We start from the raw sequence: 288,358 nt of genomic DNA on the forward strand, positions 1-288,358 counted from the left end.
CGCCTCCCTCAGGAGGACGTCCGTGCGTACGTGCGCGCGCCGCGTCCGCCCTCCTTCAGCCGCGCGACGCGAGGGCGGGGGCGCCGCGTGCGCGCGCGTTCCCGTTCGTTCGCTTGCCTGCTCGCTCTCGGCTGCCGCTCTCGCTGCGGCTGCGGCTGGGGCTGGGGGCGGCGGCGGCGGCGGCGGCGGCGCGGGCGGCGGGCGGCGCGGGGCGGTCCGGCGGGTTCAAAGAGGAAAACATGGCGGAAAACAAAGGCGGCGGCGAGGCTGAGAGCGGCGGCGGGGGCAGCGGTAGCGCGCCGGTAACTGCCGGGGCCGCCGGGCCCGCGGCGCAGGAGGCGGAGCCGCCTCTCGCCGCGGTGCTGGTAGAGGAGGAGGAGGAGGAAGGCGGCAGGGCGGGCGCGGAGAGCGGCGCGGCCGGGCCCGACGACGGGGGGGTGTCCGCGGCCTCCTCCGGCTCGGCCCCGGCTGCCTCAGCCCCTCCGGCCTCAGTGGGCCCTGGAGTTCCCGGGGGGGCGGTATCGACGCCGGCCCCAGCTCCAGCCTCGGCTCCCGCTCCGGGTCCGTCGGCGGGGCCGCCTCCTGGACCGCCAGCCTCGCTCCTGGACACCTGCGCCGTGTGTCAGCAGAGCTTGCAGAGCCGGCGTGAGGCGGAGCCCAAGCTGCTGCCCTGCCTTCACTCCTTCTGCCTGCGCTGCCTGCCCGAGCCGGAGCGCCAGCTCAGCGTGCCCATCCCGGGGGGCAGCAACGGCGACATCCAGCAAGGTGAGCGGGAGGCCCTGCCCGAAGTCTGGGCCGAAGGAGATTTGCGGGGCCGAGGAGGATCTGGGGACGGAGGTGCTCGGGCCCGGGGCTGCTCAGACCGGCGCGATTCTGAGGGGTCTGAGAGGTGAAAGACACGGCCTCGGGACAGTTTCCAGAGAAGGTGGACCGCCGCAGATAAGGGGAGGGTGAAGGGAGGGGTGCCGGCGGCGAGAGGCTGGGGGAGGGGACACCGGCTGCAAGGGAGCTTTGGGGTGTGCGGATACGGGCCGGGAAGGCGTGGACTCCGGCCGGGCCCAGGTTCGGGAGCTGGTGGACTCGGACAGAGAGAGGAGAGAGGGTCTGCGAAATCGCTTTGGAGGAGTGTTGTGGGAGGAAAGGCCTGTAGCCGGAGAGGTGTTGAGGAGGGAGTAGGTAAGCGGTAAGGGCTGTGAGGACGAATTGGCTTGGAGGGAAGGACTTGACCTGTTCGAGGCTAGGGAAAAGAAGGAGTAGGGACTAAAATGAGGAGGATAAAGGGTGTTGAGCAGTTTAGGGCTGAGAGGAGCTGTCTGGTGGAAAGTAATTTTAGGATGACATTGGGAAGGAGGAACTCTGGAAGCGAAAATAGCTTTGAAGGGCCTGCATGTTTAGGTTGAAATATCCTAAGGTTCAGGGGTGAGGGAGAAATGAACTTTGAAGGGAATTGGGATTCAAGGACAGCTGGGTTTCATTGTACATTAATGAGCCCCCAGTGTTCCAGACTGTGCTAGGATTGAATAAAATACTGAGTGAAGAGCTCATTCATAGTCATATAGGTGAAACAGCGTTCGGCAGTGGCGGTGGGTACTTGGTACAGTGGTTGTGACAAATCAAGAGAAGGTCAGGGGAACTTCTTTGAAAAGGAAACCCTTGAGAAGGTTTCTTGAAGGGTGAGTTGCTCACTGGATTGGGGAGTTTTCAGGGCACAGGGTACTTTACACATCCCTGGAGCTAAAGGTTAACTAGTCATTATCAAACACATTAGTGTTTCTGCAGCGAAACGTACAGATATTCCACAGTTGTGGTAACTTACCACAATTCAGGGTGGGCTTTGTTGTAAATTTATGAAAAACTTTAAAATTTCAAAGCTCTTGAAATTTGGAACTGCGGTTAACGGATTGCTGACCTGTACTAAAGGGTTTGGGATTCATCCTGTGAAGTGTATTTGTACAGTGTAGACTAAAAGGAGTCCCCGAAGGGCTTTTTTATCAAGGTGATAAAAGGATCACATTTGTGATCCAAAAAGATCACTTGGGGGCATATTGAAGGGTGAGGGGAGGCAGGGCTGGAGGAAGGGAGTCTTGACAGTAATATAGAAAAATGAGCATTTGGAATTAATAAATGACTGATAACAGGTATTAAAGAAGGAAGCATTTTGGTATGGGGGAAAGGTATGGAGTTTGTGAGACACATCTGAGTTTGGATGTCTACTTCGTTATGTCCCACTTGTGATTTGAACAGATTAATTTTTCTTAGCCTTAGTTTTTTCAATTGTGAAACAAGGACAAAATTACCTACCTCATGGGGTTATTGATAGAATGAAGTGTGTAAAGTGACTAATACATGGTATTTATTAATGAAATGGCAGCTATTTAATTATTACTGGTAACTAATTCTAAGTAGCCATGGGAATGCAGATGGGGGGGTGTCAAGATTGGTATGGGGGAGACAGATGTGTCTAGGCTGAGTTCCAGGTTTCTTGTTTGGTGGGTGGCAGTGCTATTAATGCAAATAAAAGAATTCAGGAACAGAAGCAGGTGTGTGTGTGTGTGTGTGTGTATAATTTCAGTTATGGATGTTTTGGGTTTGAAGTATTATTGAGACATACAGGTAAAAGTGCTATTTTAAGAATAAGGATTTGATTGATGTTGAAGATACTAAGGGATAATGGGTGTATAGAGGGTGGATAATGGGTGTATAACTAACTGCTCATGGCCTCATGAGTATAGTAAGTCGTGTGGGATTCAGTGTTCTTGTGGGAACCTGGGTTAGGTGAGAGATTTAGAACACAGGATGAAAATTGTGTTTGACTGATGTGGCTGAGGGACTTGAGGTTATGAAATTGGCTCTCTGATATTTATTCAGAGAGAGAGAGAGTAATAGTCTGTGAAGTCCCTCTTCATTCTCCATCCTTTGTTTTTGCTCTAGGAGCAATAAGTAGATGGGACCAAATATTGTCATTTTAAGGTAATGTTGGTTTCCAACCAGTAACTAAAACAAGTCTGGAAGTCACCATATTTTTAGACAGGGAATCTAGAAAAGGATTTGTTAGTATTAACTCCTGTATCTTTTGCTTTGCTCTTTAAAAAAGCAAGCATGCTGTTCTAGAAGGAACACTGGGTTTGGGGCCAAGGGACATAGTTCTGCCATCAATTGTTTTCTGTAAAGGAGGCCTGTAATGTTTCTGAGCCTCAATTTATTTCTAAAATGTGGCTAATAGTCTTTAACTTACATCTCACCAAGTCAAATGAAATAATAAATGTGAAAATACTTTTATAAACTCTGAAGTGCTTTGCAAATATAAGGTATTATGGAACCCTGGTTCCTTCTCTGGTCTAGGGAGCCGTAACTGGTAACTTAAGTCAACATGTTAAGTGGTTTTGAAACAATGACAAGTGCATTACCCTTCCTGCTAACTGGCCTTTTTTCTGTTCTCTAACACACCAGTTATTCACACTCTTTAGGTGTTCCTTCTAGATCAGTGTTTCTTCAAGTGTGGTTTCTGGACCAGCAGCATCCACATCATCTGCGATCTTGTTAGGAATGCAAATTCTTGGGCCCCACTTCAGACCTTCTGACCAGCCATCTGTTTTAACAAGTCCTCCAGGTGATTTTGATGCACACTAAGTTTAAGTACCACTTTTCTTTAGTGAAGGATTCCTCACTTCAGATGTTGCCTCCTCAGAAAGACCTTCTCTGACTTCCCTTTAAAAAAATTTTTTTAAGGCTTTAATTTTAGTGTGGTTTTAGGCTTATAGCAAAATTAAGAGGAAGATATAGGGATTTCCCATTTATCCCCAACCCCTACACATGCACAGCCTCCCCCATTATGAATATTTCCCACCAGAGTAATACGTTTGTCACAGTTGATGGACCTACATTGACCTATCATAATCAGCCAAAGTCCATAGTTTACATTAGTGCTCACTCTTAGTGTTTGTACATTTTGTGGGTTTGGACAAATGTATAATGACATGTATCTATCATTATAATATCATACAGAGTATTTTCATCACCCTAAGAATCGTGTGCCTGACTGTTCTTTTTAAAGTAGTCCTCCAGGTCACTTTCTTACTTATTATCCTTTTTTCTTCATAGCACAGCTAAAATCTAAAATGTTTTGTTTTTGTTTACTTGTTTATCTGTTTCCTACTAGAATATTGTAGAGTGAATGTTCAATAAGTATCTTTTGAATGAATAAGAATCACCTGGAGAACTTTTTATAATGCCATTTTGGGAGTTTCAGAAACTCAGTTGATTTGGGGATGATACTAGGAATCTCATTTTTTTAAAGATTTTATTTATTCATTTGTTTTACAGAGTGCTCATGAGAGCAGGGGGAGGGGCAAAAGCAGAGGGGGAGAGAGAATCTCAAGCGGATTCCATGTGGAGTCTGATGCCCAGTGCAGGACTCAATCTCACGACCCTGAGATCATGACCTGAGCTGAAATCAAGAGTCAAATGCTTAACAGACTGAGCCACCCAGGCACCCCTAGGAATCTCATTTTTAACAAGTACCTCATGTGGCTCTGATTCTGGTACCTACTGTACTTTGAGAAACATGGATTTAGATATTTTGACGAGAAAGGGTGATATATTTACTGTTGAAGTATTTGGAAAATCAGAATAGATTAAATTAATATTTGTTGAATCTCAACAGTAAGCTTTTAAAAGTGCTTTGTGATTATTTAAAAAAATTCTATTTTAGGTTGAGTTCAAAAAGTTGTCAGTAGTGGGTGTGTATTAATCTGTAATGTAGCAATAAAAATACAGATTTGTATTTATGCATCTGAACAAACTCTCAAATGAGCTCTTGATCAAGACAGCATGGTGATATGCATGAAGAACTGGATTGAGAGTAACTTGCATTGTGTTCTGCTGCTAATTGGCTGTGTAACCTTGGGTAAAGCACTCAGCAGCCTCTTCAGGTCTTCTGCGGTATGAACACTGTAAGTTCCTATCCTGTAAAATTCTATGACCGTATTGCCTTTCATGCCAACTTTTTATATCTACATAATTTTAATATTCTTATTTGTGGGACATGATGGAAGAATCAACATGGAAAAATTATTCAGTTTCTGAATCTTCAGCTTATTATGAAAAGTCTGAAATGGCAACCTTAAATGGGGTAAGTGGGAGGGGATATTTCTGGGTGTAGTGTGAAGAGCACCTTCTCACAGTAGTTCTGTGTTTTATCACTGAGCACGGTGAGCCACTCTGGGGAGTCTTCTGTTTGAGCCCTTGGAAATTCTTGCCCCAGGCTAAATATATATACTATATGGCAGTTTGCTGGTTTGGTGGCTTATCTATTTGGGATTTTTTTAGGCCCTACTTTCTCTAATGACCTATTTACATAAACAAGCTTGAGTTTTTGAATGATAATACAGTCATCAGCAAGCAGTCATTAAAGATATGTCAAGGAAAACTCAAATACTTTCTCGTGGTTGGTTAAGTGCACACAATTCAAGACTCAGAGTACCTGAATTCATTTTTGAGCTCCACCATTTACTACTTTAATGTCTATGAATACGTTACTTAACATCTGTAAGTTGAGGGTAATAATTACACCTACTTAATAGTGTTATTGTGAGGATTCAATGAGTTAAAACATTGTGAAGTGCTTCATATAGTGCTTGGCACATGGTAAGACCCCCCAAAACTATTATTTCTGTTGTTTTCCAGTTGTTCCCCATTGTCTTTATGACTGCCTCCATTCAGTAAGCAGAAAGAGGAGGAAGGAAGGTAGCTTTTCTGACATCTAGTGATGTATAACACACCTGACAAAGTCATTTGCATTCCAATCTCTCCAGCTACTTAAAATTTACAAGTGAAAACTTGTAGACTAATGGTGTAAGACCTAAGTCTTTACAAGGTCTACTATCTGTACATCAAAAATTTTAGAAGAATCTTAACTGCTTTTTATTTCCTTATCTATATTCTTAGCAGACACTAAATGAGAATACCTTAAAGTAGTGATTCTCAAAGTTGGTTCTTAGAACCTTGGAGGGATACTCTGATACGTCTTCAGACACTGGCAAAGTTAAAACTGTTTTCATAATAATACTTATTCATGATTTGCCTTATTCACTGTTTTGCTGTTTATGTTAGTGATGCAAAAGCAGTGATGTGTAAAACTGCTGGCACCTTAGCAGCGATTAAGATAGTGCCTCCAAACCATAGTAAAAGTCATTGTATCTTTACCACCATACACTTGGAGTAAAAACAAACACAGCAACAAAAAACCTGCTTGTTTAATTTTGTTTTTGATGAAGCATTAGGACATTATTTTATTAAATCTTGATTTTTAATAATTCTGTGTAATGAAATGGGAAATGTGCATAAAATGCTTCTGCTGCAGGCTGAAGTATAAGAAGGAGAGTACTTGTACAGTTGTTTGAATTCCAGGCTGAACTAGCTTCTTTATTTTCGTGGAAAATAACTTTTACTTGGAACAATGATTGACAGACTGTGGTTTTCAGACATGTGTGTTTGGCAGCCATTTTCTCAAAAATGAATGAATTGAGCCTGTCAGTTCAAGGAAACAACTGACATGTTGCCAATGGTAAAAATTGAGCTTTTAAATGAAAATTAGAATTTTGGAAAAAACTTGTATGTGCAACCTTGAGTTTGATAGCTTCTTAATATTTGAAGACTTTTCTGATGAGATTGGTAGTGTATCATAAAGTATCAAAATTTTTAAAAGATTTTATTTATTTATTTGACAGAGCCAGTGAGCACACACGCAGGAGGAACAGAAGAGGGAGAAGCAGGCTCCCTGCTGAGCAGGGAGCCCGATGTGGGGCTGGATCCCAGGACTCTGGGATCATGACCTGAGCCAAAGGCAGATGCTTAATCCACTGAGCTACCCAGGCACCCTCAAATTTTTTTTGATAGTGTGCAATGAAATGTCAGCATTTGGAAGATCTACATAGTGAACCAGTATTTTCCAAATGACCAATTGACCAATGCAATGCATTATGTTATAAAATCATGCATAGGAAAAAGATTCAAAGTGTAAAATTTAGACCAGTAGATTTTAATATAAGGGAGTAGTAAAAATTAATATGGTTTGAAATTCCACATTGCTACTGACATTTAAGAAATAAATACACTTTAGGGGCGCCTGGGTGGCTCAGTCAGTTGAGCATCCAACTCTTGGTTTTGGCTCAGGTCATGATCTCAGTTGTGAAATCGAGCCCCATGTCTGGCTGTGTGTGGAGCCTGCTTAAGAGTCTCTCTTTCCCTCTGCCCCTCCCCACCCTTCTGCTTATGCAAACAGACACTCTCTCTCAAAACAAAAACAAAAACAAAAACGAAAAACGACTTTATTTATATACACACACACATATTACACACACATATACATACCTACACATATACATATATTTATAACAACACACACACACACACACACACACACGTATATACACATTTTAAAAATTGTCAGTACTCTCCATGCCCAACATGACCTCAGACTCAAGACACTGAGATTAAGAATCGCATTCTCTGGGCGCCTCTGTGGCTCGGTTGGTTAAGCGTCTGCCTTTGGCTCAGTTCATGATCTCAGGGTCCTGGGATCAAGCCCTCCATCAGGCTCCATGCGCCGTGGGGGCCTGCTTCTCTCTATCTCTCTGCCTGCTGCTCCCCCTGCGTGCTCTCTCTCTCCCTGTCAAATAAATAAATAAAATCTTAAAAAAAAAAAAAGAATCGCATGCTTTGCCAGCTGAGCCAGCCAGGTGCCCCGACTCTTTATATTTTTGTATTATAATCAAAGAATATCCACACTGTTGTTTGAAAGGCTATTAAAATAGTCTTCCGTTTTTTAAAATACATAGCTGTTCTCTCATATTCTTCAACAAAACAATCTGTCACAACAGATTAAATGCAAAAGCATGTATAATCAGTGATCTGAATGTATTAATTAAACCGGACATTAAAGAGATTTAAAAAATGTAAAAACAATGCCACCCTTAACTAAAAGCTTTTCGTTTTGGAAAATATAGTTATTTCTCATAAAAATGTTGTTTAAACATGCAATGATTTTATTTTTAAATGAACTAATAGACCATTTAATTTTAATAAAGTGAATTATTATCAACTATTACAATATTAATATTTTAAAATTCTCAATTTTTATTTCTAATATTGTACATATTGATGGATAAAACCCATCTGAACAAAAGCTCTATGAGGTTCTCAGTAATTTAATAGCATAAGGTAGATCCTGAGACCAAAAAAAGACAATAAGAAAATGATAATGTAGTTTTTGGGAAGAATGTCAGATCATAGAGTAGTGGAAGGTGGCAAATTCATATGTTTATACTGAAAAAAATATGAAGTTGACATATTTAAATAGCTCACTGTAAGTCTGCTGATTTTATTTTTTCATATTCATGACTGGTTGACTGAGATCTATCACTTTACTTTCCTAAGGCCAGGTTCAGAGTTCGGGCCCATAGTGTTGGATACATTAACCCATGTCTCTTTTGTGGCCACAAACTGAACCTCTATCCCTAGCCAGCTTCTAGAATAAACATTGGTCCCAAAGGGAAGTGGGGGAAAAAAAACCCATAGATTGAATGAACATTAAATGTATATATAATTTTTAGAAGAATATTTAAAGCCTGTGCCTTAGTCATAGGTAAATAGCAGGAATTATGTGGGACTAATGAATAACTTTTTGAATGCTTATTATATGCAATTTATGTTGCTGCTTTTATGAATTATTTTTGTGCCTTCTGTTTTTCTTTAGCTTGCTCACATTTAAAAAAATTTTGATTTACAAGGATTTTGATAAGTTCTGCATATTGATCCTTTGTTGGTTATGTAAGTTGAAGATTTTTTCTAAACCTACTAGGGCTTGGTGTGGTAGCCAGCCTCCAAGATGGCCCCAGTGTTCCTCTCTCCTGGCTCTACCTACAGTGACTCAGAACTGGTCTGGGTGACCAAGAGAATACAGGAGAATTAAAAGTGACTTCTGAAGCTAGGTTATGAAAGGCACACAGCTTTTTCCTTACTCTTTGGACCCCTTGTTCTAGATGAAAACAATTGCCACTGTAGCAGTCCTGTAAAGAGGCCCAAGTGGAGAGGAACTAAGGCCTTCTGCCAACATCCAGCACCAACTTGCCAGTCATGTGAGTGAGCTACTTTGGAGGTGGATTCTCTAGCATGGTCAGGTTTTCAGATGACTGCAGTTTTGGCTCACATATTACTGCAGCCTTTTTAGAGGCACTCAGCCAGAACTACTTGCCAAGTCACTCCCAAATTCCTGACTCAAAGAACTGCGAGATTGTTTTAAGCCACTAAGTTAGAGGGTAATTTGTTATGCAGCAATAGATAACTAATACACTTGACTTTTTTTCCTCTATTTTTTCCCTTTTACTATAGCTTTATAATAAGCAATAAACTTTATTATTCATTTAGGTAATTTCACTCTCTTCCACATACACCTTGTTTATCTTCAAGATGATCTTTATTGATGTTGACGTTTTGCTCTCACACATTTAAAAAAATTATTTATTTTTAGAGAGAGAGACACAGAGCAAGCAGGGAGGGGCAGAGGAGGAGGGAGAGGGAGTAAGAATCTGAAGCAGACTCTGCTGAGCGCAGAGCCCGATGTGGGGCTGGATCTTGTGACTGCAAGATCATGACCTGAGCCGAATCCAAGAGTGGGATGACTGAGCCATCCGGGTGCCCTGCTCTTACACATTTTAGAATCATGTGAAAGTTCATTTAAAAAATTTGTTAGCATTTTTGGGACGCCTGGGTGGCTCGGTCGGTTAAGCATCTGCCTTTGGCTCAGGTCATGATCCCTGGGTTCTGGAATCGAGTTCCTCATCAGGCTCCCTGCAGGGAGCCTGCTTCTCCCTCTGCCTGCCATTCCCCCTGCTTGAGCGCGCGCGCTCTCTCTCTCTCTCACTCTCTCTCTCTGACAAATAAATAAAAACTTAAACTTGTCAGGATTTTGGTTGAAATTCCTTTGGATATACAGATCTTTCTTGATCTGTGATGGGAGTACATCTTGTTAAACCTGTTGTAAATTGAATACATCCTAAGTTGAAAATGTATCAGTACACCTAACTTACTGTACGTTACAGCTTAGCCTAGTCTACCTTAAACGTGCTCAGAACACTTACGTTAGTCTTTAGTTGGGCAAAATCATCTAACACAAAACCTAGTTTATAGTAAAGTGTTGAACAGATCATGTAATTTATTGAATGCTGTGCTGAAAGTGAAAAATCAGAATGGTTATATGGGTAGAGAATGATTTTTTTTTTAAAGAATTTATTTATTAGAGAGAGAGCCCAAGCAGGAGGAGTGGCAGGCAGAGGGAGAGGGAGAAGCAGGCTCCAGGCTGAGCCGGGAGCCTGACTCGGGGGCTCAATCCCAGGACCCAGGGATCATGACCTGAGCCAAAGACAGATGCTTAACCAAATGAGCCACCCAGGTGCCCTGGGTGTAGAATGATTTTAAGTGTATTGGTAGGTTAACTCTCATAATCATGTGGCTAATGGGGAGTTGTGGCTTCCTGCTGCTCCCAGCGTCGTGAGAATAGGTACTGCTTATCAGCCGCCTGGGAAAAGATCAAAATTCAGAATTCAAAGTATGGTGTTTCCTGAATGTGTATCACTTTCACACCATTGAAAGTTGAAAAATAGTAAGTCGAACCATTGTAAGTCAGGGACCATCTGTAGGTTAGTTAGGGAGAAAATGCTATCTTTATAATATGGTGTCTGCCCATTCATAAACATTGTATGCCTTTTCATTAGCTATAATCTTCTGTATTTTGGAATATTATATAGGTTTTTTTTTTTTTCCTGGAGGGGTTTCTCTCATCCTCTCTGAGTTTTTCCTGTATACTTTATATAATTTTACTGTAAGTGGTTTCCCTTAAATTACATTTAATTGTGTTTGCTTTGTTGTTTTTTTATTTTACTTTTTATTTTTAAAATACCAAAAATATTCTGATTTCATATTTATATTTGATAATTCCATTATGTGAAGTTCTTGTGGTCTTATTTTACTACTACTTGCTTCTTCCTACTCTTGATCATAGTAGGTGTTGTCTACCAGTATTTTATAGTTTGGGATTGTGAGCGTGTTCGCCCGTGCTTTATGTATGAAACTTGCCAGACCTGGTTTGTGGGAACCAGCCTCCAAAGAGTATTTTGCCTTTGCTACTGTGAGGTGCCACCAATGCAAAATCACTTCAGTTAATTTTTAGTTTGGCATTTCTTAGAACTGCCAGATGTTGATTTAGGGTGTACTTTATAGACTTACCTGTATTTGGAAATTCTCAGGAGAAATTTTTCCTTACTTTGAACCCAGGCAGTGACAGACATTTTTATTTCTAGGTTATGGTCAGATTTATTTTATTTTACTTTACTTTATTTCACTTTATTTTATTTCATTTAATTTTTTAAAGATTTTATTTATTTATTTGAGAGAGCGAGAGCGAGGGTGGGCACAAGCAGGGGGAGCAGCAGGCAGAGGGAGAGGGAGAAGCAGGCTCCCCACTGAGCAGGGAGCCCAGTGTGGGACTCAATCCCAGGACTCTGGGATCATGACCTGAGCCGAAGGCAGATGCTTAACCACTGAGCCTCCCAGGCACCCCAGTGTTCTCTTTATTTTATTCTTCTACTTAAATGGTAGCTTTATTGGATATGGAATTTTAGGTTAAAAACTTTTTTTTCCTCAGAACTTTTAAGATACCTCTTTTCCAGTGTCTTAAAGAAATTAGTGTTACTGATACTGGTCTGATTTTGCTTCTTTGTATGACCCCAGTTGGGTTTTGTTTGTTTTATTTACCTCTTCCTGGAACTTTTTAAAGATTTAAACAAAAATTTTTTATTTTTAAGTAATCTCTATACCCAACATGGGTCCTGAACTCATGACCCCTAGATCAAGAGTTACATGCTCCATCAACGGCGCCCCTCTAGAACCTTTTAATATCTCTATCCTTGTTCTTAAATATAGTGGTTTGCCTCTGTTGATTTTTTCCCCCCTCTTTCATTGTTTTTTAAAAGTTTACTGTGCCTTTTCTATTAGTTTTGTAATGTTTATAGTAACAAAATTTTAAACTTAAAATTTTTTTTATAAGGATCCCTCCTTTTCCTCTCCCTCTACTCTTTCTTGAACTGTTACTGTTTGGATGTTAGCCCCTGAGGAGTCACACTCTCTCCTATCTTTTTCCTTTTTCCTTTTTTTTTTTTTTTTTTTTTTTTTTTTTTTTTTTAAGATTTTGTTTACTTATTTGTCAGAAAGAGAGAGAGGCAGGCAGAAGGAGAAGCAGGCTCTCTGCTGAGCAAGGAGCCCGATACGGGACTCAGTCCCAGGACCCTGGGACCATGAACTGAGCCGAAGGCAGACGCCCAACCGACTGAGCCACCCAGACGCCTCTCCTATCTTTTTCCTTAGGTTTTCTTTTCTCTTTGTTTTTTTCTTCAACTAATGTTCTGAAAGACTTCCTTGCTTTTATTTTCTAACTTTTCCTTGATATCTTGATCTTTTTGTCTTGGATGCTTCTTCAAACAGTAAATAATCCTTGGTTCTCTTCCTGCTTGAGTGAAGCACTACAGTTCTGATTGAGGGTCCTGTGCTTGTTAATTGTTGGACTTCACTTTAGACCAAGGGTTGGCAAACTATGGCTGATGGGCCAAATCTAGCCTGCTGCCTGGTTTTATATGACTGATGAGCTAAGAATGATTTTTACATTTTTAAATGGTTGAAAAAAAATCAAAAGAATGTTTTGTGATATGTGAAAGTTCTATGAAGTTTAAATTTGTGTTTATAAATAAAATTTTTGGAACATAGCTATGTCCATTTGTTTATGTATTTTCTGACTGCTTTCATGCTACAGTGGCAAATTACTAGTTGTGACAAAGACTTTGTGGACTCATTGCTTTGTGCTTCTGTTTGGTGCACTACAAATTGTAGTGATGCAGTTACAACTTGTTAGGCACATGTGTGGCTGTCTCATGACATTTACAAAAAAATATTTTCATTACCAGAGCATATATATCATTTCAAATGAGAAAAATGGATTTCAAATGTCACACTTTGAAGACACAGTAGAGTGTGGGTTATTTCGTTTCCAATTAGATGGCAAAGTGCTTATTATACATTTTTACTGTAGCTCAACTAAAAGAGTACATATGTGGACAAAAGCAGACTAAGTACTTGCCATGACATTCCCAACTCAGCGGAAAGCAATGGATGGGGAAAGGAGAAAATTTAAAATGGAATATTTTATCATGGCAGAATTTCTTAAAAATAAAAATATGAAACCAGGGTAGGTTTGTGAGTATTTATTGGTTAGCCAGGCAAGGAAACCCCTTTACTTAGGGCAAGTTAATTAAATCCTCCCAGTTAGGCAAAATGCTAACTTCCAAAAAGAATTTTGTTAATTCTTTAGACTTGTATTTCAAAAAACTTTACTCAGGTTTCTTTACTGTTTACTAAATAATGCTAAGTTTATTAAATTTCCTTATTAATTTTTATTATATTTTGAATTTTGTGAATAAAAATTGTGGAAATTTACTTTCTTTTGTTACATATGTATGCACTTAGTATCTCTGATACTGTCTCTTTGCCTGCAAAACTGAACATATTTACTATGCCTTCTGATTTCACGTTCCACATTTGAATTTGGGAAGTATTAGGCATTGGGTTTGAAGGAGTGTGGTATGTACAGCTTGACCTGGTGTCTCCAGTGGATTTGGAAGAATGAGAATTTCCAGCTTTCTTCTTCTAACATCACAAATAACTGCCAGAATAAGAATTTTGGACCAGTCTGCAGTCTAACCTATTATCCCATTTAGGTTTATTGATAGAATGCTAATATCCAAATATATGCAGATTTCTTTTCCAGTCATGGAGGGATGACTTAAAAACTAATCTTCACATAAATACTTATGCAAAAAACTAATGTCACTCAGGTCATCTCTACCAGGCTTCCATTGGAAATAGAGCAGACGTGAGGGTAGGGAACTTAGAATCATTTCACCATGTTACTATGTTTATGAGCCCAAAGTGAGTCTGAAGAGTTGACAGCAATGATTAGGAGAGAGCATTTTAGCTGTCCTCTTCAGATATGAAATTCTGTTTTCTGTTAAGCATCACCTTGTGTTGTGAGGTATATAAAACAGATACTTGAAATGAACCTTGATGGCAGGAGAGAATTATGTATGAACAAGTTTATTTGAATCTGAATAGACTTTGTGTTCCTTATCTATAAAATAACGTCACCTTCAAGTTAAAACTTTTTGTTAGGGTCGCTTCGGTGGCTTGGTTGAGCGTCCTACTCTTTTTTTTTTTTTTAAAGATTTTATTTATTTTTTCGACAGAGGTAGAGACAGCCAGCGAGAGAGGGAACACAAGCAGGGGGAGTGGGAGAGGAAGAAGTAGGCTCACAGCGGAGGGGCCTGATGTGGGGCTCGATCCCAGAACGCTGGGATCATGCCCTGAGCCGAAGGCAGATGCTTAACCGCTGTGCCACCCAGGCGCCCCAAGCGTCCTACTCTTGATTTTGTCTCAGGTCATGATCTCTCAGGTCGTGGTCTCAGGGTTGTGAGTTTGAGCCCAGCATCGGGCTTCCAGCTCCATGTGGAGTCTGCTTGTCCCTCTCCCTCTGCTCCTCCCCTTGCTTGCATTTGCGTACTCTCCCCCCTCTCTCAAATAAAATCTTAAAGAAAAAAACAACTTCTTCATGTTATCTTATTTGCTTATAAAAGTCCTCAGGTAATATTCTCAAAAAAATTTTTTTAAACAAATGAGGCTACTGAGGCAGAGACGTAAGATTATACTTAAATGTGGCTGTCCCACATGGAGATAGTAGCGCAGCCTCAGATAGATGACTTTGGGGGCCAGGCACATAACTAGTGTAAGACATGGAGTATCAAAGCATGCCAGCCTAAAAACAATAAAATTTGAATTTAAAACAAATTTATCGGGGTGCCTGGATGGCACAGCGGTTAAGCATCTGCCTTCGGCTCAGGGCGTGATCCCGGCATTCTGGGATCGAACCCCACATCAGGCTCCTCCGCTATGAGCCTGCTTCTTCCTCTCCCACTCCCCCTGCTTGTGTTCCCTCTCTCACTGGCTGTCTCTATCTCTGTCGAATGAATAAATAAAAAAAAAATCTTTAAAAAAAAAAAACAAAAAAAAACCCAAATTTATCCTGGCCAAGTAATACCAGATAGGCTGTCAGTCTTCTACTTTTGTCCTAACTTAGAATCTGCTTAGTCACTTTTATTTATGTTGTAATTTTTTAATGTAAGTTAAGCATCATTAAAATGATCAACATTGTTTCTACTATCTAGTTAGACAAGAGACAAATGGAAGAGAATTTTCAAATTCTGAAATGTGTAGTCAGATTTGGTAAGTTGATTGAAGTACTGAATAAATTGTAATTAGCAAGTTCACCAAAGCCTATTTAACCTATGACATAGGTACCTTCAGAATTTTTACTAATTTTGTACCAAACTAGATTATAATATACTTCTAAAATTTACCTACTGGTTCTTCCCATCCCCCAAAACACTCAAGGTTTTACATGTTGAAGATGGAGTTATGAGATGGATCTCTGATGTGTCATAGCGTGTTACACATGAGCTCTTCACCGGTCTATTGCCAGATTTTGAACAGTGTGTGAAGTTTATTTTTGTTACATTTGCACAATTGATGCATGTTAGATGTACTGTTAATTCCAGTGGATCATTTAATGTGGCGTGAAACTTGGTGCAACATGCTTAGATTGCTTATCCTTGCAGGAGCTTGGGATAAAGTCAATTTGATGCCAAAGAAAATTCTTTGAAGATTTTGTCTTTTCAGTAGAGAGCATAGTCAAGGTAGTAAAAAGTTTTACTTACACAGTGTAGTTCTGTGATGGGAGACTAATATATTTTTAACAGTATATGTAACTTTTAAAGTAAATATTCTGTTGAAATACACATAAACTAAAGTATAAAACTCAATGTAATTCAGTGAACGAATACACATAGAATAAGCACACTTGTGTAAATCCAGCAGCCGGAATGAGAAGTAGTACATTGCTAGCACCTAAACCCTATGTTCCCTTCCAGTCACTACCTATGATCTTGCATTCCTTTTTTTTTTTTTAAAGATTTTGTTTTTAAGTAATCTCCACCTCCAAGGTCGGGCTTGAACTCACAACCGTGAGATCAAGAGTCATGTGCTGTACTGACTGAGCCAGCTGAGAGACCCTGATCCTACCTTCTAACACCAGATTAATTTTGCCTACTTTTAAACTTTATTTAAGTGGAACTAAGCAGTATGTACCAGTTTGTGACTGAATGTGTTTGCTCAACACATTATTTGTGTTGCTTGTCAGTGTACTTTATTCGTTGTCTTCGCGGCATTCATTATATGAATATACTAAAATTTACTTGCCCATTCAAATGTTGATGGACATTTGAGTTGTTTAAAGTTTCTTTTAAATTGAAGTATAGATACAACGTGTTATAGTTTTTTACTATTTTTAAAAAGATTTTAATTCTTTGAGAGAGCATGAGTGGTGGGGAGGGGGCAGGTGGGGGGGCAGAAGGAGGAGCAGACTCCCTGCTGAGCAGGGAGCCTGATGTGGGGCTTGATCCCAGGACCTCGGGATCATGACCTAAGCTGAAGGCAGACACTTAACTGACTGAGCCACCCAGGTGCCCCTAGTTTTTAACTACTATGAATGGGTTCATGAAGCTCTACTTTAACATCTCAAAAAGATTTTTTTTTTAAGATTTTATTTATTTGAGAGTGTGTGCACAGGGGTGGGGAGGAGCAGAGGGAGAGGTGAGGGAAAGAATCATAGTGGACTCTGCACTAAGTGCTGAGCCCTAGGTGGTGCTCAATCCCACAACCCTGAGATCATGACCTGAGCCGAAACCGAGTCTCATGCTTAACTGACTGAGTCACACAGGCACCCCTTTAACATATCTCTTGAACATATGCGTATATTTCTCTTGGTTATGTATGTTAGAGTGGACATGCCAAGTCATAGGTTGCACATAAGTTCAGCTTTACTGGATATTGTCAAACAGTTTTCTGAGTGATTGTATCAATTTACACTTCTACCAGCAGTTTTTGAGATTTTCATTGCTATAAACCCTTACTAATAATTCCTGGTATTGCCTGTCTTTGACATTTTAGCCATTCTTATGGGTGTGTAGTGGTATTAACATTGTAGTTTAATTTGTATTTCCCTCATAATCAGTAAAATTGAGCATCTTTTTGTATGTTTATTGGCCCTTTGATATCTCTTATGATGTGCCTGTTCAGGTTGTACCTGTGTTTTTGTCCTATGGGTTATCTGCCTTTCCCCCAATACTTTTGTAGAATTCTTTATATATTCTAAGCATGAGTCCTTTGTCAGATATACATCCTATTCTGTGGCTTGCCAAATAATTGTATTTTTAGGGGCACCTGGGTGGCTCAGTCGTTGGGCGTCTGCCTTCGGCTCAGGGCGTGATCCCGGTGTTGTGGGATCAAACCCCACATCAGGCTCCTCTGCTGGGAGCCTGCTTCTTCCTCTCCCACTCCCCCTGCTTGTGTTCCTTCTCTCGCTGGCTGTCTCTCTTTCTGTCAAATAAATAAAATCTTTAAAAAAAAATTGTATTTTTAAAACTGGAATTTAATTTGGTTTTTGAATAAGTAGTACTTTCACATGGCTCACAAGTTAAAATATACAAAATTAAATAGTGAAAAGTCTCCCTCCCACACTTCTCTTTCAGTTCCTATCTCCTCCAGCATATAACATGTGTTAATAGTTTATTTTTTTCTTCAAGTGTATCGAAATGATTTTTAAAAAAGATTTTATTTATTTATTTGACAGAGAAAGCAATAGAGTACAAGAAGGGGGGAGCAGCAGAGGGAGAGGGAGAAGCAGGTTCCCTGCTGAGCAAGGACTCCATCCCAGGACCCCATCCCAGGACCCTGGGATCATGACCTGAGCAGAAGGCAGATGCTTAACTGTCTGAGCCACCCAGGCACCCCTATTCAAATGATTTTTGACAAGTTTGCCAAATCCATTCAGTGGAGAAAAGGAGTTTTTTTAATAAATGGTGTTGAGACAGTGGGTTTTCCACATGCAAAAGAATGAAGTTCGACCCTTCCCTCACACCATATAAAAAAATTAACTCCAAATGAATCAAAAACCTAAATATAAAAGCTAAACCCGTAAAACTCTTAAAGGAAAACATCGAGTAAATCTTCATGACTTTGGATTTGTCAGGTTTTTAGATATGCTACCAAAAGCATGAACAACAAAAAAATTTGATCAATTGTACTGCATCAGAATTAAAATTTTGTACATCAGAGGACATTTTCAAGAAGGTGAAAAAATAAACTATAAATGGGAGAAAGTATTTGTTGGTCATATATCAGAAAAGAGTATAATACCTAGAATCTATAAAAAAAATGCTTACAACCTCATAATAAAGACAAAGACTCCAATTGAGTAATGACCCAAAGATCCTAATAGAGAGTTCTCCAGAGAAGCTATACATGTGGCCAGTAAGCAAATGAAAAGATGCTCAAGATCATTACTCATTAGAGATGTAAATCAAAACCACCAAATACCACTTTACATCTACAATAGTGGCTCTAATAATTGAGAAAGTATTGGCAAGGGTTTGGAGAAATTTGAACCCTTGTACATTGCTGGTGTGAATGTAAAATGGTGCTGCCACGTTGGAAATCATTTTGGTGGTGATAGTTGCACAGCATTGTGAATGTAGTTAATGCTACAGAACTGGATACATGAAAATGGTTAAAATGGCAAATTCTCTATATATTTTACCACAACTGAGGTAGAACAAGGTGGTGCTCTGGCCTTTCAGCTCTCATATTGGAAACCAATATTCTTCTTGTGGTCTATTTTGTGCTGTTTTTCTCATTTTAGTGCTTTTTTTTGGGTGATTTCACAGTTTAAAATGACCCCCAAGTATAAAGCGGAAATGCTTTAGTGTGCCTGTGTTCCACAGGAAGTCTATGTGTATTTTATGGAGAAAATACATCTTAGATATAAGCCTTCTGTATTGTGATTGGAGTTTTACTGCTGTTAGCTGAATTCAGTGTTAATGAACCAAGAAAAAATATATATGTGTTTAAACAGAAGTACACGTAAAACAAGCTTGTATATTAATTGGTTGATAAAAATCTTGTGATCAGAGGCTTGCAGGAATCTCACCCTATATGTCCCCTAGTGATGATTCAGTCTTCAGTAATTCATCTTTTTTTTGCAACGTTATGGAACATAAGTTCTGTGAATAATGAGACCTGACCCTCTGTAAGTATGAATAAAAATAATTATTTTGTGTAAATGGCAACATTTAATTTTTTCATTTAAAAACATATCTTAGAGATAATATTTTGTTTTTTGTTCTGAAATCTGTTTGATCTGATACTAATATAGCCGCTCTTTAAAAATATATAAAGGCTTTATTGAGATAATAATTCACAAAGCGTATAATTCACACATTGGAAGTATACAGTTCAGCTGTATTTAGTATAGTCACAGAGTTGTGCAACCACAGTCAATTTTAGAGCATTTTTATTACCCCCTTAAGAAACCCTGTACCCATTAGTGGTCATTCCCTATGTACCCACAGTACTGTCCCCCAGGCAACCACTGATCTGCTTTCTGTCTCTACAGATTTGCCTATTCTGGACGTTTTATATAAATGGGATCATGGAATGAATATGTGGTCTTTTGTGGCTGGCAAAAGTTTTTTCAATTAGGAAAAAGTTTTCAGAGTTCATACATAGCTCCAGTGTGTCAGTACATTCTTTTTAGGCTTGAGTAATATTCCACTTTATGCCTATACCACATTTTATTTACCTGTTCATCAGTTGATGGATATTTGAATTTTTTCTCTTTTTTGACTTTTATGACTAATGCTGCTATGAACATTTTTTTTAATCAAGTTTTTGCATGAACATATGTTTTCATCTTTTTTGTGTGTGTATATATATATCTAGGAGTGGAATTTCTGGGTTGTATAGTAACTACATTTCATTTTTTGAGGAACTGCCAAACTTTCCAACATGGCTGTACCATTTTACATTCCCATCAGCAAAGCCTATGAGGGTTTCAATTTTTCCATAATCTTGCCAACAGTTATTATGTCTTATTTTTTTTTTAAAGATTTTATTTATTTATTCGACAGAGATAGAGACAGCCAGCAAGAGAGGGAACACAAGCAGGGGGAGTGGGAGAGGAAGAAGCAGGCTCATAGCGGAGGAGCCTGATGTGGGGCTCGATCCCAGAACGCCGGGATCATGCCCTGAGCTGAAGGCAGACGCTTAACCGCTGTACCACCCAGGCGCCCCTATGTCTTATTTTTTAATTTGAGTATAGTTGACATACAATGTTACATTAGTTTGCAGTTGTATAACCTAGTGATTCAACAAGTTTTTAGGTTATGCTGTGCTTACCATAAGTGTAGTAGCTACCTACCATTTGTCACCATACAGTGCTATTACAATACTATTGACTGTTACCTGTGCTGTATCTTTTATTCCCGTGATTATTCATGCCATAATGTCACTTATTCCTCTGACTTACTCATTCCATAACAGGGAGCTCTGTATCTTTTGCTTCCCTTCACCCATTTTTCCCATTCCCCCATTTTCCTCCCCTCTAGCAACTCTAACTTTGTTCTGTGTATTTATAGGTACGATTCTGCTTTTTTGTTTATTCGTTTTTTAGATTACATAGTAAGTAATCACATGGCATTGGTCTTTCTCTGTTTGACTTATTTCAATTAGCATAATGCCCTTTAGGTCCATTCATGTTGTTGTAAATGGCAAGATCTTATCCCTTTTTTACGGGTGAGTAATACTCCTGTGCGTGTGTGTATGTCACATCTTCTTTATCCATTCATCTATCAGCAGACATTTGGGTTGCTTTTATGTTTTAGCTATTGTAAATAATACTGCAGTAAATGTAGGGATGCATCTATCTTTTCCAAATTAGTGTTTTTGTTTTCTTTGGGTAAATACGTAGTGGTGGAATTATTGGATCAAGTGGTATATCATTTTTTCTGATTTTTTGAGGAACCTCCATACTGTTTTCCATGGTGGCTGTACCATTATTAGGTTTTTTTTTTTTTTTTTAAAGATTTTATTTATTTGAGAGAGAGAGAAAGAGAGAGAGCGAGCTCATGAGCAGGGGCAGGGGCAGAGGGAGAGGAGAAGCAGACTCCCTGCTGAGCAGAGACCTGACACAGAGCTTGATCCCAGGACCCTGAAATTGTGACCTGAGTGGAAGGCAGATTCTTAACTGACTGATCTACCCAGGGGCCCATGGCTGTACCATTATTATTATGTCTTTTTAAATTAGAGCCATTCTGGTGGGTTGAAGGTCGTATTCATTGTGATTTTGACTTGCGTTTTCCTGATGGCTAATGATGTTTTAACATCTTCTCGTGCTTATTGTATTTGTAGGCTTTCTTTGAAGAAATGTTTGAAGAAATGATCTCTGCTCATTATTTACTTTACTTGAAATTATTGTCATTTTTTGTATTGTTCTGGATAGTAGACCTTTATTTCTGATTTGCATGTATCTTCTATTTGTAGGTTGTCTTTCAGTTTTTTGGTGGTATTGTTTGCCACACAAACTTTTTGAACATGTTGCTATTTTTTTATTTTTAAAAAAGATTTTATTAATCTATTGGCATGGTGCTATTTTTTAAAAACTTTAATTGTTGAAAAAATATTTAACGTATTTTGCTGTTTCTTCCATTATTAGGTGTACAACTCATTGGCATTAATTACACCTATAGTGTTGGCAGCACAGAAGTTATGTGCTGAAACCAAATTTTGATGAAGTCCAAATTACTTTTTCTTTAGTGCTCTTGTGTTTGACGCCGTGTCTAAAAAAACCCATTTCCTAACCCAAGGTCATGAAGATGTACTCTTTTGTTTTCTTTTAAGAGCTTTACAGTGTGAGATTTTAGGTTTGGAGCCATGATGCAGTTAATTTGCATATGTAAAATTTGTGTGTTAGGTAAGGATCCAGCTTCGTTTTTTTTTTTTTTTTCCGCATGTAGATATCCATTGTCCCATTTATTGAAGATTATTTCTTACCCATTCAATTGTCTTAGCACCCTAAGTGCTAAAATGAGTTGACCATAAAAATGAGTTTTTATTTCTAGACTCTCAATTCCATTCCATGGATTTCTGTATATATATCCTTATGCTTATAGCATTGCTTATTGTAGTTTTGTAGTAAGGATTTTTTTTTTTAAGGTTTTATTTATTTGAGACAGAGAGACAGCAAGAGACAGCATGAGTGGGGGTTGGGGAGAGGGAGAAGCAGGCTCTCCACTGAGCAGGGAACCCGATGCAGGGCCTATCCTAGGATCTCAGGACTGTGACCTGAGCTGAAGGCAGATGCTTAACCGGCTGAGCCACCCAGGCCCCCACAAGTTTTTTGTTTTGTTTTGTAGTAAGTTTTGAGATTTGTAATAAGTTCCCCATCTTTGTTCTTTTTCAAGATTATTTTAGCTATTCTAGGTCCCTTGAGTTTTCATATAAATTTTAGCATCAGTTTGACAATATAAAAAAAAACAGCGAGGATTTTGATAGAGATTATGTTGAATTTGTAGGTCAGTTTTGGGGAGTAAAGCCATCTTAACAATATTAAAGTTTTCCAATCCATGAACATAGGATGTCTTAACATTTAGTTAGGTCATCTTTAATTTCTTTCAAAAATGTTTCATGGTTAAATAAAAGTGTTTTGTGTTTTTTTTTCCTTTTACTTATTTTTTATTATTTAAAAAAATTTCTAATTCCAGTTAATAACAGTGTTACATTAGTTTCAGGTGTACAGTATAGTGATTCAGCAGTTCCACACATCACCCAGTGCTTATCATGACAGGTGCATTCCTTAATCCCTTTCACTCATTTAACCCATTCCTCCACACCCCCTCTTTGGTAACCATCAGTTTGTTCTCTGTAATTACGAGTCTTTTGGGGCACCTGGCTGGCTCAGTCAGTAGAGCACTCTTGTGACCCTTGATCTATCAGGGTTGTGAGTTAGAGCCGCACTTTGGGTCTGGAGCCTACTTTATTTTTTTATTTTTATTTTTTTTAAAGATTTTGTCTATTTATTTGACAGACAGCCAGCGAGAGAGGGAACACAGGCAGGGGGAGTGGGAGAGGAAGAAGCAGGCTCCCAGCGGAGGAGCCTGATGTGGGGCTCGATCCCAGGACTCTGGGATCACGCCCTGAGCCGAAGGCAGACGCTTAACGACTGAGCCACCCAGGCGCCCCTGGAGCCTACTTTAAATAAAAAACTTTAAATTTATTTCTAAGTATTTTGTTTTTTTCTTTTTTTTTGTATTTTGGTTTTTTCTAATGCTATTGTCAATGAAATTGTTTTCTTTCACTTTTTAGTATTATCCATTATTTCATATCCATTATTCATTCATTGCATAAAACTATAATTGAGTTTTGTACATTGATCTTTCATTCTTCAGTAGACTCTGGAGATTGGGGTAGATATCTTTGGAGGGCCATTTTTTTTTTTTTTAAACTTTAAAAAATATTTTATTTGAGAGCGAGAGAGAGCAGGAGCAGGTGGAGGGACAAAGGATGAAGGAGAAGCAGACTCCCTGCTGAGAAGGGAGCCCGATGTGGGGCTTGATTCCAGGACCCTGAGATCATAACCTGAGCAGAAGGCAGACACTTAACTGACTGAGCCACCCAGGCGCCCCGGCGGGCCATTATTCTGCCTAGTATAATTAGTATAGCCACTCCAGCTTTCTTATGGTTGTTGTTTGCATAATGTATCTTTTTCTACCCTTTTGCTTTGAACTTACATATTGATTTTTTTTTAAATAGTAATCTCTACACCCATTGTGGGGTCAGGCTCACAACTAGGAGATTGAGTCACATGCTCTTCTGAGGCACTTCTATATATTTAAATTTAAATTTTGTCTTTTGTTGCATTGTCTGTGTTGTCCTTTTGTTTTTGTTTTTTCTTTTTAAATAGAGCCTGGCATCTTTGTCCCTTAGTTGGATTGTTTAAACCATTCACATTTAATGTTACTGTTTATATAGTTGGATTTATGCATGCCATTTTGCTTTTTCTTTTCTCTATGTCTCATGTCCTTTGTTTTTCCATTTTTTCATTTTTGTGTTTTTTTGTGAAAACTCATCTTCCCCACTCCCAGGGATGACAATTGTGTTATTGTCTGTTTGGTGACTTGTCTAGATCATTTGTGAAATGAAGTTTATTTTCCACTGCGGTGTGAAGCCTCTGATGTTTGTTGTCAGAGGGCATAACCTTGGGCATATATAGTCACCCTGGGATGTCATGGTTTTAGGAGGGTGCTTTGTAACAACTTTCTTGATCTCTGTTAAACTGTTAGTATCACACAAAACTGTTAGGCTTCACTAATTGGGGTCTGGTTACCTATTTTTTTTTTTTTTAAGATTTTATTTATTTGAGAGAGAAAGAGAGAGAGCACGATTAGGGGGAGGGGCAAAAGGAGGGGAAAGGGAGAAGCACATTCCCAGCTGAGCAGGAAGCCCAGTGTGAGACTCCATCCCAGGACCCTGGGATCCTGACCTGAGCTGAAGGCAGATGCTTAACCGACTGAGCCACCTAGGCGACTCCATTTGGTTGTCTTTAAGTATTTCCTCTACATAGCACTATATGAGACAGTATTGCACTTTTTACATCAGCCATTACATAAGATTTAAGACACCCATGAGAAGAAATGTTGTGTCTACTGTCATTCTTAACCTTTATAATGTTCTTTCTTTTCTGAAGATCAAAGTTTTGTCCGTTAACATTTCTTTTTCTGGTGATGTCTGGGTGGCTCAGACACTTAAGCGCCTGCCTTCGGCTCGGGTCATGATCCTGGAGTCCCAAGATCAAGCCCCGCATCAGGCTCCCTGATCAGCGGGAAGTCTGCTTCTCCCTCTGCCCCTCACCCTGCTCTGTCTCTTTCTTTCTCTCTCTCTCTCAACTAAATAAAGTCTTAAAAAATTTTTTTTTTTTTGTTTTTCTGTTTAGCAAACTTCCTTTAGCTGTATGTTAGGCATAGGTTTGCTAGTGACAAGTGTTTGTAGTTTTCCTTCATTGGGAATGATTTTAGTTCTCCTTTGTTGCTGAAGGATATTTTTTGATGCATATAGAGTTTGTGGTTAAGAGTTCTTTTCTTTCAGCTTTTGAAAAATATTGTGCCACTTCCTTCTGGCCTCCATGGTTTTCTTGGGATATCCTTTCCTTGAATGGATGTTCCCCTGTCATGTAGTCGTTAGCTGCTTTCAAGATTTTTTTCTTTGTTTTTAGTTTTCAGAACTTAACCACATGTCCTAGCGTGGATTTCTTTGGGTTCATCTTATTTGGGATTTTTAAGGTTTTTTAATCTATAGGTTTGCTTATGTCTTTTGGCAAATTTGGGACATTTTGAGCCATTATTTGTTGAAATAAGTTTATAAATATTTTAAATTTCAATTCAATTTAGTTAGCATATAGTGTATTCTTAGTTTCAGAGGTAGAATTTAGTGATTCATCAGTTGCATATAACACTCAGTGCTCATTACATCAAGTGTCCTCCTTAATGCCCATCACCCAATTACCCCATTTTCCCACCCACCTCCCCTCCAGCAGTCCTCAGTTTGTTTCCTATAGTTAAGACTTTCTTACGACTTGCCTCTATGTTTTTATCTTATTTTATTTTTCCTTCTCTTCTGCTGTGTTCATCTGTTTTGTTTCTCAGATTCCACCTATGAGTGAAATCATACAGTGTTTATCTTTCTCTGACCGACTTATTTCACTTAGCATAATACCCTCTAGTTCCCTCCATGACATTGCACATAGCAAGATTTCATTTTTTTGATGGCTGAATAATATTCTGTTGTGTATATATACCACATCTTCTTAACCATGATGAAAAAGTTTTAAGGTATACTTACTTAGTGGTTGTTTTGATATGATTGTTAACTGTTTTTTATAGGTCCTTAAGACTATGATGTTGTTTACTTTTCCCATCTACTTTGGGTAAATTCTGTTGATTTCATTTTTTTTTTTTAAAGATTTTATTTATTTATTTGACAGAGATAGAGACAGCCAGCGAGAGAGGGAACACAAGCAGAGGGAGTGGGAGAGGAAGAAGCAGGCTCATAGTGGAGGAGCCTGATGTGGGGCTCGATCCCGTAACGCCGGGATCACGCCCTGAGCCGAAGGCAGACGCTTAACCGCTGTGCCACCCAGGCGCCCCCTCTGTTGATTTCGTTTGATGTTCAATAATTCCATTCTCTGTCATTTTCACTTTAGTATTGAGGCCATTATTAAGTTCTTAATTTTTGTTGTTATATATATTTATATTAGAGAGAGTACACGCACGAACCGGGGGAGGAGGGGGTAAGGGAGAGAACCTCAAGCAGATTCTGTGCTGAGTGTGGAGCCCTGTGCAGGGCTTGATTCCACGACCCTGAGATCATGACCTGAGCAGAAACCAAGAGTCCAGTGCTCAGCCAACTGAGCCACGCAGGCACCCCTTGTTATTATGTTTTTTAGTTCTGTACTTGCCACTTGGCTTTTTATTTTTTTATTTATTTTATTTTTTAAAAAGATTTTATTTATCTATTTGAGAGAGAGAGAGAGGAGAGAGCACAAGCAGGGGGAACGGCAGAGGGAGAGGGAGAAGCAGGCTCCCCGCTGAGCAGTGAGCCCAATGTGGGACTCGATCCCAGGACCCTAGGATCATGACCCAAGTTGAAGGCAGACACTCAACTAAGTGAGCCACTCAGGTACCCTGCCATTTGGCTTTTTAAATTAAGTTCTATTTCTTTGATCTGTTTTTTTGATTCAAAAGAATTTGTAATTGCTTTGTGAAGTATTTTTGATTTCTTCACGTTCTTTGTCAGATTGTTCTAGCATTTTATTCTCGATGTAAGTATATATCAGTTGTCTTTGTCATTTAAATTATGATTTTTCTGGTTTTTGGCTAGACCATGATTTTGGAGTGTATTACAGATATGTTGGATATTATATTTTGTTTCTCAAGACCCTGTAGCATCTTTTTTAGCAAGCAGTCTTCATGTTGATGACATGATGGCTCAAGGTGTGTATATGTTCAGCTTTTTGGTGGGCCCTGCTTACATCATCCCAGGAATAAGTGGAGTGCTGACTCTCACTGTCTTGTTGCAGATAGCTGAGATGGAATTTCCGTTCCCTCTTGGTTCTTCCCAATGAAAGTGGGATACCAACTCCTGAAACTTTGTTGCCATGTAAGCTTAATTCCATGGAGCCCCACTGACACCAGGGAAGGAGGAAGCATAAGAATGACTTACACCATCTTTTTGCAGGGTAGGGTTGAAATCTCAGTTCCCCCCTGGGACCTTAGCATAGCAGGAAGTGGAGTGATGCCTTGCTCTACCTCCTTCAATCCTGTTTCTTCTAGCTACTGCCTTGTGGGGGTAGCAGTTAGCTCTCTGTGACTACCCATTGACACAGAGGGGCAGGAATTTTTCTTCCTTTAGTTTAAATAAGAAATAATGTTGGGGCGCCTGGGTAGCTCAGTTGGTTGAGCAGCTGACTCTTGATTTTGGCTCAGGTCGTAATCTTGGGGTCTTGGGATCCGTGGTCATTGGGGAATCTGCTTCAGGATTCTCTCTTTCCCTCTCCTCCTCCCCTCCACTTGCTTGTGTGCTCTCTCTCTCTCTCTCCCACTCTCCTCCCCCTTTCTCTCTCTCAAATAAATAAATCTTAAAAAATAACGTCAGTCAATTTTTTTTTTAAGATTTTATTTTTAGGTAATCTACATTGGGTGCAAACTCACAACTCCGAGATGAAGAGTCCAATGCTCTCCTGACTGAGCCAGCCAGGTGCCCCAAGAAATAATGTCCATTTCAGTTAGAGCCTTCTCTATTTAAGATCAAGGCAGTGGACATAATAAGAATTCTTTTACTTTTTTTCAGCTTTGTTGAAGTATGATTGGCAAAATTATAAGATATTTGGAGTGTGCATCAGGATTATTTGATATCTGTATACATTGTGAAAGGATTCCTTCCACCTATTAAGTTAACACATTTGTCACCAAACACATTTTTATGTATATATTTAAGAACATTTAAGTTTGACTCCTAGCAAATTTGAAATATACAGTAGTAGTCACCATGTTATATATATATACTATGTCATCAGGCTTTATTCATCTTACAGCAGAAAGTTTGTACCCTTTTACCAACCTTTCTATATTTTCCCACTCCCAGCATCTGGCAACCATTTTTTACTCTCCGTTTCTATGAGTTTGATTTTTTTTTTTTAACTTGTACGTATAAGTGATACCATGCAGTGTTTGTCTTTGACTGGCTTATTTCACTTAGCATAATGTCCCGAAGGCCCATCCATGTTGTTGGAAATGGCAGTTCCCTTTTTTCTCGTGGCTGAATACTATTTTGTGTGTGTGTGTACATGGGAGTGCAGATAGGTCTTTGATATCCTGTATTCTCCTTGGCTGTATACCCAGTAGTGGGATTGGTGGATCATATGGTAGTTCTATTTTTTTTTTTAAAAGTAATCTCTTCACCCAGTATGGGGCTCAAACTCACAACCCCAGGATCAAGAGTTGCAGGCTCCACTGACTGAGCCAACCAGGCGCCCCTGGTTCTTTTTTTTTTTCTTTTCTTCATAGTTCTGTTTTTAATTTTTTGAGAAACCTCCATACTGTTTTCCATAATGGCATCACCAATTTACATTCCCATCAACAGAGCGCAAGGGTTCTCTTTTTTTCATGTTCTCACTGACATTTGTTATCTCTTCTTTTTTTGAAGATAGTCATTCTAACATTTTCAAGGTGATATCGTCATGGTTGTAATTTGCATTTCCCTGATGATTAGTGATGATTGAGCACCTTTTCATACACCTGTTGGATATATGTATGTTTTCTTTGGGAAAATGTTTTTTCATTACTTCTGCCCATTTTTAAATTGGATTGTTTGTATTTTTGTTGTTGGGTTATGTGAGTTTTTTGTATCTTTCGGATATTAACCCCTTATTTGATACATGATTTTGCAGATATTTTCTTCCATTTTATAGGTTGCCTTTTCATTTTGTTGATGGTGTCTTGTGCTGTGCAGAAGCTTTTTAGTTTGATGTAGTCCCAGTTGTTTATTTTTGATTTTGTTGCCTTTGCTTTTGGTGTCAAATTCAAAAAAATCATTTCCAAAGACCAATATCAATTATCCCCATATTTCTTTAAGGAGTTTTGTGGTATCATGTCTTAAATTTAGTCTTTGGTTCATTTTCAGTTGATTTTTATGTATGATGTAAGGTCTGGGTTTCATTCTGTTGAATGCAGCTGTCCAGTTTTTACAATATTTATTGAAGTAGAGATACTGAGGAGGATTTCTTTAGGTCCTAATATTTTACAGTTTATGGGTGTGAAATTATGGAATCAGGAGTCATTGAACTCATGCTTTCAATTCTTGGTTTGTACAAGAAAGTGTTAAATGATATTTGCTGTCAGGAAAATGGTGCTGTAGTTCAGGAGATTTAAACAGTTAAAGATGAAGGGATGATCAGTATAATTTATTTTTGCAAATGAAAAAATTTATGGGTCAGATTCTTGGGTCAAGGTTATTTAAGATGTTCTTGACCAGTTCAGCTTCCATAATTATTTTGAAAAAGTAGAACATGGACATGGTTAGAATTTCAAACAGTATAAATGGTCATTTATATGTAAAGACAACTCATTTAAATCCTCAAATCTCTAAAATACGTAATGCTACCTATACAATTTTTATCAGAAAAATTAAAAGAGCATATTGACTAGGAAGCTAGTAAGAGTACATGAACTTCTGTCAGGCCATTAGTGTAGAATAAAAGATTATCCTTATGCAGTCTCACATATAGTTACGTTTAACAGAACTGCCTTCTTAACATGCTTTATTAAATGATCCAGATGCATTTGACATTCACCATGTCTAAAATTTTTTTTTTTTTAAAGATTTTATTTATTTATTCGACAGGACAGAGACAGCCAGCGAGAGAGGGAACACAAGCAGGGGGAGTGGGAGAGGAAGAAGCAGGCTCATAGCGGAGGAGCCTGAGGTGGGGCTCGATCCCAGAACGCCGGGATCACGCCCTGAGCCGAAGGCAGACGCTTAACCGCTGTGCCACACCCAGGCGCCCCAACACCATGTCTAAAATTGAACTCATTTTAACAGATTCCAGATCTCTTCTTGTAAGCGCTATCTGCTTGAATAATTATTCCAGTTTCCTTAACCAGAAATTTGGGAATGATCCTTATCTCCTCTTCTAATACATCTGTACTCCCCATTCCATAATTTCTGGTGTTTTTGTCTCATATCTTTGTCTTTGTAACAGGTAATATTGGCTTCTTTAAATGAGTCGCAAAGTGTTCTCTCCCCCTCTATTTTCTAAAGAGTTTGTGTGTGGTTTGTATTATTTCTTCCTTGAGAGAATTCACCATTGAAACCAACTGGGCCTGGACTTTATTTTGCAAAAGATTTTATAGTTACTGATCTAATTTCTTTACTTGATATTAGTATATTCGATTTCTCTGTTTCTTCTTGAGTCAGTTTTGGAATTTCTATTTGTCGAGGAATTTCACTCATATAAGTTGTCCATCTTGTTGACATAAGCATATTCCTATTTTTCCCTTATTATTTATTTCTGTAGGATTTATTGTTAAGTCCTCTGTTTCACTCTTGCACTCTTGATTTTGGTAATCTTTGTTTTTTTCTCTCTTAACCAATCAGTCTCACTCTCCCTCATATATTTTTCTTCCCTCACCCACCTTCCCTTCCTTACCTGCACCCCTTCCTCCATTCACCTAATTGTTGATCAGTTTTGTTGGTCTTTCCAAAGAACTGTCTTTGTGTTTCATCTTCCCTCCCTCCATTGATATCTTCTCTGATCTTTATTTCATTATATTTAATTTTGGTTTGATTTGTTCTTTTTTTAGCTTATCGAAGGGCATATTCAGATTATTTGTTTTAGATGTGTGTGTTTTCCTTTCTAGTATAAGTCTTCAAATTTCTCTCCCAGCCTGTGCTATTAAATGTGGTAGCTAATACTCATGTAGCTATTGATATTAAAGTTAAGTAAAATTGAAGTTTTGCGTTCCTCAGTCACTGTGGTCACATTTCAGGTGTTTAGTAATCTCATTTATCTAGTGGCTACCATATCGGACACCGCAGGTATGGAACATTTTCTCATGGCAGAATGTTCCGTTGGACTCTTAAGTACTGCTTTAGCTGCATTCTGTGAGTTCATACATATTAATTTTAGTTTTTAATTCACTTCAGTATTTTCTTTTTAAGAGATAACTTGTTAAAGTTTACTTATTTATTTAAGTAATCTTTACACCCAGTGGAGCTCAAACTCATGACCACGAGATCAAGAGTCACATGGTCTTCTGACTGAGCCAGCCAGGTGCCCTCAGTTCAATATTTTCTAATTGTTTTTCTGATTTCTCCTTTTACCCATGGGTTATTTAGAAATTTGTTTTTAAAGTTCCAAATATTTGGGGCTTTCCAGATTTCTTTCTGTTGTTACTTTCTAATTAAGTTTAATTGTGGTAGGAAAATATATTATGCATGATTTAAAGCCTTTTCAAATTATTGAGATTTGTTTAGACACCTGGGTGGCTCAGTCAGTTAAGTGTCTGCCTTCAGCTCAGGTTGTGATTCCAGGGTCCTGGGATCAAGTCCTCCATCGGGCTCCTTGCTCAGTGAGGGGTCTGCTTGTCCCTCTGCCTGCTGCTCCCTCTGCTTGTGCTCTCGCTCTCTGACAGATAAATAAAATCTTTAAAAAAATTATTGAGATTTATCTTCTGAATTAATTAGTAAAATGGTTGGTAAACTTACTTCTTTAGAGAGTCATATAATACATATTTTAAGCTCTGCAGGCCATGTAAGGTCTCTGTTGTGGCTCCCACCCTCCTCCCCTCATACAGTTTGAAATATGTATTTGGTCCTTGTCCTTGGTTCCTGACACAGAGCTTAAGAGTGATAAGGTTGATGGCATCATTTGTTTCTCATAACAAGCCACTTTCAACCGTACTTGAGGTTATGCTAAGAGAATGACTCAAAAAATTTTTAAAAGATTTTATTTATTTATTTGAGAGAGAGAGAGGAGAGAGAGAGAGAGAGAGCAGTCAGAGGGAGGAGCAGGCTTCCCGCTGAGCAAGGAGCCCAATGTGGGACTTGATCCCAGGACCCGGGGATCATGACCTGAGGCAAAGGCAGACATTTAACAGACTGAGCCACCCAGGTGCCCCCTGAGTTCTCTCCTTTATAATAAATTGGTAATAGTAAGTAAAGAACTTTCCTGAGTTCTGGGAGTCATTTTCGTGAATAATTGAACCTGAAACGGGGGGTTGTGGAAACCTTCTGAATTTATTTCCCGTTGATTGTAAGTACCAGTGATAACCTAGGATTTGTGTTTGGCATCTGGGGGTAGTCTTGTGACACTGAGCCTTTAACTTTTGGAGCCTAATGCTAACTCTGGGTAGTTAGTGTCAGAATTGAATTGACTTGTAGGACATCCAGTTGGTGTCAGAGTTGGAGAAGTAGTATCGGAAATGATACCAGGTATTTGGCGTCAGGAGGAAAAAAACCTCTCACAACTTTTTAAAAATGCAAGCCAATTCTTAATTTGAGGGCCATATAGAAATAGACTGGGTTTGATCTATCCCATGAGTCTTAGTATGCACATCTCTGGACTAATAAATGGTCTGTCCTTGAGAATGTTCTATTGGTCATTGAATAGAATGTAGAATGTGTATTGCACTGTTATGGAGTGCTCTATATATGTCAGTTACATCAAGTTGGTTAATATGTTCAAGGGTCTGTATTGTTACTAATACAGTTTTATCAATTCCTGAGAGATGATTATTGAAATTTCCCACTGAAATTGTTGAATTGTCTGTTCTCCATTCATTCTATTACCTATTGTTTTGTATATTTGTTAGGTGCATATGCATTCATAATTGTTACATATTCCTGATATATTGATACTTAGCATATAAAAATTTTATCTTTGTGTCTAGTAATATTACTCATCTGAGTTTTTTTCCCCTGATGTTAACTTAGCCATTCTACCTCTCTTCTGGTTACTGTTTTCCTGGTCTTTTCCCTTCCTTTTACTTATTTATTTATAAAAGATTTTATTTATTTATTTATTTATTTATTTATTTATTTATTTATTTGAGAGGGAGAGAGCATGTGCACATGCATGGGGGGGGGGAGGGGAGGGGGGTGCAGGGAAGGGGCAGAGGGAGAGAGCGTCCCAAGCAGGCTCCACTCTCAGCACAGAGCCCAGTGCAGAGCTAGGTCTCACAAGGCTGAGATCATGACCTGAGCCAAAATCAAGATTCGGATGCTTAACTTACTGAGCCACCCAGGTGCCCCCAAACCCCTCCTTTTACTTTAAACCTTTTATGTGTTTGAATCTAAAAATGTTTGTTTTAGTGAACATATAGCTAGATTTTATATTTTATCCAGCTGACAATCTCTGCTTGGAGTGCTTAGTCCACTTACATTTAATGTAAGTAATGATATGATTGGATTTAATTTGGCTGTTTTGCTGTTTGTTTTCTATCTGTATCATATCAATTTTTTGTTTATTATACATTTTGTAGTCTATTGATATTTTTAATGCATTTAAAAATTTTCTCTGATATTGTTTTCACTTTGTTTTTTAGTCGTTGCTCTAGCAATTATATGTCTTTATGATATGCTTTTTCAGAATAATACTGTATTAATTTTGTTAAAATACAGAAACTTTGCTTCACCATAGAGCCATTCCTCTGCTTTGTACTGTTGTTATTATTATACTATTCCATGTAAATGTTTAAAAAGCCATCAATGCATTGCTAGGATTATTGTTTTAAACAGTCTTGTTTCCATTAAAGTAAGTGGGAAAAACCAATATTTTGTGTCTTCTTCCATGTGTACCATTTCAAGTGCTTTTCATTTCCTTCCTGTGGACCTGAGTTACAGTCTCATTTCAATTCTTTTCAGCCTAATGTACTTCCTTTATTATTTTTTTGTGGTACAACCATGCAAATGACATTCTCTTAAATTTTATTTATCTGAGGATGTTTTTATTTTGCTTTCATTTTGAAGAATATTTTTCCTTGCTATCAAATTCTTGGTTTACAGTCTTTAGTACTTTCAGTATGTCATTTCATTGCTTTCTGGCCTCCTATTGTTTCTGATGAAAAGCCAGATGTTAATGGCATTGTTCCCTTATATGTGGTGAATTGTTTTTCTCTTGCTACTTTCAAGATTTTGTTTGAAAATCTTTGCCAGCAGTTTGAATTTGAGAAAATCTAGGCTTGATTCCCTTTCTTTTTATCATAATTGGAGTTCTTCTAGTTTTTTGAATCTGCAGATTTAATGTATTTCATCAAGTTTGAACATTTTCAGCTATTATTTCTACAAATGTTTTTCCTACTTTTTATTCTTGGATTCCCATTACATTTATGTTGGGATTCTTGGCATTGTCTTGCTGGTGTCTGAGGATCTGTTCCATTTTCTTTGGTCTTTCTTCCTTTTTTGGATTGAATATGTTTATTTATCTGCAGGTTCACTCAAGTCTGCTCTTGAGTTCGGATATGTAATAAAATTTTTATTTGGGATTTTGTACTTTTCATCTTTTTGGGTTGTTATTATAGTTCCTAGTACTCTTGTGACTTCCTGCAGGTTGAGGCACTGACCTCCTATTTTACTTTATTCTTTGATAGGTCCCTTTTATTCTTTGGAATATTTATAGTAGCTGCTTCAAAATCTTTGTCTGCTAACTCCAGTGTCTGGGCTCAGTTGATCAGTTGACTGATTTTTTTCTTCTTCCCTGAGGTCAGGTCACAGGTCACACTTTGCTATTTCTTTGAATGTTTTCTCAGTTTGGTATCTTAGATAATATATATCTGTATATCTATATTGCAGCCATTGTAGATTATGCTTTATCTTTCTGTGACTTGTTGGTAGTTTTTAGTAACTTGCCTAGACTTAAAATGAGGAATATATCTTTTGTGTAGTGTATAGCCGCTGATGTGTCTCTTCAGTATTTTTGTTTTTTTGTTTAGTCTGGCTTTATAGGGCTTGCTCTTGTATTTGCATAGCTTGGTGGTCAGTCTGTGCTTTGGGCATTAATTTTGGGCATTAGTTGTGATTGAATACCTTGAGCCTATGAGGCGTATGTATACCCACTAATGATTGATCTCCGTGGTTTGGGAAACATTTTCAAGTTTGTGGCCAGTTTTTAGTGTCACAAGACTGGGATTTCTTGGGTCTCCCTTTTAGTTAGTCAATTATGAGTGGAAAGTTTTAGTCCTTCTGTGACTCTCTTGTTTTAAGTATAGAGTTGACCCTAGAACACTGTGGGGGGTGGGATGTGGGAGATGGGGCACTAACTCTGGCGCACTTGTAAATCCTCATATGACTTTTGACTCCCCCAAAACTTTACTACTAATAGCCTGCTGGTGACAGGAAACCTTACTGATAACATAGCACATATTTTATACATTATACTGTATTCTTAGAATAAAGTAAGCTAGAGAAAGGAAAATATTATTTTATTTTTAATATATTTTTTAAGATTTTATTTATTAGCGAGAGATTGAGAGCATGTGGGCACGCACACGTACATGAGCAGGGACAGGGGCAGAGAGAGAGGGAGAAGCGGACCTCCCCGCTGAGCATGGAGTCTAACTGGGGGCTCGATGCCAGAACCCTGAGGTCATGACCTGAGCAGAAGTCAGCCGCTTACACTAAGCCACCCAGGCACCACAGGAAAATATTAAGAAAATCATAAGGAAGAGAAAATACATTTACAGTAATGTAAAAAACCCGCCTATAAGTGGACCTGCACTTTTCAAACCTGTGTTGTTCAAGGGTCAGCTGTGTTAATTATGTTTGGCTGGGGCTTGCTCCGTGACCCTAACCTTGGTATATATAGCAAGCCATTATTTTCTGAGATTCTTATTTTCAGCTGGCAGAGCTTCTGTTTTCACATTTGCTCTCCTCCCCTAATTGATTCTGCTTCATATTGCGCCAAAGCTGCTGTTTTTATGGTCAGTCCCACTCAAGTAAATCTACTGATCTTACAGGCCAGACTGTATGATCACAGGATCATTCTCATGCAAGAAGGGCAGTATCTCCCACCGTTTTACCTGAAATTCTAGCAGTTTTTGTAGAATAAGCACTTCTTGTTTTGTTTTTTAATGGTTCTCAGTGTTCTGAAATAGGTGGGTTTGTGTGTGTGTATGTCTGTCAGTTTTGTTCAGGCTTTTTTTTTTTTTTTTAAAGTAGGCTCTATGCCCAATGTGGAGCCCAGTGTGGGGCTTGAACTCACAACCCTGAGATCAAGACCTGAGCTGATATCAAGAGTTGGGTACTTAACCAACTGAGCCACCCAGGCGCCCCTATCATGGTGTACTTTAGATTACTACTAATTTAAATTTCAGTAAAATATAGAGTCTTTCTCCAATATGGTTTCTTTACCTTTTCCCTCCTTTGTGTTATTGTTGTATATGTTATATCTGTATGTTATAAACCCAGCAAATTATTGTTATTGTTCATACATTCTTACAGTTTTCGAAGAAGTTAAGAGAATAAAGGGAAAAAATACAGTGTTTTATATGAATCTGCATATATTTACTATTTCTGGTACACTTTAATTTCTGTGGCTTTGGGTTATGGTTTGGTGTCATGTCCTTGCTTCAGGATGACTCCCATTTCCTCTCTCTTCCTTTGTGCTGTTATTTTGTGCCCCTTTCTTCCTTCCTTCCTTCCTTCCTTCCTTCCTTCCTTCCTTCCTTCCTTCCTTCCTCTATAAGATTTTATTTATTTATTTGACAGAGAGAGAGGGTGGGAGAGAGCACAAGCAGGGGGAGCGGCAGGCAGAGGGAGAAGGAGAAGCAGGCTCCCCAATGAGCAGAGAGCCCGATTGCATGGGGTTCTGTCCAGGACCCTGCTGGCATCATTACCTGGGCTGAAGGCAGATGCTTAACCAACTGAGCCACCCAGGCACCCCAAGCAGGTTTCTTTTAAATCAGTTAAAGAGAAAAAGTAGGTTTATACTGTGTTACACATTTACTTATGTAATTAGCCTTACCTGTGGTCTTTATTTCTTTGTATACGTTTGAGTTACTGTCTGATGTCACTTCCTTTCAGACTGAGGAACTTTCTTTAGTATTTCCTGTAAGGCAGGAGGACTCGGCAGTGAATTTCCTCGATCCATGTTTATAGGTAGTATTCTTCATTTCCACTTTTACAAGTTAATTTTAATAAATGTAGAATTCTTGGTTGGTAATTTTTTCTTTCACCCCTTTGAATTATGTCATCCTACTGCTTCCTGGCCTCCACTGCTTCTGCTAAGTCTGCTGTTACTCTTATTGTTTCCTTGTACATCATGAGTCACTTTTCTTGTCTTTGATTTTCAGTAGTTTAACTGTAATGGTTACCTATTTGCTGGTATATATTTGTTTGTCCTTTTCTCTTTCATGCTGCTTTTGTTTTAGGTGTGTTTCTTAATTTGATCTTTCAGACTTTCGGTTTGCTTCTTAGGAGTCTCCAATCTTTTTTCAGGTCTTCTGTTTATTTAAATTTTGAAATCATACTTATTTAATTCTAGTGGAGCCCTTTTCCTTTTGTTATGTATATTCTAATTGCATTTCTGTGAAACTTCTCAGTACTTTTTTTTTTTTAACTCAAGTTCTCTCTTGTTTCTTCCATTAGTTCTGCCTCAGTAGGAGTCAGCCAGCTGGTTCTGATTGTTCACTTCAGTGTCCCTCAAGTTACTGAACCTCCTCGAATGGGATATACTTGTTCTTTGCCTATTCATGAGTATGGCTCCATTTACAGGGTCAAGTTTGGGGGTGGTGGTGTGGTACTGGTCAGTGGTGAACTGGTAGACCATGGAAGGCATGAAAAACTTTGGTTCAACTGCCCTGTACTGAATGCATTTTCAAAGTAAATACCTTATCCTGAAAGTATCAGATCCTTATACTTTCCCTGCTCAGCTTGTACAGCTAGTGTAGGACTGTCCTCTCATGATCCAGGGACTGTTTGAGCCTCTCTTTGCAGAATTCACATGGCCTCCTAAAGGAGCCAGTGAATAAACAGATACAGTGGACCTAAGTAGCCCATCCAGTTGAGGGTCTTCATAGTCATGTCTTCAGGCCTCACTGGATCTTTTTGGTTTCCTACCCCCTTCCCCCATAAAAAGAGAGAAAGGAAAACAGAGTTGCATGCAAGTTTACTCACACAAGCATATCTAGGTATACACAGAGTGAAGCCCTCTCTCTTATGAAGTATACCTACAAAGAAGACTCAGAATTTCTGCAGATTTGGATTTGAGTACTTGAATTCAAGCACTATGTTGAATTTTCTGTTACATGGTATTGTTTCTACCTGAGTTAGTGAATATTCAATCATTTAAGCTGGTGGTTCTGTACTTTCTCTGTAATGAACCAGATAGTAAACACTTTAGACTTTGTGTCCAGATACTATCTCTGTAGCTTTTACCTTCTTCTGTTCTTCCAGTTTAAAAGTATAAAAATCATTCTTAACAAATTGTTGGCTGAACTGTCTAGTTGTTTGATATTGCATTTTTGTAAATAGCTAACAGGCTATAACTCACCCATATCACCAATTTAAAAATATGTTATTTTGGGGGGCCTGGATGGCTCAGTTGGTTAAGCATCTGACTCTTGATCTCAGCCCAGGTCTTGATTTCAGGGTCATGAGTTCAAGCCCTGTGTTGGGCTCCATGCTAGATGTGGAGCCTACTTAAAAAAAAAGAAAGTTATTTTTATACAAGTTTCTGTTCATATTGAAAAAACTTTGGAAAAAATAAAAGAAAAAACATTGGTATTTTATTTCAAATAATGCTGAGTATTATAATTAGATTGATATAATTATTAATAAACTTTTAATTTTCCGATTATATAAGGTTTTTGAATTTTTATTCATTATTTTTAAATTTTATTTGTATGTATTTTTTAAAAACTTTATCTATTTGACAGAGCACAAGAAGGGGGAGCGAGAGAGGGAGAAGCAGCCTCCCCTCTGAGCAAGGACCCCAATTGGGACTCCGTCCCAGGACCCTGGGATCATGACCTGGGCTGAAGTCAGACGCTTAAGCAACTGAGCCCCCCGGGCATCCAGTTTTTGAATTAAAAAAAAAAAATTGGGGGGCGCCTGGGTGGCTCAGTTGTTAAGCGTCTGCCGTCGGCTCAGGTCATGATCCTGGCATTCTGGGATGCAGCCCCGCATCGGGCTCCCTGCTCGGGAAGCCTGCTTCCCCTCTTCCATTCCCCCTGCTTGTGTTCCCTCTCTTGCTGCCTCTTTCTCTGTCAAATAAATAAAATCTTTAAAAAAAAAATTATTTTACCTTTTTTTTTTTTTTTTTGAGAAAGCATGCGGGTGAGGAGGGGCAAAGGGAGAGGGAGAGAAAGAATGTTAAGCGGACTCCGTGTCCAGCATGGAGCCCTGCACAGGGCTCAAACCTACAACCTTGGGATCATGACCTGAGCTGAAATCAAGAGCCAGACTGACTGAGCCACCCAGATGCCCCTATAGCTCCACACCCATCGTGGGGCTCGAACTCACTACCCCAAGATCAAGAGTTGTATACTCTACAGAGTCAGCCAGCAAGGTGCCCCCTACAAGGTTTTTGAATTTTAAAGACTATTATGCTGAAGAATTAAGCTTAAAGAACACCAGGAAGCTTTATCATAGATGTGCTTAATGCATTTCCGAAATATATTTAATTATGTTTGATAGTGTCAGGTCTTATATGACCATATGTGTACATAGTGGCCATGTTTTCAGCTTAAGCTGGTTGTACATTTAGTTGTAAAACTGACTTGTGGAAATTGGCTGGATACTTAACAGCATAATTTAAATACATGTTGCTGTATGGTATTATCTTGTAAATGTTAAATCAGTTTGTTTATAAATGAATTATTTGTTATTTTTTATATAATATCTCCGATTTCTCCCAATGTAAAGCAGTATTCTTTTTTAAAGTTTTTCATTTGTTTAAGTAATTTCCACACCCAGCTTGGGGCTTAAGCTAACGGCCCCAAGATCACGTGTCACACTCCCTTTCAGCTGAGCCAGCCAGGCACCCCTAAAGCATTATTCTTTATTCTGCCTCTCTTAGCAAAAAATCACTCTCTTTCATTCTCTTCATTGCCAGTTTTTTGTAAGAATGGGCAAGTAATTCAACATTCTACATCTTCAACTCTCCTGTACTCATAATAAAATCTTTCTGCTGTTAACCTCCGTTGGTCTAAAATTTTGTAGAAAAGATCAGTGTGCTAGTTGCTTCAGAATCTAGTTGTTGTTGTTGTTATTATTCTTGTTGTTATTATTATCATTATTATTTTAAGTAGGCTTCATGCTGGGCAGGGCTTGAACTCATGACCCTGAGATCAAGACCTAAGCTGAGATCAAGCGTCAGATGCTTAACTGATTGAGCCACTCAGGTGGCCCTCTAGTTACTATTTTTTGCCATCCTTTCAGCAAACAATGTAATACTTCCTAGGTTCATATTATTGAGGGTACACAGTGCTGAACCGGAGATGGGTTCAAGATGGAAGGAGGAGGGGCGCTTGGGTGGCTCAGTCGGTTAAGTTTGTGCCTTCAGCTTGGGTTGTGATCCCAGGTTCCTGGGATTGAGTCCCACATCAGGTTCCCAGTTCAGGGAGTCTGCTGCTCTCTTTCCCTCCACCCCTATCCCCTACACTCGCAGGCGTGCTCGCGCTCGCTCTCTCAAATAAATAAATAAATAAATAAATAAATAAATAAATAAAATCTTAAAAAAAAAAATGGAAGGAGGAATTAGCCTTAGGAATGGTTATACCTTTCAAACTTGGGACTCTTGATGCTACCTGATAATATACTTTCTAGCCTGTTTTTCCTGTTCCCTGGATTATTCAATCTTTTGGCACATAGCTCCCAAGACTGTCACTCACTTGATCTGGTAATTAGAGTCATGGGTGCAAATTCTCTTCTACTCCCTTCTTCATCTGAAAATGTATATTTCTCATTGAGTGCTCTGAGGACTGAGCTAGCCAGGTGCCCTGTACTGGCTTTTCATGTGAATTGCGCTTCTTGGGATTTGCAGTTGTAAATGTTGAAATCTGTGTCCTGAATCTGTGAACTCCTTTTCTTCTGCTTGACCATAAATATTTGTATATCCAGGGGTACAAAGGGTAGGAAGGGTACATACTGTCTTTGATCCCTTGATCCTGTTCTCACTTGCTAATCCTTACTGTGCTTCAGGTTTTAACCAGTTATATGCTGATGGTTCTTTCTACACACTTCAGCTGCAGAATTATGTTAGTTAAAGAGAGTCTATCAAAAACTTATTCATTATATTCTGGCTTAAATTATTTTTCCCTCATTTTGAGTAATTGTGTAATTATCCACGCCAGAAACTTGCAAATCATTTAGAATTCCTAATTTTTTTCCTTTGCTGTAACTGCTACCTCTCCATCATCATGCATTAAGCAATTGATTCTGCCTCTGATTTATCCTCTATATTTCTATTAGGACTGCCTTAGTTTTAGTCTTTAATTTTGTTACTAATGGATCAGCCTTTAATTAGAGAGCCTCTTTAGCATATGTTTTAAGGGCATGGGCTGTCAATTCGGACATTGTGGCTTCCTTTCTCAACCCCCTCCCCCATTTACATTGTCCTGTAACCTTGAGAACATTACCTGATTACCCTGAAGCTCAATTTCCTCACCTTTCAAGTGGGGATAGTAATTGAACCTACTTTACAGAGGTGTTACGAGCACTAACTAAACTAATACATAGAAATTTCACAATAAATACTAACTGGTCTTACAGTAAAACCTTGTATTAATGCAAATTTAGATGTAACTTGGTCATGATTGTCGCCAGTCCTCAGCACAACCTTCATTCTCAAACAGGCAGGTTAAAATTCTTGCTGGGGCTAAGGCAGAAGTACGTGGTAGACCAGGGTTGGAAACAAGATAAGGGATATGTGGTGGCAGAGTCCCTGTGTCCCCAGTAGTTTTGTCAGCCAGTTTTTGTGAATCAAATTGAAAAAATGGTGACAGCCAATAGAGTCGACATTCCTAGAATTCCTTCTGATATTTTAGAACAGTTGTTTTCAAAATGTGGTCTTTAGAACACACTTAAGCATGGCACTAAACTGCAGTCTTCGGACACTTGTTATTGGCTAGCCCAGAAAGTTTGCACAGTTATTTCTCTTTCCAACAACTTGACTATATTTTATGCAGTTGAATTTTGATGCCCTCACTTATTTTTGTAAAGGCAGTATTTTACCTTATTTTTTTAATTAATTAATTAATTCACTTTATTAAAGTAGGCTCCACACCGAGTATAAAGCCCAATGCGGGGCTTGAACTCACAACCCTGAGATCCAGAACTGAGCTGAAATCAAGAATCACATGCTTAACTGACTGAGCTAGTCAGGTGCTGCTTACCTTATTTTTTTTTTTTTTTTTTTTAGATTTTTTATTTATTTATTTGACAGAGAGACAGCCAGCGAGAGAAGGAACACAGCAGGGGAGTGGGAGAGGAAGAAGCAGGCTCCCAGCAGAGGAGCCCGATGTGGGACTCGATCCCAGAACGCCGGGATCACGCCCTGAGCCGAAGGCAGACGCTTAACGACTGCGCTACCCAGGCGCCCCTGCTTACCTTATTTTTAATTGACATTTTATATCTTGATTTTCCCTTCATACTGTATTTAGAATGATGTTTTTTAAGGCTGTAGTTTAATTGTAAGAGAACATGTTATTGTAGTTTTATATTTTAATTTCATGTTTTTTATCTTCCTAAATTAATACTTATCTCTATATACTTACGTTTAACTCATGCATATTTAGATATCAACATTTTCTATTAATGACTTTGCTAATTATTTTTTTTGCATCTCAACATTTTTCCATGTACTTTTTTTTTTTTTTTTAAGTAAGCTCTGTGCCCAATGTGGGGCTCGAACTCATGACCCAAGATCAGGAGTTGCATGCTCTACCGACTGAACTAGCTGGGGACCCCTAAATATTTTTCTGTGTTCTTAAAGTCAGTAGTAGGTTAAGCTGTATAAAATTACCATATTTGCAGGTCATAAGTAGTCTAAAATGGTAAATTTAATGCTTTATTAATTCTTATAGCAATGAGCAGTACTGTATGTCTGAAAATTTAATTTGCTCTTTTGAATAGTGGTATTATCAGGGTATAGATTGCTAAGTTGATTTATTTTCCCTAAAAGCTTTTAAGATATTATCCTTGTTATCTTTTTGCATTGTTTTTTACTAATGAGGTCTGCTGTCATTTCGATTGTGTTGTAATAACTAGCAGTTATTAAGAGTTTTTCCTTTATCGTTACTGTGTTTTGGTGTGGATTTATTTTTATTAATCCTGCTCAGGACTTGAATTGCGTGCAGTCTGAGGGCTCATTTCTTCATTTCCTAAATTCTTAGCCATTATATTCTTTAAGTAGCATCTGTACCTCATTTCCTTCGTGAACTTCTAGAACTTCTGTTTGACACATACTAGAGTTTCTCATTCAGTTCTTTAGCTTTGTTTTCTTTTGTAGTTCCTTCTCTCTTTATCTCTGTGCTGAATATCTATTTTTCTACTTCAATAATTTCCTTTTCAATTATCTCTTGCTTACTGTTTAACTTGTGTTTTGAGTTTATACAATGACTATATTTTCTCTTTGATTCTTTTTTAGCTCTATCTTCAGATTGTTTGTCCCTTTAACCCCCTCAACATTTTACAGAAAAATATTTGAAGTCTTTTTCAGATTGTTTTATTTTGTGTGGTTTAGGTTTTTATTTCCTGCCAATTTATTGTGTTTGTCGACTTACTCTAATAGTATTGGGTTTCTTCGTGCATTGTAATTTTATTTTATGAGCCTATCTTAAGTTGGTGTCGCACTTGAGCCCTAGGTTGGGAGGTATCCTAATGAGATAGTTTTGTGTTGGTAAGGTTCCAGAGAAGCTTCTCTTTTTGTTATTGAATGAAAATGTGAATTCACCTAAATAGGAATCCCAGGAAGAGAAGTAGATATGAGGCAAAGATAATAACTTCTGTTTATGGGCATTTTGTTTGGAGTTCTGGGTTGATTAAAGAAGGGGTTTTAAATAAGAACTTGAACTTAGCGGGGGGCACCTGGGTGGCTCAGTCGGTTAAGCATCTGACTCGATTTCGGCTCAGGTCATGATCTCAGGGTGGTGAGATCGCCCCATTTTGAGCTCCATGCTCAGCAAGGAGTCTGCTTGAGATTTTCTCTCCCCCTCTTGTATTATCCCTCCTCCCCATGCTCTCTCTTGCTCTAAAATAATAAATCTTAAAAAAAAAAAAAAAAAAAAAAGAATGTAGGATAGAGAGCAGAAGAGAAATGTTGGCTTTAGCCCTGAGGAGGAGACCAGAGTAGTATGTTGGACTGAATTCCTTGGGTTCCTCCTTATTCATTGTAGATTTACTCCCAATTTTCCATTCAGTTTCCGAAGTCTCAGGAAAACTGGGGCCAGGGCATGAGGGTGCAGGGCTGGAGGTTGCATCATGAACTTCCCCGTAGTCATCCAGCACTAGATAGATTTCCAGTTTGTTATAAAATGTTGTAACAGAAACAGCTAGAAGGACGAGATGCAAAGGGCAGGGTATGTGTGAAGGAGTGCGGAGCTTCTATGCTCTCAGAGTGTGCCTCTTCTTAATCTCCATGAGTTCACCAACCTGGAAGCTTCCAGGTAAGCTTCTTATGAGTTTCTCCACTTGGCCTTTCTGTGTACTGTGCAGATAGCACAAACTTTGCTTATGTATCTATGCATAAAGCTTGTTTGGTATTCTGACTTCTTGTGGGTGATTCTAGCGTTGGCAAAAATTTTAGGTTGTAGGGCACTTAAAGCCTGCCCCATGGCTTTTTTGAAGGAGTTCAGATTCACCTTTTAACCTTTGTCTGACTTCCTGTTCCGGTAGTGGTTCTTACAACCCCTGTGGCCCATTTACATCAGCTGATACTGGACCACTTGAGCTTTGTGTTCCCTTTTGTTTCTGGCACTTAGTTTTGCCTTTTAGGTTGGGGACTCAGTTATATATTTTTCAAAGTACATTTTAATTTGTTGTATTTTAGTTTTTTCTGTGTTTAGCCATTTCAGGTGGTCTTTTCCATATCTGCTTGGTCATCATTCTTGAATGGAAATCCACACCAGTCAACTTACTGAAACTAAATTCCACTGAACATTGTGGAGATAAACTAGTTTGTAGACTTTGGCCTTATAAAAAGAGTCCTCCCCCACATCCCCCATAATTATACATTTTAGTAAATTGGCATTTAAAAATAATCTAATAGGCCTGAGTGGGTCTCTCAGAGAACTTGAACTTAGAAGTAATGAAATCCATTCTAGGAATATTATGCATAAAGTTGGTCAGCAGCTTTGGCTTTGGAGTTTGGGTTTTAGTTTTTTTTTTTTTTTTTTTTAAAGATTTTTTATTTATTTATTCGACAGAGACAGAGACAGCCAGCGAGAGAGGGAACACAAGCAGGGGGAGTGGGAGAGGAAGAAGCAGGCTCATAGCAGAGGAGCCTGATGTGGGGCTCGATCCCAGAACGCCGGGATCACGCCCTGAGCCGAAGGCAGACGCTTAACCGCTGTGCCACCCAGGCGCCCCTGGGTTTTAGTTTTGAATAATGATCCAAACTCACCATGAAAACCAGCACTCAGTGATTGAGTCAGGAGCACACTCATCTGATCTATACTAATTACAAGGGTATACTTACTCATAAACTCAAGTGGAAAATGGCTCTCATTTTCAAAGCAGACATTTATATAATTTTTAAATTTATTGAATAAATACAGAAGCAGATAGTAAAAGATTCCCGAAGAAGCTTCAACTTGTTTTGTTTTGGTGGTAAGATACCTTGGATCTGTCAGGTGTAAGTAGTCAGCCTAGGAATGGGGTTTGCTGATATCTGTAGACTTGAATTTATTCCCTCTCTTTGGAACTTCTTTCATGCCTCAAATTTCTGAATTCCAAGTTTGTCTGAAAATCTTTATGGCAAATAGGAGTCTTTCTGAGATGTAGGTTTCCACTCCTGGTGTACTCTGGGTTGGGCTGCTTCTGCAGTGTTTGTATTATTTTGCTTCTACCTTTCTTAAAATTGTGTGTATACTGATTTGTGTGCTTTGCGTCCTTCCTTTGCCTTAATATTTTTGGATATTGTTTTTATCTTCCAGATTCCTTAATATTATTTTAATGGGGATTTGGGATGAGATAACAGATGAATTTTTGTTGTCATAACTGTGATGTCTCCTTGCCAGATTGAAGTAATTTTAAGAATCTGAGAATCAGTTTATTGGGTTCAAAAAAACAAAGACTTGCATCAAATGATCATTTACACAGGTATAATGGACACTTTTATAATACTGTTTCTTGTTCAGAATGGAATGTCTCCATCTTTTGTATCGTTCAACAAAAATATTCTGTTTAGATGCTGCATATTTCTTAACTTTCTCAGTATTTTACATATGTATATGTATGTATATGTGGACATTTTTCTATCTTTTATAGCCCCCCCTTTTTTTTTTCCCATTTGTGAACTTTGCACTTGCTGTTCTTGGTTTGCATACTGTTTCTTCCTTTCCTAGTTGAGTTTGGAGTCACCCTCAGGCTCGGTGATTGGCAGGATTGATTCAGAAAAACTGTTACTCTTGGGGCGCCTGGGTGGCACAGTGGTTAAGCGTCTGCCTTCGGCTCAGGGCGTGATCCCAGCGTTCTGGGATCGAGCCCCACATCAGGCTCCTCCTCTATGAGCCTGCTTCTTCCTCTCCCACTCCCCCTGCTTGTGTTCCCTCTCTCGCTGGCTGTCTCTCTCTCTGTCGAATAAATAAATAAAATCTTTAAAAAAAAAAAAACTGTTACTCTTATGGTTGCATTTTATTAGGAGAGAAGAAATAGATTAAAATTAGCAAAGGTGCTTGGTATGAAGTCCAGGAAAAAATAAGCACAAGCTTCCAGATGTCTCCTTTCAGTGGAGTTGCACAGGGGGATGCTTAGTTTTAGAGTAACTATGTCTGATGATATGCAGGAGTATTGCCAGTCAGGAAAGCTTTACCTGAGCCTCCATGTCTAGGTTTTTATTGGGGAATGGTCACAAAGAGGTGCATTCTCCATAGAACTTACACTACCTACTGAGACTCCAGCCACCCTCAGAGGTCAAACTGAATACAGCATGGCCTAAGGCGTCAGGCATACAAAAATAGACTTATCAGGCAGAATATTCCAAGAGTTAGAGGTCATGTCACAGGAGCCATTTGAGGGCCAGTATTGGAGATAGGCCTTCCTTAGGAATGTACAGGATTTGAAGAACCAAGGTCAGCGAAGTAAACGCTACTGCACACTAGTAAATGAATGTTAATTTTTCAAGACCATGTTTAAGTGTGACTTCTTCAGTGAAAGTTTACTTTATTGTAAGACGTTAGTTGCTCCCATAATTTTGCTCCTGCAATTACTTAGACTTATCTCCTTCATAGTTTTATTATACTCTGTGTTTCTTGAAAGGTTTGTAATTCAGTGCCATCTCAAATATGGAAATATTTATATCCCTTTTCCTCCTTTCTCTTTCCCATACTGTTTCTTACTTTGGTTTGAAAAATTATTTTTCTGTATTTCCTTTGAGAGGGTCTTTGTATGTACTTTCTCTTATAAAAACTATGTTTTGTTTTCAAACATATAGCTTTGAGTTTAACAGTGTATATGTCTACTGGGAGACTGATATTCCCACTTTAATTTAATTAATTTAGAGAGTGTGTGCATGTGTGTGGGTTGAGGGGGAGTAGGGCAGAGGGAGAGGGAGAGAGAATCTCAAGCAGGCTCCATGCTCAGCATAGAGCCAGTGCAGGGCTCAGTCTCATGACCCTGAGATCGTGACCTGAGTGGAAATCAAGAGTTGGATACTCAGTGGACTAAGCAACCCAGGTGCTCCCTGATATTTCTACTTTTAGAATGACACTGTGTTTAAGTTTCTATAGGTTCTATAATTTGTATACTTAAAATTCTTGGGGATTCTGTTTACATCCTAGTCTATGTATGGTGCTTCCTATAGGTGTACATGGTGGATTGTGTCATTATGCTATATCCTCAGTTTTATGGCTGACACGTAGTAGTTCGTTTGTTGTTTTGACTGTGTGGTATTTTGTAGTTTTTAACTTTAACTTCCATAGGTTTATTTCTTCTGATAGGTGCTAGAACACTAGGAGGTTCAGGCACCTGTGATCTTTCTTCCCACATGAAAGTGAATTCAAGTAGTTCTAAACCAAGTCAGAATTTATTAGATGATAGATTGTGTATTTCTTTTGCAGCCGTAACAAAATTGCCATTAACTTGGTGGCTTAAAATAACACGCGTTTTAATGTCTTACTATTGTCAGTTTTACTGGGCTACAGTCACGATGTCTGCTAGATTCAAAGTGTAGTCAGGTCTGGTTCCTTCTAGAGGCTCTGAGGAGAAAATCTGTTTCCTTGTCTTTTTCACCTTATAGTGGCCACTTGTATTTCTTAGCTTATTGCTTCATCTCCAAAGTACATGACTCCAATCTCTGCTTCCATTGTTAGCCACCTTCTCCTTTTCTGTAGTCTAATCTTCCTCTGTCTCCCTCTTACAAGATGACATTTAGGACCCATCAGATAGATAATCCAGGACAGCGAATTCCCATCTCAGGAGCCTCAATTTAATCATATCTGCAAAGTTGCCTTTGTTCTATAAAGTGACACTGACAGGTTCCAGGGATTAAGATCTGAATATCTTTGGGAGCCATTATGCAACTAACACATTGGAATAAAAGCACTTTTAGATTTTCTGGGTTTGTTTTGTTTTGTTTTGTTTGTAGTATAAATGCTTGTTTTCACTTCCTAAATAGGGTATCATTTCTCCCCAATGGAATAACTCAGTGGATTATTTTACTCAGCTCTTAATGTTCATTTCTTTGGTCTTGTCTGTGACATATGAATAAATGCTTTCCATATGGGCATCATGTACAATTGCCTTATTTTTCCCCAAGGACTATTTTTTAATGTTGTTGTTTTGTGTTGTAGTTGGTGTAATACGGTGCCCAGTATGCCGCCAAGAATGCAGACAGATAGACCTTGTGGATAATTATTTTGTGAAAGATACATCTGAAGCTCCTAGCAGTTCTGATGAGAAATCAGAACAGGTATGCTTCTCAATTTTTCTTTATGTTCTTATCTTGATATTAAAATGTAAATAAAAAGAAAAATATGTTTGGATAGTTACATAACTTAGAGTAGTTAAGGTATAGTTCTGTTTTTCCAATTGAAAATAAAGTCTCTTTATTCTATACCCTAATATCTAGTTAAGTGAAATGAGAAGTCATTACTTAAAAATTCAAATCTTGCATATAGTTTTTGTGTTCTGAGACTTAGGTTTTTACTCACTTGAATGTTTGATATGGAAGGAACAGGATTTTATTGAAGATAAATGGATAACAAAATAATTTTATTCCAGTCATTTGATATATTTGAGAGCAAGTCAGAAGGTTTTTGTCTTGTGAATTGTATTTTGTAAATTTGATGTAGATTAGTATTTATTTCCTCTTTTAGGTATGTACTAGTTGTGAAGACAATGCAAGTGCAGTTGGCTTTTGTGTAGAATGTGGAGAGTGGCTATGTAAGACATGTATTGAAGCACATCAAAGAGTAAAATTCACTAAAGATCACTTGATCAGGAAGAAAGAAGATGTCTCAGGTAAGATAGAAGCAGTTTTAATGATTAATATACTATTAATCTCCCTCTTTTACCTCACAGCATTTCTATTTATTCTTCATATGCTTTGGATATCAATATTAATAAGAATTTAGAAAGTTAGATAAAAATTTTCAGTTTAAAAATATATGTTTTATTTTACTACAGAATCTGTTGGAGCATCTGGTCAGCGCCCTGTTTTCTGCCCTGTACACAAACAAGAACAATTGAAACTTTTCTGTGAAACATGTGATAGATTGACATGTAGAGACTGTCAGCTATTGGAACACAAAGAACATAGGTACAGAAGTCATAATTGCTTCACAAGAAATCTTACTAAAATGTTTTGTAAAATTAAGTATTCTTATTTAATCTATAATTTCATTTGGTAGCATTTTCTCACTTTCGTGTATTTCTTAAGATATGTTTTTGATGAATTATTTAACGGTTTCCACATTCATATCTAATTATCTTACGAATATTTGTTAAAAATTTATTACATTTGGGTTTGCAAGAAAGGAGTTGCATTATTTCTTTATTTGCTGTGCTTTTGCTTCAAATAAGCTTTTTTCAAGTGTACTGTGGTGTTTAGGCTCTGGGCTGTAATCTAAAAAGGTAATATTCCTGCAGATATGGCTGATACACATTTTAACATCAAAGCATAACTATACTGATTTCATGTTAGTTATAAATCCTTTGTTTTTCTGCAAACTGTAAGTAAGCAAGCATAGTTACTAATTTTTTAATACATATCTTTCTATTTCAACCCTATTATACCCCCAGAATTCAATAGTATTTGCTTATAACCAGTCTGTTACGTTTGAACTCTTCTGGAAATGTACTAAAATTTCTAGTCAGGAGTATAACAGTCCTCCAGCAAATTTCCCAGTTTCTATTAAATTGTATTATAGTTTAAAAGATGGTCTTGCTTACCCATAGTCCAGCCTTTTCTAAAGTGTTCTTATAATACTTCTGCTGATTTGATGGAAATAGGTTTTATGAATCTCCTGCCAAAAAAAGAGTAGGTTGAGTTGGATTAACCACATCTAAATGTGTTTCTTAACTATAGGATGTCTTAGTGCTTTTAAATCCTTAAGGTCATTGGAATTCATTATTCCAATATTATTGGATTATTATTGGATATCATTCCAATGTTAATTCCTTAAGTTCATTGGAATTCCATTATTCCAATTCCCTTAAAGAGGGAGTACATTAATCCTAATAGCTAGCAATTTTTGCATTCGTCGTTTGTGTGAGGCACTTTCTGAATGCTGCACGTTTGTTTAATTCACACCAACTATCCATGAAGTGTTAGTATTGGTATCATGACTGTTTTAAAGGTGAGGGAGCCTACTTACAGAAAGCTTTAATAATTTGTACAGGGTCTCGCCATAAGTAGTAGAGCCTAGGTTTGAACATAGACAGTTGGATCTGTTTTAAGCCCGTATGTTCATTTTCTTTTATTTGGTATATAGATACAGACACAGTATATGGAATCTCTCAGACTTGACCACATAAAAATAGAGATCTTCCTTCTATATTACTGTTCTATAGAACATATGTTTAGAATTGCTACTTTAAACTTTTGTGACCTTAATTTGTTCCGAGATGTTTCATCTTACCTGCAAGTTGGCTCAGGTTTCACTTGAAGTGACTAATCTTGTAGATGCCTTCACCTCAGGGCCAAATTTAACCATTGATTGTTTTGTAATAATCTCAATAAGACATTAGATTATCATTCTTACAGCTGTAGTCAGTCAGATCTTTGAGTACTTGGGTTACTTAATGCATTTTAATTGTTGATGAGAAGCAAAAAGAGAAGGAAGATGGCATCCTTTTTCCCATGGAAGACTAGCTTCAGCTGTTCTTCCCTCAGAGTTTAACCTTGCCTGACCCTTCTTTTTCCCTTACCATTTTTCCTTTGAAACCTTTTAGTTTCAAATCCTAATCGTCTCTTGAATGTTTCTCCCTTTTCTTCTTTAGCTTGCACTCTATTTTTTCCAGTATAGACTCTTGTAGAACTCATGTCATTGCACTGTTTTATTTATTTCTGAATGAATGAGAGGGAGAGGGGGAGAGAGAATCTCAAGCAGGCTCCATGCCCAGCCCAGTACAGGGCCCAGCATGGGACTTGATCTCATGACACTGAGACCCTGCAACCAAGAGTCGGACGCTTAACCGACTGAGGCAACCAGGCACCCGTCACTGTACTTTAAAACTGTAGGTCCTTGTTACTACAACACACTTAGAGTTGATCTCTCTGCTGTGAGTTTTACCTTGTCAAATCCATTCTGTCCACATTGCTGCCAGGATTATTTTGCTAAAATAGAGTCTCTTCTCACCCCTCATGCCCCCCCCGCCTTTTTTTTTTTTAAATATGGAATGCTTCACGAATTTGTGTGTCATCCTTGCGCAGGGGCCATGCTAATCTTCTCTGTATCGTTCCAGTTTTAGTATATGTGCTGCCGAAGCGAGCACCCTCATGCCCCTTTTAAAACACTTTTCAGGGGTTCCCCCATAGCTAAAGTTTCAAGTGTTCAATATAGCATACATTATTGAGCCATACTATTCTTTTCTCTTCATCATCTGTACAAAGTTGGGAAACAGCCCACAAGACTGCCTCATTTCTGATATCAACTGCAGAGTTCAATAAAAACCCTAATGGGAAAACAACATGCAGTTCAGCTCATCGATATGATTTGTTTTTATCATCTCCAATTTAGAGCCTTTGAAACAGGATGCTGTCTGTTCACCTTAGAACTGTTATTCATAAACTAAACAGTTTGCGTGCCCCCTCTCTCTTTTAAATTTAAATTTATTAGTTTATTCAGTTTTGAAGTGTAATTGACAACCAAGCAGTTCTTTTTTTGGTTCTCAGAGAGCTGTTCATAGTGCACCACCCATGTGATTCTAGGATTCAGCAGCTCCTTGAGTGGTTTTAAAGTGGGTAGGGGAAAAGATGCTATTTGCATAAATACAATAAATAACTCTTAACATCCTGCTGGTCATATGTTCCTGAACAAACAATTTCTATTTTATACAGAACTCTCCTGGGCACTGCCTTCCATTTATGTATGTATGTATGTATGTATGTATGAATGAATGAATGAATGAATGAGAGAGAGCACAAGCAGGGTGAGCGGCAGAGGGAGAGAGAGAAAAACAGACTCCCCACTGAGCAGGGAGCCCAACCCCAGGACCCTTGGATCATGACCTGAGCTGAAGGCAGACGCTTAACCGACTGAGCCACCCAGGTGCCCTGGGCACTACCTTCCTTATTAGAATGTTCCTCTGTTGCCCAAGACATTGTGTGTGTTTCACGTTGCAGAGTTATATTATGTCCTTCAGTCAGTCTTAATGCCCAACAGCAAGTTAGTAATTTTCTCTCAAATAGCATACATTTTAGCATGGTATCCAGAAATTTTCTGGTCCAAAATCCCAATGGTTGCTGCTGAGTGGCACTCATTAGGTTTTGCCATAAGCTCTAGTCCACATAAATATGTGTTGCTGCCAGTCCCCAAATCATGTCCAGCTGTGTATCTTGTGGGTCCAAGAACATCTGGAAACAGACTGCTTTTTGCACTTGAGGCATGGCCTACCTTCAGGATCCCATTCAAATACAGCCTTTTGGATCGTTTTATTGATTGGTGCTACTAATATTCCCTGATGTGGAATATGTGTCCTTCAGAATTCAAATATACTGCCAAACGTTGGGCTCCTTGTTTAGTTTTAGGGATAGGTGGCAAAAACTATTTTTCTTTACTTGTGGAATATCAAGGTTTGCACCTGACTAGGTTATTCCTAAGAATTTTACCAGTTTGGGCAGGTTCTTGGACCTGGTGGATTTATTAACAGTTTTTGGTCATCTGTGTCCTTGTTGCATTTAAGTCAGTCATACCTTTATCTTTAGCTTGTGATATTGTCATGGTATCAAGATAGTGTATCCTTTCTAACCTCCTTGTACCAGTAAGCTGGTGAATTTAAGTAACCCTTTGGCGATATGGTAAATGTAAATTGGGATTCCTTCGTGTGGAGGAAAATTGCTGTTAATTTTTTTGGGGGAGATCAACACAGAAAAAAAATTGTTTTTTGCAGGATCAGTTACTGAGTATCACTCTCTTTTAGACTGCTGTATATTTTTCCCTACTATTAAAATCATATCAGGGACTGCTGATGTTATGGGGGCACTACTGTATTCAAGCTTTATTGTTAGGCTTGATGAGCCATCCACTTTTTTCACAGGCTACATATACATTTTTTTTCTTTTTAAAGATTTGTTTATTTATTAGAGAGAGAGAGCCAGCGAGAGAGGGAACACAGGCAGGGGGAGTGGGAGAGGAAGAAGCAGGCCTCCAGCGGAGGAGCCTGATGTGGGGCTCGATCCCAGAACTCCGGGATCCGAAGGCAGACACTTAATGACTGCGCCGGGATCCGAAGGCAGACACTTAATGACTGCGCCACCCAGGCGCCCCCTACATATACATTGTTATTGTTCAGAGAATTCATTGGTACCAGCACTCTGGCTTGTAATTTGTTGTTAGAGTGGTAATCTTTTTGTCCACCAGGTATCATATACTGTCTCAAATTAATTTTTGTGGGCTCAGACAGTTTCATTGGTTCCCATTTTAGCATGTCTAACCAAGACTGGCCTTAAGGTGAATTTATATGCCTTCTGTTTTACAATATCAGTCAGACATAATATCTATCCCAATAATACAGTCACATAGAGGAGATGTAATCACCTCACAGAAAGTCTGTTCTGACATTCCAGCTTTCATCCATATTTTTACCTTAATCCTGTGATCTATTGCTTCTCCTCCCAATTTAACTGTAGCTCCCCATTAGACTTCCAACACATTTTAGAATTATAGTGCATTGGGCTCTCATGTTAAGGAGTCCCAGAAATGACTTTTATCCACTCCCTGGCTATTTTACCCACACAAGTGCATATTATCTTGGTTCTCCAGTTGGGGTTTGAACCAGAAGACCCTTGCCTCTCCTTCAGTCTTCAGTTTGATTAATTTATAGGACAGTCACCCCTGGTAATTCCAGGTCAGGTTTTTCACTATCTTCTTTGTCCTCTGGCTTTTAAAATTTCTCTAAATTGGGGTAAATACAGCAGAGTTGTTTAGGGCCCTTTAATGTTGGGGAGCAGCAGTAATTCTTATTGGTCCACCCAACTTCTAATCATGCTACATTAAGATTTTTGTTTCAACCCCATCAGTATCTGCTTTATCATCCCATTTTTTAATAGCCATCTGAAGATTTCCGTCCTGCTGTGTTAAATCCGTTGACTCTCCCCTTTGGTTTTCCCTGTTTTCTCAAGAATCTCTCTAATTTTCTTAGCATCTATAACGTGCATATTGGGAATTTGAGAAAATAAGTCTGATAAGGCTTTTCAGGTTGTCGCTAAATATTGCAGCAATAAGGTTACATGGGGTGCCCATGTAAAAGAGTCACCCTTAATCACAGTATTTACTATAACTTCAGTAAGAGGCATATTCAGTAGGTGAATATCCTGTTTTTCATAATGCGAATCCAGCATGGCTTACATAAGAAATATGTGGGGAATCTCTGCATTTATAGGAGGACAATCCTTGTCCTCTGTTTCAGGGTCAGCAAATTTTATGGGATCATTTATCTAGTCTACTGGGTTAGCTCTCCCCTTGGGAATGACCTCCTGTGTCTGAATTATGTATAGCCGTCTGTGGTTGTTCACTAGTGAGTTGTGGATCCTGCATCAGCCCAGGCATTGCTCTTCTGTTTTGTACCATTCAGAACCAGTGATACTGCTTCTAGGTTATCACTCTCACAGTATTTTAGTGTAGGTTTTTCCAGAAGAGTCGCTCTACAAAATGAGGCGTTCCTTTGCACTGTACTCTGTGATTTCATTAGTTTCTTGGTTTGGTCTTTTTTTTTTAAAGATTTTATTTATTTATTTAACAGAGATAGCCAGCGAGAGAGGGAACACAAGCAGGGGGAGTGGGAGAGGAAGAAGCAGGCCCACAGTGGAGGAGCCTGATGTGGGGCTCGATCCCATAATGCCGGGATCACGCCCTGAGCCGAAGGCAGGCGCTTAACCGCTGTGCCACCCAGGCGCCCCCTCTTGGTTTGGTCTTTTCCTCAACCTGGACTACATTCTGTGACCAGAGGTCATTGAGGTACTCTCTGTTTTCCCAGAGTACTTTTTCCCTTTGGAGTGACCCTGAGGCTAGATGTGCCCGTAGTTGAGACTAGCTGAAACCTAAGCTTTGCCCAGTGGCAATATCTGTCCCAACACACTGTTAATTTTAGCTACTGCAGAATCAGTAACCAAAGGGTTGTATAATTAACTTGTTTCTTACTGGTTTGCATTTCCTTATTTATCCAGGGAGTCAACTCCTAGGGTGTTGGGTCTACCTTTCTAAATTCCATTGATAACTTACCTCTAGTAACTTCAGCTGCAGTTTCATACCATGAGTGACTAGGTGGTCATCCAGGAATCAGAGGTTCATAAACCCTTGTTTTCTCATCCTTCTTCCCAAACCACATGTTTTAGTGAGTCAAGATCATTCTAGTGACTCCCATTTCTGATACCAACTATGAAGTTAGAGAACAATGCACAAGTGCCCCTTCACTTTTGGCACCAAGTGCAGAATTTGAGGATCCCTGTTTTTTTTTTTTTTGTTTGTTTTTTGTTTTTTGAGAGAGAGAGAGAGTGCACACACGCCAAGTGTGTTCGTGTACGGGGGGGGGGGAGGGGCAGAGAAGAGGGGGAGAGACAATCCCAGGCAGGCTCTATGCTCAGCATGGAGCCCAGCGCAGTAGGGATCTATCTCACAACCCTGAGATCATGATCTTAGCTGAAATCAAGAGTCAGCCATTTAACCAGCTGAGCCACCTAGGTGCCCCTGAAACCACCCTTCTGACACCTATTATAAGTTGGGGATTTCCTGAGGCTATTGTCAGATTCAGTGATTACACTGAAAGGATAATGAAAGGATACAGATTCAAATCATTCAAGGGAAAGATGTATGGTGCAAAGTCTAAGAGTGTTCCAAATGTGGAGGTTCCAATTGTCTTCTCTCAGTGGAATCGTGGACATAATTAACTCCTCCCGGCAATGTGTGACAGTATGCATGGAATATTGCCAACCAAGGGGGCTCATCTGACCCTGGGTATCTAGAATTATTAAAATCATAAAATTTATGATGTAAATTTATAGAATCATAAAAATTGGAGCTCTGTCATGTAGAATATGTTTCGCCGTCGATATGACTGATCTGTCTCCAGCCCCTCCTGAGGTTGAGCTGATACTGGGTGACCTAAAGCCCTCACTATAAACCATGTTTAGCATGTAGCCCAAGATGCCAGGTAAACAAAGTACTTTAACAGGCAGTACATTTCAGTACTCCTAGTAATTGAGACAAAAGCCAGACCCCTATTTGTTAAGGTTAAACTCATTATTACAGTTTGTTAACTTGTGCTCTTACGGTAGCAGATCTCCTGCTTTAAACTCTCTGCCTTTACAAATGCTATTTCTTAGCTTATAAAACACATTCCTTATCTGTCAGAAATATTTACCTTTAAAACCAGTTCACTTTTGGTGTGTTATCTACACCAACACTTTTTGCTTCATCCTTCCCACTCCTTTTCCCTACCTGGACTTTAAGGTCTTTTAGGACTGTTTTTTCAGGGGTCTCAATTTCCTGTATGCTTATTGATCAAGTCAGGTTTCCCATCTCTTCTTGAGTCTATTATGTGATTATTTATAGTTTCTTAGAAAATCATCTATTCTTTAGAAATTTTAAAAACATATTCACTTAGAATTAAAAAGCATTAAGCTTTTATAAAAATCTGTGGTTATCTCTCTCTCTCTCTTTTTTTTTAAGATTTTATTTATTTATTTGACAGAGAGACAGCCAGTGAGAGAGGGAACACAAGCAGGGGGAGTGGGAGAGGAAGAAGCAGGCTCCAAGCGGAGGAGCCTGATGTGGGGCTCAATCCCGGAACGCCGGGATCACGCCCCGAGCCGAAGGCAGACACTTAACGACTGAGCCACTCAGGTGCCCCTGTGGTTATATCTCTTGTTTATAATGTATAGCTGCGTTTATTTCCTTTTTCCTCATTAGCCTGGCCATAGATTTGAGTCTTTTATTGGTTGTTTGAGTCATGCAGTTCCTGAAGGCACTTATTCTGTGTTCTGTATTTAAAAGTGTTCTGATTCTCACAGTTCTCTTATATCTTTATTCTTTCCTTAGTTCGATTTTGTTGTACTTTTCTTAGATTCTTATGTTGAATCTTTAGTTTATCAAAAAGATTTAGTCTCATTCCATAATCATTATTGACTTACACAGTCTGTAATTGTAGTTTTGGATCCTCCCCACCCCCCTTTTGAAGGTAATTGCTTCATAGTATAGTGAGAAAGATGATGAACTCTGATGTGTGTGTGTCTGTGTATCTTTTTTTAAGATTTAGTTATTTTAGAGAGCATGCACGTGAGTGAGGGAATGGGCAAAGGGTGAGAATACCAAGCAGACTGCTCACTGAGCATGGAGCCTCATGTGGGAGTCAGTCTTATAACCCTGAGATCATGACCTGGGTCAAAACAAGTGGAACACTTAACGGACTGAGCCACCCAGGCATCCCTTATATATATATATATATATATATATATATATATATATATATATATATATATATATATTCCCATATATATATATATATATTTTTTTTTTTTTTTGAGAGAGGAGAGAGCATGCACGCAAGTAAAGGGGAGGGACAGAAGGAGAGAGAGAATCTTAAGCAGGCTCCATGCTCAGCACAGAGCCCAACGTGGAGCTTCATCTCATGACCCAATCCAAAATCAAGAGTTGGACGCTTAGCTTACTGAGCCACCCAGTGCCTCTGTGCAGCTTTTAAAAGCAAAAAATGTAGTACCAACTTCAGAAGCTGGCTGTAGGGATTGAATGAGAATTTTACATATAAAGTGCTTAGCACAATAAGTACTCAATATCAGTTTAGCTGTTATTACTAACATTGTTACCTATACATTTTCTTTTTTCTGTTTTTTTTTTTTTTTTTTTTTTAAGATTTTATTTATTTATTTGACAGAGTGAGACAGCGAGAGAGAGAACACAAGCAGGGGGAGAGTGAGAGGGAGAAGCAGGCTTCCTGCCGAGCAGGGAGCCCGATGAGGGGTTTGATCCCAGGATCCTGGGATCATGACCTGAGCCGAAGGCAGATGCTTAACGGCTGAGCCACCCAGGCGCCCCTTTTTTCTCTGTTTTTAAAAACATTTTGTTTATCTCTTTATTCTTTATGGCCTTGGAAGTTGTTCTCAAAAAGGAAAGCAGCTATAGAACTTTATGAAATTTTGTACAATTTGAACATTACATTGTTTCTAGCTCAACCATGGGGTTACCCCACCTCCTGCTATAATTCTATTCACAATAAATGAATAAAATAAGTATAGACTTAAAAAAATCAAAATGAGAGAGCAGACACCAGTGGATATTGTAGTGAATTTTTCAAAAGCTGGGAAATGGATTGAATATATGGTGGACCTGATAATTGACCTAGTGGAGTTGAATGAACTACAACCCCGGGGCAGGCAAAGGAAGCTATGTGATTTAATTCGTAGAAACCTATCATGGATCAGGATTTAGAGGCGATAGGTATCATAGAAGATGGGCTTATTCTCTTTGGCAATATTAGGTCTAGATGGAGAGTGGGGATGAAGTACGTGGCTGACATCAGGGAGGTTAAATGTAAGTCTACATTAAACTGTGGGACCTTCTCTTTCCCTCACTTGCTTCCAGATTGCCAGTAGTAACTTTTTTTTTTTTTTTTTTTAAATGATCCCTTGCTATCCGCCTCTCTGGAATGACAGAGTCCTTTTCATTCTTGAGAAAGTGATCATCAGAGACCTCTAAATGTTGACATTTGGGGTTCATTTTTTTTTTTTTTAAGATTTTATTTATTTATTTGACAGAGATAGAGACAGCCAGCAAGAGAGGGAACACAAGCAGGGGGAGTGGGAGAGGAAGAAGCAGGCTCATAGTGGAGGAGCCTGATGTGGGGCTCGATCCCATAACGCCCGGATCACGCCCTGAGCCGAAGGCAGACGCTTAACCGCTGTGCCACCCAGGCGCCCCTGGGGTTCATTTCTAATTAAGATTACCTTAAGTGTAGCCCACCAATTCATACATGACTCTAAGCAGTTTTAAGTGTATTTAAATGTGAATGGATGAAAGGATCATCTGACATTTGAGTAGAGCCACCCTCATGTGCCTTATGCCATACATTGTGGGCTATATTGAGAATTCTTAACTCTTCCCTCTCTTGTCCGCTTCAAATATAGATACTGGAAAAGCTAAATATTTCCTTTTTCAGCATTCCTCGCATTTGGGTAGCTCTGATCCCCAGTTTATGCCCATAAAATGTAAGTGGAATTCTGCTTAGTTTGTGGTTTTTAAAAGGGACAAGCTGCTGGTGTCCGCTTTTTTCCTTCCTTGAATTAGGATGTGATGCCTGGTATTGTGACACCATTATATGCTCATGAAGGTAAAGCCAAAATCATCTCAGAGATTGTGCCTTTGATATTGTTCAACTACCACCATTAGCTACATCTGGTCTTGTTAGAGGAGTCTTTATTAGTCATTACAGCTATACATATTTCTGATTGACACAGCCACCCACATGAAAAAAGACCAAGACACTGAATAAAAGGGCCGTGAAGGGCGTAAGATAATATAGGAACAAAAGGAAATGTAAAATCAAACAAAATTATGACATCCTTAAAGATATGACAAGCTACTGGTCATAAAATAAAATAAGGGTAGAATCTTTGTAAAAGAAATCATTAAAAGAAGAAAGAGCTCTTGGAAGGATAATATCTGAAATAAAAAATTAATAGGTTTTGTAGATAAATTCTAGTTAGTCTCCTAGAAAATAGAGCAAAAAGAGAAAAGATAGGTAAGAAAATTACAAGATAACAGCGAGCAACACGAATTAAAGAAAAAGAAATGATCAAATAAGTGGTGAAACTCTCCTAAGAACCTAGAGTTGCCAGTCAGAAATGACCTATTTAGTGCCCAGTACATTGATAGGGAAAAAAAAAAAAAAGACCCATAAAAAAGTATATCTCACCATGAAATGACAATATGCTTTGGATTAAAATGAAGATCAGCAAAGTTTCCAAAGTAGGCGACATGTAATGAAATGGGAATCTAAATAGGATCTTTAAAAATAGCAATACCAGGAGACAGAAGATGCTGGAACAGTGATTTCAAAGTGGGAGCTGAGAGGGAAAGATTTCCAATAGATTTCTATAGCTAATAGCTAGATTTATATAGCTAAATTATTTTTTTTCAAGGTTTTAAAAAATTTTTAGGTAATCTACCCTGAACATGGGGCTTGAATTCACAACCCCAAGATCAAGAGTCGCTCCACTGACTGAGCCAGGTTGGTGCCTTTTATATAGCTAAATTATTACTGTGAGAGTGAGATATAGACATTTTTCAGCATGCGAGGACTCAGAAACTGCCTCCCATGCACCTCTTTTTGGAGCGTTATTAGAGAATGTGATCTACAAAAATGTTAGTCAACCAGAAAGTGAATGGTGAATTGTGAATGTCCAGAATGACATCTATACAGTAGCTAGTTTAACTGAAGCATTAAGACTGAAGATATCTACACCCAAGGAACAAATAATCCAATCAAGAAATGGGCAGAAGACATGAACGACATTTCTGCAAAGAAGACATCAGATGGCCAACATACACATGAAAAAGCACTTGACATCACTTGGCATCAGGGAAATACAAATCCAAACCGCAATGAGTTACCACCTCACACCAGTCAGAATGGCTAAAATTAACAAGTCAGGAAATGACAGATGTTGGAGAAGATGCAGAGAAAGGGGAACTCTTCTACACTGTTGGTAGGAATGCAAACTGGTGCAACCACTCTGGAAAACAGTATGGAGGTTCCTCAAAAAGTTGAAAATAGAGCTACCCTACTGTAATTGCACTACTGGGTATTTACCTCAAAGATACAAATGTAGTGCTCTGAAGGGGCACCTGCACCCCAATGTTTAGAGCAGCAATGTTCACAATAGCCAAACTATGGAAAGAGCCCAGATATCCATCAACAGATGAATGGATAAAGAAGATGTGGTGTATATATATATACAATGAAATCTTGTCATTTGCAATGACGTGGATGGAACTAGAGGGTATTATGCTAAGTGAAATAAGTCAATCAGAGAAAAACAATTATCATATGATCTCACTGATACGTGGAATTTGAGAAACAAGGTAGAGGATCATAGGGGAAGAGAGGAAAAAATGAAACCAGAGAGGGAGACAAACCATAAGAGACTCTTAATCTCAGGAAACAAACTGAGGGTTGCTGGAGTGGAGGAGTTTGGGAGGGATGGGGTGGCTGGGTGGTGGACACTGGGAAGGGTATGTGTTGTGATGAGCGCTGTGTACTGTGCAAGACTAATGAATCACAGACCTGTACCCCTGAAACAAATAATACAGTATATGTTAATTTAAAAAAAAAAAAAAAAGACTGAGGATATCTCCAGGAAAAAATGGAACCACTTCTGATATATTTGGTATTGTTAGGTCATTTGAAAAATAATATTGACAAATATTTGACATATCTGATGGAACATGAGATTCATTAGGGATTGGTAAATTGAAAGTTAAGCAAAGGAGAACAGAGGGTATTAATTCCCCCCCCAAAAAAATGTTCTGAAAAAAAGAGAAGTTGTTCTTGTTCCACTCCTTGGCATCATTGGACAGTATTTACATTCATTTATGCAACAAATAATTGCATGCCTACTCTATTTCATTGGACAAATTAAACTCATTGTCCACAAGGACCTAATTTTTCATAGGAGTTGAACAAATAGTAAATATATCAGTTGTTGATTGTTATAGAGAAAAAGCTGGGAAGTTGGGACAGGGTATGTGGATGTGTGTGTTTTTATTTTAAATAGGGTGGTTTCAGAAGGCTTCCATGATGAGGTAGGCTTTGAGTGGAGACTAAAGGAAGAATGGGGGCAACCCTACTTAAACTTGGCAAGCCAGAGGAGCATGTTTCAGATAGAGAAAGCAACTGGCAAGGGCCAGAGATAATAGCATACTGGACTTCTTTGAGAAGCTACATAGTCTGAATGGAATGAACAAGGGGAAGATTGGTATCAGGTGAGGTCAGAGGAGCAGAAAGGGGCAACTTATTGAGTGCTTTGTAGGCCATTGTAAGAATGGTAGCTTTTAGTCTGAGTAAGACACTCAGGCTTTTAGTAGTGGAATGATTTGACTGTTTTAAAACGATCTTGCTGTGTGTAGTGAAGAGAGATTAAAGGGGCACAAAGATAGAATTAGGAGATTAGTTAGGAGGCTGTTTTCAGTAATTTAGACAAGACGGTGCTGTAGACTAGAGTGCTAACGTTGGACATAGTAAGATGTGATCAAATTCTACACATAGTTTGAATTTGGATTTGATGCCTGAAACTGTGATGTATGGATTTGCTGGTGTATGAGTTGTATGAGTGAGAGGGCTATCACTAACACCAAGATTTTTGGCTTTCAGGTTACTAAGAGTAAGTGGAAGGATAGGATTAAATTTACTGAAATGGAGAAGACTGTGGGAAGACATGGTTTGTTAGGTGTTTTTAGGGAATTGGTAGTCAAATTTTGGCCATATTAAATTTGAGATATTAAAATGATGTAAACACCAACTATTTTAATGATAAGATTAGATTGGGCATGATAGAAGTAAGGGAGATGGTAGTATAAATGTTGAATTCTTCACTGTCTAAAATTGATAAAACTGGAGCACCTGGCTGGCTCGGTCAGTAGGGTATGTGACACTCGATCTCGGGGTTATAAGTTTGAGTCCCACGTTGGGTATAGTGATTACTTAAAACATAAAATCTTAAAAAAAAAAAGTAAAATTGATTAAACTATTTAAGCCTATCATTTTAGGAGACATCCCATAGACCTGTCCCCATCCTCACAGGAAGAGTTTCCTCACAGTTAGTGCGCCTTCTCAGATCTCCTCTGTTCCATGATTTCTCATCATGGGACAAGATGGAACCTATACATTTGGAGTGAGTTTGTTTCTCCTGAAATGAGGGTCATGAGTAAACCTGCAGATTCTAAGACCACACAATTCTGACTCTTCCCTTCTTCTGTGAGATGAAGATGTGGTTGACTTGATAGAATTTCTTTTCCGTTAACAGATTATAAGATGACGACCCAGGCCTCACCCTTCTTTACCGCCATTTGCACCTCTCCATCATTATTTGCTTTAAATTTACTAGGACTAACATTATCATGTTCTTTATCCCTGTTTGTCACCTAAGAAAAGTCCCAAATTCCCAGGTTTCCCCTCATCTGCCATTATTTAATTCCCATAAAGCTCTGCATGTGACAGTTAATGTCTGCCACTTTGTTCTCTGGGATTCATGGTTTGTCATCAGCAGGATCTCTCTATCCTCAATCTCTTTTTAAATCCTTTTCTATGCCTTCTCTGCTGTAGTGGAAACAGAGCTCTAGGACACTGCTTCCCCTGCAGCTCTCTTAACTGGTGGCTATTTTTTCTTTGATCTTTCATGTATCACTGGACCTGGAGGTATATAGCTGTTCTCTTTGCTATTTTTAGACCATTCTTCCTCCTTCCTCCCCAAAAATCTCTAAATTTTAATCTTACGTCATCGTTCCTATTCCTTATTGGTGCTATCATATAAAAACCCATGGGTCATTTGACTTCATCCCTTAATCAGTTTCTAACTCAGAGGTCATCTGTAGGTGCTACTGTTGTCTTAATTCCTGGCAATTTTACTATACACAGATTTGATCCTTCAGACACTCTAGTCTTTGTGTTCCTTGAACTCCTTTCTAAAGTTTGTGTCCTTTACATTGCCAGTCACATCGATGATTGTATGCTAGACCTTGGCATTTCCAATAATTATATTCAGTGTCATGCATTCCTATCTGTGACCACATCTCTTATCATTCTAGCTCATTCTGTTTAGTATCAGAATTCTAGTTTTTCACCACTCAGTGACTTTTATTTTAATCCGTTGATAGTACTATTTTTTTCACTTTACCTCATTCCTTTATGTTCTCACTTTACCCTTTCCAGTTTAATTTCAGGCTAGTCATTTTCACTCCCTCACATTTAGCCTTGACTCCTGTATTCCACTTGGTTGAAGTCTCTTGGTAAAACCACAGTCTTGATTAAACCCATCTTCCCTTCCATCATACTTTGCTTATGCAGCTGAACACCAGGGAGAAAAAACGCAGGACACCAACTGGTCTTATTCTCAGTTCGTGACCACTTACCTCATATAGACTCTTTGGCCATCATACGGTGCATTCACATTGTTTCCTGTCAACATTTCATCGTCCATCTTCACTCCCAGATATTGGCAATGCTTCCTACTCATTGAGAAAACTGAAGCAATACAAGAACTTCTGCAGACTTCCTCTACCATATCTACTTGTCTACCAACCAGTTACATTTCTCTGTTATTTTAGTTGAATTCTCTTCCTTTATGAAGCCAGTTTCTCACCTTATACGCTTCTATCTCATCTTAAACAGCCAAGGAAATTGCTTCAGCAGTTTGGCTTTCTCTGCTGATGTCAGTTTTTCACTGCAGCATTTATTCCCACCAGTATTTTAATATTCTGCTATTTTTTTCTTCCATCTTTAAAAAATGAAAGAGAATGAAAAACTTTCTCTTTAATCCACTTTGTCTGCGGGCAGCTGTCCCCGTTCCTCTTCACAGCAAAATATTTTGAAACGATTGCTTGTAATCATGGACTCCTAATTTCTCCTGTCCCATTCTGTCAACATTTTACCAACATTATTCTTTTCAAGGTCACCAATAACCATTGCATTACTAAATCTAGAGGTCATTACTTGGTCATTATCTTAATACTTCTCATATCAGCAACATTTGACATAGTTGATCATTCCCTTAATACATGTTATTTACTTGACTGCCAAGAGACTGCATTCTTTTAGTTTTCCTCCTACCACACTGATTACTTCTCAGTTTCATTTGCTCATTTTTCTTCAACTCTTAATGTTGGATGTGCCAGGCATTACTTCATTATCTGCAGCTACAGATTTATGGCTTTAAATACCATCCATATGCTGATGATGTCCAAATTTCTATTTCTAGCTCAGAACTCTCTACTGAACTTTCAGATTTGTCTATTCTATAAACTGTAACATCTCTTCTTGTCTGCTTTCTCAAATATAATATATCCAAAATAGAACTGTTCGCTTACTCCAAATCTTTTTCCCTGGCAGCCTTGCCCTATCTCAGTTTGTGGCAGTTGCATTTTTTCCATTGCATAAGCTAGAAATCTTGGCACTATCCTTGATTCCACTGTTTTCTCATACCCAAACTCAGACTTCTCAGAACATCTTTTTGGCTCCCCCTTCAAAAGCTATCCCTGAATCTCAAAATTTCTTACTATTTCTCGTTGCTATTAGCTCCATTGCTACTAGGCTGCTCTCAGACACCACCATTTCTGGCCTGGTCGACTTCAGTCATCTCCTCATTCATCCCTGTGCTTGTAATATTGCCCTCCTTCAGTTTATTCTTAACTACTAGAACAGTCTCATGTCAGACTCACTTCCTGCTCAAAACCTGCAGTGGCTCTCCACTTTTGTCAGAGTGAAAGATTCCTTATAGTGGCCTGTATGCTCATATTTCATCTACTGCTGCTCTCCCCCCTCAGTCTGGCTTTTGTTGTTTCTAAAGCATGGCAGAGATGCTGCTGCCTCCCTCTTTTCTCTACCTGGGACACTGTTGGTCCACGTGTTTGCATAGCGAACTTCCATGTATCCATCAAGTCTGCTTAAATGTAACTGTCAACAAGGTTTACTCTGATCACTATTTAAAATTGCAATTTGTCCCTTTACCCCTAATCCTCCTTATCCTGTTTCAGTTTTCTTTTTTTTATATTGCACTTATCACTTTCTAAACATGTTCTGTAATTTACAACTTACTTTTTGTGTTGTTCTCATTAGAATATAAGCTTCATGAAGATAGGCGTCTGTATTATTCATGGTGTCCCAAGAGCCTAGAACGGTATTTGACACACATTTAGACATTTCATCTATTCATCAAATACTTATTAATTTAGATATAGGAGAAAAAGAGATGATAAACCTGCCTGAATATAGGAATTGTCAGTTATAGTTGTGTATTTTCGTAGAAATCAGTTTTTAATTGTATAAATAGTTGAGGGCTGCTTGTTCGGTTTCTTAATTGGAGACCTTTACTCCTCCTTTTCTTTTTCTCTTTCTTTCTTTCTTTTTTAATATTTAAGTTATTTTTAAACACAATGTGAGGTTTAAACTCAAGACCCTGAGGTCTAGAGTCGCATGCTTTTCCGACTGAGCCAACCAAGTGCCCCATGGAGGCCCTAGCTTTTTTAATTGGAATGTTCAATCCCATCTTATTCATTCATTCATTTATCAAAAGATTTTATTTCTTTATTTGACAGAGAGAACACGAGCAGGGGGAGCGGCAGAGGGAAAGGGACAAGCACTCCCCACTGAGCAGGGAGCCCGACAGATCATGACCTGGGAAAGCAAACAGCCAACCATCTGAGCCACCCAGGCTCCCCTAATTCTATTATTTTTAATGATTGCTCTAGGGCTAATGATAAAGTATTGTACTATTTCCTACTTTATGAATACAGTAACCTTACAAAAGGATAATTCAGTTTATCAAGCCCTAATTCCTTTATACTAATACCATATCATTTATTCATGCATACCTTATAAATCTTACTGTACAATGCCTTCTTTAAAAAAAAAAAAAAAGGTGTCTTTGGGGCACCTGGGTGGCTTGGCTAACTAAGGTCATGATCTCAGGGTCGTGAGATCAGCCCCACATTGGGCTCTGTGCTGAGCATGGAGCCTGCTGTCTCTCCCTCTCCTTCTGCCCTCCCCGCCCCACCCTGTGCACACACTCTCTATCTCGGGGGCGGGGAGGGGTAGAAGCTGTCTTTTAAGGAAATTATGAGAAGGAAAAATGAAATCCTAGTTTTTAAAAACATTTTTCCATTTATTACCATTTCTGTTTCTCTCTATCTTCCTGTTTATATGAGATACCATCTTTTATTATTTTCCCTTGTCCTGAAGAATATCCTTCAGCATTTCTTCTTTTGCAGGTCTGCTGCAGTTAATATTCTCAGCTATGTTCATCAGAACATCCTCAGTTTAGAAGGATGATTGCATTAGTTATAGAATTCTGGACTGACAGTTTTTCTTTCAACATTTTATAGCTGTCATTACTTTGTATTCTGGCCTCCTTTGTTTTTAATGGTATCGTTCATATTGTTCTTACCTGAATGTTGTCTGGTGCTTCTCAGGCTGCTTTCAAGATTCTCTTTTTCCATGGTCTTCACCATTTGACCATTATGTTTTAAGGTTGTATATTTCGTTCTGTTTATCCTGTGTGTGGTTCACTGACCTTCTTTGCCTATAAGTTTATGGTTTTCATCAAATTTGGGAAGTTGGCCATTATTCTGAAACTCCTGATTATGTGTTGTTTTTGTCACACAGGTCCCTGAGGCTTTGATCATTTTCCTTTATTCTCTCTTCCAAACTTCATAACTTTCCGTTTGTGTTCATTTTCACTAAACCTTCAGCCATTTCCATTTGCTCCCAAGCTCATCTAGTGAATTACTTCAATTATTGCACTTTTTTAGAATGTTCATTTCTCTTTTATAATTTAAGTTCTCTTCTCAGATTTTCTGTTAGTTCACTCACTAAAAGATGTTTTCATGTAAATTTTGAATAAATATACAATAACCTATTTAAAAAGTCGTTGCTGAATAGAATATCAGGACCATCTTGGTGTTAGTTACTATTGAACTCTTTTTCTTTACTTTAAGTTGTATTTTACTGTTTTGGGTTTTTTGGTTTTTTTTTTTTACTTTTTACTTTTCAAAATTTTTTAAATGTTTTTTTTATTATGTTAGTCACCGTACAGTACATCCCTGGTTTCTGATGTAAAGTTCGATGATTCATTAGTTGCGTATAACACCCAGTGCACCATGCAATATGTGCCCTCCTTACTACCCATCACCGGTCTATCCCATTCCCCCACCCCCCTCCCCTCTGAAACCCTGTTTGTTTCTCAGAGTCCATAGTCTCTCATGCTTCATTCCCCCTTCTGATTACCCCCCCTTTCTTTATCCCTTTCTTCCCCTGCTGATCTTCCTAGTTCTTATGTTCCATAGATGAGAGAAATCATATAATTGTTTTTCTCTGCTTGACTTATTTCACTTAGCATTATCTCCTCCGGTGCCGTCCATGTTGCAGCAAATGTTGAGAACTCGTTCTTTCTGATAGCTGAGTAATATTCCATTGTATATATGGACCACAACTTCTTAATCCAGTCATCTGTTGAAGGGCATCTCGGCTCCTTCCACGATTTAGCTATTGTGGCAATGCTGCTATGAACATTGGGGTGCATATGGCCCTTCTCTTCACTACGTCTGTATCTTTGGGGTAAATACCCAGTAGTGCAATGGCTACTTTTCAAATTTTTTTAAATTTAAAATTTTTTTACTGTTTCTTTGATGCCTAGTGATTTTCGAATTGATGTTTGGATGTTGTGAATGATACATCATAGAAACTTTGGATTCTTTTATTTTTCTTTGTAGACTATTGATTGTTGTTCTGTCAGGGGGTTAAATTACTGGCTGATCACCTCGATCTTGTGTAAGCATGGTTTCTGCTTTTTAAGGGAGGATCTATGGAAAACCCAATGTATTTCCCAAGCCTCTCTAACTCGGTGGAACTCAACTTCTAAATTGTTTCCTGGAAGATCTTGAGAGGGTTTGGTTTTAGGCTTTGTAAGGACAGGATGGGCCTAGGATAAAGTTTATTCCTAGTATAGTTTTTTCTTTTAAGGTGTGGCCTTGCGGGTTTCTCAGATTGATGTCTGGGGAGGTGGACAAAGTCTTTTCCCCCACTCGCTCAGCTGGAATTCTGTCTCTTGGAACTGCTTGACCTCTAGTTTCTCTGTTCTACCATCAACTTAATAGCAACTGCTCTCTGTTAAGCCTTTTGTAATCTTGTGCTGTGCATATACAGCCCAGATACTGGCTGAGGACTTGTGAGGAATTCTTTGATTCTGTGTCTTTCTTTCCCTCCATTCCCCCCATTCCCTAACCTCACCCTGCACAGCTCCCTCGATTCCAGTGCCCTGTTCATGGATTCCGGCTTCTCAGTAGTCCCAAACTCTGACTGTGGCCTCCTCACCTCAGAGAGACTTCTGGGCTCTGTTTGGTTTCAGTTCTCTGTGGCAGCTATCATAAAATTGTCTGTAGACAGAGAGGCAGGATAGTGGTGGGGCTGTCTAAAAGATTGCAGAAATTCTCTGCCTGTAGTCTAGTGACTGACTATAGTTAACCCCATATTTCTCTCTTAGTTCATAGTTCTGGTGGCAGGGCTAGTCTGGTACCACTTATTTTGTCACGGCTGAGAGTGGATGTCACCTTTGCTCTACTTTAATATTTTTTATCCCTGATTGAAGTCTTGTGTATAGTTGGGCATTTGTAGATTTTTAGGATCATTATGATTTAAGAGAGAGTGTACTTACAATATAATGTCAGACATTTTTGTTAAAGAGCAAGATAGTTTATAATGGAAGTCACTTGAACTGTATAAGTGAAATTTCTCTAAAATATTTTCCTGAGAAATAACTTTTTCTTGTAATTAGGCTTTTATATTAAAAAATGGATAGATGGGTGATAGATAGATGGATAAATAAGCATTAGAGCAGATATTTTTCTTTTCAATTCTAGATGTAGACCTACCTAGAGAACTTTAAAAAAAATACTGATACGTTAGTCGTACTCCAGAGTGGTTAAATAAAAATTTTTTATTACATCCTGGGTATCAAAATTTTTTACAGGATGTTACAAATACTGATAAATCACCCCAGGTGGTTTTTGTTATTCAGTGAAGGTTGATAACCCCTACTTAGGAAGAACCTTTGCCAAACCAATTTTTTTTCTGTAAATTCTTACAAAGTTCCAAAAGACTTTCCGATAAAATCCAAACTGACGGTAAGAATGACATATAAATTCATATGTACATTTGTTTTCTCAGGGAGCTAGATTCAGAGCTTGGACAGATCTGTCCAAATGTATTGTATGCTTGCCTGCCTGCCTGCCCTCTTTGCCTTCCTTGCTTTCTTTCCTTTTTTCTTTCCTTCTTTCTAGTAGGCTCCATGCCCAGTGTGGAGCCCAGTGAGGGGCTTGAACTCACGATCCTGAGGTCAGGGCCTGAGCTGAGATCAAGAGTTGGATGCTTGGGGCGCCTGGGTAGCGCAGTCGTTAAAGCGTCTGCCTTCGGCTCAGGGCGTGATCCTGGCGTACCGGGATCGAGTCCCACATCAGGCTCCTCCGCTATGAGCCTGCTTCTTCCTCTCCCACTCCCTCTGCTGTGTTCCCTCTCTCGCTGGCTGTCTCTCTGTCACATAAATAAATAAAATCTTTAAAAAAAAAAAAAAAGAGTTGGATGCTTAACCAACTGAGCTACCCAGGTGCCCCCAAGTATACTGTTTTCATCTGGTACATTTATTGTCAAAAAAAGCAGCTTGTTTCCGTATTTAGGATTCATTTAGCTCTTCTGTTCAGTAGATATTTGAGAGCTCACCATGTACCAGGTACCATGGTAGGTGATGACTATGCAATAATAAAAATAACTGAGACTGTCCTTGCCATCTTGGAGTCTGTATAAGTCTTGAGATTTAATATATGGTTCAGTTGTAGTTCACTTTAGTGATTAACTCCAAAATAGGGTTAATTCCTTTTGGTTTTGCTGAAAAAAAGTTGTTAATTTTAATATTATAGTGTGTGTGCCTCTCAGATTATCTGAGGAGCTCCTAAGTCTCAGATTCACTTACCCAGTGGAATGATTGCTTACGACTAGAAGGAGAATTGGGTGTGGCTAAGAGTTTGCTTGAATGACAGGAATATCAGGAGAGAAGATTTGAGAAAGAAACATTCAGAGTAATTAGTTATCCATTTGGCAAAGGGACAGGTTGGTTGAGATGTGTGTTGGTATTAATCAGTAAATTATTAGAAAAGTCAAAACTCGGTTGGTCATTTTCCTTTGCAGCAGTGCAGACATGCCTCTGATCATTTTATGATTCATCTATGGTATCTGCATGGCTGGTCCTGACCTTTGAGATCTCAGTACAAACTCTTCAGGAATGCTTTTCTGGGTTTCCGATCTAGAATTTTTTGCCACTTGTGTCTTCTCTATGACATAACTCTACTTAAATTTTGTTTTCTCCATAATTAGAATGTAAGGAAAGGTAGAAGACCATATTTTGTTTTGTTTACTGTGGTATCCTTACCCTTTGAATACTTCCTGGCAAATAGAAGAATTCATTGCGTGTCACTAACAACTTCATACTTTTAAAAGATTGCTTTATTATTTTTTTAAATGTTTTTTTTATTATATTATGTTAGTCACCATACAGTACATCCCCGGTTTCCGATGTAAGGCTCGATGATTCATTAGTTGCGTATAACACCCAGTGCACCATGCAATACGTGCCCTCCTTACTACCCATCACCGGTCTATCCCATTCCCCCACCCCCCTCCCCTCTGAGGCCCTCAGTTTTAAAAGATTTAAGATCACAAGACAATATCACATATACAGAGAAGTACCTAAAAGTACAGTGTAAGGAATGACTAAAATATCTTTACAAATCTGGATTTTTGGTGTATTTTTTGACTTAACCACTTGATAAATGGAACTGTTAAGTATTTCTTTTAGTTCTGTGAAAAAAATTGCTGAGACACTAACTGGCATCATGATTCAAGAAAGTTTGAGAACCTCTTGGCTATAGTTTATCCATTGTTTTATTTTTATTTATGTTTAAAAGGTTTTATTTTTAAGTAATCTCTACATCCACTGCAGGGCTTGAACTCAAAACCCGAGATCAAGAGTAACATGCTCTACTGACTGAGCCAGCCAGGCGTCCCTTGTCCATTGTTTTATTGACAGTAACGAGGGTTGTTTCTGCTTTTGGCTACTATAAAAAATAAGAACATTTCTTACATCTTCAGGGGTACATGCACATACGTTTCTCTAGGATATGTATTTTGGACAGGAATTTATTATTATTATTATTATTATTATTATTATTATTATTAGTGTTTTTTATTTTAAGTAGGCTCCACAGCCAACACACGGCTTGAACACACAACCCGAGATCAAGAGTCACGTGCTCTTCCAACTGACTGAGCCAGCCAGCCAGGCACCCCGTTTGGATAGGAATTTTTTCGTTTATATTTATTTTTTAGCTATAGAATCAGGTTTTCTATATCTTCTTGCTTAGTTTTGTAGAGTTACATTTTTCTCTAAGTTTGTCCATTTTATCTAGATTTTCAAATTTCTTGATACAAGGTTTCATTAATACCTTTTTAATGTCTTCAGATCTGTAGTGATGGTGACCTCTTTTTAATCCTTGATATTAGTTATTTCTGCCTTCTGTGTTTTTCTTGATCAGTCTTTTCTAGATTTGTCAATATTAGTCTTTTCAAAAAACCAACTTTTGGTTGGTTAACGACTGGGTGGCTCAGTCGTTGAGCGTCTGCCTTTGGCTCAGGGAGTGATCCCGGCATTCTGGGATCAAGCCCCACATCAGGCTCCTCCACTGGGAACCTGCTTCTTCCTCTTCCACTCCCCCTGCTTGTGTTCCCTCTCTCGCTGGCTGTCTCTGTCTCTGTCAAATAAATAAATAAAATCTTAAAAAAAAAACCCAAAAACCCCCAACTTTTGGGTTGTTGATCTCCACTAAATTGTATTTTTCCCCCACATTATTTTGTGTATTCATCTTAATTCCTTCTACTTTTTTTAGGTTTATTATTATTTTTTTTTATTTTTGTGAGAGAGAGTGAGTGTGCACAAGCAGAGAGATGGCGAGGGGAGAGGGAGAGAGAGAATCTTAAGGAGGCTCCATGCTGAGCCCAGCAAAATCCGACCCAGGGCTCAATCTCATGACCTGAGCCGAAACCAAGAGGCAGAAACTTAACTGACTGAGCCACCCATGTGCCCCATCTGTTCTACCTTTATTGGTCTGTATATAATGTATCTTTTTTTCCTTCTAGCTACTTTTAAGATTTAATCTTATTATTATTGGCTTTAAGTAGTTTGGAAACAACGTACCTTAGAATAATTTTCTTAATGTTTCTGTGCTTGGAGGATGTTGGAAGTTTTTAGATCTGTAGGGTTATACTTTTCATCAGCTTTGGAAAAGTTTACTCCATTATTATAATTTCTTCTAATATTTTTTTTCTCTTTCTTCTACCTTCCCATCTGGGATGCCAGTTATACATATATTAGTGTTATTACAGTTGTCCCCAAACTCACTATTCTTCTGTCTCTCCACTGCACCCTCCTCCCCCCAGTTTTTTTCCCTGTTTGATTTTGGATGGGTTTAAAAGATTAGACATTAAAGAAGAAAAGATTGGTGAATTTGAAAACAGCGTTAGAATATATAATATAGTGTATAATATATATATATATAATATAGTATATAATATATATAATATATAAAATATATAATAATAGCCTGTTGTACTACTGAAGTCATACATTATTGAAATATCAGCTGATATCACTGTGTGCCCTTTGAGATTTAATTAAAGTGGGCTTTTATTCCCTCTTCTCTTCATGTGAGAATCCTAATGTCTTCCCCAAGCTTTCTTGTAATTTCCACCCTTCTAGGTTCTCATAGTTGATCAGAATTGCTGTTCTCTGCAACTCTTCCTGAACTCTTAGGGTTTATTATCATTTCATATAGAGCTTTAAATAAGGAACATAGCCTCATTTTAAATTAGGTCTTTGTGCACACTAGGCTTTTGTCGAAGGTTTGAAGCTTTGCATTGTCATAATGCAAATCATTTAAAATTACTGCAAAAATAGCAGTGACAACTAATTTTAAACCCTTACTGTGCTTGGGTAAGCAAAGTACTATGCTTATTAAGTGCTTTGTGTGTTTTGACCAATTTAACTCTTGGAACAGTCCTGTAAGATAAATATTATTATTATATATTTGTCTGAAGAACTAACACACAGGGTTATCCAAATTATTCAGCTGCTACTATGAGGATAGAAATAGTACGTTCATCGTTAAATTTTTTTAAAGATTAAATGAGAGAATCCATGTAAGATACTTAGCACAGCATCTGAAAACATAAGTTCTCAAAACTGCTATTGCTATCTATAGATTGATAAATGATTAGATAAAATATGTTTGGGATTTTTTTCAAAGTAATCCTGAGAATAGAGCAGGAGGGGGTATCAACAAAATTGGCTATAAGTAGATACCTTTGAAAGTGAGTGGTAGGTTCAGTGGAACCAAAATTTTATATAATTTTTAAAATGGAGTACTGAATTAAAAAAGAAACTGAGGGGTGCCTGGGTGGCTCAGTCAGTTGAGTGTCCGACTCTTGGTTTCAGGTCAGGTCATTATCTTGGGGTTGTGAGATCGAGCCTCGAGTTGGCTCTGACTCAACCAGGAGTCTGCTTGAGATTCTCTCCCTCTCCCCCCACTCACGCATGTGTGCTCGCTCTCTGTCTAAAAATAAATAAATCTTAAAAAAATATATACTGAGTCAGAATTAGTACATACTAGCTAAAAAATGTTTCCCCAGATACTCAGTTTGGTTATAAACTAAGATGGTATATTTTTCTAGAAGTGCCAGAGTAAAATCTTATCAACTGTTAAATGCTGACAATTACTAAAAAATACTGTGATTACTTGGCAAAGTAGAGTAGCATCCCTGACAGCTCAGGACCTAGTAAGACTGTGCTTTCAAAAGTTATAGTTTGAAGTTACTAGATAATTGATTCTCAGTCTTTAAAAAAAAAACACAAAAAACAAAACAGCCCTTATTCATTTCCCAGTCTTCTGAGAACCATGTTTTCAAAAATTTCTTAGCAACTGCATTAAATAATAATTTATTTCTCAATAATAAAAAACACGTATAATCATGATGATGATTTTTGTTCAAAACTACCTAACCAGTGGTTATATATTATACTGAGTTTCTGTGATTCTGATCAAAAGCACAGAAGGTCTTACCTAGCCTGCCTGTCCTAACTAAATCATGGGCATCTGTAATTTTTACCTATACATTTTGAAATACTGAATATAACTTACTGTGAGTAGAATCCTAGGTTAAGAATCATTTCTACTTCATATACAAGATTAACACCTAAGAAAAGGCTTTCATGTGTTTACGTATTAATCAAAATTATGTTTAAAAAAAGATTGATTTATTTATTTTGGAGAGACAGAGAGAGGGAGTGCAGGAGGGAGGGGCTGAAGGAGAGGGAGAGAGAAATTCTCAAGCAGACTCCCCACTGAGTGCAGAGCCTGACTCAGGGCTCGATCCCAGGACCCTGAGATCATGACCTGAGCCGAAATCTAGAGTTGGGATGTTTAACTGACTCAGCCACCCAGCGCCCCTAATCGAAATTATACTTAATCCATTTATTGGTTATTCTTTTTTCTCCCCATTTCTGAAGTATTTCAACTGTAATTTTGATTTACTAAAAAATAATACGCATTGTTAGTTATTCTGTTAACTAGGAGAATCAGAAGTAGCTTGTAGCCAGAACTACTTCCACATTGCTTTTTTGTTAAGATCCAGTTCATATTTTTCTTCTAATAATATAATTGAAATTAATCAAGTGAATAGAGACAAATCTGATTATCACTTTTCATTCAATTCCTTAACGGTTCACTATTATTTATTATCTGAATGCAATTTAAGCAAAATGTGCAAGTCTTTTTAGCATCTTGTATTTCTTTACTTTTCTAGTTTTGCTTTCCTTTTCTTAGCCTTGAAAATGATAGAGCTTCAGAACTATGTACTAATACACATTCAGATATTTTTTTTTCCCCAGTGGGAGAGCTTACCTTCCTCCCAAGTTTGTCTTGAGTACTCTTACTCATCCTTAAACACCAGCTCAGATGTCAACTCCTGTATAAGGGGAGGAAATAACACATACTTAAACATAGGTATATCATAGTGTGAGTGCTTAATACTTGTTCACATGAATCAACAAGATATTTCTAGAAACAGGATTCTGAAATGTTCATTTTGAGGTGAGAAGGGAAATAAATTTGCACAGGGTTAGATTTTATGAATCAGAATTTTGTGAATTGTACTAGTTGACCTTACCACCAAGTGCCTTTCTATTTACTGACATAATCAAACTCTGTGTCAGAAGATCTTTCTTCATCTCAGTCTAAAGCTCATAGAGTCACAAAGGTTAGCATGGTAATCTCATATTCCTACTTCATTTGTACATTTAACAAAGCAAAATTTTATTTTGGACATAGAGAAATTGTGGTATATGGAATAAATCAAATGTTCTTCAATGAAAGAATGAAATGAAACAATCTTTGGGTTACCTATCTATCTAACAGTAGATAGTTTTAATTAATTTTGTTAGTTTTAATTTAAAATTAAAATACACATCTTTTTTTGCTGTTTAATGTCTTACACAAATTATAAAGTGTTATTAGACTTTGCAGACAGGGTTTGGGTTTTGTTGTTTTGCTTTGCTTTAAAAATGAGTTCTTAAAAGACATAAAGTGGTCAGTTTTATGATGTATATTTTACTACAATAAAAAAGTTCTTTAAAAAATTCTTAAAAGCAATGCACAAAATAATAACCTCATTTGCTGAATGTTCTCTATTACACCAGTTCTCATATTGCTGTATATTTTGCCTTCTACCGCCCTCCATTTTTCCTTTACCTCTTGAACCCGAGCACTTATCTTACCAAACTTTCCTCAGCGTTCACAACTTTTTAACCTTTTCTCCTAAATTTACCTTAAGTGAAACCTTCACTGAAGACACAGACATCTAGATGCTCACAGTCTTCCTCTTAATCTCAGTTCCTACCTTTCGTCGTTTTAGTATCCAAATAGACAGTTGTAACTTTGTCAGTATCTTGAGCTCATTTCCAGTGACCTTCTCTTGACCGTGCCTTAGCTAGGCATTTAATTTTTGGGTGCTACCATAGACCTTACTTTAACTGGAGCATGTAGACTCCCAAATCACCAAAGGTGCTGATCTCTCTGGCACAGTCCATTGTTCAAGCTTGTTTGTGCAGCTTTGCCAGCTAGTGTTCTATTCTGATACCTTATCTGAGCTACTGTCATAGAGTTCTAGCTGGTCATCCTGTTCTCTCTTCTTTGGATTTATCTTTTATATTTCTGCCTGACAATTTTCCTGGAACATAAATCTGATTATTACATCTTGGTTAGAATTTTTCGAGCGTTTCCCATTACTGAGAAGATAAAATCCAAACATTAGCATGGTATACCCAGCCCTTCACAGCCTGAGTCTGGATTTTATTAATTATTATCTTACATTCTGACCTTTGCATGGCTTTCTTTGACTAAATTGAAGTCTTTGTAATTCCCTAAATATGGCTGTGTATTTAGCATATGATAATACTATTCTGACTTCTCTGTGAAGCTTTCCTTAGTATTAAGGCTGTGTTCTTTTTGCAGACTATATGTATCTCCATTATAGTTCTATCACAGTACGGTATCATTTCATATCTGTGCCTATTTATTACAAGAATATGAACAATAATGGATTTTTTTTACTCATGTATCCCTAGCATACAGAAGAATCCCAAAGATATTTGACTTAATGAGCAATTTACACAAAGGAAATAAAACTAGGAAAGAAAACCATTTTACCTTCCTAATAGCCAAAGAACTGTAGTCTTTACTATCAAGTGTAAATTTTCACACAATAATATTAGGAAATAATAACAGACACCATTCATGTTGACAAAGTTACAATAAAACTGGTGTTGGTGATTTTTAATTGGTTCAACTCTTTTGTGAAAAATTCGACTATATAGTATGGAGAGCTGAAAAATTGTTTCAAGTGGTGATTGTAAAGACAAGATAAAAGTCAGATATAAAATTGCACATATTATATATACTTATTTTAAAATACATAATAAAAAGACTTAAGGACTATATATTAACAGTGGTAGTAGTGGGTTTATGATGTTAAAACTACAGGTAGTTTCCCCACTTTTGAAAGTATTTTCTATAATGTTATATTTTATGATTTAAAGTGTATACAACTTATTCCAGTATTTGGATTTTTAAAAAATGTAATTCTGAATCAAAATTCTAATGTAAGAGCACTTGAACAGTTTTTGAGTTAATTTCTTTGGTCTTGCAAAATGGCTTCTCAGGCTTGAAAGGGAAGGGATTGGTAGTTAAAAGTTGCTGTTAAGGTAAGATGTGTGAGGGCAGCATAGAGTGTTGATCATTTAAGTAAAGTCTTAAGTTTGAGTCATGTAGCAATTCATTTTAAGAATTTTAATAGTACAGGGCGTGATCCCGGTGTTATGGGATCGAGCCCCACATCAGGCTCCTCTGCTAGGAGCCTGCTTCTTCCTCTCCCACTCCCCCTGCTTGTGTTCCCTCTCTCGCTGGCTGTCTCTATCTCTGTCGAATAAATAAATAAATAAATAAATAAATAAATAAATAAATAAAAAGAATTTTAATAGTAAATTTTCCATTTTAAATGTAGTTTTTGTTTTTGTTTTAAGATACCAGTTTTTGGAAGAAGCTTTTCAAAACCAGAAAGGTGCAATTGAGAATCTACTGGCTAAGCTTCTTGAGAAGAAGAATTATGTTCATTTTGCTGCCACTCAGGTGCAGAATAGGTAAGTGTGTTGTCTTAAAACCATAATTTCACTTTAAGAATTATTAAACACAGTAGGTCTATTTTATGTATGTTTTCCTTCTATATTAAACATATATAGGAGACATATTTTTGGAGGAGTAAATGATACAGGTTTGAGTTTGGATTATAATATTTGTTAATTAAGTAAGATTTAATTCACCAAAATTTTGAATACTCTGAAAATACATCTTTGACTGTTTTATAATCAACAAAACTCTAGACTTTGTAAAGCCTTAAATAACTGGAAAAAGCAATTAATACATAGAGAGTTGAATTACAAATTTTAACTATGTGGAAAACATAGTATAGAGGAGAGGCTATGAAGAATGGTGGGTAAATTTACCTTCCCATCTGTAAAACAAGAATTAAAAATTCTACTTCTCTTAGTAGTAGTATTATAAGATGAATGTATAGCACAGTTTGTGGCACATAGTAAACCCTCAGATTTTAACTGTTGCTATTATTTTTATCAATAATACCATCACTATTTAAAAATTTTATTCAGGTTCATTTCTAAATGAACTGAATTTATTTATTGATAAGGCAAGTTGGAATAAGTTCCATAAATGAGTACATTAACAAGGTGAGAACTCACTGTAGAAAGATGAACACTTGGAGCTGGCATAATTAAAATCTGTATATTCCTGAAGGTATGAATAGGGTTAATAAGTGTTTATTTTTCAGTGTATTTATTTTTCAGTTTCACAAATATTGAGACTTTTAGGTACTTGTAGAATGTTGAAGTTAATTTATGATGATTAAAATGATTAAAAATTACAATAGGTACTCAAAAGTAATGAAATAGATAATGAATGAATAGTACATTATAGACTCTAAGGTGGTAGAACTTTCATCTTAACTTTCATCTTAAGAAGTGATACCAAAAGAAAATAAAGGCTACTCTGAGGTTGTAGATGTTACAATGCAGTTGACCCTTGAACAACATGGATTTGAACCGTGGAGGTCCACTTTTTGCAGATTTTTTTTCAATAAATATAACATTTTCTTTTCTCTAGCTAACTTGATTGTAAGAATATAGTATGTAGTACATATAACATAAAAAACGTGTTAATCAGCTGTTGATGTTAGCTGTAAGGCTTCTGGTCAACAGTAGCTATTAGCTAAGCTTTTGGGGAGTCAAGAGGTATATGTGACTTTTTTACTGCATGGGGGTAGGTGCTGTGCTGTTAACCCTCACTTTGCTCAAGGGTCAGCTGTATATACCTACACTAATATATTACATACACTATTCATGGATGGTTAATTGTTATGAAAATGTCAGGATGTTTTAGTGATACTTCTGTGTCGTGGGTGATATTGGAGAGGGTGGTAGCTATCTTCTCATAAATAACAGATGAATGTCCTTTTCAGAGAAAGAATAGTGAGTTGATTCATATGGCAGTCCCATATTTTTGTACAGATGTTTTGTACATATTTTGTATATGTGTTTCTGAATCTGTGTAGAGAAGTAGAACAAGAAGTTTATGTGTTAAAATTGCAGAGCGTTGGAAAGACTAATGATTTCATCTCCAGAAAGATTTTTTTTTTTTTAAGTATGGAAAGCTCCAATAATACCCCTTTGGACACATTCTTTAATGACCTATCTCCATTTTTTAATGACATTGATTTCTTTCTCCACAATTGAACACATAGTAGACATGTTTAAATCTAATGAGAATCTGACTATGGCTAAGTGTTCTCTGCTTTTAGCATGCTTAATGATTTTAGTCTTTGGCTGAATCATTTTAAGTCGGAATCCTATATTATCCATAGTAATCAGCACTCTTATTTTTAAAAAGACATCTTCCACTCACTTTAATAAGATAAGGACAGAATTGGATAAAATTTTCTAGTAAGTGCCCAAACAAGCGCAGATGTGTAGAAAAAGGAGGGAAAATTGCATTATAATTACTCAGATTATATTAAAGTTACTCAAATTTGAATTGGGCAAATAAAAGACATTTTAGAGGTTGAAAGTACGGGTGATATTTTGTAAAGAAGTAGAACGTATAAAAGTTGAAGGCTACTTTCTTTGATTGTTTAACATTTTATATATTTATATTCGTGGGACCCCTCCCCTCCATGAAATAGGTATCAGCTATTTCATGTCTGCAACCAAAACTTTAATTACCAAAATGGGAGCTTATACCTATTCTAAAACATCTGACAACTCTTTTACAAATGGATTGAAGTTGTTTTATATTCTTAATTCTGTATAGTAGGAAAACTATTTTGAGAAGAACCTATGGAAGGGGGAGGGCATGTATCAGAACCCACATTTGAAGTGGTTAAGTTGTAAGAGAAAATAAATGCTTCTAAGCTTAATTCCTATTATTTCAACACATAATTACTGTTTGCAACATTGTTCTTTTGCACATTGTTCTTGAAAAATGTTAAGTAGATCCAACTTGCCAGATTTTTAACACTAGACGGCAATTGTTGATGTCAGATGTTTATATATCACATTCATGTCATCGGAACTAAAGGAGATTGCCATCTAGATTAATAAACTGGCCTTTATGAACTTAATTTAAAATTACTAAATATTCCGTTCTTTGTATAAATAACTTGTTTGGACCAAACTGAGTGCTCAGGTCTACCGAAACATAAGTTGTACATTTTGACAAAGGTTTAATTTTAATTACTCGCTTTAAGTGCCCCGTTGGATGAATTTCTGTAACAGTTGATGATTCAGAGACGTAGGATAAGTTGATAACCTAATGATGCATTTCTCTTATTCAGGATAAAAGAAGTAAATGAGACTAACAAACGAGTAGAACAGGAAATTAAAGTGGCCATTTTCACCCTTATCAATGAAATTAATAAGAAAGGAAAATCTCTCTTACAGCAGCTAGAGGTACGGTTCAAAGCCAAAATAAAACAAAAACTGCTTCTGTTGCTCTTTAGCTGTTTTTAATGTTTATTGAAAGCTCTTTTAGATTGGTTGGGGGGGCATGGAAGTAAAGAAAGTTAAAAACATTTTTTTATTTCATTTTCTATTGGAAAATAGAGCTTTATTGAGTTAGTTAATTTGCAGCCCAGTTTAATAATACTGATTTTTAGCTGTATAAATTAGGAGATAGTGTTGCCCTCTTAGGAATGAAAGAATTATTACTAAAATGTTATGTAAACAAAGACAAAGCCAACCTGCTACATCCTCCCCATCCCCACCCCCCAAGATAGGGCCTCAATTTAACTTTTACATGTGAATGTATATAGGAGTCTACTTGAGTCCTTTGTGTGTTTCACTTTATTTTAAAAATATTCCATATAGTTTTGCTAAAAATGCTGCTCATTTTGAAATTTGTAAACTTTAAACTTACTGATAATTTTGTTATATTGTTTTTGTGTTGCATATATTGAGATTAATATGTAGATTTAAATTTCTAGATAAGAATCCAGTCAATTTGTGAAATCCAGACTAAGTGTTAAACAGAGTTGCCTCTACTGACCACAGTTCATTGGTTTTCAAAATTTGGTGCTCTTTAGTAGGCCTAGATGATACAGGGTTGTGTTTTCTGCACCATTAAATGGTAGCAATTTAAACTATGTATTTGATTTTTTAACTTCCATTACTATTAACCTCAAATTTCCACGGTAGTTTTTTTCCTGTTCCATTCCTTCATAGAACATTGTAGAAATGTTAGACACGTAGTTACATACAAATGAAAGAAATATGTTGGCAGTGTCATTTCTGAATTTTGTCTTTTGAAATATATCTTTTTTTTGAGACACAATTGTGAGATTAAAAGTACTCTCACACATACTGTTCAAGTTGGAGGTCTCTTTCCTGTTGTATATCCAGCTGATGCATTTAACTCTACTACTTTTGTTTTCAAAAGGACTGTGTGAATGGAGAGCACCGAGCAGCAGCGATTTTTGATAATCTTTTAAGTTACTGCAAACACATTTTAACTATAGGTCTAAAATCATGTTCTTAAACTGTTTCAAGAATTTTTGAGTGAAAAGATGCCTCTTAATACTAAAATATACAAAAATACCGAATGATAAATCTGCCACATACTTCTAATATGCTGAATTTAAACAATAGATGTTTTCTAGTATGATATGTTCTTAAACTTTGTAAAATAGAGGTTTTCCTAAGCTTTGTAAAAGGGATGATTTCCAGGGAAGTTGTGAATCAAGCTTCTATCAGTTGAATACTTTTATCCCCTGTTTTACATTATGAAATGAGCAACTTGTTTTCTTAGGGGAAAAAAAAATTTCAGTAAATCAAGTTGAGGCATTAAGAAAATTGTTAAGTACCAAAATGGTTAAGATAGATTGTTTGGCATGCCAAATGTCAAAGAGTGTAGGACATCACCTGTTGCTTCTAGGAGTTCTAGTTCCCAGATAGTTTAATTTTCCTTTGCAGCATTTCCCCCAAAATTGGTCCTTCAACTCTTACTGACTTTCTTGTTCTTTATGAACTTTTGTCATTTCAAAAGTTTCCCTAACTCTGCTCTTAGAACTTCGGAATTTATGTTTCTCATTTTGTCTTAAGTATTTAAAGGAAGAGATTTTAACTTTACCCCATGCTACACCAGTAGGTGGCACTGGCAACACAAAATTTTCTTTGGTCTGAAAAGTATAGAGTTGAGTATATCGTATTTCTAAAGGTCAGCTCATTATGCCATAGAGTCTGTGTATTGGATCAGCCTAATAGACACTGTTCTTAATAAAGACATTTTCATCTTCTGAAGGAAAAGAGAGACATCAACTAACATTAATTTTTATATATCTGGAATGTCCCTTGTTAGCTTAGAGAACTTAAGTTTTAGTTCTGCTTTTGTTTGCGACTTTTCTTTTGATCAGAGGCTCATTAAATAATGAGGTGCTTGTCAACTTATCCTAATTTTAAGAAGTAATGTAGGTATTGTGTTCATTTGCATTAAAAATTGTGAGTTGAATTTTTCATATAGAATTCTTCATTGAATTCTTGTTCTGTTTCAGAATGTTACGAAAGAAAGACAGATGAAGTTACTGCAGCAGCAGAATGACATCACGGGCCTTTCCCGGCAGGTGAAGCATGTTATGAACTTTACAAACTGGGCAATTGCGAGTGGCAGCAGCACAGCACTACTGTACAGCAAGCGTCTGGTGAGACACATAGTCTAGTATATTTATGGTCTTTAAGTTGACTTTATTAAGGTACTTACGTTCAGTGAACTGCATTTGTGTAAAGTATAGATTTTGCATTTTTGCAAATGTAACCGCCACCACGTTAAGATACAGAAAATTTCCGTCACCCACAAAAGTTTCCTTGTTCCCCTCTACTCCTGACCCTAGGCAACCATTAGTCTGATTTCTTTTATTTTCTAGAACTGCATACGAATGGAATCATACAGTATTTACTGTCCTGAAGATACCTAGTATCATAATGCAGTTTATCACCAGAAATGTCAGAAGTTCAAGCATGTGCGTTTGATTGCTAATATAGATAGCCTTTTAAACAGATACTGTCTTATCTGCGATTGACATTGTGGGGCTACATGAGTTTTTTATGTCTATCATGTATGTTTTCTCAAGTGATACTTACAATTTTTAAGACTAATGTGAATTTTTTCCCTTTAAGATTACTTTTCAATTGCGCCATATTTTGAAAGCACGGTGTGATCCTGTGCCTGCTGCTAATGGAGCAATTCGTTTCCATTGTGATCCCACCTTCTGGGCAAAGAATGTAGTCAATTTAGGTGAGAAATAATTAGTTTTATGAATGTAACTGGGAACACTGAATTAGGAGGAGAAAACATCTAAAGCAAATTTTAGATACTTAAAACTTCACTCTAACATGTAAACTTCTTGGAAAATATGTTCCTCATTGGAAACTCACTTGAGCTATGTTCATGACCTCTTTAAGAATGTTGAGAATCGCCTATGTGTAGATTTTAAAAATGTGTATCATTGCTAACTTTTCCCCCACATCTTTTAAAATTGATAATGACTGTTTCATGTCGAAAACTTAGCAAATGGGGCTTCATTCTCTGGAAGAACTTATTAGATGCTTAGTAGTTTGTATATTAATTGTACCAAATTGTCCACTAGAGAAGGACCTCCAGGATGCTGATGTGTTTGAAAGTCATGTACTGAGGAATGTTTGAAAGATGAGAGTAGCTCTTTTCCACACAGAAGAGAAATGGACTTCACTCTTGTTACTCCACAGTGTGGACCTGCGGACCATAGGTGAAAGTTACAGGGAGACAGACAAACAGCTCAGTTTACAACGAAGACCAAAAACCTCCCGACAATTAGAACTGTCTACAGATTGAGTAAACTCACTTTCAAAATAGTCAGGTCCTCACCATTGGAAGTTGTAAAAGCAGAGGTGTTTGGATTTCTCTAAAAAAGTAATCTTTGTGTATATTAAAATTTGAATATAGCCTTAGATCAGGCATTGGCAAGCTGTTTTTGTGTGGCATGGTAGCTAAGTTTGTTTTTTACATTTTAAAGGGTTGTAAAAACAAATGAAAATAAAAGAACATATGATAGATCTTTTGTGGCCTGCAAGGCCTAAAATATCTGACACATTAAGAAAGTTTTGCCAACTCTGCCCTGTGTAGCAAACCTTCCTAAAATTTGCTTTCTATTCGTAGAAAACAGTGGGCTCTGTGAGAGGCAAGGAAAATTGTCATTTTTAGGGACGTAAGTGGTTGAAACATTCCACGTTTCCACAGACAGTTTGGGAGTAGTGTCATACTCTGCCCTACAGACTTTGGCGATTCAAAGGCAGATGGCATCAGCATTAGCAATCTTAGGTATCCTTGAATCTTTCCGGGAGAATTGATTTTGACTGACTAGATGGGACTCCTCTGATAATGTCTCTTTCAGATCTTTAATTTTCTCTGCATTTGTGTAAATAAAGAACAAGGGCAGGTAATATATTATTCTGAAGAATCAAAAGTCAGTTATTTGGCTTTGGACTATGTTTCTGATCTTCATTATCTTTAAACCTCGCTCCCATCTCTGCTGTACTGTCAGAAGCTTTGAATGCTGATAGTTGTCAAAGGAAGGAGGAAAAGATAGTGACTAATCCACAAAGTAGATGATTTAATCGTTTATATGCAAATTATTCTCATTTTTTAAATCCTTCAGGTAATCTAGTAATAGAGAGTAAACCAGCTCCTGGTTATACTCCTAATGTTGTAGTTGGGCAAGTTCCTCCAGGGACAAACCACATTAGTAAAACCCCTGGACAGATTAACTTAGCACAGCTTCGACTCCAGCACATGCAACAACAAGTATATGCACAGAAACATCAGCAGTTGCAACAGATGAGAATGCAGCAACCACCTGCACCTGTGTCAACAACAACAACAACAACACAGCAGCACCCTAGACAAGCAGCCCCACAGATGTTACAGCAGCAGGTGAGTATTATTACATCATGACATTATTGACAAAAATTATGAAGGCCTCAAGATTATACTCTGTCCTGTATGGATGAATTACACATTTCAACGTTACTAGCAGGGACAAAGCTCAAAGAGTTTAAACATTTGCTCTGGGTTTGGAAGTGATTTGGGGGAGATGTGAAGAAGGGTATTAAGTAAATACTTAGCATGGGAAACAAAATTAACTTACTAATACTGTGGAGGAGCACAGGATTTTATCCCTCCATACCAGATATTTTTGGTTTTCCACACGTGGTTTTGGGCCAGAGGGCCAGATAGTTTTTGCCTAGGATCTGGGAAGTTCTTAATTAATTATTTATTTAAGAAGAGGGTGGGGCTAGAGGGAATCTAGAGCAGCCTCCACACTGAGTGTGGAGTCCCGCACAGGGCTTGATCCCACGACCCTGAGATCACAACCTGAGCCGAAACCCATGAGTCGGACACTTAACCGACCGAGCCACCCAGGTGCCCCAGTCTGATAAGTTCTTTAGGTATTTGTTCAAATCATTTCCATCCCTGTATCTCTCCTGATCTCCTCTCCCCCATCCAAATCAAAACCATTAATCCAGGGTTGGATAAGTTAATGTTAATAGGCTTTAAATACACACATATATACTGAGAGGAAGGGATTGGGGCTAGAGATGGGGAGAATGTGACTTATATTTTTTTACTTTATGCCCTTCTGTCCTGACTGAATGATTTGTACCATAACATTTTATAATTGAAAGGTAAATTTATAAAAAATATTATTACATAAATGCAATTTCTGCCTTTTGTAGCCTCCGAGATTGATCAGTGTGCAAACAATGCAAAGAGGCAACATGAACTGTGGAGCTTTCCAAGCCCATCAGATGAGATTGGCTCAGAATGCTGCCCGAATACCAGGGATACCCAGGCACAGCGGCCCTCAGTATTCCATGATGCAGCCACACCTCCAAAGACAAGTATGCCTAGAGTTACATTTGTAAGAATCATACAATTTTAAAACTAAAAGACATCATTCTTCTTAATCAGTTGGGGGTGGGGGCTTGTGGCCATTGTTACCTTTGAGGATTTAATTAATGCTGTGTATCTTCTTGTCCCAGAAAAATACACATACACATGAATTCAATTTAAGAGCCTCTTTAATGGCCTTCAACCCATTATCATTATATGCTGTGGGTTAAGAACCTCTGATACAGTCCAACCAATTCATTTTACAGAAGTAAAAAACAAAGGAGCGTGTTACTTATCCACAATCACAAGAGGTAATGGTAAAGTCAAGATTAGAACCTTAGTTTCCTAAAATTGTTCCTCTGCTCTTTTAATGTGGTGTTTGGAACCTAATCTATAAAAAGGACTTTGAAAACAATAGAGCCACGCTCTATGTAATTTATTTATTTATTTATTTCTTCTCTTTGCTTATGTTTCTTTTAAGGATATAGATGTGCCTACTCTTAAAAATTAATGTATTTAGAAATGTTTTCTGATTTTTGCCTGAACAGCAGGGTTATACTTGAATAGGAGTTAAGATTATAAAATCAGGCTACTTTTACATGTGATTTCTAGTTATAAAAGAATATAGTTCATTTTATAAATAAAATAAAATAAAAAATAAAATCCTTATATCATTCTTGTAAACAAATCCACTAGAATCCCAAATACCACAGCAAGCTTTTTTTTGAAAGTCAAAATTTTATTGTGTTTTCTCCTTGGACTTGAAGTCCTCTTCTACTTTCTCTGTAGAATTTTATCTTAATATACTTAATTTGATAGACATAGATCTATGTTAGTTGCAGTTTTCTGCAGGAAAAATCTCTCTCAATTTAAAAATTTTTAAATTTCCAGCGACAATAAGACTATTATTAAACTTAAAAAGATTTTTTTCTGGACCAAATTTTCATTACAGTAATTCCTATACAATTGTTTAAACAACATAAGTATATTTACATGGTTTAAGAATATTAGGTAACATAATAAGTAAAATTCTTTTAGATATACATTTCTTTATGAGATAGATGGAGCCTTTTTCCCCTTCCTGTGCATTTATATATATTTGTATGTATGTCTGTTACTTATTAGAGTAAGTTAGAATTCAACATTAATTTTTAGTATTGTTTTTTTTCTGGTTTTGTTTTCTAATGATCCTCAGGAAACTGGTTCCCAAAAGCATGTATCTGGGAATTAAAAGAATTTTTTCATTTCCCTCAGTTTGAACTTTTGTAGGTTATAAACTAAAACTCAAAATGAGCTATCAATACTGTTTGATAAATTTTTTTTTTTTATCATTCGATAGTTTCTTCAGGTCTTTTTGTTTTTGTTGATCATCAGGTATCAGAACCCACTTAGAGATCTGTTACCAGGTTTTTGAGATGGGTGTGTTTTCATCAACTTGACACTCATACCTTTGCTTGTCTTTCCAAGAGTATTTTCTGCCCTGGGGCAGTATGCTAGATAAGATTAGGATTGGGTCAGAGGTATGCTGTTTTGAGGTTGGTGGGAGACGGGCAATTGTGAAAGAAGTAGAAGCGGTGAACCCGCAGACTCTAGCACATTCTTAGGGAAATCAGGTTTTCTTTAGAAAAAAATAAATATGCAGGTTGAAGAAATGGACATTAATTTCCTTAAAGGTGTTAACATACCCATGTACCGGTTAGTATGTGGAAGCTGCAGAATCAGGCTTCAGGGCTCCTATAGAAATCACTGAATGTTAGAATTTTAAATGTTTAAATTTCTGACTTATTGATATATGTATAATTTGTTTCCCGAAGATTTTTATCTATATTACCTTAAAGATGATCCTCCTAATGGTCCCTCACAATGAGACAAGTGAGGTATTAGACACATTTCTAAATTACTGAGATGTGATTTGCCTAAAGTCACCGAGTATTACAATCAGGAATCGGTGTCTTATTTCTGTTTGTACATTCATTGTATTTTTCTACCTGATCAGTTACAAATGCACAACTACACCATTTTTTTTTTTTTATTTTTAAAAAGACAAAAGAGTCAAAGAGGAATATAAATAGAGCAATGGCTTTCCTAGTCTGATGTTTGAAAACTTTGGGGGCTTCCAGATCATCTATTTATGTACATCTTTATTCTGAAATAACATCATATCACCAGGTTGACAAGTCAAAAATTACTGGCAGGTCTGCCTTTTCCTAAATACTACACAAAAATGAAAAAGAAAATGAAAAGCTTAAGTTTGAATTATGATTTTTTTTATAAGTTAGAGAATGCTTACTCTTTTTTTCCAGTTTTATTGATTAATTGATGTACATCACTGTATAAATTTAAGGCTTACAGCATAATGGTTTGATTTACATATATTGTGAAATGATTGTCATAATAGGTTCTGCTAACATCCATCATGTTAAATAGATACAATAAAAAGGAAAGAAAACCATTTTTTTCTCCTTGTAATAAGAACTCTTAGGATTTACTTTTTTTTCTTTTCAAATTTTTTATTTAAATTCTAGTTAGTTAACATATAGCACAATATTGGTTTCAGTAGAATTCAGTGATTCATCACTTACATACAACACCCAGTGCTCATCACAACAAGTGCCCTCCTTAATACCCATCACCCATCTAGCCATCCCCCACCTCCCTCCATCCACCCTCAGTTTGTTCTCTATCTTTAAGAGTCTCTTTTGGTTTATTTCCCTCTCTCTTTTTTCTTTTCTTTTTTCCCCCCTCCCATATGTTCATCTATTTTGTTTCTTAAATTCTGCGTATGAGTGAAATCATATGGTGTTTGTCTTTCTTTGACTTATTTCGCTTAGGATAATACACTCTGGCTCCATCTATGTCATTGCAAATGGCAAGATTTCATTCTTTTTGATGGCTGAGTAATATTCCGTGTGTGTGTGTGTGTGTGTGTGTGTGTGAACACCACATCTTCTTTAGGATATACTTTCTTAACAGCTTTCCTATATATCATACAGTGGCCTTAAAACTGTTGTTGTATTGTACACATGTTACATCCGTAGTACTTTTTATCTTATAACTGGAAGTTTGTACCTTTTCCCTTTTGACCACCTTCAGTTCCCCCTTCTCCACCTCTGGAAACCACAAATCTGAACCGTTATTCTATGCATTTGTTTTTGTTTTAAGATTCCACATATAAATGAGATCATACGGTATTTGTCTTCCTCTGTCCATCACTTAGTGTGATGCCTTCAGGATCCATCCATGCTGTGGCAAATGATTGCCATTTTTTATGGCTGAATAATATTCTATTCTGTATACAGACACACATATACATTTTGTACGTGGACGGACACCCACATACATACCATTTATCTGTGCATGGACACAGGTTGCTTCTGTGTTTTGGCTATTCTTAAGATAATGCCTGCTTCTTTGTTTCTTAGTCACAGGTGTCAAACTCTTAGGTATCTTTCCTAAACTAAAAATTATTGTGAAGGTATAGTTCATATTAGGATATCTTGGCAGATCAAGTAATGATAACATCTTTTTTCCTAACAGCACTCAAACCCAGGGCATGCTGGACCCTTTCCTGTTGTGTCAGTGCACAACACCACAATCAATCCAACCAGCCCTACTACAGCTACGATGGCAAATGCAAATCGAGGTCCCACCAGCCCATCTGTTACAGCAATAGAACTAATTCCCTCAGTTACCAATCCTGAAAACCTTCCATCATTGCCAGATATTCCACCCATACAGGTTTGTATTTAAGTTGACTGAGAGATTTAAAACCTCATGTTAATTGGGGAGTTAAGGGTGTATCTCTCCTCTCCTCTCCTCTCCTCTCCTCTCCTCTCCTCTCCTCTCCCCTCCCCTCCCCTCCCCTCCCCTCCCCTTCTTTTGCAGGAGCAACATGTTTTGAAATTTCCAAAGAATAGAGCATAATATTTGATTTTTTAAAGTTTTGTGTGCTGAAACTAGCATGCCTCAATATTTTAAAGTTGTATCAACTTTGCTAATCTTTCTGCCACTTGCCAGCAGACAAGCCTTCTGTTAGATAAAGCACTCCTGCTATGAGTTTGGAACCAGAGAGGAGACCCAGGACCAAAATGTGGTCACATCTTTGCCAGTCTTCTGTTAGGTCCAAAAGGGATGGTGTACCCCTTGTGCAAACAGGTTGCACTAAGAAAGGAAGAAGGTGAAAGGTCTAGATACCAAACACTTGGTGGAGGTGGTGCCTACTGAGAGAGAAAGTGATGGTGAAGAGTAGAAGATAGAAAAGGTGAAGGGACGCTGAGGCTTCTGTCCCTTTCACCTGTAGCATTTTCCTGAAGAAAAATATCTTGCAGTGCCTTCTGAAACTTCATGAATCCATTTGAATTAAAAGCATTTTATTAAAAACTATTTGGGGGGGGCGCCAGGGTGGTTTAGTCAGTTAAGCATCTGACTCTTAATTTTGGCTCAGGTCATGAGCTCACGGTCCTGAGATCGAGCCCTGCATCAGGCTCTGTGCTGAGCGTGAAGCCTGCTTGGAATTCTCTCTCCCTTTCCCTGTGCCCCTCCCCCCTGCATGCACGCTCGCTATCTCTCAAATAAATAAATAATTTTTGATGCAGCATACAAACTTTATTTAAAACAAAAGTAGGGGCGCCTGGGTGGCACAGCGGTTAAGCGCCTGCCTTCGGCTCGGGGCGTGATCCCAGCGTTATGGGATCGAGCCCCACATCAGGCTCCTCTGCTGGGAGCCTGCTCTTCCTCTCCCACTCCCCCTGCTTGTGTTCCCTCTCTCGCTGGCTGTCTCTATCTCTGTCAAATAAATAAATAAAATCTTTAAAAAAAAATAAAAAATAAAAATAAAACAAAAGTAATAGACAAAGTCAAACAGACACTTATATTAAGAGAAAAACTGACTAGAAGAAATTTTATCTTAAACACCTGGCTGACTCCATCAGTGGAACATGCAACTCTTGATCTTGGGGTTGTGAGTTCAGGCCCCACATTGGGTATAGAGGTTACATTAAAATAAACCACCTTATTGTAACTTAATTACAGTTGCATTTAACTGAGCTCTGTTGCTGTGAAGAATACAACTCATGCGGTTACGGGTGAATGATTTGTGCATTTTTCAGGTATTCACTGAATACTACTTTACATACACATATACATTAAATTTGAAAAATGTTTACCGATCCCCAGATGTACTTATTTTTGTTGATTTTTGGAAGAGGTTGTTTAAGAGAACAGTCTGTGATTCTGGCTTATGAATTGTGTAATGAACCCAGCCTAGACTCTGTTGGACACCAGCTCTCCTCCACTCCTCTTCGGACATCAGATGGGTTTTGGGTACTTGTTTGGAAGGTTCTCTGGGTAGTATAACATGCGAGCACTCCTTGTGCTTGTCGAAATACTTGTTCAAGTTGGTAGATCTGCTTGTGGGCAGGGTGGGTGGAAGCACTGCGGCACCAAGAGTGGGCACAGCAGACTGCTAGTCCGCATCAAGCCAAGTCAGTGACTTGACAAAAAGCATTTTATTTATAAATTTAAATATAACCTTTGAAGTTAATACTGAGTCATCCTCTCATACATTGTATGAGTTACTCAGAGTCAGGGGTCATGATGGGAGCAAGGAGCAGTGAAATTACTAAGACACTGGGGCCCTTGATTGCATTTTAATATTTTTATGTAGTTAATAGATTTTATGAGTTAGTTTTATTTAAAGGATGTTTCTTTAACTTCAAAATCGTTTCAAAATCACTAACTCATTGTGAATGCTCTTAATTTTATTACCTCCCTAATATTAGGAGAGAGCTTTCTTGGCGGGGTGAATGGTAGTTGTATTGGTGTTGAGAGGACTGGACAATACAGAATGGGAAATTTGGGAATACATCTATAAAAAATAAAATTTCTTTTTTGAAGATTTATTTGAGAGAGAGAGTGCACATGCATGAGCAGGGGGAGGGGCAGAGGGAAAAAATCTCAGAGCAGACTCCCTGCTGAGCATGGAGCCTGAAGTAGGGCTCGATCCCACAACCCTGAGATATCATGACCTGAGCTGAAATCAAGAGTCAGATGCTTAACTGACTGAGCCACCCAGGCGCCCCTATAAAGTAAAATTTCTGAAGTTATAAGCTTATAGTTTTCAAAGCATTTTCACAGGCAGTATATATCAGTTTAATATGTAAAACCATGTTGTGATAATGTGATACCCCTATTTTATGGATGAGAGTAAGAGAGGTTAGTGACTAGTCACGCTGTACATGGAAAAGTTGGAATTCAAAGCTCAGACTCCTGATTACAAGTCTGGTTTCCCCCCCACTACCCATAGAGATAGTAGGGAGGTAGTTCAGGATTGTAGCCAGGAAAGGTATACTATTGAGAGGCTTTGGGCAACAAGAGAGAGGTATGTATAGTGTTAAAAGAATCATTCAGGTTTTGCTAAACACTTAGTAAATATGCTAAAGTCCTTGGGGATTGAGAATACGAAAGAAGATATAAGTAAAACTTGGTTCCAGGTCTTAAGAAACTTTCAAAAGGAAAAGAAGTTTGCTAATGTCTTATTTAACGTAATTTGCTAGGGCTGCTTTGACCTTGGTTTAGTGCTTTCTAACAGAGACCAGATGGAGGAAATATAGATGCCACACATCTTTGAAAAGCTGGACATCATATTAGACTTTCCTTTTTATCACCTACTTTTAAAAATTGAGATATAATTCACTACCAGAAAGTCCAGGGGCGCCTGGGTGGCACAGCGGTTAAGCGCCTGCCTTCGGCTCAGGGCGTGATCCCGGCGTTGTGGGATCGAGCCCCATATCAGGCTCTTCCGCTATGAGCCTGCTTCTTCCTCTCCCACTCCCCCTGCTTGTGTTCCCTGTCTCGCTGGCTGTCTCTATCTCTGTCAAATAAATAAATAAAATCTTTAAAAAAAAAAAAAAAAAAAAAAGTCCAGTTTTTAAAAACGTACAATTCAGTGGTTTTTAGTATATGCACAAGATTGAGAACCATTACCACTATTTCTAGAACATTTTTATTACCCCAAAGAACCTCTGTCCATTAGCAGTCATATTTCCCTCTTTCCCAGTCCCTGGAAACCAGTAATTTACTTTCTGTTTCTATGGTTCTGCCTCTTGTAGGCATGAGTGGAATTATATAATATATGGCCTTTTATGCCAGGCTTCTTTCACTTGCAGTGTTTTCTAGGTTCATCCATGTTATAGCCTGCATCAGTACTTAATTCCTTTTTATGGCTGAGTATTCCATTGGATGGGTTTACCATGTTTGTTCATGGGCTTATCAGTTGATGGACATTTGGGTTTCCACTTTTTGACTAGTAGGACTAATGCTGTGAACATATTTTCACAAGTTTTTGTATGATTTTCACAAGTTTTGGTTCTCCGTGGTAAATTTCTAGGAGTGGAATTGCCATATTATATATCGTGTAAGTTTTTGAGGAACTGCCAAACTGTTTTCCACAGTGGATGCACCATTTTACTTTCCTACCAACAGTGTGTGAGGACTTAAATTTCTGTACATTTTTACCAACACTTGTTACTGTCATCTACTTTTAAAAGTAGAGGTGGTTACCATGAAAGCACAAGTATAGTAAGAAATAGTTAACCAAATGAACCAAGAACAGAAAGGGAAGGAAACAAACCTATCTTCTCTTTAAGAATCACTTACTTTCTCTCCTATCCTGTAGTTTTCATGGTTTGGTAAGAAGAAACCTGGGGGAGGCTGCACAGGAAGTAGACGAGGTAGCATTAACTATGTAATGCAAATCAGAAGTAAATTCAAAAGCAGTTTTGGGTATTTGTTGATGTATCTTAGTAGTAGTCATGACAGCCATCCAGTATGGATTAGAAGTTGATCTAAATAGAATTCTCTCAACCTATATTATATTTTATTTTGCTCTACTGTCCATCTCCATCATAGTGATAATGCATGTTTGTAATTTAGACCTTGAGGTGATACATGATGAACCTGAATACTTTTCAAATACATAAATGAATATTAGATTCCGTTCAGATTAGATTATAATTAATAAATGTAATATTCTTTTTTTATTAAAGATTTTGAGAGAGAACGTGTGTGAGTGGGGGGGAGCAGAGGGAGAGGAAGAGAGAGAATCTTAAGCAGACCGCACACTAAGCTCAGAGCCTGACACAGGGCTTGATTCCAGGACTTCAAGATCATGACCCAAGCCGAAATCAAGAGTTGGATGCTTAACCGACTGAGCTACCCAGGCACCCCAATAGATGTATATTCTAATGATTTATTCTTTATAAAGAATTTTTCACATTTGGCATACTTAGTAACTATCTGGATACTGTATGGGATATTATGAAGTTTTGGGAAAACTGTATTTCTGATACTGATATGTAAACTTAAATGTTATGAGAAACCCATTTCTGTACTGTGCTCTTAGTACTAACTAAACGAATTAGTCTTTCCTCCCCATCTTTACCAATCTGATAGGTAAAAAGATATTACTGGTTTTATTTACATTTATTTTTGTGCTTGTTTGCCTTTTCTTAGGTTCATTGATGATTTGTATTTCTTCTGTGGATTGTCTTTTTCCTTTTAATTCATAGAAATTATTTATATAACACATGCTCAAAGAACACTGATTTAATGAATAAATGAATTAGTGTTTTTCCAGTTAGACTTTTAACTTTATTTATGTTGACTCTTCATCCATGTCTAGTGAAACCTGGGGGTGAATGCTTCAACCAGCATTTCCCTATTGGGGACTGTAGTGATGTCATGGAGGCCCTTTTATGTACTTTCAGTTTTTCTCTTCCTAATCTGTTCACTCTTCTAGCCTTAGGCCTGTCTATCTGGCCAGAGATATAAATTGCTGGTTAAGTATAGAAGGAGTGGGGGTAAGAGTTATAGGTTACCTGGGACTTTCATGTCTGTTTTGAATCATCCCCTCTTTCTCTGTGTTCAGGTGCGACATTGTCCGGCTTCCATCTGTGCTCCATATTAGGAGCCCCCCGCCCCCTTCAGAAATCCTTCACTTGACTAGTTGCATCTAGGAATTCTCCTATAGTTACAGCTTACAACAGCTGTGATCACCGGGCAGGCACAACTCCTGATACCCCTTAATTGAGCCGCCCCCCCCCCCCCCAAGCCCACTGCCTGCTGTCACCTTCAGCCCTTTATATTTCTGACATGAGGTTTTCTAAGGGCTTTAATGAGAAAGGCCTATTTACTTTTTAGGAGAGTCCTCCCTTGCCTGCGATATGTTGTGACCTGCTTTATTTTGATCATTTTTCTATCAATCCAATTCTACCTTGCTTTATTTCTATAATTTTCTTCGAAGTTTCTACTTTGATGACACCCTTTCCTGTTTTACAACCATGAAAAATCTGTGCAATTTTGAGAGCAAGAAGTAAATGTACGTGTTCAGTCTTCTGTCTTGATTAAGTAGATTTGCAGAAAAGGTAATCTGCCTCTAGTGGGAGAGAAGTTTAAAAGGGGCAAGTATGGGCACAAGTTAGACCAATAAGCAAGATTGGCAGTTATTTAAGAATAGTTTGACCACTTCTTAGGGAATAGTGTAAAATTTTTCTTAGGGTAATTTTCATAATTAAGTAGTATTTACTGTTTCTTACATAAATATTTTCTATTTCATCATTGCAGTTCTTCAGTGTAGTTGGCAGGTTTTAAAGAGAGGAAATTGATGTTTAGGTTGCTTGGTCCCCTGGCTTTAACCTACTGCCTTGCCGATAAGTGAGAAAACGGCTCAGTTCTCCTGTGGGCTCCCCCTGTAATAAGGGGCCTTATATCCCAGGGCTTTATTTTGAGTCTAAAATCTTTTAAAGCTTTGAAGTTAGGCATTGACGTGATTAAATTTCTACTCAGGTGAGTGAGTCTGGCAGGACTGTGAATGTTGAAATGAAGAGAGGAAGACTAGATGGATGAGAATGCTGATAAGTAGGGTTCTTCATCAACTTTGAGAAAAGGCAAAAGTGTCAGTGTGTGTCAGAACTATTTTATTTTCATAGAACATGATGGATTTAGTGAATTGTTGGGCTTTGTCTCGAGCTGCCCAGGTATTTGCTGAATAGTATTAATCCTAGCTTTGTTCATAAGAACTTTAAACTGTGTGGGTCCTCAAGAGAGGCTAAGGAAGCAACAATTAAGCCAAGTTTGATAAAATAATGTTTGTTAGTAAACTGTGAACATAAGCGATTATACTAATAAAATTAATAGCTTCTCCTCTGCTTTAATCAAAGCAAATTTATCATTTCATTCTTTCTCTTTAGTTGGAAGATGCTGGTTCAAGTAGTTTAGATAATCTACTAAGTAGATACATCTCAGGCAGTCACCTACCCCCACAGCCTACAAGCACCATGAATCCCTCCCCAGGACCCTCTGCCCTGTCTCCAGGATCATCAGGTAAAGCCATCAGAGGTATTGGCTCATTTCTTCTGTTACAGCTCACCCTTGAACAACACTGGTTTGTACTGCACAGGTCCACATATATGTGGATTCTTTTCAAAGAGTGCAGTACTGTAAGTGTATTTTCTCTTCCTTATGATTTTCTTAATAACATTTTCTTTGGCTTACTTTACTGTGAGAATACAGTATATAGTATATGTGCCTTGCAAAATACATGTTAGTTTGCTGTTTATATTATCGGTAGGGCTCTGGTCAACAGTAGGCTATTAGTAGTTAAGTTTTTAGGGAGTCCAAAGATACATGTGATTTTTCACTGCACAGTTGGGGGGCAGGTCAATGAGGTCACATTGTTTAAGGGTCAACTGTATATGTATTAGGGTTCTCCAGGAAAACAGAACCAATGGGGGGGTGTGTGTATAGGGAGAGATTTTAAGGAATTGGCTCACATGATTGTTAGGACTGGCAAGCCGTAGGGCAGGTTAGCAGGCTGGAGACCCAGGGGAAAGTTGATGTTACGGGCTTGAGTCTGGAAGCTAAATTCCTTCTTCTGCGGACCTCAGTCCTTTCTCTTAAGGTCTTCAACTGATTGGATGAGACCCACCCACAATGTGGAACTTGATTGGCTTAGGCAGAATCTAGTGATTAAAATGTTAATCATGTCTAAAGATACCTTCACAGCAACATCTAGACTGGTGTGTGGCCAAACAACTGGGTAGCTGTATTCTAGCCAAATTGATATAAAATTAACCATCATAGTATCAGATCATATTTTGTTTTTCCTGATTACTCTTTCTAATTATATTTCTTCAAATACTGTTGGCAGTTTTCAGCTAACTGAAGTAATATTTATCTGTAGTATACGCTGTTCAGAGCTGTTAATTACCCCTCCCTCAACCCCCAGCTGTTTTCACATTCTTTGCTAGATTTGTAGATGTGTTTGCTTACCATGTCTTATATTTTACGATATAGATGGGCAGCTGAAGAGTTCTTTGGTTTCATCCCAAGTTTAAAACTTGTAAGATACTGAAAAAATTTTTAAAAAACAAGAGTTGAGGAAAGACAAGTAAATTTTCAAATTGCAATTTTAAAACAAACTTAAATTTACTGGAAACTATTAAAGTTGTAACTTATCAAGTCTATGAGATATACATCTCTTCCAAAATCCTGGTTGTTTTAGATGGATGAGATTGACCCTGTTACCGTGAATGAATGATTAAAGCAACTCCAAGCAGATTGATAGTGTAGAAGTGGTTATGGAGTGTATTTTTTTTAATTTAAATTAAATGTTACTTATTTCTTACCAAAACAGACCACCTCATTATTTCTAGAGTAAAAATAGTTCAAATTTAAATGTGAGTTTTTCATGAGATGCATCTTTAATATGACTTTTAGTTGTAGAATTTTTAAGGTTTAATATAATTATTCCAGGACTTCTAAAAGAAAGAATAATTACTGGGAATCTAAGTAGGAGATTTACCAGATAACTTGGGGCAAGATGGCAAATAACTTTCTCTTCACCTGGTAGTTTTCATTGATTGGACAGTGTTGCTCTGAGGAGGGTACTGAGAATCCTGTCTGGGCTCAGCTGACAGAAACTGGTTGATGCCTGCCCTGCCAAGGGTTACTACATGCCTTCCCTAATTTTGACTTTAAGGCTAAGTCTGATTTCCAAGAATTGCTAAGTTGCATTGTAGTAGTCTTTAATTCTGTAAGTACTAGGTAGGATTCTGAATATTCCTAGCTGCGTTGATACTCATTTTGACGTGTTATTTTCCAGGTTTATCCAATTCTCACACACCTGTGAGACCCCCTAGTACCTCTAGTACTGGCAGTCGAGGGAGGTGAGTATTAACATTATCAAGTTTTTTTTTCCTTAAGAAAAATTTTAAATATGTATTTAAAGTAGAAAATTACATTGAACTCCTATACTTATCACTCAGCTTCAACAATTACCAAGTTATAGCCGGTCTTATCTCTTCTGTGCTCCCATGTATTCCTCCCTTGTCTGGTTTATTTTGCAACATTGCCATCAACAGATATATTGAGGTCAAAATATATATGTTGAAGAAATATATTGTTTCTCATACAGAGTTTTCCCCACCATGTCATTTAAATACAGTATATGCTGTTTTTTTCCTCTGTGTTGATAACTTTGATCAGGAGGTTTGATTGGGGTGGGGTGGGGAAGGTGGGTGGGAAGAATACTTCATTGATGGTGGCGTGTACTTCCATCAGGGGCACATAACGCTTGGTGGTTTTTGTTTGTGACAGCAACCATTAATTGATCATTGCCTAGCTCTCTTTTTTTTAAACTGGTTGAAAATACTGATATTTTAATTGTCGTGTTATTTCTTTTTGTTTACTAGTTTAGAATATTTCTGTAAAGAGAAACTTTTCTCTCATCAACTGGTTATAGGACAGACAGAAGAGATTCTTTTTATGTCTGTTTTCATAATAGTGTGTTGGTTCCCAGCACCTTCCAACAGTGACCAGTGAGTTTTTTATTACTACCTTCATGAACTCACATATTTAAACATTTTATACGTTACAAACTATTATAGATGTTATTTTTATTGATGGGTTACATTGTTCCATCTTTGGCCTGTCAGAGCTTTTTCAATTTGGCTCTTTGGGCCTTTGGTATAACGCTAGTAGTCTTTGAAAGCTTCCTTATTTCCTGTTCTGAAAGATGTTCCAGGTTTGTCTTAACATATTTCCTGCCTCAGGCCTAGAGCCCACCATTTTTCTAAGAAATCCTGGTTGTGTTAGTGAGGAAATAGTGCTTGGAGACAGTCTTCTAGGCACTAGGGGTTCTTGTTGCTGAATTGTTTGTTATGTCTTTTTGGTGGACAGAGCTAAGAAATGGGGTGGTGTGTGGAGTGTATTAACATTAAATAGAATAAATGTTACCTGATTTTTATACTTTAGTTTGAATAATTTAGTACAATGCAGGAAAGATTTAAGCTACATAGTGTTTTTTTTTTTTTTCATTTGGGGGTGTGTGTACATTCTGAAGACTAGTGCTATTAAATACTTGCTTGACTTTTTAATTATACTTTAAATAATCAGTGCTTTTAAAAGAAAAGTACAAATTGAGTGGAAAAAGGTATTCATTCTCAATAGCAGTGCAGTCTTACCAGTTATTCACTTCTCTTGCCAGTGGTTTTGCTTTGTGGTCTAGATAGAACTGATTAGTTATATACCTGTCCTTTATCCTATCATCTTGTTGATTCAGATAAGGATATTCTGGGTTGTTGACTACTTGTTATCCTCTTCTCCCAATTTCCTTCCCTCAAAAGCTAAAATAGAGTTTCCTTTGAGGAGGCTTCATGAACCACTGCTATTAATGCTGTTTTCTTCATTTGTTGGGGACAGAGAAGAATCAAAACTACTTCATAGAGAAAAGCAATCACCAACATTCTATATTAACTAGTCTGGGAAAATAGTTATTTCCTAGACTTCTCCTTTTTTTAAAAAAAGATTTTATTTATTTGTCAGAGAGAGAGGCAGGCAGAGGGAGAGGGAGAAGTAAGCTCCCCGCCAAGCAAGGAGCCCAAGGCGGGACTTCATCCCAGGACCCTGGGATCATGACCCGAGCTGAAGGCAGATGCTTAACGGACTGAGCCACCGAGGCGTCCCTTAGTAGACTTCTTAAATGACTTAGTATAATGCCTCACACCATAAAGTAAGTTTTTAGGGTCTTTTAAAAGTTTGATCTACGTTTTTTAAGAATCTGAAGCTAAGCTCATATCACATTTCTCTTACCTGCATTATGAGGTGTCTTTATCTTCTAGAAAGTTAATACATTGTTGTTTTTACTTTAATGAACATTACTTTTCATGTAATTGGTTTTATGTACATTGTATAAACATACGTGACACTTTTAAATTGTTTTTTGTTAGCTGTGGGTCATCAGGAAGAACTGCTGAGAAGACAAGTCTTAGTTTCAAGTCTGATCAAGTGAAGGTCAAGCAAGAACCTGGGACCGAAGATGAAATATGTAGTTTTTCAGGAGCTGTGAAACAAGAAAAGACAGAGGATGGCAGGAGGAGTGCCTGCATGGTAAGCTCCCACTGGGGTCTGTCAGGGATTCAAGGAGGCCTCTTGACAGATTCTTCCATCTCTGCATATTAGACTGAATAGTGGTTCTACGAGCATTTACTTATTTTGGATATTTATGCCTGGTATAATTCAGATATCTCTTTTTGTAATTCAAGTTTTTCATCTAAGTGTCAGCTGTAATTTGTCACAAAAGATTTAATTATATTAAGGACTCATTTGAAATGATCTTTTAGTTTGTTATTGGTCACTATTTTTGCCATGATTCTAAATCGGGTTCTATTTTGTTTTGACTTTATTAATCATCTCAACAGTCACTTTGAGTCTCAGGCCACAAAAGATCCTTTTTCTTTTTTTTTAAGATTTTATTTATTCGACAGAGAGAGAGAGAGAACAAGCAGGGGGAGTGACAAGCAGAGGGAGAGAGAGAAGCAGGCTCCTTACTGAGCAGGGAGCTGACAACGCGGGGCTGGATCCCAAGACCCTGGGATCATGACCTGAGCTGAAGGCAGATGCTTAACCAACTGAGCCTTCCAGGTGCCACAAAAGATCCTTGACTATTTTCCTGGACCTGTGAGCTCAGGATTAGGACTGCTGACATGAAAGAAGTTTAATGATCAAAGAGTTTTGTGATGGAAAGATTGCCTTTGGCTTATGAATTATTAACCATTTAAGAGTTTTTCAGATAGAACATTTTATACAATGTATAGTATAGAATGAAGGAAGGCCACCTTCTCCTCCTGCGCTGCACCCCCCCACCCCCTGCAATAAATTTTGATCTTGTTTTTTTCTTCCTCCCCAGGCTTAGGTGTCATTTTCTACGTGGTTGGCACATAGACATTTCAGTCTGGAGTATTAGCATATTTAACACAGTATATGTACATTTGAGAGCAAAGGGATTTAGCCTTGTGTTTGGAATAGTGTCACATCTTTATCTAGTATCTGGTTTGGAAAGTGCCCCAGAAAACTGGGTGCAAAAGGGTGGTGAAAGATTTCTTTTACCATTGTCACAGTCTTCTTACTTTAGTAAAATGATAAGTAGGCAGAATAACATTTCTTAAAAGCTATGCAACAGATTCTTGTGTGAATAATAGGGTATCATAGTCAGCTCTTTGTAGGAAAAGTATAACCCTATGCTCACTTTACAATCGATGTGCTTATAACAGTTTGATTAATTTTCTTATTATCCAAATGAACCAATATTAGAGTGCTCTATAAAATCATAAATTAACATGGCTAATAAGTTTGGGGTTATTTTTGTTCCTTTATGTCACTAATGTCATTTCCAAATTAATTTTAAGTTATGTCAGTATATATGTGTACGTATTGACATAACTCTTAAGTCACACACACACTGCATACACCAAAGATTAAATGATTCTTCAAGAATTTGTCCTTGTTTTGTTTTAGTTGAGCAGTCCTGAGAGTAGCTTGACACCACCTCTCTCAACCAACCTGCATCTAGAGAGTGAATTGGATGCATTAGCAAGCCTGGAAAACCATGTGAAAACTGAACCTGCAGATACAAATGAAAGCTGCAAACAGTCAGGGCTCAGCAGCCTTGTTAATGGAAAGTCCCCGATTCGAAGCCTCGTACACAGGTCGTCAAGGATTGGAGGAGATGGCAATAGCAAAGATGATGACCCAAATGAAGACTGGTGTGCTGTCTGCCAAAATGGAGGGGATCTCTTGTGCTGTGAAAAATGTCCAAAGGTCTTTCATCTAACTTGTCATGTTCCAACACTTCTTAGCTTCCCAAGGTACCAGTGAAATAATTGATTTTTTTGTTCTTGTTTATTTTTATTTTTTTAAGATTTTATTTATTTATTTGACAGAGAGAGAGACAGACAGTGAGAGAAGGAACACAAGCAGGGGGAGTGAGAGAGGAAGAAGCAAGCTCCCAGCAGAGCAGGGAGCCCGATGCGGGGCTCGATCCCAGGACCCTGGGATCATGCCCTGAGCCCAAGCCAGACATTTAACGACTGAGGCACCCAGGCGCCCCTTGTTTATTTTTATAAGCTAAAATAAACAAAGTTGTTCATGCACATGGCCTTCCTATAAACAATGCATACTGTTTCTATAAAACAGGGAGCCTGTTATTCCTTTGATATTCCCTTCTAGAGAAACTAACAGCTGAATGGTGAAATGTCCAAATCTAAGTAGTGTGTGAATGATAAAAAGTAGACTATTTCCTGGCCTTTAGTTTACACTTAGTGTGTGTAAGCAAAGTAGATAAAAGTCTAAATTATGAGAGGCAGGGGTCAGGGGTGTTGGAGAAGTTAGTCGATTTCCTATTGAAGCTGAATTTTTTATCTGTTGCCATCAATCTTAGTAGGGTCCACAGTAATTTCATTTAAGAATACTATTCAGTTGGAGGCAACTCTGTTGGGTCTTACCCAGAACTTACTTTTCTAGTGTTTGAAAGCTCTCAAAAGGCATTTTAGAGGAAAAAGAACTTTGTAAAAACACCTTCAACGTCTTGGAAGTTTTTAGTTACTGCTTCCTCTTGACCCCTGGAAGCAGTTAACTGGTAGTGCCGGCCTGTAGTGCTGTGTGCACATTTCTCACTTAACAAGTAGTGTTCGTGCTATTTTGTCTCCGATTGATTTCAGAGACCACTTTCCCCCTTGCCAAACTCTTAACCCCAAATTACCCTTTAAGTGACATTAAGTGAATAGTGTTCTTGAGAAAGCCCAGCTTTTTTCTGAGTGTAGATAAAACATTCACATTTCCTCTCAGATTCCTGAGAAGCAGCGATGTTAGTTGAGTAAATGCTACTCATTTCGAGTAATTCAGCCTTTTGGATTAGAAAAATGGTGGCTATATAAACAGTGCCAAAATACTTTTCTGAAGAATCAGAATTCTTACCTAAGTGTTAAGAGAGGTATAGTCATTTGCCGGAGATGTAATAAGGGCCTTGTTTTACTTTACTCTTTTATAGAAGAAAAGCATTGACATTTTGATGTTGTAATTAAGGCTCTTCATATTTTTCTTTCCTTTGGGTAGTAACATCTCTGGAATGTTAGAATTTTGCCGCTGAGTGCTTTCTCTCAAAGGCTGATACTTTGGAAAGAATTGAAACTGTTGGCACACACTAGTACATAATCTCTAGACTTAGAATTTCTTTATGGTGGGGGAGAGAGGGAGAATTACTGGGAATGAACCATTTTAGAATTTACAGTTTGATGGAAATGCTGATGCAAACAAACTATAACCTGAGCAAATTTAAAAGGTAAGGGGTATATGTACATGTGTTTGTACTTATGGAGATGTGTGTGTATTCTTGGCTTTTGACTGGCCATGAAGAAGAATTGTTTTATTTTTGGCATATTTAATACATGCCAGTCCAGTATGGGATACCCGAGGAATTCCACATCCTGTGCTCTTTCCTTATTTGTGATTGTGGGGTCATTGTGAGGTAGTACTGGGGTTGACAGGCAGTCTCATGCTGTAAGTACTGACCATCAACTTGGTGTTATGAAGAGATCCCTTTTGATATGCAGGGATATCAGTTTTATAAAGCTTTCCAGAAAGTAATTAATTAAAGAACGACTGGGAAAAGTTTTGGGAAGCTTTTATCATATAACTTCACTATGAGGTCTGACAAGCATAGAGCCTCTCTTCCCCTCAAAAACTGTGGAAAGGAAAGAAAACAAACTGGAGACTTCCCTCCAGAGAACTAGCTCCTCTAGAGTGGATTTTGTTATAATTACATGGACTAATTGCCTGTTTCCCTCTTTAGTGGGGACTGGATATGCACATTTTGCAGAGATATTGGGAAACCAGAAGTTGAATATGATTGTGATAATTTGCAACATAGTAAGAAGGGGAAAACTGCACAAGGGTTAAGCCCCGTGGACCAAAGGGTAAGTGTCAGATAAGTTGGATTTATTATTAGGTATTTTGTAGTCGCCTGGCTGTGCACCTCTAAACTTTTATATCCAGCTTCCTCATACTTAACATGTCCCAACCAAAAGCTTGATTTCAAAAAAACATAAATAATAAGCAAGCAAATAACAACATAAAAAACTGCACTCTTCCTCCATTATTTCCCATCATTAAATGGTACCACCGTTTGTTTCTGTTGCTCAAGCCAGAAATCTATTAGAAATAAAAGAATCAGGAATGACCATAGTATGATTTTCTTACTTGTCCTCACCATCACCTTCTGAGGTTGCCATCATAGTTGTTCATCTGCATTATCATAATAATCTCTGCGCTCTGACTCCTTGAGTTTACCCTTGCCTCTTCATACTATAGTTTTCTGTATTGTACATAGTGTTATTATTTTTTAAAGATTTTAGAGAGCACGAGAGGGGGGAGGAGCAGGGGGAGAGAGAGAACCTGAAGCAGACTACGCGGAGCCCAGTTCAGGCCTTGATCCCACAACCCGAGCCAAAATCAAGAGTCGGATGCTCAACTGACTGAGCCACCCAGGCTCCCCTACATAGTGTTCTTTTTAAAAATATAAACAAGTCTGTCACTTCCTTGATTAAAATCCTCTAATAGCTTTCTGTCATTAAAAATGAAATCCCAAATCCCCTCCTCATTTCACTCCGATTTCTGCTGATCTGGTCTGTGGTCTCATCTCCAAAAACAAAATCTCTGTGGTCATTGCAGTTATGCTTGGATCTGATCTGATGTATGTACTTGCAAAATCCCCCTCTACTATCTATTCAGCGTGTACAAACTTCTATCAAAAGAAGTTTAAGCAAATGAAAGCTATAAATGTAAAGTGCATTTCAGTTTACTTCTGATTGTATAAAAAAATTCTAGAATTGTGTTGAGAAGATATAGTTTGTATTTAATTTTGGACCTGCATGGAGTCATTTCAGGAAAAGAAAGAATAATACGTGTCCTGCTTGCATCAGAGAATTACAGTGAATAGCAACAGCAATAATTTCTAGATTACTAGGGTTACTATAGATTTTACTAGGATTACCTAGTAATCTATAAATTTTTGCGCAGATTGCTATATGTTGCTTTTATGCCTCCTTTCCATTTCTATAAAGTCAGTAGTAGATAAATTACCTTAGTCATCGTCTAAGAAAAACACTCTATCTTCAATAAATTCACTTAAAGTAGAACAGAAATTCATTTAAAGTAGAACAGAAGATCGTCTCAAAACTAAATGGGAAACAAGATGGTTTTCTCTGGGTATGTGTATTTAGTTAGGTAAGTCAATATATAGGAGGCATATGTTCAGTTTGTTGTAATAATGCTTTGTAGTGATAAAGTTCTCTTAAGAATATCTTATTAAGGGAAAAACATTTCATGTGTTTTCCTTTTTTTGGGGGGGCCAGAAATGTGAACGTCTTCTGCTTTACCTCTATTGCCATGAATTGAGTATTGAATTCCAGGAGCCAGTTCCTGCTTCGGTGAGTTGTTTACTTCAGGACATCTTTGGTGAAGAAGCTTAGTGTAAGACTTTAGAGTATTGGCTCTGGCCTTGAGACTTCTTGTCTCAGGCTTCTTGAATAATCTCAACCTCTCCAAGGTTCAAGTTTTCTTTTCTAATACTGTTGCTTACCCCATTTTGGATACTCCAAGAACACATAGGATACCTTTATAGAATGTTTTAGCACAGTACCTGATAATGATTTAAGTACTTAATCTGAAATTTTAGGGCTCTATGGATGTGTGATTCACTTGTCAGAAATTGCAGTTTGTTTTTTAAAGGTTTTGTTGTTGTCATGAAAACTTACTGAATTTAATTTCTATGTCCTCTTTCACTTTTAAAATGGACATAAAGAATATAGGTGTAATGGAAGGAATCTTGGACCAAGAGTTAGAAGACTTAACTTCTCCCAGTTCTGCCATTAACCAGCCTTAAAACTTTGGGGAAATTACTTAATTTTCTGCCTCTACTTTTTTAAATGTACAGTGGGAGTACTGGACTGAATTATTTCTAAAATTCCAGTTCTATGATTCTAGGCTCTGTACCTTGGGGCCAAAACAATCTCTATGTAAGTATTAATTTGAATAAAATTGTAAAATTGAATCTTTCACACTGGCTCTTATCTTATGAAGATAAGCCCTCTTTATGAACAGTCAAGATTAAGAAAGGACTGGAAATTTTGCAAGTCAATACTCTTTGTTTATCTTAAAGGAGGCTTTTGTAAGGAATAGAAGCTCTCAAGTCCCATAGGAAGAGGAACATCAGGGGTGCTCAGAGCTTCATAAATGGAATGAGAATATGCTGCACACCTTTGCTCACCATCATTTGTCGAATTAAGATATTGTTGAATACCAGGCCTGTAATAGAATGTTAAATAGGGGACTTGTTTCCTGGGTAGGCTCAGAAATGAATTTTAAAGCACAAAAGGCCTAGACACAAGGAAGATGTTTTGTGCAAATAGTAATCATCTGATACTAGGAAGTTTGTCTTCAAGTTTGGGGACTTGATGTTAGAAAGTGACTTTCAAAACATTTCTTTACAGTAGAAAATAACTTTCAACATTTCTTTTCATGAACTGTTTAAATAGCTTCTCCAAGTTCAGTTGTTTCTCAGGGTAACAGATTTTTGGCCAAAAGTTGGGAGTTGGGGCCAGAACTCTCCCTAGCATGATCACTAAAGGGTTAATAAAATTTTTCTCGTGTTACACTCTTTCTCCCTCTGTTGTTTTATGTCCAGAGTTCTTTGTGATATAAAGTTATAGCCTCTAAAAGATAACAACATTATAATAATAATAATAATAATAATACATTTTGTTCTTTTTATTTTTTCTTTCCTTTAAAAAAACAAAAACAAAAACAAAAAACTCTTCACGAGTCATAATATTCGGATGAGCCAGATGTGTCCTAACACTAATGGTTGGCTACCCTTGCTGATCCAGGTTTCCTTACCACAGATAAGAGCTTTGGGGTCTTTACCAACCATTAAGATTGCCACAGATTCGGAGTATGATTTGGTTTTTATGATATATGAATGGGGCGTAAGATTTAAAATACCTTCACTATACCTAAAATTTGTAAGCAGCTGACTTAATAATTAACATATGTTGTTTTCTAAAATCAATATGCTATGCATTTTCAAATAAAACTGTTTGGCATTTTTGGAAGAATCCTTATCTATCCTTATTTGTTTCTTTAGATACCAAACTACTATAAAATTATAAAGAAACCAATGGATTTATCCACCGTGAAAAAGAAGCTTCAGAAAAAACATTCCCAACACTACCAAATCCCAGATGACTTTGTGGCTGATGTCCGTTTGATCTTCAAGAACTGTGAAAGGTTTAATGAAGTATGTTAGCTTCCAAACTATAAAGTCTTGGATTATTAGTTTTTTTTTCTTGTGTTTTTTTTTTATTATGTTTTTTTCTGCTAAGAGATTTTTCTAATTTGATTCAGAAATTTTTTTCTGCTGCAGTTCTGTCAAAAGTAAAATTTGATTGCATCCACAGCTCTGATGAAGAAAGTTTACTGTGTATAATTTGAAGTATATTGGATATGCCTTTTTGAACAAGTTTAAGGGTTGAGATATACTAGTATAGAGAGTAGTCTGTAGTCAAGTATATGGGAAATGATTATAAATAGCTTATATTTGGGGTACATTTAGGAAAGGCATTTGTACTGGTTCCTTTGATTTTATTATTAACTTTGGTTAATAATATTAACCTATTAAATGTATTATTAACGTAGGTTAATAATATTAACCTATTAAATGTAGAACCCTAAAATCATAAACTAATCTCTGGTGGCTCATCTTGAATAGTAGCCCAGAGTATATAATGTTGAGTTTTCTGATCTCAGCAATATGAATTTTATTAACTTTGGTTATGTAATTTTTTGAGGATAAGGATAGGCTGTCCTTGAGGAAAAAATATATGACTCACTCCTTCAAGGAAATTATGTTTTGTTTTCTTTGAGAAAAGGCAAGTCTCTTATTATTAGGGAAGATTTTCATTTTCTAGGAGAAGAAAATGGAATTGGATAAGAATCTATAAAACCTTTGGAAAGAGTAATAGTAAAATGTCTTCTTTATTGCTGATGAAATTTGGTGTCATATGACTTACTAAAAGCTCATTGAATCATTTAAAGTATACTCATAGCTACTTCTGGAAGCATCTGGGTGATTTTGGAAAAAAAAAATCCTTGTAGGTTAAAAGTATAGTTTAGCAGTATACCACAGAGAGTATAGTAAAACCTTACTTACTTGAAGTTAAATTGATATAGTCCCATTTTTTGTCTTACTTTCTAATCCAGTTATTTTCAAATAAATGTGCTTTTGTGAATTATAGCTAACATTTGTGAGGAAAAAGACACATTTTATCTGCTTTAGTAATAGTTAAATAATTTATGGTTAACAAATTGCCATACAGATAGAATTCTAAGTGGTTTGTTGATGGTTTGGCAGGTTTTGAAAAGCAGCATTTCTTATATGATTAGTTTTTTTTTGTCTTAATTAGATTGATGTATTCAGTCGACCTCCATTTCAAGATAGCATTCTTGAGGTTTCACGGTAGCTTTAGTAACAGAGCTTTGTAAAGAAAGTGGTTCCATGTTCTGTAGAATTTTAGAAAGCACTAAATCTGGTTATAGCAATTTGTTCCCCCTAGTATGGCTGACTTTCGTCGCCAATCCTATACAGTTTCATAACTTTAGAAAGGATTATAATTTCCCTTTTTTTTTTTTGACTCTGGTATCCTTTTTAGATGATGAAAGTTGTTCAAGTTTATGCAGAAACACAAGAGATTAATTTGAAGGTAAGCTTTTCAGACCATGCAAACTTGGTGAAGGAATATGCATTACCAATAGGTGAATATTCCTATCTTTTGCTTGCAGGCTGATTCAGAAGTAGCTCAGGCAGGGAAAGCAGTTGCATTGTACTTTGAAGATAAACTCACAGAGATCTACTCAGACAGGACCTTCGCACCTTTGCCAGAGTTTGAGCAGGAAGAGGATGATGGTGAGGTAACTGAGGACTCTGATGAAGACTTTATACAGCCCCGCAGGAAACGCCTAAAGTCAGATGAGAGACCAGTACATATAAAGTAAAGTGACATGAACTTAAATAATTGTTTAAAAAAAGAGAGAGAGAAAAAAAACCCTTTTATTTAAGTGTTGCTGGAATATCCTGCCTACAGTGGGCACCTCCTTGAAGAAGCTGATAGCTTTTACACAGTATTAGATTGAAGTAATGGACAGAAGTCACTTCTTGTCAAGAAAGGGGGAGAGAACTCTATTTGCAACTTGAAAAGTAAAAACAAAAAGCAAAAGTGAAATGATTTGAAGATTTCTGTTACTAAAGAGGATGGTTCTTTAGAATGGCAGACGTTGGTGATCATGTGGAATTGATTGGTGCAGGATGCTGGGTGTACAAGTAAATACTTGAGGGTCATGTCGTTTGATAAATTGTCTCTTTGGACGAGAGTACACAGCTATTAAAAACAACTTTCATGCCTCCCCTTCCACACACATACATACTGGTTTGTTTTCTAGGTAAAATCAAAGTTGCAGATTCCACTTTCATGTCAGTGCAGATGTGCATTGAATCATGCCATTATATTTTTTCTCAGTTCAGTGCTGTTGGGCCTTAGTTTTTATATTGGTTTAAAGAACTCAACAGTAGTTTTATTTTCTATTTATACCTAGAGTCTAGGAAACATCACTGATCATCATTTAATCAATTTTAATGATCTGCTGAAATAAATATGGTAACTTTCAGTGGCAGATCATATAGTAGTCATTTCCAGAAAAACACTTCCACAGAATTGCACTTCCCAATCAGATCATCTGATCATACAGTTACTCCCCTCAAAGGCAGAATGTGTGTTTCAAAATTAATCTAGTTTTCTGTACATTTAAATTTGATTGAGAAGGTGACAACTGGCTCTTATCCAGTCTTCCTTCATATCAGTTTTCTGATAGACCACTATTGGCAAACAGTAATCTGTCAACTACCAAATGTGTAAAATTTTCTGTATTTCACTTTGTCTTATTTGTAAATAGTGAACTGAAACTTCTGGCAGATCAGCAACATTTGCTGAGCCTGTTTTTTAAGCTAATGTGTATTCTTACTAATGTTCCTATCAAGAATGGATTTGTAATATATGCTGTCTATTTCTAATGTTCACATTCATATTTTGAGGTTCTATCTTATTTTAATAGAGAACAGACTTCTCAGAAAATCTTCAGAAGCAGCTTATTATTAAATATCAAACTATTGAAATAAACCCGGTGGGGTTAGATTACTCATCTGTCCACCAAGTGGGACATTTGCATGGACTGGGGGCTTAACGGACTTAGAAGAGGCCTGTAAGTAAATCCTGAAAATGAGCCAATCCCCACTTGAATGGTTACTGGAGTAAACCCACCATTACTACCCTGAGTTCAGCCCCTGAGGCAGATAAACCACCTTGGCTTGGTTTCATTTTTCTTCTCTTCATTTGTGATGCTCAGATCCAAGATGTGTGTTCTAGACTGTGTACAGGCTTCTCTTTTGTTGAATTAAAAAATTTAGTCCTACTTTTGTATGGACACCTTAGAATATAAAGTGACCAAAATAGAAGACTTGCCATTAGATATTTTTCAGACGTCAGCAGATTTGTGGCAAATCATTTGCCTTTTTAAAACTTCAGCTTCTGCAGTTCAGACAGTAGACTACTCAGTAAAAATTATTTGACATAATTGTCTGAGAGGTAAATATTTTTTAGTGCATATTGAATCAAATAAAGTGCTCTAAAGAAATTATTATACAAATTCCTTTGGGTTGTTTTTCTTTTCTTGACAAGTGTTGGGGGTAAACATGAATGTTATTCAGGCCTTCTGATGGTGTATGTAAGTGGTGTTGATTTTATTACTGCTGTTGACTTCATTCTGTGGCTTCCTTTTAGCTTCCTTTTCAGTTTTGTTATAAGTTCAGCTTTAAAACTTACACCGAAATGTTTTATCATGATTTTTAGTCAAATTTCAGGTACCTAAGAAGAGTTTTCTTACAAGAGGGAGAGAATCATTTTAAAATGCTTTATTTATGTGCATTTCCTTTTTTCCCACAACAATTATGATTTCAGTTTATCAGATGTATCTAAGGGCACGTTTTGGAAAGCGATGAGTAGCAGTATAAAATTCCTTTTGTCAAGCCATTGATTTCTAATATTTTATACTTGCTCTTCAGATGAATCTTTTTCATGATTCTTAGATAAGTCTTTTATATAGGTTCTACCAATGGGGGAGAAACTAAATTTTAGTTAAATATTTATTTCTTGGTATTTGGGGCCTTAAAAGATAATGTGTTCCCTTAAAGATATCTCTGTGTTAGGTGGAATTTTTTTTTTCTTTTAAGATTGGTTTTTTGAAAAGCCACTTTATTGTCAACATTTAATAGGCTCCATTTCTGTTAACTGAAGACAATTGCTATTACTGAGGATTTACTATTAAGTAAATAGCTATCAACAAACCACCCTTAAATGAAGGTTTAGATTTCATTGAAGCTTTTTTCTTGTACACTGATCAGTGTGTTCCTAAGCTGATTTGTTTAGCCACTATCCAATATAACTGTTAGGAAGTATAAAAGCTTAAATTGATATTCAGATGTCTTCACGTCTTTCTATTAATTTATGTTTCAAAACAAACATTGAATATCAATTTCTGAAGGCAGTTTAATACTCTTTCTTTGTTAAAAGGCAGTATTTTAAATTTGGAGATGTTAAATGTTTCCTTAAAAACTTGCAGTTTTGCAGTACTTGAGTTCCCATCTCCCATCAGAACACTAAGAACAAAGTGTTCCTCAGTCTGTTCTGCTGGCCTAAATTTGTATTTTTTTTTAGCGCTTGGCTCAGCTGATTCACTGAGTAAAGGAATTGTTTTGCAAGGTGAAACATGTACATGTTCCAAAGTGTGGTTAGATTGTAGGTCATGCTCTATATAGAAACATCAAATCATTACCACAGAGAGATGATAAGGCATTGGATCCTCTGTTGAAATTATTCTTTTTGGAATCAACAAGGTACTTTCTGACTTTTATATCTTCTATAAAGGAATTTTAAATAATTTTAAAGTCAGTTAATTCTCATTTTTTGTTGTAACAGTTTTTTGAGATTTTTAGTTAATCCAAAGAAATAATGCTTTTAAGTAGAAGCAAAAGGTTTTATAGTGTGCAAATTGTAGGTTTACCAATTACCTCAGCAGGTGTCCTGCCATGTAATTATTAGTGGTTAGTGTTAATAAGCCAGTAGATTTAGGTCTTCTGACTGTGCCCTTGGATTTTGGCCTACCATATGTTATTGAGCAATCTCTTAGTATCCAAAATGGGAATAGATGCTGTGGCCCCCTCTCCCTTGGCCTTTTAAGTCCCTTACCCGTTCCCACTCACAACACAGGAAGTATAAAGATCTCATTTCTTGTTGAAGTCAACACTGCTTATTTGCATACTCAGCATTGGATCGGTGAGTAGTTTTATAAAATCCACCCACTCCAACTCCCCTAATTAAAACAATCAGATTCTTAATTCATACCATCTGTATTAATAATCTGCTGAAGATGATCCAAGGTTTTCAAGGTGTATCAGTTTGATCTTGAACTGAACCTGGATGCTTTCTTTTATTTTTCTCACAGTTCTCTCCTCCTTGATAAAGCAATAACACTGCTTTAAGTATGTTGCCTAATAGGCATGTCATAGTCTTCTCCCGGATGGTGATTTTATAGGAAAGTTTGTATGCATATCACCCAGTCTATCTTTTAAAAAATAAGAAATTTAAATGTATGCTGGAGCTTATGACAATATATTGTGGCATTTTATTTTAAAAATTGGGGAAAGTTGCATATTTTTTTAAAAGTAGGTATTTGAGTAAAAAAAAATTGAAGGTACTTTTTTAAGAAAAAAAAATTTATATGCCACAGTTTACATAGACATTTCAGATTTCAACATGTACTCTTGGATATAATGGTTTCTTTTACTTGGCCAAAATGCATGTAAAGCATATCTTCCATCTTAGTTCCCTGTGTTTGCCTTCGTGGTCTTTTATATATTTTTTATTGTATCTGAGAAAATTATCTTCAAAAATAAGTCAATTTGGATATATTTGTCATAATCATACTACAAAATGTACAAAATTAAGTTTAGCCCTTTTCTAGCAAGTAATCTTTAAAGTCAAAAATGTTCTTCTTTTAAATTCACCAAATTTGTATGTGGGAAGGCACACAAATGATTTTGTAGGTGCCACTGCAATATTCCCTTTCAGGTGTGGCCTAAATTTCAGTCTTAAGAAGGAAGTGCTTGTCTGCTCCTGGTCTGAAAAATGTAGGCATTTACTATGTTTTAAATCACAGCGAAACATGTACATAAGCCTATAAAAACGGTATGTGCAATCTGAAAGCCTGTTAATTTTCTATGTAGACATACACACGAAAGGGTTAAATTCACAGCCTTACTAGTTCCTTGCTTCCAGTATTTCAACTGGTCTCTTCCCCTCATTATTATTATTATTATTATTATTATTATTATTACTACTACTACTACAACTATTATTTTTGCACATAATTAACTACCCTTCAATATGATTCTTAAAGAAAAAGTGCTGTTTCTGTGGTATTGTATTCTCTAAATAATCATATTTAATTTTTTAAAACAAGGTTGCAGTTTCTAATTGTTCCGTTCCTGTGTTTTTTGCTGGTGTGTATTAAAAGCAAGAATTTCTTTTTCATGGTTATTTAATACATTAGCTGCCTGTAAATATTTCTTGTTATAATGCTCTGGAATGTGTTGTAGAAGTTGTATTAGATTAGTTTAAAGCCTTGTTTGAAAGCCACATTGTTTTGGTCATTTCTATTAAATTAGAAAATTGAAAAAGTTTGCAAATGAATTCCTTTTTTCCTCCTTTTTTGAGTTGAGATTTAATCATTTAAGTTTATTTGAAAAATGTATACTGTGTGCCAGACACTGGAGATAATAGAAGTGAACAAGATAAAATACAGTCCCTGCCTTCACAAGTGTTTAGACTATATATGAGAACAATGCATGTTATGATAGGGATCAACACAGAATATAGTAGGAACATAGAGGAAAGGATCTGACACCAAACTTCACTGATCAGGGAAGTGATCTCTTTCATTCATAAAAATATGATGATGGGGGGACCAGGCAAAGAGTGAAGAGAGAATAAAATATAGAAAAGTCTGAAAATGAAAGGGAATATATATATTTATTTATTTATTTATTCCAGGACCTGAGAAGTTCAGTTTGGAGTAGGGTGTAAGTTGGAGCAGTAGAATGCTAAGCTGGGGAATGGAGCCAGGGTCCTTTTTAAGCAGTGACTTGAAAGTCATGTTAAAGGATTTGGGGCTTTCACTGATGGCAACAAGGAGCCCCTGAAGAATTTTAAGAATTCTTCTTAAAGAATTCTCCAAGAATAGGACTTGGAGAGCTGATATAATCAAACTTGCCTTTTTGGAAGTTCGTTTTAAACTGTGATGAATGGATTATGGAGAATATTGGAAGTGGAGAGAGAGTTGTCAGCTGTGAGTAATCCAGATGGGCCCTAAACTAGCTATTTGTCAGTGTAGATGGAAACTAGCAGTCAAAATTTAGATTTAGAAAGTAAAACAGACCAATAATTGAGGCCAGGTTGTCCTTACCTTAGGCATATTTTATATGACACCTATTAAAAAAGAGTAGGAGAAAGGAATAGATTATGAGTGGAGGGGAATTAGTTCAGTTTGGGGGGTATGTTGAGTTTAGGGTACCCGTGGAAAATTAAGGTGCAGGCGTCCATGGTTCTGGTGCTCATGAAAAATAACTGGGCTGCAGGCAAAGCCTCTAAGATCCATCAGGAATCCTGTCTGTCTTATTTGTCACTGAAAATGGCTAGCACATGATAGACATTCAGCAAACACCTGTCAAAAGTTGAGCCACTAGCAAAATGTTAACTAAAACAATGTAAGAAATATGATATTGCCTAGGAAAGTTATAGAATGGAAAGAATAGGATACTTATGATAGCGGAGGAAATATTTAAGGAGTGTATATTAAAAGAAAAAAAAGATTCTATAAGAAGACTGGAATAGTCATGGAGGAAAGGCAGAGGAGCCATAATGGAAGATGAGAGAGGTTTCATAAGGGGTTTCAAAAGAAGTATCATTGAAATCAAGTGTTAGAGCAAGAGATGAAGTAAAGGTAAAGTGGGCATGGAGTTGAACAATATAGAAGCCATAGATGACCTTGGGAGAACTATTCCATTTTGAACAGCAGTAAGAATACAGTGGTTAGATAAATGATTGAGTATAGATTGTTTTTCAAGAAATTTGATTTTGGTTTTTCTTTAGGTTATGCAGAACTATGGCCATGAATAACCCAGTGAAATATCAGAATGGAAATACCAAATTGTGACCTTTCTGGATGCATTTTGTGTAGTGGAACAATCATGAGTTTTGACCGTTGGGCCACTTGAACCCTTTGGTTTAAACTGGTAAACTTTGTTTAACCATTTACCTGTATGAACTCTAAGTTTCACTTTAATTATTTGTGAAATGAGGACAGTTGTATCTAGCTCCTGGAATTAATACGGACAAGAGGTCATTTATAGCACATGATTGACACATGGTAAATTGTGATAAGGAAACATTTAGTTTTCTTTTTTCCTGTTTCCTCTTCCTGCTATTGCCATGAAAAGGGGCAGGTTAGAAATGTAATTTCTCCCTTTTTACTAATGAGATGAGAAAAAATGTAGATGCAGGACCCCAGGGTTTTCAAATCTGTCCTCAACTCTTAAATATTTAGCTTGTCCTTCACTAATTTGAGACTGGAGTTCTAAACTCCAGCAAACACCCATATTAGCCTCTAGATTTTTAAGAAATAATACATGCAAAAATGAATTGGTAGGATACAACACCTACTCCAAGGTTTTGTCTCAAGCTTCCCCTTTTCATGGCCTTAGGTAGTGGTAAATATGTCTCTGTTCTTTCATTTATAAAGTTGTTACTATTGATGATCTGGAAAGGCAGTAAGTAGATAGTGACATCTGTTTCTGACAATATGGTAGACTGCATGCACTGAGGAACCCTCCTAATGGTATAAAACATCTGAAATGCTGGATAAGAGTCGTTTAAAAAAAACTTTAAAAGTATTGCTGAGCTAGCAAGGAAGATACTCAAACCTGTAGCTTAAGTCCTGGGTTGTTTTTTTTTTTTCCTTTGTTTTTTGTTATTTTCTTTTTTTGTAAGCGTCTGGCTTAAGCTTTCATTGGCAAGGCATCCATTTCAAAGAGAACTCTCTGAGTAAACACATTGCCAGCCACACAACTAGATAAAGAGCCAGACCTCCTTCCCCCAAGGAGGCTCCTTTGATTTACAAATCTTGGTTGATTTTGGTAAATGACCATTTGAGCCGCTTGTCTTCTCCACACTTTAAATAATTCCCGTTCTTCTGTTTTAAATTCACCAATAAGGGGGTGCCTGGGTGGCACAGCGGTTAAGCATCTGCCTTCGGCTCAGGGCGTGATCCCGGGCGTTCTGGGATCGAGCCCCACATCAGGCTCCTCTGCTATGAGCCTGCTTCTTCCTCTCCCACTCCCCCTGCTTGTGTTCCCTCTCTCGCTGGCTGTCTCTCTCTCTGTCAAATAAATAAATAAAATCTTAAAAAAAAAAAAAATTCACCAATAAGGAGTGAGCGCATGAAACCTAGACCTCTCCCCAACTTCAGTAAATGAGGAAACCCTGGTCTTGTGTGTGCCCCCCCCCCCATCTCCCCCTACAGCCTTGCTATGTGGGCCCAGATGTACCGTGTAATTTCCAGGTCTTGTAAGTAATAACTTTTATTTCTTCAGTTTCCTGATGATTGTTGCTGAAGTGTCTTGCAGTCATAATAAGAACCACAGAGGCCCATCCAGCCACACCATTAGTTATTGGTAGGTTGTGACTACAAAACAAAGTTCCACTTTATCACCTGTAGCATTTTTACCAAAAATATTTGACAGTCTAATCATGTGAAATAATTAGACAAAAGTGCAATGTAGCACATTTACAAAGATGCCTGGTGTGAATTTTTAAAGTAACTGTTGTGTAAAACAGGTGGGGAGACTGTTATAGATCAAAAAACAACATGTAATGGTAGCAACTGGGTGGCACAGTTAAGTGTTGCACTCTTGGTTTCAGTTCAGGTCATGATTTCAGTATTGTGAGATCAAGCCCTGCATTCGCTCTGCGTTCAGTGTGGAGTCTGCTTGGCTTTTTCTGTCCATCTCTCTCTCACTCGCTCTCAAATATTTTTTTAAAAAATCGTGTAATGTGCTTAGATTTGATCTTGAATTAAATAAACCTAGCAGTTAAAGCCATTTTAGAGGCATCTATGGAAATTTGTATATGAATTCTTTAATGATATGGAATGTTTAACTTTCTTAGGTGACCATGGTTTTTTCCTAATACAGGAGAATGCCATTTTTCTTAGGAAATGCATGTTGAAGTATCTAGAAATGAAGTGTCATTCTACTTTCAAATGGTTAGACCAAATGGGTGTGTGTGTAAAATATATATACGAGATCATGTGAATGTGACAGAATAACAACTGGTAAATCTTAGTGAAAAGTAGATGGGGTGTTTATTGTTATTTCAAGTGTTTGAAGACTTCAGAGTTTTTGAAATAAGGTTTAGTGGGGTGGAACGAAAAGGGTGAATCCAAAGAAGTATTGAAAAAGACAGTTGCTCCAAAGGCTCTGCCAATCCTTGTGTCCTAAAGACTTTGGAATAGGCTAAGCTTTAAAAGGGAGACAGAGCATAAGGCCAACATAAAGGTGAGGTTAGAGTGAGATACTCTTCCAAAACCTGGTACCTCAATATATGATACAGTCAGTGAAAGAATGACCCAGAATACCCTACCTCAAGAGAGGAGAGAAAGAAAATTGAGTGGAGGAAAGGGGGGAGAAATCTACCCTTAGAACTGGTGTCTTAAAATGGATTTGGAACCAAACTTATACTACTAGTTGGAATACTAGTCAGAAAAATACTAGAATACTAGTCAGTAAAGCTAAGACTTAAAGTGGTATCAGGTTAGAAGTGTTTTCCAGGCATTTAAACAAGTGTCAATATAACTCTTTTAAGGAAAGCACTTCAAACCTGAATTTTCAGATAGTGTTATAATAATCTTGGACTCATTCAAAGTCACAAAAATGAGAAGTCATTATTAAAAAATTAGGAGAAAGCAGAATCTGACCTGTAACGATGGCAGCCATTGGAATTATTGGATGAGTATATTCAGACATTGAAAAGATTTTAGTATCTCTAAAATCGGGATGGCATTATAGTATATTGGCTATGTTACTGGTATAAAAAGTGGTGTATCCTTTAATACTTGATGGCTTAGATTCAATGAAATACAAAATGCATAAGGAATAGAAGAATGTCTAAAAATTGAGAAAGAACGAGAGACTATTAAAAATGGTGGAGGTGGGGATAACGGGTGCATGGGAAGAAAAATGATCAGTCGGATTTGAGAACGAAGCATCTAGACAAAAACATACAGATAAAAGAAGACCAAGATGAAGAAATTACACAGAATTCAGTACAGTACAGAGAGAGAATATATGAAGTTCAAGGTCACCAAGAGCATGTGGTAAAGGCCAATGAACATCTTATAGAGTACTGGAAGGATGATACAGAGAATGGTTGTGGATGATATTGGAGGGTATTTTGTCTGAGAACTTTACCCATTTGCTTAAAGTTGTATGTCAGCCTTGTGGAGTTTAGAAATTAAATCAACATCTAGACATACTGAGCTAAGTTCTGGAAGATAGACAAAATCTAGGACCTACAAAAGTGGAAAGTCAGAGTTGACACTCTTACGAGGCAAACCACCAAAAATAAGTTTAACTTTAAAAGACCAAGAGAAGACTTAACTTGTGAAGTTCACAGGAGTTAGTGCTTACAGTTACTTCAGAACAACAATGAAAACCAGAAGACAGTGGGATAATATTTATAGATAGGGAAAGCTGTCAGTCTAGAATTTTGTACCCAACAAAACTACCAAGAAAAAAGGATAAGGTCATTTTGAATAAAAAGTGAGAGCTCATTGTTAACATAACTTCATTAAATGAATTCTTGGTTTATTCCTGGAAAAAGGAAGCAAAGAAGTTCAAGAAGGAATGGTGATCAAAGAAAATGGTTAATGAGGGTAAACTAAACTTTATAAAGCAATAATGTCAATTCTTGAGTTAAAAGGTGAATCAGATGCCTCACAGCATGACAGTGTGATTCTGCTTCCCTGCTTCCAGGGAAAATGGTGAAAATCAACAAAACAAGTGAAGCCTCTGGAAATGGACCTATGAGCAAACAGCAGATGAAGAAACATCTGTGCAAAGAGGTGAAGAAGCATCTTTTCAAGAAAACCTATGAAAATTCTGTAGGGATGGTGAGAGTTTGTGACGTTTGAATCAAGGCTTCTTCCTAGCTCTTTACTCCAGCTCAGCAATGTGGAGAGTCCAGACTGCTGCAGCCAGAATCATTAGGCTTTGTCTTTCTCAACTCCCAGGTGAAGGGCTATCTTCCTGGGAAAAGCAAGACATGAGTCTTTCTCATCCTGTCCCAGGTGCCTGTTGGGGTGAAGGTTCAAGTGAGTGTGGTTGAGAAGTGTGTGTGTGTCTGGGGGCTCTTATTCTATTCAGCCCCCACTCAGAGGACGGAGGCTCTACCTTGGGTATGGCATGCTTAGAATTACTGGGACATGGACCACCTTTGTCTTAGACCTTTGTCTTAGCACATGAGGTGGTTCCATACCAGGAGAGACAAGTGAGAAGGCCTCAGGCTGCTTCCCCTCTCCCTCCACTGAGCACTTAGGGATGTCACTCAGAGGTTTCACATTGTTCCAGCTAAGCCCTGGCTTTGAGATTTTAACTTGAGAGAGAGGCACTTTATGAAACTGATAGCCCCAAATCTCTTCCAAAAGGATGGACTTCAGTTGTAATAGAGTGTGGCCAAATTCAAACATGAGGACACAGCACTGGAGTTGTGATAAAAGGCAACTGAAGAGAGATTCAGGGTACAGTGCAAACTGTAGGTTAGCTACTTTGCAGGAGAAAACTGGGAAATAAGCCCAAAGGAGGCATCCTGAAATTATAAGAATGTCACACACAGATCTCAGTAACTATGCATTTAAAAGGAGCCAGAATATGATTAGATTAGTTTATAGAGCAATTTATGCCCCACAGCATTGTTGAAAATAATATAGCAAGCTGGAAATTATGAGAATTTAACAGTTGGCCTGGTCAAAAAAACAATATGGGAATCCTATGAAACCATTGTCATCCCAGGGAAATTTACCCAAAGCTATGTCTTCTCGAGGAGAAACATCAGAGGCTTAATGCTGGGAGAGAGGAGGGAGTACACTTCACTAAACTAATGCAGCCAGTCACTAAACAAATAAAAATGACGGTCACTTGGGGTGGAGGAGAGGAAGGACCAGCTGCTATGTTATTTAAAATCTCCATTTCCCAACAAATACTCATGCAAAGAAATAGAAAGTTATAATTAATATGCTGGAAATAAAGCAGGCAATAGAAACTGTGAGAGTAACAGGATGTTGGATTTATAAGAGAAAAACTTGAAAGTAGTCACTGTAAACATGTTCCCAGAACTAAAGGAAACCATGGTTAAAAAGTAAATGAAGGTATGATGTCAGTGTCACATCAAATGGAGAGTTTCAATAAAGAGGTTGATATTAAAAAGAACCAAATGAAAATTCTGGAGTTGAAGGATGCCTTGGTAGCTCAGTCGGTTAAGCATCTGCCTTCAGCTCAGGTCATGATCCCAGGGTCCTGGGATTGAGTCCCGCATCAGGCTCCTTCCTTGGCGGGGAGCTTGCTTCTCCCTCTCCATGCCACTCACCCTGCTTGTGCTCTCTCTCTCTGACAAATAAAATCTTAAAAATTCTGGAGTTGAAGTGTATGACCGAAATAAAAAATTCATTAGACAGACTGAACAGTAGCTTGAGCTGGCAGAAGAAAGAATAAACAAACTTGAAGATAGATCAATAGAGATAAAAAGAAATGGAGAAAAATGAACGGAGCTTCAGAGAAATGTCAGATGCCATCAAGCATACTCTGACACATGCATAATGGGAGTACCAGAAGGAGAGGAGAAAAAAAGTAAAAATGTTCAAAGACATAATAGATGAAAAATTCCGCAAAGTATTGCAAAAACAATAACATAAGACCACATAAATACTTATTACCCTCCTCTTAATTGATATAAAAAGTGGGACTGTATAAAACATTATATGGTGTATCATTGGGACCATAAAGAAATGTAATATATATGTATTTGCTAATAGCATAAAGGAGGTGGGTAGGAGCGAATTTGTATTAGCCTAAGGAAATTACTATAATTGGTAAGTTAATAATTATAACTATTTGTTGGATTTGTAACATCAAAGATAGTTTATATTTAGCAATAATATCACAAAAAAGGAAGAAACAAATAGAGCTACATAAGGGTAATGTTCCTATATGGAATTAACCTAGTATAAATCAATAGCTCATTCTGATAAGATGTGTATGATAAAGCCTACGAAAATAAAACAGTGAAAAATTCCTTAAAGAAATTAAAATACTTCAAAAAATATTCACTTGAAGTGAAAGAAAGCATTAAAGGAAATAGAACAAAAAAGGCATGAGACATAGCAAAAAGTAAAATCATAGACATCAACATAATAACATTAAATATGAATGGATTAAACAATTCAAATCACGGAGATTGTCAGACTGGGTAAAGAGACCTGGTTCAAGTATATACTGTCGGCAGGAGACACACTTTAGATCAAAAGACACAAATAGATTGAAAATAATAGGAGGAAATGTCATATCCTGCAAACAGCAATCACAACAAAGCTGGAGTGGCTGTATTTTAAGAGAAAATAGGCTTTAATACAAAAGTTCGAATGGGGCACATTTTATAGTGATAGAAGTGTCAATTGACATCAGGGAGATCTAACAATTCTAAACATATATACACCTAATAACAAAGCACCAAAATATCTGAAAACAAACAGAGATGAAGGGGAAAATAAATACAACAATAATGGTTGGAGAATTCAATATCCTACTTTTCAATAATGGATAGAAAGCTAGAACAACAAAACAGAAGATGAACAGCACTACAAACTAACTGATCTAATAGACATTTGTTGAACACTCCTCCTAACAGACAACAGATATACATTCTCTTTGAGTGCACATGGAACATTTTCCAGGATAGGTCATGTGTTAAGCCATAAAACAAGCCTCAATAAATTTAAGAGAATAGAAATAGTGCAACGTATGTTGTTCAGCAACAGTAGAATGAAACTAGGAATCAGTAACAGGAAAAAGGTTGAGAAAATAAAAAATAGGTGGAGTTACTGAACACAACTCTCCAAATAACGAATGGGTCAATAAAGAAATCAAGGGAAATCAGAAAACACTTAGAGATGAATGAGAATGACACATTACAGAAGTTATTAGCTTCAGCTAAAGTAATGCATAGAAGGAATTTTATAGTTGTAAATGCCTATGTTAAGAAAGATTTCAAATCAGTAACCTAAACTTAGAAATTATTCTTTAGAAATAAAAGAATTATAAGAGAATACAATGAACAATTGTATGACAACAAATGAGATAACCTAGATGAAATGGATGAATTCCTAGAAAGACAAACTAAAACTAAGGAAAAAAAGAAAATGTCAATGAAGTAGTAATTAAAAAAAAAAAAACTACCCATCAAAAAAAGCACAGGCACAGTTGGCTTCACAGCTTAATTCTACTAAGCATGTAAAGAAGAATTAAATTATTCACTTCCAGAAAGAGAAAAGAACACTTCCCAACTCATTTTATATTGGCCTTTATTACCCTGATACCAAAACCAGACAAGCCATCACAAGAGAAGACTACAGACCAGTATCTCTCATGAATATGGATGTGTAGATCCTTAACAAAACATTAGTATACTGAATGAAGCAAAGGAAAGAATTATACACTACGACTGAGTAGGATTTATCCTAGAGATGCACAGTTAGTTCAACATCTGAAAATCAACGTGTAATACATCAGATGAATACAATAAGAAACAACAATTACAAGATCATCTCAGATTCAAGAAAGCATTTGACAGAATCCAAAGCCCTTCTGGGATAAAAACACTCAACAAACTAGGAATAGAAGGGAACTTCCTCAACAAGATTAAGGGCATTGATGAAAAATCCATAGCTAACGTCAGACTTAATGGTAAAAAATCGAATGCTTTCTCTCAGTCATTAGGAAAAAGGCAAGGATATCTGCTCTTACTACTGCTCAATGTTGTACTGGAATTTCTAGCCATGACAATTAGGCAAGAAAAAGAAATGAAAGCCCTCCAAAATGGAAAGAAAGAAGTAAAATGATCTCTATTTGCAGATGACAAGAACTTATATAGAGAAAATCCTAATGAATGCACTAAAAATCTATTAGAACTAATAATCATGTTCAGCAAGGTTGCAGGATAAAAGACAATATACAAAATGTTGTGTTTTTACACACTTGCCATGAACATTCTGAAAATGAAATGATGCCATTATAATAGCATCAAAAAACTTAGGAATAAAGTTTAACAAAAGTGCAAAATTTGTACTCTGATAACTACAAAACATTGAAAGAAATTAAAGACCATCTAACTACATGAAGATCTCATGTTCATGGATCAGAAAACTTAAGATTTCAGTATTCAAACTGATAATGGATTCATTGTAATCCCTATCAAAATCCCAATCGATTTATTTTGTAGAAATTGACAAGTTGATTCTAAAGTTCATTCAGAATTTCAGGGAACCCAGGATAGCTAAAACAATCTTAAAAAAAATAAAATAAGAGGCCTCACACTTCCCCCATTTCAAACCTATCTACAAAGCAATATAGTAACACACACTGGTACTGGCACAAGGACAGAAAGAGATTATAGTGGAATAGAATTGGAAGTCCAGAAATAAACCCATACATGTATGGTCAACTGATAATTGTTAACAAGGGTGCCAAGACCATCCAATGGGAAAGGAACAGTCTTTTTAACAAACGTTAATGGTTCAAAAAAAACCCTGTTAATTAATTATTCACCTGGATAGCCACAGGCATGTAAATATAAGCTAAAACTTTTGGAAGACGACATAGGAGAAAATCTTCATTACCTCGTGTTTGGCAAAGGATTCTTAGATGTGATGCCAAAAGCACAAGGGACTACAAAAAGATACATGACTTATCAAAATTAAAAATTTTGTTCATCAAAGGACACCATCAAGAAAGTAAAAAGACAACCCACAGAATGGGAGAAAATACAGACAAATCCTATATCTGATAGGGGACTTGTATCCAGAATGTATACTTTTTTTTTTTTTTAAGAGAAAGAGCAAGCCCATTGCAGAGTCAGATGTGGGGCTTGATCTCATGACCTTGAGATCATGACCTGAGCTGACATCAAGAGTCAGATGCTCAACCGACTGAGCCACCCAGGCGCCCCTGTATAAAAATCCTTTACAATTCAATAATAAAAAGACAACCCAATTAAGAAATGGGCAAAGGATCTGAATAGACATTTCTCCAAAGAAGATATACAAATGGCCAATAAGGCCATGAAAAGATGCTCAACATCATCCGGGAAATGCAAAGCAAACCATAATAAGATAGCACTTCACACCCACTATGATGGCTGGAACTGAAAAGTCAGATAATAACAAGTGTGAGTGAGAATGTGGTGCAATCAGAATCCTCATACACTGCTAGTGATTCGGAATGTAAGATGGTTCAGCTGCTTTGGAAAACAGTCTAGTACTGTTCAAACTATTAGGAGTAGGGTTTACCATATGATCCAACAATTCCACTTTTAGTATATAACCAACAGAAATGAAGACATATGTCCACACAAAAACTTGTACACAAATGTTCATAGCAGTATGGCCAAAAGTTGGAATAATCCAAATGTCTATCAAAGACTTATATATAAACAAAATGTGGTTTGTTTATTTATTTAAAGATTTATTTATTTGAGAGACAGACAACATGCATGTGATTTGGGGGAAGGGGTGGAGGGAGAGAGCCTTCAAAGAGATTCCCTGCCCAATTTAGAGCCTGATGTGGGGCTTGATCTCATGACCCTGAGATCATGACCTAAGCCGAAACCAAGAGTTGGACACTCAACCAACTGAGCCACCAAGGTACCCCAAAATGTGGTATATTTATTTATACAACGGAAAATTATTTGGCCGTAAAAAGGAATGATGTATTGACACGGATGAACCTTGTCATGGTAAATGAAAAAGCCAGTCACAAAAAATCACATTTCAATATGATTCTATTTATATAAAACATCCAGAACAGGGAAATCTATAGAGACAAAAAATAGATTAGTGGGTGCTTGGAGGTGGGGATTGATAACTACAGTGTTTGGAGTTTCTTTTGGAGGTGGTGAAAATATTCTATAAATGATGGTAGTGATGATTGTACATATCGTGAATATACTAAAAACCCTGAATTATATACTATAAAAGGGTGAATTGTATGATATTTGAAATATCTTAATAAATGTATTGTAAAAACCACCATAAACAATAAAACTAAACTACTGATTAAAAATAGCATATACATAGGAAAGGGGTACTCAGAACATTTTAAGGGCCTTGAGTTGTTTGACAGTGGAGTGAAGATTGGTCACTGTTGGACCTTGAGTTAAACATGCGTGCTGAAACTTCAAAGGCAACCTTTTAAAAAGTGTAAATATAGAGTGTGTAACATGCATAAAAGGAAAAGGGAGAGAGGGAAAATCTTAAAGGAAGGCACGGGAAATAGAATAGAAACCACAAAACGGAATATGCTGGAAATGAATCCAAATATTAATCAGTACATGTAAACAAACCAAAATGCCTAGTGAAAAGAAACTGTCAAACTCCATTTAAAAATCCACACAACTGCTGTTTAGGAGCGATATCCCTAAAACAAGGCTCTCAGAAAGACTGAAAGAAAAGTTTGCAAAAAATACACCAGGTGAAAACTAACATTCACCATATAATGACAAAGAATAAATACAAGTAGTAAACTTGCAAGCACATCATAAATTCAAAACATAAAGGAAGGATTGGCAGAACTACAAGAAGAAATGGAAAACTCCACCATTTTAGTCCTTGGTAACTGATAGGTCCAACAGAAAAAATACTATCAAGGTCAGTGAGGATTTAGAGAACACAGTATCCAGGGCTAGCTAATGTATCGTAATGGAAATTAGAGTAGCGGCTGCTTCCGGTGGGGAAGGTAGATGTACTGAAAAAGGTTGGAAGAGCATTTTCAGGCCATGAAAATGTTTTATATCTTGATTGGGGTAGTGTTTACAAGAATGTATAAATTTGTCAAAATTCATCTAACTATGGGTGCATTTTATATAAATTACATCTCAAGTTTATTTTAAAAGAATAATTTCTTAGGTTTTTTTTTTTTTCCTCCCTTAACTGTTCCCCTAAAGATGTCATTATATCCAAGCTACTACCAATTCCTAGCTCGTGATGTGGTCCTGAAATACTATTCCCACTAAAATTAATCAGATTTTCAATGAAATGATTGATTCCAGTTTTGGTGCGGTAAATGTATAAGACAAGCCTGGGGCATCTTGTCATATAAATGAATAAAGGAAGCTAACCACTATTTTCATGTCATAAGGACTTAGAAGCCACTATGAAGAGGTTTTCCCTTTCCAAAAAAGATACAATTTTAATTTCAAAGAGAATAATAATTGCAATTGATTGAAGCCCATAATATATACTTATATTTGTGAGTTCATAATGATATAAAAATTGGGGTGATGAGCGTGTACCCTTAGAAGATGTTGGGAACCAGTTCATTACCTTACAAAACGGTAAATAAGTTGAAAGAACCAAATATGTTATCCCGTCTTTCCCTATAGGAACTGTATCACTGGATAACCAAGCAGGAGATGAGGGAAGCATTCCTTTATAAAGATATTGTAGTTAATGAATGAAAATGGAATTATAGAATCAGAGCATCGTTTTGCAGCCCTCAGTGAATTAATGGGTCTGTGCAATGAGCCATCCATGGGGGGGAGGGGAAGCACGCTTCCTGATGAAAGAACACAACCCAACCCATAGACCAAAGGAACAGAACCTGAATCTGAAGCCTCTGGATGCAGCTGCCAATGTGTAGAAGTTACGGGGCTGAGAAGAACGGGTTGAGCTGCGCCACGGTGATGCCGTCAGCAAGATCCAGACTGGAAACTCTATAGGTGAGATGCCCTGCGTTCGTCAGCAGATATACTGCGAGGGAAGACAGATGGAAGTTGCAACCTGTGCAATAATAGGGGCTTAAAAGACATGCCAGTTAAAAAGGGCAAAGCTAAATTATATTGTTTCAGGATGCATTTTTGGTTATAAAACCTTAAAGAAACTTGAAGAGATGATTCTCAGAATTCGGGATGGTGGTTGCTTTTGGAGGGAGGAGGTGGGCTGTGATAGGAGCAAGGCCTTGGGTGTTCTGGGGTGGCCGCCAGGGTTCTATTTATGGTTTGATTGGTTAGTTGCACAGGTGTTAACCTTATTAAAATTCACTAAACTATACATTTGTGTGATTTTTCTATATCTGTGTTTTATGTTTAAAAAGTTAAAAGGAATTTTAAAAATAGATATTAGGGATAACTTTATGCCAATAAATTAGAAAATTTATATGAAATTAACAAGTTTCTAGAAAAATAAAAACTACAAATTCTTTTTTTAGATATTTATTTATCCATTTTAGAGAGAGAGTGAGTAAGACATTAACAGGTATTAGTGTTAGCTCTTTATTTTTTCTAGCATTGCTTGCTGACTGAGGGCAGGCAGAGTTATCCAGGGCTGGAATTTTGCTAGACTCGTGCATAGAAGGACAGAAGGCAAAGGAGTTAAGAATGTTGACTGGAAGTAACGATGTGATGAACCATAGACCAAGATGAGCCATTGATTGAAAAGAAGAGGTGATGAGGGGAAGAGGTAAATATTACCTGGATAGGATATTTTCATGATGTTGAGGACCTGTTATAGCCAGGGTAGTAGAATAGACAAGCTGGGAAGATAATAAGATACTTGAGTTAGTGATTTTTCAAGGGGAAGAAAATTAGGGAATGATAATATCCCCACTATGAACATGGAGGGGCCAAAAGGGGAGGGGCAGAGGTCATGTGGCAAGAAGTCAGGGATTGGACGGCTTATCCACATGGACAGTGAAGTCTCCCAGAATTACAGTGGCAAGAATTAGAGTGAAGAAGAAAGGGCCGAGACTTCATGGCAATTACCTATGTAACACCATGTGCAGGAATCCGCCATTGGGGTGTCTTTCCACAGGGTCATGTATTGTCCTTATCCTTTAGTAAAATCCAGAAAGGTAACAGTAGCCAACATTTATTGAATGCTTTGTGCTAGGCATTGTTTTAAGCCCCCCCCTTTTGAAGTATAGTTGACACACATGTTACATTAGTTTCAGGTGTACATATAGTGATTTGAACAGTCTTCACATTATGCTGTGCTCACCACAAAGGTAGCTACCGTCTGTCACCATAGAACACTATTACGGCATCATCGATTTATTCCCTATTCTGTACCTTGTATTCCCATGACTTAGTTACTCTGTAACTGAAAGCCTGTATCTCCCACTCCCCTTCACCCATTTTGCCCATCTTCTCCCCCCTCCTCTCTGGCAACCATCAGATTGTTTTCTGTCTTTATGGGTCTGTTTCTGCTTTTTGTTTGTTTAAATTCTTTGTTTTGCTGTTTTAGATTACATATATTGTTTTAAGGTCTTTTTTAAAAAAGATTTTTTTAAAATTAATTAATTTATTTATTGAGAGTGAGCCAGGGGGAGGGGCAGAGGAAGAAGGAGAGAGAGAATCTTAAGCAGATTCTGTACTGAGCGTGGAGCCTGACCTGGGGCTTGATCCCACAACCCTGAGATCATGACCTGACCTGAAATCAAGAGGTGGACACATAACCGACTGAGCCACCCAGGCACCCTGTTTTAAGCACTTTTAATGTAGCAACTCTTTGAACCATCTCTGTCACGACTATGAAGTGGGTATCATTCTTAGTCCTATTTTATAAACGCAGGAACTGAGGCTCAGGGGGCTTGAGTAATTTGCTCAAGGCCCCAGAGCTAGTAAGTGACAGACTTTAGATTTAAGGTCCGTTAACTTGGCTTTAGGTCTATGCCCTTAACCTCTCTGCCACCCTGCCTCTCAGCTCAGGAAGTCACTATGACCTCCGTCTGAATTTGTGTCCCTGAGGCGTCCCTCCATGGCAACTTGAGAGTGAGTGTTGGTGTGGAGGGGTGTGTGTGTGTGTGTGTGTGTGTGTATGTGTGTGTGGTGGGGAGTGCCCATTGGTCCACTGGTTCCACGTCCTCTGGGCCTGACACAAGTCAGAACCTTGTCCACCCACCAGGGTGGTGGGCACCTGCCCGGGGGTCCTCTGCCAGAAGGACGGCCCATCGCTGTGGAGAACGGCATCTGAAACGTCGGGTGGGGATGTGTGTCCTTGTGCTTGTGGTGCCTGACTTCTGCTGAGAGCTGCCCAGACGGGCGTGCAGTGGCGGGGCGGGGTGCGAAGGCCAACATGCCAACGGTGCTCTCCACTCCCAGCTAGCCCCACGCCTTGGCCCCGGGGGAGGGAGAAGAGAACGATGAAGCAATCCCTCATCAGCGTCACCAGTGAGACCCCTGCCAGGATCCCCATTTGCCTGGGCACAGGGAGGCTCAAGGGTTCAAATCCCTGATTCCTTCATTTATTTATTTTTATTTTTATTTTTTATTTTTAAAAAGATTTTATTTATTTATTTATGTGTGTGAGAGAGAGCACAAGCAGGGGGAGTGGCAGGCAGAAGCAGGCTCCCCACTGAGCAAGGAGCCTGATGTGGGACTCGAACCCAGGACCCATGACCTGAGCCGAAGGCAGACACTTCACTGACTGAGGCGCCCAGGCACCCGTCAAATCCCTGATTCCTCTAGAAGGCCAGGAAGGGACAAAAGGGAATGGAAGCATTTGCCTGGGAGTGAAAGAGGCTCAGCTGACGAAGACCAGGTCTCCCAGTGTTGGGCTTTGTGCCTCTGTGTCTGCTTTTTCCTTTCCCACAGTAAGAGGTTCACCTGGGCCTATGGTCACGGAGCCAAGGTGCCTCCCTTGCATGAAACCAAGTTCTGCCACCAAGATGTGAGCCAAAGTGATGTATCTTGTTCCCCAGCCGTGCACTGGAAAGGACGGAGTGTGTGCTCTCTGCTTCTCCCCTTCCTGCTGGCTGGGCCCTTGGCAAGAAGCATAGGCGCCATTTGGGTCTGCAGATGGCAACCGCGTGCTGAGGAGGGCAGAGCTGCCCACCCGGCTCACCTGTCTGCTTCTGGACTGTTACCCGAGAAACGAGAAACTTCTCTCTTGTTTAAGCTCTTCTGTTTTTAGAGCTTTTTGTTGTAGCAGTTTATCCTCTGCCCTAAGACAGGGCCTTCCCCTTGAAGAGGTGAAGGAAGCAGGAGCGGCTGGTGGAGGCTGTCCGATGCCTCGAACCCGAGCCAGGCTGACTGTATGCGGGACCTTCCTCAACTTGGGAGCTGGAGCCCCCCTTTGCCTGTGTGGGATTTACTCGCCCTGTGGAGGCTCACTGAACAGGCTGTTCGAGGTGCCCATGGTCCCTGTGAGGGGAAAGCCCATGCTGTCTCTCAACTCAGGGGACCCGGGCTGCTGACAGCCAACTGAAGGATGCCCAGTGCCTGAGCTGGGCCCCAGCCTGCGGAGACAGGCCAGGTCAATCCGATCCTCCTTCTTGGACTGAGACTGTAGCAGTCTGCCTGGCCGCATATGCCGGAACAACCCACACGAATAAAGCACGCGGCAGAGCTAACGGGAAGCCACATGTCTCCCAAGGACATGCTATCTGTAAAAGGTCGTAGCTCTCTTCTTTGAGTGTATACTGTGTTTTATTTTTTTTTTAAGATTTTATTTTTTTAGGGGTGCCTGGGTGGCTCAGTCGTTAAGCGTCTGCCAGAGTCCTGGGATCGAGCCCCACATCCGGCTCCTCCGCTGGGAGCCTGCTTCTTCCTCTCCCACTCCTCCTGCCTGTGTTCCCTCTCTCGCTGGCTGTCTCTCTGTCTGTCAAATAAATAAATAAAATCTTTTAAAAAAATTTATTTTTTTAAAGCAATCTCTACTCCCAGCATGGGCCTCGAACTCACAACCCCGAGATCAAGAGTCTCATGTTCCACCACCTGAGCCAGCGAGATGCCCCTATACTGTGTTTTTATTCACTGAGAAACTTTGTCCTCTAAAATCATAGATGATCAGAAATTTCACTGTTTGAAGTTCTATCAGTACGAATGAAAGGGCCCCCTCTTGCCTGGAGGGCCTAAGTCGCTTTGATGCCAGGAGGCAGCCCTTGACAGCCCAGGGGCAAAGCAGCGGATAAGGTCTTTCTGGACGCAGCAGTCCACAGCCGTCCTGTGTCTCCGAGGACAGAGAACCTGGGTTCACTCTGCAGCCCAGACCTCATCTGAGCCCTTCACACTCAGCGTGGCTTTGCCATGAGCCTCGAAAAACACTGTCCATCTATATGCCCCCTAAACATTCTCTTCATCACCCGATCCCCCCACATCTGGTGAGGTCCGTGTGCGGCCTCCTTCACAGCCACAGGTCAATAAACCTGGTTTTGTCTGGTTGGAACACCAGGTTTGTCCTGGGGGGGGCTTAGGTGGGTTGGTCTAAGAGAGACATTTATTAGAATTTGGGAATACGGAGAACATCAAGAAGCCCAGGGACTGCAGCTGAAGGGTCAGGTGAAAAGCAAGAAACAGTCTTGCAAAAGCAAGAAACAGACTTGGGGCTTTGAGGGGCTGGGGCGCCTAGCTCACGGAGAAATGTAAACTATGAAGGGGCAGAAGCTACGGGAGAGAAAAGGTAAATAAAGGAGAGGAAAAGCAGCAGCTGCAAGTCTGGGTTTAAAGGAGAACAGAGCGGATATGTAGAGAGGAGACCTTGGCCCATGAGCCAGTGGGCTGCTCGGCTGGTCCGAGGGCTGCTCCTTTCCATCCCCGCTCGGGGGCTCCAGAACATTGTGGCCCCAGGTTCACTGAAGAGTCTTTGTTCTTACAACCCAAGCAGTTAACTGAAGCCTGTTGCCTCTCCTGTGCTGCCCCAAATCTCAGTTGTGAGGCTGGCCATACCCTGAACAGAGCCAAGGCTTTCGCTGGAAGGCTCCATCCATCCATCCATCCATCCATCCATCCATCCATCCATCCAATATATACATTAAGCAGTCTCCCAGGTGTAAACCTTCTTAGCACTGTCTTTTCAACATACGGGCACTTGGGGAGGATAACCGTCATCAGCTAACGGCTTCACCGTCAGTCATGGTTCTACTGAAGACCAGATCCAGAATTACATTAAGGAACCCTAGGGAGAAAGGGAGGAAAGGCCTGGTAAGGTAAGGTGGGCCAGGAAGGTAGAACCCAATGACAGCCACTGGGACGGGGGGCAGGGATTTACCCCACAGATACCCTCGACACACTCTGCTCAGGAAGGAACGAATCCTCCCACCCGGAACCATGGCAGGCAGCTTTCGGCCACAGTTACTGTGGGTTTCTAGGTGTGACCCGGGCCTTTCCCTGCATCTAGTCGGGAGTGGACCAAAGGCAGACACACGTCAAGAGTCTTGTGGCCCTGCAAAGAGAAAGAACCACAGCTTCTAGGGAGTGGGGGGCAGACAGACGGAGGAGGGGAGTGGCGCCCTCCACTGCTGTGCAGACCCTGGGCTCTTCTGGGGAGCAGAGCATAAGTCGACAGTAAGAAGACCTCTCTAGAAATTTCGGATTTCCGTCTGGATGTTCACTGGGGCTGCCCCTGGGTGTGGACTCGCCCCTGCTGGTCTCCTCCCCTCCTCCCTGCAAATAGTCCTATCTAGCAAGTTTCTCTGGGCACTATTTAGCTCATCACTCATTTTGACTCCCAGATGTTTTCCTTTCTCAGTGACATGTCCTCCAAAGTATAGCCTGGTAGTTGGCGTGGGTGCACAGCCAGGTTGCTGGGGTTGAATGCAAGCTCTGTGGCCTTGGGCATGTCACTTATCCTTTCTCTGCCTCAGTCTTCTCATCTGTAAAATAGGAATAATAGTTTTAATAATACCTGCCCCACAGGGTCCTGGTGAGGATTTCATGAGTAAAAACATGGGATCCCTCAGTAAATGTTTAGTGCCATTCTTCCAGAAACTGTACTCATTTTGTCTCTCCATTGTAGAGATGTCTCTAAAAGAGATTTCTTTTTTATTATTGAGGTAGAGTTGACATACAACGTTGTGTTAGCTCTAGGTGGACAATATAATGATTTGATATTTGTATGTATTGTGAAGTGATCACCACAGTTAAAAGTCTTGTTGACATCTGTCACCATACATAGTGACAGAATTGCTTTTCCTGTGATGAGAACTTCTAAGATCTGTTCTCTTGGCAGCTTTCAAATATGCAATTCAGTACTATCAACTCCCAAGCCATATATTACATTCCCATGACGTATTTGTTTTATAAGTGGAACTTTGTATCCTTTGATGCCCTTCTCCCGTTTTGCTCACTTCCCAACCCCCATCCCTGGCAACCACCAGTCTGTTCTTTGCATCTATGAGCTTGGTCTTTCTCTCTCTCTCTCTCTTTCTTTCAGATTCCACATATAAGTGATATCTTACAGTACTTGCCTTTCTCTGTCTTACTTTGCTTAGCATAAATGCCCTCCATCCATGTTGTCACAAATAGTAAGATTTCATTCTTTTTTATGGCTGAATAATATTCCACTTTATATATACCAAATTTTCCTTATCCATTCATCCACTGGTGGACTCCTAGGTGGTTTTCCATGTCTTGGCTATTGTAAATAATGTTGCGATGAACACGGGGGTGCAGATATCTTTTTGAGTTAGTGTTTTTGTTTTCTTTGGACACGTACCCAGAAGTGTGATTGCTACATCATACGGTAGTTCTATTTTTAATTTTTTGAAGAACCGCCGTAACGTCTTCCATAGTGGCTGCACCAGTCCCACCAACGGCGCACGAGGGCTCCTTTCTGTCCACATCCTCGCCAACACGTGTTGATTCTTGCGTTTTTGACGTTAGCCATTCTGACAGGGGAGGTGATGTCTCATCGTGGTTTTGATGTGCATTTCCCTGATGGTGAGTGATGTTGAGCGTCCTAAAAGTGATTTCTTTTCAAATAAAGCACATATTATAATATCTAGGGGTTAAGGGGAAGCGTCGTCTGGTTTTGTGTGTGGAAGGGAGTCCTGCGGCGTGTGCCCTTTAGACTCAATGGGGCTCAGTCAGGCTCCCGCAGGCGGTTCACCCAGGCCCTCTTGGATGAGAGTGGCACTCAGGGTCCCTCTTGGGGTGGGCCTGGGAGAAGAGGAGGTGGGCAGCTTCTGTGGGCTTCCTGGACTTGGACTGAGAAGCAAGTCTGAAGGTTCCTGGCTATGTAGCCTAAGACCTGGGTAACCTCACGAGTCGGAGACTAGTTCATAGGAAGCGCCTGAGGACAAAGAGGGAGAAAACTACATGGAAATTCTTTGAGAAACCAGAAATTAAAAGTTTGGCATGGTGTAAGCTCAGTAGTGGCCTTTCAACACTGCCGGCTTTCCAGGGTGCCGGGTCAGGCTGTGAGTCAGGACTCTGATGTGTGCAGAACCCCAAGGGCTGCATGAGCTCGCGGACCACTGACCCTGGAGAGCTGGGAGGGTTTTGGCCTTGCCTCTGACAAGTTTCCTGGAGGATGTGGAACATGCCTGGGGGCTAAGTCGTCTGCCTGGCAGAGGAAGACACCCTTTGCCAGGGGAGGCCAAGGGTGCGGCCTTGGAATAGTAGGGCCCCAGGGCTGAGGGCAGGGACTGACTGCCCCTTTGCTTTGCGGCAGCTCAGGAAAAAATGGCTGCCAGGCCAATCCCCATTTGACCAGTCTCCCCGTCTGTGATCAGCTGCTCCTGACTCACCCTGGTGGGGACACTTGGTGCCCCGCCCACCTGATGGCCTCGGGGCACCAGAACTTTCCCCTCAGGAGCCCCTGGGAACCTTGCCTAGGACTTCAGAGCCTGAGGACTGGCTGCGGGTCTGACACCGGCCCAGCCACTGGCCCTTCAGGCTCCAATCCTCCTCCTTCTCGATGTTCACCTTCCTCCTGACTTTTCAAGAGAGACACATGCTAAGTACAGGTGCAAGGACGAGCGTGAGGACAAAAAGAACCAAAGCAACTTGGCCACGGAACATTTAGGAAGCTGGGAGGGAAGACGCCTGAGGCAACACCGTGACCGGCGCTGTGTAAGGACAGCACACAGAGCAACTAGACTTGTCAGAAAAAACAAATGAGCCCAGTTTCTGGAAAGACACTTGATCTCAGTCTTTGAACCCCACTCACGTGTTCCAGCAAAATGCAAATAGTGTTGGTTCTTGGGATATGTGTGCTTTCCTCTCTACCTGGAGTCTTCTGTTGGGCGAGGCTTCCCGGAAACGCCAGAGTCTTCTCTCTTCCTTTAGTGAAAAGACAATTTTTGTAATTAGTCTTATCATCACAATGGGCTCATTTATTATATTTAAAGTTCTCAGGGGTGGCATCTGGGGAGAAATAAGGAAAGGAAGTTGGGAGCTGCTCCACTGTGAGTGCGGGCTGACTCCTCCCAGGCCTGTGAGGTGTGAGGTTGTGTCACGAAGAGAAGCACAGATGTGGAGGAAGCTTCGAGAACACGGTTGCCTGCAGCTCCTGCTGCCGGGGACACCCTGGCCTGGCTCTAGTTAGCTCTCACGAGTCTTCCTCAGACCAAACCACCCCGTTTCGGGCTTGGAGAATCTGGCTCCTGAGAAGGGGTTTGCTGGCCGCGAAGGGTGAGGGAGAAGCCGGAGCTCAGGGCTGACTCTGGTGAAAAGCTTGGTGCTCAGGGTTGACTAATAGATGGAAACACTCACGCTGTGTTTATCTCCAACACAACACACTGCACTTTCCCCACCGTGGTGGGCTTTGGCTTTCCAAACAGTCACCATCCAGGGAAGTTAGAGCCGTGTGGGCCCTCTTCAGAGACTGCACGGCCAGAGCTCCTCTTTGGTATCGGGTTCAGAAACCGTACAGGTTGGCGTGGTGCCCAGGGCCACACAGGTGGTGACAGGGTGGGGTCCGGAAGCTTCGTCCGCAGACACAAGTCTGAAGAGCTCGCCATTCCATGGCCTCCTTTCTGCACCTGAGCGGGCCCAGCTGCTGTGGAGAGAGGGTCTGGTACCCCCAGCCACGCCCGCCCACGTGTAACTGTACATGTGGGGGAAATGCCAAAAAAAGGAAGTGCTAATACCGGGCTGTTTAGCGTCAGCAAGGGGGTAAGCACAGACTTTGGGGAGGTGAGGAGAGCCCACGTGTAGGTGTGCTTGCTAACTGAGGGTACCTTTCCAACAGGCACAACGACCTCCGCAGACCTGTTGGTTCATCTTTATTTATTTTTTAAAAGATGTGTTTATTTATTTGAGACGGAGAGAAAGAGAGAGAGAGGGCACGCAGGGGCGGGAGGGGGGAGAGGGAGAGGCAGAGGAAGAGAGGAACCGAAGCAGACTCCAAGCTGGGCCCAATCTCAAGACCCTGAGATCACGACCTGAGCGGAAACCAAGAGCCAGGTGCCTAACCGAGTGAGTCACCCAGGTGCCCCGGTTCATCTTTAAAGAGGGAAATGAAAGGTTTTTGTGAAGTTTAACTGAAAGGTTTTTGAAGATCACTTCAAAAGCTTAGAAGAGTATGCAAATTCAAGCTAATATTGATGAAAATTAAAATTCTGCATGTATCTGAGAGGTAATAGTTTAGCCCCTCCCCCTCCCCCGCCAAAGGGAACAGCCCAGGTAAGATTATTCCATGCCAGAAAACCTTCCTGGAAAGGGGTATTATTATTATTATTATTATTATTTTATTATTTTCTTGGAGGGGCTGCCACAGGGGGTGTAAAATACTTTCAGTCTAAAAAAATCCTTGGGCTGCATATTCAGATAAACGCAAGATCTCGAAGCAAGGTGTCTCCTGTGGACGGTGTGTCGGACTTCTGTATCTGCATTGCAATACGTGAAGACGGCCTCCGCGTCCCTCTTCTGTGGAGCGCTGGCGCCCTCTGGTGGACACTGTTGAGCAGGACACCGCGGCGCCGCAGAGGCGCGATGGCTGGGAAAGGTCGCTAGGGGCGCTGCAGATGGGCCGGACTGGTGGAGCTGAGATGGGCTCCCAGAGATTTGGACAGAAGCAAGACGGGCGGTTAGGTTTCTGTCCGCCTGTTATGTGTTTAGAATGGGGGCCAGAAGTTTTATAAAATACAGGAAAATTTTATTGGTTCAGTCCTAATAGTTTAAAACGTGCAGTAATTCCTAATTATCAAGGCAGAAGCTTCTCTGTTCACAAGTAGCAAAAGCATTAGCTAAACAAATTAATTCTATTGTTCTTTCACACTCAGGCGTCTATCAGTTCTTAAAGTCCTTGAATGCCTTGAGAGGAACTGGGAAGCAGCAGGTGGAGTGGAAAGGAAGGTCATGGAGGGTCAGGAAGTCCCAGGTTCTCATGGGGCTCATTCCTCCCAACCAATGTCCAGGGGTAGCTCTGGGAACAGTCAGGAGGTGGGCCCCACAAGGAGGATCCGGCTTCGAGTCCCTCTTGCAGGACAGGTGATTTCTGAGGGCCAGGCAGAGTGGTGGTCTCTCTGCAGGCTGGACCCACTATATGCAGCCCAGGGGTAAGGGGGTGGGTCTTTTTGGGGACAAGCCTGGCCCATCTCTGTCTGACCCACCGAGGCTCCTGGCACTCAGAGAGATTGTTCTTTTGATCTGCTCACTTGGCGGCAGCAAGAACGGGGGTGCCCTTCTTAAACAACTTTGTGTGTGTGTGGGGGGGTGTGGGTGGAGGGGAGAATCCCAATCCAGGAATCCAATCCTGTGCAAGGGCCTCCCCCAATCAGCTGCCATGTGCCTCCAGCCCTTCCCCAGTTCCTTCCCTCATCCTTGCACCCGGACCTCCCACAGAGAGCTCAGTTTTTCTGGCACAACAGCTCTTGGCCCAGAAAACCAGAGCTCAAATCTATGGCATTCAATAATTGGTCCCCTTTGAAATTGGGCAAAGGGGAGGCTGGGTCATTCCTTCCAGCTGCTAGAGTGGACTAAATCCTAAGGCATTCAGGAAAAGAAATGAAAAGAAGGCAGTTGATTTCCAAATTAAACCAGATTGAAATTCATATTAAGCTACACTATTAATCACAAAAGGCTCTCATTTATTGAGTCTCTACTGTACACCAGGCACTTTTAGGAAAAAAAAGTTTATTTATTTATTTGAGAGAGAGCACGAGTGGGGGGGGGGGCAGAGGGAGAGGGAGAAGCAGGTTCCCTGCTGAGCAGGGAGCCTGACATGAGGCTCGATTCCAGGACCCTGGGATCATGACCTGAGCTGAAGGCAGACACTTAACTGACTGAGCCACCCAGGTGCCCTCACCAGGCACTTTAAATTCAATATTTCTAATCCTTACAACAGCCCAGCAAGTTAAGTCTTATTTTCATGAGAAAACCGAGAATCAGAGAGGTTAAGTGACTTGCCAAAAACCACACAGCTCTAGGGAGCAATTGACATAGGCAGGTTACGTTGTGGTAATAAGCAAGCCCCACATTCCAGAGGCATTTGTGACGCCAGTAACCGTTGAATCCCTACAAACATGCCAAGATCATCAGTCTCCCCTACATCATCTTGAATCTGAGTCCTATACTGATAGGCTGCCAGCCTCGAGGCACTGCTGGGTGCTGGGTCAGAGGTCAGAGAGCTCTACAGCTCTGGGTGGGGTAAGAGCGGCTCCCGGTTCCCCGCCCCAACAAGTGAGTCAGCCGGCCAACCGCAAGGGGCCCGGAGGTGGCCCCGGGCAGCTGCTCAGGAGTCGGGGGCAGGAGATACTAGGGGTCTGCACTAACGACGGGTCTGGTGTATTGGTACCCCCCTCCCAGTTTCTGGGTCTCATTCGCTTTCCCCTTTCCCTCCCCTCCTCCCTTCCTCAGTCTCTCTGCTCCTGCGTCATAAAACTGCTCACAGTATCCTGATGGATTACCCCAGAAATAAGTACATGTTCTCACGTATTCGATTCATTCTAAATACTACAAGTGAAACTGCCTATGGTTGAAAGCACACTCGATGGCATTTGTCATCGAGAAAGTTAACAGAAGAGTAAGTCTGCTTGACCAATTTACAAAATGTGATTAGGAAAAAACGGTGACAAAAGAAAATTCACAGTTTCAGATGCTGTAATTGGAAGAATATATGCATCAGAAGCTGACGATGAATCAACTTTATGATGCCAAATTTAAGTGGAAAGGAATCGTTGCCAACGAAAATAATTTCAGGAATATAAAAATGAAAAATGGGAAACATTGGAAACTGTTCAACTGCGCAATAGGGAGCAGGCAGTAAGAAATTAAACTGGATTGAAGGAGTTTGCTCTGGAAAATGCTCCCTCAGCGAAAATCCATCCAAATTTCCATCTTCTGTGACCCCCACATCCATGTCAATGACCCTTACTGGCTTACAGCCCCCAGCGGCTTCTGCAGATGTCACCGACCCACTTTTTGCCTTATTTACGCGTACAACAACTCTGGCTCCAAGTATTGACCTTGGAACTCCAGCTCTCTGCACGCAATCTCTTAATTTTCCACTTGTTCTGTTCTCTATCACTTCCCTTTTATAGATCACTTTCTTTCCCTCCCTTCAATGTGTGTGTCCCCACGGCTTCCGTCTCCAGCTTCCTTCTCTTTCCACATGCTCTCCCTGGGCGACTTCCAACCAGCTCGGGTATTTCGTGCTGATGGCTACAAAATTGATATCCTTAACTGTAACAGTCATGCTTCTTGCCCTCAACTAACAACAACGACAAAAAGACCGATGACCTTAAGCAGGAAGAGGAATTTATTGGAAAGATACTACGCGTCTCAAGAACTGACCAGAAGGCCGAAGGGACTGGGCTTAGGACATGAGCAAGAGGGAGGGGGCAGCAGAGAAGGCCGAAACCCTGCCAGGGCCACACCACAGGGTGTGAGCTGGTCACACCGCAGGTGCTGCTGCCATCCCCCGCCCCGGCCCGGCGGGACACCACGGACTTGCCTGAGGGGACCTAACTGCCCGGCTTCTTGGTGTCACTTGCTCAAGACTTGGGCTCCCCTCAGGCCAGCTGTGCATGCCCTGGCTGCCAGGGTGAGGGGGGGAGCGGGTATCTGGTCTTGGTGGGAGGAGGGCCCCTCTCACCACAATTTACCCAGTGGCAGATTCTGTAAACACAGGAAGTGGGTTCAGGGCCATGGAGCCCACAGAGCCTAAAATATTTACCAGATGGCCTTTTATGTGAAAGGAGTGCCAGCCCCTGATTGAGAGGTTGAATGGTCACAGACTTGAAGGTCGACCGGTCACAAGATGTTTCAGGCCCGGCCTGTGTTATCTTTGGTGTTCTATTTCCTTCTGGGGTTCCAGGTGCAAGTACCAGTGGCCAACTATGGGGTCTAGATATAGACGTTAAGCCTGAAGCTCTGGCCATTTGCTTATCGACCTTTGCGCTGAATACACTCCCCATCCCACACCAACTTAAGGGCAGTTATCTTGAGGCCATCGGAAACTACTGGCTTGGAGGGGGAATCAAATCCCTTAATCCTTTCTGGGCCCCTGGAGTGGTTCTCTTGTCTTGAGAGAGATCTCACAGCAAATGCTTGAGGAAGATTAGGGCCACACCAGACTTCCTTCCTGCGACAAGGCTAACTCCTGATTTATAAATGCTTCAGTTCAGTGACCAGAGCCCATTAACTTAGCTTTTTTGACCTACAAAAGCTCCACATTCTTGGGCCCTGACGCAGTTTGGGGAGGGGGGCACGCTGCAGGCAGGGAAAACAGCATCTTCCACAGAGCTCTCCTCCCTTCCCCCCTCCATTACAGACGGATGAGGAGGTTTCCCTGAGGTTATTCTAGAAGGGGCCAAGAGGACCCCAAATAGGCCAATATTCTGACTTTTTCCTCAATTATTTCCTTCAGAGCCGCAGGCTGGATTCATACCTCCCAGCGTGTCATAGGTGACAATGTAACCAACTCGTTTGCCGTTGCATAACACGCAATGATTCAGATTTTGAGGGGTATGTGAGAGACCCCAAAGAACAATGACTTTGATAGAAGTGACCCATCTCTCATGTCATGGCAGCTCTGCTCTAAGAGGTTGTCCAGGGACCCAGACCCTTTCTATCTGGTTGCTCCCCCTGAAGATGAATGTCCCCCTGCCCATACTCCGTGCAGTGGGGTGGAGGCGGTAAACATGATTTCGTCCCTGCCCCCTTTCAAGGCGTGCCCGGGAAATGGCCTACTTTCCTTCTTCCCATATCTCACCGGCCAAAAGCTAGTTATATAACCACATATGGCTGAGAGGAGGCTGGAGAAGCCATCTTTACTAGAGAGAACAAAGAGATTCCATGTCGGTGGCCAACTCTTATCTCTGCCTCAGACTCCATCACCAATTAATCCTCACCAAATCAGGGCAGACCAATCTGATTGCGACTCGGGCCCGCAGTCTATTATAACCACCGTGATTACCTTGCTTTTGGCAGTCAAATGCCTGAAATCAGCTTCTTTCATTCTGATGTCTTTCCTTTTCCACGAAAATCAAGGATCCCACTTCAGTGGCATCCAATTGCATCATTGGTTTATGGAAATTGGTCATGAAATTGCTTTTCAGAGATGCTGGTGCTCCGCTCACCAGCACATTTGGGTCTTCTGGGCCCAAGTAGTAACAGATGTGTGGGCAGGTCACACATGATAAACCCTCTGCACCATTTTCTCTCTCTGCGTGTTGGAGTCTTTCCTCCATGATTGTCTGGAATTTCATTTCGCATGAGTCACTGTTGAGGCCCAGTTTCAAACCAACAACTGACACGACAATTAGGGCCACTTGCGGTGGCTGGAGCTGGCACACTGACTCCTGATTTTTGGGGAGAGCGATCCTGATTAAATAGTGATGTCAAATTATGTAGTCTTGGCAAACACTGTGATGGGCAAGCCCTGCCCCCCATGTCCTCAAGGAATGAAGGACTCATTTCCTCTGCTGCTGGGGATGTTGCTGACCCTGGGGCCTCCGGTGAAGAAAACTGCATTGCCTAAGGTCATGCCCCTTTCCTGGAGCAGCCACACCCAGTGGCTGGTCAAGTTGGGTTATAAAGGCCTGGACCCTTGGCCCCAACTTGGACAACTCAGCTCACAGTGGGGTCGGCCGAAGCCTTGGCTACTGGTGCATACAGCTCACTGTGCCCAATTTCCCTCTGCCCAATTTTGCTTCTGTCCCTTCTATTCCACAGGCATGGTCCCAAGAGCACTTCCTAATAAAGAGTCGGCATGCGCATCTCCATCTCTGAGTCTGCTCCTCTGAAATTCTTTTGATGAAGATTTAACTTTGTAAGTAATTATGCCCCCTGCTTCCAGGTCAAGCTGGGGTCTGACTCTAGTTATAGACCTATGAGCAATGAGCAATGAAGTGGGGGAAGGAAGCATGAGTAGAACTGACTTCCTTCTGCAAGGAAATGTATGAAGAGAGTTCCAGCATTTTCAGACTAGGCATCAGACAAGGGAGGGGAATGTGTTTCAGCTGGCAAGGAAGACCTAGTGCGGGTTCAATGTTCAGTGTTCTTATGAGTCCTTCAGATCTTCCCAAGTGTCTTTATTACAATTTTGGGGGTTACAAGTCTTTCCTGAAAACGCCTTAACTTTCACATAACATACCCAGGAAGTTTGTCAATTCAATAGATGTTGAAATTTGGCAATGCAACTCTATGCTTGGTTTTCAGCTATTTTAGCTTGCAAATGATAAGATATTGCTTTAACACATTATTAGAAAGTCTTTGGGTTGAAAGTTTAGAGATTAAGGCTTGTCATTTTCTTTTTTAAAAAGGTCCAGTGCTCTTAGGAAAAGCCATACATAACAACGGTCCTTATGACTCATGCTTTTCTTTTTGTTCTATGCAAATAGCAATATGGTCTTCAAAGTTTTGCTTTAATGAGTTCATCGTTCCAGGTGACTGTCAGTGATAACTTAATTTTAGCAGTTTACTACTGAGGGCCAGGGAATGCCAGCTTCCCTTCCTAAACATTGACTGCAGTTTACCGCTCTCTCCCCTGACAGGTCAGAGAAAAAACTCTCCCCTGCACCCCTATCCTGTTGTTGATTTCTTTACTAGTTGGGGTTCTTGACTGTAAACAACAGAAACCAACACTGGTTGACTTAATCAGAATTAATAGAATTAATTTAGGGAGGATATTGGGTAGCTCACGGAGTCTGCAGGAGGGCTGGAGAACCAAGTTTAGAGAATGAGCAGGAGTCAGGGTAGGGTGGAGTGGAGGGCGCCATGGCCACCAACACAGGATGCTGCATGTTACTACTGGAACCATCTGAATGAATTTTCAACTATCTCCTGTTATTTGTTTCATTAATGAAACAGTGTTGAGTAAAAGTAGTTGATTGGTTGCACTTGGGTCACGTGTCCCATGACCCCAGTGTCACGGAGAGTGAGTATCTGGCCCCTTGGACTTTTGAAGGATCAGTGGGGTGTTGCCCCCCACTAAACTCATGCAATGGCAGAGTCTATTCTCCAGCATAGAAAGTGGGTTCAGATGTTGAGCAGCAAAAACAAAACTAAACCACAAAACCCAGGGGTTCATTACACGATCCCCTCTCCCTCTTCTCTGTTTGGACATGACACAGGCTGCTCAGGGGCCCCATATCTAAATGAAAGCCACCATCCTCTCAGCTACACATATTCCTCCTGCATCCCCCAGCTCAGTTGGTAACATTCTCTCCATCTGCTCACTTATCTAAGCTGGAAACCCATGAGGCTTCCGGTTCTCTCTTATCCCCACATCCAATCAATTACCCCATCATTTAGAACCTGCCTCCTAGGGATTTCATGAATTCCCCTCTTCCTTGTCTTTACTGCCACTACCCTATTTTAAGACTTCATTTTCCTGGGGCACCTGGGTGGCTCAGTTGTTAAGCGTCTGCCTTCGGCTCAGGGCGTGATCCCGGCGTTCTGGGATCGAGCCCCACATCAGGCTCCTCCGCTATGCGCCTGCTTCTTCCTCTCCCACTCCCCCTGCTTGTGTTCCCTCTCTTGCTGGCTGTCTCTCTGTCAAATAAATAAATTAAATCTTTAAAAAAAAAAGACTTCATTTTCCCTTCATTGAATTATTTCGATAGCTTTTCTTTAAAAAAAAAAGATTTTATTTATTTATTTGTCAGAAAGAGAGAGAGCAAGAGAGCGAATGAGCGGCAGAGGTGGAGGGATAAGCAGACTCCCCACTGAGCAGAGAACCCTATTTGGGACTCGATCTCAGGACCCTGGGATCATGACCCAAGCCGAAGGCAGATGCTTAACTGACTGAGCCACCCAGGTGCCCCCTTTCAATAGCTTCTTAACTGGTATATCAATTAGCTATTGAAGCAATAATTCTTGTAGCAAACTACCCAGAAACCCAGTGGCTTGCAGCAATAAACATTTATTTCTCATTCACGTGCCTGTAAGTTGGTTGTGGTTCAGTGATCTAGAATGGACTTGGCTGGACTTGCCTTAGCTGCATGTTGGGCTTAGGTCTATTTCATTTGTCTGTCATCCTTCTGGCAACTGTTGGCTACCAGAAGAATGCAGGGGTGTGTTCTTATGGTGGAAGGTGGGAGCACATGTGTGGTAGCTCAACCACAGCAGCATGTTTCAAATCTCTACTCACTCCAAGTCTACTAACATCCATTGGCCAAATAAAGTCCAAGGTCAAAAAGTGTACTGCACCGATCATGAAAGGCATGGATGCATAATGCTACCCAAATAGAATGAAGAATTGGGACCAAGAATTCAATCTATCATGAATGGATTCCCTGCCTCCAGTCTTGTCCCCCACACATTTATCTTTCAAACTGCTTCCAGAGGAATTGATCCAGAATGGCAATCTGACTTTGTAATTTTTCTGCTTAAAACTCTGGTTTTTATAAGAAAGTACGATAATGTATTAATAGGTCCCTCATAATTTGGGCACTGATTGGCTCATCAGTTTCACCTCTTGCCACCTCCACATCACTGTCCACTCCCTGACTCCGTCTTTAAGATTTGGAAATGCCAAGCTGCCATGGTTTTGCCTTCACGCCTTAGCTTTCTTGCCTCTCTGCCTCTTTTCAGCAGATTAATGGCCACTATGTCATCAGCCCTTAGGGGAAGCATCACTTCCTCCAGGTTGCTCTCTCTGAAATTCGATTGCCCTCTCCCCTAGCCTTTGCTTCTGAGCTCCTATTATGGACTGAATATTTATCTTCCCTAAAATTCTTGTGTTGAAATCTAACCCCCAATGTGGTGGTATTTGGAGGTGTGACATTGGTCATCAGGTAATTAGGTTACGATGGTGGAGCCCTCACAAATGGAACTAGTGCTCTTATAAGGCAACAAGGGGACCAGAGCTCTCTTTCTACCATATCAAGATGCAACAAGAACTTGGCAACCTATAGGTTGGAAGAGGGCCCTCACGAGGACCCAACAGTGCTGGTACCCTGATCTCGGACTTCCAGCCTCCAGAACTGTGAGAAATAAATGCTTATGGTTTAAGTCCCCCAGACTAGGGTAATTTGTTATAGCAGCCTGAGTTAAGACAGCCCCACAATGTCACCCGACATATTTGCTGGTTTACTTGCCATTTTCTCCCATCATGCCGTAAGCCCTTTGGTTTGGTCTTCCTGCTCGGGATGTTGTCTGGCTCATAGAAGGTGTTCAGTAAATGCTGATCGGAGCCGAACTGCCTCACATCTATTCACTTCGTATCCCCCAGGCTGCCTGTGTTGTTATTATTATTTTCTTGAGGCCACTAGACCTAGATAGGAAGGAATGAAGATTTGTGACTTCTTTAGTGAGGAAGGATGAGAGGAGACCTAGAGTGCCTGGAGAATAACTCATTGGATAAATTAGGGCATGTTGAATGGAAATATGGTAATGAATTTTGATTTAGCAAGGTGGGTTTCAGCTAGTCAGAGCCTAGTGGAAATGACCATCTAGGAGCCAGAGGTGGGAAATAGGGCAGGGCTGGAGATGTATATTTGGCATCATCTCTTTGGGGGTAGTAATGAAAGAAGCCCCTAGGGTTACCTAGAGAGAGAACAGAGCTCTGAAGAGAGGGCTTTGCAGACAAGAATTCTCTGCAATGTGATGAGGGAACGAAATGAACCACCAACTGATCAGATGAACAAATAGGTTCCGAAGTGTTAGTAAATCTCTCTCTCTTTTTTAAAGATTTATTTATTTATTTGAGGGGGGGAGGGCCAGAGGGAGGGAGAGAATTCTCCAGCAGACTCCCCACTGAGTGGGGAGCCCAACCCGGGGCTCCATCTCAGGATCTTGAGATCATGACCTGAGCCAAAGCCAAGAGTCAGAGATTTAACTGGCTGAGTCTCCCAGGAGTCCCCTCATGTGTTAGTGAATTTTAATGTTACCTGTGGAGAGGGGGCAGCTGAGCTGTGACTTGAACCTTCTGGAGAAAAATCTCACTCAGAGGAGTAATTGATGGTTGACAATCTATTCCTGTGATAGGGTTTTCGTGGCCCTGTCAGATCTCATCACCTAGGTTGCTGCCAGACATAAACATTCATGGAAGTTCCCACAATAGTAGAATACGATGTGGAAATGAGCTAGCTTTGATTTATTTTTAATGAGCTTAGAGATCCGGTATGGGCATTAGAGGCTTCTAAGAAGACTGAAAACAATCTAAGGCAAGCAATAGGTTCCTTCATCAACCAGACTACAGCAATTTACTGAAAAAATACAACCCTAAAACTTTTTATTAACATGAATGTTTAGGGGAAACCCCGTGAACCCTCGGTGCTAGAGTCTAAAGATCTGTATTGCCAACTATTTCCCATAACAGGAATAGTAGATGTTCTGAAAAGTTCAAACGAAGAAAAATCACAGTTAACCTTGCACTTGATTTCCTCAGAGTGCCAGGCAATTCTCCCCAGAATCTATCCTAGACCGAAACGCTTGTTAAAGTTGCATCGATTGTGTTCACAGTGAGATGCTCCAGTCAAAAAGTTTGTCTGCCAACCCTGCTTTATTAGCCATGAAACGATCTTCTTTTCATGCATTATTGAAAGCCCCAGGTTTAACAAAGTCAACGGCATAAAAATGTTAGAAATGGGTAGAGCTGCTTTTCATGATTCACGGGGAAACTTTCAGAGCCAAGTGTGGGAGCAGGGAGAGGCTGCATTGCTGCACAAGGATGAAGGTGGGAGATGGGCTGGCCTCGGCTACACCTCTTCTTTCTGCATTGGAGGAAATCATCTTTTTGGTTCATGCCACTTTTCTAATTTGGTTCAGCTCGGCACGGAAATTGGAGAATTAAGGGAGAGGTAAAAACGTGAGGGAGAAATAAAAAAAGTTGGAATTTAAATGGTGCTGTTTTACTTCGGTTTAAGAGAGAGGAATTTATCAGATAAAGCAGACTTCAAGACAAAAAGTATTACCAGAGATAAAGGTGGGACATTTCATAATGAGAAGAAGATCAATTTGCCAGGAAAACGTAACAATTTTAAGTGTTCATGTGCCTTAATAACAGCTTCAAAATACACGAAGTATAAACCCTTCTTCCAACAATTGACGGAACAACTAGACTCCCCCCCCAAAAAAAATTCTGTAAAGATATAAATGGCACAAATGAACAGCACTGTCAACCACCTTGGACTGATCGATATTACAGAACACTACACCTTACAGTTCTTTTCAAATGTGCATTCTGCATTCACCAAGATAGACTGTACGTGGGCCATAAAACAAGTCTCCGTAAATGTCAAAGGTTTGAAATAGTATGTTCTCTGACCACCATGTAATCAAATCATGTTAGAAATCAATAACAATATGGTTAGGAAAAACTCAAGATATTTGAAGTTAAACCACATCCTTCTAAATAATCTATGCATCACTGAAGAAATCAAGAATGAAGTTAGAAAATATCTAAGCTGAAATAATGTAAATGCCACGTATCCCAATTTGTGGGATGCAGCTAAAGCAGTGCTTAAGGGGAATTTCATAGCTTTCCATGATTACGTTAAAAAAGAAAGGTCTAAAAAAAGCAATAGGGGTAGTTCTATCCTCATTAATTTATTTAATTTATTTATATTGAGCACTTACTTGTTGGGTGAACAGTACTGAGCAAAACAGACATGTTTCTTGCCCTCCTGGTGGCCACAGTTTACTGAGAGAGAAAGATGATAAATAAGCAAGCACAGGTAAATATAAAATTATGATCAGTGCTATGAAGGGAAAAGAACAGGGTACTGTGAAGGGAGGTAATCTAATTCAGATCAGAACATGAAGGAAAGCCTCTCTGAGAAAGCAGCATTTGAGCTCAGTGGGACTTGAGTTAAAAACAGTTCCAGTTTTGAACAAGAGGTGATGTTCCAGGTAGAAGGGGCTCTGTGCAGAAGAGGCAGCTGGATATATGAGTCAGGGGCTCAGAGGAGAGACCATAAACCATCAGAACAGTTGGGATTTTGAACTGCAAGTGTAGCTAAGAATTAGGTGAAATGGTAATCTATGTTCTGTGCCTTTCCCTATCCTTCTGCCTTGGGTCCCCTGGAGGGGGGGTGGCTTCTCTTCTTCTAACCCACCCCAAGTATAAGCAAAGATTCAGAGATGCAGCAAGACTAAGGGCCATATGGAACTGTCTAATGAGTGCTTGTAGAGAGATGTTTTTGGCCTCAGAGACTAGTTAGGACCTGGGCCAGAGGAAGGGTGAGCAGGGGTGAAAAGTCAGCTTGGATGGGAGAAGAGGGGTGGAGGGACCAAGTTAGAGGAAGAAAGCTCTTGTCTTAGGCTGCAAGGACTGAGGAGTGAAAACACAAAGCTATCTTGAGGGCAGGCCCTCCACTAATCCAGGGGACCCCCCATGATCCATCGTAGGAGATACTTGTTAACCCTGTGAACAGAAGGTGGGGGACTTGGACAGAAGGTAAGGCAGCAGCCTTCCAACTTTTTGGTCCTCAGACCCCTTTACACTTTAAAAAAGTATTGAGAATCCCTAAGAGCTTTTATTTATTAGTTATATCTATAGTAGGGTTGCCAGATAAAATACAGGATACCTAGTTAAATTGGAATTTCAGATAAATAGTTTTAGCATAACTATGTATGTCCCTTGCAATATTTGTATCTTTTAAAAAACGGTTTTATTTATTTAAGAGAGAGAAGAGAGAGAGAGAGCACGAGCAGGGGTGAACGGCAGAGGGACAAGCAAACTCCTTGCTGAGTAGGGAGCCTGATGCCCGGCTCAATCCCAGGACCCTGAGATCATGACCCAAGCTGAAGGCAGATGCTTAATCGACTGAGCCCCCTGAGGTGCCCCTGCAATATTTGTATTTTTATTTGCTAACTCTGGCAATCTGGATCTATAAATATTTACTGAATTAGAAATTAAAACTGAGAAATCAAAATAATATTTATTAATTAAAAGTAACAATAATAAATCCATTACAGGTTAATGTAAATGATATTTTTATTAAAAACACTTCTATTTCCTGGGGACGCCTGGGTGGTTCAGTCAGTTAAGCAGCTGCCTTCAGCTCAGGTCATGATCCCAGGGTCCTGGGATTGAGCTGCAAATGGGGCTCCCTGCTCAGCGAGGAGCCTGCTTCTCCCTCTCCCTCTGCCTCTCCCCCTGCTTGTGTGCTCTCTTTCTGTCAAATAAATAAATAAAACCTTAAAAAACAAAACCCCCCCCAAAATACCCCAACTTATATTTCCTGAAAAAAAGTTATTGAAAAGGGCAGCATTTTTTTTACATTTTTGCAAGTCTTTTTCATGTCCAGCTTAACAGAAGACTTGGTTATCTGCTTTTGTATTCGGTCTGTTGTGATATGTTGTTTTGGTTAAAGTATGTGAAGAGAATCTCCTTTGCTCAATACAATATTAGAATTCACTAAGGAGTAGTTTATTAATGTTTAGTTGCAATATGGAATCTGAATCTATATTAATGAACTTTTTATACTCAGTTACATTAAAACCTATCAATCTATCTTGCTTTTTGAATAGGTGTTTTACTCATGCGTGATTTTATAACATCATGCATCAGTCATTTGGAAAATACTGGTTTCCTGAATTATGCAGATTTTCCAAGTGTTGGCGCATTTCATTTTACAATACCAAAAAATCATATTTGTTAATATTGCCACCGATTCCATTAGAAAAGGCTTAAGTACTGGGAAGCTATCAAACTCAAGGGGAAGGAAAAAGTTTTCCAAAATTCTCATTTTTTTTTCTTAAAAGCTCAAATTTTGTCCTTGGGTACAAATATGGTCTTCACTGAAAGGACAGGCTTGCTTGTTCATTTTCGAAAGTTGGACTTCCAAATACCCAATTCTGAATAACCATGGCTTGCGAATCAGTCCTTCTTTCGACTAAAAATGGTGTTCCAAGAAAAAAGAGTGGCTAGTTCAGCTTGCAACTCAGATAACCACACACGTGCTTTGCCTTCAGACAATCATCACACCCCAGGATGCAGCAGACGTGTTTTCTGGGTACTTCCCATCTTGACACACAGCATTTTCTAACAATGTGTATTCAAGGGTCAACAACATTTTACGGAGCAATCCAATGCTTGTGCTTACCAAGCTCTGTTAAGAATTGCGTATTTCACGGAGGATAAAACAAGAACACAGACATAAACTTAAAAGCACATACAAAGCAAAATAAAAAGAGGCACAAATTATTATAGTCCCCCCTCTCCCCGGCGCTTGCTGAGTTCTCTAGGCTATGGTGTCTGGAGCCCCCGGGGCCTCTCTGCAGGGAACACTCCCTACTGTACCACCCTCGCTCCGCTACCCTGGACCTGCCCAGCGCACGCTCACCAGCTGTCAGCTTGCACACCAGGTCTTCCATGAAAATGCTCCTACTCAAAAGTCTGCCTAGAAATCTTCCTATGTGCTCCTGCGAGATCTCAACTTCTCTTATTACTTCTGTGCCTCTTTACTGATCTTCCTGACAAATGGAGTCTTAAACTCGGGACCTTGTCTATCTTCCTTACTCATATAGGTCTTTCCCACCGTTGCATCCCCAGCACCCAGAACGTATTAGGTGCTCTATAAATATTTATGGGGCGAATAAGGGAATCGATGAGTGAGTGAATAGATCAGGAGCCTATAGGTACTGACGAGCCACAGCCTAGAGGGATAACCTGGGCTGTGTGGAGGGGTCAGAAAACCCATTGGAAGGTGAAGTTCTGTTTGACCCATGAAGACCGAGGGCCCCAGATTGGCAGGGGCTAGGGATGCCAGATTAGACAGTTGATACCTTTTCAATGGGATGTGGGAGGACTTGCATTGCCAGAGGGAGGTATCTATTCTGGGTAGTAACTGGCTTTCTGAGTATTCCAGGTGCTGCTGGGACAGCACGCTTCTTCTAAGCCCAGGCCGTCGTGTGTTGTGGGGAATGTAGGAGCAGAACCGCAGCCCTGTGCGGCAGTGGCGGGGGCTGGAGTGGGGTGCAGGTGCCCTACAAGGCGGGCCTAGCTCTGCTGGCTGAGGCACCGTGTGATGGGAGGGATACGGCCAACCCTTGGCCAAGTGACAGGAGCACCATCTGTACCCCGGGCGCTTCGATTTTGCAGCTGCCACAGCCTACTCAGGCAGATCTGACACAGCTGAGCAGATAGCTTTTCCAGGAGGTTCATAAATTTCCAATCTGCCGTGCTACGTTTTCTCCTACAACTGCCACCCACCAAATGTTAATTTGGATTCAAGACCTGAGGGGTAATGGGCAAGCGTATGGGCTCATCCCAGAATTGGAAAGGACATCGGGGCTCAGATGGCCCTCTGAATGGACTGTTCCTGGAAGAAACATACACACACACACATATATATACATGTAATTGTCAAATCTTTACTAGTGTGTCTGTCTTTACACGTAAATGTATTCCCCAGACATGGCAAGTAAATTGAACTTCCGTTATTTTCAATTTAATATTTAGTACAAAATTAATGCAATCTTTTATGTTACTTGCAGGAATTCTGCAATGACTATTTCTTTTGCTGAAGTAAAAATAAGACCCTCGATTTGTCTTTTATAGAAATTGTACATAAAAGTGCATAAACTTATATTCGTGTCCTTGTATCTCCTATTGAGAATCATATCTCTTTTTGAAAATGCAGAAATTGTTGGCTCCAACTAGCTTTAAAGTTTCCATGCCTTATTGAAAAGACAGGGGAGAGGTTGAATTCTACGTAGAAAGTAGTTGGCACTAAGATTTCACCATACAACGTTATCCACACAGCAAAAGACAGAAATGCAAAATTGCACAGCATGCGAGGATGAAGCTGCATTTTAAATACAGCTTTTTGATATCTTCCTACCCATGGAGGTGAAAAATATTTATTGGGGCGCCTGGCTGGCTCAGTCAGAAGGGCATGTGACTCTTGATCTCAGGATTGTGAGTTTGAGCCTCACGTTGGGTGTAGAGATCACTTAAATAAATAAAACCTAAAGAACTGTTTATTAACTAAAGAATTAGGGGACTTCATTGCTCTTCCTGAACAAAATCTAATTATAGATAAGACAAGTTTAGGATTATACAATAAAGATTATCCAGGATGCTTAGAATTATCCAATTCCTGCTCTGTTGGACCGAAATGACCATTCCTCCCCATGTGTCCATATTAGTTAAGCAACCTTTGCTAAAACTAGTTTTTCAAATGATAGTGCATGTAACTTTGGGTAGTAATATTACCTAGAGTAAGTAAATATCCAAGTTTACATGACGGTGTAGACATCAGTTAATTTGGGCTTTAGAGAATCTGGGTGTACCACTATCATTGTGAGCCAGCAGAAAAGTGAGTGTGTTTTCAGGTCCTTGGAGGAATTTGTAGAAGTGAATGTTTTTTTCTCTGAGACTCATCTCCACTCTGGTGCTTCTGATGGAAGAGCCCCTGATGGTGGAAGTTCTTTAACTGTATGAGGATGCCCTAGTTCAGCAGCGGATGGCAGGGTCTGTGTCTAATCTTGCGTCCTCAGTGCCTCACACAGAGCGGGCACAGTGAAGGCGGCTTGTGGAACAAATGAACGGAAAGGACTAGATGGAGACTGGTTTAGGCTGACAGTGCCATGCCGCACTCCCTAAGCGGGGAAGTCAATATGAAGACAAATTCTCTTCAATTAACACAAAGGAGATGCAAACTTTGGGAAAGGTGCTTGCCCCTTCACTCTTGAGTTGCTGAATGCAAAGGTGTGACTTCTGGGTGTCTGCGCCCGCTGGTTACCTGGAGAAAGCAGTAGGTAGTAGGTAAAAATGTAGCTAACCCACAAAATGAGGAATGGAGAGCTGGTAGTGGAGAGAGATGGCACTTGGACTTCGGATCCAGCTGTTCTTAAAGTCCTGGTGCTTCAGAAGATGCTTCGGTGGCCCAACGATCTTTTGATTAAACTACTTGAATGGAGTTTCTGTCATCTGCAACCAATCAGCTCTAGACAATTACTTTGCATGTTTGATTATGAAGTCATGAACATACACTGTTTTTATAAAATAAGAAAAATAAAAAGACCCACAAAAGTGAACACACACATACCCACAGACCTGTACTTAGGTCAAGGACTCCGCTTCTCCGATTTCTGCGATAACCACAGCGAGCTCAGGGATCATCCTCACTTGGCTTCATTACCCCGGTGTGTGAATTCCAGTCTGGAGAGAGGGCAGGAATCAGTGCTGCTGCGAATGCCACTATATCTTTGTAGAGAGATGGTGGCTAAGCTTCAGTAAAATCCAAATGGAACAAAGTTGGGGGCAAACAAACCAGGAAGCTGCCATCTAGAATCTTCTTCCTTTGGATGGGAAAGCTTCCTGATTCTATGGCCTTAGTAAACTTAGCTTTGGAATCTTCCCACTCACGACAGCACCTGTCTTTTTATTTTCTTAATGAAGGCTTTTGAGGAACAGAAGTTTTAAACTTTGTTCCTCTTCTTCAAAATGTCTTTAGCTCTTACGCGTCTTTTGCATTTCTATATAAACTTTAGAATCAACTTGTCGATTTCTACCAAAAAAGTCTGCTTTTTAAAAAATTCAGATTGCATTGAATCTAGAATCAATTTGGGAAAACATGATATCTTAACAATGTTGAGTCTTTTGATCCATGAGCATGGCATTTCTCTTGATTTATTTGGATCTTTCATTTCTTTCAGCAATGTTTCATAGTTTTCAGTGTATAGGACTTACACATATTTTGTTAAATTTATCCATTGGTATCTTATACTCTTGATATTAGGGTTAAGTGGTATTTTAAAATTCCAATTCAGTTATTCATTGCTATTTATAGAAATAGATTTAATTTTTGAATATTTATCTCATGTTCTTCAACATTGCTAAAGTGACTTATTAGCTCTAGAAACTTTTAAGGTAGATTTCTTAGCATTTTCCATATGCATGAACATGTCATCTGTGAATAAAGGTAATTTAGTTCTTCCTTTCTAATCTGGAAGCTTCTTCATTATTTTTTTTTTTCTTGATTGCACTAGTTTGGAATTCTAGCATAATGATGCATAGAAGAAGTGAGAGTGGACATCTTTGTTTTGTTTCTGATATTTGAGAGAAAGCCTTTGGTCTTTCACCATTGTGTATGATGTTAGCTGTAGGGTTTTCATGGATGCACTTTGTCGGGTTGAGGAAGTTTTCCTCTATTCCTAGTTTGTAATTTTCAAAAGTCATGTATGGGTATTAAATTTTTTCAAATGCTTTTTCTGTATCTATTGAGATGATCAAATAGTTTTCTCTTAATTCTGCTAACATGCTAAATTACATTGTTTGATTTTTGAATGTTAAACCAATTTTGCATTCCTAGGATGAGCCCCACTGGTCATAGTATATTAATTTTATATTGTTATTGATTTAAATTTGCTAATATTTTATGAAGAATTTTTACCTTGGGGTGTCTGGCTGGCTCAATTGGTAGAGCATGTGGTTCTTGATCTTGCGGTCCTGAGTTTGAGCCCCGTGTTGGGCATAGAGATTACTTAAAAAAAAAAAAAGAATTTTTACATTTATGTTCATGAGGGATATTGGTTTATAGTTTAATTTTCTATCTTCTTCTGTTTTTGATATCAAGATGATGTTGGCCTCAAAATGAGCTGGGAATTGATTTTTTCCTCCATTTTTTCTTTTCTGTAAGGAGTTTGTATAGGATTGACATCCTTCCTTTTTTTTTTTTCTTTTAAAGATTTTATTTATTTATTTGGGAGAGAGAGAGAGAGACAGGGAGAGAGGGAACATAAGCAGGGGGAGTGGGAGATGGAGAAGCAGGCTTCCTGCTGAGCAGGGAGCCCAACGTGGGGCTTGATCCCAGGACCCTGGGATCATGACCTGAGTCGAAGGCAGACACTTAATGACTGAGCCACCCAGGTGCCCCAGGATTGGCATTATTTCTTTCTTAAATGTTTGAAAGAAATCACCATTTGACCTGGAGTTTTCATTACGGGAAGGATCTTAGTTATGAATTACTTTTCTTTGATGTAGGTATTTATAATCTATATCTCTCAAAAAATTATTTCCCTTTCAACTAAGTAGTCAAATTAATCAGCATATAGTTGTTTGCAATATCCCTTTATTATTTTTTAAATGTCTTTAGGGTCTGTAGTGATGTCATCTTTTTCATCTTTCATGATTTTGCTAATTCTCCCTCTCCGTCTGGAGTTGGCTTATTAGAGTGAATAATGTGGGAAGATAGGAAGTAGGGAGTGGCAGGCACAGCATGAGAATGCTTGCAATTGCAAGCATGGAGGGGTGCAGTTATTGGTAACAACAAATAATACAGCCATGAGAGTGGGTGGCTGAGGTGTGGATGAAGACAAAGTCATTTTAGAAGAGAAGGTCAAGTTGCTGAGAGGCCAGAGTGTTAGAAGGAAATATGAGAATTATGATGGGAGGTGTACTGGGGAAAAAGACAGTGAGCCCAGTGTGAGAGGAGCCCCTGGGCAGTATATTCCTGTATTCTGGCATGAGAGTCAAAGGAGCTGGGCAAGGAGTGGGGATCTTAGGGAAGGAGTGGGGAACAATGCCTGGAAATGATAATGAGACGTGAGGAAGACTTCCCCTCTCCCAGGCTGGGGGGGGGGGGAGGGGAATGCTTTAGGGGAGGTCCTGTCCTCAGGGAAGAGCCAGGTATCCACTACCGCAGGAGGGTGAACCAGCTGTTCAGAGAAGCTGGTCCCAGTGGACAGAGGGAAAGAATTGAGGATGGGAGTGTGAGAGAAGGGAATGTATGACCTACAGGAGGATGGAAATCTGGGTTCTTAGGGGTGACCTGGGGTCTTGGCTCTGTGTGGTCGAGGCCAGGAAGGTGGTTTGGTGGGATCTGCCCTGCTGGCAAGATGCTGAGGAGCCCGTGAATGTTGAGGGGAGCTAGCTCTTGGGCCTTCCTGCTGGTAGTGGAATTAATGAACATTGAGTGCCAGGCACCATGCTAGGAAAGATTCTCCCTTCATCCCCACATTTGTTTCAAGCTTTAGCAGATTCGCAAAGCGAAGCTGTGGTTGATTTTCTGAAGCCGGTAACCTGGGGCCCATTGAGGACCCACAACCACCTGAGACTGTCCTGGTGAATTAACACTCAAACATCCCAGTGCTCTGTGGCACACAGAAGCCTCAGCTGCCTCAACCACAGAAAGCCCCTAACGCCAGCTCCCCAGCTCATCTTCCCCAGCTTTTGGATGTTCCAGCACTTCCTTCTGTTTATATATATATACACGTCCCCCATATATATATATATATATATAAAATAGAAGTGAGATCTGCTGTTGGTGTTTTATTTGCTCTACTGTTCTCCTCCTCTCAGGAAGGCTCAGTGAGTTTCTAACAGTTTGACCTGTATCCTAAGTAGTCTATTTTCTTCTCTAACCCCCTAGGGTTTGCGCTGCTTGCTGGAGTTAAATGCTGTCCTCCTTGCTTCTCTTGTTTGCTTTCTGTCACAGACATTAAAAAGTACGTATTAGTTTTCATTTTGTCTTTGAGATCTCCCAGAGAGAAAGATAGGAAATTAATGAGGTCTGAGTGTGCTCAAAAATGTCCACTGATGACACACATCATGGCCATCCTTACCTTTCTGCGTCAGATCGTCCCACCCAGGAGATGGCCTCTTGCTAGGCTGGCACCCACTGCAGGCCTGGTCTCTGGCTGGTACTGACCTATCTCACTCTCCTGTAGTTGGTCTTGTCTGTCTGCAACTTCCCTTCGTGTCCCATGAATAACAAGTCCACTAGTTGATATGTGTATTCCTGTAGGACGCAGGCCCTATCCCTTCTCCCATAATGACTGCATCATCCTGAAACTCAGTATTTTACACTAATACCTGGTGTTCCTCCCTTACATTGTTCCAGATTTTCCTAGCTCCTTGGTCCAGCGGTCTATAAGGGGTTCCCCCAACTGTTCTCACCACAGACCTTTTAGATGCAGGTTTTAGAGGGCACCTCCCAAGAGTTTCCCAGATCCCCACTGCTTCTGGGCAAGTCTTCCAACCTTCTTTCTCTGATCTTACCTCACTTTTTATGTTAGATTTCACCGGGTACAAGTCACTCTTTCCGATTTAGTAACATGTAAAACATATTTCCCCATTTCCATCATCTTCTTTATATGTTAGCCCATCTGATCTTCTGAGATCTCAACTTTCCTTCAAAGGGAATCTGTCTCTTTCTATAGTTTACTTGGCCTTAATTTTTGTTTTCATTCTTCCTCTATTCATGTCCTGAGTGTAAGAATGAGGCATGTTTCTTGAACTACTCTACTTCTTTGATTTCTTGAGAAAATCTGATTCCTCAAGTCAGAAGATTCCATACACACTACTTTTTTTTTAAGGTTTTATTTATTTATTTAACAGAGAGAGAGAGAGAGCACAAGCAGGGGGAGCAGCATAGGGAGAGGGAGAAGCAGGCTCCTAGCTGAACAGGGAGCCTGATGCAGGGCTTGATTCCAGGACCCTGGAATCATGATCTGAGCTGAAGGCAGACACTTAACCGACTGAACCACCCAGGTACTCCTCGTACACACTACTTTTATACTACCTTTTTTTTTTTTAAAGATTTTATTTATTTATTTGTCAGAGAGAGCACAAGCAGGGAGAGCTGCAGGAAGAGCAGGCAGAGGGAGAAGCACATTCCCTGTTGAGCAGGGAGCCTGATGCGGAACTTGATCTCAGGGCCCTGGGATCATGACCTGAGCCGAAGGCAGCCGCTTAACCGACTGAGTCACCCAGGCATCCCCCCCTTTTTTAAAAGATCTTATTTATTTATTTTATAGTAACTTCTTATTCTTTGATTTTATAATAATTGCACTGAACTCTTTTTCTATCTAACGCAAGATGCTATATTGTCTTTAAAATAAAGTTTCTCAGGCAACTGGGTGGCTCAGTCAGTTAAGCGTCTGCTTTGGGCTCAGGTCATGATCCCAGGGTCCTAGGATTGAACCCCACATCGGGCCTGCTTCTCCCTCTCCCTCTGCCTGCCACTCCCCCTGCTTGTGCTCTCTATCTCAGGTAAATAAATCAAATCTTAAAACAAACAAACAAACAAACAAGGTTTCTCATTCCTCTTGGTTCTTTCACTAATAGTCTCTGTCACTCTACAATGGGTGAAGCCACCATTTGGGTCTTTGAATCTCCAAGCCATATTTGGGGTTTATGTCCACAAATCGGACCCAACTTGGGACCACATGGAGCCTCTTGAGCCTGTGGCGATGCCATAAAAGTTTAGTTTGGTACTTTCACAATCTAGTCTTTTGGCACTGAGGGCAATTTGAAACGGTCTAAGAGACCCAAATGCAGGGCAGCTGGTCTTGTAATTGCTTGTTGAATGCACGGTGCAACAATTTAAAGATGAAAACACACAGATGCTGTGCCATGATATGTGACGTAACCACGTCAGCGCATGTAGGGAAATGAGGACCCCAGGCCCTGGGGCTTTGGTATAAATTGGCACAACCATTCTGGAGAGCAAAGTTGTAGTATTGGTGAAATTAAGTGTTCATCTCCCCCTCAACACGGTAGCTGCTCTCCAGAGAAATTCTTATGTAAGGAAACACTGAAGCATTGTTCCTGGTGAGGAGTTGGAAGCAATCAAGAATCCTCCATGAAGGGATGGATAAGTCAAGTGCAGCCTAAGAAACACGATCCTGCTGCTAGATGCTACCTGCTAAAATGAGCTGATTAGGATGCAACGTGGATGCATCTTGAATACACAGAGCCTCTAGCACAATACTATCTATGCAACTTAAAATCAGATACATGAAGCTCACTTCATATTTTACAAGCATATTTCTATTTCCAAGGACATATACCCAATACTGTAGCATGGGTTTGTTTTGGGGAGGAGGGAGTGAGAGCAGAAATCAGAGATTGTAGTAAACATGTCTTTTTATTCAAATGTTTTGACAGTGGGGCCTTGCTGACCCCAGGGCTAGCTAATGAATGGCTAGAGAGAGCATACAACTCACCAGGGAGTGTACCTTTCGTATGCAAATCAACCAGTCCAGAACCCACACTCCAGATCATCTCCTTCTGGCCCTTAAGAGGCACTCAGGCCATCCACCTGCCCTAATCACACAGGGACTAGGTCCCAGACAACTAGGGACTTTCCCTACTCCGCAGAGCCTGCTGTAATTCTTCAAACTAGCCAGTCCCACACCTGCTGACCCAGCTTGCCTTGCTTTCCCACGAAAACCACAACGAAGGCTCTTGCCCATGTTGTCCCCCTGCTCCCTCTTCCTCCTGACCAACTCTGGTGCCTTCCTGCGTGGCCCTGTGTGGCATGGTGTGCCTTCTGTTTTTAAGGATCTGTGAGTATAAAACTTTTTCCTCCATGATAGTCATTTCCCTGTGTATCTTACCATATCTGATTAAAATAAACCTCAGGTAAATTTTAAAACAGAGATAAATAAAACAAAGAGTAGAGAGGGGTCTTGTTCGGACCGTTGTGAAAATGGGTCAGGTAAAGAAAAACTTCTTGCATCTCCTGTACCATCACATTACCTTAAGACTTCACTCTGAATTTATATTTTTCCCACATCAAGCAATTCTCAGGTTCTCCAGACACCAGATGGGTGTCCTAGGATTCAGTTCAGTTCTGACACTGTCGACCTGGAGACAGTGTCGGATCCCACAGGTTGTGGCTCAGTCCCACAAGACTGTCCCCTGCCCCCCCCTCACTTTGGACACCAATTGTAAGTCCAGGTTTAGCTTATGCTTCTGACTGGGTTCCCACAGTCCCCTCCTCGGTTTCCATTAATTTGCTGGAGCAGCTCCTAGAACTCAGGAGAACATGTTATTTGCTAGATCACCAGTTTATTATAAAAGGATATAAGTCAGGAAGAGCCAGGTGGAAGAGATGCCTATAGCAAGGTATGAGGGAAGGGGCGCAGGCTTCCAGGTCCTCCCTGGGCCCCACTCTCCCAGCACTCCAATTATTCACCAACTGGAAAGCTCTCTGAGCTCGGTATTTTTGGGTTTTTATGGACGACACTTCATTACAGAGGTGTGATTAGTCGAATCATTGACATTAGGGGTTGACTCAACCACCAATCCCTGTACCTTCCCTGGAGGTTGGGGGTTGGAGCTGAAGTACCAACCCCCTAATCACACGGTTGGTCTCCCTGGCAACCAGCCTCCTTCTTTAGGGACTTTCTGAAAGTCACCTTATTAACATAAACTCTGGTATGGTTGAGAGGGGCTTATGAATAACAAAAGACACCTTATCACTTGGGAAATTCCAAGGGTTTTAGGAGCTCTGTGCCAGGGGAGGGGGACAGAGACCAAATAAATATTTCTTCTTATAAACCACAGTATCACAGGTCATGAACTGAGAAGTATGATTAAGTCAAACTTCTGCACCTAAGAACTGAAAGAGAACACCACCACCAAAGAACCCCCCTCCCCCCAGGTCCTAACTCCATTCTCTGCAATGTGCTTGTCCTCGTGCATTGAAGCAGTTCGTCAAGAGTTCACCAGGTAAACCAGTGGTTCTAGTTACGTTCCTAGAACACTACGGTTGGGTTAAATTCCTTTCCTGCTGGGTTCCTCAGAGTCTTTGGTATAGCAGGCATCTCCAGGAGGGCCGCATAATATGCAGCATTTCTGAAACAGACTTTTTGGGAAGGCTTTATTTGTGTGTCAATCTCGTGTTCTGTGAATCCCAGTTTGAAGACCAGTGTGCTGGAGGAGGGTACACTGATGCGTGAAACGAACTCAAACTGTGGGGACTTCAGGAAGTCATCTGCCCAATCCTCCACTTCCATTAAGGGGGGTACGGTAACACACACCCCGACACAACTCAAGATACATACTAAACTGTGAAGACCAAACTAGGACCTTGGTCTTCCATCACGTGGGAAGGATAGCATTCGATCCCATGATAGCATTCTATCCTATTTTCTCCAAGTGCATTTTATGGTATATTTGTGATAAAGTTTCTGATTTTTTGATACAATAAATACAGACTAGTTAGCTAATGTGGTCAGAAGTTAACCTGCCTTTACGCAAGTGTCCTAAACTATAAGCTCGATCAGAGTTAAATATTTACCTTTATGGACACTCTTCTGTTTGTCATTTCTCTACTGATAATGACCCCCAGGTCCTATTTTGGAGGTTAACTTTCTATTTTTCTTCATTTCTATCTGCTTGTGATAATCCTAAAAGACAAGAAGACTTACATTGAAATATTAGTCTTCTCCACAGCAGTAACTCACTATTTTCTTAAGTTTAGGGGAAAGAAGAAATTATCAGGAAAATCCTATCTGAGTGTCAGAATTAGTGGCTTAATACATGTAAAGTGCTTAGAATAGTACTTAGCACAAAGTGAACACTATATAAAAATGTTTGTTACATGGATGAAATAAAGCAAGTCAAGTCCTCTAGTTGCCAGTGAATACAAATTTCACAGAGGGTGCTGAGAGAATAGGCAGTTTTCTCCTTCTTAGAGTAAAGAAAGAAGTAAGAATCATTCGATGCTGAGTTTATTATTTTTTTTCAACCGGGGAAAAAACTCCCAACAATCCCAAAGCTTTAAATAAAACAAGTTTCCTTGAACAAGACTGGTTATTACTTGGACAGAAAAATCAAATGGTTTTCATTACTCACCGCCAGAGAAACCACATGATTCAAGGGTATAAATATTGCCTATTAATAGTGAGTTGCTGGCCGGCTCTCTTATTTTGAAGACGTTGGCTCAGCCAGCTTTACAAACCACATCTTCCAAAGAAGTTATATTTTTTTCCCCATTTGTCCGAATCGACGTTGGGTGGGGAGCTTCTGGAATTTACCTTATAAAATCTTGGAAGCTGTGTCCTACATATCTTCCTCAGTGAATTCTAGCCTAAGACTCCTCTGTTCTTGATTGTTGTATGTTTACGGCGTAACTAGTGATGGAGAGGGAAGAAAACCCCAGGGGTCATGTTCTGTACAAACATAAAGATTTGTGGAATGTTGAAAAACTGGACTGGAAATATAAAAATCATCATGTAAATCAGTTATTTCCATTATTTTCACTTTCACCTGGGAATTTTGTTTGTCACCATTAGACTTCCGATGACAAGTTTTAATAAATAGATGTTGGGAGATGGGGAGGTAAGGTTTGATGAATATTTTATTCTGTACCCAAAAAAAGGCATTTTTGAACCACCAATTCTTTCTGTGGGAAAAAAAAATTCTGCTTTACCAAAGGAGACATATTTCAGAGAGAATAATTTAGGGATTCCAGGGACATCAGAAACCATCAAAAGAGGCAAAACAGAGTTGTATAGTGACCACAAAGCCCGTCATTGTCTTGGAGAGAAAACAGCAAATGCATTTGATAATGAAAATTAATTTTAATATGTCAAGTTTTACCTCTGTGCATCTTGCTTATTTTTTTTTTCATGTTTAATGTTTTATGGAGCGAGTCCTGCAAAAAAAAGCCTTTCTTACATGCAGATTTCAAAAGCCTTTGAGGAGAGAGAAGTCTTCTGACCCACAAATCTAGGTCCAACATTCCATTTCTCATACAATACCAAATGTACTTTGTAATTTAAGGAAGTATAGAATTTGGTAGCTCTTCTTAAACAAAAATGAAATATAGTCTTAAAACTAGGGATTCTCAATCTTTTTTGGAGATGGTACACCCAATTGGTTGATTTGGCATCTCTGTCTCATGCCGTGCTACTTAAATTCTTCATTGAAATGCTCTCTGATATTCTTAAAGTTTGGTTGGTTTGGATAGTTCCCCTTGATGGACCATTAAAAAAACTACATTGCAATTATTGATTATATCTGGAGCAGTTCCAAGATTAAACCTGGATAGGACTGAACTGCTTAACATCAAGACTTTCCCTACTTATTCGCACTGGGGACCCGATTGTGGGTATTCGGCCTCTTTATTAGCAAAACCATTTCAACTGAACTTCCAGTGAAGAGCTATTCTGTCTGAATATTTCTGCTATACTGGAAACGTTTCCTTTCCTTTCAAATCTTGTGGTACTATTTTGACTTTTAACAGCAACAAGACATTTGTAATGGTTTTTAAAGCCCTAAAAAGTAAGATTTTTCTTTGATTCTTTTCTTTTTTTAAAAAAGATTTTATTTATTTGCCAGAGAGAGACACAGTGAGAGAGGGAACACAAGCAGGGGGAGTGGGAGAGGGAGAAGCAGGCCTCCCACTGAGCAGGGAGCTGGATGAGGGGCTTGATCCCAGGACCCTGGGATCATGACCTGAGCCGAAGGGAGATGCTTAACCAACTGAGCCAGCCAGGGGCCCAGATTTTTCCTTGATTCTAAGATGCCCTTAATCATTTAAGGGAAACTTTTTTGGGGAACTGTACTTCTCAAATATGAGATATTCTCCCAATTTCTGAAAAGTTAAATTGTGGAGAATAAAGTATGTCTTATAAAAAATACGGTACATGTACTGACATGGAAACATGTTTGAGATATATTTTTAAGGGAAAGAAGCAAGTTACAGGGCAGTATGTTAGCTAGTATAACAAACAGGGAAGTATACAGTGGAAGTAATCTCTTGTTCAGGCAGCGATCCTGAGCAGGTGAACAGGTTCTTGGGATGACTCCCCTTCAAGCAGTCATGCAGTGTTCAGACTGAAAAAAGCTCCATTGTCTTCAACTTGTGGTTGCCTCCATGCCAACCAGCTAGGAGAGAAGAACTTGGAGCAGCAGGTATGGAAGGTTCTCCCAGCTAGGCCTCAAATAAGAGCCCATCCCTTCCTTTCAAGTTCTACTGGCTAGCCTCAGTCAGATGACCACATCCACCTGTAAAGCATGCTGGGAAATGCATTTTCCATGTGCTCTCAAGAGGAAGAAGAGAACAGGAATTTTATTCTAGCAGTCTCTAATGTGTGTGTCTGCATGTATGTGTGCGTGTCTTATCTTCCTTAAATATGTAGAAATGTTAGCCGTGTTGGTCAAGGTTCTCCAGAGAAACGGAACAAATAGGGGATTGTGCTCACTCTGGCAGCACGTATACTAAAACTGGTAAGATACAGAGAAGATTAACGTGGCCCCTGCATGAGGATGACACGCAAGTTCATGAAGTGTTCTGTAAAAAAAAAGAAAAGAAAAGAAAAAAAAAGAACAAATAGGAGGTATACATATAAAACATATTTATACTAAAGATAATTTCTTATGAGGAATTGGCTCACACAGTTATGAAGGGTGAGAAGCCCCACAATCTGCTGTCTGTCAGCTGGAGACCAGGAAGTCCTGTGATGTAATTCTGTCTGAGGCTGAAGGCTGGAGAACCAAGGGAGCTCAAGATGGTGTAAATGCTAGTCTGGGGGCAGGAGAAGATGAAAGGAGATGTCCCCGCTCTACAGTGGGGCAGAGAAGAAAAGGAGGCAAATTCCTCTACCTTTTGTTCTATTCAGGCACTCGGGGGATTGGATGGTGCCCACCCACGTCAGAAGGCCAATTTACTAAGTCCGTGGATTCAGATGCTAATCTTATCCGGAAATAGCCTCACGTAGAAAGGTGGAAAAGATCTGAATGGAATTACCTATCATGACTTCCTCAAGCTGATGGAATATAGGAAACTTTTTAATTTTTGGTAATGCCTTCAAAAAATAGATATTACTTTTGGAAGCAGAAAAAATTGGTTGTTTTTTCGATAATGTAGAAGGCTGCAAGGACCCAGCAGTTAAATGGAAAGACCTTCTATCTGCAGTTCCTGAGGTTTGGCATCTGGTTACAACTGCAAACATGTTCACTTATTCTCAAGCGCTTGTTTTCTGGTCACTGTTGATTCTGAAGGAAATACCAGTGGTAGTCTTCCTTAAAACTCATTAAGATATTGGGGCACCTAGGGGTCTGGGTGGCTCAGTGGGTTAAGCATCTGCCTTCAGCTCAGGTCATGATCTCAGGGTTCTGGGATCGAGCCCCACGTTGGGCTGTCTGCTCAGCAGGGAGTCTGCTTCTCACTCTCTCTCTGCCTCTCCCCCTGCTGGTGCGGGCGCCCTCTCTCTCTCACATAAACAAATAAAATCTTTTTTTAAAATAATAAACTTATTAAGATATGTATATGCATTTATGTGTATTTATTATTTCTCAACTTGATTCTTTCGGCCCCAGGAGAAAACTCTCAGTCTTCATACTCTCAGTCGTGTATGAAGAAGTGACATGGGGACACCAGGCCCTAGAACATGGCAGCTCATCCCCAAGTTTCCAGGTAAAGAGACAACCTGATGCTGAGAAAGAATGAGGTTCGGAGCCACCTACTTCTAGTTCCGTGATCTTGGACAAGTCACTTACCCTAGGATTTTTCGACCTCAGCACAATCAACATTTTGAATCAGATAATTCTTTGTTGTGGAGACGTCTAGGGCGCTCTCAGATATGTAGCACCTCCCCCTGCCTCCTCAGCCTGGGTGCCAGGAGTAAACACAGTCCCCTCCCCCAGTTGTGACAACCACAATGTCTTCAGGCATTGCTACCTGTCCCCTGGGGTCAAAATCACTGCCTGTTGAGAACTGCTGACTTAACTCCTGTGAATTCCAATTTCTTCCTTCGTAGTTGGGGCTAACAATATTTTGTAATATGATAGGTAAGGTAAGCAACATTGACTTTTATGATAAATAATCCCCACATCTCCGTGGCTTAGCAAAGTAGAAGTTTATTTTTTTGCCTATGTTCCACCAATGTTGTATTTGTGGTCAGGAGCCTTTCTCTGTGGAAAAATTCAGGGACTGGGCTGATCCTCCATTTTGTGAGCCATACTGTGTGCTCGCCTCTATCTAGGTCCTTTGAATCCTCTCCAGTTCAGCTAAGTAATGGGGAAAGAGACAGGTCAGAACAGGTGGAAGATTATTATGGGCCAGGCCTGGAAGCGGCCATGTTTTTCCTGCTTATATTCCACTTGTCAGGATGTGGTCACTTGGAGACACCTGACCACAGGGGAGGCCGGGGCGTGCAGTCTAGCTGTGTTCCCAGGAGCCATCCAATCTCCGCATACAGGTTTGGACACTTACATTCTGATTGTGGAGTGAGTGTGTCTGAATGTCTTAGGTTTCACGTGGTGGAGGGAACAAAAGAGGTGGCATTGGCATTGACATTGGAACTTCTCTGGAAGAAGGATTTCAATCCACCAGACATTCAGTCTCCCCAGTGTTTCTGTGAGTCTCCAGGGATAACTCCTCTTAGTACTCGGGAAGAGTCTCCTCAAGTTCTTTTGCTTGATCTTCTCATGGAAGCCCCTGGTACATGAGCTCAAGGGAAGCTACCTGTCTCTACTGTTGCTGGTGGCCCCCGAGAGACCGGGTCTTCTGCCACGGTGACAAGGGTTGTCACTGCACTGTTCTTGCAGCTTTATAGCGCCTGCCAGACTCCGCTGCCATGTTGTGGTGGAAACTGGGGCTGTGACCCCTCTGCCCCTGCTTGGCTGTGCTTGCGTCCCTCCACCTCAGCTGTGCCCAGAATTTTGCCAGACCTTTCATGAAAGCAGCTCCTCTGGCTTTCTGTCCTAACTGCTCTCTCCACAGGAGACCCAATCAAGTCTGTTAGCCACTACAGTTGGCAGGAGCCAGTGGATGTGAGGGGATTGTGGCACGCACAGAAGCTACCCTTTCCCGTCCTTTCCTTCTGCTGCGACTACGAGCACTCTTGGCCCCCAAATACCTCCCACCACCAGCTTGGACAAAGAGACACCACGGGGGTCCTAGCCCACCAGCTCTGTGATAGGTGCCTGGGTTGGCTCAGCCAGGACTACTACAGATATATTAGACTGACATATAGATTAGATAAGCAGCATTCTTGCTGAGATTCCCAGAGCACCCTCCAGAAGGATGACACTGCCAAAAAAAGCGTCTAAATGAAGTGGAAAACATTACAGGGTAAGAAGGCAATGTCTATTGTGTCTGCCCAGTGACACAGACTTATTGCTGATTTGGTTCACGGGAACTTTAAGACTCTCTGGGCGTAATGATACTTCGGTTCCAGCATCTTAGGCACATGTGATAAATCAGATGCTATGCTAGTCACACTAGTTGAAGAGGCAGCTTTCACAAATAAATCACCTCCGCAGAGAGTCTCAGGGAAATGAAGCCACCTATCCACAGGGCCTGCTCGCTCAACTGTCCTCCAACCTAAAGTGGGTGCTAAGCTCAGTCACCTAATTAGGTTAACAAGTAATTTTAATGAACTTGGCTTCTACCCCCTGAGATAAATGTGATCATATTTGAGCTTTACAAAACTCAACTAGAAAATTCGGGGGTTCGTTTTATAGGATTCACGTATTTTTAGTGGACTGTAAATTTAGTCTTTGGTAAGAAGGGGTAAGTGCAATCAGTTACTCCCTTGTTCTGACCCACGCTGGGTTGTTTTTTTTTTTTTTTTGACCCCTGGAGTTGACTGTCCCTGCATTTTATTTATTTTTTAAAAAAAGATTTAATTTTTGTATTTGTTTGAGAGAGAAAGAGAGTGGGGAGAGGAGCAGAGGGAGGGGGACCAGCAGACTCCCCACTGAGCGCAGAGCCCGAGGCAGGGCTTGGCTCCATCCCACAACCCTGAGATCATGACCTGAGCTGAGATCGAGTCAGCCGCAGAGTGGCCCTGTCCCTGCATTTTAATTGAATTGGCTACTTCCCAGGCCACTGTGATAACAGATAGGATAACATTTCCGAGTATTTCTGTGACTGAGGACATATTGTTTCCTGATGTCTAAAGAGCAGGAGTGATTTCTTTTTTCTTTTAATAGGGCAAAGAGTAGAACAGGAATGTGTGCTTGAGTGAGTGCGGGTGTGTGTGCATGTGTGTGCATGGGTGTGTGTGCATATATATGAAAATGAGTATGAACACGTATGTGTCTGTCTGTGTGTGTGAGAGCTGGTGTGTGTGTGTGTGTGTACATTTGGGTGTGACCTGTGTCGATGTGTAAACATCTGTGCGTGTGCGTGCGTGTATGACTAAGTGACAGAAAGAGAGAAGGTACTTGGAGAACTTGAAAAAACCGGAGAGCTGACTGGCCACAGCTGGTTCCATGAGCGCTCCTTTTGGAATCATACCAGTCAAGGTTTCTCCTTATCTTTCACATGCCTTTGACTCAATCACCTCATTTTCGTGGCAGGAGAATGGAATGTGCTCACTCTGGGAGGGCTCTGAGGGATATGTGACTCTCAGGGCTCTTTAAAAGGCTAAAAGGCAGGAAACCAGGGGCTGGTTCTTTGCCTGTGGATTAATCTGGATTCACATCAGTCCTTACACTGACCCCTGTGTCCCTTGTCCCTAGAACAAACAAACAACAGAGCTGGCTTCACTACCCCTGTGTCTGGCCAGTCCTGACGCTGAGAAAATTTAGAAGAAAAGAAGGAAGCAGGAGAGGGACTAACATCTCCTGAGTCCTTGTTAGTGGACAGGCACCCTGTTAGCCACTTGGTAGGGAAAGAAGCGGAGGCCGAATGAGTTCGGCACCCTGCCCTAAGTTACACAGACAGAAGTGACAGGGCCGGGCTTCAAATCCAGTCTATAGCCTTTCCACTAACCACACTGCCTTGCACAACCTTGTGGGAGACTCAGGGGCTTTTTACTTTCATTGTGCCCCTAAATCTTGGCCAACACTTTAGACCAAATGTAGCTCAAATGGTCACAAAGATCTTGCTAAAAAAGGAAGGAGAGAGAAAAAAAAAAAAAAAAGCAAGATCACAGACTATTCCTCTGCAAAAATTAAATGTAAAAACCAGTGGAAACTGTAGTAACAAAAAAAACCTCACCGACACTGCCTAAACAATGATAGGGTTACAAACTCATACCATAAACTTTCAAATTAGATGGTCAAAGAAAGAAATGGAAGATACTGGTGCAGCTCAGTGAGGCTCTGTCCCAACCAGCCGGAATTGTCACGGGGGAAAGAGTAGGAGTCAAAACAACTCTGAAAGTTGTCTAATTGCCCTCAGTCTGGACAGATGTGGTCTGAGGGAGTGAAGAGAAGCAGGGAAGCATCCAGAAAGAGTGGGTGGAGAACGGTCTCCAGCCTAAGGGAACAATGAAGAGAGGAGTTGGAACAATCACAACCACACAAAACAAGTCATCCCCTCAACAGATAGGAACGTAGCTTTCTTGAAGACAAAAAGGAAAAGAAATAAGAGAAGATGCTGGGGCTGGAGGGAGTCAGGAGGCCAGACAGAAGATCAAAGGGACACTCGAGGCAAAATTCCTCTCTCGAGGCAAAATTCCTCTCCTGGTGTTGACACAAGGCTGACCTCATGGATACCTTCCCTGGCTTCTCACTTTGTGTGGTGGCAGGAGATGTTGGGTAGATAGGTGGCTAAAGTGGGGCATGAGCGATCTGGGGTCGGCATTGAAGCACAGCCTCCAGGACTCCCCATCACTGGGGAGAAGATACTCCCGTTGGGTGGAGTGCAGCCAGGGAACAGATTTTTAACAAATTTTTTTTTCTTTTTTAAAAGAGTTAAGAGTCCCGATTCTTTAACAGGATAAAGAAAAGTTTTTTTTCTAAAGGCCAAGTTTCATGTATCACAGACTTAATTGAGCCATATCCAAGTGCCATCTGTTCTATATAGTATACTTAATATTTTCTTTAAATCACTTTTTTAACCTAAGAAATTTATTTTAAAAGGAAACCTCATATCACCACAGTAGGTGGAAACCCAATATAACTCTTCAAAAATAGAATAAAATAGATATAAAAAGTACATTAATATGACTGAGTTCTAGCTTTACATTGTTGCTTGTTAAAGGTGCTGAAATTTGACCTCACTGTTAAAAAGGAAGGTTACACACATTTGGAAAGATGTTGAAGATTTCACTAATGCCAAACTGAGTTTTTAAAAGATTTTTATTTTTTTTAAAGACTATTTATTTATTTTAGAGAGAGAGTACGATGGCGGGTAGGGGGAGGGGGAGAGAATCTCAAGCCGACTCCTTGTTGAGTGTGGAGCCTGATGTGGGGCTCAATCCCATGACCCCAAGATCATGATCTGAGCTGAAATCAAGAGTCAGATGCCTACCCGACTGAGTCATCCAGGCGCCCCTAAGATTTTTATTTTTAAATAATCTCTACACCTGACATGGGGCTTGAACTTACAACCCTGAGATCAAGAGTCATATGCTCTACTAACAGAGCCAGCGGGCACCCCCCAAGACTCTGATTTAAACAGAACTGAAGAAGAGTGAAAAGAAAATAACTTTCCCACCATGTAATTCAATATTATTACATTCTAACTCTGCGTAACAATTGGGAAAAGTTGGCAGAAAGGAAAGCCTTCAGATAATAGTAAATACAAAGCAAAAGGACAGGGAGAGCAGAGCAATTAAGGAAACGATATTTGATGGTACCCATAAACTCTTTTTTGGATCTGGAGGCACTTGAGGTTAAAATCCATCAATGAAGTGATCAAACCAAATAATAGAAATTAGGAATTGACGGGGCTTTGATGAAAAATCACATGGTAAACAGTTTACCATTTACATATGGAACCAAGACCAACTAACCCTGAAATTTTTTTTAATAGCTAAAGTCAATTGAGACTTTCCAAAGTGAAATACATACTTGAGAAACTCCAACTCCTAAACTTTTTGTCTTTTTCTTGACTGCAGAGGGATTTTGTTTCAGTTATCTCATGTGGTATCACAAGCTATCTCAAATTTAGTGATTTGAAACAATAGTAACCATGTATTTGATCACAATTTTGCAATTTGGGCTGAGCTCAGGTAGGAGCAGTTCATCCCTCCTATGTCTGGTGTCGCCTGGGGCTGAAAGGGTCCCTTCCAAGATGGCGCACTCACCAGACTGGCAAAGTGCACGCCCTCTGTTGGCTGGGAGCTCAGTGGTGGTGGTTAGCCTCAATTTCCCTTCTTGTTGGCCTTTCTGTGAGCTGCTTGGGCTTCCTCACAGCATGGTGTCTAGATTCCAAGAGGGAGGCTATAGAAACCGTTACTTCTCTTAAAGGCTGGGTTCAGAATTGGAATAGCTTCACTTCCATGGTATTCTATTGGTTGAAGCCATTAAAGACCCAACTCAGATTCAAAGCCACAGAGAGACTCCATCTTTCAATGGGAGGAGTGACAAAAATGTTGTGACCATTTGTCACTACATATTTCTTGTGATAGAGCATTTTCAATTTCACTTCAATTTCATTTTCATGTTAAATTACAAAATAATCTTAAATTTGATAATTTTATCAACACGACCATTGAGGCTATGATCCCATTTTTGAAAAATTATTTCCATCCATCTATGCACGCTTCTCTCTGAATGCATGCACAAAGAGATGTCTAGAATGTTCGACAATATTAATGATGCTTATATCTAGATAATTGTATTTAGGATGGTTTTAAAAAACCTTCTTCCATGTACTGTTTTATTTTGCTTGAATTTCTCATATGTATCTTTTTTTGTTTTTGTTTTTTTTAAGACTTTATTTTTTAGAAACGTTTCAGGTGGGTTTACAGTAATGTTGAGAAGAAGGGCAGATTTTTTTTTTTATACAATTAGTAAAATCATTATCTTAAAAAACCCAAAAGGAAGCAAGTTGTTGGAAAATAAATTTGCTCCTAGTCAGATAGGCAATAGTCACCATGTCACTGGGTTCAAGGTGTCCTTGTGGACCAAGTGCCACTTCTTTATCCGACGGGAGAAGAAAATGAAGTCCAGAAAGTGACTTGCTCAGGTTCACACATCTAACTTTCAGGGCGTGTGCGGTAGGCAAACTGTTACAGACTTACGTGTCACATCCTTTTCCAAAATGTGAAGGAGTGAATTGGCTTGGATTTTATCTACCATGAATCTAGGCGTTTGGATGTAACACGTGGAGCCATAAACGTGTTTGAGACAGGACAGAGGAAGGATTCTGTTGCCAGCTTGATTTCTGGGCACCTTAGCAAAAACTGGGGAAGGTTCCTCCAGATGCTTTCAGTTTTAAGTTCCTCTTTGGGATGAACTGTCCAGAGCGGTGCTCTGTGTGGCCTGCAGACCTCTGTGACATCAGAAGAACCTTCTAAGAAGTCCCTTTGAAAACGGAAGGCATTGGGGTGGGAAGTCGGGCCAGGCACCGCTGGCCAATCAGACCAAGGTGAAGTACATTTCAGGGGCATTGCAATCTGCCATCGTTCCTCTTCTGTCTTCTGTCATTGAACGGATCACTGGGTTTTGCTGGTAATTTCTGCATATTAATGGCAACGAGGAATGTCTGGGCTCCCACTACAGCGGGGTTGCTGGTTGCAGGGATGATTACGAAGGACTCTCCTTCTCGAAGGCCTCTTCCACTTGCTGGAGCTCCTGGGGAAGCTGTCCTGTGCCCGACAGGACTTGGTCTCGCAGGCCTGGTCCAGCGTGCCCTTGCCTTGGCCATGCAGCCCCAGGCTCCCCGGGTGTGGTCTTGCTAGCTCTGCTCCTTACCAAGGGGCACAACACAGAGTTCATTTTCTCGAAATCTTCCTTGACATTTTGTTGAAGTTACTATTCCCCTCTGGTGATCTTAATGGGAGAGGAGCCAGGCTCCAGCCAATCTCTTTTTGAGGAGGGAGGGACATGACAATGGAATGGGCAATAAATCAAGGCCCCGTTCAGTGAGTGCAGGGAGGATGGAAACCCGCTGCTCTGTCCAATTGCGTCAAGAAATAAAAATGTCCAGGGATTTGTCTTGTCTGCTTCGGTTGCCACTTCTTTTAAAGGATGTTTCCCTGGAGAGCCTTACTCTTCTGTTTGCATTCTTGCTTCTTTCCGCAAGAGGGCTGGAGAGGTTCGGCTCTGTAATCTTTCCACCTTCCCCTCCTTCAGTGAATGACGGATTACTTCGGGAGCTAACATGCCATCTTTTGGAACATTGTGCCTCATTCAGAACATTTTTGAGAAGCGTGACAAGGAGAAATGATTAGGAGGGGGTTTTGTGTGGTTTGGGGGAAAAAAGAAACTCGCCCTTTCAACCACCAACATCCCAGACCACTTTAATTGAGCGCATTCTATGTACCAGGTATTGTGTTGGGCGCGGGACCACAGTGCAGGAGAGAGAGTGCAGGACCTGTGCGGAGCTTACTGGGTTTGGGGAATTGTAAGTCGTTCTGAATAGCAGCAGTGAAGGCTGCATGTGATTTTACATTGTTTCCAAAGATGAGAGCGACAAAAACATTGTTTCCCCTCACTGAGTCCCCATTCTAATGAAAAAGACAGAGAAGAAAACAGCCAATGTGCTTGGTTCTTTAATGAAAGCGTGTGAATGGTGGTTCAGGAGATAAGAAAAAGGAAGGACTGAGTTAAATCAGGGTTGGGGGGTACTGGGGGGAATGGGAGGTTGGGAGGAGGGCTGGGAGGGCTCCAGGGCACAGAGGAGGCTTGAACTGAGTGTGGAAGGCGAGTAGATTTTTCTCAAGTGACTAGTGCATGAGGGAGAACTCCAGGCAGTGGGAACAGGACGTGAGGATGCTTAGAGGCTTGAGAAAACGTACTCCTGGGGGAAGACTACAGACGGTTCCGAACAGCCCATCCCTGCCGGCCCCCGCCCACCCCCGCCCCCACCCCAGATTAAGACTACCCCTTTGATAACTTCACACGCAAGCAAAGAATCATCCTCCAGGGAAGGCAGGTGTGTTTCTTCGACAGAGCACCACGTTTCCCGGTTGGCAGTCGTCCTTCCAGTATCCTATTGGACTCATTCTCCTGGGCCTCCCTTGCTGCTGTTCCTTCGCCTCCTGATTTGGTTTCCTGAGTGGCGGAAGCATGCATTCTGTCATTTAAAGTGCTTTCATTTGTGCATGGCAAGCGATGGGCAGGAATTCGCTGAGCCGGCTGCAGAAGCCCTGTACCGATCGATCCGGGACGGCCGGGCAGAACTGACCTCCCTTCACGGACTGGAGCGTTGCACCGGCAGGAGTTTTAATTACAACACTGAAGTGTATTTGTCTTAGAAAGCACGTCAGGGATAAAATATTAAATGGGCAAAGAGTCTTCTCCAAGAGAATGAGTTTTCCTGCCAGTGTATTTTATGGGAACAATAATCCTGATGAAATCAAAGTAACAGCCCAAGCTCCTGCCAGGGAAGTTGATGAAAGCAGAGGCATCTTTGTCCCAACAACGAATACCCTTATTCAGCACCGAGTACCCCCCGTTGTATTCTAGATTCATCGGTTTATTTAAACCCTGACGACCCTACCAAGACCTGCCTTACACATGGGGAAACTGAGGCACAGAAAGATGTGTCCAAGGTCACACAGTCAGTAAGTGGCACCAGTGGAATTAAACCAGGGCCCCCTGGTTGTAAAGCATATCATCTTTTTCTTTTTAACTCTTTAAAAATTTAATCCTTTTCCCCCAAGGTAAGAATAAATCTAGTCTAAAAGACCAAAATGTCAACCAGGTACCTAACAGAAAACCAGCTATCTTCTGCCCAGTACTTCATCTCCATTCCCACTCCAGGTGACTCCCACCGGATTACTCAGAGTTCTCCAGAAAGACGGGACAAATAGGATGTGTCTATATAAAAAGATATTTATTTTAAGGGATCAGCTCATGTGAGTAGGAAGGTTGCCATGTCCAAAATCTGGAGGGTGGGCTGGCAGACTGGAGACTCAGGGAAGAGCAGATGATGCATTTCTAGTTTGAAAGTTGCCTACTGGCAGAATTCCTTGCTTGGGGGAGGCCAGTCTTTTTTCTATTAGGACCTTCAACTGATTAGATGGGGCCCACCCACATTATGGAGGGCAATTTGCATTACTCAAAGCCCACTGATTTAAAGATTTTTTTTTTTAAGAGAGAGAGAGAGAGGAGGGGCAGAGGGAGAGGGAGAAAGAATCTCAAGCAGACTCCACACTGAGCCTGGAGCCTGATGTGGGGCTTGATCTCATGACCCTGAGATCATGACCTGAGCTGAAATCAAGAGTTGGATGCTTAACCCACTGAGCCACCCAGGTGCCCCTCAAAGTCCACCCATTTAAGTGTTAATCTCATCCAAAACACCCTCTCACAAATCACATTGGCTAGATATCTGGGCACCATGGCTTAGTCAAGTTGACATTTTAAATGAACTATCACCCCACTTTCAGTTCTATTAGGTGTTTCATCTGGAACTTATATCCATATATCTTAAAACATGCTTTTTATTATTTCTTTGTTTTTCTGCTTTAAATGTTACCTATTGGCTTTTTACTCTAGCACCTGTAGACTTAGTGCTCTCATGCTCTTCCCCACAAGTCCTGTCCCTGCGTCATCTTCCCAACACCATTAAACTACCCTTCAGATCAATATTCAGAGTTATGTTACTATGACTACTAGTCACAGCTGAATCACATGGTGTACTCCGATTACATTTCCTCTCTCTGAAGTTAAAATTGTTCTTCTCTGGAGTTAAAAATCACCTCATGGGGGCGCCTGGGTGGCTCAGTCGTTAAGCGTCTGCCTTTAGCTCGGGTCATGATCTCGGGGTCCTGGGATCAAGCCCCGCACTGGGCTCCCTGCTCAGCGGGGAGCCTGCTACTCCCTCTCGCACTCCCCCTGCCTGTGTTCCCTCTCTCACTGTCTCTCTGCCAAATGAATAAATAAAATCTTAAAAAAAAAATCACCTCATGTTTAGTTGGCTTAGTTTACTGCTCAGTACCTGTCACTGGTTAATCTCCACACTCTGTCAGAACTGAGAAATCTTGGGGCGCCTGGGTGGCTCAGTTGGTAAGCGTCTGACTCTTGATTTCAGCCCAGGTCATGATCTCAGGGTCGTGAGATCGAGCCCCGAGTTGGGTTCCACAATCATTGTGGAGCCTGCTTGAGATTCCCTCCCTCTCCCTCTGTCCCTCCCCACCTCAAAAAAACACCAAAAAACCAAAAAAAAAAAAAAAACAAAAAACAAAAAACTGAGAAATCTCTCAGTGATCTGACCAACATTGAGGATTATTCTAACCATTCTTCCCTCCCCTCCTTTTCTTCCTTTCTACTGAGCCCTGTGTGCTGCTCATCTCTAGATTGGTGTTTTTTTTTTGTTTTTTTTTTCTGGGTCTGCATAGCTCTGGCCCTGAAAATTCCCAGCACCACAGCCTGGGGTTTCCCTTTGCCTTCTTTCTGGGTATTCATCCCCCAGTTCCTGGATCCCATGTTTTCTTATTTCTTGTAATCTTTCTTTATTTTGGTGGAACACATTTTCCAGTAGCTTCCTGAGAAAGGATAAATGGAAGTACATTTTTTGAGACCTTGCATGCCTGAAAATGTCTTTCTTCCATCCTCATACTTCATTGATAACTTGGATAGACACGGAATCTACATAGAAAAACAATTTTCTTTCAGAATTTTGAAATCCATGTCCCATTGTCTTCTAGCTCCCAGTGTTGCTATTGGGGGGATTATTGCCATTCAGATTCCTGATGAGCTTCAGAAATTTGTATGCCATTTCTTCTCTAATTTCACTTCTCTGGAAGCTTTAGAATCTTTTCTTTATCCTTGGTGTACTGAAATTTTATGATCCTGAACATTGGTGCGTGCTTTGTTTTCATTCGTTGGACACTTGAGGGACCCTTTCAGTCTGGGAGCCTATATTCTTCTGTTTTGTGAAATTTTCTTGTATTATTTCTATGGTAATTTCTTCGCATTTATTGCCTTTGCTTTCTCTCTCTGGAATGGCTATTTTTCAATTTTTTTTTTATTATGTTCAATTAGCTAACATATAGTACATCATTAGTTTTTGATGTAGTGTTCAACGCTTCATTTGTCTAAACACAATCCTATACACAACAAGATCTGGACACAAATTAGTTTTGTAAAACACCCAGTGCTCATCACCATAAGTGCCCTCCTTAATATCAAATTTTTTGTAAAGATTTTATTTATTTATTTCAGAGAGAGAGAGGGGACACGAGTTGGGAGGACAGGTGAAGAGGGAGAAGCAGACTCCCCACCAAGCAGGGAGCCCAATGCAGGGCTCAATCCCAGGACCCTGAGATCATGCCCTGAGCCGGAGGCAGACGTTTAACGACTGAGCCACCCGGGTACCCCTATTATTCAAATGTTGATCCTCTGATGGGTTCTCTCATTTCTCATCTTTCCTTTTCCATTTATTTTTCTTTTGATTCTGCTTTCTGGGAGATTTTCTTAATTTTATCTTTTAATCTTCTTAATGAGTTTAAATGTTTTAAAATCATATTTTTAACTTCCAAGAGCTCTCTATTATTTTCCAAATATTGATTTTTTTTTAGAGTCTCTTAGTCTCCCAATTCATGGATGCAGCTATCTTACTGTACTCTAAGGATAATATTTACAGATTTTAGAACGTTTTCTTCTGTTCTCTTTACTATCTCTTCTTCCTCTAAGTTTCTTTTATCTACAGGCTTCTTTTGATCTCTTTCACATTATAGGAATTCTCCATATGTTAGGTAACCCTTGATTGTCCATTTTTAAGATACTAAGGCATCGTCATTGTGTTAAGCCTCTAAAATGCTGATGCAAAGCTTTGGGTACATACTAAGGGCTTATTGTCCAGTGGGCGTTACTGTGCAGGGATGATAGATGGGGACCAGGCTGCTTTGTTGGAGGTCTCCCTGTCAGTATTTGTAGGCGATTTCTCTTGAGCAGGTCAGTTTCCCTGGCGAGGAAGCCTTACCTGAGTACTATAAGCCTGCTTCTGGCATTCTGCAGCAGAGTAGGGGAGGAGGACGGGGTCTGTAGTATGCTGGCTTCCACACAATCCCCATTTTCAGTAGAGAGGTTAATAGTCATCATCCAGTATCCCCAAGTTCAGAAACTGACTATTGATCTTTTCAGAGAATAAATTCCCCATCCTCCTGCTGGGGTGGGTAAGGAGTAAATTAATTGTCTGGCTGGCAAGGTAGGAGACAGGATGGGTGGGTCTAATTGCTTCTTTCAGTCTTTTCATCACTTGTCCTTTTTCCAGCCCTGACACCTGGTGTCTCCAATTCCTGAGCCTTTCTAGGATTTGCAGTACAGATAAGACTGCTTCTTCCTGACTTCCTCCCCCTGCTGGCTTTGTTCCCAGTTACCTCTGGTTCATCTGCTTCTCAGCTTCTAAAATTTTATACACATTTATTATCCCTGAATTTCCTCCCTTATTCTTTGAGTTTTCATAGGTTAAAGAAATACTTTTAAAATATTATCATCTTAGCAGCGTTTTGCTGGGAAACAGAGATGAAAGCACGTGTACTAGTTGCCATGTTTTAACCAAGTTCCCAGAAGCAGTCACTCTTAACCCCTAGGTTTGGAAGAGGCTGATGGGGAGAATGCCTCTTGTCATAGAACTGGAGCCCATCTTATCCCCAGGCTAGCTGACGCGGCTTTGTCTCACAGTACGCATGAAATTTGTTGTATTGCTAATCTTTTAGCAGTGTTATTTGTGATTCTGTCCCTGGAGAGGTTCAAAAGCCAAATTTTAAGCACCGGGTAGAGAGACCATCCTTCGTGGAATAAGATTCACTTGCCCAAGTTGGTTGCAAAGTAAATCCCTTTCCCCATTATTCCCTCACCAGCTGGCTTTGCTTACCAAATATGTGGGTAAACAGCTGAAGTGACTGGTCTGCTATGAATGGCCAGCAGCAGGGATCTAGGACTTCTTGGTAGGTCTCAGAACTAGTATGTTGCTTTAGTCACAGGGGAAATCCAGGTTTTAGCTCGGCAAACCCCAGTTCTATCTCTGATAGTGTAAAGGCATCTTGAATGACTGTCTAAATACTATTCTTGGGGCACCTGGGTGGCTCAGTTGTTAAGCGTCTGCCTTCAGCCCAGGGTGTGATCCCAGAGTCCTGGGATCGAGCCCCCCATCAGGCTCCTCCGCTGGGAGCCTGCTTCTTCCTCTCCCACTCCCCCTGCTTGTGTTCCTTCGCTCGCTGGCTGCCTATCTCTCTGTCAAATAAATAAATAAAATCTTAAAAAAAAAAAAATACTATTCTCTCCTTTCCCCCTTGTTGTTTGGCAAGCTTCCCATTTAAAAAAAGATTTTATTTATTTATTTTAGGGGGAGAGGGGTGGGAGGAGCAGAGGAAGAGGGACAAGCAGACTCCCTGCTGAGGGTGGAGACTATATCCCTGAGATCATGACCTGAGCCAAAATCAAGAGTTAGACGCTCAATTGACTGAACCACCCAGGTGCCCCAAGCTTCCCATTTCTTAAGGCTCAGATGAAATGCCAACTATTCTGTAGCACTTCCTCTAGTCTTCATCTCTGTGTTCTCAGGGTACTTTTTATGGAGCTCTGGGAAACCCTTGTCGACAGGATTGTATTCACTTGCTTATCAGATACTCTCTCCTGTTGGACAGTAAGCTTATCAAGGCCACTCTTACCTTCCCTCTACCCCAGTGCCTTATTCGCACAGGGTGGCACTCAATGCATATTTGTTGACTGACTGAGCGAAGGTTCCTTTGTCAGCACAGCTTGTGCGTCCTTTTGCCAGTGATGGTGATGGGTTTCTATCGATCTACCTTCTTGTTCCATATTGTAACCTTTATACTCAACTTGGAAACACTTCTCTCTCAATCCCCTGCCGGGAGAAGGGGCTTAGATGTGAGTCAAGAACAAAATAGAGTATCAAGACACAATTAACCTCTGCATTGGGGGTGCGCTTCTGGAAGAAGGAAAGGAGACTGGGGTCCACACTCTTGCGTCTCTTTTTGGATCTTCCTCCTTTGGAATGTGGCCTGCTCCTTTGCTGCTGGTGTGATGAGGTGGTCCCAGGTCCCTCCGTTCTTGTTCTGGTCCTTCCTATGATAGAAGTGCTGGACTGTGACCTGCATACATCCTATGTCCGAATGTATCTACTCCAGCCCTATGTGTCTACTCTAGTTGGATCATTCCCTTATTTCAAGGCATTAAGTTCTAGAAAAGAAGTGATTTCCCTACTGGAGCATTTGGGTTTACCTCTAGTGAGGTGTGCTTGTGTGGGGTCATGATGGACTCTTCGAGATTATGTTGGAAAGGCTGTATTTTCATAGGGACCCTGAAGCATGTTTTCAAGGGATCCTGCTCTTATTGCAAAGGAGAATTTCTGGTAAAGATGAACAAAGACCGTCTTCAAAGAAATAGGATCAACATCCTTTGCTTCGAACATTTTCAAAACCAACCTAAATGTCCCTCAGCTGGTGGGTGGATAAACAAAATGTAATATATCCGTATAATGGGACACTATTTAGCAATAAGAAGGAATATCCACGGACACACACAACAACATGGATGAATCTCAGACATTATCCCGAGTGAAAGGAGCCAGAAACAAAAGACCACGTAGTGTAGGATTCCATTTATATGAAATTTCTACAAAAGGCCAATCGACGGAGACAGCGAGCACATGAGCGGTGGCCTGGGGCTGGGTGAGAGTGGGCCCTGCCTGCACATGGGCACAGCGTTCCCATCTGGGGTAACGGAACTGCTCTAAAACTGGGTTGCAGTGAGGGTTGGACAGCTATCTAAGGTAACTGGAATCCTGAACCTACTACTCAGAACGGGGAATTGTACGGTATTTAAATGATATCTCAATGAAGCTGCTAAGTGTAAGAAAAAAAAAAAGAAGAAGCCAGACCAAAGAATAATTATGGAAAAACTCTTTTTCCAACTTAGGAAATAGGTGGAAAAGAATAGAGGGGTCCACAGCTCTCTGTCGATCTAGATTTTAGGTGTGCATCAGGCTTAAGATCTTTCTCCTCTTCATTTGACTACTCTGTCTTCTTGCCCTTGGAGAGGAGGAAATGGTACAGAATCCTCCTTGTGCTAAAGACAGAGGAAGCGAACGGTGACGCGAGAGGAGCACGGTTTGGCCCTGAGCTGCCTCCCCCACACGTAACCTCTTCAGCTCCTCTTTTAGCTGTTACTTTAGTCATCCAGGCACAGAGCACGAAGACCTAAATTATCAGTGTGAGCGAGTCCAACCTACACACTTCAGCTCCAGTGTCTTAAAGACCTTGTGCTTCCTTGTGAGACGGTCTTGAAGGGGCAGCTGTGAACGAGGACATGAGGCCGAGGGCCGGCTGGCCTGAGGAGAGCGCTCTGCCGACCAGTCCATACTGTGGGTGGCTGGGCGGCGGGGTCAAGGACCCAGGTCCGTGCAATCCAGACCACCAAGAAAGAGACCCACCGGAAAGGAGAGGGGAATGGTGATAAAGGAAGACTGGAATAGCAAATACCCTCATAGGAATAGCCCTCATGTGTCCATACTTTTTGACCCTCCGCAGAATTCTTTCACATTATTTTACTTTACCCTCGCAAGCTCCAGGCAAGATTGCCACTAATATCCCTGGGAAACTGAGGGAGAGAGGTAAGATAATCACGGAGAGAGCTGGGGACTCGAAGTCAGTCTTTTTTTTTTTTTTTAAGTTTTTTTGTGTTTTTTTTTTAAAGATTTTTAAAATTTATTTATTTGACAGAGAGAGACAGTGAGAGAGGGAACACAAGCAAGGGGAGTGTGAGAGGGAGAAGCAGGCCTCCCACTGAGCAGGGAGCCTATGTGGGGCTCCATCCCAGGACGCTGGGATCATGACCTGAGCTGAAGGCAGACGCTCAACACTGAGCCACCCAGGCGCCCCATCAAGGTCAGTCTTTTTGACTTAAATTATATGTTCTCTACTATATATGTATACATTGCATATATAGTCTATAGTCTATATAAGTGTATATACATGTAGTATGTTCACTATACAGGTAAACACATATATGCGTACATGAGTGTGTATCCACGTATCTGTGTATGTATGTGTACATGAATCTACGTATCTCTATGTCTAGATACATATCTCTGTAGCTACATATATACTACCAAGTACCAATAGTGCATCAGGTCTTGTTTTAAGCTCCTTACATTGAGTCCTCACCACAACTCCCTGAAGCCAGTACTTTTCAACAGATGAGGAAATTGAGGCACAGAGAGATTCCCTTGGTCACACCGTGTGCAAGTGGCAGAGGTGGGATTTGAACCTACTCCCTCTAGAGTGCTTTTCCTGACATCACGCTGCCTGCCTGCAGGCCTACCATGCTGGTGACTTTGGATTTGATTTCAGGGCACAGGCAGCACTCAAATCCTGGCGGCCATGGCTCTGGCCTGTGAGGCCTGCGCTGCGGCACCTGCGTGGAATTCACTTCGGGCTACCATGGCGGCTCTCCATCTTGTCCCTGAAAGCTGAGCCGTTTCTCTCACTCCCAGGCTCGGCTTCTGTTTCTACCGCGGCCAGCCTCCTGGTACAGTCCCAGGAGGACCTGGAAAAGCATGCGGATTTTATGGGCCTATGGATTTTTGAAGAGATAGGAGTGTTGATTTATTATCTTCTCTGCATGTTGAAAGTGGTCTTCTAAAAATTTTATGGATATACTTACACGGAAATCTTCCAACCGAAGAATGTACTGTAACACAAAGAAATTTGCTGCCAATATTTTTTCATTTCAAAGTGACATTGAATCAGGTCTGAGTAAATATTTATGATTTCTCTTGAAATGTGACAGACTCATGACATGGTAATTAATTTCACTGTAGGCTGAATTCAGAATGACTTTGGTAATATATGAGTAGGTGTGTAAAATGTTTATAGGGCTTTTGAAAATAAGCCCCAGGCTTAAATGAAACCTTAATCAGACAACTGAGGAAGAATGAAATTGCAATTCTAATTTTGCTGATAGAATTTCTGTGGGAAGCAAGGAGTTTCAGAGATTGATAGTCATTACGGAGAATCAGCACACATCATATATTTTATGTACTGTTAGACTATTCGGAAACTTCAAATACACTTACTTTTCAAGAAATGCATGCCTTGAGCAATGGTTAAAAAAGAAAGGCTAAATTTAGAAAATTGGCTTTGGTTTGGGGCACAAGCTGCAGGAACACATTTCATAACTCCAGGGGAGGCTAAGGGGTACTGTCTCATGTGAGGCCTCCATTTTCGGGTGCCACTTTCTCTCTCCCCCACATTTAATCCGTCAGCAAATCCTGCATTTTCTACCTTAAAAATATATCCAGAATGTGGCTACTTCTCCCCAGCTCCTCCATTACCACCCGGTCCACGCCCCATCATCTCTCAGCGGGTAACTGTGACACGTCCCACCTCGCCTGCCTGCTTCCCACAGTCTTCCCCTCCCCCCCAAGTCTGTTACCGACGTGGTAGCCAGCACCATCTGGGTTAGGACGTACGTGAGTTTATGTCCCGCTGCCTCCACTGGCTTCTCATCTCACTCAGACTGGAAGCCAGATAAATTCAGAGCCTACAGCTCTTCCCCTCCCCCACTCTGATGGCAGCTCCGCCCTACGCCCCCCCCCCCATCACTTCTCTCACCTGGGGTACCTTCCTGTCTCTGGGTCTGCCACCCGCAAGCTCTCCCTCCAGGATGTTTCTGGCTGAATTCTCTCCTGCAGGTCTTTATGCACATGTCACCTTCTCAGGGACACCTCACCTGACCACTGTTTAATTTTATTTTAAAAATATTATTGATTTTTACAATTTTAATTCCAATAGAGTTAACATACAGTGTTATATGAGTTTCAGGTGTGCAATATAATGATTCAACCATTCTATACATTACTCAGGGCTCATTGTGATAAGTATACTCTTAATCCCCATCACCTCTTTCATCCATTCCCCCACCCTCTTCCCCTCTGGCAGCCACCAGTTTATTCTCTACAGTTAAGAGTCTGGGTTTTTTGGTCTCTTTATTCTTTGTTTTGTTTCTTAAATTCCACACATGAGTGGAATCATATGGTATTTGTCTTTGACTTCTTTCACTTAGCATTATGTATGTCTATCCATATCATTGCAAATGGCAAGATTTCATTCTTTTTGATGGCTGAATGAATAATATTCCATTATATCTCACATCTTCTTTATACATCCATTATACATTCATCTACTAATGGACACTTGGGCTGCTTCCATATCTTGGTTATTGTAAATAATGCTGCAGTAAACATAGGGGTGCACGTATCCCTTTGAATTAGTGTTCTCGTCTTTTTGGGGGTAAATACTCAGTAGTGCAGTTGCTGAATCATAACGTAGTTCTATTTTTTAAAAAGATTTATTGCTTTATTTTAGAGAAAGAGAGAGGGAGAGTGCGGGGAGGGGCAGAGGGAGAGGGAGAGAGAAACTTTAGCAGGCTCCTTGCTGAGCTTGGAGCCCAATGTGGGGCTCAATCTCATGACCCCGATATCATGACCTGAGCCAAAACCAAGAGTCAGAAGCTTAACAGACCGCCCCACTCAGGAGTCCCAGAGTAGTTCTATTTTTAAGTTTTTGAGGCACCGCCATACTGTTTCCCAGAGTGGCTGCACCAGTTTGCAGTCCCACCAATGGTGCACGAGGATTCCTTTTCTCCACATCCTCACCGACACTTGTTGTTTCTTGTTTTTAGCCATTCTGACAGGTGTAAGGTGACATCTCATTGTGGTTTTGATTCGGGTTTCCCTGATGATGAGTGACGTTGAGCATCTTTTCATGTGTCTGCTGGCCGTTTGGATGTCTTCTTTGGAGCAATGTCTATTCGTGTCTTGTGCCCATTTTTAAATGGGATTGTTTATTTTTTTGGTTATATAAGTTCTTTATATATTTTGGATACTAACCTTTTGTTGGACATGTCATTTGTAAATATATTTTCCCATTCAGTAGATTGTTTTTTAGTTTTGTTATTTACTTTGCTGTGCAGAAGCTTTTTATTTCGATGTAGTCCCAATAGTTTATTTTTGATTTTGTTTCCCTTGCCTCAAGACATACCTAGAAAAAAGTTGCTATGGCCAATGTCAGAAAAATTACTGCCTGTGCTCTCTTCTAGAATTTTTATGCTTTCAGGTCTCACATTTAGATCTTCAGTCCATTTTGAGTTTATTTTTGTGGATGGTGTGAGAAAAAGGTCCAGTTTCATTCTTTTGCATGTTGCTGTCTAGTTCTTCCAATACTATTTGTTGGAGAGATTGTCTTTTTCCCGTTGCATATTCTTGCCTTTGTCCAAGGTTAATTGACCCTATAATCATGGGTTTATTTCTGGGCTCTCTATTCTATTGATCTAGGTGTCTGTTTTTGTGTCAGTACAGCTTTGTAGTATATCTTAGAATCTGGGATCATGATACCTCTAGTTTTGTTCTTTTTCAAGATCGCTTTGGCTATTCATGGTCTTTTGTGGTTCCAATTTGTGGTTCCAATTTTAAGATGAGTTCTAGTTCTGTGAAAAATGCTGTTGGTATTTTGATAGTGATTGCATTCAATCTGTAGCTTGCTTTGGGTAGTATGCACATTTTAACACTATTTTTCTTTTGGGGTGCCTGGCTAGCTCAGTCAGTGGAGCCTGGGACTCTTGATCTCAGGGTTGTGGGTTGAAGGCCCATGTTGCACATAGAGATTACTTAAAAATAAATAAGCTTTAAAACAATGACAGCAACAACAACAACAACACCCAATATTTGTTCTTTGAAATCATGAGCATGGAATATCTTTCCATTTTCCTGTGTCATTTTCAATTTCTTTCATCAATGTTCTATGGTTTTCAGCTGACCACCCTTTTAATATGGGTAACCCGTCCCCCCACCCACAAATTCTCTGTCCCCCTTGTCTGCTTTACTTTTTTTCCCCTGGTACTTACCACTGTCTGACACTATATATTTTACTTATTTATTTTATTTGGAATGTAAGCTCCATGAGGTCAGGAGTTCGTCTGTTTTGCTCACTGATGTATACCTGGAACGTATAAGAATGTTGGGTGTATGACAGGAATAAGAAAAAACACGTTTTCTATTGGATGAATGGATGAATGGAAAGGGATTTGTATCTCTGCTGAAGAGGGATAGAGGTTGTGAGAGAAGATGCTTAGTGGATTCTCCAGAAGGCACTGTTAAAGGGGTGTGGAGCCCTCCAGAAGGAGTGTCAGTGAATGAGGGGTCACTGGTTAGACTATTTCTACAGAATGATAGCAGATATAGCAGGACCAAATGAGCTAAGAAGGATGCTGTGAAGTTGATGCCAGATCGGGGGTACAAGGGTAAAAAAAATAAAATTATACATCTTACACCCTACCTGGATAATATGCATTCTAATTAAAAATGGCTTTTTAAGGACAGAGCCAAAGCCCCGGGCCCAGTGCCTTCCTCACTCCACAGGGTGGCAATGGGACCCATGTATGCTCAGGACTCTTGGTATTTCTCAGATTAGTTTCTACGATTTTAAAGCCATAAATGAATGTTCTGTCTTGCAGTTTACAAAGTACTGTTGAAAATTATCATAATAAAATTGCTCACTGCATATTATCTTATGCAATAGTATGTATATTTATTGAGCAACTGGCCCGTGCTAAGTGCTTTTCTTACAGTCTCTTCTTTGATCCTCACAAGTTATTATTATTATCCCCAAGAGTGTATTCATTTAACCACATTTATTGAGCACCTACTATGCTAGTTATATCAGGTTGCTAGACTGTATTGGCACCTGCCTCGGTGCGCTTACATTGTAGTGAAGGAAACAAGCACAAAGACATCATCCCCTGATGATATGTATTGTGCAGGACCAGGCACAACTACATCACAAGACCTGAGGGAAAAATAAACAGTATCTTAACAAAATCCCATTACCCCTTCCTCACTCCAATACGGCTCTTTGTTAGTTTCCTCCTTTGCCCAAAGAACGGACTTTTCCAGGGAAGTCATTTCATCTACAATCACTCTTTCTATTCACAATGACCAGGAATTGGGTTACAGGGTGTCGTGGGGCTGGTTAAAGGGAGGGGTGATGGAAAGTTCTGCGCATCACCTCTTCTTTCCCTTCTAGAGTCTTTCCAAAGGAGGCTTTGTTGCTGTGATGTGAGGTCTGAGGTCTATTTGTAGGTGACCTGACTCAGAGTGGAATCAAAACCCTGCTAATCTATCCACACACGTGGCCCCCAGAGCACCTGAGTCTGCGGTCATAGTCCCTGATAGCCCAGAGTGGAGACAGGGAAGTTCAGGGACTGCAGAATCATATAGTGGGGACGCAGGAAGAAAATATTGGAACGTCTGCTAATATCTTATCTAAAAATAAGAAAGAAGTCAAGCTTTACTTAAATTTAGCATACGGATGGATCCATACATGCTTATTTGGTCTGTATGTCTGTGGTTCCCATGGCACAACCAAACCTTAAGGGGTGTCCTGAGGCACAGAGTGACACACACACACACACACACACACACACACACACACACACACACAGAGGTTGGCCATTGTACCTTCCTTCACTCACCTGCTTTCAGAGTATTACCGCTCATTGGTGCTACTTGACAGGATTGTATTATTTCATTTTGACTAAATGAATTCTCACAAAATGGAGGAGCGGCCTAAGAAGAACCCAGCAAAGAAAGAAAAACTGTGTTGAAGATAACACCAATAACGCAAATGCAAGCAAACAACACGAAAATGGCGCTGTCCCTAATTCAACGCGTGCTCATTGTCAGACATACTGTGAGGTTAGAAACAGTGACCGGGGCGCCTGGGTGGCACAGCGGTTAAGCGTCTGCCTTCGGCTCAGGGCGTGATCCCAGCGTTCTGGGATCCAGCCCCACATCAAGCTCCTCCGCTATGAGCCTGCTTCTTCCTCTCCCACTCCCCCTGCTTGTGTTCCCTCTCTCACTGGCTGTCTCTATCTCTGTTGAATAAATAAATAAAATCTTTAAAAAAAAAAAGAAAGAAAGAAACAGTGACCATCTCATCAGATCTGCAAGAAGTTGGTGAAAACAGATTTAGAAATTATCAAGGGGACAGTGCCTTTATCTCCATGGGCATTATAAGCCTCACACTATGTGTATATTAAGCCTTGAGATATTAGCTGATGATAGAGGTACATTATCTATAATTCATAGATAAATAAATACATTTATCTCAGGTACATGTCCAAAAATTATTACTGCTAGAGTTGTGTGATTGAAAAAAATTGTATCAGGGAACTAGACCTGATTTAATAAGTCCTAGCCCTTTGAGATAACATTCTCCACCATTTGGGCCAAACCAGATGGCTACTCTGTGCAGACCAGAGATCAAAGACTTGTTGTTTACTCATTTACGAGCGGCATTTCTTAAATGACACCATCTGCATGCTGGTGTTGCCTGAAGAACCTTCCTGTGTGCGGTGGGCCTTTGAGGAAAAAAAAATTCCATATTTTACAACAGATAACCATTTTACACTGCACAGTAATAAGAAATACTGAAGTGTAGTCTTATATAATTTTTTTCTTCATCTCATGAAATTTAATTTATATTTTTAAAGTCTCCTGTCTTCTCTATGTATTATTTTTGTTTGTGTCTTTTCTTAGTCTGACAATGATTTTTCTTTTTGGGGAAGGCAATTTGCATAACCGCTTCACATGTAAAACAGTGTTGCTTGGTGACTCATGGTCACAGAAAGTTCCTTTAGAGCATGTGAATAAATCTCTGCCTCAGCCAATTTTTTTTTTTTTTTTTTTTTTTTTGCTCTGACCTTCTTTGACACCCTAAGCTCAGGGGTTCGCACTCGCTCTAAGGCCAAGCCAAGAGGCCAGGCTCCTCCTCGTGGGACTGGAGTTTTTCCAGAGGTCTCCAGGCTCCATGGGGTGAGAACCCAGAACAGAGCCCTGGGGACGTGGCCAAAGGTCACCCTTTGAGCCATCCCTGGATCTTGTGAAGCAGGTGCGCTCCGTTCTCGGAGCTGGGAGGGAGAGCTGCTCTGTGGGCTGGTCCGTGTCCGAGCTTCCGGCTGTGCAATTCTGGGCTATGGGCTCCTGACCAGGGCTCGGCGCGTTGCTACCAGTCTGCTCAAGATGCTTCTTTCCACAGGAGGCGGGCTGTTGGGTGGCGAGTCACTCAGATCAGGCTCTGCTGTTTGGGGGTGTTACTTGGCCTCGTTGTGTATCGGTGTTCTTACCTGTTAAATGGGGATAATGACGCCTATTTCAGGGACGTGTGAAGATGAAATGAGAATCTATATAATGCCCTCAGCCCAATATGTAGTAAGTTGTCAAAAACCATGAACCACTGTTACTATTACTGTGTATTGTACAGCCAGGCTCAGTTCCCAGCTGAATAATTGGGGGAACTTCGTGTCTGAAGTAAAATGGGACTTTGATCATACCTATTAGAGGGATGACTGTCCTCTACCCCCCAAAATAACAGGCTCTCATATTATTTCTCCCACCTAAATCAACGTAAATGTAGTTTGCAGAAAAAGGCTTGGGCAGAAGGATGCAAACATCAGCTCTGCCACTTACACCGTCTTGGGCAGGTCACTTAGGCTCTGTGGGTCTCACCTGTACAATGGGCTTTTCACACAGTAATATTGAGTTGGGAGAATACAAAGTAAGCATAGCTTTCAGATGAGTGTCTGGCACTTAGTGGGATCTCAATATGTTGTCCCCCCCTTTCCAAATAACCACGGAATAAATCAAGTAAATATTTGGGCTATGAGACACTAAGATAACTTTATTTTTCAGGCTCTTATATATATATATTATGATATAATAAGAAATATATATTTGATTTTTGTCTTTGGTAAAGTGTTTCCCTGAGTTTTGTAAGCCACTGTAGCAAATTATTGGACCTGAGGAGGGAGCCATGTGGGTGACCTAGGGGCCCCCTACTTGTGACTGGTGTCTGGTTAGTGTTGGAATATATTACATTGCAGGATGTCCAGTTAGTGTTTGTAGAGAACTGGAGGATTGCTTGGTGTGGAAAGCCCTCTGTAGTGTGGTGGGTAGGGAAACAGTTCTCATTTACCTACTTAGGAAGGCCCGGTCAGATGGAGACATCCATAGACAGCAAAAGAAGAATCTACATTTTTCGCATCCCTGCTACGTGCCAGGCACTGGTTAGGCATTTTGTAATCTCATGTATTCTTTAAAACTGTGTGAACTCTGTACTGCTAGCGCGACTTTATGAATGAGAGAACTGAAGTTCAGTCCCAAGTCAGCCTGATTGTGGAGTCCACGCTCTTTCTGCTTCTGGCTACTCTGCACCGTCCCAGATCTCTGGACCAGTTAGATAGTGTGTTTCTAAAGGAAAACACCTGATTTCCCCTCCAGTTACAGGCGTTGGTAATTAAACCAGAACCAGTAGGACGAGGTGGTTGTCTAGAACCTTATACCAAGCCTGGAGAACTCATAGTGTCACTAGCACAGCTCTGGGCACCTCGGGTTGGGAGAATATGCCTCAGTTTCCCCAAACTTCAATTCCTGTGACTTCCATGGCCCAGTCACTCAGTTAAAGCTTCTATCTAGCTCTCTTATTACCACACCAGTGACATCCCTGACTGTTTGATCCTTTAGGGGTGGAGTTCAGGGCCCGTTCTCTAGTAGGACATAGAATCTTGCTGTCAAGACCCAAGACAGCCGGTTCTTAGGGATTTCATTGATGAACATTCAAATGGCAATTCAGGGCAGACTTTGTCAAGAAGAAAGATGAAGAGAGAAACCTCTGTAATGACCACTGGCTATTAAATTTGACCACCATCTGAAATCAATACCCCCTCAAGTTAATCCCAGACTGGCTGGATCAGTTATAGTCAACTATAATTTATGTCACACAAGAGCCACTGGGACGTACAGAGAAGCAGGGAGTGGGAAGGTGATGAGCACAGAAACATGTCAGGACCTGGGCAGATTATCTCCACACTCCCAGAGCCATTGCAGGATGGAATCCCCAGGGGGCTTCTTTCAAAGAAGGAAAATGCTCTTTTTCCTTTTATTGAAAAATAATGCATACATATTATTGTTTTAAAATTAGACACTACAAAAAGGTTGAAAGAAGAAAATTAAAATTCCACCCTTAATCCTGCCGCCTGGTAATAGCGTTCTGTGAATCCTTCCAGACATTTTTCTGTTCATGTATCTCTAGCCACCCCCTTGAACTGTTTTAAGAATGGGACTCTATTTTATGATTTTACTTTATCACTTCCAATACGCCCTATCTTTCCAAAAGATATAGAGCTATGTTGCTCTTTTAATGGATTTACGATGTTGCATTATAGAGACTTACCATAATTTGTTTAGTCATTCCCCTCTTTTAAATGGCTTCCAATTTTTCTTAAAGACTTTTTATTCATTTATTTGAGAGAGAGAGAGAGAGAGAGAGATACAGCTAGCGAGAGAGGGAGCACAAGCAGGGGGAGTGGGAGAGGAAGAAGCAGGCTCCCAGTGGAGCAGGGAGCCCGATGTGGGGCTGGATCCCAGGACTCTGGGATCACGTCCTGAGCCGAAGGCAGACGCTTAAAGACTGAGCCACCCAGGTGCCCCTAAATGGCTTCTAATTTGTCGTGATTATAAACAAAACCGCAACAAACTCCCTGGTACATTTTTGTTAAGCATTTTACCCTGCGGTCCTTAACCCTGAGCTTGAAATTCCTCAAGACTCCAGGAACCTCAGTCTCACCTCTATGTACCCCCTTGATAAGTTATGGCTATTCATTCATTCATTCATTCATTCATCCAAAATATATTTGTCGAGTGACCACGGCATTCCAGACACAGCCTATGCTCTGTGGGTACGCAGAGAATGAAACAGACAAAATCTCTGCTCCCAGAAAACTCCCGTTTAGAGGGGGCAGGTAAGTGATAGATAAAATGAATGATCACATGGTAGAAGGTGGCAAGTGTTCCAAAGAGAAAAATAAAGCAAGAAAGGGGGGTTTCATTTATAGTCACTCAGCATTTATTCTCTCCATCATTATGGTATTCAGTTTAATTCACTACACATCTGCTGGGCTCCTGCATCGTGCAATAAACCGCACTCACGAGGGATTGGGAATGGGGCTGTGAGTTGAATGCAGTATAAGCCCCGGTGTAGATAAGCTCACACTTATTTTCTGGCTTTGACTTAACCATTTCGTGTATGTATTTGTCTTCACCACTAGAGCAGAAAATCCACAAGGGCAGCGACCCGTGCTTTATACTTCTCTCACACTCTCCTGAGCTGATGTGAAGCATCAGGTTTTGATCCAGAGTGGATGGTCAATCCATGCCGGGGCGAACTTGTGAGGTAAAAAGGATGCTGGGGGTTGTGAGGGACGGCAAATTGAGTTCTGATAAGCCAAGAAAGATTCGGGGGCAGTTGGTTCTATTTAAGCTCTGGGTGAAAAAAAGCATTGATTAATATCCCAGCTTAATGAGAAAGCTACCTATTTCGATAGGGTGTTGGCATTAAAAAAACTTGTTCTAAATCATGTGTCCTCTAATTAAATAGAGTCATATATATTAATATTAAATATAGTCATTGTAGCAAATGTTGTGCAAAGCTGGTTGAATAAATAATACTATTTTTTTTTCTAGAAAACCATAACCCAAGTGGAGAAGCACGCAGGATGCTCTTTGGGTCTCCGTGGCTCGGTTACGCGGCTCTGCCGGCACGCACCAAACTCGGCCTGAAGGGGGAGCGCGAGCACTCATTTGAGGTTCAAGGCCGGAGTTCCGTGAGCAACTCAGCCCGCCCAACAGACCCTGGTTTTGCCCTCCTTCCACCTTCCTGGCTACCAGCTGGCAGTTTTGTGGCCCATTTAAAAAAAGTCTTTGCTCTACAAACACAGGTAACTCTAAAAGTAGGAAGCGATGCAGGATAAGGCGACATTTACGTCTCGCACGATCGAAGGCTTCCTATTTGTCAGGGATTGGGTCCTGCATGCCACACATGGTGTTTCTGATTTTCGAAGCAACCTTGCAGGAAGACTGGTATTACCCCCACTTTCAGACAAGGTTTCTGAGGCTGCGAGAGGCCGCGGAGGAAGTGGGGGAGGCAGGTGTGCCCCCGGCTCCGGCTCCGTAGCTGCCTTTATTCGTCTGCTTCCTTATTAGCGCCGTCCTGTTATTGTCATAGTTGATGTCATTCTGGCAGAAGTTGTACAATTTTAAAATATTTTCCTTCACATTCAACACTCTTTCCCTCCTCCTCCTTTTCATGGCTCCTCTCTACAGAGAATCTGCCCATCGGGCTTGGAAGGTTTTGGTGAGGACTTGTGGACGCTGGCTGGTATTTTCTGGCCCAGGGCCCTTGGAGCTGAGTGGGCCCCGGCACAGGGAGAGATGCCACCAGGCAGACCCCAGGTGCCCACAGGGCCAGACAGCGCTTTTCGTCCAATTAATTCTTATCTGAGCTGAGTCCTCCTTTTTAAACACATTTCCCCCCAGCTTTATTGAGATGTAATTGACACATCACGCTGTGTAAGTTTAAGGCGTAGAATGAGATGATTTGATACACATGCATGTTGAGAAATGATTACAGTGAGGTTAGAGTCTCCATCCCCCCTGTGTGTGTGTGTGTGTGTGTGTGTGTGTGCCCGGTGAGAACATTTAGCATCTACCCTCTTAGCAACTTTTCTTTTCTCTTTTCTTTTTTCTTCTTTCTTTCTTTCTTTCTTTCTTTCTTTCTTTCTTTCTTTCTTTCTTTCTTTCTCTTTCTTTTTTATTCTATTTATTTATTTGACAGAGAGAGACACAGCCAGCGAGAGAGGGAACACAAGCAGGGGGAGTGGGAGAGGAAGAAGCAGGCTCCTAGCGGAGGAGCCTGATGTGGGGCTCAATCCCAGGACCCTGGGATCTCGCCCTGAGCGGAAGGCAGACGCTTAACGACTGAGCCACCCAGGCGCCCCTCAACTTCCCAGTATGTAATCTGGTATTGTTGACTATAATCACTACGCATTAGAGTCCAAGAACTTACTCATCTTGTAACTAGAAGTTTGGACCCTCTTACCAACCTCTCCCCGGTTCCCCCACCCTCCTGCCCCTGGCAACCCCTGGTCTCCTCTCTTTTCCTGTGAGCTTGGCTTTTTTTTTGACTCTTCCATATACACAAGAGCACACAATATTTGTCTTTCTTTGTCTGATTTACTTCATTTAGCGTAACGCCCTTAAGGTTCATCCATGCTGCCCCACGGGGCAGGATCTCTTCCGTTGTTGTTGAGCCTTCCTTTCTGATTACTGTTCTACTGGCACCCCCCAATTTGTGGGGGTCACCTGTCAAGAAGTAAGTAGCTATCGTTTCAGGCCTCCAGCTACAAAGTGATGTAAAGACCTCTATTTATTTACTGGGATGCCTGGGTGCCTGGCCGGTTAAGCATGGGACTTTCCGTTTCTGCTCAGATCGTGATCTCATGGCCCGTGAGATCGAGCCCCGTGTTGGGCTCCATGCTCAGTGCAGAGTCTGCTCGTTCCTCTCCCTTCCCCCACCCCCTCAATAAATTACTAAATAACTAAATAAATAAAATCTTGAAAAAAAAGACCTCTATTTACAGCAGTGTTTTACTCTCCTACAGAACGCGGAGATAAGGTTCGGAGCAGCTACTGCCAAGAGCTAATCTGGGAAACCCTAAAGACAAAAATTAGGGAGTCAAATCAGCAAAGTGGCTGACTATGCTGACCATAGACCTAATCAAGGGGAGCATCCCTAAAATATTTTGTAGCGGAAGGAATGATTTTCTTTGGTATAAAAACTTCTGCCATTTCCCTAGAACAGATTGTGGCACCGGGGAAAAGTCAACTCCGTATTTTTTTTTTATCTCTACAGTTCTATTATCAAATTCCTTAAAAAAAAAAACAAACCTTTAAAAATTATGTAAGTAATGCACACGTATTGCAAAAATAATGGGAAAAAACGGACAAGTATGAAGAAAAATAAACATCACTAGTAATTTTGCCACCTAGAAATAATCACAACTAACATTTTGGTGTATTTCCTTCTAGAGTTTTCCTGTGCTAACGTATATGCATTATAACAGTGAAAGAACACACAGTTTTGCATCTTGCTTTTTTCTTAAAATTATGTAGTACTTTTCATGTCATTAAATACCCTTAAAATCTTGATTTTAGTGGTTGTGGAATATTCTATTGTACAAATGTCACATAATTTACTATAGTCCTCTCCAATCATTGTTTCTAATTTTTGGCTACATAAATACCCCACAATGGATAGATCCGTACATATATTGTATATGTTTATGACTATTTTACGATCTTCCTCTCATATTTAAACCAGACTTGGCAACTTCCAAGGCAGTAATTTTCTGCTAGTGAGAGGCATGTCCCCTTAGGGAGGATGGCAACGAGTAGGATATGTGTAATTGAAAAACCTTATTCAAAATTTCCATTGTATTAACTGTTTTATTACGGTATTTAACTATTTCGAAGTCATATATCAAAATGTTGAGTCTCGTTGTTTGAAGGGGGAATGGGCTTAAAATGTGCATTCAATCAAAAATTATTGAACACCTACTACACGTGAGGCCCTGTGCGAGGCTCTGGGGATCCAGCCATGAGCAAGACAGACAGGTTGAGAATCACATACTAAGGTTTGTATGTAACATTTTTAAAGCCTCGAATGGCCTATACAGATCATTTTTCCCTTTGTCAGTCTTGTTTGGAGCAAATCATATTTGTGCTGAGATGAAAAGGGGTTATATATGTTCAGTGTCCGGCATAGTGCCTGGAATATAGTAGGTCTTTAATAACAGCAATTGCCCTTCACCTTCCTGCCCCTGAAAGTGAAGTTTCATCACGTGCATGGTTGCTTTCAGCCTCACAACTCACCCTCAGAGACAGTATGCGCGAGACAGCCTCTGGCCAGAGTTCTTCTCTACTAACAGAGAATCTTGGCACTTTGAACACCAGACTCTGTCTAAGCCAAAATCAGTATGACTTGATTCGAAGGATCAGTGGTATAAGACTTTGGGGTTCAAGACTGTTCTGTGAACCTGGATGACGCCTTCCCTGAAATGTTTTCTTTGAAACTTTGATGGACATTTTAGGGTCATTCAATGTTACCTGTGCCTTTTACACGACTATTAACTGTCCCTCTAAACCTCAGAGTTGCTCAGGATCAGCTCTTAAGAACTGCTTCTTGTTTTGGGAACTTCTCATAACCTTGGAAGAGATTTGGCCACCTGGAGAAAGATGTGAGGGTGACTGATAGGATGGGAACATGGAAAGATCAAACTGTCTTCCGCTGTCCCCACTACCCACTGAATTCCAGGGAGAAACACAAGATTATTGGGGAGGGTAAAGTTCTTGTGACTTTTTTTCTTTTCTGTAAGCCCAAAACCCATCAATTTTCTCAGAAGGAAGCTTGTCTTTGTTGCGCCTTGTATTTCAGCATGGGACTGCGGCAAATCCCGTTGTAGAGTTGGCGCCCTTGTACGAGTTCATATAGCAGGTCCGTGGCTTATTTTACAAAAGTTCTACGTGGTCCTAATGACCCATAACTTCTTGAAGATGTTGTCGTCGGAGACTAAAACTTTAAAAAATCATTTTCTGGCCCTAACGAAGCAAACCAAAGACATATGTTTAGAGAGGCTGGGGAGGACTCAGAGCTGGTTGATAGTTTCCTCTTCTTACCTCCTCTACTCTTCTTTGTATCTTTTCTTAGGTGTACTTTTCTCTCTCTCCGGGGCATTTAAAATAATAATAAAAAAAACTTTTTTAGAAACCCATTATCATGCCGTGTTTCCCAAAGTAAACCTAACCTAACATAAAGAAATTATGAGCCAAGTTTCTTTTATCCACATTAAAGAGTGTTTGAACTGCTGCTGTTGCCCAGCCTTGATAGATCATGGCCATCTGCTAAGTCTCCAAGGGCAGATTTACTCCTAGTCAAATACAGGATAAACACTGTTCTTTAATAGAGCAAGGTTGGACACACACGTAGCTGTAACAGAAAATGAAATAGAGGGATTTATATGCCTAATTAAAAGTAACAAACTCTCAAAAGCAGATCCATAAATTGACTTTTAGAGTTCTGATTGCCGGGAGAGCTGCAAATAAAACCAATTTGAGACAAGAGTTCATTTTTCCTGGATCAGGAGAGCCCAGTGCTTTAAAAATTGAAAATTTTCACTTGATATTAATTTTACTTACAATGGGAGTATAAATGTAATCTGAATTATATGACTATATATAACTCTGATTTATGAAAATCTGTCAAAGAAATCATAGACTCTAAGAATCAGTGGCAGATATAACTTGAGATGGAAAAAATCATAGGATTATCCAGCTAATAAGCCTTAGAGTATATAACCCATGTAATCTTAAATTTGTTTTGTTTGAATAAAGTTGTATATAAATAAAAAAAAGGAATCTGGAAAAATTCAAGCCAGAGTAAGGAACTGAATTCACTGGTGTCACCCACACAAGGCTGTAATAAATTTTTCTCTATCATTTTGCTGTTCTGAGTCTATTTTTCCAAATTGATGGCTGGTTATCATGTCCTTGTGTTGCTGCATTTTATTATCACTCTGAACCTTTCAGAGGACATAAAATTGCTTTTTAATCACATCAGTAACATAAACCATAATGACATATTTTTTTTTCTTCACAAATGCCGTATGCGAATACCTTAATAACCCGTGATCTCCTTGGAGACAGGACCATGCCTTTCCACCTTGTGCACCCAGCTCCGGGTTCTGTGCGTGGAGCAGAGGAGGGGCTCTGTAAATGCGACTGCACACGAATTAGGGGACCCAACACATTCAGTCCTTGCTCCTCTCTGAGCCTGAGGGAGGCAATTGATTGGCCTGTCCCATTAGCGAGGAAATAGCAGAAACCATGCTAGGGACAGCTGTGGAATTTGCAGGTTTAAGATCTTTGCTACCACCAGAGCGTCCTTTTTGGGGGACTTAAAGTGAAGTAGAGATTTGGAAGCAGAGAACCTGAATTGACAAAACTGTGGAAGCCAGGAAAGATTCCTAGAGAGCTATTTCGCTGCAGGAAAGAAAAGTGACCCTGAGCCTATTGCCCACAACGGCAAAGTCTTGAGCCGGTCTCCTTCAAGGTCGAGCGATTCTCCGCCTGCCGGAGGGAAGAAGGACGACTAGGGGGAGCTAATGGGCTCCCTATTATCAGCTGTAAACTAAGTGCTCTCTTCACTTCTATAAATATTTGGCACGTGAGTAGTAAGCAGGGAATAATGATCGGGTCCGAATTACTCATTTGTTACTCTGTAAGTGGCAAATGTAGTGTTGGCTGAAGCAGTCCGCTAGAATCAGGTCTGATAGGAGCAGCTGGGGACAAACCCTCCCTCACAGCCACAAAAGGTTCAAAGCAGCCTGTTTGGTGTGGGAAGAATCCAGCTGAGGCTGCCCTCTGGCCTTCAGCACTGTCCTCCTCTGTAGCTCCCCCTCAACCCAGCTCCCAGCCTGTGTAGGACTCGACAGCTATTTCTCTTCGTCCTGGCAATTGTGCCAGTCGCCACACACTGGGGGTATGGAAGAGCCTTTATCAGGTTGCCCCGGCCAACCCCACTTCCCTTTCCTCCAATGCTCCAGTCTGCCCTCTTAATACACTAGTTCCATACCCTAGACAGACCTGAACTTGAATTTGTAAGAGAAGCTGGTGAAGGTAACTAATCTTTCTGAGACGCAGCAGCCTCATCCCCAAAGTAGAGGGGGACCGCCCTGGGTGTGCCTGGGATAGAGGACTTTTAGTGTTAAAACCAAGAATGTCCCAAGCAAACCAAGATGAGTTGGTCACCCTACTAAAACAGAAATAATAACAGCTCATTTCTGGTGTGGACGAAATGTGATACTATTTGTAAAGTGTCTGACAGGGAATACATATTCAGAAAATGCTAACTCTTACCCTCCTTAATCAGGTAAAAGTATTTGTGAAATAAAGGTTTGTGGAAACGCTCCCAGGTACCTTTCTAGGTGTGGGGGGCTGTGATGGAGGGGAGTCTAAAACACAATTCCTATCTTCAAGGTGCTCATGATCTGGTTGTGAATGTCACATTAATACACACACAATTGATATTTTATTTACTTATATTTTATACTTCATTTCTTTCCCAAAAATGATCAGAAGAAGCTCAGAATAAATGACACAGATTCATGAAAATAAAAGTTGAAGGAAAACAGCCATATAATTAAGGAGATGGTAGTGGAATAATTACACTAGAAACCCGAGGCTGAGGAAGGCTACTCCAACTGAACACAAAAGTCAAGAACAAAACAAGAATAACACGGGGCAGACCAAAGTGAAAGAATAAATTACATGGTGTCAGTTTCAGAAGTTCAGGGTGAGATTCAGCCGCGCGATCGTGGGCAGGTTCCCTGTGGTATGCCTCAGTTTCTTCTAGAAAGCAAGGAGAATAATTATGGCAAGACATCAACTATTGATGCATGCGTATGTTCAAACTCTCCTCTTGCCTGCCCATTAAGGAGGCAGTGTTGCCCAAATGTCTCCTTCTGCAGGAAGGAGAGCAAGGGCCTGACCTGGGGGAGGAGTTGAGGAGAACATTTTTCTCAAGAAGTTGGGAGGACAGAGAGGAGAGGGTGGACCGTGATGGGTAAGAGAAACAGATGAGAGGAAAAGACTTGGGAAGTGTTGTCCAGAGCCATAAATTCCCTTTGTGATGCTTGCGAAATGCAAGGCAAAGGCTTGAGTAGTTTCAGGAATTTCTTCTTAGCTGCCAGACTCTTTGATTCCAAGCTCCCTCTGAGACATGGACCGGTCACTCAATGTAGGACAAAGTTCTTCACAAAGGCCATGTCTGGATCTGGATTTCTCCGAGTAACTCAGACCCACTGCTTGTACATTTTGTCAAAATGGAAAAATGCAAAAGACTTGGACACCAGGATTTTGGCTTACTGGTTTCAGGGTTGTATGTCCTTAGGTAAGTTCTTACCCTGTCTATTAGTCACGTTCCTCATCTGTAAGTTGAATCATCTGAAGAGAAATGAGAAAATGCATTCGTATATAGAGCACTTTGCACAACGCTGTGTACATATCAGGCCCTCAGGAAATGTGGGTTCATTCCTTCACCTTTTGCAATCCCACCTTTTTCATGATGAGTAACTGTTGGTGGGCAGAAAATTCATTCTTCCCGGACCAACCCCATGCAAAGGTGAAAGTTCCATGACTATCCTTTACTTAACTCTCCAAGCAGCTACACCCTAGACCCCTTGGGTGCACCTGCCTAAGAGTTTACTTACCCAGAGATCTACCTTTCCTTTGTCTTCCCCTTGGGTTTGTGATTGTTCCTTTAGGACAGTGACCACAGCTTTCTAACCCAATGTGTAGTGTAAAGTACAAAAGGCAGACAGATGCTATAATACAAAAAACCCTTCCAATGTTCCCCCATTATTTTATGACTCTCACCTTTGCTCTACTGGCCTGGATCTAACATCTACAACTGCTCCAATTCCCAAGCTCAACATCCAAATTTCTTTCTGATAGCAACATCCCATCCTGAACTGCTCATTTGGTCACCAGCTTTTTGCTCTCTTTGGCTTGACTTCTTTGCCTACCATGGTCTATATCACTTCTGTTGTGCTCTCACCGTTTCCCTTTGCCTTCTTACCCCATTATCTCTCTGTCCATCCACTCCAAAACACTCCACCCCGGATCAGTTCAGCCACTTACACTCAGGCCGATGAGTGCCACTAAAGAGTGGCACCATGCAAATTCATGCTTTCCAACCATGCGGGGTTGGTGCTGCCAGAAATCCTTCCACGTGTCCTAGTCTTCTTTTTCTGTCCCCTTAGCAACTAGTTCATATTTCCACCTCTCTCCTTAAATCTACCCTTCCACCTTTCTCTGTCCCCTCAATGACCCTACCTCCCTGGTTCCATAGGGGCAACTGAGGACTTCATTCAATGACTTCCTTGGGCCCCTTCTCTACCCAGAGATTTCAGCCTGTACCACACTTTTTCTTCTTCCTTACCCTCTCAGGGGAAGATGGAGCTTTTCGTCCTTCTTAAATTTCCCTTACCCCTGAGATGGACCCACCCACCCCACACCTCTGCCATAGACATCACCCTCCCCTACCACCCATCATCTCAATGACCTCATTCCATCAATCAACTCAGATTTCTTTATTACATCTCACATTATTCTACTCTGTTGGCCCCGCTCCTTCAGTGTGTAAATGTGCTCAAATTTTTTTCCTCAAAAAACTCCTGTCACCACATTACCTATCCCTGTCCCCAATTGCTATACTATGGGACAGGAGCAGAAATACTAACAAGTGAATATCCACGGACTCTTCCCTTAATTCACCCTCTAATGAGAATTCCATCATCGCCTCTTAGCCTTTCTTCTCCCCTTTTATAAGGGAAGGATTTTTCTTGTCTTCCATGCAGTGCAGAATATGGGCAATGAAGCAAGAGGAAAATAGAAGTCAGAATAGCTGAATGGATCTACATGATAAAGAGCTACTAGGGGCGCCTGGGTGGCACAGCGGTTAAGCAGCTGCCTTCGGCTCAGGGCGTGATCCTGGTGTTATGGGATCGAGCCCTGCATCAGGTTCCTCCGCTGGGGGCCTGCTTCTTCCTCTCCCACTCCCCCTGCTTCTGTTCCCTCTCTCGCTGGCTGTCTCTATCTCTGTCAAATAAATAAATAAAATCTTAAAAAAAAAAGAGCTACTAAAGATGAGAAAGAAGAGAGTTTGCATAAGTGAGATTTCTGTAAGTACCTCAGGGGTAGTTGTTGAGGGGAAATGGGGGTTTTAAAAATTTATACTGTCAGGTATGACAGTAGACTTACTGAACCAGAATATGCATTTTTTTAAGAATATGGATTTAACAAGATCTCTAGGTGATTTGTACTTTAAGGTTTGAGAAGCACATAAAAATAAACTAAAATGGATTATAGATATAACTGTGAAAACCTAAGTTTATAACACTTCTAGAGGAACATATAGGAGAAAATCTTGAGACCTTGGGATGGGCAAAGGGTTCTTATATATGACAGACAGACAAACAAACATCATGATCCATAAAAGAAAAAAATGGATAAACTGAAATTCATTAATATTAAAAACTTTTACACTTCAAAAACATGATTAAGAAAATGAAAAAAGGAGCCACAGATTAGGAGAAAATATTTGCAAATAATATAACTGATAAAGGACATGTATTCAGAACATATAAAACTCAATAAGAAAAAGATAAACAATCTGATTTTAAAATAGGCAAAAGATTTGAACATGAATTTCATTAGAGATATATGAACAGCTAATAAGTGCATGAGTGATGCTCAACATCATTAGTCATCAGGAAAATGCAAATTAAGCTACAATGAGATACCACTAACTACCCTTTAGAATAGCTATAATCAGAACAATTGACGATACCAAGTTTGGTGCTGGTGGGAATATAAAAATGGTATAGCCATTTTGGATATAGTTTGGCAGTTTCTTAAAAAGTTAAACACAAACTTACCATAGTACCCAGAAATTATGTTCTTGGGATTCTGCCCAAGAAAAACAAAAACATACATCTGCCCAAAGGTACATACATGATTGTTCATAACAGCACTATTCATAATAGCTAAAACCTTGAAACAATTCAAATGTTTATCGAGGTGGAAATGCATGAGCAGCTATTACTGTAGAGATCATTGTAGTCCGAAGTAGTCAGTACAGGGGCATAGGGGTCCCGCAGTTTCCTGCATGCCCTTGCCCTCCTCAACTTCTGGTCCAGCTCTTCTCCCCAGCTGCTAACCCTACTGACCAATAGTGGCTCCGGACCCACCATCAGACATTTGACTGGACCATAGAAGTACTAGCTACCCCAAGGCCAAAGCTTCCCATAGACCTATCTACTAGTGTCTCCCTTCATAGGTGGATGGATGTGTCTGGCCTCACAGACTGATTGAGGGACTCCTCCTCTGATCATCCAATATCACTTCTAGACCTTTACTTCCCCAGCTCCTCCCACAACTGTGAAAGGTCTTATTCATATAATAAGCCCCTCATCCCATAACACCTATAGTAACTGCTTCCCTGGTAAAACTCTGACTGATATAGTTATTGCTTACGAAAGTGGTTACAAGGGAACAGAACCTTAAGGATGGGAATATGGAATTGGTTAATTTATCTGACTAGATTTAAAGGTGTTAAGGACTGTTATTAATGGTCAATTGGACACTGGTAATCTATGGCATTGAAGTAAAGTGGCAAACTTACTTAAATGACCACCTGTAGTCAGTAACCTATGATCATGCTCTTAGAGAAAGCAAGGCATACAGTATCAAGTGGCTACTGCCATGTAAGATTTTAGTACAAATAAAAATTATAAAGTACTTGAATGCTTCTGAGTACTCTGGAGAGCTTCAGTAAAAAATAAAATAAAATAAAATAAAAAAATGGTGAACTCGATGTTCTACATGGCCAGATCAAGGTCCAAGTGATAAACCAGAAAGCTTCTATGACCTCCTTATCCTCTGTAGGTGTGAAGCCAAGATTTCTGGAGTCAAAACCCAAAGTCTAATCTTGCAGATGGCTAAATTACAAAGAAAACAGAATTTACATCTGTGAGTGTACTAAAAACCATTTTTGGTAAAGTTAGGGCATGACTGGGAAGAAGAGAGATCCTGAACATTGGAATGGGGACATACGGGCAGTTTCTGATGAGGACTTCCAACTCTAAATTCTGTCAAGCCTCCTCTATCAGCAGAAGCACTCCTTTCTCCCCGCTGAGAGGAGGCTAGTCTCCCCTTTTCTCTCCCAACGTGAGGACTTGCAAGGACTTGTTGACTTCTCTTAGGACCCACTCCTACCATAGATCCTTTCTCTGTCCTGTCTACAGTTACTGACGACCTCATTCAAGCTCACGGCTTTAAGTGTCATCTCCATGCTGATGATGCAAATTTATAGCTTCAGTTTGGGCCTCCCTCCTGAACTCCAGACTCATATATTCATTGCTTCCTTTAAACTTCTGCTTGGGTGCCTAACAGGCATCTCAAAATTAACTTGTCGCAAATGAGCCCTTCTAGTTTCCCTCCCCCAACCTGCTCCTCCATGGCTGAAGTTCCTGGTGTCATCCTTATCTCTTCTCTTCCTTTTATACCCACATCTAAAACATTAGCCAACCCTTCAAAATTACATCCAGAATGGACGACTTCTTGCAGTCTCCACTGCCATCATCCTGGTCTAAGACTTTATCATCTGTCTCCTGTGTTTGTTTGTTTGTTTTTTTTAAGATTTTTATTTATTTATGTGACAGAGAGACAGCCAGGGCGAGAGGGAACACAGCAGGGGAGAGGGAGAGGAAGAAGCAGGCTCCCAGCCGAGGAGCCCGATGTGGGACTTGATCCTGGAACGCCGGGATCACGCCCTGAGCCGAAGGCAGACGCTCAACGACTGTGCTACCAAGGCGCCCCATGTCTCCTGTGTTGTTGGAGTCACCTCCTAGCTGGTTTTGTGCTCCTAGCTTTGCTCCCCTTCAGTCTATCTCTAACATGGTACCACAATGATCCTGTCAAAATGCGTGTCAGATCCCATTATTACTTTGCTTCAAACCTTGCAATGGCTTCCGATTTCCTTTAGGGTAAAATCTAGAGTCAGTACAAGGGCCTGCATGACCCCAGATGATCTGCACCCCCCTCCACCTCTCTGACCTCATCTTTTTCTACACACCCCCTCATCACTGCACTCGGCCGCACTGTTTCAGGGGTGATGAACATACTGGCTTTCCTCTACCTCAGGGCCTCTGGTCAGAATGCTCATCCTCCAGACGGCCACCAGTCTCACTTCTCAATGCTTCTCAGTCACTTTCCCAGTGAGGCATTCCCTGGCCACCCTATCTAAGACTCCAAACTCTCTCCACTCCTGGTGCTCCTTTCACCTTTCCCTGCTTCGTGTTTCTCTGCTGTTACTTATCATTCTCCTACATACTGTCTATGGGCAGAGATTTTTATCCTTCCCATCCCTGCTGTATCCCCAGTGTTCAAAAATTGTGCCTAGCCCATTGTAGTCTCTTGATAAAAAGTGTAGAATAAAAGAACACAAGTATGCAAAACATTTAACATGGTGTATAGTAGGTACTCAGTTAAGTTAGCTGTTATTATTTAGCTGATCGTTTCTCCCGCAAAGCTAGGAAGTGTTCTAGACCCTTCCTTTTTCCCCTCCCACGCCCATATTTAAATAGTCACAGAACTCTATAGAATCCATCTTAGCTTAACCCCTCCTCATTCCTCACCTGGATTATTCTACAGGCTCCACGCTGAATCCTGTCCTTTTCCCCCCTTGTTTTTTCTTTTTCTGAACACTGCTGCTAGAATTTTGAAATCACATCTGACCATGCCAACCTCCTGCTTAAAATTCTTCAGTGGCTCCCTAGACCTGACGGGATAAGGTTTACACTCTTTCACTGAGTACACAAATCCTTTCCTGATCCCGCTGTCCGACTCCCCTTTCAGCCTCTTTTCCCGAGATTCTTCCTCATACCCTTTGCTCCACCTGAGCAGAGCCACTTGGCTCCCCGAAGAGTAACGCTCTGGTACCCCTCCTGGCTGCTGTAGATGAGGTCCCTGCTGCTGGCACGACCTTCTTCCTCTCTCTTTGTAAAATTCAGCGAATCATAGTCATCTTTCACATCTCCTCCCAAGCCCAGGGGACTCCAGAAATCCTTCCTGGACCTCTGAGTCTGACGTAGATGGCACTTCTCTGTGCCATGTGACTACAATCCTGCAGGGGAGCCGGTGGTGTGCTGGTGTGCCTCCCCCACTGGTGAATACAAATCTGGAGGGTAGGAGTGGTGTCACGCTGCACTTACACCTCTGTGGCAGCCCAGAAACGAGGGGGCGGAAGTGCGTGCTGAATGAGTGATGGTTGTGAGCTAGCAGGTTAAGACGCTTCTACCTTCCTGAGGCTGCCTTGTCTAGAAGAGATGAGGCAGTGTGGAAGGTGGGAAGCAAGACACACACAAGGGGCATTTATCACGGGTCCTCTCTTGGGGTTGGAGAGTAGCCACCTCAGAGAGAATAGGGAATGGGCCAGGCTCTTTAGAACAGCAACAATAGGATAAGCATTTTTTATTTTTTTTTGCACTCTCCATTTGAGAAAAAAAATTCTGGTATTTTCTTTGTGCGTTTCCTTTCTATTATCCCTTAGTATTTAACACAGTCTAATGGAAAATTCCAGCCTGCCTTAGCCGTTCTAAAGGAATCCATGAGAAACAGTTTGGGTCCATGATTGAGCTAGAGTATTAAATGGGTAGCCATGTTCCTCCTGGTGATGACAGCAATAATCTTTTCCAAACACAAGACTTTGAAGTGCTCTGTCACCTTGGGGGGCTTAAGATTTCCCTCTCTACTTTCACCAAAGAGAAGATAAATTTTATGGTATTCAGTCCTCCCCACCCACAGATTCCCTTTCTTGAGCTGAAGCCTTGAAGCTTCTGTGTTTCCTTCTATGAGAGGGGCTCCCTGCCCACCCCCACACTCAACAGAAGCTTAGTAAATACTTGAAATGAGGACATCTTCTGATTGGTTGCCCAGACATAGAGAGGCATTCAGACTGGTCAGCGCAGAGGCGGATGGCGTGGGTAAGGAGTGGGAGGGTGGAAATGCAGAGGTGAGGAAAGCTCCCTCTTCTCAGAGCACTGCACAAAGGCACGGCCCATGGCAGGCACACAAACACATTACTCAGCTGTGAGAATCTCATTCTTTTGAAATAAGTTGTTGTAGGAAAGGGGCAAATATTTAGGTCACAGTTGGAGTGTTTGCAATTACAACTTCCACCGATGAATTTAAGATGGTAAGAGGGTGACAGAGGACATTGACTCAGAACAAAGTGTGAAGACTCTGGTGATAGAAAGCAGTCTGTTCAAGGCGAGGTCTTGGAGGGCATGGAACACAGAAAATAAAACCAAGCGAGCAAAATGGATAAATAATGGAGAGGCAATAAAAACACCTTACAATCGCTGAGAAAATACCCACATTAATAAATCGTGAAAGACAGTTAGGGGATGCTGAAGATGAAGGAGGGGACTCTCTCCGAACCGCCAGTGATGATGGGAAAAGTGAAGATCATGGAGGCGGGGTACAAGTAGCAAAAATAAAGTATGATAGACCTGAACCTGCCATTTGTTTTATATGAGTATAGAGCACATCTATATAGTTTCCTTCCTTTGAAAGTATTAGCCATTCCTATAAATATTCATCTTCACGTAGCTAGAAGAGAGTGATTTTAAACTCATAAAATTTTAGTGCTGGGGCTCAGAGGCCATCTCTTCCAACCCCCATCAGGTTACAGATGAGGATCCTGGGGTCCAGGGAGGGAACGTGATTTTTGCAAGATTACACTCTCACACCGTACCTGACTCTTCTTTAGCATTCTTTCCATGACACTAGGAGTTTCCAGTTTTCTAAAGTAAAAAGACTCCATGTTTAATATCAAATATGTTGAACATTCTCACATGATCAAACCCGTGTTTTTAATATCTACTGATTACAAAATGTGTATGCAGTAATGATAAAAGTCTACCGGGAATTCAATCACACTTATAAAGTACACAGCATTGCATCGGTCACAATGGCATCCACGTACATTTGAAAATGCATAGTATATCTATAGTTTCAGTCTCTAGGCAGCTCGGTGCTCAAATGGTCCATAACCCCGAGGCCTCCCAGGGCTGGCAGCTTCCAGATTGGAAACGGGGTCCTACAAAGGATGAGTTGGCTCTTTCCAAACCAAGAACGGAAACAATTCCATTCTATTAAGAATAAAGAAGGTAGTAAGTGAAATCAAGCACCTTATTTTGAAAAGAATTTCATAAGGATGTTGGATAATTTCAGACCACAGAAGAAGGGTCATATTCTGGGAGTCTGGCCCAAGGCTTTGCACTTGGCAGGATTATCACCAGGGGCTTCATCAGCAAGTGAATCGAGAGGGAAGCAGAGCAGAGGAGCAAGGGCTGCTTTTCTATTTTTACAGGTAGGAAGGACATTCATTCTGAAGTTGGAGGAACTCAAAGTGTTATGGCTCAAGCCTGGGAATTGGAGGAGGGTCGGTGGGAGGGCAGGGGAGAAGACTGAGGGCCACAGTGGTCCCCAAACCAGGAGACTGCTGAGTCTGATGGATCTATGGGTCACACAGGTGGGGATACCCCCGGGAAAGATCTGAGTCTGTTACCATTTATTGAACACCTACTGTGTGCTAGGGCACTCTGCTAGGGCTTCACGCACCATTTCATTTAATGGCAGCACTTTGAGATAGAGGCTATTATCCCTGGTTTATGGTCCAAGAAAAAAAGGCTTAGAGAGGCTTTGTAACTCCTCTAAGGTCTTAGAGCTGGAATTGGAAACCACACAGCTTGATTCCAAAGTGCCTGTTCCTAGCCACAACTTTAATAATCCAGAATGTAGCAAGCCATCCTAAGGCCTAAATGAGGTAATCCATGTAAAGTGCTTAACACTGTGTCTGGGCTTCTTAAAAGTGTGTATTACATGGTGATGATGATTATATCAATAATTTCAACATTATTACTTTGGAACTGCAAATCACACAAAAAAGTTGAAAACAGTGGGGTGTTGTAAGAATATCATGAGATCTCCTTAAGATGGGGTCCAAAAAAATTAGAATTGTGTCATTGGTTTAAAGAGAGAAACTCCCTCCCATCTCGGTGTAGTGAGATGTGGCCAGGGTATGGAGGATGGATGTGGACTTTTTGTTTTTGAGAGAGAGAGAGAGAGAGAGAAAGAGAGAGAGCACGCGCGCATACGTGAGTGGGGGTGCGGACAGAGACAGAGGGTGAGAGACTCTCAAGCAGGTTCCACACTCAGCTTGGAGCCTCACGTGGGGCTTGACCCCACAACGCTTAGATCATGACCTGAACAGATACGGAGAGTTGGACGCTTAACCGACTGAGCCACCCAGGTGACCCTGGATGTGGACTTTGATGATGGCCAGGTGTGTCCAGCCTGCCCCCACTAGGAATGACAAGAATCGCCACCAATGGAGGGGGCAAACCCCGAGACGGGCAAAATGTGGCATGGGACCCTGTGTGGAGAAGGGGAAGAATACCCTGGGATTCGGGGAGTCGGAAGGTTATTTCATCATCATTTACTTTCATTTATTGTTACCCATTTCCTTGTGCTCAGATGCCTGTGGGGGGGGGGCATAAGCCCACAAATGACATCATAATGGAAAACTATAGATATGGCCGTGATCCGAAAGAGCTGAGCTTCACTGGCGGAAAGAGTTCGAATAAGTGTTAAATCTAGGCAATCTACTCACTGGATCATGAGTAGCCCTTGGGAATAGTTACTCAAAATCTCTCTTTTGAAAACCTCGGTGTACTTCAAAGAGGGTTCTGCCATCGTATTAAGAAAGAAGGCACGATTTGGTAGTTTGAATTTTCGAAGATTGTATGTTACATTTTAGAGAATTAAAATTGCATATATGTAGCAAAAATAACTCTCTTTAAAATTTCAAGGAGAGCTTTAAAAATCTCACACCCAATTGAGTTTATTCATTCTCCAGGGAGAAAACTTCTTTTGCCGAGAACAGTTTAATCCACAAAACTGGCTGTTACAGTCCCAGTTAGAGGATAAGATTTTTCTACTTAATTTGACCAAATGATTGAACAGGTTTCATGGAATTTGGCAAAATTTCCTCTGGAAGTTGTCATTTTTAATTTTTGTTCACTGAAAACAGGGAGGTATATACAACAATATCCACCAGAGAGAATGCATTGTTTGCAGTCATTGGTTAATTTGAGGAGGCTCAGACGGTACGTTCTTCTAGAAATTGCTCAAAATTGAGGCTGGTCCATCCTTGAAAAGCTTGATGAGATGGGAAATAGAGATTTTGCAAACGTTTTTGGTGCACCGTATCCAGGGTTTATTGTGACAGGGAGGGGGTATGCTAACACTTTGATATTTTCAGGCGATATCGACACCAATTGTCTAGAGAATGACAAGACTCAGCATATCACATAAAGAGATTGGTCTTCTGATGGCAAGACTCCCAAGCAGAAATGCATCCTAATGGGGACAAATGGGTGTTAATAACATAAATAGTCTGGGACAGGCACTCCACAATAAATAGGGCTATTACGAGGCCTGATCAGGGTGTCAGACTGGTGAGGACAGAAAATGTTTCTAATCCGTCCACATTATACTGAAGAAGGGAAGCTGGCCCAAGGAGGGGTTTGCTGTGGAAAAGAATTTGTGCATTTTTCTCATAAGCCAAAATTCTCAAAACTTTGTCAGTCTGGGGTCTGCTGTGTACACCAAAGCTTCTCCCATGACTCAGCTTCCCCTCAGCCATGAGGTCACTGCAGACATCAAGGACTCTGGGCTCTGGGTTGCCAGGAAGGCCTAGTTGGTGTCCCACACAAGAAGCCCCAGACCTGTCAGTAGCTCTGATGAGATACTTCTGTTCTCTTGAAGAATCTTTTTTTTTTTTTTAAAGATTTTATTTATTTATTTGACAGAGACAGAGACAGCCAGTGAGAGAGGGAACACAAGCAGGGGGAGTAGGAGAGGAAGAAGCAGGCTCCCAGCGGAGGAGCCTGATGTGGGGCTAGATCCCATAACGCCAGGATCACGCCCTGAGCCGAAGGCAGACGCATAACCGCTGTGCCACCCAGGCGCCCCTCTCTTGAAGAATCTTAACAGATGTTGGGATTACTGTCTGTGATGTTTAATTCTGCATGTCAACTTGACTGAGCCGCAGGTGTTCGGTCAGACGTTATTCCAGGTGTGTCTGTCAGGGTGTTTTTGGATGAGGTTAACATTTGAATTGGTAGAACGAATAAAGCAGATTGTCTTCCCTAAAGTCAGCGCACTTATCCAGTCAGCCGAAGGACTGTATAGACCTAAAGACTGACACTCTGTTGAGCAAGAAAGAATTCTTTCTGCCTGACTGTCTTCAAACTGGGATATTTACTTTTTCTTGCCTTTGAACTCAACCTGAAACATCAACTCTTCCCGCGTCTTGAGCCTGTGGCCTTCAGATTGGAACTTTTTTTTTAATTAATTTTTTTTTAATTTTTATTTATTTATTTTTCTAAAGATTTTATTTATTTATTCGACAGAGATAGAGACAGCCAGTGAAAGAGGGAACACAAGCAGGGGGAGTGGGAGAGGAAGAAGCAGGCTCCTAGTGGAGGAGCCTGATGTGGGGCTTGATCCCATAATGCCGGGATCACGTCCTGAGCCGAAGGCAGACGCTTAACCGCTGTGCCACCCAGGCGCCCCCAGATTGGAACTTAGACTATTGACTCTCCTAGATTTCTGACTTGCCGACTTACTCCATGGTCTTGGAATCTGCCAGCCTCCATAATTGCATGAGACAATTCCTTATAGTGAATGTCTTTCTCTACATATATGTACATACACATGCTGTTGGTTCTGTTTCTCTGAAGAACTCCGACTAATACACCATTCATCATCCAGTTCTCCTCTCTGGTTTTGGGAGTTTCCCAGCGTATTAGTTAGAGTCTTTCAGAGAAACAGAATCAATAGCATATATATACACACGCAAAAAAAGAGATTTATTATGAGGAATTGGCTTCCATAATTTCGGGGGTTGAGAAGTCCCATGATCTATTGTCTGCAAACTGGAGACCCAGGAGAGCTGATGGTGTAATTCAGTCTGACTCTGAAGGCTAAACCAGGGCAGCTGATGGTATAGATTCCAATTCAGGTCTGAAGGCCTGAGTGAGAGCCAGGAGGACCGAGAGCACAAGATTGATGTCCTACCTCAAGCAATCAGGCAGTAGGGGCTGAATTCCTCCTTCCTCCCCTTTTTGTATCTTATTCAGGCCCTCAGTGATGCCCACCCATACTGGTGAGGGCAAATTGCTTTACTGTGTCCACTGATATTAATATTAATTTCATCTGGAAACATCCTCAGAGACACACCCAGAAATAATGTTTAGGCAAATATCTGGGCATCTTGTGATCCAGCCAAGTTAATGCATAAAATTATCCATCACACCCAGTAAGTATCGTCTTGGTGGGAAGCAATGCCCCACTTTCCTGCTACAGAAAACCAAGAGTCTGGTGGTGTCTCTCCCCACACCTTGGCTGCAAATGCAGGGACAGGACCTACTGGTCCCGTCAGGTGCTCCTGCCTGGCACTTTGAATCTTAATAGGGAGGGGCAGCTAAGGCTCACTTCCAGTAGCAGCAGTGAATGGCTGATAAAGGATGCTTGTCTTGGCTGCCTGAATGTGCTTAATTTCTTCTCATTTTTAAAGCCTGGTTCTCCCATCACCATTGGCTTCCTACAACCTCCTGTAACTTTCCAGTAAATGTCCTTCTCAACGAAGATCGAAAGATCTCTGTGACTTGTAACCAAGAACTCTGGTACTGAGGTGAGGCCTGTCTTTCAGCCCGGTTCCTTGGAACCAAGACAGCTCTTTTTTTTTTTTTCCAAGACAGCTCTTAATCCTGTTTTGTGTTATGTGTAAAATTACAGGCAGATGCCTCCAACCGTAATTGAATGAGGGAGCCCTGGGAGGGCTGCTGAGGCCAAAGGTAATAATAATATCAGCCTCAGTGATTGAGCCCCTCTCATGTGCCAGCACTTAGCCATGAACTTCCCTTGCTTGCATTGTCTCATCTGATTATCACTACAACTGTCTGTGGTTGGTAGTATCATTATCTTCACTTTGCAAATATGGAATCTGAAATGGAAAGATGAGGGAATTTGCCTAAGTTTGTACTGTCCTAAGTGGCAGAGCTGAAATTCAAACTCAGGACAGTCCGGAGTATCTGAGTCTGTAGTCTGTGCCTGCAAAGTGTAACTAGTGTGGTGGGTGTAGTGAGACTCTGTGAGTCCCACCTGAAGGCACTGGAGGAGGAGTGTACAGAGGCAGGCGGGGAGGGGAGGCAGCCAAGAAGGATCAGGGCTAGGCATGTTGATAAAGGCCATCTTAGAGTCTGCTCTGGGGTTTCTTGGCCACTGTATTTGGGCAACACAATCTACCCTCTCTAGTTTAAGCAGAAAGGGGTAGGCTACAGGGTATTACTTAGCTTGTAGAATTCCCAGAAAGGGCTCAATTCATACTCAGATGCTACAAATTCATGAATCCTGCTGCCAGGGGAAATAACCAAACAGAACTCTGGACTGCTCTAGGAAAACTACTGCTGCCCTTTCTGGCCACCAAGCACCTCTGATGCTAGTGACAGGAACCATCATCTCCGCTGCTCCAGAAAAGCCAAATCCCTCTGCCACCACCCTCACTGGAAGATCTAACCACCCGGAACATGGCTACTGACCCATATCGCCCCCTTTGCCTTCCAAGTCTCCTGTGGGTGTCTTGGCTTGGTGGACCTAGGTCACATGTGGAGCACTAGCTGTAAAGAATGTGCAAAAGGTAGTTTTTAGCTTTTCAGCCTCTTTGGATCAGGAAGGCACCTGACAAGGAGGTTGGAGTGGCTGCTGAATGGCATTGTCACCGCCAATGGAATTTTCTCAACTCTACTGCCCTCCATACACATATGTGGTGGAAAATGGGTGTGAGGTCCTTATATTCCAAGTTGATATCATCCAACTCTACATCTGGAAGGGATCTCAGGACTCACCTAGAGCAGAAATTTTCAAACTCTGGTCTGCAGATCCCTGGGGTTCCTGGCGGGACATTAGCGACTGCCATCCTGATCAAGGAGGGAAGTAGGGGAGGGGCAGAGCAAGCAGGCGAGGCTTTATAACAGCCCAGCTATGTGTTTCAGGTTCTGCGTTTAAAAAATGGGGATGGGGGCACGCCTGGGTGGCTCAGTTGGTTAAGTGTCCCATTCTTGATCTCAGCTTGGGTCTTAATTTCAGGGTTGTGAGTTCAAGCCCCACGTTGGGCTCCACGCTGAGCAGGGAGCCTACTTAAAAAAACAGAATGAAACAAACAAAAAAAAGATCGCGAGTGATTGGCTAATCTAATGTCTTCTTTTTACTAATGAGAAAACAGGGATTTGGCGATGCAAATACCTTATCCATGGTCATGGAAGCTAGCCAGTGCTAACACCAAGACCCAAACAAGCACGTCTTCGTCTGCTGCACCATGATATCTGAAGGTGTGTTACCCCAAATTGCTTCGGATGCAAGACTTCCTGGGTCTAGCACAGGTGGTGATAAGGACCTGATTTCAGCTTAAATATCATTGCCCCGGAGAAGTCGGCCTGGATCCATTACCCCAAGCCTGCTCTTGCTGTCGTATGCATTCTTGAAGCCTATACTTCTCTCTTGTAGCACTCTGCACAATTATAATGAAGAATTTAATTGCGCGTTGCTTAATGTCTATCTCTTTCCTTAGAATGTAAGTTCTATGGAGTAAGGACTTTGTTGGTTTTGTCCACTGCTAAATCCCCAGAATGTGGCGGCTTCTAAAGGACAATCCAAGCACCAAAAGAGGGTGGGTGTTGGGAAGGCTAAGTCTAAGCCCTGCCTCCAGGCTTCCTGGGAGCAGTGGATTGGCATGAACGGGGACTGCTAGGTGAGACCACCTGAGTTCAGCCCCACGTGGGCCTCTGTCTCCTCATCTGTTAAATGGGCCTATTAATTCTATTTTCCTCTACTGTGTGAGGGGAATAGGAGAGAATGACTAAAATGTGGACTAAGCTTGGACACGAATGTCCCATGGCCAAACTACTGCAGAATTTGTAATCCTTGCCTTGGTATTCTGAAGTCTACGGAAAGATAGCCAAGAATATGAGGTCTGAGGTTGCTTCTGAGAGCCTTGAAACTGAGCTCCTTTGTTTTTATAGTGCTTCATTTCTATATTCTGATTGAAAAAAATAATAAATGTAAATTGTAGAAAAGGTAGGAAATAAAGATAATTGCACAGAAGGAAATAAAAAACGCCATCATGATTAAAATTTCAATATTATTAATATTTTGGTATACAGTATCCCAGGCTTTTTTGGTGGGGAGGGGCAGAGGGAGAGGAAGAGAGAGAATCTTTTTTTTTTTTTAAGTATTTTATTTATTTATTTGTCAGAGAGAGAGAGAGCACACAAGCAGGGGGAAGTGGCAGGCAGAGGGAGAAGCAAGCTCCTCACTGAGCAGGGAGACTGATGCAGGGGGAGCTCAATCCCAGGAGCCTGGGATCATGACCTGAGCCCAAGGCAGATGCTTAACTGACAGAGCCACCCAGGCATCCCAAGGGAGAGAATCTTAAGTGGGCTCCCCCATGGAGCCTGACGTGGGGCTCGATTTCAGGACCCTGAGATCATGACCTGAGCCGAAATCAGGAGGTGGATGCTTAACTGACTGAGCCACCGGGGTGCCCCTATCCCGGGATTTTTAATATTCAAATCTATATACCATAATTTCTACTGCTTGTAATCTGCATATTTTCACTATAAATATTTTATGAACATTTTCATATTTTAAATATTCTTATATAAGATGATTTTTGCCATATGTTCTCTTTTTCATTTTGATTTGAGACCTTTTCTTTCCTAATGTAAGCATTTAGGGCTATAAATTCCCTCTTAGCACTGCTTTTGCTGCATCCCACAAATTCTGGTATGTTGTATTTTAATTTTCATTCAGTTCTACGTATTTTTACTTCCTTTTTTGGACCTTTTAATTTTGTTAACTAGTCTTTTTCATTATAACATTAATTTATTCATAGGGTAAGACAATTCACACAGTATAAGAATGTCCAATAAAAAGAAAGTCTTTCACCCCACATCCCAGTTCTTTTCACCAAGGTAACTATAAGGAACAGTAATTTTGTGTGCTTGACAGCAATCCTCCACTTATTCCCATTTCTGTTTGCGTGTGTATGTGTGTGACAAAACGCATTTCATGTTTCATCTTTTACTGGATGAATAGCATACAACACACAGTTGTGTACGTTAAACATGTGGTAGAATGTCTTACAAAGACAGTCCAATTATTCTACCCCTTCTCATACTTCCTCTTGCAGCATGACTTTGAAGCTATTCCCACCAAGAGAGGGGAATATTTCTCTACCCCTTGAATTTGGGTTTTCTTTGGCCACTAGGTTGTGATGGAAGTTTTGGTGTGTCAGTTCTCACTGCAAGCCTTGCTTGCCTCTACTTCTCTTGTAAAATTCTACCAATACCATGTGAGCAAGCCCTGACTAGCCTGTTGAAAGTCTATATGGAGGTTGTCTAACTGTCTGCGCCATGTCAGTTCTAACCCAGTCTACACTGGCTGACCATCAAAGAGCCCCCCCCCAAGATCAGCAGAGCTACCTACCCAACACACATCTGACCACAGGGTCAACCAAAAGTCAGCCAAACAATAAAAAATGCTCATTGCTTGAAGCCACTAAGTTCTGGAACAGTTATACACCAATAGCTAACATACAGAGATGCTTTCATATCAGTACATTAAATAAATTGACATGTACAAAACATTAGAACAGTGCCTGGCTCAGAGGAAGCTTTAAAAAAAGTTAGCTATGATTATCACTATATACAATTGTGTCTGCAAAGTAGTCCATTGTATGGAACGGAGCACCGTTATTTATTCAGCTAGTCTTCATTTGTCAAGCATTTATTCTGTTCCCATTTTTTTCTGCTATCAGGAATGTTGCAATCAATGTAGTAGATACACTTCGGAAACTAATGGAAAAACTTCCTAAAATTTTAATAGCTGGATCAAAGTACAGTTGACCCTTGAACAGCATGAAGATTAGGGGCACTGAACCCGGTGCAGTCAAAAATCCGTGTGTAACTTTTGACTCCACAAGAACTTAACTACCGATAGCCTACTGTTGACCAGAAGCCTTCCGATAACATCAACAGTAGGCTAGCACATACTTTGGATGTTGTATGTGCTCTATACTGTATTCTTACAATAGAGTAGGCCAGAGAAAAGAAGATGGTATTAAGAAAATCGTAAGGAAGAGAAAAGACATTTATAGTGCTGTGCTGTATTTATTGAAAAAAAATCCTCGTGGAAGTGGACTCGTGCAGTTCGAAGCTATGTTGTTCAAGTGTCAACTATATATGCGCACTTTAAATGATGAGGGATAGTTAAGACCTTCCCTTCCAAAGAAGTTACTCAATTTGTTTCCACTGACAGTGTACGGAATCGCCGTTTCTCCTCACCGTACCCAGACCTGGTGTTATTTTAATGACATCATGACGGTGTATCGTACCATGTGTCATCATTTATTTGACCAGTCTCCCTCGTTGAACATTTAGGTTGTTTCCTTCTTCCCCCTGTTATAAACAAGACTGTGGTGAACGTTCCGGAAGATAAATCTTTTCACACATTCATGATTATTTCCTAAGGATAAATTCCTAGAAGTAGATTTCTGAGTCACAGGATTTACACATTTTAAAGGGTTTTGAATATATAATACCAAATTATTCCTCAGAAAAATTATACCAGATTACTCAAATGCAGCGTTTATGAAAAACTTCATTACAGAAAATTTCCTAAATATACAAAAGAATAGAGACTATGACAGCAGCTCCCCACATATGGCTGGCACTCCGATTCAATAATGATCAATTTATGGCCAACCTGTTTCCTCTCCAACTCCCCAATTTGGCTCGATTATTTTGAATCCAATCCCAAGGGGCATTTTCTGTGTACCTCCATTTGAGCAGTTGAGGATTCAGAAGACAAATGGAAAGTCCCCTCCTTTTCAGAGGGGGTCCTGGTGCGAATCTTGTGTCATCACAGCCCAGGGCCCCTGGTCAGAGGAGGGATCTGTGGGAAGTTCGGGTGTATTGTGCATTTTCCCCTGTCCCGGTGGAGCCAATGTCCTGCAGGAAAAGACCAATCCAGCCCACTCCTGAACATTCAGGGTTTCCAGTCCCCAGCCATGTCACTCTTCATTTGAATAAAGCGAGGTAGATAATGTAATCCATCCATGGCTCCTGTAAGAGCAAATATTGTGATTTGTGTTTACAGGGATTGCAGCTGAGTAAGAGGCCCTTCTTTGGCCTCTGCTGAAAATTTCCAGGCTGATTGAATTTTGTAATACTCGTTGGTCACATTGCATCAACAACAAGTCAGCACAATCTGGGGACAGAAATACCAGCGATTTCCTTTAATGAGAAAGTACAGCAAAGGCCCAGTTTCTTCCCCACTCTGGGTGCACATTACGCAGGAGGGCACCGGGAAGCAAGCTGCACTCTCTCTGAGGCATTGCTCTGAGGGGATGGAGAGACGGGACTTGAAGAATCAGCCAATTGGCAGATAATGAGCAGGCTGAGACCAGTCTTCTGGACCAGAATAGTAAGTGGAAGGAAGAGTAATACTCAAAGCTGATTTCAAAATGTCAGATTCCGAGCACCCTCAAGTTCCCTGCAGGTATTCCTGAGATACTGTATGAGTTCCAGAGGTTACCTAGCCTTGCTTTAAATAACCCGCGTGATGACTCTAGGTCATCGGAGTGCAACGGAAAGGCCACAGGCTTCGAAGACAACAGGACTGGGTTTGAATCAAACTCCGCCATCTAACTGCTGAGCAGCTTTGGGCAAGTCACTTGTTCATGTGTTCATCCACTCACTCAGCAAAAGTGTTTCAAGCCCCTGCTGGGTCCCAGATGTCGTGCCTGGCACTAACAACCTCATGGTGAACAAGGCATTGTTTTTGTCTTTCAGGAGTTTATGGTCCAGCGGGGGCGGGGGGGGGGGGGGCAATGGTATGCTGTGCTAAGGGTAAACACAGACTGTCAGGGAGCAGGGTGGAAAGAGGTCAGGGGCTTGCCTGCCTGGAGAAAGTGGCATCTCAGTTGAAATCAGAGAATAGTGGGAGTCAGCCCATGATGGGAGGGTGGGGTAAATAGGGATCCACATTGGTGGGTAAAGGGATTCCAGACAGAAGGAGCAGCTTCCAAAGGTTTGGAGTAGGTAATAAAAAGCACGCTCCTGGAATTAAAGCCGTCAAGTGTAGCTGGAGCGCAGTGTGTCAGGACAGGAGTGGCAGGGTGACACCGAAGAGGCAGGAGCCACATCTTGAAGGAACATTCAAGGAATTCAAGACAAGTCAGGAGAGCGTAGAGAGGCAAGCCAGGCATCAGGGTAAGATGGCTAAGAAAGACTCCTGGCTGCGGTGCAGAATGGATTGGAGAGGGTGGCTGTTAGGAGGCGGTTGTTGGGTGCTCGGACCAATGCAGTGGCACAGGCTGCGAGCTGTGGGTGGTGCCGAGAGCCATCCCACAGGCAAATGACTGGATTTGGTGATTGCGGGGCACGGTAGGGAAAAGGAAGAGGGAGGGGGGGTGATTCCCTGGCTTCTACCTTGGCCTCTGGTGGGTGATAGTGCCATTCATGGAGATAGGGACCGTCACCGGGGGTGGTACGGGACAAGATGGGGAATTTGTGCTGAGTTTGAGGCTGAAGTGTTTCCGTGTAAGTGCGCCAGGGGCTTGGAAGGATGACAGAGCTGATTCGGAGTTGTCAACACATGGAGGATTGTTGAAATCACAGGAGCAGAGGCGATCCCCAGGAAGAGTACTTCGTGAGTGAAGAGAAACAATGTCCTCATTGGTGCAATGGCTAAGGTCCGAGATGCAAGGAATAAGCAAGGGCTCACATGTCACGTGCCTAGGAGGGCGCCTGGTACACGGTAGGCTGGCTGCTGACGTCAAGGCCCTCCCTTCATCTCCCTGGGGCACAGGGGGGCCAACTTGTCCCGCATCGGTGCCGTTTTTCACACGCTCGCCTGCTTTCATTCTTCTTGCTGGCCTCTCTCTTTGATTTCATACCAGCTCTGAAAACCCAAGCCTGCCCTCCCTCCCTCCCTATGTCCCAGAAAACGAAAATGGGCCGCTTAAGACGCGAGCCCCGACCTCAATCCCACAGCGTTCAGACTTTTCCCAGCCAAGCAGAATTTGAGTCAGAGAGCAAGGCTGTGTGCCACTGGGGATCTTAAAGCCATGGTTTGCTTCATGATACATCGGAGAGAAATCTGGTCAGGAAACTCCAGAAAATCATTTCTCGGCCATCTGTCTTCCCCTGACTGGCAGCCAGAGATCGCTCACCAAGTCGTGTATGGCAGCTCGGCAGCTCAGTTGGAAAGGAACCCGGACCAAGGTGCCAGGGTGCGTGCTGTGGCTTTGGTGATGGCAGCCGGCTGGCAGGCTGCTCCCGGGGTTAGCGGGAACAGATTATCCGAGGACGGGAGAGCTAGCTCCCGAAGCCTTCCCGGCTAGTTCATTGCTGGAATGAACTTTCCATCCAGTGGAATGTGGTTGGACGTCCCGACAGCCGAGGCCTGACTCCCGCTAAGGGCAGACTCGGCTGGTTCTACCTGTTCGACTCAGTCCTCATTTGGAAGCAAAGGTGCGCTGAGCAGACTCTTCCCCGCTGCTGGGGGAGCCCCAGGGAGACTCCCCCATGACCAGCTGCCCCGAGGGCCCCAAAGCAGGACTTCGCTCCTCCTCCGTGGAGTCCATTGAAAGGCAGCGGACTCAAAGGAATCCTGAATCAATGAACCGTGCGTTCAAGTGCATGAAAAGAAAGAAAAACGGACAGGTGGTGCTCTCCAGGAGAGGCAAAATGTTTGTATTTATAAGAAAAAAGCCTTTCTGACTTCTTCCTTGCCACCCTGGCCTCCCCACCATCCAGGCTGCGGCACGCGGATTCCCTTCTTGGCAGAGCCCATGCCTTCAATTTAGAACAACGCGGAGAAGGCAGGCCATTTTGCATTATGTACAGCAGGGGGCAATTTTGGCCAAATCAGAACCCAGCTATGGCAAGTGTTATTATCCCTCTCCATCTATTTGTACCTTCATATGCCCGGGGCTCTTATTTTTGTAGTTGGAGGAGGAGGAAAGCAGGGGTTTCACGAATCTGTCTTTCACCTGCCCTCTTGGCCTGGGTTTGATCATTAGAGGGATAAGGATCTGAAACTGGTGGAATTATTTTCATGGAAGACTCTGCAAGATTCTGGGCACAAGCTGGGGTGTGTTAGGACCCAGGTGACAAAGTATGGCCTGGGAGTGGGAAGAGGCCCTGGTTCCTCTGCATAGATCTCTGTACCCGTGCTGAGGACCGGTGGCCTTGGAAGGCTTCTTCAAGTGGCTTACAGGGTGAGTGAAAGCTAGAAGAAGAGGTCACACAGGGCAGTCCTGAGTGGTTGCTGCAGTTGGAGGCCTGGCCTATCACCCACGTGAGGTTCTCTCATGGGGGTTCCTAGAATTTACCAGGGGCCTCTGGAAAGGGTCTAGATTCTGCATGACAAAGTGAAGGGCTTGCTCAGGATCGTTGCATTTGGGGTATAGACAGAAATATGACCCTGTTTTATACTCATAGACTGGGAGGCTGTGGGTCACTTGGGAGAATTTGTGTAAGTAGAGTGTGTTACTCTTTCTTGGTACTTCTCTGGCTCCAAATGAACTCAGCAATGTCTGACCAGGACCTACTCTGGGAGATGTAGGGATTCTTAGCCAAGGAGAGGACCCAGAGCCCTGCTGTCTCTAAGGGAGGTCTCAGGATATGGTGCGAGCGTAGGAGCAGAGAGGCTTGAAACGGGGAGTGGGGTCAGTCTGGAGCAGATGGAAAAGAGGTGGGAAGAAGACGTGGTCTCAGGTGGTTACTTTTAGCAAGAACTGTTGCCCCTGACAGGTACCTATTCTCTTAACAGCAGAGCTAATTGACATGGACAAATGTGTGAGCTTCCAAGGAGAAATCAGCAAAGCCAGAAATTCTCTCTCTAGGAAGTACTTCTTTTATTCCAGAATTTCAATCCTGAGGGAGTTATTACAAGTTCTAGCTTAAGGACCAAAACATTCCAAGAAAAAAAAAAAACACAACAAGGCCTAAAGATCAACAAATCCAAGGTACCCTGAGACCCCTTTAACCATAACTTCCTGCATGTGGTCCAGATGCCCACCTGTATGAGAGGCTCTTGGCCTGCTGGTTACAAATGAAATTTCTTGGCCCCACCCAAGCCCACTGAATTGTATTCCCTTGGGGAGGGTCTGGTAATCTATTCTTATGACAAGAACTGGAAAATTGCTATGCACACTAAAATGTAAGAATACTTTGTCTAGGGGTCCCTGGCTGGTTCAGTCAGTAGAGCATGTGACTCTTGATCTCAGGGTTGTAAGTTGGAGCCCCACATTGCGTGCAGAGCTCACACACACACATACACACACACACACACACACACACACACCACTTTGTCTATACCTGCACTGTTTAATACAGCAGCCACTAACCACTTGTGACTATTTAAATTAATTAAAATGAAATGAAATGTAAAAATTCACTTTCTCAATCATGCTAGCCATATTTCAAGTGCCCAAGAGACCCATGTGGCTAGAGGCTACTGTATCGGACGGTGCAGAACATTTCCATCATCATAAAGAGTTCTATTGGGTGGAGTTGGCTGTAAGGAACATTGTAAATATGATTTAGAAGATTATAAATATTGTTATGCTAATACGTGAAATTTAATAATTTATTCTACAAAAATGCTGTTTGCTTCCAAAGAGTGAGCTTTGCGTTGGTCGGCATTGATCTGTGATATGGCTGTCCCTGTGAGTCACCTCTTTCTTGCCTTTTGGTTGGGCCATATAGAGCTTCTATAGGAATTAGGTGAGCATAGCCAAATACACTGGCCTAATACACCCCTAGGTACGTATGCTGTCATAACCACCCCTCAATGGGGCAATGGAGTCTTTGTGCAAAGCAGAAGTCTCCCATTGCTCTGGGCTGATGCAAACCTGGGCCACTGCATTCAGCCCCCACTTGCCTCCTCTACCAGACACCTCTGCACAGTGCACAACCTATACAACCTTATGCAGTGGCCCTGAATGGGGCTTGTAGTTTTCTTGTTGGGGTTGTAGATTTCTGTGTCCAAAAAATACAAAACTTTAGGGTCCTATTTTAAAGCACCTGTTAAGGCTGGGCCCCATGCGGGGCACCGGGCACCCAAGAGGTCGCTGTCCTCAAGTTGTTTGCAGTTGAGCTGGGAAGAGGCACAAAAGAGAACATCCGGTGCAGCGTGGGAAGGGCAGTGGTGGAGGGAAGGCTTTCCCACAGGGAAGTTAACCATTTTGGAGAAGGTAGGGACGTCTTCCTGGATGCCTGAGATGACACAGAAGGAAGACCGGGTGCCAAGTGAACCGGGTGGGGAAAGGCAGTGTGGCAGAGGGACAATGGGACTGCAGGTAAGGAGAGAAGCAGCATGGTGTTTGGGGGGGGGGCACATGTCCAAGCTGGGGTTGCAGGAGCTGAGGGTTCAAATGAAAGAACTGGAGATGAGTGAGAGAGTCAGGCAGAGGCTGGGGGTGGAGACGCACAGCTGGGGCTTCATCCTGCTTCGAATAGGGAGTCGAATGGGGAGTCATGGGAAGGCTTTCAGCGGCTCTGACCGTCACTTTAAATAGATTGTTTTCAAAAATATATCAGAAGTAATAATATATTTGTAGGTTGCATTTTATCTAATTGCATTTGATCCTTACAACGCTCCCTAGAGAAGCAAGTGAGGCATTATTTACCATTTTACAGAAGTGGAGCATTTTACAGAAAGGGGTCATCAAATGCCCATAGGTCACATGACCCCCGTTAAGCATTTGAAAAAAAATTTAAAAATTATGGTATTATTAGTATTTCCTAATTATAAAAGCAGTATGTGCTCATGAGAAAAACTGGGAAACTATATAAAACTATAAAGAAAATAAAATTCACCCATAGATCCACATTCACTATTACCATTTTATTGTGTTAAATTTCAGTCACAAATGCACACATACTACTATTAATACCACAAATATAAATTTTATATCTATCTATAATATGTGTAGATATTACACATCTTATATATATTACATATACTACTTTCACGTATTAGGATTTTGTATCTTGCTTTTTTCACTTTACCATTTATCCTAAGCAACTTTACATGTTTTTAGATAGTTTTAGAAGATTTTTTTCCAAAGATTTTATTTATTTATTTGACAGAGAGAGAAAGAGAGAGCACAAGCAGGGGGAGTGGCAGGCAGAGGCAGAGGGAGAAGCAGATTCCCCGCTGCGCAAGGAGCCTGCTGTGGGACTCGATCCCAAGACCCTGGGATCCTGACCTGAGCCAAAGGCAGATGCTTAACCAACTGAGCCCCCCAGGCACCCCAGTTTGAGAAGATTTTCAATAACCACATGTATCGATAGTTTCTTTAATTTCTCACTCTTGGAGATTTTTAGTTTGCTTATTATTTTTTTGCTCATATAAATATTCTTAAAAAATTACCATGTTGGGACCCCTGGGTGGCTCAGTTGGTTAAGTGTCTGCCTTCGGCTCAGGTCAGGATCCCACGTCAGGCTCCCTGCTCAGCGGGGAGCCTGCTTCTCCCTCTCCCTCTGCCCCTCTGCACACCACCCTGCTCATGTTCTCTCTCTCTCAAATAAATAAATAAATAAAATCTTTTAAAAAAATTACTGGGTCAAAAAATACGACCCGTTTTAAAGCGGTTGATGCATGCTGCCCAACTGCCCTTCAGAAAGGCTGACCAGTTTGCTGGGCTGCCAGCTGGGTGTGACGGCGCCCTCCTCACTGAAGCCGTGCGCTGCAGCCTATCTTACAGAGCTCAGCTCAGGGCAGGTGCTGTCATGGCCGAGATGCCCCAGAAGAAGAGGACGAGGGACACAAGCGCAGGTGGACAAGTGCAACTGTGGGTCCGCTGTCTGGGGGCAGGGCAGCCAAGCGGCTTGTAGACCGGGAAGTGGGGATGGAAAGGTGATCATTAGAGCGTCCCAACCTGGTCAGGACCTTAATGGGGCACCCTTGGCAGGTGGCAGGAGGATACAGGACACGCTGCCTTTCCTTTCAGGCATTCAGCGACAAGTTAGACTTTCTGCTCAACGTCTTCCCAAAGCCAGGGTTCCTTAGCCCTTGGTGCTTCATGAGGGGAGTTTGAAAGCTTTGGATAAACATAGGAAACAGAGATTTGTGTTCGGAGCTAGAGAAAAGCTCTTTTAACCAACAAATCCTGTGATAGGAAATCCATCCATCTGATCCTAAATCCCAGTTAAAGTGATTTTTTTAAAAAGATTTTATTTATTTATTTCACAGAGACAGCCAGCGAGTGAGGGAACAGAAGCAGGGGGAGTGGGAGAGGAAGAAGCAGGCTCCTGCCAGAGGAGCCTGATGCGGGGCTCGATCCCAGAACGCTGGGATCACGCCCTGAGCCGAAGGCAGACGCTTAACGACTGAGCCAGGTGCCCCCCAGTTAAAATGATTTTAACAGACTTGAGGGTGTGTTCGATCACAGCATCTTACTTGGAGTGAAGAAAGAAGTGTTGTTTCCAAGGGAAAGGAAAAAAAAAACACTCGAACTCAGATGTGGAGAAGACACTCCTGGGCCCTCGCCAGGCATGCTGAGGGTGGGATCTGATTCCATACACCCCAAAGCAAATGGACCAGGGGCCAATAAAATGCTGGTTGGGTGGCTCCCTTTCGCAGCTCGAGTCCACTGATGGAAATGCAAACCAGAGGGAGAATAAGCGTCCCTCCAGAGCTGCCAGGAGCACTAGCAGAGAGAACGAGCCTTAGAGAGGTCCTGAGACCCCTAGAGTTGCAAAGAGCCGAGAGGTGGCCCCACGAGAATGTGGGAGGGTGACCATAGGCACAGCATGGGCCACCTCAGGAATGTCAGAGGGCAGAAAGGAAGTAGTTGGATCCCAACGGGCCTGCAGAGTCAGGAACTCAGGCCTCTTCTCTGTCTCCCAGTGGCCACTTCATTTTGTTTGCTCTCCCTCTCCATTTCTTCCCACCTATCTCTGTTTAATCATCCATCGTGGGGCCACAAAACCACCATCTTGTCCCCTAGGTCAGTGTGAGCTTTGAGTTCCAGTACTCTCCATCGAACTGACAACACTCTCTGTGTCTCTCAAATCAAATTCCCGAAGAGGGATGTCCTGGCCCTGCCTCTGGGTCTCAGCCTCCAGGTCAAGTGACCACTGCTGGTCCCTGAGTCACAGGTGGTCATTAAAGGGCTGGATGGGTCCTGAGGCACAGAGGGCTGCAGGCTGTGCGTGGAATGTCTGAAGTGTAAAAAGAAGTTCAGTTTTACTCTTTTAAATAGCCTCACAGTGCTCGTGAGACTAGACCTGGAGTAAGACCGGAAAGGAAGAGACAGGGGACAAGGCTCGTCTGGGCCCAGAGAGAAGGTGTGCAGGAGCTGAAAGAGCTTTGGGCTTGGGGCCAGAGCACCTGGGTTTAAATCCTGACTGGTCTGCCTGGGAGTGGGATCTGGGACCACGGATTTCACATTCTGCAGTCCCAGCTCCTCACTCAAGAAAGGCAGATCTTGCTGCCCTGCCACAGAATAAAATTATACCGTATACATGAAAGTGAATTTTAAATTGCAAATCATAACCTTTTTAGAGTAGAAGTCAGTGACTCTTAGTGGCTGTGATCTTTCTGGGCTCTCCAGAGAAGCAGAGTAAGACAGGTATGACTCGTTTGAGATCAAAGGAGTTTTCAAAATTCACAGCCACATGACCCTTTTACTCTTTTAAAAATTATTGAAGACCCCAAGGAGTTATTTTTTTGGGGGGGTCATGGTTATTGACTATGTTCAAAGTTAAAACTCAGGATTAAAAAAAAATACTCGGTAATTCATTGTAAGAAAATGACAACCCACTAAACGGTAACTCAGATCCATATTATTATTTTAAAATAGTGATATTTTCCAAAACAAAAAAATATCAAGTGAGCAGACTGGCATTGTTTTTACATTTTTGCAACTCTCTTTCATGTCTGGCTTATCTCATTCAATCTGTTGGAATATGTGGTTTTGAAGTATATGAAGAAAATCTGGCCTCCATACACGTATAGTCGGAATTGAGAGAAATCTTTGAGTAGCCTTTTCAGGTAATTACGGACGCTCTTTGATATCATACTCACTCAACAAGCAGTAGTTCCTTAAAGCGAAGTTGCAATGTGGAATCTGAAATCATATCAATGAATTTTTCATTCTTTGTTCCATTACGATCCTGTGGTCTCTCTTGCACTCTGAAAGGACCTTTTACCAGTGCATGATTTTGTAACATCATGCAACGGTCATTTGGAAAATATCGATTCAATGAGTTATGCGGATCTTCTAAGCATTGGCACGTTTCCTTATAGGACATCGAAAAATTCCATTCATTAGTTTTACCACTGGTGTCATCAGACAAGTCTTAGGATATTGGGAAGCTGTCAAGCTTACAGTGGTAGATGTGAAGTTTTCCAAAAATCTTCAATTTTTGTTTAAAAGCTTAAATTCTATCGTTGGCAACAAATACTGTCAGTCGATTTCTCTGACGTGACAGGCTCACTTTGTTCATTTTAGAAAATTTCTGCCAGATCCCCACGTCTGAATAACCACATTTTGTCTGTCAATGATTCTTTAAAGCAAAAGTGGTATTCTGTTCTATAAAAAAGGCTAGTTCGGCTCCCAGCTTAGACCCATCCCACAGTGCTTTTCGTCAACCATCGTGCTTCCGCGTCCAGCAGAACTGCTTTATGTGTCCTTTCCCATTTGTCACAAAGAATATTAAAATACATGTTCTCCAGGGTCGAAAGTAATAAAGTTAATCAGTTTTACTGCTTCATCGGGAACATTCTTAAGTGAGATGGAACATTGTTTTCCCAGCACTGTGTGCCGATCTCATCAACATGGTGACGCAGGTAAACAACATCTATCTCAGTATTTTTTTTTTAAAGATTTTATTTATTTATTTGAGAGAGAGAGCGAGAGTGAGCACTCGAGCAGGGACTGAGGGAGAGGGAGAAGCAGGCTCCCTGCTGAGCAAGGAGCCTGACGTGGGGTTCGATCCCAGGATCCTGAAATCATGACCTGAGCCGAAGACAGACTCTTAACTGAGTGAGCCACCCAGGCATCCCTCTATCTCAGTATTGTTATGAAAATAGTTCTGACCTCAAGGACCTCCCAAAAGGATCGCAGGGACCCTCAGGTGTTCATTACTTTAAGAGTCATGTTCTAAGACTTTCGGGTTGGAAGAAAGGGCACATTTTTTATTTTCTAAATGAAAATAACTCTGGCTTGAGGAAGTCCATTGTGCTTTCTTCTGGGACTCCTTCCTCCTCTCTTGGGTCAGGCACAGAAAACAGACAAGGGCCTTGGTCCCTCCTGGTTGCTGCTTACCTACTCCTCTCCCAGGCCTTCCTGGTCCGTGCAGAGGCAGGTGGCTCGGTAGGCAGCTCCACCACCCAGAGCCCTGCTCGGCAGTGGGATCTTCCCTAGACCCTCTTGGCTGTGGCACCTGCTGCTCTGTCCTCACAGACCCTCATGCCAAGGGTCTGCCACCTCAAGGTGCAGTGGCTCAGGTCCTTATCACTCTACACTAGCAACTCTCCTTCTCTTTAGGAATATCCTATGTCTCCAATCACTCCCTGGATCAGGCCTCCCCCTTCTCAATTCTTAAAGTCTGAAGCCTTCAAAATCCTCCTCTTCTCCCGTGTTCTGGTATAATTCACTCGAGGGACCTAAACCAAAAGGCCATGGCCCCCAGGCTGTGCATGAGTTTGACTATAATTTTTTTTTAATTTGGATTAATCACCCGTATTTAAAAATCAAGATATTCACAGGCAACTGGGGTATTCGTCTTCTCCTGAAGCATGAGCGGGTCTGGTAATCCTAGTCCTGCATTGTCACATGGTGGGAGTTGGCTGAAGGTGAGAAAAATGGATCCGCCATGTTGTCAGCGAGCTACCATTTCCTGTCAACCCCACAGCAGCCTTCTTTGCTCACTCACTTACTTGCCTGACTTCATTAAGATTTGAATTTGTCATCTCTGTCCAGCCCTTTGAGGAACAAAGGCTTTTTCAAGATTTATCTCCTCCTACCTGGCAGACCATACACAAATTAGTTTTTCAATCACCGTGTTATGGCCAAGAAGACAGAGATAAGCCTGCCCGACAAAATTTTGCAAAAGGATTACTATGTTGCCTTAAGCCCAGTTTAAGAGTGCAGCTTCTCCCAGCCATGCTGCTGGTGTTACCCGGGGGGGCCTGTGTCTGTGCAGATGCTGCTGGAACTGGGTCTCACTCATTGACCCCACGCACAAGACCTCTGTGACCATCAATTCCACCTCCCCTAAATGACGTAGACAAAACAAGGGTGACACTAACCCACGTCACAGGGGCTGCAGGGGAGAGGCACTTGGACAAGGAAACTGAAGTCCAACAAAGCCTAAAACAGCTTCAACTAGCAGCTTCTTTCACCTTCATGCCATCCTTACTGGCCTCTTGCAGCTACCCTGGGAGAGAACAGACATTGAATAAGAGGGACCCGCGGAAACGTTGCTGCTGACTTTTAGAACAGGGCGTGTTTAGGCGATTCGGGGTGGTGTGCCTCTCAGGTGAGGGAGGGGAGGGGGAGGGGAGTGTGCAGGGCATGCAGGTGGGATTATTCATTTCCTGATTCCTTCTTTTTTTAAAACTTGAGTTATGTATTTATTTTATTTGAGAGAGCGAGAGAGCGAGCATGAACAGGGGCAGGGTGCAGAGGAAGAGGGAGAGAATCTCAAACAGACTCTGCAGTGAGTGCAGTGCCTGACACGGGGCTTGATCTCACGACCCTGAGACCATGACCTGAGTCGAAATCAAGAGTCAGATGCTGAACTGACTGAGCCAGCCAGGCTGTCCCTCCTAGTTCCTTCTTAAGAAATCTATTGACAACCACAGAGTGAACTCTGCAAGTCATGCATAGTGCTGGCACTTCAACATCGCAAATCAATGAGAATAAAATATTTGAAACTCAAACAACAACAAGGTGGAGCTTCTCCAACTTGAAGTTTGTAGAGGACTCAGAGTATTGCCTACTTGAGGGTTCTTGCACCCTCTTCGCACAGTCCACGGTGTTTTATGGAGCACTATTGGACAGCCACAGATCCAGCTCATGCAAAGCTCCTAAGAGGAAACACAGGGAGTCCTTGACTGAGTCCAGCCAAAGATAAGGGTGTTAGGTAGCTGACGATGTACTGCTGAGGAGACCACAGCTTGATGAGTGTAGACCATGGGTTGGAAATGGTCATTGACTCACAAACTGGGAGCCCAGCGTAAGTCACCCCAACCCTGGTTGAGCACGTCCTGTTTTAAGCCTCCTCAACACCAATTATCACGCACAGTGTAAGTGGTTCAGATTATTCAGGTGAGAGTGGGGGCAGCCATTTTGGCCAATTCCTCTCTGGGGGGAAGCAGGGCTTGTTTGTGTACTATGTTCATTGTCTTGGTGAAACCACAGGGTGTCTGTGGCCACAGGCTCCTGCCACACTCTGCGACTGGGTCAGGGCCGAAGCTCAGGCCTGACTGAAGCCATGAGAGGAGGCAGCTCAGGGAAACTGGAGGTGGGGGGACGCGGGGAGTAGTTCAAACTCAGCATCACTGATGCTTTTCTCTCTTCTTTTGTATAAAAAGATCAATCTCATGTCTAATTCATTTGAAAATTCCCCACTTCTCTGTGTGTGTTTTTGGTAAAAATAGAAGTCTCTGAGGATTGCAGGCTCCTGCTGAATTTTATGAGCAACTTTCAAAGCTTGCTAACCAGGTTCCTCTAATCTTTCCTTGAGTGAATTAAGCACCAGTGGGAGGCTTGCTTTCCTGGTGACTGGTTTGAGTAAAAGATTTTCAGGGTTGGGGGTAGAAGACTTTTAAGGTCATTTAATCAATTTGCAGAACATGGAAAGCACAATAGAGTGGACAGTTTGACAGGAAGTTGGCCTCATCACCTCTGCTCCCATTCTCTTCCTCCCTTCCCTCCCACCCTCCCTCATTCCTCCCTCCTCCCTCCTACCCTCTCTCCCTCCCTCTCTCCACCCTCCCACCTTGCTACCATCCTCCCTCCCTCCCACCTTCGTCTTCTCTTCCTGCTTCCCTCCCTCCTTCCTCCTCCCTCCCCTTCTTTTCTCCCCCCTCCCTCCTTCCTTCCTTCCTCACTGCCCCCTTCCTGATCTCAGCCATCACCATTTTGGCAGCAGACTCCCAGCTAACCTCCCTGCTTGCGGCCTTGCCCTTGTCCAAGCCAGGGAGTGCTCTCTAAAGGACAAATGTGAACTGATTTCCTCCTGGCTTTAAACCTTTAGTGCTTCTCTGGTTCAAAAACGTCTTTAATGTTACAAGTCAGGAAGCATGTTAGCTTTGAGGAAGAGAGTGGGGTTGGTGATGGAGAAGGCAGGCTTCTGGAGGGCTGGCAGTGCTGATTTCCTACGCTTCTTGTAGTTACATGATAGTCACGTTGTGATAGCTTATTGAGCTGTGCCATGATGATGCGTGCACTTTTCGGTACCCAAGTTATGCTACTATAAATTTTTTAAAAAATTGGATCAGTGTTTAATATCACCCTCCTGTGCTTTCCAAGGTGGGGATGAATGACTTTAAATGCTGGGGAAGGGGGCTATAGGGATTGCTGAAGGGGGTCATTGAAACTTGTGGCAGCTTTGAAGCTGGAATATCAAAATAATGAGCTAATTTCAATGAGCGCTGGTGTGACAGACTTGTAGACTGTCTGATGAATGGTGCTATGGAGCTACAGTGTTCTGGGATAATGACGGTTCAAAGAAGACTCTAGAATCCTTTACAAAAGGTTGCGGTTTGGGGCTGAGCAGGGAGAATTAATCCTGGCCTGGTTCCCATCCAAGAAAGGCTTTGTTGCGGATGCAGGTTGATCAGGCACTGGCTTGGAGTAGCTTTTAGCAGGGATGTGAAGTTGCTCTGTTGGAAAGCTTTCCTGAAGTTTGTGATTAGGGCTTCAAGGGGACAGAAACCATAGGACCTGGGAGAGATGCCAGGTGCTTCTCAGAAGCAGGCTGCAAAACTGTCCCTGGGAAATGACCCTAATGGGTGGGTCCCTAAAGGGTTCCTGGAGGAAGCCTGGGGTCCTGAGTCCCTCCGGAGAGTCCCATGGAGGAGCAGAGGGAATGGGGCAGCTGTAGGTCTCAGAGCAAAGAAAGAATTGGTGTATGGTGAGCGATGGGGAACAGGCAGAGAGAATTTCCTCTCTCTCAACCAAGCCACCAACTTGCCGAGCTTTTGCAATAGTTGGACTTCTTGTTCACTGCATTAAAAAAAAAATCACTCTTCATAGCCTGGGTCTATCTCCACTTAGCACTTTGCCCATGACGTTGACATTTACCTTCTCATGCCTTGGCTTCCATGTTGGCCATGTTGGTCCTTTCTAATGTACCCATCTCCAGCACAGCATCTGACATCTTGCAGGTGCTCAGTGAGCATCAGTAAAACAACTGGGGGTGTGCAGTCTTCAGAGGGAGAGATTGCTTCCACTCCACAACCTCCTTAAGGAGTGGGACTTACTATCTCCTGGAAAACAGAGGCTCAGAGAAGTTCATTCAAAGCATATGGCTTATAAGTAGTGGAACTGTGATTCAAAATTTGGTCTGTCTGTGTTACCAAAGCCCTTGCCCTGAATCTCTATGCAATACTGAGCCCCATCTACGGTATCCTAGTAGTCCCCCTTCAGCAATCCTATGGTTTGCTGACTTTTTTTCAGGGTAACTGAATCCTCCCATCAGTGGATCCCCAATAGCCCAAAGATCAGGTTCCCCAGCCAAATGTACAAGTCTTCCTGCATGCTGGCCCCTGCCTCCACCTCTGGCTCCATCTCGAGCCACATGGTGTCCTGCATTTCATGCATTAACCAGATTGAAATACTCATAGTTGCATGCATCTGTCATGCTTCTTTGATGGGTTTCTCTTTCTAGAATAATACTTCCCCATCTCTACTGGGCTGGGTGAGTATAAATAGACAGAGATAGATACTAAGATGCTCTTGATTGCAGGCAGAACACAATCCGTCCCTGAATGGTGTAAGCAACTAGAGGATTTATCATCTCACATAGGAAGAGATCCCAAGGGAGGGGAGGCTGCCGGTGCAGAGTGTCTGGGCTCCAGCTTCTCTTCTCTGTCCCTCTCTCTGCCCTGCCCCCTCTTCGCATTGGCTTCACCCTCAGGCTGGTGGCAAGATGGCTGGGGTGGTTGCAGGTCTCACGTGTGGACACACCAATGTCCCGCACGAGCGAAGGTGGACGGTTTCTTCTTGTGTTGGCCTTCCTGAGTCACAGGCACTTCCCTTGCATGGCTTGCTGGCCGGGCCTGATCACAGACACACCCTGGATCAAGGGGAACAGTTATGGAGATTAATTAACACCCATCAGGGTACACCCCTGGAGCTGGGGATTGATTGGATTATGGCGGGGAAAGGGGGGCGCCCAAGAGAGTGGACTATCTGCAAGGAAGTTCTGGGGATTGAAGTGCTAAAAAGATAAAAAGGTATCCAGCCTAACTTTTCTAAGGAAGGCTCCTCTGGCTAGTATGTTAGCCTCCTCACACAGCCAGCTGTCTCTTCACCAGCCCTTTCCCCACTGCCAGTGTCCTCTGCCTGGCCCCTTGCCCTTTGGCACAGTGGCACTCGCTGTTGGCCTGGCCCTCTGGTCCCACCTGGCCCCTTTTACCTGTTGTGCTTCCCCCACTCCTTGCTAACTCACTGGACTGGGTGTACCACCGACCCACGACCCCATGCCTTCTTCCTGGCTAGTGCATACATCTCTTCTAGGAGGCCCGCCTGGATTCACCCCACCCATCCGTGTCACTCCCTTCCCAAGACACTCTAGCTGGGGTGATTCTCTCCATGGATTTGCCTGCTGATGCCTTGCTTGCAAACCTTCTAAGTTCCAAACTCACTTCTCATGCATTTCACAGGCGTGTTTTTCTCCCAAACAAGAGTGTTTGTTCCTTGATGAGAATAATGTCTTCTAATTCTTTGGCAATTCCAGGAATAATGAGCCTCACTCATCTCTCTCTCTCTCTCTCTCTCTCTCTCATACACACACACACATACACACACGCACTCATCTCTTCTGACTTCCACAGCCACCCTGGGAAGGGAGGCAGCCAATCAATACTGCTAATTAACTAGTTAGGGCGTCCTTTTCAGCCTACCTTTTGTCCTTACCCTCGGCCCTGTTTGCAGAGATGCTGTCCCTGTACAGAAGGAAGGCTGCAGAAGGGCGCGGCTCCAGCAGCTAGGGCCAGAAAATCCTAGGAACGATCGCTCCTTCAGGCTGGAGTGTTATGTCTCTGGTGATAATTTAAGCTCTACGGTGAAGAAACTGCCTGTGACACTGCTAGGGTATAATTGCAGGAAATTGGAAACTGGGGAGTACCTACTATGTGCCTCGTACTTGTTCCCCACCTTAGATGCTTGTCCCTTTCAACCATACATTTGCCAGTGCTGTTTCCTCTGCCAGTGTTTCTCTGCACCGGTCTGGAAGGTTCCACATACCCTGTTAAGCTCAGATAGCACCCGGTGGTGAAGTCCCCAGAAAAAGTTTCTTCTCTTTTCTTCCGTTGTCATCACACTTTGTTGGCCCCAGCTCAGCAAAAGAGAGTGCATTGCTCACCTGCCTTCCTCTCTACTGCTGGGTGAGTTCCTTCAGGCCAGGAACCAGTTTTCTTTTTCTGGATCTTTGGGTTCTCTGAGGACAGACAGATCCATGCCTGTCAGGTAATAATAAACACGTTCCTGTTGAATTAAATTAAATTAATTTTTGTGGACAGCAGAAGGTGAGATTCAGAAAGAGTGAGCACAGGACTTAAATATAGTGATTCTTAAATAAATATGTATTTCTTTCCTTTATTATGGCCCATGGATAGAGAAAGAAGGAGAAAAAGGGAAGGAAATAGGAGAGGTGAGGATTGATAAGGCCTCTCCCTCTCCAGCTGCCCTTCCTAAGAGCAAGAACGGTTCTATATCCCATGGTCCAGGCAGTGCCTAGAATATGGGAAATGATCATTAAACACTTGTTGAGTGAATAAACAGAATGTGGGTTGGGTTGTGCTTTGGGGTTGGATTCTGAGCATTGGCTGGGGTAGGGCATGAGGAAATTGGAATCGAAGATGGGATGGGAAGCCCTCATGAGGAAATAATCCACTTGGCCTATGTTGCCAACAGCCTATCTGTGCCTCGGCCTGTGGTTGATCAACTAGCCTCTCCCTCTTCAACCTCATCCGCCCCCCACTCTCTACCCTCACCAGCACCTGCAAGGTCGCATTTAAGACTCTAAACTGAGGCTTCAGGTCAAGGCAATGAGACCAAAAATGTCCCTCATGTGTGCCAGGCCCCTGGCAAAAGGATAAGAAGCCCAGGGGCCATATGTCTTAATGTTTTAAAGTCATAAACTAAGTAAATAAACTTCAATAAAATATATTCTAGCCTCCTACTTTGACAAATGTATCTTCAAAACAACAAAATAGAAAGTGTATAAAGCTATAATTTTTATATGGCTGAAATTTAGCCAAATATCAAAGATGATTAACTTAAATTATTAAAATCTAGGCATTCTGTTGATGAGCTAGTGATATCAGGGTGAATAATAAAATAAAAGCACCCATAATTCATAAATGACTATACATTTATTCCATAATTTTACTATTCAAGGTTTTGTTTCAGCGAGATCACTAATTATGTTTTTATATAATCAAGATATTCACATCATGTGTTCTATTGATGGTAATGGTCTGGATTAAAAAACCAAAATGTGGCCATACTCAAAGTGCTCAAAGCCTCAGCATATTTCATCATAAAGTGTAGATCAAGCTAAAGGTGAACTATTTGAACCTAAAACTTTCTTTTTTTTTTTTTTTTTTTTTAGGTTGGATATCTTTTTTTTTTTTTTTTGGTTGCCTCGCTTTTTTTTTTTTTAATGATTTTTTATTATATTATGTTAGTCACCATACAGTACATCCCCGGTTTCCGATGTAAAGTTTGATGATTCATTAGTTGCATATAACACCCAGTGCACCATGCAATACGTGCGCTCCTTACTACCCATCACCGGTCTATCCCATTCCCACAACCCCCTCCCCTCTGAGGCCCTCAGTTTGAACCTAAAACTTTCATATGTATTTCAGGAAAGTGATATTTCTTTTAATATATTAAAATGGAAGGTAAAATACAAATTTAATGAATATAAAAATGGTTAATCAGAGTTATTTAAATCAAGCTAAATAAAACTATTCCTACAATTCTAGTAGGTAATAGCCATGCGGTTGCCAGTACCAAAAAAAACAGTATCGTTCTTTATGCACGTGATGGATAGACCAGTGGTTCTCACCTGGGGGTGATTTTGTCCCCCAGAAGCAATTGGTGATGTCTGGAGACATCTGTGGTTGATACAACTTGCTGTTGGTATCCAGCCAGTAGAGGCCCGGGACACTGCTAAATAGTCTATATACATACAAAGACAGAAAGAATTAACCAGTCTAAGATGTCAATAGTGCTGAGGTTAAGAAACCCCGGTTACACACGTGTGTGCAAGTGCACGCACACTCGCACACACAAGAGTCATAGGAACTGTTCGAACATTGCAGAATGTTCCTTCACTGTTATGTGCAATTGTTGGGAATACTATGCTAATCATGGGTAACTCCAGAATCATGAACTGGAACATGAAGAGAAGCAAGAAAATGGACAGGCGACACGTCGCCTTATGCAAGAATCTATTGCATTCTTGCTATGTGAGGGGAACAATTTGACATTTTAATTAATTTGTCTTTTTTGTTTTACTTAAGCGCTTCTGCCTATCAGTCACCCCCCCCTTGCCTAGCTACCGCACATTGTGAAATAATGTCCACCTCCAACATCAGAAACAACACGGCCCACAGATCTTGACATTCAGGCGCAGTCACCTTTTGTGTCAAGGACGTAAGACAAGAGAAGTGGAGAAGTGCTGTCCTGGGGCCCGAATGGTGTTGTTCCAAGAGCAGGTGTTTAAGGTTATAGGTCCTGCTGTACCAGAGTCAGGCAGCAGATCCCTAGTGACAGAGGGGCCCGTGTTTTCCTTCATAAAAGCAATTTCAGGGTGTTTGTGACATGGTTGGGGGGGTGCCCCAAAGCATGAAGCCCAGGGCAAGAGTGAGGAGGTGTCGTGTCCCATTGTCAGCCTTGGGTTCTGAGCGGCAACACAGAGGAGCTGAGAAGCTGCTAATATCAGACCATCAGTGGTTTCCCAACTCTTTTGCAGAACAGCATGCTGTTTAGCTGCCAAAATATTAGGACTGGAAGCAGCTGGCAAAAATGTTCAGTGAGGGAGTGAGCCTGCTTGGAGAAGCCAAAGGAACATTCTCTTAAACTGTGACCCAAGAAGGAACCCGACCCTCAGGAGCTCTTTCGGAAGCCTGCACTCGGTCATCTCGGGGCTCCCTCCAATCCCAAGGCCCCGGGGGCTCCTTTGAGGAGTGTGTCTGGGACCAGTGCTTATTGCCGGTCCTTCCCGGGGCAGTGGGACAGAGGAGACCTTGTCACTACTCAGAGAAATTCACAACCTGATGGTGAATGTATTCTCAGCTTACGTTTAGTGAAATTGGAAAGCAAAAAGAAGTAGACAGAACAAGCCACTTCCCGATAACTCAGCTACTATTTCTAAAGAGATAGATCCAAGGGGTATAGATGACAGCTACCTGTGCAGATGAGTGTTGAGAAGAGAGAGCGGACACATGACGTTACTAAGACTCACCCCTGCATGCATTCACAAGTCCCTTTCCAAACAGCAATCACTTGGTCCTCACTGCAACCTCAGTACAGATAGCCAGGCAGGTTTATTTTCATTTTACAGGATATTGACCTTGAAGGATAGAGTAACTCACTCATTCAGGGAGGCACAGCTGGGAGGTGGCAGAACCAAGAGTAAGACTTGTTCTTTTGGCTCTAAAAACAACGCTCTTTCCAGTGACATCAGTTTCAGTCTGTGGACCCTGGAAGTTTCCATTGTTAGAAGGGGTTTGTGAACCCAAATGTACAGTAGATGCCACCCTTAGCCTCAAGTGATGGATATATAACCACTGTCATGAGAAGAGGGCCTAGAATCTATGGCCACTGATGCAGAGCTCTATGGAAAGGTCTCGGAACCAGCACACCACCCCTGCTGTATCAAAGTCCTCCTGGCAGAGATGGGACATTCTTTTTTTTTTTTTTTTAGATTTTATTTATTTATTTGACAGAGATAGAGACAGCCAGCGAGAGAGGGAACACAAGCAGGGGGAGTGGGAGAGGAAGAGCAGGCTCCCAGCAGAGGAGCCTGATGTGGGGCTCGATCCCATAACGCCGGGATCACGCCCTGAGCTGAAGGCAGGCGCTTAACCGCTGTGCCACCCAGGCACCCCAGAGATGGGACATTCTTTACCACTAGTGGTACTCGGTGCAAACATTTCTACGAGTAGACAGAGCTATGATGGAGACACGAATCTTTGGTTCAGGTTGTGTGGTGTGCGGTGGGCTCGTAACTAAGATAAAGAACCCTACACGTAGTGCATGGGAGGTGCTCAAAAATTGTGTCAACTGACCAAGTGACTGGCTGAGTGGGAGAAGAGGAGAAGTCAAATGCCAATAGCAAAAGCAGCCTCCTGATGGCGAGTAGGGTGGGGAGATCAGAAGCAAATCTCCTCACCCATGAGGGACAAGGGATGGAAACAAATAGCAAAAGCATTTAGCACATTGTTAACAACTGGAAAGCTGTTGCTTTTGGACTAACACAACCGTGCAGTCTCATTAGAGGTTCTAATGGGAACAGAAAAGAAATACTTTTGGCCAATTTCCTTTCTGTTCCTGTAATTAGTAGTACATTTTTAAAGTACTGAGTAGGGTGTTAAGTCCTTTTCAATCACTACGAATTCATTCATTCATTCATTCATTCATTCATTCAACAAATGTTCACTGAGTGCCCATTATATGCCAGGCACTGATCTGGTGTTGGGGGTATAAAAGTAAACAAAACAGACAAAATATTCTTCCTTCATGGAGCTCACATTCTAGACAACAAAGAAATGAAAAGGCAACTACACTGTTTATCGGGTGGTGATAAGCACTATAGAGATGGTGGCAGGGGGCGTGACATGGGGAGAAATTGGCAATTTTAAATAGGATGATCAGGGAAAGCCTCATTGAGAAAGCGATGTTTGAGCAAAAGCCTGAGGATATAAGGGAGCAAATCAAGCAGATATCCGAGGGAGGAACATGCATGGTGTTCTAGGAGCAACAAGGAAACCATTGCAGGGATGCAAAGTGAGACAGAGAGAAGTGGGACAAGGCTGGAGTCCTGGTTACACAGGACCATACAGGCTATTGAAGGGTCTGGAGCTCTTACCCTGAGTAACATGGGAAGAGGTGATGTGATCTGACCTGCATTTTAGCAGGTTGCCATGGCTACTGTGTTGAGAATAAAAGTAGGGAGTCAAGGGTGGGATTAAGGACACCAATTAGAAGGTTCTGGAGAAAATCCAGGAGACCTGACCAAGATGGTAGCAGTGGAGGTGGTGAGAAGTGATTGGATTCTGGACATTTTACGAAGGTGGGAAAGCAAGATTTGCTAACAGATTAGATGCAGAGTGGGTGGGAAAGATTTATCAAGGGTGATGCCAAAGTTTTGAACCTGAACAATGGTAAGACTACAGTTGCCATTGACTGACATGACGAAGGCAGTGGAGGGAGCACAGGTTTGGAGAAGAAAATCAGAAGTTTGGTTTTGGTTGTGTTAAGTTTGATATGATTTTCTTCTCCAAATATATATATGGAAGGAGAAGTTCATATTTGAAATATGAATTTGGAAGCCATAGCACAAAGATGGTACTGAGAACATTGATCAAGAGAGTACTTAGAGAGGAAATGAGATCTGAGTTCTGAAGCCTGGGGATTTGAGCAGGATGTAATCAACAAAAGCTTGGGAATGGGTGGCCAGCGAAGTAGGAGGAAACAGGAGTCGACCACCGGAGTCAACTGAAGAAGCTGTTTCGAGAAACATCCACTGTCTCCACTGCGTCCAAGGCAGTGAGAGATTGAGCAAGCTGAGTGCTGAGAATTGCCCATTAAATTTAGTAACATGGAAGTCAACGGTGAGCTTGACAAGAACAGTTTCAATGGGGCGTGGGGTGGGGCAAAGGACAGCGTGACTCTTGAGGGTTAAAAGAAAACAGGAGGAAATGTCACCAGTGAATATAGACAACTCTTTTGAGGAGTTAGATGCAAAAGGGGGTGCAGAAAGGAAAGCGTGTAGCTGGAGGGGGCTGTCAGTCAAGAAAGATTTCTTTTCGCTGGTTTTTTATTTTCTAATGAGGGGAATGTTACAGCATGTTTATATGCTGATAGGATAATCCGACACGAGGGAAAATTGATGGTGCGGGGCAGACGGGAAAAATTGCTGGGGCAAAGTCCTTGAACAGGGCAAAGGAGACCCCCTTCACAGCGCATGGGTGGAGGCTGACCTTCAGCGCACAGGTGAGTTCTCTGTAACAGGAGGAGGAACGGTGGGCACAGGCGCACAGACGCAGCGAGGAGGGGAGGTGGTGGCGGGAGGTGCTGGACTGGTCTCTTTACTGTTTCAGTTCTCTCAGTGAAATCAGAAGCAAGGTCACGGGCTGAAGGGGAGGGGAGGGGAGCGGTGCTGGAGGTATTTGAAGAGACAACCCTCCCAGGTCTGCTGTGGGGATTCCCTGAAAGGACAGAGCACAGCACCTGACCCGTAGGAAAGGCTTATAGACCGAAAGGAATTCCTCTACTGTCTTTGTGGTCGTTGTTCAGAGCCATTTTCTTTTGAACGTTACATATATGGTTTTTATTATTATAATAATATTTCATGTTCGACATAGAAAAGTATGGAAAAGGCAAAAAAGTATAAAGAAAAAAATCACTATAATCGTTCCCCAAAGAAAATAGCTATTACCAAAAAAAAGAAAAGAAAATCGCTATTACCAGTTGAATGTGTATCCTTGCACCCTTTTATCTATGAATATACAATATATATATATATATCCTCCTTTATATGTAGTTTTTTTACTTCACTTTTGTATGTCACTGTTTTCTCATGTCATTTGATAGTGTCCAAAAATATGATTTTTAAATCTATACATTCCATAAATGGTTGTAAGTATTCCTTCAGATGGCTGTTCAACCATGTATCTTGAAATTTCCCCCTAATTTGGACATTGAAGTTAATGCCAATTTTTCACATTTGTAACTACCACTGTAATGGACATCCTTGCAGAGACATCTTTATGCTCTGCTGAGTTCTTTAGAGTAAACTCTTAGAAATGGAATTATTAGGTCAGAAGGTAGGAACATTTTATTTTTATTTTTTTAATTTTTTTTTGAAGATTCTATTTATTTATTTGACAGAGAGACAGATACCCAGTGAAAGGAACACAAGCAGGGGGAGTGGGAAAGGAAGAAGCAGGCTCCCAGTGGAGGAGCCCGATGCGGGCTTGATCCCAGGACTCTGGGATCACGCCCTGAGCTGAAGGCAGATGCTTAACGACTGAGCCACCCAGGTGCCCCAGAAGGTAGGAACATTTTAAAGACTCTTGATATATATTGCCAAAGGGCCTTCCAGAAAGGTTATGCTAATTAACATTTCTTCCAGCAGCATAGGAGAATGCCCTGACATGATCATTTTTAAAACCTTTGCAGGTCAGTATTGATTTATTGTTTTAATCTCTACTTCCTTGATGACTTGCAAAGCCCAATTTCTTTTCATATATTTAATTCATTTGCATTTCTCTCGAATGGCTCTGCTCAGGGGAGTTTAGCTTGAGGAAAAGCCTCTCAGTGGAAATATTTTTGAAGCTGCTGAGAGTTGTCTGGGCCAGTCCCCTTCCACGACGGCTCCCTGGACGGGGACCCAGAGCTCCAGGAAGCTAGTGTGCAGTGGTGACACAGCCCTTTAGCTGTCATTCCTCTGTCCTGGTTCTCTGGAAGGCTCCTCCAGCCCCTTCCTGCCCCTAGATGGCATCTGCATAACAGAGAGACTCCAGCAGCGGCTCATCCCAAGTCCTAGGAGACCCAAAGTCCTTTTTAATATTCCACAAAGAGAGAATTTCTTCCGATCCGTGACCTGGCAAACAGGAGCCATCGCAGGAGTGAAGATGAAATCTGGAGAGGGCGGCGAGTACTTGTTTCATTTACCTCTCAGCACAGCGCCTGAGACTCGACTTGATTTGAAATTAAATATTCCTTCTCACCCAGTAGAAGGAAACTGAAACCGCCGCACTGTTAGCACTGGTTTTTAAAAAGTTCTTCTCCCCAAAATATCTTTAACACTCATTTATTTGGTGGCGACCCTGCTTGTCCTTTTCAGCCAGAGCATCAGGGACCTTCCTAACAGAAGCTTTAGCAAAAAAGGATGTTATTTCTGCAATTTCTAGGGAATAGAGAAAGTCTCTTTCCTTGTTGGTGATAGCTTCAAACTCAATCTCTCACACACGCACACGTACCTACATGGGTATACACATAGACACACACGCACGTATACACACAGACACACACAGACACACACCACCATCGCTACCGTCCCCCCACACTCACACCACATCTCATACACCATTCTACCCCACATCTGTGCACACCCCTCATACACGCTTGACCTACACAACACACGTGACACCATAGTACACATTGCACCGCATATGAACGCACCCACCCACCATACACTCACACCACCGTAACTACCACCACATCCGTAGCCCCCAACCCACACGCACATATCCCTTCTCCCTCCCAGCCCCTCCCAGCCCAGCTCTCCACCCTTGAGCTTCTAAAACACATACACGGTTCTGTGATTTTCGTGAGGTTGAAGGGGGCGTGTGCTGCCCCGTCCACATTTCCTGTCACAAGGCACTGAAGACACCCCAGTCATCTTGCTATCAGCCTGTGAGGAGGGGGGAGGGAGCACAATATGCCCAAGTCAGGGCTCTGGGATGGATCCGAGGATTCCTTAGAAATGAGTGAGTCGTTTGTGAGGCAGTAGCTTTAGTCCAGAGCGAGCCTTGGGCTGGGACTTCCCTGCTTGCTCATTCATATGGCTCATGGGCCTTGCAATCTGGAATCAGCTTAGTCCAGAGCAGATGGTCAAGCCGAGACAAAAGAACCTTGAAGCATCTACCCTTCTAATTTCTCTCCACTTTCCTCATTTAAAGATAAAGAATTTTTTTTTTAAACAAAGTCTCAGCGGTATGAAGGAGCTACAACCATATATAATCAACTTTGATGATCAGCTTTCTGGATTATCTTCGATAAAATTTTCATGCCACAGCAGTTCCTCATGCCTACCCCTCCTTCAAAGTCATTCCTTCTTCACCTCAGAGCGTTCTCGGAGACCAGGGACTATTTTTAATACCTGCTGGGGAAAAACATCATTCAGAAGCAAATCTGCTATCAACTACTCCAGTTAGGTGGTCCAGAGCCAAATCTAAATAACTTCTTGCGTATCCCCATGCTATCACTGTCCTTTCCATCAGTGTGGATGATTGAAGGTTATTCCCTCTTGACTAGAGGTATCAAGATTGACTCATGCTAAGGAAATTATTTCAATCACTGAACATTTCCCAAATAGCAGGAGAGGTGGGAGATCATAATGGTTGAGAGACTGGGCCCTGGGTTCGAGTACAAGACAATTTGAATCTGAACTGCTCTGGGCCTAGACCCGAACCTCAGGTCTTAGACCATGAATGAGTCTTACAGATCATAATGGGATTTACTCGATAGGGTGGGTGGAGAGGATTAAATGAGGTGTTGCGCGGTGCCTGGCACATAGCCCCTGCGTTTATTTTCCAAGGATATGCTATTATTATGAATGCGCTCTGAGTTTCTGCAGCCAAAATATCTAATAGGTGGGCACATCCCAGCAGAGCTTGACTTGCCCTGATAATGCCTTGCAATGGGGAACAAGGAAGGGAGATCTTGGCTGCACATTTTCCAAAAGATGAGCTGTCATTCCTTAGTCGTAGTGAGAGACTGGAGGGATGTGGCAGTGTTTTGCCCTACCTGTTCCCAGCATTGGTGGCCTGAGGTCACTGCAGTGAGTGGCCAGCTGGTAATTGTGTCCCTGCCCTTCCCATAGTTCCCCTGATGAGACCCCTTTTCATCTTGTTCACCGATTTGGAAAGAGGGCTCCCTTCTCCTTTATACTAAATCGGCAAGTCATTATTAGAGTAATAATACCTGTTATTACCATTCACTCTCTCTTTTGATACTAAATTATTATTATGTACTTGGCTAAAAAGATCTGTGCTCTTGTCATTTGTAAAGGCCAGATTAAGCAGAACAATAAAGTAATAACAATGACATCTTGCATTTCCATGGTGAGTTTATTTTTCAAGCGCATAGTATGTCAGCAGGCTGCTCTCTGACCTCCCTTGGCCAAGAAATCCTGGTGTTGTGCCTTTTATTCCGTCCGGAAACCCTTAAGTTTTTGGGCCACGTGTCCCTTTGGAAATCTCGGTGCACTGTATCTTCAGGCTCTGGTGATAGCTGCATCGGGCGGAGCCAGAGCTGGTGGGGGGCTGTTTTTCTGCAAACACGTGCCCCTGACCTCAAAGAGGCAGCGTCTTTATTATGGCCATTTATTATTTACAAAGCACTGCCGGTGTACATGGCATTTTATGAGACACAAAGACAAGGTCCTGCCCTGTGCACTGAGAGGTTTTATCCAGCATTTCATCTGTCTGAGCTGAGCTGTGGGGATGCAAGGCAGGCAGGGCTGAAGAGCTGAGAGCGGTGTCTGGGATGTCAGGGTGGAAGGACGGATTTCTGATGAGGAATTTTAAACGGGGAAAGTCAGGTGTGTGAGACTTGAAGCATCACGCCAGGGTCCAGGAGAGGTTTAGCGTCGTCCTGTGTTCCAACCTCATGGAGAGAAATTCTGCTCGTGTGCCTTGGAACATTTGGGGGAGGAATAATTTTGAAAGACTAAGAAGAGACAAATGCCCTATTGGGGCTCAACAGCCTCTTATCCCTGCCTATACCTCGCCACCCTGACTTTCCTGCAAGTTGTCTTGTTATCTTGTTTTGGGAAGTGATCATGGCAGGGAGGAGGAGTAGTCGTCCTTTACAAAATGTACTGTTTTTAATCCACTGTGTAGCTTTAAGCAGATTCATTTTCTTCCTCAAGAAGGGTAGAGTTCTGGGTATCTGGACCCCGAATCTCCAGCCATCCATCAGTTACTCTTCTGTCTGCACCTGTCTGTCAGGCCAGCCCTAATGGCGTCTCCCAGTCTCCAGGGCTTACCAACACCTACCTGCATCATCCTTCTACCCACCTACCGGACGCTCATCCAGTAGCTCCCAGGAATGGGCGCTGGTGTGAAGAGAGGAACAAGACCCCGTTCCTGCCCCTCAGAAGCCATAGACTGTCAGGCACACGATGTGAAAAAACAGCGAGGTTGAGACCAAAGCTGCCTCCCCTTCGGGAGCGCACAGAGGGCTTGGCAACACGAACACAGATTCCTTCAGGGCTTCCAGTCACTCATTTGGAGATGTTCCTGGGCTCCTACCCTCTGAAACAAGGGCTCAAATCCTAAGAAGGTGCAGAAATATAGGCTTGCCCTGGGCTCGGGACAAACTGATCACGTCCTTGGCATGGGATTCTTCCTGCTCAGAGCTCAGGGCTTAGTCTAATACCAGGCAAGTTTTACAGCCAGAAACAGATATAAATTTGGCTGAGTAGAACTAGCGAAAGCAAAATAGATTCTGTAATGTACTGAATATGCACCAGATGGCTCTGCTTCCTACCAGCCCTGTGAGGCTGGTTAACAAAGCCTACTGCCCCCCATCATCGCCAGCATCACCACCACCATCATCATCATCATGAAATCTTATTAAAAGCTCTCTGGTACATGGCACTTTACAGAGTCCTCTGAGTCTGGATGTTTACTTGAGAATATTTCCTGACTCCCTCCCCCCATCCCCTCCCTCCGCCTCCACATCCCAGTGTGTCTCTAGTCTGGGTTATCATTTCCTCCACAATCCTCCCTCCCCATTTCCCATCCCTCAACCTGTTCCTCCTTCATATTCCCTTCCACTTTCCAAGCCGATGTCAGAGTGTGGACCTTATGCCTCCTGTGTAAGAATCATCCGGGGAGGATGTTCACAGTGCAGATTTCTGGGAGCCCCTCTCCCCCACCTTAATTCAGTGTGTCTGATGGTGGCCCATGGGCATTTGCATTTTAACCAGCTCCATATGTGATTCTCCTGTGCCACAGAGTTTGACAATGCTGCCCTACATTCTCTCCTCTCAACGGGAGCCAAATACTTAGTCTGTCATCTTCCCAATTAGAGGGGCACAGATCAGAAGCCAGCTTAGGAAGGGATACCAACAGTCATGTGTCGGAGCTGGCCTGTACCTGATGGCAAAGACATTTTCACAAATTTGCAAGGTAGTTGCTGAACCATAGGCAGTTTGAAATCAACCATGGGGTGAGTACTTACATCACAGAAATCATCAAACACTACATATCAAGACCTTGTGTGTTTTCTTGGAGAATTCATTCTCCAGCACACCCCTGGACACCTAGTATCAACCCAGCACTGTGCTTTGAACATAAGAGCACTGAGGACCAGAGAGGTAAAGGGATCTATCCAAGGTCTTTGCAACAAGTGAGATGGAATCGCAGCTGGAATCTGAGCTTCCTGGTCCCTGTTCTGATGAGCATGAGAGCCCTATTCCTTTTTCGTAATTACTTTGCCTCTGTTGGGAGGTTGGTTTGTAAGGATTCCTACACAGGGTTTCCGTGAGTGTTTATCACTCTCTGAGTTGGTTGGAGTTCTTCGATTGCAAGCCACAGACTCTAGCTGCCCTAAGTAGAAGAGAAATTCACCTGAAGAGTCTCACTGAGTTCACAGAATTGGGAAGTAGGCTTGCTGAAGGACCGAGCAAGGGCAACTCAGGACTGCATGAGGCAGGGACTGATGGACTGTCTCCTGAAGGAGATGTGGATGGGTTGAACTAACTCCAAACTCTCCTTTCCAGGAGCCTTGCTTTACTTTGCTCAGGATACAAACTCCTTGAAGAGAGTGAGATTGCCCTTGGGCCCCATGCCCACCTCTTAGCTCAGGCTGGACAGGGCACTGTGATGGACACACCCATAGCCACATACAATGGGTGAGAGATAATTCCCCCAAAAGAAATCAGGCACTCTTACAGTGTGAAGAGGAAACTGATGCCCAGGAGCCAAAAAACCACATGCCTTCTATGCACCTCAACCAGACAATGAGCTCTAGGAAGCTTAGATCATTAGCTCCCTTTTTCCACGGATACCATGCATGGCACTTTATGCCCTGGACACATCCTACCTTTGGTTTGGTGCTAGAATTGGGAACTAGACTTGGGCATTGATGCTTAAATGTGGGAGTTCCCAGTCATCCTCTGCTCACCCCCTGAGCCCTCTCGTATCGAATTGACTACCATCTACATGCTAGTGATTCCCAACTCTGTGTCTCTAGACCGATAGTTGGGGTTTCCCATTGGACGTATCTGTTGTAGAAGCACTTTCCAGATCCAGCTTTCCCTTCATTCCCGCTGTTGCTGCCTGGATTCAGGTTAGAATCATGCTCGTGTATCATTTGCACCACCTCTGGTCTCTTTCTCTGTTATGTTCTTTCCTACCCAATCAACCCTGTGTGTTGCACCAGTTTGCCTCTCAAAAACAAGCAGAACTTAGCATACCCATCCTTACATGACATGCAATGACTCCTTTTTATTCAAAGTAAAGTCTCCACTTCCTACATTCATACAAGGCTTTTGGTGATCTGCTTTTAACCTGTCCCTCTCAGCCCCTCTGCCCTTCACTGCTGACCCACAACCTTCACCATCGCCACATGGAACTTCTCAGCAGACACGCCAGAGCTTTCCAATCCCGGGACTTTTCACATGCTTTCTTCTCCGTGCAGTGCCCCTCCTCAGCATCTTTCCCCAGAAAGTTCGTATTCATTCTTTATGACTCAGAGGACAAGATAGAAAATGTGGGCAGAATGATTATGTTAGATGGATGGGACAGGTGGGGATTGTCTTGGTGAATCTTGGAGAATCTTGGTGAAGATTGGCCTTTGCTGACCTGCCCCATTAGCTTTTATTTCTCTGTCCACTGTATTTCTACAAGTCTTTGTTCGTATAGTTCATGGAGCACTTACTCCATTTTAATGTATGAATTCACATGCATTTTTCCCACCTCATCATGAACATTCATGAATTTTTTGGGCCACCTTTTCATGTCCTTTCTATGTTTAGGAAATTCTCTGTTTTATGAATCCCCATATCCTACCATGGAAGCACATACTCACTGTCCCAGTCTCCCTTGCAGCCTGAGCCCTGAACGTGACCACACATGCACATTGAGAACCGGTGCTGCAAGGCAGCGAGAACTGGGGGAATACATTCTGGCAAAGGTGGCTTGTATCCACCGCAGTCTCAGAGGTGTCGTGGCAAGAGATCCTGGTGAGAGCCTCTGAGGTCATCATTCAAGCTGCATGTCGGTGCAGATAGGGGGACCAGTTCTGTGAAGTATTTTGGGGTGTGATTCCTAGCTGTGTAGTTTCCCAGAAATTCTGTGATTTAACTAATGTTCTTTAATAAATCTATTTTCTGCTTACCTTGCTGAAGTTGGCTTCTGATTTTTGCAACTAGGAATTTTGACCTTTTAGTCTGAAAAACCTTTAAGAGAAGGGGCCACTGCTTGTTTATTTCATCATTCCCCCCATAGTACCCAGCACCACGTAGCTTCTGTGTACGTGTTTGTTGAATGAACACCTGAGTTCTCTGGGGGGAGGTTGCTTATCCCCAGTGCATGACTTTAATAGCTACAGGCTGAAGTTTCAGAGCCGAGTGTAATGTTTACGTTACTTGCCTCAGCTACTTGGGTCCAGCAACCTATGTCAGGGAACTCGGAACTTCTCAGAGAGGAATGTTGAACAACCCACAAAATTACTCTGATTTTCATGTAGAATTTCCCTTTAGCTTGACTTTCCCACAGAGCTCCTAGTCTTAGACTTTAATTTGATTTCATTCTTTCCACTCTACCATGTTCCTGCAATCTCCTTATTTCTTCCCCACACAGATTAACTAAAGAATTGAATGAATTTCCCTGCCCCAAAGTCGGAATCATTTTTCAGAGATAATATAGACCTCCTGTGTGTCATTTTCTTATAAGGCCCTGGAAATAATTTTTTGTGTGTGATAGGGTTCCTAGGCCAGTAGGGGAGCAGAATGCTAGAGGTCTTCAATTTCATAAGGCATTTGGTAGAGTCTCATTTTATTTCCTTGAGGACAAGATAGGAAATGTGAGCTGAATGACAATGCGTTAGGGGCATGGTGGAGGTGGAGATTGCTAGCTGCCCACCAAATTCCCATCTTCTTCATAGGAACAGGAGCAGAGCCGGCCCTGGCAGCCCAGCTGCACTGCATTTCCCACCTTCCATACAATATGGTGCACCATGTGTCTAAATTTTCTCCACTGGCGTGTGAGCAGAAGTGATGCCTGCCACTTCCAGGTCCGGCCCATAAACCTTTCCCACTTGCTCATCTAAGCTCTTCCCCTTCCTGCTGGCTGGAATGGTGACCAGTGCAGCAACAGAAATCACATGCTGGAAAGAGAAGAGCTTCCCTCAGCCTGGGTCCCTGACTAATGGTGGGAGGATGGTGTCCTTCCAAAGCGGAGCCTCTCCATACTGTTACGTGACAGAAGAATGAATTTGTATATCTGCTAAGCCTCTGAGGTGTTGTGCAGTCTCTTAATACAGCTTTCACTTTCCTCTAATGCACTGGGATAGCTGGTTTAACAGCCGTATCCAAAGAATAGTGACCAATGCATCAACATCAGCTCGGAAGGAGAACACCAGTGATGCGCCACAGGGCTCTGTCCTGGATGCTGACACAGGTTATTTTAAGCAATAATTCAGACAAAGCTGTGGAAGCCATACTTACCAGATTTAAAAAGACATAATAGCTGGTCAAATTAAAAAAGATCTCAAGAAGCTAAAAATAACAGGTGATATTTTCTAAGCACTTAATGTAAGCCAAGCTCTGGGTTTAATGCTCTCCACACATGATCTTATTTAATGCCCATGATAATCCTACAATGTAGGAACATTATCTCCCTTTCCAAGATGGGGAAACAAACTTTGAGAGATTAAGTACAGAGCTGGTAAATGATACCACTGGGATTTGAACCTGGACTCGTCCTGAGCACCATGCCGAGGTGGCCTTGCATCCAAGTTTGTCCGGAACAGCCCTGGTTGTGCTTATTGTCTCAATGTGATTATTAATAACAATGATAGCACTCCTTTCACTTTCAAAAGTGTCCTGATTTGGATGATAAATTATATGGTCATTTTAGTGATTCTGCCCAGTCTAAAACTGACAAGGTAAGGTTTAGAGGAAATCAGTGTATAGCTCCATACATCAGAAGTTCAAATATGGAAAATTCAATGGATTTTAAAAATTATGTTACATCGAGACAATAGTATGATAAGGCTGTAAAAATGGCATTGGAAACTCACATGTCATCATTAGTAAGTATGGTGAGTCCAGAATAAGATACAGTTGGTTCTATGGTACTGGGTGCTGAACAGGCCATACTTAGACTGTTGAGATGTCTTCAAGGAATCGTATTTGCAGAGGGATAGCCACAAACTGGAACACATTCAGAGGATGATGTGCCGTATCAGGACACTAAATTATATGAGGGCTGGGTGAGGACCATCCGAAGGGGTGCTTTGCCTGGAGTCAAGCAGATTTTAGGGACATGTATGCTGTCCTCATATGTCCCAGTGGCTGCCATGTGGGGGAGGGATCAGGCTGATGCCAGGGACTCCAGATGGCAGATCCAGGACTAGGTGGAATGACAAGGAAACAGATTCCAGCTCAATTTCAGGAAGAACTTTCTAACAATCTGAGCTGTCTGACAATATGCCTGCTTCACAGAGGATGGAGCAGCCGGTCCCTGGTCATGTTCAAGCCAAGTCAGGCTAGAGACCTTCAAGCCCATCCCTGGTCATGTTCAAGCTTAGTCAGAAACATAGTGGTAGCATGTGCCCCGGGAGTGGGGTCGAATTAGATGACCTCTATGCTTCCTTCTCAAATTCTGTGGTTCCAAAAACAGGGATAGAAACAGATTGCTGACACATACAGGGCACTGAATTTATTCAGGGTGTGAGTAGACAACCAATCACAGCCTGGATTTAAAAGAAAAAGCAAGTAGACAGTGCCTTAATCTGTACTTTGAGTGGCCCCATGGTCTCAAACCTGCTCTGAGTTACTAGACCTGCTAAGGCAGGCTAGGGGCTTGAATGAAGCTAGTCAGGAATGATCCTGTTAGTGGGAACAGGAGTTGAGGATTGTGCCTTAGCCAGACAGAAGAGCTCCTGTATCTGCAGGGCCCTGGCGAGCAGAGGGGAGGATGTCTGCCCAGCCCTTGAGAAGGAATAAGGAAGAAAGAAGGAGACCCAGCCTGTTCATGTATCAGATTAGAGAGAGTTGAAGCTTCTAGGGCCTGCCCTGTGCCAGCCTTCATACTTGCCAGTCCCCAGATTCCTCACCCAGAACAAAGGCATGTCCGCATTCACCCACAACTCAGTGAAAGGCACTGTGCTGCTGGCTGAAGTTAAGGGGTGACAAGGCAGAATTTGAAATTAGAATGTTTCTCAGTTGCAAGTAACAATAACAACAAACCAAACCAAACCAAACCTACAAACTGATTTAATATAAAGTGATTATTTATTTTTTTTTAATAATTTTTTATTATGTTATGTTAGTCACCATACAGTATATCCTTAGTTTTTGATGTAGTGTTCCATGATAAAGTGATTTTTTATTGTCCACCTAACTGACAAGTCTAGAGGTAGCTCTGGTTTCGGCAATGTTTGATCTAGGAGCTCAAGTAATTGGGACTAGGAGTCTGTTTCGTTCTCCCTATTTCCATTGCTGTCCAGACTCCCCCACCGTAAACCTCATCGGTCCTGGACAACTTCCAGTATCCTAGGACGTTACAGTCCAGTAGGAGAAAAAGGCCAGGGTGCAGCATTTCCAGCCAGAGCCCTGACGTTCAGTCTGATTGGGCCTTCGTAAGTCACGTGTCAGCTTTGAGCCTATCACTGACTGCGAGACTGGAGGGAGGGGCTGCCGTTAGTTTAAACTCCACAGCAGAAGCTGGGCGTTGGTGTCAATCCCGCACGAATCACATGGCTAAAATAGGGAGGGAGGTTTCCCAAAATCTGACAAACTGTTGCTCAGAGGAGGGAGAATAAATGGTGAGCTGCAAACAACAGGTGCCCCACAGACATGGTCTCTAATCTCAAGGGGCATCTGTAGAAGAACCAGGTAATTGTGATTCCAAGGTGGTATTCCCCTATCATAGAGGAAATCCTGGGTGCCAGGAGAACGGAGAAGCACCTAACCCAGACAGGAAATGAGGGGGTTAAGGGAAGTCTTCCTGGAGGAGGTGACTGGAAGTGTGAATAGGCTTTAACTAGGTGATAAGAGAGAAAGACTGTTGTAGGTAGAGGCACAAGCTGACCTAAGGCAGTAGGCGAGAGAGCACCACAAGTTCAGGGACTGAAAGGAGCTCAGTGTGGCGGGGGGAGCAAGGAATCCTGGGAGGCAGGTGCCCGTGGCAGTGCTGTTGCTGTCCATTGCACTGGAGGAGGGAGCTGGGGCCAAATTGAGGGGTGGGAGCTTCGTCAGTTCATAAGGCTGCAGCCAGTGGCAGCCGTGGAGGCTGGGGAGGGGGCGGGGGAAGGGGCAGCCCTGGCTTGTCCTCTCACTGTCCCGGAGAGACAGCCTGAGGGAGGAGGCCACAGAGTGGGTAAGTGTGGGTGAGGAGGGCAGAGGCCCAGCGCTGTCCAAGTTTCAACTCAGTCTCTGGGTAACCCCAAGGTAAATGTCACAGTTTTGCCTAAAGCTGCCTTGAGATGAAATAAATGTCTGTTAAATTATAGATCAAGGTACTCACTGCATTAATATTTTTCACTGGATCTTGAGGTGTGAAAGAGGATTCTTCGGAGAAAAGGTTTTGATCCCAGCCTGTACGTCAGGATTTCCCAAGGAGCCGTGTCAGCAATGGTCTCCCCGCATCATCCTATGGTGACAGGGCCGCAGCCCTGTGGGCGCTCCTGTGGCTGCCCATGGCTTTCTTGTTGGGGAGACAACATATTTGGGTGGTGACAGTGTGGAGTCAGACGGCCCTGGGTTTAGACCTCAGCTCTTCCTTTTACCGTGTGATCTCCAGGAAGTTTCCTGACTTTGCCAAGCCCCGGTGTCCTTCTCTGTAAAATGAGGATGAGACTACCTACCTCATGGGATCTTCATGAGAATTAAATGAAATTATGTTTCTAAATTGCCTACGGTATCATAAACCCCCAAAAGGAAAATACTATTCTTACTGTGTTAGAGATGATTTCATCTTTACCTACATTCAAGTGCCATTCATTCATTCATTCATTCTGGCACCATTTACTGAGAATGTCCTAAATCCCAGGCACTGGGAACATAGCTGGGAACAAAATAGACAAAAATCCTTGCCCTCATGGATCTTACCTTCTAGTCAGGGAGATGGACAATAGGCAAATACAAAACATACCCTTTTGAACAGTGATAAGTGGTCTGAGGAAAATTAAGTAAAAGGGGCGAGGGGAAACTATAGGGGGATGTTTTCGATGGGGGTGGTCAGAAAAAGCCCCACTGAGGACGTGACAGCTGACCTGAGACCCGAAGGATGGGAGAGAAGAGGACCGTGTCAGAAGTGCTCGAGGCAGGAGGAACAGCTAGTGCAAAGGGCAGGAATGGGTTTGGTATTTTCCAGGAAGCGCAAGAAGGTTCCTGTGGCCACAGCAGCATGAGTCAGGGGGTGGTGGGATGAGCGGTGGGAGAGCTAGGCAGAGCCCAGAACTTGAAATGCGGATGTTGGTCTAAGATGTGATGGAGGGTTTACTAGCACAAGCTGGTCAGATACTCTCACCTACATTTTATAAGGACCATTCTGGCGGCTACAGGGAACATTGGGAGGTGTAGTCCAGGTGACTAGTAAAGAGTGTGCATACTTTTGTTCTATTCTTGGGGTGGGAGGCAACCTCTGAGATGCCTCCAATGATCTCCGCCCCCTGGTATTCACACCCTTTTGTAATCCCCTCCCCTTGAGTGCAGCTGGACCTAACAACTCCCTTCCATCAAATATAATATGGAAAAATGACAACATGTTACTTCTAAGATCAGGCTATAAGAAGCCTGTGACTTCTGTCTTGTTCATGCTCTTGTTGGCTTGCTGTGTTGCAAGCTCCAAGTGGCAAGGAGCCGATATCTCCAGCTAACAGCCGAAACCTGCCAACACCACCTGAGTGACCTTGGAAGTGGGCCCTCTTCCAGCTGAGCCTTGGGATGACTGCAGCTCTGGCCAACAGCTTCACTGCAACCTTGAGGGGGACCCTGAGCCAGAGGGACCCAGCCAAGCCACATGCGGATTCCTGACCTACAGCAACTATGAGATAATAAAAATCTGTTGCTTTAAGTCACTGAGGTTTGGGGTGATTTATTACACAGCAACCTATAACTAATACATTTAGTTTGAGTTAGTAAAATACAAACCCAGGGTAGCCAATCAGAGGTGTAAGAATTACAAAGAATCACTGTGAGTTCCTCCCTCAGTTATATCACGACTCACTCACCTCCCGATCTTTAATCAATGTCATCTTATCACTAAGGACCTTCTTGGCCACACTGTAGAAAGAGCAGCTCCCCACATCCACACCCTCTTGTCTCCCTCTGACACGCTGTAGACTTTACAGATATTTTGCTTATGCCTATTTCCCCCGCAGCCCCCAGCACCTTGAGAATGTAGGCTGCACATAAGCAAGGAGTTTGGGCTCTTTTGATCACCACTGGATTCCCAGTGCCTGGAACCCTGTATCACGCTGGGCAAGTAGTAGGAGCTTAGAAATATCTGTTCCCACATGTACTGCTGTGCTGGAGCAGTGAAGGCTGGAACCAAGGAGTGACTAAGTTGGCTAGAGACTGTATTATTCTGTTCAGCAGCACTCCACTTCCACGCAGAACAAAGAGCATCAATCAAAGCCCACCGCAGTGTCTGGGAGGCAGTGAGAATTCCAGAACACAGAACATGAGCAGCAAGAGAGGATGTGCAAAAGATGAGGGAATGAAAGGGAGGCAGGAGTGGAGGGCAGACATCGGCGCACTGAACAAAGCCCTCTTCTGCTGTGCATCAGCCTGGCACATCGGAGCCCTGGCCACCTTCGCCGTGGCTCATGTAATCAGTCCTGGAGTCCCTCCACTGGCTAAGCAGGTGTTAATGTGGGGTTGTGGCATCTAAAGCGTCTTTGAACTGGCTACTATGTTCTGTGTTTTTTATTGCCTTACCTAAGCCTTCTTCCTCCCAATTTCACATAAAAAAAAAATCAGCTCTTCCTTTTTTGAAATGATGTAGGGGGAGAAGAAAAGGAAGAAGTTAGGCTGGGAAAGTGAGGCATTTCCCAGCGGAGAGTCCCCTAGAGAGCAGAGCCTCACACTCTTAATTGTGGCCTTTTGACTGCACATTGCTGGCTTCCATTTGGGGGAAGAACATGCCGGCTTTTCCTCCATTCACAAGTCTGGTAACTTTTCTGTACACTCCTTCAAAACCCAATTTCCCCCATCCCACAGCATCTGTTTCAGGGAAGGCTGCTACCAGGCTATAGAGTGTGTAAATTCTAAAAGGATACCACTTCTGTGTGGACACACTCTGCTAGCAGATGGCTTAGGGGAAAGCTGTTGCTTTTGTACAAAGAAAAGGCATCCGTTCCTGCAGGACTGGAATTCAGCCCTGCTTGCCTCCCTAGCTGGGCACCTTTGCGCAGTGGATAAACTCGCGTCCGTACACAGCGGCTGTCTCCAAGTCCTTTCTTGTCCTCCTCTACAAACGTGAAGTACGTGTAAAGAGTAAAACCCCAAACCATCCAAAGCCAAAGCAGATGTTGAATGCAGTTGTTCAAGACGTGTCCTAGAGTCTACATTTCTTTCCGAAGAGGAAGATCACATTCAGTCTGAAAGCAATTCTCATATATATATATATATATATATATATATATATATATATATATCTCACATATATACACACACATACATACATACACATATGTGATTCTTTATATATAATATATATTTAAGATTTTTAAAATAATATATATTTAAGATTTTATTTATTTGACAGAGAGAGAGAGAGAGCCAGAAAGCACAGGTGGGGGGCAGGGATGGCAGAAAGAGAAGGAGAAGCAGCCCTCACCCTCCCAACGAGCAGGGAGCCTGATGTGGGGGCTCGATCCCAGGACCCTGGGATCATGACCTGAGTGAAGGCAGCCGCTTAACCGACTGAGCCACCCAGGTGCCCCAGTGTGGAAGTAATTCTTGAAACCAAGAATTCCAGTTCCCAGCCCAGCCCACCACAGAGGAAGCCGAGCAGAGGCAAGGAGATGTTGATGATGGAACAGAAGAGCATGTTGCAAGTAGAGAAAGGAGCCATTTTGCGGAACCAATAGCAGGCATTCTGCAGAACACAGTAGAAAAGGCAGCCTCCCTAGATATCAATTGATATAACCTTTGTCATTTAAAATCTGAACTTTAAAAAAGGAATGGCAATGCTTTGACTAAAGTAATAAAGGAGGAAAAAAATCTGAACTTGGAGAGATGACAGATCTAGAGATCGAGAATTCTCTGCAGTTAGTAATAAGAGCCTTGATAGAAGAAGCAACCACCTGAACCTGGAGCAATATGAGCCAAGAGTCAGGTGGGACAGAAGAAGCAGATCAGCTTCTCGGAGCCGGAGAACATCAAGGGATTCATCAGTTGCTCACTTTGGATGGAGTGGAAGTCAACATCGGAACCCAGGTGCAGTTTCCCCGATTAACAGTGCAGTAAATTTTAGATAGTTCTCATTACATAGTGCGAGACTCAGCCACTCTCAATTAACCTTGGTCTTATCTTTATTGAAGTCTCAATTAAAGAACACTTCTAAGTACCTTCATAAATGGAATCTGATGGGGAGAAGAGCCCTACCTAACTACTGCTGACCGGATCCTGGTGTCCAGAGCGGGCAGGGCGGGTAATGCAGCCTCCCTCAGGGAATGCTGCCTTCCCTAGGCTTCTCCCAGTCCAGACGGGCTGCACATTAAAATGACACCGTGTGTGGCTGCTGGCCAGGCTGCCTGTCTTGCAGCCAGTCTGTGTGACAGTTTCCACCAAGCTGCCTTCGTGTATGCCACCTCATGGCATCGATAACCCAGCACATTGCTGCGCGTGCCTTGCGACCAGCCTTGGGGGATCCTGGAATGCACTCGCTCGGCTTCAGAGCCAGCTCCCCACGGCGGGTCTGTCTTTGCCTTGTCTCAACCCTCTGGCGTCCGTGGGGCATTGGGTGGGGGAAGAAGGCAGGGACTAATAAAATTGAAGTGAAAACCATTTGTTTCTAAAAGGGAGAAGGCAGAACCAACTTTCAGCAACTTACCTTCCTCCTGATAAAACTGGTCTTTGGCTGACTTTACACCTTCCTTTCCCTGCCTTTTGGCTACCTGCCCCAGTCTGACGAAAATGTCCCCCCTCACTCCCATCCCACAAACCTCCCTTGAGGGCTCAAACCCCTGCCTTTGGCCTGTTCATCTTCAGAGGGCTCTGTGCCTTCAAATGATTCTTTATCTCCATTCCGTTTTCTTATGCCATGTGGGGAAAGCAATCTGATTAAATTCCAAAACCCTCACCATGGTGGTTGGTGAGATTTTATTTCAATTAGTCATAAGCTCTTCTGGCCAGCAGCATGAAACTTTCTTTCTTTCTTGTAGGCTCCACACCCAGCATGGAGCCCAACACAGGGCTTGAACTCACAACCCTGAGATCAAGACCTGAGCTGAGATCAAGAGTCAGACGCTTAACCCACTGAGCTACCCAGGTGCCCCAGCATGAAGCCCTTTTATACTCTGTACAATGCTGGGTGTGGTATCGCTGCATTATTCTTGTTATTTTATGCATTATTGAAAATACTTCCTTTTTTAAGACTATAGCTTCTTGGAGTCTCGCTTCTCATTCTTCCTCCCTTCCTCTCCTCTCTTCTGTCTGCTTCTGACTGTTCACTTTACTCCACATAGATTTCTTTTTTGACATTTATTCTATCAGATAGGGGGTTGCTATCACTTTTGACTTCCAGAGGTTCCTAGAATTAGGTTTTGGGACCCAGTCCTGCCTCCCCCTACTTTTTCATTGTTGTCGTTTGTTCTGTTTTGTTTCAAATGATTGAAGAGCTCAGCCCTCATTTCTAGCTGTATTTTTTTTCCTTTTAACATTTAAAAAAATTGTGTAGAAAACACATACCATAAAACTTACCATTGAAATTCTCTTTACGTGTACAGCTCAGTACTATCAACTATATTCACGAATTTGTGCAACAGATCCCTAGAACGCTTTCTTGCAACACTGAAAATCCATACCCATTAAACAGCAACTCCCCATTCTCCCCCTCCCTCCCTCCAGCCTGTGGCGACCACATTCTACTTTCTGTTTCTATGAGTTTGACTGTTTCAAATGCCTCATAGACGTGGAATCGTACAGTATTTGTCTTTCTCTGTGCCTGGCTTATTTCACTTAGTACAATGCCTGCGGGTTTCACCCGTGTTATAGCATATGTCAGAATCGCCTTCCTTTTTAAGGCTGAATGGTATTCCACTATAGACACACACCACATTTTCTTATCCATTCATCCGTTGATGGACATTTGGACTGCTTCCCCCTCTTGGCTATTGTGAATAATGCTGCAATGAACATGGATGGGCAAGTGGCCCTCTCTTATAAGAGAGGTACATTAAAATTATCCAGAAAGCAGAAAGAGCTGAAAGAATAAAGCTCCCCTTTGCCGCAATGGCAAAAACTCTGCTGCCTACTTTGTCACTCACTCTGGAAGCTGCTTGCTAGTGTGAAAGTTATTTTGCATAAAATTATCTATTAACTCAAAGCTTTCAACTCTATTTAAAGCTCCACTTTAAAGTTTGACTTTTTTTTAGTCCTTCAGAAGTTTTTATTATCTGAAAGTACTCGGAAACGTCTCCATTCATCTGGGATCTCTGGAATACTTTATTCTTGAACAAGGGTATCCTGTATTCACACTAATAGGCAAGTGACTGTTGAGGACTGTCCCTATGCAGCTTTAGCTTTCAAAACTAATACATCTTTACTTGGTGGCACTGGAAGTAGGTATTGAAAAGGCATTTGTAGGCAGAAGTTCTTTCTTAAGTCAATAATTCTCAGCCCCTTTTCCAGTAGAGCAGATGAGGAAGAAAATCGCCCATGCCAATCCCAGGTAATGACAAATGTCTGCTTGCTTTGAGTTCATCTGTCTCCCACTCAGGAAAGCATAAAATACAAGTGAATACAATGGGTGTTGTTACAGGAATAACCTTGAATTTTCTCCAGTTTATTTTTTCAGAAAGGTAAATCTTTTGCAAACTCCAGTATTTTAACTATTCATAAAACAAATCACTCGCAAGCCACCTTACAAATGATTCACTGCACCGTGGTTGAGAACTTTTGCCTTAAATGGTGATACTGCTGTTCTGTGTATTGTATATTCAGCCCTGGAAGGGGTGATGAGAGGTGTGTTTGTGGTTCTCCAGTTCCCTCTTTCCGGTTGGGAAAAGGCAGAGGAAAAGCAGTGGAGAAGAACAGCAAGTTCCTTGAGAGTCCAGGGGTCTTGATCTTGAACTTACTGCCAGGCTCCCTGCAAGTTCAGTTATTTTGGGAGCCCTGAATGACGAGCTCCTGGTATTTGGAGCAGGAATAATGGAGCTCCTGGAGATCCTGGAATGGTTTAGATAGAGTTTAGAGGTTAAAACATGCACTGTGGAGGCAGACAAATGTGGCTTCAGGTCCAAGCTCTGCTACGTCCTAGCTTTGTGAACTTAGGTGGTTATTCAACCAGTCTGATCCTCAATTTTCTCATCTGTAAAATGGGCTTAAAAACAATCTACTTGAGGAACTCTGATGTTTTCATCTGTCTAGAATTCCTTCTTCAGTCCCTTCTTTCCTCTGGGCAATCCATTCTGTGGAGTTCAAGTGGGGCTGACCTCTACCCCATCCTCCCAGCCACTGGGGCATCCACTCAAAGAGTTTGTTTCAAGAAGGAGCATGTGACTCAAACTAGCCAATCAGATCTTTCTGATGGGGCTCCTGAGAAAGATTCTTTTCTGCTGCAGCCACTAACTGGGTAGATAGGAGTATGGGGGCAGGGGGCAGTAGCCATCTATCCTACCATGTGGGAATAAGCTGCAAAAAAATGGAGCCAAGTAGAAATAAGCAAAGGTTAAGAAAGAGAGCACCCTAATGAAACTGTTTGATTCCTGGTTCCAGCCATGTCTGAAAGGAGATGCACCCTGGGTTCCCCAGTTACCTGAGTCCTTAAATTCCCCCTTTTAATTTAAACTAGTCTGAGTTGGGTTGCTGACATTCGTAATCAGAAGTCTTGACTAGTATGCTTCCTTGAGGTTGTTGTGGGACTAATGCCTCCAAAGGGATTTGAGGCTAGGTCATCGTGTCACATCTTCCTCTGGGCCTCTGTCATTAGCCCAAAAGCCAGTAGAAGCCAGAGGGCCCCTCCTTTCATGTGTGTGTGTGGGGGGGAGTTGGGGGTAAATAAAAACCTATAGACTCTCCTTTCTCCTCTCTCCTTGCTCCATCAGTGGACACGTGACTCCTGAAACTCTTATTCTGGAGGGGAAAATACCGCCAGCTATAGCTCTGAGAATGAACTGTTGACCATTTCTTTATTCAGATCAGTCACCACTGCGGGCACCCCATGTCTGTACCGGGTTGATTTGGTTGGAAGCTTTACTTGATTTTTTTTTCATCACATTCCATTTATGGAACCACAGGATATTAGAGCCAGGAGGCACCCTCAAGAGGAAGTGCCTGGATGAACCCTCTGTCCTGCCCCTTGGGGACAGAGGGAGCATTGGTTTGGTGACCAGCCTGGGGCCCCCCAGTCAACTGGCTGAAGCAGGTCTATGCCTCGTCTCCTGATTCCCAGTTCTGTGAGACGATTCTGCCCTCAAAATTGAGCTGGGCCTCTTCTCAGCTGCACATCCGGAGCCCTCCTCTCTCTCACAGAGTGCCCATCTGGTGTGTAGCACCTAGGGTCTGCCTCACTCACAGGTAAGTTGGGGTGCTGCCCTTGCCAGGTGTTCTGAGCAGCACAGCAGTCACCACCTGCTCCCACTGGTGGAGATTCTGCCTCCCTCCCCTCTCCACCCTCCCTTTCCTCTCCTCAATCTGTTCTTTCTCTGTTCCTTTCTCCCCATTGTTCTGCAGCTCCATCCCTCTCTACCGGCTCTTGACCCCCTTGCCTTCTCCCTTGCTCCTTGTTCCTTCCCTCTGCCTTTCTCCCCTCCTTCTCTCTGTCCCTCTTGTCCTCCTTACCGGTCTGGTTGGCCCACTGCTCCTGGGGGGTTGAGTTCTAGATGTGCAGGTTAATGTTCTGAAGCCAGAATTTCCCCAAATGTGACCCAATGACCAACAATTTCAGTAGCTGTTAATAGAGACTTCATGTGTTTAAAAAGATTTCTGTGGACAAATCAAGAGTTATACATTTCATGGGTAAGAATTCAAATCCAAACCTGGATGTGCAAGAACTGCCACATTACCTTATTCTCTTACAGTCAGCTTGACTCTGAACCTGAGCCTCCACCCCAACAGGCTAGTGGGAAATTCACCTTGTCATCACTGAGAATTCCTCTGGGTCCTGCCCTCCCCCCGTCCAGGGTTATGATAATGTCCTGAGGTATGACAGAGAGTAGGCACCCATGGCCACATGATGGGGAGTGGTTTTCTGTGCCTGTGCAGGCTTGAGCGTGGCTTGGACGAGGCTTGGGCGTGGCTTAGGAGAGGCTTCAGCGTGGGAGCTTAGCTGGGGCTAGAGGCCCCCTCAGGTCCTGACAGTTCCAATTGGACCCTGGAGCCAGCTTCTCCCAGAAGTCTCCACCTCTGTTCCCCTTTCATTCTGGAGAATTTCTAGCTGCTTGCTGTTTTGGCCTCCCCAACCAGGCAAAAACCCTCACTCTTTCCCTGCTTCCTCTGGGAGGATCTAGCAGAATTTCTCCCAAAGGCAGGAAAGGCCGTGTCAACAAATGGCTCCTGAGATTCATTCCACACAATACATCTCCTCTCAGCTAAGAGGGAATAGAGGGCTGGTTACTTTCTCAGGGAGAAGGAGCAGGGGGAGGAAAAATAGAGTAAGAACAAAATGTAAAATATTATCTCTGTAACCAGCCCAGTCATCAAAGACAGGTCCCTTCTCAGAGAACTTCACAGGGCCGCTGTGCACCGCAAACCTCCAGGAGGCAGACAGAAAAACTGTCCTATTGTCTTTGACCTGGGAACGTCTCTGCCAGCATCTCAAGGACTAGTTCCATAGAACCCACCTTGGGAAATTCTGCAGTAGCCATTAGCTAACTCTGGCCTCACTCTCAGCATGGACCAGTTCATGGCACTGTCTAGTGGACACAGGGAAGGACAGAGAGACACTGAGGTGTGGTGGCAAGGCATGGGCTGAGGGTTCCAGTCCAGGCTCTGCTACTCCCAGATATCACTTTGGGCAACGTAGCTTCTCTGAAGCTCAGTTTTCTCATCTGTAAAACAGGGTTACTAATCACACCTACCTCGTAGGACACGGGGAAGATTACATGAGGTAACACATGGAAGCATCTAGAACAGCTCCTGGAAAGTAGCAGAGAGTTCACATTGAGAGCGACATGGTCCCTGTAAGCACTATGGCAAGTTAGCCTGAATCCGAGGGGTCTGTGAGTAGCTGAGTGACTGTCCAAGTGGACTTTGGAGAGGCTCAGCCGGCAGAGCTGAGGGGCGTGAAGGGGAGCAGGGCCTGGGAGTCAGACCCCGACCTCCCCAGCTGGACGCAGAATGAGGGAGCAGGGCAGTGTTGTTCCTTCCCAGCATAGCTCCTCCATGTGGTGCCTTTTCCACAATGTGAAGAAGTGTGTTAACAAGGCTGCTCTTAAGACTGTGATAAGAAACAAACAAACAAATGAAACAGAGATCTGAGACACTGACGCATCAACCTAGAGCACAGGCCCCAACCCCCATCTTTTGTCCGGCCTCAGAACATGGCTTTGCGGCCGTGCGGAGGCCACTGGGACATATGGGTAAGGACCTGTAAGGACCAGAGTCAGCGCAGTGTCAGGAGAGATGGGAGAGCAGGCAGCGTGGGCCCCGATAATGTGGAATGAGAGCCTCCCCATGAACTTGCCCTGCCTGCTGCCCGCGTTGCTCCTCCTTATGGGGCATGGGGGTGTCCATCAGCCTTGGCTTCCTCCAGCGGCGCCCTGCAGGTTGTTCCTGGTGGCAGGAATTGGGCTGAGATGCGGTTCAAAGCCGGTGTTCAGAGGGAGAGGGATTTTATTCATTTCTGCATCCCTTACACTTAGCACAGGGCTTGACTCCCCCATAGCCCCTCAGGAAGTGGGTGCTAAATGAGCAGAAACATCCCCTGCTTCCTCATGGCTTTTGTCCCCAAGGCTGCAGAGCTAGCTGGACAGGCAGGGCTTGGACAGGCCAGGAGAGGACAGGATGTGGGCGCCTGACACCACACAGCTCCCATCGTCCCCTCCACCCCCTCCACAGCTGGCTAAGGAGCCTGAGAAGGGGGGAGGGGAGACACTGAACCAAGGTGACAGGGCTGCTCCTGCCCCCTTCCTTCCCTCCCCTCTCTCTCCCTGCACTGCCTCTGACCCCTTAGTTTCTTTGCAGCCCAGATTAACAGCCTATGAAGGGAAGCTCGCTTCCGGCATGAAGCCATTTGCACAGGCACAGCTGGTGTTGTGCTTTGCCCCTGCTAACGTTGCTTCGGGAGCAGAGAGATTTCGGCTGCGGTATTAGGAACAGGCTGTCGAGTAGTAACGGCACATTAATTGTGAGCATGTACAGAGGTACAAGTGGCAATTCCGAGCTTAGACATTTTATGTGTCTAGAATGGAGGCTGTGACAGCTTCCTTCCCCTGTCAGTCTTCATTCACCTCTGGCTTGCAGAACAGCGCCGGGCTGTCGTCAACAGCTTGGTGCCCGTGACAGAGTCTGCAAGACACAGGGTGCTGCAGGGCGTGAATGATGCTACAGAATCATCAAATCGTAGACCCGCCAGGGGCCTTGAGTATCAGTCTAATACCAGAGCCTTGCTTTATGGTGTTGGAGGACCCGAAACCCAAAGAGATAAAGGAACTCAGGAAGGACACAGAGCCCATTCCAGAGCCAGAGCAAGGAGAACCCACGGCTTCTGACTCCCACCGAAGTGTTTCCCCTGCATAGAATCTCCTCTCAGGGCCGGTGCGGTCTAGAATCCTTTTATCGGAACTCTGTCTGCAAAAGGGATGGGCCCCTGCGAGTCAGATCTTCTTGGGCTGGGCTGCGCTGAGCTTTCAGGAATCCAGGTCTGGTCAATCAGCTGGTCTGAAGCATCTCGGGGCAGCCCTGTCCATGGGGCCTTGCTCACCAGATGGCAGGTCCAGATCCGCCCACTAACCCTCCTTCCCCTCCCCTGCTTTGCCAGCCTCTTCTTTCTTCTCTTCCTTTAAGAAAGCTATAGCTCCTCTTCTGCTGGGCTGGGCTGGATCTCTTAGAGCTGGAGGCAGCCTCAGAGATCATCTGATCCAGTGTCCTGGGAGGAAACTGACGCCAGAAATACCAGCGTGAGGCCACACAGCTGGGGTGTAGCTGGTTGAGGTTAGAACCCAGGACTCTGGACCTAGTCTGCGTACCCTTCTCTGCTGACCCCACGACTTGAGAGAGAAGACCCAGCATGGTCTAGATGGGGTTTTTCTAGCTTCAGAGGACAAACTGGCTTCAGAATCGCCTGGAAAACTTGCCTGCAATGCAGGTTTCTGAGTGTCACCCAGACCCAGCCGATCAGAATCAGCAGGGTGAGGGCCAGGAATCTGCTTCTGACACACCACTTCCTTTGAGAACCACTGAGCCATATGTTATGATCAGTTGTGAAGGGTGTTGCAAGTAATTTGTTACTAATAATACTTGAAGCTCTGAATAGAACAGATACAATAGCCTGGCTCTCACACACTTGCATAATGATTAGCTCCCTTGACCAGAGGAGAAAGTTGTGGAACTCCAGCTAACTCTCAGGGAAGACACAGGGCCTGCCTTTTTCTGCACCCCCGTGACCAGACCCTGGTGTTTGGGCCTCCCCTAAATGGATATCTGAGGGAAAGAGAGGAGGGCAGGGCTTTGGACACAGCAGAGCAGGGTTTGATTCCAAGCGCCGCCCCCGGCTCACCAGGGATTCATCAACTCCCTTGACTTCTCTGGGTTTCAGTTTCTTCATGTGTAAATTAGGAATAATAGCTCCTACCCCTGAGAGTTGCTGTGAAGATTCAATGAAAACATCCCAACGTGTGTGAATTGGAATGAAACCAATGTGCAGGGTTCCAGGCAGCTTCTTCCCCTTCCCCAGTCTGAGGACAAAGCACCCCCAAAGTACCCTTCTGGGATTCCAGAAGAACTGCATTCCCTAGGGGACTGAGCTGAACGCAGTGCCTACCCCTGCGAAAGGGCTCCCTAAAGAGAAGTGACAACATTAGTCCCTGTCCCTGCCACCTTTCCTGCCTCCCACCTTCCCTCTGTGGCCTTTGGGGACTGTGGCTCAAGCAGGGATCCCCCTCTTCCATCTCAGGAGTTCCTCTCCAGCCCTGAATCCATTTCAGGGAGCACAGAGGTAGGCTGGGCATCAGGTGGGATGTTAGCTTGGGGATAAACATGCTTGGCTCTTGAGACACTTCCAAGGAAGGAAAGAAGGAATGTTAAGCCCAGGGATTTTTTTTTTTTTCCTCTTGGCTTCTATGCAATCCCCACCCCTCTCTGTACCTTGCCTGCTCCTTTCTGGGATGGATAGCAGGATAGAGCACGGAAAGGCTTGCTTGGGGATCCCACTGCATTGTTTGATTCCCAGACAATCCCCCCCCCACCCTCTTACTCCAGGCTGTGGTTACCTCCAGATCTGAGCCACTTAATGGGCTGCTCTGTTGCAATTTCAATGTATCAATAGGCAACCATTCACCAATAATGACACCCAGCAAGAACTAATTTTCTTATTCACTGCACATCGGCCTCATTAAGGTCTATAGGATGTGTGACATCTCAGGAGGAAACAAGCTCTAGGCTGAGGCCTTTCTCAGCGTGTCACCTCTTCATAAATAATGGGTGGGGGCCCCCGGTTAACCCACTTCCTGAGTTCACTGGCCGCACCACAAACAAATCCTAAACAAGCCTCAAAATGGAATGAATGAGAGATCTCAATGTCAGATTGATACCCCTCAGAGCACTTGTAAACAGAGGCTAGAGCTTGCCACTCTTCCCCCTGCCCCTTGCCCTGTATTCAGGTGTGGCCCGGTCCTGTGTGAGCCCCGGCTTTGATTTCTGACTGGAGACCCCAGAGAGCAGGCTTTTAAAGAGCGTTTGCGACTTCCGCTTCCCCCAGTTTGCAGACGGTGCCTCTAACTCCCGTGTCTGTGACCCTCTCCCCACCAAACCGCTCATTAGTGCTGGCCAGGCTCACATCAAAGGTGGCGGTAGGTCCAATTTGTAGGAATCTGGTTGCCTTTCATTATCCAGACCCTCAAGGGTGGGGGCCTTGGGGCATGGACAATTTTTTCAACTGCATTTGGTCTAGAAAGGACCCCATGACTACAGAAGATTTGAAATGATTCAAGGTAAGTTTGGTGGTGGGAGGTGGTGGTGGTTGGAATAGCATTAAAGAAGAGTGGGACTTCTAATCAGTCTTAGCTTATTAATTTTTAAAAATCCCTTGGATGTAGACAGACTTATAGGCAGAGGCAACTCAGATATGCACTGGGTAACCATACATAGCTAGACTCGCATTAAAACCTTGCAGCTGGGGGGCGCCTGGGTGGTGCAGTCGTTAAGCGTCTGCCTTCAGCTCAGGGCATGATCCCGGCGTTCTGGGATCGAGCCCCACATCAGGCTCCTCCGCTATGAGCCTGCTTCTTCCTCTCCCACTCCCCCTGCTTGTGTTCCCTCTCTTGCTGGCTGTGTCTATCTCTGTCAAATAAAAAAAAAAAAAAAAACAAAACAAAAAAACCAAAAAACCTTGCAGCTGGGGCGCCTGGGTGGCACAGCGGTTAAGCGTCTGCCTTCGGCTCAGGGCATGATCCCAGCGTTATGGGATCGAGCCTCACATCGGGCTCCTCCGCTATGAGCCTGCTTCTTCCTCTCCCACTGCCCCTGCCTGTGTTCCCTCTCTCACTGGCTGTCTCTATCTCTGTCGAATAAATAAATAAAATCTTTAAAAACAAAATAAAACCCTTGCAGCTGACCTGTGCGTGCACAGAAGAGGTGCCCCTCCTAGTGATGTAGGAAACAAAGGCAAAAGAAAAATTAAATTTCCTTACAACTTAAACAGCAGTGACAAATCCTTGAAAAGGCAGAGTGACATTCCTCTGGGAACTCTGCTGCCTCGATGTTAATATTTTTCTAAACGCAAAAGGCAGTCTTAACCTGACCCCCAGGATCCTGAGTCTACTTTAACACATAAAAATTCCTTTGGAAACTTCCTTTATCTCTACCCCCCAAGATATATGTTGGCAATCATCCCCCAAGCATATACAGCCCACTGATACACATCTGAAGGGTCTCATGAGTCAGGTTTTATGAGACAGTAATAAATGACCTTTTCCTAACAATAGCTAGCCCCTTCAACGTCCTGGAAACCTTGTTTCCAAAATACCTTGGAGGCTTATACTGTCCCTAACCCCTCCCAACTTGAAAGTATATAATCAGTCGATTGCCACCATTCCAGTGCAGCTCTTTCTGCTCATCGGTCCTGTCCCCGAGCTTTAATAAAACCATTTTTTGCACTGACGATGTCTCAAGATTTCTTTCTGGGATGTTGGCTCCGAACCCCACTGCTTCAAACCACGTCACTGCTTTCAGGCATTTAGAAGTCCTCACACTGGGCGAGATCGGGCGGCACTTTTTCTGTGACATTTCCTCTTCCAAGGATGACTGTGGCTGAGCTGGCCTAGCCCTCCCCCGTGACTGAAGGAAGAGTGGGGGAAACATTCCAGAGGAGCCAAAGCCCCTATCCCATCATCCCCACACCCTCCCCGGTGACATTCCACACACGGCCCTGGAGAACCCTGGCCTTTTGTCCTCCACAAGAGTTTCCAACAAGTGACAACCGCACAGCCTTCCAGACTGTTCCTCAAGCTTCTGAGTGGGCTAGGTATTTCTCTGTGTGTCCTTGGCACCCTTTTCATAGTCTTATCTAACAAACACTTAACACATAAAGAACTTATCAAACTCAACACCCAAAAAACAAATAATCCAGTCAAGAAATGGGCAGAAGACATGAACAGACATTTCTCCGAAGAAGACATCCAGATGGCTAACAGACACATGAGAAGATGCTCCACATCGCTTGGCATCAGGGAAATACAAAAATACAAACCAAAACCACAACGAGATACCACCTCACACCTGTCAGAATGGCTAAAATTAACAACACAGGAAACAACAGAGGTCAGCGAGGGTGCAGAGAAAGGGGAACCCTTCTACACTGTTGGCGGGAATGCAAAGTGGTACAGCCACTCTGGAAAACAGTATGGAGGTTCCTCAAAAAGTTAAAAACAGAACCACCCTATGAGCCAGCAATTGTATTGCTACATATTTACACAAAGGATACAAAAATAGTGATTCGAAGGGGCACCTGCACCCCAATGTTTAGAGCAGCAATGTCCACAATTGCCAAACTATGGAAAGAGCCCAGATGTCCATTGATGGATGAATGGATAAAGAAGATGTGGTATATATATACAATGGAATATTACTTTGCCATCAAAAAGAATGAAAGCTTGCCATTTGCAATGATGTGAATGAAGCTAGAGTATATTATGCTAAGCATGGAAGTTTGAGAAAACAAATACCATATGATTTCACTCGTGGAATTTAAGAAACAAAACTGATGAACATAGGGAAAGGGAAGGAAAAAAAATAAGATAAAAACAGAGATGGGGCAAACCATGAGACTCTTAACTATGGGGAACAAACTTAGGGCTGATGGAGGGGTGGTGTTTGGGTGGATGGGGTAACTGGGTGATGGGCATTAAGAAGGGCACATGATGTAATGAGCACTGGGTGTTATATGCAAATGATGAATCACTAAGCTCCACCTAGAACCTAATAATACACTATATGTTAATTAACTTGAATTTAAATTAAAAAGAACAACAAACACTTACATGGTGCTTGCTAGCACTTTTAGGAATACTTACTCATTGAATCCTCATAACAACCAATAAAGTAGTTACTATTACTTTGCCTATTTTATAGACAAGAAAAAAACAAAGGCATGGAGAGACTGGGTGACTTGCTCAAGGTCACATAGCATGTAAGTAGCAGGGCCAGAATTCAGGTGTAATGTGGTCCCAGATTCTGGGCTCCTAACTGAGGTGAAATGTTGGGGTCAGGGAGTGAACGGTCAAGAAAGAATTCTTGAGACATCTTCGGCACAAAAAAGTGTTTTATTAAAGCATGGGGTCAGGACCCCTGGGCAGAAAGAGCTGCACTGGGGTCATGAGGAGTGGCTGATTATATACTTTCAAGTTGGGAGGGGGTGTTAGGGACAGCATGAGTCTCTAAGGAATTTGGAAACAAGGTTTCCAGGACCTTGAGGGGCTAGCTGCTGTTAGGATAAAGTCATTTACAACTGTTTAGTAAACCCTTAGTCATGAGACCCTTCAGATGTGTATCAGTGGGCCATACGCTTGAAAGATGATTGCTAACATATATCTTGGGGGGTAGGGGGTAGGGGGTAGGTAGAGATAGAAGAAGTTTCCAAGGGGATTTTTATATGTTAAAGGAGACTTAGAGGATCCTGGAGGTCAGGCTAATGTCAAGCTAAGGTTGACTTTGCCTCTAGCAAAGCATTAATATCGAGGCAGTTGAGTTCCTGGAAGAAGGTCACTCTGCATGTCCCAAGTACTTGTCAATGGGCTGCAAAGGAAATTTAATTTTTTCTTTATTTCTTTTGCCTTTGTTCTCCACATCACTAACCACTTTGCTAAACCGCATCCACACCCCTGCAAAGGCCTTGTTGAATATCCATTTATAGGTCTTTGCCCCTCACCAGCCTGTGAGTTCTGAGGGGCTAGAATTCACTGCCAGGCACACAGCTGATGTTCCAAGCGCTTCCATGCCCTGTGTATAGTCCTGCCTTGAATCAAGGAGTAGCACACGACAGCCAGGAATTTTCTCCTGGCACCAAGAAAGGAGCTGTTATGAGTTGAATCGTGTCTCCCCGGCCAATTCTTATGTTGAGATCCTAGCCCCCCCCCCCCAATGTGACTTTATTTGAAAATAAGGTCTATATAGAGGTAATCAGGTTAAAATGAAGTCATTAGGCTGAGCCCTAATTCAATATGACTGATGTCCTTATAAAGAGGGGAAATTTGGACACGGAAAAACTGATGGAGGAAGACGATGGAGAGAGACAGGGAGAAGAGAGCTGTCTGTAAGCCAGGAGGGCAACCCTGGGACGGGTTCTTTCCTCATAGCCCATAGAAGGAACCAAATCTATAGACACCTTGATCTTGGACGTCTGGCCTCCAGAACTGTAAGACAATAAATTTCTGTTGTTAAACTGCCCGGTCTGTAATACTTTGTTATGGCCGCCCTGGCCAACTAATACAGGTGATTAACTGAGGGCAAAGGGCAGCAGCCCCTAGGATCAGCACAGTCACCTGGTGCTGAGGATTGTCCCCATCTCATGCTGATCTGCCTGGCTCCTCTCTGCTGCCCCCCACTCGGGCTCCTGATGTAGGTTTAGCCCGGAACGAGTTCTGGCCCAGAATTAAGCAACTCCTTAGTCATCCCCATCATTGGCCCTGCTGCTGGTCCTGTCCTTCCCACATGCCTCAGGCCCAGGCACTAGACTCTTGCCAGACAACATGCTGTCTCACAGACAGAGTACCGGCTTCTGCATGACACCACCCTGGGTTCAAACCCCAGGGCGGGCACTTACTGTCTATGCAAACATGGGCAAGTCTTCTAACCAACCTGAACCTCAACTTCTTATCTGAAAATGGACGTGTGCCAGTTTTGACTGCTCATTTCTATCAGCATGTTGATTTCCTTTGGGGAATTATGTATTTCTTGCTGGGTACAATTTGGACAGGATTGTAAAATGGAGGTGACCCATCTTCCCCCAGCCGAGGAGGGCATGGACCCCAACTTAAGCCAATCAAACTCTTTTCCTGGACTTTGAATCTGGAACAGAGTGGGACATGAATAAAAACACCAGTGGATGGCAGGCACACGGGCTTGCCCGTTCCCTCTTGCCTGGTCGGTGCCCCGTCTGGATGATCGGACTCCACATCTGCTTATTTGGTCTATTAGGCTTGACACTTGAGACTCCAAAGAACTTGCACTGTTTTTTATATGTACAATGACCCCTGGGAAGTGACACCTGCTGTGGGTCACACTACCTCCTTGCCTGCTCTTGCTCTGGGCCTTTCATACCCAGCATTGTGTCTAGACCCTCCCTGCCCTCTTCTTCTGCACGAGTCCTGTGTTCCCTGAGCTCTAGGGTACCGCCCATGGAGAGGCCGAGCCAGGCAAAGCTATTGGTGCCACTTTGATCTGTTCTTTTTTTTTTAAAATATTTTATTTATTTATTCGACAGAGAGAGAGACAGCCAGTGAGAGGGGGAATGCAAGCAGGGGGAGTGGGAGAGGAAGAAGCAGGCTCCCAGCAGACGAGCCTGATGTGGGGCTCGATCCCAGGACCCCGGGATCATGCCCTGAGCCGAAGGCAGACGCTTAACGACTGAGCCACCCAGGGGCCCCGTCACTTTGATCTGTTCTCTATACTCAAGTTCTACATAAGACTTCTGTTAAGAGAAAAAAAGATCCTCTGCTGAAAAAAAAATTAGGAAACCATCATCTTAGATCTTCATATTGCCCTAACATTCCAGCTTTCTGTTTGTTCAGAACTCGGTTACCCATTCCCTTAATATTTGCTTAGAGCCTCCTCTGGGCCAGGCACCGTGCTGGATGCTTGGGATGCCTGGTGAGGAAACTCAACCTCTGTCCTCAAAACGCTCATGAGCTAGAGTAGTGTCCCTCAAATTTAGTCCCTCTCACAGGACACCCAGGGATCTTCTTAAAATAGATGCTGATTCTGTAAATCCGTATCTAACAAGTTCTCAGATGATGGAATCAGGAACCCAGTGTCCCTTCATGCCTTCTGGGATGCTTTTAAAAATCCTAATGCATGAGCCATGATGAAGTCAGCAGCTATCATTTTTCAGTAGTCTCAGTGAACCCAGTGGATAGCCACGATTGAGAACCATTGATCTACAGAGAGATACTGACTACGCTGGTTTTTTATGGTTGTCATAACAAATCACCATACACTTAGTTATGTAAAACAACGCGAATTTAGCATCTCACAGTTACGGAGGCTGGAAGTTCAAAATAAGTCTCATTAAATTAATCTCACTTCAATCGTGGTGTTGGCAGGGCCGTGTTCCTTTCTGGAGACTGCAAGGAACCACCTGTTTTCTTGCCTTTTCCAGCTCCTAGAGGCTGCCACATTCCATGGCTTATGGCCCCTTCCCTTGACTCCAGTCAGGTCTTTCTCACATGGCATCACTCTGGCTCTCTGCCTCTCTGTTTTGTAAGTGCCCTTGTGATTATAGCCAACCCACCCAGATAATCCAGGATCATCTTCCCATCTCAGGGTCAGCTGCTTAGTAACGTAGCATAGCACATTTACAAATCTGGGGATTAGAACATGGACATCTCTGGGGACACCACTATTCTGCCCACCACACAGACACAGTCTAAGACTGGGTAGCACACTGTGGTTCTGCCTCGAAGGAGATATGCACGGGCAGGGTGGTTCCTACCCAGCCATGGAAAAGGAAGGAGACATGGTCGCAAAGGACTTTCTGGGCAAAGTCCTGCAGATGATTCCTACTGGCTCTAGAGAGCAGATTGGCCAATTGACAGGAATACCACCCAAGACAACCATCGGTAGCTTGAAATCAGTATTAGGAGGAATATTTCACCATGGAAAATGGCAAATGCTACAAATTAGTCATGTTTTTTTCTTTCCCAGAGAATCAGTTGTTAAATGTTTACCAGCACACCACTGAAGGGATGCCCCAGAGTTGAGTCTAAAAGAGTAGACACGGGGCGCCTGGGTGGCTCAGTCGTTAAGCATCTGCCTTCGGCTCAGGACATGATCCTGGAGTTCTGGGATCGAGCCCCACATCAGGCTCCTCCATTTGAAGCCTGCTTCTTCCTCTCCCACCCCCCCTGCTTGTGTTCCCTCTCTCGCTGGCTGTCTCTATCTCTGTCAAATAAATAAATAAAATCTTAAAAATAAATAAATAAAAGAGTAGACACGAACCAGGTAGACAAGACACTTACCTTTGACATATGTCTGCTCTTATCAAACACAGTGTAACTTCCTACTGGACAAGACTCACATTTCAATATCTCCAGAGCAAGGCTTCTTAGACCTTACTACGCACACAGATCACATGGGGAGCTTGTTAAAATGCAGATCTGATTGAGGAGTTTTGGGTGGGGCCAGAAAGGAAAAGTCTGCTTTTCTAACAAACTCCCAGGTGATGGCCGGAATGCTGGTCTAAGAAGCATACCTTATGTAGCAAGACTCTAAGAAGAGTGGTCTCTGAAACTGATCACAGAGCAATCCATTCAGGTGGAGGGAAGATGATTCTAGAATTTCTATTTGCATATTTTATCTACTGATGATGCCACTGGTTACCATTATTTTATGTATTAGGAAAAAAATTTTAAAGCTACCAATTAAACTATGACCTGCTATTAATGTAAGATGCATGTTAATTTCAGAGATATTACGACGTGACAAATAACACATCTTTGAATCAATAAAATTCAGTATTTGTATTTTATAATTTAAAAAGTAAGAAATTACACTTACCAATATTGACTACATGGACACCTGAGCTCTTCCTGGCCTACAGGTATGGTTCTGAACATGCATAGCCCAGAGAGACCCAGAGGCAAAAGTGGGGATCCCACACCCAAAGGGATTAATGCTTGTCAAGGCACTTTTCTTGTTTACCCATTATTTTTAGTTTTTATTGAGTCGGAGATTATGTTATCTAGTTTTAACTAAAATGGCCATCATAAAACAGACAAATGGTTTAAAAGGATTCCTGTGGTTTGAAGTTAACACCAATAATATAAGCCTCAGTAAGCAATAAAAATGGCAGAACTGACATTTGTCCTCCCGATGTGAGTTCTGCATCTACATTATGCAATAAAACAGTGATGATCTAATCAGATATGACATTGGGGGAAAAAAAGAGAAATTATCAGAAACCCTTTTTGAAATATGGGTTTACATCCGTTTTTATTGAGGATGAATGTCACCTTTGGGACCATGAGTATTATTATGCTAGGACTTGTGTATAATTCACACACACACTTAGGGAGAGTGGCTCTGCTCAGTATAGGTACCCAGGAACCCTTGCTGATACAGCTTCCACCAGCTCGAATGCTCTGGGGGCGCTCACATCAGCAATGAAATGCTCTGGTCTGAAAGTGGGACATGTTTCTTTTGTTTACAATGCATTGGCCCAAACCAACTGTATGGGCCCAAACACTGGAGACCCCAAAGTGCCACCTGGCAAACAGGACCAGTGACTGCCACGACTCCTCAGTATTCTTTCCTCACCAGTTGTGTGTCTCCTGCCCATCTGGGGTCACGATCATTGCAAGACACAGAGAACCCTTGACACTCTGTGTTAGAAGCAGCTGCCCACATAAGCCTGTCTAACTCGAAAAAATCCTGTCTGGGCTTTGAAATGTATTTGACTGTGATGTTTAATATTTGGAGATATTGTGAAGTTTATGAACAGATGATAAAGCCAAGTCTTGAAGAAATAACCTTGAAAACCTGTCTCACTCCTCCGAGTCAGCCCTATTCTGTGCCGGGAAATGACAACATCCCCTCTTAGTCTTATGCCAAGAACTGAGTTAAGGAGATCTCGCTTCCTGGCTGCGGTGGGCATAAAGAGTAAAAGAAGTAGGATATTATCACCTTGAAGAATGGATTTAATCAGTGGGGAGGATCATGCCAAGGAGGGTCTGGAAGCAAGACTCATTCGGAAAAAATCCCAGTGCAGATCATCTGTCCGAAGAGAATCCAGAGTTACAGGGGATGTTTTCCACCTACAAAGGTTATATATACATCCCGATCTTTAGAAAAAATTCCAAGTGGTATAATGAGCCCCAGAGGAGAGATACTTTGGGGTGACTCCATAGGAATGTGTCAGAGCTGAGTCTTGCATGAAGCAAACTTCATTCATGTTTCATACTGAGTAAATGGGTGGGAAGCCAAAGGCAGTGTTGAGCTAGGATGTAATGATTCATCGGCAGTGGGCTCCCAGCCCGTGTCCTGTTTCCATTAGAGCAGCATCATCTCTTCATCAGCAATGGGAGTCCTGTCCCAATTTTACTTGCCCGGGAGCCGGTGATGTTTGGAAGGAGCAGTAGCTATGGGAAGTCAAGTTCGTGTGCCCCAGGCAGGAGACAGCAGGATATGCAAGGAGAAGTCGTTCCTGGAGTATTTACTGTGAGGCTGGAGGGCGGCAGCCCCGGGAGCTCATAAACGAGGGAGTCTGCTCTGAGGAGTTGTGTTGTCCTGAGAGTGTGGCCTGTTTTGTTTTGTTTTAAGATTTTATTTATTTATTTGACAGAGAGAGAGACAGCCAGTGAGAGAGGGAACACAAGCAGGAGGAGTGGGAGAGGAAGAAGCAGGCTCCTAGCGGAGGAGCCTGACATGGGGCTCGATCCCAGGACCCCGGGGATCACGCCCTGAGCCAAAAGCAGACCCTTAATGACTGAGCCACCCAGGCGCCCCACTATTTTTTTTTAATGTTTATGTTGTTATATCTTTTTAAAGATTTTATTTATTTATTTATTTAGAGAGAGGGAGCACAGAGGGAGAGGGAGCACCAGACGCCCTGTTGAGCAGGGAGCCCAAGGAGGAGCTCGATCCCAGGACCCTGAGATCATGACCTGAGCTGAAGGCAGATGCTTAACCGACTGAGCCACCCAGGTGCCCCTAGGCTGGGGTTTTTAAGAATTATCTAAAGTTTTAAAGGGCTTTGTAGTTTCTTCTGAGAAGTCTCCCGGAAACCCCACAGGCCAGGCCGGTCATGAGCTCTGGGCGTGCCCCGGCCTTGGATCTCTTATAGTGCAGTCGTCATACTAGAATAATTGTATGTGTGTAATTGCTTATTTGCTCTCTGCCCGTTGGACTGTGTCCTAGGGATATGGACACTGCATCTTGTTCAGTGCCATCCCCCTGGTGTGGGACACATAATACGTACTTGGCATATTTGATTGAAAGGCTGTGTGGATGGGGTGACTCATTTCAAGCCCTCAACTGAAAATACGGTTGAAATCCCACGCAGGACGTATCGCTATGCAGGCTTTGTTTACGGTAGGGTTCCTTAGCCTGGAGTCTACTCTATGCACCCCGTGGGAGGGGATTCTGTTCATGCTGGGATTCAGGGTAGGGTAGGTACGTTTGATGAAATTGAATGCAATATTTGATGTGCGTGTTTATTTTTCTGGAGATGGTGCCTACCACAGCTTTTTATCAGCTTTCCAAAATGACTCATGACCTCAAAAAAAAGCATAAGAAATTCATGTTTGCGTAATGTTTGGCCTTGGCCCTAGAGCAGGAGGAGGGCTGGGAATGAGTTCTGGTTTTGCAGGGCGACCCCTGCCATTTGCTGGAGTTTAGGAGGGGCAGACAGTCACTTCTAGGCTCTTAGCCGCGGTGGATCATGCGTCGCCCCGCCCCATGTTCCTTACACACAACGAGATAAACACATGTCTGAATTTGAAGCTTGGAGTTTCATCATTTTGGATTTTACAAATCAATGAACAATGGAAGGGACCTAGGAAAATGGCAGTCCCAATGCGAAGCAATCAGAGATGTTGAAGCCAAGGAGACAGGGAGGCTGCCTCGTAACACAAGAGGAACTGATGTATGTGGGAGGTTCTGGAAGGCAGAACTGGGATCCGTAGGTGAATGCTACAGGAAGTCCATTTCCGCCCTTACCGAGGAAGAACTTTCTCCCAGTTAAAACTGCTTAAAAGTGGAGTGGTCTTGTCTTCCAAGGTGGTGGGTTCCTTGTCACGAGAGAAATTCAAGCAAAGGCTGAATGAACCAGTATCAGGCATACAGTGTGGCAGTAAGTCTAAAGTTCTTCTCAGTGTCTCCTTCTCAAGTATTTCCATGCATTTTGAAAGGCATTTCACTTATCGTAATTTGGTTCCTCCAAGAGACTCTTTCACCAACCACACCCAAAAGTCTAAGCTTTTGTCTTCAAGTTGAAGTCAAGGGCTTGTGCAGACAAGCTGACTCTAAATAAATGGATGAGATTCTGAGTGAAATCTTTCCAAATAATGTACTGAAATATATTCTTCTAAAATGTGAAATAGATAAGCAAAATAGCTTTTATTCTGATGTGCTCTGTTTTCTTGAACATCCTAGAAGCAAGTGCTCTTAAAGATTGAGCTGTCGGAGCCAAAGGCTCTGAAATTAATGGGATGCAATTTTCTGCCATTTGTGATAAATTTCTGGCCTTTTTATGCACATGAAAGTCTTGTGGATGAACAGAAGCAAAGCTACTAACCAAGAGGTTATTTGGACAAGCTTCCTCCAGCCATCCCTCTATTGTCTTTTCCTGATCACAGCTTTTCGTTTTGCACTGAATAACAATAAAATAAAAAATGAGAACAAGTGAGAGAGAAAACCAACGACGCAATGTTCAGCCAACAATGCAAACAGAATAAAAATGTTCTTCGATTTTAGACAAAAGGAGAAGAATTTGGTTAAGGGCAAAAAAAAAATCATGCCACTTTATAAAAAGCAGCATTGGGAATACCATAACTTTTCTGAGCCACAGAGAGTTTCATCTAGAATGTTATTTTCAGTTCTAATACATCCTTGGGCATTGTGGACAAACAATTCCTGTTATGGTCCTTGTTTCTTCAGGGCATTGCTCAGCTGAGTTCCCCTTTCAGACTCAGAGCCCAGTGCCCTAAGTCTGGAGGAATCCTGATCTTTCCTGATCTTGCTTTAAGCATACGGTGCTTTTGAACTTATCTTTGGGCTTCCTTTCCCTCTGCCTGGGATGTCCAAGCCCGCCGCCAGCTCACTGTGACTGCTAGAACTAAAACAGCCCCACCTGCACCCCTACAGTCAGACACGATCAATGACATCACCCTTTCCATTGCCATCACTACACATCTTGTGATCTCGTATGCTTATTTATTTACATGCGTATTATCTGTCTTCCTCCACTGAGATACAATCTCCTTCCCATAGAGTTCTTCAGCTGCTTTGAAGCAGAGGCTGTCAGACTGTACCACCCACCCAGCCTCCGTCGTTTTGTGCAATTATCTGATGTTCTCCTCAAGACTCCTCCATTCACCGGCTACTTCCCCTGCCTTACGGTTTTGCTTTTTACCTGTCAGGATTCTTGGTGACTTCCACAACCATATTAACATCTCTGGTCTTTCAGTGCCTTGACTTGCTCATTGCCCCTAATCCTACCCTCCTCCTCCTTAGACACCCATGCCCATCCATTGATCCTTACCTAGAATGTCATTCCGTACATAATCAGGGCCTCCAAACCATTGACCAGCTCAGCCCTCACTCTCCTTCCCCTGCTTGTGCCTGCCCCCTCCTTACCCAGTTGAGATTCCCACATCCACCTGCAGAATCGCTGCCTTGCTTCATTATGATAAAGCCATCTTCACCCCTGTCTCGTTCTTGGTATTTGCCTGGCAAAATTCCAACCCTGATTAAATCCAATTCTGCCTGCTCCTCACCTGCAACCATGGCTGGAAAAAATACACACCCAGATTGATTTGTCTCATTTTAAATTCATGACCACAAACCTCCAGTGAGCCCTCAGCACTGCCGGGCAGGGCTCCCACACTCACCTAGTTAATTCACTCTCCTACTCTCCAACAAGACTGTTTCCTATGCTCTCCTCAAACCCCTCTCTATCCATGATTCCCCCCCGCTCTCAGCTGCTGACCTCACATGTCATGTCACTGGGAAAACAGAAACTCCCACTGGTGTATCCACCTGCCTGTCTACACACGAAACCCACAGAGTCCACCTCCCTCCTTTTACAAGGAATGATGGGTCAATGCCACCACTGAAGGCCAAATGCTGCACTGGATCTCCTCCCCCTCCCCTACTCAAGGACATTGTTCTGGTTTTCCTGCACCAACATTTCCGCTCCCCACTGGATCATCATGATCAGCATAGACTGCTGTAACCTCTCTCATCTGAAAAAGAAAGGGGTCCCTTGACACCACAATCTTCTCCAGCAACTGTCCCACTTCTCTGTGCCCCTTTCTAGCAAAACTCCTTGAAAACGTGACCATACCCGTCATCTCCACACACTCACTTGCTGTTCTCTCTTGCATGCTCTCCCATCATGTTTTTCTTCTAGCTCCACCCCCTCTTCCCACAGAGCCATTATCAAGGTCCCCAGTTACCTTGGTCAGCTCAGGCTGCTATAACAGAATGCCACGGGCTGGTTGGCTTTAACTACAAACATTAATTTCTCATAGTTCTAGAGACTGGAAAGCCCAAGATGAAGGTGCTGGCCAATTCACTTCCTGTTAAGAGCTCTGTTCCTGGCTTGTGGCCAGCCACCCTCTGTGTCCTTGCATGGCAGACAGAGAACTTCGGTCTGCCTTACTTATAAGGGCGCTAATCCCATTGTAGAGGCCTCACCCGCATGACCTCATCTTAACCTAATCACCTTTCATGGGCCCCACCACCAAATACCATCACATTGGGATTTAGCATAATAGCATATGAATTTTGGGGAGACACAAACATTCCATCCATAACACCAGTGATCTCCATGTTGCCAAACCCAGCAGCTTACTCTCAGTTCTCATTTCCTGGACCTCTTAGCTACATTTGGCATGGTTGATCCTTCTTTTTTTTTTTTTTTTTTTAAGATTTTATTTATTTATTTAACAGAGATAGAGACAGCCAGCGAGAGAGGGAACACAGCAGGGGGAGTGGGAGAGGAAGAAGCAGGCTCCCAGCAGAGGAGCCTGATGTGGGGCTCGAACCCAGAAGGCCAGGATCACGCCCTGAGCCGAAGGCAGACGCTTAACGACTGAGCACCCAGGCGCCCCCTGGCTGATCCTTCTTAAAACAATTTTTCCACTTGGCTTCCAGGGTCCCGCCATCTCCTGTTCTCCCACGTCACTGGCTGCTCCTTCCCAGTTGTCTTTATGGAGGCTCCTCGGCCCAGCATCTTAATGGTGCAGGTCACCGCGTTCAGTACTTGGACCTCTTCGCTCTACTTCACTCTCTCTTTAGATGACCTCATCCAGCCTCACAGCTTTCAAGATTGTCCCTCAGATTTTTATCTCCAGCCCTAACCTCTCTGCTGTACTTCAGACTTGAATATTCACATGGATGTCACTTTTATCTCCACATGGATGTCTGGTGGGAATCTTGCATTTGACATGTGCGAACTGAATGCATGTACCAGTCATGCCTGTACCACGCTCACCCCCACCTAAACCTGTCTTTCCCAGGAATTTCTAGCTCGCTAAATGACTCTGCAATTTATCCAGTTTTTCAGATCAAAAACCTAAGAGTCATCTTTGACTCCTCTCTTGCACACACCCTACATCTAATCAATCAGCAGATTCTTTTGATTATATCTTTAAAATATGCCCCAAATCCAACTAAGTCTCCCCATCTCCACCACTACCATTCGGGTCCACACCACCATTAACTCTCTCTTGGATTATCACAGAAGTCTGCTAGCTGGTCTCTCTACTTCCACCCTTGCCCCCTATGCTGCATTTTCCACAGAGCCAGGGTGATCCTTTAAAATGTAAATCAGATCATGAACACTTGCCTTAAACCTCCCAGGGCTTTCAACAATCTTAGAATAAAATCCCAAATCCTCACTGATGTCTACAAGACTTCACATCCCCTCTGTCCGACAGTGCTTTCTGCCATGATGGAGATGTTCTGCAGGTATGTTTTCCAATATGGTAGCCACAAGCCACATGTGGCTATTGAGTACTTGACATGGGGCTAGTGCAACCGAGGGACTGAATTTTAAATTTTATTCCATTTTAATTAGTTTAAAACCACCTGGCCGTGTGTGGTTAGGGCCTACCATATTGAATAACAGCATCCACAGCGTTTCCAGCTTTGCCTGCTACCTTCTTCCCTTCTCTCACTTGGCTCTGGCCACATTGGCCTTCCTGAAGCTCCCTTGAACATTTTAAGCACATTCGTACCCCATGGCCTTTGCACTTGCTCATCTCTCTGTCTGGAATTTACTTCCACTGAATGATCAAATATCTTACATCCTCACTTTATTCTGGTCAAATATCATCTTCTCAGAAAAGTTTTTCTGAATACGTGATACCAATAAAGGCATCACCTATTACTCTCCGTCTTTGCCCTCACTTCATTTTCCTTCTTGTCACCTCTTCTCACCTGACATGGTATTACAGACTTGTTTATTTGCTCATCATCCATCTCCTCCACTAGGTTATAAGTTTCGTAAGGTGGAGTTTGTTTTGCTCACTATTGTATCTCCTGTGCTTAGTTGGTGGTTTGATCATTCATTGAATGAATTAGTGAACGCAACAGGCTCCTGCCAGGCCAAGAGTAAGTTACCTGTGCTAAGTATTGTAAGGCTACAGAAGAAACCGGAGGCGGGGACCCTATCCAGAAGTCCACAGGAGATGACTTAGCATTGGCAACAGGTGGAAGGGCCTGTGGGGTGCTGGGGCCCTTTGTGTGTGGTGTGGGGTGGGCGGGTCAGCCGAGGTTGATGTGGAGAGCAGAAGTGATGGAAGAGATGGTTGAAGAAGAGCGCACGAAGGACACGCTATGGCTGAAAATCTGGGCAGGGCTCCCAGGCCAGGAACACCTCGAACGAGGATGTGGAGGGCCACGGACCAATAAGAAGCATTCCTCTGTCTTATGTGAGCCCCCCCGGAATTGATCCACAGCTTCTGCTGGCCCGTGTTGTCTCACTCACTCCCCGGGGTCTATGCTCATGGAACTCTGACCTGTTCACAATAACAGTTCACAAGCTGTCTGTTATTTCTTCAATGTTGCATTCAATTGTCTGCATCCTCTGTGCTTTCTCATCACATTTAATTTAAAATCACTCAGGACAAGGAGCAGCAAGCCCCTTGGGCCTTGGATCTAAGCCGTTTTCCCCAGTTTGGCTTTACCTGGAAGAAAGCAGATATTTGATCTCTCTCTGATCTCCATGTCCGTTTCTGGCTTCAAATCTGGGGTTGTGCCCTCTTGGCCTTCTCAGAAACGCCAGCATCTCCAGAATCAGTTGAAAATGTGGCCTCTTCCGGAACCCTCACCTGCCTCTTAGCAGACTCAGTGTCTCCTCTGGCGTCTGCAGCAATTTGCACCCACACTTGACAAGGGGCGTAAGAGATTGTCTGCCAGCAAGCTCCCGTAGCATCCAGCCTATGTCTGCTCCTCGTGAGCTCCCTCAGCTCTCAGCTCCGAACAGACGCCCTATCACCTTTCCTTAAATCCATGCATGGAAGAGATAGCCATAGATCCTGAGACAGGGGCAGCACAAAGGCTCTGGCAAAGCCCCAAGCCCAGTTTTGGAGTGGTCATGGGAGGCCCATCCCAGAGAATGGCTATAATACTATGCTAGAGGCATATCGCTGTTCCCAAGGCTCCATGGCACATCCCCCAAAGGCCCAAGCTTAAAACGACTTTCTGGGGTTTAGGCCTTGTCTTTGGAAAGCATAGGTTTTTACCCATGTCCCCATCCCCACCTTCCACTAATATTGCCCTTGTCTTGCTGCTTGTTAGGCCATTCCATTGAGTCACTAATGCTGGATAGAGAAAGCCGGAAGCTACTATTAAAAACCAACCACTCTGGATCCTACTTGAGATAAGTCAAATGTAAAGAGATGCTTTTCAGACCCCTGAGTCATTTGAACATGGACTGGATAATAATTGAAGGTTACTATTTTGTTAGTTTTATTGCGGTGATAAATACTTGTATACGTTTTTATCAGAAGTGTGTCTGGAAGAATTGACAAATAAAATGGCATTTGCCTCAAAATTCTTTAGGAAATAAAAGGGAGAGATGAAACAAGGTTGGGAGAATGTTAATAATTTTTGAAGCCAGGTGAGGGGTACATAGCATTTTATTTTACTCTCTCTACTTTTGTACATGTTTGAAAATTTCAATTAAAAACAAAGCCAACCTCTTGGTTTCTCCTCCCTCAAGGCTTTGAACTAACAGAATCCCCTCTGGAGCCCTTCGTGGAGTGCCCTGTGCCCTTTTTGTCTGAACATATTTCTTTCTACTTATCAGTTTAAGAACCCACAGATCTATTACGACAGCTTTATTAATAATCCTTAAGTTTAAAACTTTTTTAATGAATTGGCAAGGATATCAAGTGGAAAAGAAGGATAAGGTGATTCTGCGAAGGTCAAAGGGATTAGGAGAGCCCAAAGGGGTCCAGTCCCTGGTCTAGGGCATGACCTTCATCCCACTGAGAGAGTTTTCCTGCCACAGAAATAACCACACAAACCAGGGAGGATAAAAGCAGAAGCTTCAGGCCCCGGGCTTTGCTGACTGTGAGCAGAGTGTGCCCCCCGGGGCCTAGCGCCGGAGCCAGACCACCCAGCAGCGGGAGTAATTAAGCTAAGAAAGGTCACCGATTCATAATTTATGTGTAAATGGCTCAATTTAACCAGGGGCCCCCTCCTCCTCTAGTGCCCACCTCAGCGGAGAGGGAAAGGGGCCATCTGCAGTGTTCCGGCCAGCAAAGACCCCTGCCCGCCTTACCTGGGGGCAGATCCCTCCTGCTGGAGCGGAAGACAACTTCTGTTGTGGGGACGCGACTGCTGTCACTTAGTGAAGAAAGTGTTCGCTTGGAGCCTGTATTAGGGGCCACTCAATAATCACTTACAAAGTCTAAGTGATAATCATGGAGCCACCATTTACTTATTACTGCAAGCTAGGTCTCTTTCAGGTATTACCACATTTAAACCTCCTGACTTCTCTGACAGTTGGTCAAATGATCCCCTTTTGTAGATGAAAAAGATGGAAGCTGGGGGGAGGGGTTGTTACATACACTGAATTAGTCAGACCCCCAGGATTAAGATCGATCTCTGACACAACTCCCAGGCCCAAACCCTTGGCTTCCACTGGGTCTTGCCCATTGCCAGTTGTCTTGGGCTGAAATGGAGGGTTGTCTAACTCTCTGGGTGACGGTTTACTATGGTCTTATTTCATGTTTTTATCACAGAGGTTGGCGTGGCTCGATCAGCTCATCCGAAGTCTGGCAGAAACAAGAAAAGAAAGGGAAGTTTTCTGTTGTGCCCTAAGTTCTTTAATCTCACTGAAGTCACTCAACCACACAGCACACCAACAACCCCTAAGGGCAAGTTGGATAAGTTCACAAGCATATGTGGCACTGACCCCAGGGCCTGGCCTGCTTTGTGTTGACCCCATCCCTGCTGGCCTCTGGAATTCTCGGTCTGCAGCTGGGACCTCAGCTCTAGCCTCTGGGCCTGGTGGCCTTTGGTTTTCGTCCTCTGGTATTGCACAAGTGGCCACTTGGCTGCCACTGCAGAGCTTAGAGTGAATGTCAGGACCCCCTCATTCCTGCCATTTAGTTGGTGACCTCTGGGAATCCTGCTCTGGCCCCACCCTACTGCTCCACCTTCCCAGGCACCTGCCCCTTCTGTCTGGAGGCTGGAGTGTGGTGACTCTCCAACCAGAGGCTGGGCTTTGGGAATCTTACTATCCCAAACTCATTCATATGATCTGTAATTTCTTCCTCAGTAGTTCCTGAAGTTCTTTTTATTTTCACTTATTTGTTATTTTGTTTTAGAGGTTTTATTTCTTTATTTGAGAGAGAGATATTGAGAGAGAGCACGAACATGGGCAAGAATGAGAAGCAGGCTCCCCACAGAGCAGAGAGCCCAATGTGGGGCTCGATCCTAAGGTCCTGGGATCATGATCTGAGCTGAAGGCAGACGCTTATCTGACTGAGCCACCCAGGTGCCCCTGAAGTTCTTTTTAAAATTGCTGGCCGTCACTGCACACTGAGGAGAACCAAAGAAGAGGGTTTTGTCTTCACTTAGGTGGGAGCGTTGAAGGGTGGACCAACTCCCCTGAAAGCAGAACATGAGGTGGCAGCAGTGCCTCCCCGGAGAAACTGAGGCAAAGAAACGAGACCACTGGTTCAAGGGAGAGGATTCCCAGGGATATGGAGCCAATCCGGCAGCACCTGCCCTGAGTCTCTCCTCTGGAGGCACGTAGCCTCAGTGCCAGGGAGACCAGAGGAGGAACACCGAGGCTTCCGTGGACGGTCGTCCTATGGCCCCGGTGCAGGTGACTGAGCCCTCTGGGAAAATTCAGTGCTTTCCCAGGAAGACCTTCAAAGTAGATGATCTGACCACGCGGCTGTTTTTCGGAATTTCAGTCTGCAGACAAGCCCCTCTCCCTTTCTGTGGTCCTCAAACTTTCCCTTTGCCTTTAGACACTTGGTGGTTATTCCTTCCCTTCCTGGCAAGGGGGAATTGACCAAGTTAAAAACAGCACCCCCACCGCCACCACCAAATTTCGAAACTCTCATCTCAGTTAATTCATTCAGTTAAAATCGATGGAGCACCTCCCGGGTAACCGACATGACAGCAGGGGCTGGGTATACCAGACGGACAAAACAGGTACAGCACTTGCCCTCCCACTGCCGAGGGCCTAGTCCCTGTCTGGTCTGGAAAACAGACCACCAGATAAGCAATTACCACAAGCCTGAGCGCAGTGAGGGCAGCAGAAATAGAGGGCTCGAGGAGGGTCTGAGGAAAGGGTCCGCGTTTGCATCCTGAGCCTTATGCGGGAATGACAGGGCAGAGTTTGAGGCAGGCTTGTGGCAGGTGCTTTCTTGGCCAACGAACGGTCTTAGCAGGGTTGAGGGTAGCCAGAGGGGACCGAGGAAAGCATTGCCTAAGTTCCACTTACAACCCTGAAGGTGGCACAAAGCCAC

At 41.9% G+C, this 288,358-nt stretch overlaps 1 protein-coding gene and 2 non-coding genes across 5 annotated transcripts; 2 read left to right on the plus strand and 1 right to left on the minus strand.

The window, feature by feature from the left end:
• The first annotated feature begins 206 nt into the window (after positions 1-206).
• On the plus strand, positions 207-116,135 carry TRIM33 (tripartite motif containing 33). Of its 3 annotated transcripts, none has more exons than XM_026483693.4 (20): positions 207-765; positions 49,107-49,225; positions 49,632-49,776; positions 49,942-50,074; positions 79,436-79,552; positions 82,315-82,429; positions 84,526-84,672; positions 85,148-85,265; positions 86,665-86,939; positions 87,743-87,907; positions 91,437-91,637; positions 98,147-98,279; positions 100,060-100,123; positions 102,185-102,344; positions 103,752-104,101; positions 106,084-106,207; positions 107,645-107,719; positions 109,435-109,587; positions 110,999-111,049; positions 111,129-116,135. In XM_026483693.4, the coding sequence occupies exons 1-20, from the start codon at positions 240-242 to the stop codon at positions 111,339-111,341; spliced, it is 3,384 nt and encodes a 1,127-aa protein (XP_026339478.1). In that variant the 5' UTR covers positions 207-239; the 3' UTR covers positions 111,342-116,135. The 3 variants fall into 3 exon arrangements, with proteins under 3 accessions (XP_026339478.1, XP_026339479.1, XP_026339480.1); XM_026483695.4 differs by lacking the exon at positions 207-765 and adding an exon at positions 46,312-46,416; XM_026483694.4 differs by lacking the exon at positions 110,999-111,049.
• LOC113244450 (U6 spliceosomal RNA) lies at positions 52,145-52,251 on the minus strand. The gene has a single exon (XR_003312388.1). It is a non-coding gene; the product is annotated as a U6 spliceosomal RNA (small nuclear RNA).
• Positions 116,136-166,823: 50,688 nt separating the features above from the next.
• LOC113244451 (U6 spliceosomal RNA) lies at positions 166,824-166,930 on the plus strand. The gene has a single exon (XR_003312389.2). It is a non-coding gene; the product is annotated as a U6 spliceosomal RNA (small nuclear RNA).
• The last annotated feature ends 121,428 nt before the right edge of the window (positions 166,931-288,358 follow it).

The sequence above is a fragment of the Ursus arctos genome, unplaced genomic scaffold (assembly GCF_023065955.2).
Source record: "Ursus arctos isolate Adak ecotype North America unplaced genomic scaffold, UrsArc2.0 scaffold_12, whole genome shotgun sequence".
Lineage (NCBI taxonomy): Eukaryota > Metazoa > Chordata > Mammalia > Carnivora > Ursidae > Ursus > Ursus arctos.

Coding starts and splice junctions, on each gene's coding strand:
- TRIM33 (XM_026483693.4), top strand. CDS start 240: ATGGCGGAAAACAAAGGCGGCGGCGAGGCTGAGAGCGGCGGCGGGGGC. Junction 100,124..102,184: donor AGTACTGGCAGTCGAGGGAG/GTGAGTATTAAC, acceptor GTTTTTTGTTAG/CTGTGGGTCATCAGGAAGAA. Junction 104,102..106,083: donor ACACTTCTTAGCTTCCCAAG/GTACCAGTGAAA, acceptor TTCCCTCTTTAG/TGGGGACTGGATATGCACAT.